Consider the following 288,358-nt stretch of genomic DNA (forward strand, 5'->3'; position numbering starts at 1 on the left):
AAGATGAGTTCCAGGAATCCCAACTTAGATGTCAAGACACATGTCCTTATAGAAAAGCATTGTCAGACATGGTGGTTAGGGTCTTTAGTAAAATGACTTACGGTACGTGGGCTTCTTTGGCCGTATCTGGAAATCCAAACCACTATGTCTAAAATTGTTTCTATGGGAAACTATGTTCCAAGGGCCTAACAACTGACTTAGAAATGAACTACTGGAGTGCAGCTTGTTCAGGGACAGTCTGTAGGTCAACATTCATAAGTCATTGTCAGTGAAAAAGGAAATGACATTTATTCGGCTCTTACTGAAACATACTGCACATACAGCTCCATAACTGTTTCTTGAGGACACCAAGCATCTGAAGTTATTTAAAATAGCAGCCCCATAAACCTGTCAGGTTGAACTGACATCCTGGGCCTGATTATATTTGAGCTACTAACTCCAGCAACTCAGATGTGCTTGTTAGGTGTCTTTTAGACATTTTTAGAATTTAAAATTTTTAAGGAAGGCAAAAGGAGGCTCCCCTTGTGGTTATGTAACTGCCGTGCTGAAGCAGCTCCCTCCCGCCCCACCCCCCTCCTCGCAGGCTTCTCTGCCCATGTATGGTCACTGTTTCACAGCGCTTCTCAGTGCTGAAGTGAGCAAGTCGGACCCTTATTAGGATCCAAGCTTGAAAGTTACACAGCTCAGGGGCTGACATTAAGAATCTCCTGTTTGTAGAATCTGGTAGATACCAAATGGATCAACCAAACTGGGTTTGGGACAAAGTTCTTCAGGGAGGAAGAGATAGGAATATAAATGTTCTGTATGGGTTGGTGTTCTAACAGAAAGCCAATTACCTGCCCTGTTTTAAATTCATCTCGTCATGAGTCCCAGGGAAGCATTTCTAACTCTCTTATGTTTCCATTTTGTGGAATTACCACAAAGAGCATCAGGTATGTCTCTTCTCTCCTTTTTCTTGTCTTTTTTATGTCCTTGTGTATGTGGACAAAAGCCACTTCCATTGTACTCTTTGCTATTGAGTTACTCTCTTTTAAAGTAATTTCTCTAAGAGGGAGAAGAAAAAAGCAGAACGAGGCTGACTGTTAATTCTTTCTTTCCACCCCCTTGACAAAGCCAGTTCTCAAGAAGGGTAGGATATAAGCATTTCACATATCACAGTAGGCTTATGCAGATACCTCAGCCAGATGGTGGCCTTGTTCTAAGGGATAGTTGTAGCTTTTTGAGAATTATGGAAATTAAGCAAGATGGAACTTTTTTTCCCCCATACAAAAGAAATTCTTGGAACACCAGCGATCTCCAGTCACTTATGAAATGCCTCCTTTGTACCATTCACAAAGTTAAATAACAAGGTCCAAGTCCTGAAGATAATCTCAGTGTAGGAACAGAAATGGAAATAGATACTTACATATCAATAAGTACTGCAATAAATCTTTTCAGAGGGTGCTGGGGAGTCCACATGAAAGAGTAACAGTCCAGGGGTGCTCGGAGGGCCTCGCAGAGAAACAGATGGTTAGTCGGGTCTGACTCCTAAAGGTAAAGTGTTCGGAGCAGGGCAGGTGAGCACCAGAAAGGCTCTCAGGCAGGAAGTGAGGGGCTGACCGTTGGTACTTTAATTCACTCTTGCGTTTAACAAATATTTATTGGGTACTTATTAGGTGTCAGGAGTTACAGTGGTAAACAAGTTCTCATGAAAATTATGGCCTACTGTGGAAGTTACTGAACAAAATACTATATGTACACAACAGCAATTGTACTAAGTACCGTGACTGAAAATGCAGGTGCTGAGAGTTTAACTGAGGGCCCTTTTGGATTGGAGTGGGATGGTGTGTTGGCGTGCAAATGTCAGAGAAGGAAACAACATTAAAAACAAGACCTAAAGCTTCATGGAGGCAGAGAGAACAGGGTGAGTGAAGATTTCCCTTGGGAAAAACATGGCATGACGGAGGAAGGGAGAGTCAGTGAGACAGAGCCCCATTCCCAGGAAAGGGAGTCGGTTGTAGGGGGACCGGAGAGGTAGACAGAGCCTTCAGAGTTTGTAGGAACTGTCACAGACCTGAGACTCTGTGGACAATGGGAAGCTATTGAGTGGTTTAAGCAAAAGAATGAACATGATCAGACCTGTATTTTTAAAAATCACTCTGACTACTGTACAGAGTAGTGATCACAAAACTTTTTACATTATGTACCTCAATCAGTGAAACATTTTAATCCTACATTCCAATACAGGGATGTTTGTCATTACATAATATTATGTATATTCTATAAAATACAGAAAAGTAGTCATTTTAAAGGATGCAATAAATAGAAGAACCGAGATTTTCTGGCCACACCCATCAGCTCGTCCTGTGCACTCTAGGTGCAGGTCCTATTTGGGAGGCTATTGGTGTGGGGTGAGGAGGGAGAACAAGATTAGGAGTGGAGAGACAGGTTAGGTTTATTTTATTACCAGGTAGGAAGTAGTGGGAGTCTTGGATTAGGGCAAGAAAGGCGCAGAGGTAGACAGATTTTGTTTTTTTTTTAATTTATTGGGGTGACAATTGTTAGTAAAATTACATACATTTCAGGTGTACAATTCTGTATGTAGAAAGATTTTAAACTTACTTTCCAGGTTGAATGGACAAGACTTGATGATTGGTTGGAGGGGATGGAGGTGAGGGTGAGGGCTGAGGAAGGAAGCTAATGTTAAAGGTCACGGCCAGTTTCTGCTTTGAGAAACTTCTCAAACCATGGTGTCAACCTACCCTTTGAATGCAGCTAAATAAAAAAGTTTGCCATTTAAATTTTGAAGTCAAAAAAAAAAAAGGAAGAACTCTTAAGTCATTTTAGTTGTTTGTGGGTGTATATTTTTTTAATTATTCATTTTTGTGAGAGGAATTACTTCTTATAACACTCAAGTTTTCTGTTCTTGTCTTTTATCTAAGGATAAAAAATTCCCATAGAAAACTAAGATTTCTAAGACCCCACCTTTCTCTTGCTTGCTCTCTCACTCTCTCTGTGGTATTGAATACCTTCTGGGTTGTAAAAATTGGGGATTACTTTCATTATTTGCAGTTTTGATTGTGATATATAATTTAATTATACATACATTATATATATAATATGTATATCAATTATGACTCTTCCTTTTTACCACTGATCCATTTTATGACCCATAGTACATTTTCAGATCTACTGCAATCTGTTTCTCAGCATGTAGTACACTGAAAGTACTGCTATTCACAGATTCCCACAAAAATGAAAACTATTGGGGGAGTTATGGTTACCCTAGTGTGCAGACGGCACGCATCTGTTGCCCTGCTCTGGAGAACTGGCTGGGAATCCCCTCATTTCGGAAGCCCTTGGCTCAGCAGTTATCTGGAGGCAAATGTCAGCTGCAGCAACTATTAAAGGACCCTTTAAAAAACCACCACTTGTAGTGATTATGACGATCCAAATATGTAATGGATATGGAGCATTCGGTAAACTAAGTTCATATATGCATGTACATTAACGTCTTTCAAACAAAATTATGTTTAAGTGCCTCTGAAGTAGCTACTTGTATAGCAACAGAATCAATCAATAAATGAATGTGAGAAGCTCCCATAGCCACAGCCCTGTGCTGTAATTAAAATCTGATTGATAAAACACAAAAAAGAAAAGAAAAAATAAGGAAAAACAAAACAAAACAAAATTTTAAAAAGAAAACGTCTGTTTGAATGATTTTGAGTTTGGAATGATATTTAGGATGGAAATAGGGTGATTCTCTTAGATGTCCACTGAGTAAAAACAGGTTTTCTATACCTTGTTAGATGTTCATAATTACTCGTACTTTGCTTCACTTTCTTAGTTATAAAAATTAGTAAGTAAGCCATAGGTTTGCGCACGTTCAGTGGTCCTTACGTATGGAAGGGATGTTGTCTATAAACTTAGAAATGCCTGGCTAGTTTTCTTCAGATAAGAGAGTTTGAATAACTCTTGAACTAATTTCCGAGAAATAAAACTTTTTACCCTACATATACAACTTTGAATAGACTTGACAACTCCGTTGGAGAGAGAGGGTTTTTTTTAATCAATTAGATATCTAAAAATTATTTGTAACTATCACATTCATTGTTTGTGTTCAAAACTGCTGCTGAAAACGTGACAGGAAGTGATGGTGTGTTCCTTATCTTTTCGGGTGTGGCCTTCTGCTTACTGTTTAAATGGCAGCTCACTGTTTCAGTGGCAGCTCACTGAAAAAGCCAGAAAGCAGAAATCCTGGCTTTTTTCCCCAGTGGCCTGAGCGGTAGAAAGGGTAGTGGATTTCTGGTTACAGTTAAACTGTTGGTTCGGAGGCAGAGGGAGGTGGGGAGGATTAGTGCGCATAGTCCAAATGTCTTGGCCAGAAACACGAAGTCAAGGTTTCTCTGTATTAGAAGAAATTCCTCTGAGAAGAGCAAAGAGAGGGGAAGTTGGGGGACCTAAGAGTTGAGGGGACTTGTGAACTGCTTCTTAGCTGTACTGTTAAGGAGAAGGCAAGACCCTAGAGGGAAATGGCAATGAAGTGTGTCGATGGGCAAGGATTTGCATGTCCCAGACCTGGCACTGAGGTAGCCAAGAGCTGCCGACCTCAACAGATGTCTTTGCAGCACATAACTTCTTTGGACAGAGGACCAGATGCACACATCCTTGATTCTATGTAAGACCCCAGAGCTGTGGCACAATCTTGGGAAACAGGAAGGGGAGAGTCTCAGAAAGGACTGAGGTTAAATCTCGATCCTACAGGATGGGGGCTTAAAATGGAAAATAAGTTGATGTAGAAAATAAAATTCTATTTCTTGTAAAAATGAGTTTGTGGACTGAGAGTTATAACCGGTACCAAGGGCAAACTCTTCTTTTGTATCAAGTGCAGAAATACACTCTAGCATGTCCAGGTAATTGTACATATTCTGGAACAGTAAGATATGAGTGAATGAGTGTTAACCTTGCCAGCACTCTAAAATGAGAAGACACGGAAGACAGGGGTTCTCAGTGCCAAGTCAGAGTCTTTTAAACAGTCAATGGAGAGGAAATTTAGAAGTTTGTACAGGATTGGAATTTTTGACAGGTAGCAAAGGACCTGATGAGATTTTAGGCTTTAGAGGCAGCTTACCCAGTAAAACCTTTTTTCATTCTTCTTTTTTTATTTTCCCAAAATACACCATTAAGGTGAAATGGGGACCTGTAGCTCCAAGAAACAGTGGGAGGTAAAACCTTCCCTATGAAACCCCTCTTTGACTAGCCAGAGTGCCAGAAAAGTCCCTATGCACAGAGGAGGTCACCTCCCTGCCCCCAGATGTCTGGTGGTAGGTACCAAATGGAGCAGCCAGAAGGCAGACCTCACTCCCCTACCTGGTGTCTGCGGTGTGAAAAACCACTGTGAATAGGCAAACGGCATTGCAAATACGAAGGTTCCTCCTGAAAGGGGAGAGTTGTGTTCATAGAAACAGCCTGTCAACACCTTTGGGGAAATGGAACTCAAGATGTGCAGAAAGAGAAAGTAGCAGTAGTGGGGAGATGGGGACAGGCTCCATCTTAAGGTAAGAGGTATCAGGGAGAAATGAAAGGGAAATGGCAGGCAAGGGAGAGGAAAAAGCATTGCCCCCACGTGGGGATTTCTGAAAGGAGGGGAAGTGAAAGGTACAGAAATAGAAAGAGGAACTTGGGGACCAGAGGGCTTTATTTCCTAGGTGCTCCGCCACCTCCCTCCCCCAAGAAGCAACCATATTAGGAGGAAGAGATGCCGGAAATGTCCCTTTGCACCTTAGCCCCTGATGTTGTGACTGGAGAAGATGCCAGCTCTTTAATAGGCTATTGCCTAGGTTGGAATGGAATGACGGTCGTTCCCAGAGTGGAATGTGGCCTGTTTGCATTCGGTAGAGGAATAAAGCTCCCATCCAACTTTGATGCTAATACTTAAAAAAGAAGAAAAGAAATTACAAACTGTCACTTTTTATGTGGTGTTCGTGGGGGAGGGAAAGGGTGGGAAATCAGGAGGAAAGCAATGTCTTTCAAGATGTTATTTTATCAACTGTTTAATCAACTCTTGCTCAAGGCTAATTGTAAAACTACATTGTGCACGTCTACCTGCCGCAGGCAGCTTGCAAACTGCAGGTGTGATTGAGAAAGTCACTGTCAAGTACCCAGTTGAGATTCAAAAGGTATTTACTGGGAGCTAAACCAAATTTATGAGTCTTGCACTATGGTTTAGACGTAGATTACACCACATTAAAACATCTAGAAAAGATGTTTGTCAGCCTGGAAAACTGTCACCAGATGAGGGCCTACACTTATTTTAAAATGTTTTAAATTTTGGTGAAATATACATAATATTCAATATACCATTTTAACCATTTTTAATTGTGCAGTTGTGAGCATCAAGTACATTCACATTGGTGTTGAACCATCGCTACCATCCATTTCCAGAACTTTCTTCATCTTTCTCAGCTGAGCCTCTGTACCTCTTTAAACAGCGACTCTGTCTTCCCTTCCCCCACCCTCTGGCAACCATGCTCAGTGTCTATGAATTGACTATTCTAGGTACCTCTAGGTCATACAGTGTCCTCTTGTGACTGGCTTATTTAATTTAGTATAATGTTCATCCATGTTGTAGCAGATGCCAAAATTTCCTTACTTTTTAAAGCTGAATGGGTCTATATTTTTTAAGTAGGAGGCATGATATAAAGAAGCTTCTTTTTCTAAGAAAAGAAAAAGTGCATATATTCACATCACATTTTAAAAACTGCCACAGCAGTGAATAAGCTTTTTAGCATTTCTTATGTGGCCAAAGGAGGCTGGAGCTGGGCTTCAGGTAGCACTGTTCAAAGTCCTCTTAATTTCTGGGATGAGTTCTTTTTAATCTCAGAGATAACGGACCAAATGCAGATGGTTTTCTCCGTTAGTGGGTGAGACTAAACTCTTAGTTAATCTTCAGACCCTTCGATTTGTGCTTCACCTCCCCTTCTCCCTGTCCCTCACCTCCCTTCTCCCTGTCCCTCACCTCCCCTTCTCCCTGTCCCTCACCTCCCCTCTCCCTGTCCCTCTACCTCCCATAGTGGTTTTCTGGGTAGAATATATGGGAGCGAAAAACAGGAGGAGGCATGCTTCTGCTCTTTCTGGTCGAATTCCTTATGTAGGAATACCTTTTTTGGACCCAAATGTTGGGCATTTTTATTCTGAGTGTTGAGCTGGGTTCTGGTCTTTAGATAAAGTAAATTAAAGAAATTAGTAACTTTTCTCCTCTTGGCTCAAACCTTAACTTCAAAAGCCTATGCCTTTTACCGAAATAAGATTTTCCTGATCAGCTCTAAAATTGCCGTAAGTGTGGCTTTTGACCTTATTCCCCTAAAAGCAAAAGGTCTTTTTTTTGTTTGTTTTAAATTCACTGTAGGGTATCTGTAATGGCAGATGGGAGGACATGATCAGTCTCACCTTGCACTTTGAAAAGACCAGCTGGCCTAAACATAATCTCCAAAACTCATTAGATTCAGAGATTTCTGTTGTTAAACACAGTACCTATGTAGGCAGCACCAGGAAGTATCAATAACCTATTGGCCCATGTCACCATGCCCAAAGCAGAAGCCTAAGAAAATATGAGCGTTTACATACAGTCAGTACACAGACATGCTTCCCACGGTTAGGACGCAAAGGAGCTACAAAAAGGACACGCGAGACTTGCAGTTTTTAGGCCTTTTTAATTTCGATATATTTTTTTTTTTGAGGGAACGCTTTAATATTTTGATATATTTTCTTTTGAGGGAACGCTTTCATGTTCCTTACAAGTCATCATGAGTTGTTTTAATCTAAAATTATTTTCCAGGTGATTGAAACAAGTAAAGGCCTCTATTTTCAAGCAGGGCAAGAAAGAGTTTCTTCTACCTCTTCAGTATAGTTGAAGGAAATTGTATATAGCTCCCTGCAGTTTCACTTTACAAGTGAGTTGCCCACTGATCCGTTCCATGAGTGAAGTTGGAAGGGAACTCTAACTTTGAGAGTGGAGAAAAGAGGATCTGGAAGGGGAAAATTAGAGAGTGAAGAAGGAATCCTATTTCTAGACTCCATTCTGAGGAACATTTTGCCTGATGTAAAGAAACATTGTTGCACCCAACCAACTTCATTGGCATATAGCCCCCTAGCCTTGACTGAAATTCTACACAGAGGCAATTTTTGAAAGTAAACTGACATCTTAAGACACTTAACTATAGAGAAGGGAGGACTGTGGGTGGAGCTGGGCCCTTGGCTGACTCTCTAGTCTTGACTTCCTGACTCCGGGGGAGGTGGGAGGGACCAAAGGGAAGAAGCCATGTTGGGTCAGGCCCCTTTCTTTGTCCTGCTTGCCACGGAGGACTGCCCTCCAGGTGGGAGTGTGTGTTTGCACTCCTTGGTGGTTCTGTTTCTTTTTCTTTTCCCGAATAAATCGTTTTCTTTTGGCGGATTATCTGGAGAATTATTTTGGCCAGACGACACAATCAAGAAGGTAGTCATCATCCATTGCATCCTATCACTCTGCAGCTGAATTCAAGTCAGAAGTCTACCTTCTAACAGTTTCCGTTTCTCCTTTTAAAGGGCCGTTTGTTTTCGCAGGAAAATGAAGGATATTACCAGAGTCTTAAAAAAAAAGAAAAAAAGGCGAGTTAGTATATTTTGGGTGCCATGAAATATGAACTTTCCTAAAAGTGACATTACTTAGCCATTGGAAACATGTTAGCTCTAGCTTTCTTTCATGGATTTTTCTGTGTGCGTGTGGTTAAAACATAAATAACATAAAAATTACCGTTTTGACTATTTTTAGGTGTATAGTTCAGTGGCATTAAGTAGATTTTGTGGGTAATTTTTAAAACCTTTACCACTCTCAATACAGAAGCTCCTCCTTACTTTTTGTTAAGTCACTGTGGATAGTATTTAGAAACTTTTCACTTTAAATTTTAAAAATTACGAGTAATTCTATCACCCCTTTAAAAAAAAAATAGAGATTCTAAAATGGAGTGTCTTTAAGACGATGTCCTTTTCCTACTGGCCCATTGCTCTCCTGTGGCCTGGTATCCAGTAAAGATTGCTACTAGGTTGATCCTAAACTTTCTTTCCGTCAAGCTAAGTGATTTCACTTTTTTTGTCTATTAATAGACACCTTTGCCCACACTTTACTCATGGTGGTTCTCACAGTGGTTCTTCACTGAACCCTATCCAAAGTTATTTATATCACTTTAGTTTTGAAATCTAGTAGTAGTGTCTGTAAACTCAACTTAAAATAAAAACAGAAGTCACCAAGGGTTTGCCAGAATAAATTTCTGGGTTAGAATCACTAGCGTGAAAAGGAGTTACTGCTCCCGTAGAGCTGTTGAGTTTTTTCCTTTTCGTCCCCGTGACTTTCTCACTCTCAGCCTCCACTGTCCCTCTGCCACCTCAGGTTTAGTCTTATCTTAAAACTTCAGTTCAGACTAAGAAAAGCATTTCTTTCCTTAGTTCCTTACCCTTGACACAACATGGCAGTATAGTACAGAAGTGGGGATGTTAAGCTGCATTTCCAGAGCAGACTGGATTTGCAATATCCTGGCCATTGTCGTGTCTCATGTCAGGTGGTTGATTTGCTTGGTTGTTCAGAAAGTGGTGCTGAAACGATTAATGTTTCAGGGTTAATGTAGGAAAAGTCACCTGGACAAGAACAAGGCTGGGGTCAGGACCATTTTGGTTCTCACTGGCGCTCGTGCCCCGTCCCAGCATGGTCTCGTAAATGTCTTTGGTGAATAATTGTTGACTGGATAAATGAATGAGGGATGGGGCGGTGTTAGAGAAGTAACACTCCAGCTCCTAGTAAGCAGACTAATCCAAAAGTGGAAGCAGGGGCAGGTATGGTAAGTTACAGCCAGGGTAACTTTTGACCTAAGGTGAGGATGTGGACCAAGCAGGGAAGATGAAAGCCTGGATGGGTTTCAATTTGACCAAATTATCCAGGCTGTGACAACCCCAGATGATTTATGAATGGCTTGTAAAGAAGGCATATCCTCAGAAGACTAAACGACAATTAAGGGAAAGGAAGAAATTCTCTTTTTGTCTGCTCCTACCTGCCTGTCTGCAAGTTTGTCACCCCATCTGGGCACGATGCTAACTGTTCAGCGTCCTCCTAATGTCCCACTACTGTCCACTGATACAGCCAGACCCAGAACAAGTCTGCCTTCCTTCAAACCACACTTTGTCCTAAAAGTATCCCTTTTAGTAAGGCGCTTTAAGTAAATTTTCCAATTGTCAGAATTGGAACACCCTCAGATAACTTTGTCATACGCATATTTAAGCCAGAGTCACCAAGTACTTAGTAGTCAACAAGTATTGCAAATTACTTGGTTAAAATACTGTATTCTAAATTGATGACTGATTGCTTCATTGCCCTAGGGCACATGTGTATTTCAGAAGGCAGTCTCATTCATCTAAGTGAATTTAATTAATGGAATAAGTTGGAACCCTTCTGTGCAACATTTGTCCTTCTCCACCATCAGACTGGAATAGAGGAATCAGCAACTTGGTATCCCAGTGCTACGGGCCAAGCGAGTAGTCCCCCACCCTCACCCCCGAAAAACTTTTTAAGTTTCCTTTTCCTTAAAGTTTCCTTTTTCCCAGGTTTTTAGCTCCTATGCCCTTGCTTCTTAATTATTTTATAAATCATTTCTTAATCATAAACAATAGGTTGTTTTTAACCTGAATCATAGAAATCTCCTATCTCCTGCTTTAGATAATTACCCTAAAACTTACAATTTATACTTGTTGATTATAATCCTTGAAGCCTAAGATCTTTCCAACCTGTCCTTGGCCCAGCTCCTGGACAGTTGACGCCACCTGAGTCACCAGTTGAATGGCCACAGGCTCCATAAGAGCTGATGGATTTTCCATCACGTAGCCACCCCATGTCAATAACTTTGAGCTCTGCCCTTTAAGCCAACACTTTTAAATTTATTAAAATTAAAATCTATTTTTCCTCATTCAGGGGCTTTGGGGATACAGATGATACCCCAGCAGGATTACCAGTCCCAACCAAAGAAGCCAACAGGATCTTCCAGGTGGATCTCGAGACCTCTTCCTCTGATCTGAGATCAGATAGGGCGAGAGTTCCGTGAATCCCCCAATAGGTAAGGGTAGCTCTACACCCCTGCCCAGCAGGAAGCAAATACAGAAGAAAAGACCTCCTGTCCCTCAACTTCCCATAGAGATTTTATGGGGATCACATCTCTCAAGGGGAAAACAAGGCAGGCAGTTAGAGACAGGCATTGGGTCTCTGCATTCCTGCACATCCAACACAACCTACAGAATGTGACCACCCAAAAGACCTCCCTCTCTGCCCAAAACTTCCCTTTCTCACTATAATTATCTACCCCATGAGGAAACAAGTGGGTACAAAATACCCAACTAGATTAAACCAATCATTCACACCTATGCAGTAAAGGCCACAACGACCTTCATTTCACCTGGGCCTCATTATACCATCATTATAATATACTGTGGGGACAGAGCCGGGAGTGCAGTTTCCAGGCTCTCAGCCTCACGTGGAAAGGTGCTGGCTCAGGTAGTAAATGGCCATCAACTGTGATTGGATGGCCATCAGCTGTGGCTAGTTGGCCGTCAGCTGTAACCAGTGAGCCATTGGGCACTAATATAACTGCTGTGGCTACGCTAGCAGCAAATGGGGGCTAGCAAGAAGACGGTGGCTGAGCTAGCAAAAGCAAATTGCAGTTAGCATGGCGGATTGCAGCTAGCAAGTGAGGTTGATTGGCAGAGAAGCGGACGTCAGGTTGTGGATCGTGTGGCTCCTGCTTCCTGTGTCTCCAACCTAGCCGCTAGCGAGAATATAGTGGTATGACTCACCTATCTATTGCTCTGTGGATGTTCCCTTTTGGCCTCACCATGTCCTGCGTTCTTATGTGGGGAGCAGGACCAGAGATCCCGCAGGCCACCCTGCATGACACATACATATACCCAGAAGTTCATTAATATAGCAGACTGAATTCAGTCTAAAATTCAGTTTTTAGACTGAATTTTAGACATGTGCAATTTAGAAAGATGAGGTAATAGCCTCTTGTCAATCACAGGTGTCAATCAAGTGATTTCACTCCCGGAAAGAAACAGCCCATTCTAGAGAAAGGGGATAAAAACTCCAGGCCTGGCCAGTCAGGGCTTTTTTGAGCCTTTTTTTTTTTTTTTTTTTTTTTTTTAAGTTTCAGGTGTACAAAACAATGTAATAGTTAAACATTTATACCCCTCACAAAGTGATAACCTCCCTCCCCCAATCTACTACCCCTCTGACATCATATATAACTGTTACAGTTCCACTTACTCTATTCCCTATGATGTACACCACATCCTGTGACTAGATATATGGTAAATTGTAGATGACATTCATTATTATTCACCTTCAGGTGTACAGTGCAGTGATCAGGCATCTACACCGCCCATGAAGTGGTCTCCCTAACAAGACAAGTGTCCATCGGATACCCGACAAAATCTTTACAACAATATTGATTACATTCCCCAAACTGACTTTCGTGTCCCCGTGGCAACCTTGTGGTCACCGACTGTGCTTTCTAATCCCCTCACCTTCTCCCTCATCCCCACCCTCCTCCCGTCTAGCAACCCTCAGTTTTTCCTCTATATCCCTGAGGCTGTTTCTGATGAGTTTGTTCATTTATTCCATTCTTTAGATTCATATATAAGTGAGATCATACGGTATTTGTCTTTCTCCGTCTGACTTATTTCACTTAGAATAATGTTCTCTAGGTCCATCCATATCATTGCAAATGGTAAGATTTCATTCTTCTTTATGGCCAAGTAATACTCCATTGTATAAATGTACCACAGTTTCTTAATCCAGTCATCTACCGATGGGCATTTTGGTTTTTTCCATGTCCTGGCTATTATGAACAGCACTGCAGTAAACATACGGGCGCATAAATTTTTTCGAATTAGTGTTTTGGATTTCTCTGGATAGATACCTAAGAGTGGAATTGCTGGGACATAAGGTAGTTCCATTACCCAATATGGAAATCTGTATGGAGATATCTCAGAAAACTGGAAATGGAACTGCCTTTTTGAGCTTTTTGAATCACGCTTTTGCTCAGGCCCGCTCCAATCCCTTTGGAATGTACTTTCTCTTCTAATAATGGGCCCTTGAGCCACTGCTTTCTGCTCAGTCTTCAGGCCCACTTCTGTTTCTTTGACGTGTACTATTTCTTCTAACAAACTGCCATTTCACTACTTTACCTCTGTATCTCGTTCAATTCTTTGCTCGAGCTGCCAAGAACCTGGACCGCGTTGGAGGGCTCATCCTCTGGCAGCCTGAGCGGCTAAAGTTCCCAGGTTTGTACAAGGCCTGGGTTCGACCCCCTGTCTGGGAATCTAGCCCAGACACTGCTGGGTTCGACCCCCCCCGTGTGGAAACCAAACCTCAACATCGCTCTGAGAAGGACCTACTCTCTGGTAACAACAGTTATATTCCTTATATCATCTACAGGAAACCATTGTAGATTCTACAGGGAAAAAGGGCATGGTAACAAATGTTCTAGAAAGTTTATGAGAGAATTGGTGTTGACTCTAGAGTTACATGAGGACTCCAGGAGGCGATTTCCACTGCTGCTGTTCCTGGTGCTCAGTGCCATTTAGATGTGTCCTGTGAAGGAACACAGGCTCTGAGCCAGTATTCCTGGGAAGTGCCACCTGGTTCTGAAACATGTGCCAAGTACAGATGATGTACCAGGTGCTAGGGATTCAAAGACCAATAAGATCAAAAAAAGGGTGTTAAAGTCTACTTGAGGGAAACACAGGCAAGAGGGTGACCCACTGTGCCTGGGGGAACATAGACAAAAAGGTCACCAAGTCTACCTGAGAGGACTGGAGAAGGCTGCCCTAAGTAAGGACTGGGCCCATGGCACTTGTCATCTGGTGTAATCATAAAATCAGCTTTTCAGGCTGGTTTTACCACTCTAATATTCCTTGAGGGCAGGGGTTGCCTGTTACATGTCTCAGGATAGCTTCGTGCACCTCTTGGCACAGAGAGATCATTGCTGTAATTACTTTTGAAAGAATAAATTGACATCGTTTTATCTTGAAACATGAGTAGGAATGCCAAGGAAAGGAAAGGGTAAGGTACTACATGTGAAGAGGGAACAGTATAGCAAAAATATGGATTGGGAAATTCAGTGGGATTTTTAGGGAACGCAGTTAGTTCATTCCTGGAGTTTGGCGTGACTTGGGGCGAGGGATGGTAATAAAGGAATGCTGGAAGTGTGGCCAAGAATCAGAGTGTGGAGGCCTTGGAGGCCCGGCGAGGAATTTGGATTGAATTCTGTAGGCAGTAGGAGGGAGTTTAAAAGCAGGGAAATAATTAGATCCAATCTGTTTTAAAGAGACGACTGGCAGCAACACAGAGATGAATGGGAGTGAAGAGGGTTAGAGGTAACAACCACTGGTCCTCCTGTGAGTGGGGCGTGGGGGGAGGCATTTAAGAGAAAGTTCTGAGTAGCGCTCTTAGGATTTAGAGAATAGAAAGAGTTGAAGACGACATCAAGTGTCTTGGTTGATTTGAGCATTGGGCAAGAAACCAAGATAGGAAATACAAGAAGAGAAACCGGTAGAGGCAGAAAAGATTATTAATTCAATTTTGAATATTTGGAGTTTGAGGAGCCTACACATTTCCAGGGAGAGTACTGGTCTGTACTACGAAGCCCAGAAGAGAAGTTTAGGCCAAAGGTATAGTTTGGGGTGTGGGAGTTGGAGTCATTCGATTGGGTGAGAAACTCAGTTCACATGGAAAGAGAAGAGAAACAATGAGGCCCAGGGGAAGTTGAAATTCCCTTCCCCCTTTTGTAAAGTTTAATGACTTTTTCCCTGTTATAAAAATATCTAAAAACCAACAACAGGCCCAAGTAAGTGGAAATGACACTATATTAGTTTTCCAGAAGTTCTTGAACTTCTAGCACTGTGAAAGGTGAGCTGGTACTTCCAGGAGTGCTTCTCTGGGAGTTGACTGCGTGCAGTTTTCGGTCATGCAAGTACTTCTGTGGAGTCTGAGTCAGCCAGGAGTTTACCAGCAGCCCTTGAAGTGTCTGCATACGAAACCCCAGGTGCAGGAGCCAGCCCAAAACAGAGGGAAAAGCCTGAGTCAGAGCATCAGAACAATGGAGCTTTCAGAATCCCTCTCAATTGTTAACTGTCTTGAAATGTCTGGAGATTTTGTGATGATGAGCCGTCTAAGCAATTTCTGGTGGTGACCCAAGGAGGGGAACCACAGGCAGGCTGAAGGAGGTAGAGCTTAAAGGCGCAAGAGAATCCTGGAACCCGGCAGTGGTAATTCATGTCGGGTGTCATTTTTGAGGGAATTCTTGGTGAAAAAGATGAGTAAAAGAATTAGAAGTTGAAGAATGGGCAAAGAACAGATTGATGGTTGCCAGACGTGAGGGCTGGGTGGTGGGTGAATGGGTGATGGCAGTCAGAGATACAAACTTCGGGTTCTGAGTTGAATACATCCTGGGGATGTGATGCACAGCATGGTGACTAATGAACAATACTGCATTGTATGTTTGAAAGTTGCTAAGAGAGTATATCTTAAAAGTTCTTATCACAGGAAAAGACTTTGTAACTATGTGTGGTGATGGATGTTAACTAGACTTATTGTGGTGATCATTTCACGATATATGTAACTATCAAATCATTGTGTTGTACACCTGAAACTAATATAATGTGATATGTCAATTATATCTCAATAAAACTGGAGATAGAAGTTGAAGAATGTAAGAACTTGAGGAAAAATAGTTATTCAGGGAACAGACTCAACAGTGGTTCCATGAATGATAGCATTTGATTAAAATAAATCATTACAGAAGCACATTAAAGACAATAGCAGAGGTATTTGCTGGGAATATGGTCAGGGTAGGTTTTTTTGGAGGACATAAAATTTGAACTAACCCTTCAGTGTTTGGCAGAGAGAGAAGGGAAGAGGTGGATTGTTACAGGCAGGGAGAATGATGTGAGCACAAAAGAATAAGCTTGTGTCTAAATTGCAATGGTAATTGGAATAACACAGTGGCTGTTTTAACAAATTGATCATTTTTTAAAACAAGGAAAAACACAGGTTTGTGGGTGAGTCAGTTGGCAGTTTCATTTTGTTACCATCTCAGTTGATGGCAACTCCACTCTCCTAGTTGCTTAGGCCAAAAACGTTGGAGTCATTCTTGGCTCTTTTTTTCCTCCCCTCCTGCATCTCATCTATGTCAGGAAATCTTTTGACTACTTTTAAAACATATCTGGAATCTGACTACCTTTTAGTCCCTCCACTGCTAATGCCTGGTCTAAGCTGCTTTAAAATCTAGACTAGATGACTGCATTAGCCTCCAGAGTGGTTTGTTTCATCCTTGCACTCATGCAGTCTACTCTCAGCACTGCAGCTGGAGAGAGGTTTCCCCCTGAAGTGCGCGCCACATCGGGTTCCTCTGCTTAAAACCCCTCATGACTCCCCATCTTTTTGCAAAGTAAAAATGCATTTCAGAGCACTGGCAATGGCCCATGGAGGCACTGGACAGTCTGCCCAACACCCATTCTACTCTTTGCTCTCCCATCTTACCTTTCACACACTCCCTCTCACGCTACCCCAGCCACGCTGGCCTTTTGTGGGCACCCTCTTGCCACAGGGGTTTGGCTGTACTCTGCCTGGAATGCTCTTTCCCAGGCTGCTGCAAGCTTGACTGCTGCTCAAATACCATCTATCCAATGAGGCCTACCATCACTGCCCTATTTAAAATCACTCTCATTCCTGTCTGCTACTTGCACTGCCACCACCAAGCCCCTCCTCGAAGTTAGACAGGAGAAACTCTCTAGCCTCTCTACACATGGTTCTTGAATACTCTCATCCCACAACCAACTAGAGCAGACCTCCTTCTTTCCAGAGAGTACCAGCTGGGACGCCGGTCAATGAATCCAGCTGCTTCTAGTCAGTGGCTTTTACAGAAAATGCTGCCCCTGATAGTAGCTTTTGTAATAGAACAAGTAGAAATAAACAGGAGAACATTACTCAAGGGAGTTTTAATATATAGACCCATGTCTTTTCATAGATAGATTTATATTTAAGAAGAATCCACCTTTATTGTTATAGAATTTAAATCTGGTTTTAAAGCCATTGTTCATAATTTGGCTTTCAGGAAATGAAAACACCTATTCTGCTTAGACTTGAAGTCTTCTTTCCTATTTTAATGTTACAGATCGCCTCTCCCAAATAGACATAATTACTTCTTTTGGAAATTATATAAAGGTTAGAGTTCTTTTATTTTGATAACATATACTCCTCCTTAAACTTGATTGTTTTTATCCCTTAAAGGTTTTAAATTAGCAAAATCAAGTAAGACAGGCTAGTAATGTACCGTAGACTCTTTTACCTCCGAGAAGAAAGGGCCAATGAGGAAAAGAATCGTAGGATTTGAGACCTAAGAGACACCTCCAGGAGGCAACACCAGCCCAACTTCTCCATCTTGCTGTTAAAGAACTGGAGACCTAGAGAGTGAGTCACTTAGCTGATCGACCACGAGCTGGTCCTGGAAGCCAGACCTGCCCCCACCGCCACCGCCCGAAGGTTAGTGGAATAATGCCTTCATTATCCCAGACCAACTTGAAAATGATTTGGGGTAATTATGCCGCTGGCCAGATTTTGTTTATTGGTTAGCAGTAGCTAATACATTGGGGTGAACCAGGCCACAGCCACCATTATACTAGCATTCTTCCATATATAATGAGATTTAATTTGAAAATATGCAGAACCCTCTTCTATAAAATTTGAGTACTTGCTCTGGCAATTCACCTTCTGGCATTTGCCGTTTGTCGAATGTATTAACTCCCTGTTCCTACGTGTGCATATGTGGCTGATTCTTAGCATCTAATGAGGAGGAGTTAGATCAAAGAATTGTGGATGGGCTAATGTTCAAGAGTGAGGAAACAACAGAGACCTTGTCAGGTGAAATGATTGGAATGAAATGGTATCACCATGGTAACCGAATCGAGGCTCTTCAGACCCTTTGGGGCTGGGGACTTCTGAGGAGATTCAGCCGACACCCTGCTTATCCCCACCATGTTCCCAATGCCAGGTTGCTAGTGACACTCTCTTCTCACTCACACTGTAGTCCTTAATAGTCACAAAAATAAACACAAGTTCGCTCATCTAGACACTTATTTTGAATACGGGATGAATGGATAGGAACTCAGGTTGTCAACATGGGATAGCATGGACTGAACACGTATGTTGATTCCTTACGTTGCCATCTGTGCCAGGAGTTCATTTCTAGAGTAATTGCAGAGATTTTGCAACTGTTTATACAGCATTTGAAACCCTAGACTTCTACTCCCATGAGACGATCGTAGTCAGACTGTTTATGTCTCCCATCCATTGAATGCGAGTTCCTTTATTATCTTAAATGTGAATTTCCCTCTGTCTTACCCTATTTTCTTGTAACCGACCTTCACCAAGAGATTGGAAGTCACATGAACAATGGAGGGGACTGGGATCTTCAAGATAAGTCTGTTGTCGCTCAGGTAGAGAGATTCTGTAGGCTGTGCTACGTTTTCAGAACGAAACGCAGCGTAAGAATCAAAAATGTTTAGCAAACGCTCCCCTGCTTACACCAAGTTAAAGGGGGGCCCATGGCATATTTGTTTTACAACCACAGTCCCTGGCCTGAAATATTTGGAATGCAGCCTGTGCCCTGTTGGCAAGGCGTTGGAGTCAATTTACAGCGTGTGATATGATAACACATGTTCTGGATCGGTGGCAGGGGGATGTTTGGAGCTGTAATTCTGTCTGTCTCCCCATTAGCAGGAAGCTGTGCTAAACTCGCGGCCGGACAAGTGCCTAAAAAGTACCAGGCTCTGTGTGTGTGTGTGTGTGTGTGTGTGTGTGTGTGTGTGTGTGAACACAAAACCCAACCCCAGGGATAAATGTTAAACGAAGACCATCAAAAATGAAACGGTGCTTTCATCACATGGATAACTGGTATGTAGTCAAGATGACTGCCTTTCTCAGAAGTGCTGCTATCTACCTCACCCATCTGGGCCTGATGATACAGGTGATGTGTTTAACAACAGTAGAGAAAGAAAACACCCTTAGACCCAGTGGTTGGGAGAAGAAAAATGGAAAGTATTCATTTTAGTAAGGCACGAGGGGAGGTATACAAGATTCACACAGTGGGAGCTGAAACCTAATATCCCTGAGGCCTGAGGTAGAAGCTGACTCTTGGCCCTGGTGAGCCAAGCATTAAGGAAACGTGTAAGTGCAAGCATGTAGCTAGCACAATTCAGCAGGCTTCACGGAGCCAAGCACTAGGCTTAGGCAAGAAAGATCAAATGTTCTTTGCAAAGATGTAAATTATTTGCTCACTGAACTCAGCAGAAAGCACGGTTTGTAATGTAGCCCTACTTTCATTTCTCTTTTTTTAAGAGTCTGTAGTGTTCTAGACCTTTCTTTGCTTTACCACTTTTATCCAGCTTACAGAGACACAGTGCTTTTCTTGCGATTGTGAATGAATGAATGAATGAATGGTCATGTGATTTAAAATATTCAGAGTAAAAAAAATTCATTGAGCCAATCACAGTTTTGGTGTTTTTGAACTATTTTACTAATTCACAACACGATCTATTATGGTTGGCTTAGAGATCACCCAAAAGCTACTGAAAAGAACCAACATGGTTAAATGGTTAAGACAAAATTATACCTTCAAATAGAACACAGATTATGATTTTACCATCACTTGTTCAGATTTAGAACTAGAAGAACTTATAAAACCATCTACTGATTTAGGATTATAAAGAACACACTGGCTAACTGTGCAGTCTTTTAGAATGAAGCCTTAGTCTCCAGGGCAAGTATTTATGAAGCATTTCTCAGCTGGCGAAGTGCTTCTACACACATTACTTCATCTAATGCGCTTGACCTCTTTCCTTTTGGTTCTAAGATATCATCTGGGTTTCTTCAGAGGTGAGCTGAAATATTTGGTCTGAATAATTGAGCAACATTTTCCCAAGGTCCTGTCTTCATTACATCAACTTCCTCTGACAACTAAAAAGTCTGTCTTAGCCATTTCCTGCTCAGAGCTCTGCTCCTTCTGAGCCACTGGCCTGTGTACCAGCTTTCTGCTTCAGAGATATCTTTAGTTACCTGCTCACAGCAGAGCAAAGTCCAATCAGTGATGCCTTTTCCCATTTAGCCCACCTGCTCTTTGATGACTCATGCTACAGTCATCTACTCAGTATCCAATTAAACCGATACACATGTCCCCCTTGCAATTGAAAATTTTAAATCATTTGACAGAAAAAAGTGTGTAAACTAATTGTTTATGACTATATGGCTTCTCTAGTTTTTCGGGTCTGAGTTCAACATACCTTGTCCATGTTGACCCTGGCACTCACCTTTCAGGATGAGCTGTGTCTACCTTCCACCTTCACGAACCCCACATTCCGCCCAAAGGAAACACTTTCCTCCACCCTGTCCCAGTTTTATTGCCTAGAAATCCCTTCTGCTCTCATTTCATGTATGTGTACTCTTTTCTTTTTACCTCTTTTAAAAACCCTTTATATATATATATATATATATGTATGTATGTATGTCGTCGTACTGGGTAGTTTTTCACTGAATCTATCATAGTTATCTTTGCCATTTCCATGTAATGGATTTATTTGGGGTGTTTCCAGTTTGGAGCTATTACAAATAACATTGCCATAAATATCTTTAACTAAAACTATTTTCTCAAAATAATGTGTTGAAGGTTCCGGTCATTTTTATGGCTCTTATTATGTATTCAGGTTGCCTTCAAGAAAAAGTACTCTCCCGTCCTGTCCTTGGCACTGTGAAACTGCACTTCTTCAAGTCTTTCCCAACCCTGTATTTTATATTAGGTTGGTGCAAAAATAATTGCGGTTTAAAAGGTTAAAAATAATTGCAAAAACCACAATTGCTTTTGTACCAACCTAATAATTGCTTTTTTGGGTTGTTGTTGATTTAATCACTATAAAAATGATAACTGCAGTTATCTTGATTAGCACTTCTATCAATATAAAATTGGTAGGCTGATCTAGCAATATAAAATTTCAGGACTGAGATTATCTTGAACATACAGCAAGAATAATTTCCCAGGGGCCTGGGATGGGTCATTTCTTCCTATCTGCTGGGCTGACTCAGCATGTGCCTACCCATTGGTGGTAGGGGGAGAACTCTTGGTTGCTGTTCAGCAAAATTGCTGCACTGCTCCAGTCTAGATGCTTCTTTCCTCACACAGATGATTGCCAAAGTCTCTCATTAATTTACCAGCCTTCAACTCTCCAAGTTTACTGTGTGTGCTCACAGAGGAAGTAGGGCTGTGGGAGGCAAACAAGGACACACAGCCAGCAAAGACGGGCCCCTCCCGAGTGTGAGACAGTGCTGTTCTCCTGTAGCTTGCACCCCTCCCTACTTTCTGGGGATCCAGATGTCCCAGAAGAGCTGCTCCCGGATGGTGGAGGCTTCCCTTCCAGCGCCCTGGCTGCATGCAGTAGCAGCATGGCCTCTGAGGAGGGTCACACACCCACTGTCTGTGATTCTGCCCCTTTGCCAGCTGCCGGCCAGAGTCCTGGGCTCACAGCTGCGCTCCAGTTTGGGTTGCTCCTGCTGTTACCTCCATGCCGTTGTTGGCAGCTGCCTCGCCTCAGGTTGTGTTCCATGCCTCCTGTTTGCCTGGTTTCTCTTCCTGAGTAACAGGACCTGCTGTCCTGTGTGGTTGCCTTGGCCTGGGGACCAGGATGATTGTGCGTTGCATGGAACTAATTTACTACGCTGGTGGAGGCCCTCCTTGATCACAAGTCTGCCGCTTCCTTCCTGAGTGAGGTGTATAGAAGGACTACACTTAGTATACACACGTGCGCGCGCACACACACACGCTGAATTCAGTCTGTGTTGCAGCAAAATGTCATGGTCATAAGCCCACAGGCACACACTGGAGCCAGGCTGCCTGGGGTTGACTTCTGGCTCCACCGCTCAGCTCTCTGACCTGGGGAAGTGAGTTAGCCTGGCCTGTGTAAGTGTTTGCCCCTATTATTGTTATTCCTTGAAAAGGGAGGGGGAGTAAAAGGGGAGAAACAGATCAGATCTCACCTGAGATGCTGCTTTTTTAGTAGGTGGTCCACTTTATTTGGCAGTTGCAGGAAAAGCAAGGAAGCCCTACCTTGGCTCTTGGTTCCGGAGCCTGGAATTTGAGCACATGTCTAAAGGGACGAACTGAAATGGGGGCCTTTTCACAAGATAAGGGCATTCGTTTCCCACTGGCCGGGCTTCAAGTTGACTCTATAGCTGCATTTTATGGGCCTTCGTGCACTCCTCTCCTGCAGTGCCCGTACAAACCTGGGTTTCCCTTGTTCATGTTCTCATTTTGTTTTTCTTAATATAGAGAACAACAATAATAACAAAACAACATTATGAAGCATTTACTATGTGCCAGGCACTCTTTTACAGGCTTCTAAATACTTATTTTTCTGCCATAACTTCTGAGTTAGACTATTGTCTCCATTTTACAGGTGAGAAACTAAGGCACAGAGAGGTTAAGTAACTTGCCTAAGGCCTCACAGATTGGACATGAGATCCTACCAACTGTCTACTTTGCCAAGTGGCCCTAGGCTGGCAGTCCAGGTCTGTACCTAAGGAAACAACACACCCCCTTTATCACTTCTCCATAACATCTGGCTCCCTGCTGCTGACCTGGCAATTTTTTATTTGAACTTTAAGTGCCAAACTTCACATGATTGTAATCTGAAAGCGTGCCGATTCAGGAAGCTGTGAAGTTACATGACTCGGTGGATTTTGAAGTAGTAAGAAATGATGAATAAAAAGTTCAAGCTTCTTGTTTCCAAGCTCTCAGGTCTGAACAGAAAATCATTCCGTGTTAGACATGGAAAGAAGAGGTCATATCATTTTATAGGCAAGAAAAAAAGGCCCAGGGAGGGGAAGTGCCTTGTTCAAGGTCGTGGAACATATTTTCCAAAATCGCATTTAGACTGTTTAGGGGGGTAAGTCACATAAGTGTTGTTGAAATACTACTACTATTAGGATCCTATCTATTAGGTTGGTGCAAAAGTCATGGCGGTTTTTGCAATTATTTTTAACCTTTTAAACCACCGTTACTTTTGCACCAACTGAATAGTTATGGAAATCGATATATGGTATTAGTTTGGGGAGCTCCTACAGCAACATATGACTTAACTCATGTATCAAGGTTACCTTACCTCCACACACCCATTTCCACTACCGGGCATGCCATTTAATGAGTAGAAGTTGGTTATGCAGTACCCACATCCTCTTCAAAATAATTTGTTAGTTTTCTTGGTGCCACGATGGCCTTTATTCAGTGTTTCCAATGTCAGTGTGCTTCGCATATATTTCTAATGATCACCGTTAAACAGTGGTCAGCATCACCCTTCCGGTCACTTGAAGATAGGATGGTAACATTGCTCTGGTGAGGAAGTGCTGAGATTCCAGAGACAGACTGCCTGGGTTTGAATTCCAGCTCTGCGCCTTACTGGTCTATGACCTTGGGCAGTTGTACCTTACCTATCTGTGCCTCAGTTGCTCCATCGGTAAAAGAGGGCTAATAGTAGTGCCCACACCCCACAGAGTTGCTGGAAGGATTAAATGACTTCACATCTGCAAGGCACTTAGGCTAGGGTTTGGCTCCTCCTAGCACTAGATGCGGGTTGTCTATCATTTCTAGAAGTTACAATGGAATCACTTCACACTGTTATATGGAGCTGAAAAAGTACTTATACTATTTCTGCTTCCCAGACTAAGGCTAGGCCTTGTTTTATAGCTTAAGTGGGACCTTAAAGAAACATTTTTTCCAAGATAATCTACCAAGAAATTGACTCAATTTACAGAATTGCAATTCTTGCCAACCTTCTGAAGTCTACTTCTGTATCTTTTCCAACAGCAAGGAAGAAAGAAAGCCAGCAAGGAAGAGAAAAAGAAATTGTGCTCCTTAGTCTGCATTTTGAATTCCCCAGTAGAAAATTTTAATAGTAAGTACAAACAAATAAGGTAATGCAGTGACTGTCTTAGAGGTTTACACAAATGACTTTCCCAAATGGACTATAAAGCTAGTATGTACAAAAGTTAGTAGAGGGACAAGGTCTGTATGTTCAAAAGTGTGGAGACACAAAAAAAAAAAAAAAAAAAAAAAATGACCCACTTTACTGGGTTTCATGTTGATCTTAATTTATCACCTGGAGTCGGGTGTATAGTAAGGTATGTTTTATAGCTCTATGTAGCAATAGCAGCTTATTCTTAATGACTGTAGCTTGGGCCTTTACAGAATTTTTGTAACTTTCCTATGAGCATCCTAAAATAAGTAGAGTTAAAACAGGAAAAAACGGAAGTTTCCAAGTGAGTTCCTGTTTCTTTAGAGATAGTTCGGTGAATGGAATTTAGACTCCAATTTTAACTCTAGATTAACAATTTATCCCTCTCAATCTTAGTTTCTAATGTGAAATAAGGACGTTAAGATTAATCCTGTTGTGCGTTTACCTAAGACGTATAAAGTGAGTCTCCAATGAGTTTCAGTTCTCCTTTCTCCTTAGACATAAGAAATAATATTGCTTAGAAAAAGCTGCCCCCTCTGAGAGGACACAGCATCACAGGCATGTGGTTTGGCCATCGTCAGTGGAATCGGTAGAAGGCTCTTCTCGCTCCAGGCATCGTCGAGCCAAGGCCTGGTGTGGTGAATCAGCTCCTGCTCCTCGGGAGCTCCATGTACACCCATACATGGCAGCCCTATGTGAATGAGACGAAGCAAGATGTGCGACCAACAGCAAGTAGAGAAAACAGCAAGTGCAAAGGCCCGGAGATGGGAATCAAGCCTGGTGGGCTTGGGGAACGTGAAGGCCCCTGGGTTGAAAAACAGTTATCAAGGGAAAGACTAATATAATAGAAGGCGAGATCAGAAAGGGGAGCAGGGTCCAGCTCTCACAGTGCCATGCAGGACAGGACAGGAAACTGGATTTTATTCTAATTGTATAAGAAACCACTGGAGGGTTTTATACATAATCTGAATTCTGTTTTTAAAAGATCATTTTGGCCACGTTGGTCCAACCAACATGTAAGAGCTGAGAGTAGAAGCACAGAGACCAGGAGAAGAAAATTTTAGGAAGCTGTGTGAGGGATGAGGCGCTTCCATCAGGGTTGTGATGGAGAAAGGAGAGGTGCGAGAAATAGTCTGGAGGTGAGCACCACAGAACTTCTTGATTTAAAGGGTGTGAAGAGAAGAGGAATTAAATATGATTCCTTGACTTTCGTCTTGAGCAACTGGATAGACGGTACTGCCGTGGACTGGAGGTTAGGGAGACTCGGGCTGTGCAGGTTTGGGTAGGCGGGATCAAGAGGTTTGGGGCATGTTAGCTTTGAGATTCTTACTAGACACTCGAGTGGAAATGGCAGGTAGGCCGTTGGATATGTGAGTGTGGAACTTCAGGTCAAGGCTGAAATTATAACTTGGGGTCATTAGCTTACAAATATTATGTAAAACCATGGGGCTGGATGAGTTCATCCAGAGAGAGAAAGTATGGAGTAGCCAGGACCAAGCCCTGGGTTACTAGAGGTTGGACACAGGAGGAAGAGACGGCAAAGCAGATTGAGAAGGTAGGGGGAGAATCTCATAGGTGGTACTCAAAGCGGTATGTCGCAGGGGACAGGACTGCCACTACATAGACTCAAGGTGATGGCCCTGGTGATTGCGCTGCCCTTTGGACAATAAACTAATTTGCTAAGTGATAAGCACTGTTTTTTTGCAGCTGTCTAATCAATATTTTGTTGCTTCTCTTTGGCTAACTCAATATAAAATGATGCATGGTAATTGTTTTAATTTGCACTTGTAAAATAAACCAAGTACGAGTTTGCTACTTTTCCCTTGTTATGTGAGCATCCTGTTAATATCGAGGCTGATTATTGTTAATGATGATTGTTTAGTTTCATGTTTGTTTTGTTTATTTAAAAAAAGACTTTTTTTTTTCTTTCACTTAGGATTATTTTTGGCTGTAACAGAAAACGACTGCAGTAAGAAGGGGTGACTTTTGCTTACAAACTATCTAAAGGCAGACAATCTAGCAATTCCTTAATTCCATCAAGGATCCAGACTTATTCTGTCTTTCTAATCCATCATCTTCAACTAATAGCTTTTTCCCTCTGTCTTGCCTGATGGCTGCAATCCTCTGGGCATCACAGCTATATTCCAGCAGGAGGAAGGACACAAAACAAAAGACCTGTCCTTACTGAATCTATTCCTTTTCATCGCGAAAACAATAGCTTCCTTTGAAGCTATGACAGTAGAAGTCTGCTTATATCTCATTGATCAGAAGTGGCTAAATAGCCATGCCAAGTTGCAAGGGAAACTAGAAAGATGAATTTTTTTTCCTTTTATTTGTGTATCATTCATTTAATCATATTTAAACATTTAGCAGGACTTGATGCATCCTGTATAAATCACATTCTAGCCTCCCTGTAAAAATATTTGTCTTTCATTTTTAAAAACGTTCTTTAAAAATTTAAAACAACTTAATTTTAATTTATGTACAGTAATATTTATTTATCTTTTTCACTGTATAGTTTCATGAGTTTTGAAATATAGAGAAAGATGACTATTTTTAACTGTGACTTCTCATGCTCCCCCAAATTGTTTGATGTTCCTATAATAGAAAAGGACAATTGTTGAAGACAACAATTTTTCAAACTTTATCAAGTTTGAGAAAGGCAAGAATTCTTTTTTTTTTTTTTTCCGGATTCTGTAGTTTCTTTTGTTTTTTTTATTGGGTAAGGGGAACAGGGCTTTTTTGGGGAACAGTGTGTACTTCCAGGACTTTTTTTTTTTCCAAGTTTGTTGTCCTTTCAATCTGAGTTGTGGAGGGTGCCGTTCAGCTTCAAGTTGTTGTCCTTTCAGTCTTAGTTGTGGAGGGCGCAGCTCAGCTCCAGGTCCAGTTGCCGTTGCTAGTTGCAGGGGGCGCAGCCCACCATCCCTTGCGGGAGTCGAACCGGCAACCTTGTGGTTGAGAGGATGCACTCCAACAAACTGAGCCATCTGGGAGCTCAGCAGCTCAGCTCAAGCTGCCGTGTTCAATCTTAGTTGCAAGGGGCGGAGCCCACCATCCCTTGTGGGACTCCAGGTGTTGAACTGGCAACCTTGTGGTTGAGAGCCCACTGGCCCATGTGGGAATCGAACCGGCAGCCTTCGGGGTTAGGAGCACTGAGTGCCAACTGCCTGAGCCACTGGGCCCGCCCAAAGTCAAGAACTCTTATCCAATGCACTGAGGCTTCCTGAGATAAGATGAAATGGAATAAAGTCAGATAGGAAGGATCCCCTCTGCTGTGTCAAGGGAACAGTTTGCATCTCAAAAGTACCTGAATTAACCATTAGGCTTCTATCCTACTCAAAAACCATGCCCTCTGGGCATTTCCTCCCTGGTGGTTCCCAGCCTTGGTGGTGGTGGTGGTTTGATGCAACACTTGATTTTGTTGTCACAATTGGGGTGAGGCCCAAAACAGATGGATAGATAAGCCAGCAAACAGCTGTTATATGTACATTTTCATTAATCATTCCCATTTCCAGTATGCCTGAGTGATAAATGATATGATAATGAATGATAATAGGTAATTCAAGTAATTAAATATCAGTATCAAATTTACCATGTTAATGAAAGGTCTGGCATGGCCTGACAATGTGAATACACGATGATATCATTACTAGCATTTATTGAGCATCTATATCAGATGCTTTGCATAAATGATCTCATTTAATCTTCACAGCCACCTTGTGACCTGGTACATTGACTCTTCTCTGGAGTACATATAGGTGATGTGGGCTTGACACTTCACTGTCAATTTTACGCAGGATGTGTTAAGATGTAGTAACATTTGTAGACTTGCTTGGTGTTCACCTGTACTCATTAAGGAAAAAAGAACAAGGGTAAAGTAAGTCAAAAGCATAGTCAATGTCTTGTATATTTAAAATAAGTAGATTTCATCAATTTTAGGTGTTTTTTAAAACCATTTTAACTTACAAGGATCTAATTTAAAATTGATATACTCTAGTAGATATCTCCTTAGTGCCTCTTCCACGCTTTGCTCTTGTGCATATAATTTGTATATAATGTAAACATTTTCATGTTTACATTAAATTGTTTTCAGTTGACATTATTTCATATATACTTTTCCATAACTCTGCCACTATAACTTGGATATTTCTCATCTGTTCTGGGCTTCAGTTTCACCTGTAAAATGAGGCAGTTGGGCCATTATTTAATAGCTAAAGTTTTTGCGGCTCTAATATTCTGTGACAACATACTATCTACAGGGGAATAATGGGAATAAATATAGCACAAAAGACACAGGAGTCTTTGGAGAACAAGTTTACTTCAAAACATGGATGCTACTTCATGGGCCATAACTTTCCTGTTGTTCATGAGTCAGCATGAAAAATACCTCCAGAGAAGGCTAAGTAGGTCAGATTTATCTAAGAACACAGCTGTGTAATCCTGCGTCCTTCTCCAACCCTTTGGCACTGCAGATACATGTTTCTAGCTTTTTGAACAACAGTCAAATAGCACTACCCACTTTATCAAGTCCATAAGAGTACAACGTGAAAAATCAAGCTGGCCTTTAAAAGACCAGTATAAGAACAACATAGAGCCTTATTTATAGATGGTCCATGGCTATTTTACTCTTTTATGTCATTTCCATTGATTCTGTGATACTGGTTAGTGTGGGAAAGACTTTTAGTAAAAACTTAAAATTGTTTAAATATTAGTAACAATGTTTTGTACCATGACTTTTTATTAAACCTGTTTAATAAAACCTGTTAATAAAGCCATCAATTTTTTGCTTGCTTTCTTTTCTAAGTAGTATAGTCATAAGAGGACTTAAAAATAATACATATTGGGCTATGTATTATTTTGGGCTATGGAAGTATTCTTATAAGAGGTCCCCTTAACCAAGTGGGAGAACCTTCAGAGCCCAAGAGGCAAATAGAAATCTAGAGAAATGACATGAAGAGAAAAAAGGGACCCACTGGGATGGGACTGGAGCTTCTTGAAAAAGAAATAAACAGGCTGGCAGGGATCATAGGGAAAAAGTAAGGAACAGAGAAAATACTGGAGGTGTGCAAGTTAGATAATGCAAAATGAAGTGTTTTGTTTGTTTTTTTATCACACAGAGGACTTGTATTTCTGCTAATCTTCTTAAATGTTAAGTCCTGGCCAAGCAATTAGGCTATTTAACATTGTTTATAGTTCTGTCCAGACACAGTGTGGAGACTGGGCTCACAGTACTATATTATGTCCCTAGCAGAGAGAGAGGATTCCTAATTGATTTAGTCCTTCTCTGGCATCTGTCCTGCCATTCGACCACCACTTTTCCATTGTCTAGACTGTAAGGCACCAGAAGCAATTAAGTGAAGGATCAATGTAAGCAGACAGGTGTGCCCGGGTCACTTCCCCTCTTTATTCTACACTGCTCATATTCTCTGAATTTCATACAAGCTACTCTGGAAGCAGCAAATTAACGAGAAAAAAAAATCTGCAGATTGCCAATACTTCCAGGTGATGCAAATTGATTGTCAAAGGCATGATATTAAAAGAGATCTCGATCTTAAATGTGCTTTTCGGTTCTAGTTATCAAAAAATGGGGCTAGAAAGTGTATTTCCTAATATGCTTATATTATCCTGTTAATGTTAGAAATAGGCAACTTACCCTCGTCCTCGCCCCCACCATGTTTCAGAGGGGGCTGGCTAAATTTTGCAACGTGAATCCGAAGGGGAGTATTTGCAAGGACCTTGACGCTATAACTCCCCTAGGAAGAGGCTTCCCCACCTGTCACAACCTGGACCGTATCCACGGAGGGCGCCGGGCGCACACCACCGCCACGCGGCGCTGAGGTCAGCCTCTCCGGTCTTGGAAGAGCTCTTTTTATTCTAAATTACAGACTTTGCAGCCACCGGATATCCTCGCTGCAGAACTGGCAGCAGCCATGTGGCTGCACTCGCGTTTCCTGACAACCACTGCATTATTTCCACTAATACCCTGTCTCGGGCCTCCAGCTGGGCGACTCCTCACTCCTATCACCCACTGCCCACCTCCCTGCCCGATGGCAATAACCCGACTGTGGCCCGTGCACCCAAACAAAGCGGAAACTCTCCGAAACTTGCTGAAATCGCACTTGGCGACAGTGGCCTGATAGTCTCTTCCGACAGCTCTAAGTCACCGCCGCAAAAAGTGCCTGGGCCCCGCAGATTTGGGAGAGAAGCCGAGAGCGCTGCGGGGCGGGACAGCAGCCATGTGCTCCGCGCCGGGGTGGGGCACCCGCGGCCGCCGCGTTCGCATTGTCCACGTTCCCCGCACCCCGCAGCGTTCCGTCCCCCCTCTATCTGTGGCGCACACACGCGCAGGGCGAGCGGCGCGCCCCGGGCTGAAGCTACAGCTGCTGCTGCGGCGGCGGCGGGGGCGGGGGCGCGGGGCGGGGCCGGGCGGGCGGCGCGGGGGCGGGCCCGGGGCGAGGCAGCCCCGGCGCCAGCAAGCTAGCGGCGAGCGCGGCGAGCACCGAGAGGAGGGCGAGCAGCAGCATGGCGGGGCTCCGACGCCCGCAGCCGGGCTGCTACTGCCGTACCGCCGCGGCCGTGAACCTCCTGCTGGGTGTCTTCCAGGTCCTCCTGCCCTGCTGTCGCCCGGGAGGGGCTCAGGGACAAGGTCAGCCTTGCGCCGTTCTGTTGGCTTTCCCTCTCCACCCTGCCCCCCCCCCCCGTCTTTCTTTTAGGGAACTGCTGAAATCTATTAGAGGGCGAGGGGAGGAAAGGGAAAGGGGTAGGAGGAGGAAGCGATTGCAATTCTGGGCTGATAACATTTTCTAACCGCGGCGTCTCCTCCCGCGCCCCCTCCCCCATGCAAACAGAAAGCTGGGAAATCGCGGGGTTTGGGGATCGTGGCGCGGACCGCTAGCCGCACGCGACCGGGAGCCTTTGTGCGCGGGTCCCCGGCGCCCCGGGCGCAGCCCCCGCTTTGTGTAGCGCGCGCTGGGGCCCCGCCGCAGCCTGGCTTCCTGCAGCTTTGTTCCCGGAGCCTGGCCACCTAGGTCCCATCCTGCAGATGCCCGCCCCAGATGCTGCGGGATGCGAGCGCAGAGTGGCCCGCGGGGTGGGTTTTCCCCATCCGACCTCCAGCACGAGACACCCCCCACCCCCGACCCTGCACGCCGTCGCCTCTCAGAGGGGCCGCCGGCTTACACCCAGTCCATTGTGTTCTTATCCTCGGCTCGCTCCTCTGGTGTTCTCCACTTCTAGAAGGAAAGGGAGACTTGTTTTGGTGAGGTGGGCGCATGGGTAACGATAGGGAAACAGGAAGCCTTTTCCGTGCATTAAAAACACTGTGTATTTTTTGGTGTCTGCAGCTATTGAGCCGTTGCCGAACGTGGTGGAGCTGTGGCAGGCAGAAGAAGGGGAACTCCTGTTGCCCACTCAGGTGAGGACAACCAGGTGACAGGGCGGGGGTGGGTGTTCGAGGGAGGAGAGGCCGGGAGGCCGCCGGCCCCCCAGCGGCACAGGCTCTCGGGCCACTTTGCAAGGCAAATAAACGGTCGGGCCGAGCCTAAACACCTGGCAACGGTGGCCTTCCAGGCCTCCTCCCGCGCCATGTGACGGCGTGAGTCACGCCTGCCCCAAGTTCAGGAGGTGGGAGCTGAGGCCACCTCAGCAGGGCCGAGGCCAGCGGCTGCAGTGCGGAGGGGAAGGGCGGGCCCCTCGGCCAGCTGTGGCCCTGGGTGGGCTAGGGACATGTGCCCTGTTCTCTAAATAAGGTAGTGCTGTGTGCCTGAGGACAACAGGAATATTGATTTAAAAAATGTTAGTGAGTGGTACTTACCATTAGCGTTAAGTAGCTTTGGGATGAAGATGTGACTTTAAAGAATTGTAATCTTGGATTTTTTCCAAGTTTCTTTAATTCGTTTTAGAATACACCCTTTTAAGATCTTCAATTTCCGGTTTTGGGTTTTCTCCCCCACTATATGATATGATGATTGCATGTGGAAAACTAATTCCTAACATTTTATTGGAATCTGTGGCATCATACAGGGTTTACTGCAGCCGTGGACAGTACTGCAAAGCTTTTTTGTGTAAGGTTTAACTTTTAGAAGAAATTCTCATTGACTGAAAATGTACATATTTAAATATTGTTGATTGTTTTTCAGCAGCGACAGTAGTGACCCCAAGTGCATTTTTTTTCTGGGAAATGGGGAGTAGTTTGAATTATAAGGGACTATTCTGCTGTGTGCCATAATTTTTAAGATGTTCATTACTTTCCACATTGGTGGCAGCACTTAATTCTATGCTGTCTCTTGTGGCTGTTTAGAAAAACAGGATGTCTCACCGAAACTTCACTGGAGAGGCTATGCAGTTTTACATTTCAATTTTCTTCTTCCTATGTGAAGCTGGTTTTGAGATATTTGGAATATTCATTTTAACCGGGGCTAATGAATAACAGTTTCAAGGCGAAGAGGTGATTTTTAGAGGAAAAATTTCCTGGACCTTCTCTGAAGGCCCGCAGGCTGAATAAGACCAGTCCTTTGAGAAAAAGCCCCAGCAAGATGGGGAGTAAATAGTCTGCCCCTCTCTTAAACGTGTATTCCCAAATGCATTGTTTTTCCTGATTGTAAATAACAGATGTGTATTGTTGAAAGTTTGGAATATACAGAAAGATAAAACAATCAAAATAGAAATTGTTCATAATCCTGAGAGAACCACACTTAACACTGGATGTATTTACTTTTTAAAAATATTGCTGTATTTGTGTATATCAGAGTTGTTCAGCAGTGGCATTAGTGACATTTTCGGCTGGAGAATTCTTTGTTGTGGGGGGCTGTTCTGGGTACAGGGGGATGTCAGGCAGTCAGAGCATCTCTGCCTCTACCCACTAGATGCCAGTGGCATTCACTCCTCCCTCTCTTCTCCTCAGTTGTGACAGCTAAAAATATCTCCAGACATTGCCAGATGTCCCTGGGGAGCAAAACTGCCCGGTGGAGAAGCTCTGGTGTATATCTATATGTATTTGTATTTGCATTTTCACTCAGTCGTAGCCCCTACCTCTTCCTGGTTACCGTTGGAAGCCAACCCTGGCCAAAAGGAAATTATAGACTCGCATTTGTTACAGCATTAGGTGAAGATGTGGTCCCTGTGCTCAGAGGTGCAAATGTCAAGGCCGGTGACAGGATTTTATTTAAAGGCTCGGACGTTCTTTTATAAAATTCTTAATTTCTGGTTTTGTTTTTATTTATATGTGTAATGCAGTTTGTTTTGGGTAAAGATGTTAGAATTTAGAAGCTGACTTTCTGGAATACTTGCTATAGAGGCATTTATAGTTAAGTTATTTTAATCAAAGCTGTAATGAAAGTGAAACTGGTATTCAAAGTAATTTTCTGAACACTCCATCTCTATGTCTATGTGGATCTTTTAGAGACGATTTTACATTACCCTGCATGTACCTGGGTGGAGGTGAGGATATATGTGGACCTATATATCCATATCTGTCTACCTGAACTGCATACTATATATGTGCATATATATCTATTTAAACTGCATGTGTATATACATACACATACAGTACCGTGCTTCCCAGAAAATAAGACCTAACCCGACAATCAGCTCTAATGTGTCTTTTGGAGCAAAAATTAGTATAAGACTCGGTATTATATTACATTATATTATATTATACCCAGTCTCATAGTAAAATATGACCAGGTCTTGTATTAATTTTTGCTCCAAAAGACGCATTAGAGCTGATTGTCCCGCTAGGCCTTATTTTTGGGGAAACATGATCTATCTATCTATCTATATATATATATACACACATACACACACACACACACACACACATATATATATATATATAAATAGCAGATACATAAAAACTGCAGAGAGTTCTGAAGAAAGTTATCTTTAGGGAATTCTTTTCAAAAGATTTTGAATTTTTTTCTGAAAAAGTTCCTTCATGTGTGTCATGGAGTTCGTTGACAAGAGAATATTTATAGGCGTTATTTAAATTTGAGGGTTTTCTGCTTAACTAACTTGTAGGCTGGGTTCCTTTCATTCAGGAGGACTTAAAGATACCTTCACAAACTAAGATTTTTCAGTTATAGGTGACATAGCATCAGAAGATGTGGCATTAAAAAAATTGAATACTAACATTTGCCAACACTAATTATTTATACAATTATCTATTTGGGAAATGTTTTTTTTTTTTTTTCTCATCTAATGGGTCTCTAAGTGATCAAGAATTTGAGTAATGCATCATTAGTAAAAACAAATGTAACAATTGAGTTTTTGTAAACTGCCAGATCCTCTGTCCAGGCTTCCGGGATTTGACTCCAGTCTCCATTCCTTTTCGCTTCTCTGTTCTCAGTTTCTTTATCTGCAAAATGGGGCTGATAACGGTGCTCATCTTAGAGGATTTTGTGAGGATTAAGTGCCTTGAATTTAGTAAGCACTTAATATATTTTGTTATTTTGGCAGTCTCTCACCTGTTCCCTTAGATTTGGTCATTGGAGAGCATGGGACAGCTTTCCTACTTTGAAGGGGCTGAACCAGTGTCGATAACTTGGGCTATTAACATGTGGCCAGTTATACAGATAAATTGTGTTACTCACATCTTTTTGTTTATGTACTCTTTCATGTTGTAGAATAGCTTGTTGTAGGAACATAAAAACTATCCATGGTGATAATGAGAAGGAAGGAAAAAAAACATGTGGTTTTGTACTTAGAGTTACAGTTTTTCCTTTCCTCTGATTCTGCTTCACGTGACCATACTTCACCACACTGAATCCAAAGCGGTGATAGTGTAGAAACCAAACAAACATTTTCATTAGCTTACTGTCCAGAAGTAATTGCATGTGTGCAAGATCCTGTGTTGTGCACTTTCTTACTTCACCTTCAAGGTCAAAAACTGGGATTCCCTGTGATCCACTTGACCTGCTCTGGCCCTGAGGTCCTTCCGCGTTCTGACCTTGTCTGCTGCTCTGATCGGTCATCTGGGATGCTCACTCCAGCCTGACTCTTGTCTGAGTGGACCCAACACTTAAACCGGTTGAGTGAAAGAATGGATGCTATTGCCCTGCTTTTTGTATAGGGCCAGTTCTCCCTGACTCCTAACTTGGCAGTGGCGCTGTCATCATTTCTCCCTCTTTGAATTTCTTTTCTTTTTTTTTTTTTTTTTTGAATTTCTTGAGTGTCTGGATTTTCTTTGCTGTATGTTGCCCTAACTAGGTTCCCCTTAAGAGGCTTTGGGCTTCTAAGTTTGGTCACCCTGTTGTGACCACAAGGTTCTGTATGCAGTAGGCATTCAGTTGTTAGCTCATGAGTTCTTCCTGGTGGAGGAGAGACAGTTGTCAGTGTGTTGTCCAGTTCCTCTATTTTTAGCTTATTCCGTTCTAAAGATGGCAGGCTGAATGCTTTGCGCATTGGTTTCCTGCTATTGTTCAATAATCACATTTTTGTATCAGTTCTAGCAACAAGAAGGGCAATCTAGAATTTGTTCTTTTAATCCATTCAGACTTTGCTAGGATGAGAAGCCTCACTCCTAATGCCCCTGGTTAGGTGTGGGACGCGGACACGGGCGCTGTAGGAGCAGCTGCTGCCTGGTGCAGACTCCCACGGGTCTGGTCTGGGGTGGTCGGCTCTGGGGTCTCCCGGCCTTGTTTGTTCATCTAGCAAACACCTAGCATGGACCTGGCCTGGGAGACAGTGATGAGTAAGGTCTCTGCCTTTAAAAATTGCATGTCTTGTTAAATTTACCCCTCTTAAAAGCCTTAGACGAGGTAACGGAAATTGTTAGAAAGTGAAATAGGAAATGGTATACTGAGTCTATGAGGATTCTTAATTATCGGAGATTCTGTGTTACGTAATGGCATCTTGCTCCAGTCAGTGAATCATTAACTAGTATTTGGAAATCTTTTTGTCACAGATTTATTTTTGGTTTAATCACATCCGCTATCAACACAGACAAATAATAACCATCATGAGATGGAATACTAACAGCAGTGTTTAAGTACTTAGCGAGTATTAACATGTTAATATGCTAAAACCTATGAAGTATTATGACCTGATTTTACAGATGGGGAAATTGAGGCAGGGAGTCCTTAAATAACTTGCCCCAAGGCCATAAGAAAGTGGCAGTGGTGGGATTTAATCCCAGGAGGTGTTTAGCTCCAGAGCCCTTGCTTTTGGCCACTTCACTATTGTATTGCGTTTTAGCACAGTCGGGCCAGAAAAGTAGTATTGTAGGAGATAAAGTTCCTTATCTGAGGGAAATTATTTTCATATTCTGTTTTGATATAGGAAAATTTGCTTAAATGAAGTTTTCAAAAATAGTCATATCCACTAGTATTTTTAAATTATCTTTATTGAAACGTTTTTATTGAGGTGTAGTTGACATGTAACGTTATATTAGTTTCGGGTGTACAACATGAGCTAATATTTGTATGTATTGTGAAATGATCGCCTTAATAAGTCTAGATGTCACAGTACATAGTTACAAAAATTTGTTTTCTTGTGATGAACACTTTGAAGATTTACTCTCATAGCAATTTCCAAATAGGCCCTAGAGGATTATTAGCTGTACTTTCCATGCTGTACATTACATCCCCACGATTTCCTTAGAATTGGAAGTTTGTACCTTTGAGCACCTTCACTCGTTTTGCTCCACCCCCACCCTCCTGGTTGGGGGCAGAATGACAGGATTTCAGCCCTTGCCCTTTGAGAGTGTGGTGTTGTTGGGGAGATAAGGCTGGTAATACCCTGCGATAACATTCAAATGCTGAAGTGTAGGAACTGAGAGGAGAAGCTGTGTGTATTGCAGGGGCCCCTTAGAGGGCCGCCTGAGCAGACTCGGGACTGGGATGCAGCCTCGAGCCCCCCCCCCCCCCAGGTGAAGGTTCATTGTATTTATGCTGATGTTTTAAACCGGAGCCGGCGCCTCAGCTGAAGCTTGCTTGTAGAGACTGGGATGGATGGGTATGTCAGGGTCAGTTCCAGGGGAAGCAGGTTGGCGTCCATCTGACTAGCACTTAGGGAACCGTGGGAGCTTCTTGAGCAGAGAGGAACGCAGTGACGTTGAATGCTGGGGCCGTACAGGTGGGTGGTAAGGCATGATGGACGTGGAGGAAGATGGGTCGGGCAGGGTCACCCAGGATGGGTGGAAGGCCAAACTCTTAGAGAAGAAAACCCTACCCGTGGTGGTGGTGAGGGCCTGGGGTGCTGATGCTGTGGGCCCGTCTGCTGACAGAAGGGAAGGAGAAGAAAGAACAGGTCTGAACTGGGTCTCAGATGAGTGGGTGGGTCTTTAATGTTTGGAGATGAAGGGAAGAGAGCCGTATGAGACCACTCTAGGGTTTGCCCAGGGGTCAGAGAGTGTGGTGGTACCTTTGACGGAAGGAGGCTGGGTAGACTAGAAGCCACTTGGCAGGGACCCCTGACGTCGATAAATCTGGTGTCGGCCCTACTTGTTTCCGGGAAGACAAAGTGCATATATCCTGGAGGCGTAGGACAGTGGGGCTGGAGCTGTGACTTAGTTCATCCTACATGTGTGAGGGAATACCTGCCACGGGCCATGCTGACCAAAACAAGGTGAGTTTTGGTTCTTGTGGAAAGAGGCGTTTACTGAGTGTCTACATGTGTGAGTGAGTGAGGAGTTGGGCCTGGAGATGGGGACTTGGGCCCCATGGTTACAGGTGTGAGTTACCATCCGGAGGGAATTAATGTAGAGGAGTCTGAGCCCAGGAGGATGGGCAGTGACGAAGGAAGGGGGCAGTGAGGCAGTGTTACCAAGAGAGCCAAGGGTCCGAGAGAAGCTGCAGGTTCAGGAAGGGGCCACGTGCCTGAAGCCAACAGTGGTGAGCTTCAAGAAAGAAGACTCAAGATGACATTCATCAGGCAAATGACAATGTCGTATTTCATGGGACCTGCCCGTTACATACTGTTTCTGTTTCAAGACCCCTTTCTTTTTCCCTTCCTGGTACGTGATATGTGGGCTGATTTTCGGCATGGTTAGTCTGAAAGAAGATTTTTGGAATCACTTTAGAGCGTGATTATTTATGCCATTTATAACGTTTATCAGTCTTTTTATGTTGATGTCAGAGTCTATCAGGCATTCATTCATTCAGGGGATTCTGAGCCAACCAGTATGTTTTCTATATTTGGGAATTTTAACTATCATTAAATTTTACTTTGTGTGATTAAACGGAAACATTAAAAAATGCTCTTGGCGAGACGTGATGTCAAACTACTTTTGAGATTATGTTTAGGTCGTGACGTTAAATAGGTTGAATACTTACAATGCGTATGTAGGGGATCACTTGGCAAGTTGTGGCTTTTAGCACTGTCATTGCTAGTGTCACTGTTTCTTTCAGTAAATAATGATCGAATGCCTGCTGTGTGGGAGGCACGACTGTAGACATGCATTACAAGTTCATCACTCCTGCGAGATTTAAAGAACTTTCTTGTGGAGATTTTGTGTTCCTTTGAAACAACTGTTAAAGCGTGTTCTTTTTCAATAGGGTGATTCTGAAGAGGACATGGAAGAACATTCTCCAGAACAGAGGTAAGTAAAAAACGTGGGAGCATATACTTGCTGAACTTCCCTGCCCACTTTGGATGCTATCTGAAGTCTTTGATATGTCTGTGTTTCCGTGTTTAATGTTATCTGTAATAGACCTTTCTCTTTCGCATTTCGGGTATCTATATTCTCTAATAATGCGACTTTGTTTGGAAATAAGGTTGTACAGAAAGCTGTTAAATACACTCACACACACTGACCCCCTTCCCCCAACACACCCACGCATACCCACACACACCCCACCAACTTCACTTTTCCCATGGCATGCTTCCACTTTCCATCTGGTTCACACATATCTACTGAGCATCAGACCCCATGCCGGATGCTGGATATACACGTAAAACACTGAACAAGACCTGTATTGCTTGTAGTGGGGGAGTCAGGCATTATTGCAAACAAAACAAAATAATTATGCTTTTAAAAGAACTATCAAAAATTAGATCGCTGTGGTAGAGAATAATGAGGTAGATGGAGCAATCAGGTGAGGCCCCTCGTAGGAGGTAACATTTGAGCTGAGGTCTGGAGGTTGTGCGGAGTCCCCACACAGTAAGCAGAGGGAGAATGCTCTGGGCAGAGGAGATGGCAGGTGCAAAGGCCCTGAGGTAGGAACCACTGGCAACTTGGAGAAGGCCAGAGTGGTTTGTGGGGTGGTAAGAGGTAGGATCTTGGAGGCTACAGTAAGAAGTTTTGAGTGTTATTTTTTTTACTTTTTTATTGGGGAATATTGGGTCACAGTGTGTTTCTCCAGGGCCCATCAGCTCCAAGTCGTTGTCCTTCAATCTGGTTGTGGAGGGCGCAGCTCAGCTCCAAGCCCAGTCGCCGTTTTCAATCTTTAGTTGCAAGGGGCACAGCCCACCATCCCATGCAGGAATTGAATCGGCAACTTTGTTGTTGAGAGCTCGCGCTCTAACCAGCTGAGCCATTTGGCCGCCCCTCCAGCAGCTTGTTGCCTTCAACCTAGTTGTGGAGGGCGCAGCTCACTGGCCCATGTGGGAATCGAACTGGCCACTCTGTTGTTCAGAGCTCGTGCTCTAACCAGCTGAGCCATCCGGCCACCCTTGATTTTTATTTTTTTTAATAAAATAAAACACAGTATTGTGGTGTGAGTTACTAAAGGATTTTAAGCAGGGTCTGGGCTAGCAAATCAAAAGATGTAAATACATTTTTCAGAGAATACTTTGGTCATGGGGCAGTCTCGATCAGTTGTCAAACTGGGATATTTGGTCCCTTGGAGGTACTTGAAGGCTCAGTGGTACCTAGGCTCAGGGATAACTTTCAAGGAATTAGCTTCTAGATTCCCAACATCCACATATTCTCCTACAATTGATCTGTCTGAGGTCGCAAGTTATCCTTCTCCACTTCACAAAAGAAAGGCATACTTCTTTTCCAACCCGATCCTACTGGGTGTTTCATTTTGGGCAAACAAAGGGACAACTTGAAATATTGATATTGGTTAGGAGATAGTGATTAACTCTGACTGGATAACAAAGTCATTAGTAACTCTGGTGGTTTTCAAACCTTTATTTTCAACAAAATTGAAGGAGGACCCAATCAAATTGGCAGTTGATAGATCATCCGGAGTTATTTTTAATGATAGATCACTGTGACTTTTATATTGAGGGAATTTAGAGAATATACGGGCAGTGCTATAACAAAGCTCTGTCCATTCGTATCTGTTTATGTGAACAAGCTTTTTCAGGGCTTACATTGAAAAAAAAAGAACAAGGGAAATAAGATTACATTGATGCTTACTAACCCTATTTCATTCTAGTAGTAAATAATATTCACATGAACCAATTGGGAGAAAAAGACAGTTCCATTCATCTCATTAAAGGATGCATTTTCAGTATAATATGACTTATGTTTCATTACCTATTAAATTTTGTTGGTTTATCAATTGCATACTAATAAAATTATAATGATGACTCAATTTAGAAGGAAAAAATATTTAACACTTAGATCCTATGGTTAAATCCGAAATTTTACTTTATACCCATAGTTTTGTTGCAAAAGGCTTTAAATATAAATGTATATTAGGTTAAAACTCTTTGAGGGAATATCCAGCAATACAAGACAGCCTATTTGTATATTTTAAAAAATGGATGATGATGGGCATTATTGCAGTGGTATTTAGATTCCATTGAATATATTTTTAAAAATTATTGTGAGTTTTATGTAAAATGCCTATATTTACAACACTGCTTTCCTAGCCACCATTTAAACTCAGCATAAAATTTTAAATGAGGGCTAATTTACGCCTGTGGGGCAGAGTTCAGAGTTTGTCACAATCCTGGGAGCAAGAAAAGGTGAGGAATATGGTGACTCAGCCTAGTCTGGCAGTTGTGGGGATGGAGGGACGTGGAAAGTTCTGAGATGAATTTTTGGGGTGGAACAGATTCATCATTTGTCTCGTCAGTTGTGGAGAGGGAGGGAAAGAGAAGTCATGGACGGCTTCTAGCATTTGCTTGAGCCTCTGGGGAGGCGTTGCCTGTGATGGGAAAGGATTTAGTGGGAGGGAAAATCAGGAAGTCTGGTTGATTGTCTCCTAGGAATCTCAGACTTGATATGACATGTCCAAGCAGAGCTGGCAGGTAGGCAGGTGAGGAGGTGAGCGTGGAGCTAGGAAGGCCTGCTGTGTCTCCCGGGGTGGGTGTGCCTGGCCTGGAGAGAGCCTTATTTTGCATGTGCTTTTGAGTTTGTCGGTCTCTTTTGCAAAGGCAGATTTCACCTTTCTCGCTAGTTAGAACTCATTTCTTTACACCAATTTTCTGTCCCTCTTAAAGGTATGAGTAAGACTTTATCCTTATTGGTCTTTTGGCACAGTGTCAGATTATCAGCGGAGGTGTGGAGTGAGGGAGAATTGTGTCAGTGATTTAGAACAGTGGCTTTCAAACTTTTTGACAGTGACTCACGGTAAGAGAGACATTTTACATCATGATTACTTACTTCCCCGCAGGCATATATGTGGATGTGTGACTGTGTACACACATGCGTATTTATTAGGAAAAGGGTGCTTACCCATACTACCTGTGTTTCACTCTCTTTTCTGTTTCTTTTTTTGGTAGTAAATTATATATAACATTTACCATTTTAACCATTTTTAAGTGTACAGTTCTGTGGCATTGAATGCCTTAACACGGAACCTCTGTATTGCATTTTGTTTAAAAAAAAATGCTGATTGCCACTACAGCATTGATTTGAAAACTCCTTAATCATGATCAACCCTGACTTATATAGTATTTTAATCTTCCAAATATCACATATTCCAGTATTTTGCTATTATTTTATCCCAGTTGTCTTCCTTTCAACGTGACTTCCAAGCTCTTTATTTTCTCTTGGTTGAGATTTGTTCCATATGTATACAGACAAGAAGATCGTGACACAGGTTTGATGCTGCTATTAGAAACCCTCTTTGTTTCTATTGTCTGAAAATGTCGATTCTGGAGTTCTCTCCAGAGAATTACCTCTGAAAGTGTAATGTCCTGTGATGGGTGAATTTGTCACCTAAGTACTTTCTGTTCATTTACCTTTACTGTGAAGTTGGGGATTTTTTTTCAATGAAAAATGTAATACCCGCAGACCTCAGGTAATGTCTTGCTACTTTTGAAAATTCGCCTTTGCTTTGGGATAGATTTAGATTTACAGAAAGCTGTGAAGATTGTAGAGCGTTCCCACACACCCCTCACGCAGTCGAGCCCAGTGTTAACGCCTTCTAGTGCTGTGATACATTTGTCACAACTAAGAAACCGACGTGGGTACCTTACTAACCCCACACTTTACTTGGACTTCATTAGTTTGTCCCTAAAGTCCTTTTTTCTGTCCAGAATCCTGTCCAAGACCCCACTTTAATGTTAGTTGTCATTTCCCCTTGAGAATCACCTTGGTTGTCACAGTTGGTCAGACTTCCTTTGTGTTTGAAACCCCGACCGTTTTGAGGAGAGCTGGGCAGGTATTTTATAAAATGTCCCTCAGTTATGGGTTGTCTGATGTTTTGTTTCATGGTTAGATTAGGGTGCTGGGTTTGGGGGAGGAAGACCACAGATAGAAATTCCCCTTCTGATCACACATCACATATCGACGACGTATCAACCTGAGATATCACTTTGAAGTTGATCTTGATCACCTACCTGGCGGAGGTACCGTTCGTCAGGTTTTTCTACTTGTTTTATCCCCACCTCATTCCATGCTGCACTCTGGAGGCGAGTCATTAAGTAGAATTAAGTTGCTGCATAAATTATTTGGAATTCTTTTGTACGGGAGATTTGTCTGTTCTCCTTTATTTATTTTCTTACTTGGTTACTTGTTGGTATGGACTCAGAGATATTTATTTTATCCTTTTGAATTATAATCCAATGCTAGATGTGCCCCGCTGTTGTAATGTCATTTATCCTTACTTATGAATCTTACTTACGAAGTTACTCGCATCTCCGTACACATTTCTCAGACATTTTTGTGATTTTTATTTTAATTACTACCCTACAGTGCCAACTCTTAATGATGTTCAGGTGGGCTTGAAGTCCGTAGAGCCGACACTTGATGAATTCCAGAAAATGAATGCGTTGTCTCCGAGAGAACCCCACAGAGGAGCAGTTACTACCTTGGGACTCAAGAAATAGATTTGACCATAGAACAGAGTTGCAATATGTCCCAAGAAAAATGTAGGTGGCACGGACGTCTGTCACGGGAGGGCATCTAGATAGTGAAGAGGCTCCGTGCCTCCCCCCTGAGACTGCCCAGGGCGGGGCCAGAAAAAGACTACTGTTCATTCCGGGGTGGAGGGTCCTGGAGTAATTAGCCTATGATCTCAAACACAGTTTGAGAAAGCTTTCAGGGTAACTGGCCTCATTGAAGATTTTGTTTATATTATCTTGACTTCATCTTCTGCGAATGCTGTGTAATTGTATTTGGTTGAAAGCCAGAAGAGCAATATTTGAAAAACTTTCTTCCTTCTGTCCTCTCCATCCCCGTTTTTCTCCTGGGTGTTCTCAAATATCAGCAGTGATCTATTGCTTTGCTGAGAAAGAAAGATTGCTTTTGGGGATTCGGTGATGAGAGCAAATGAGAGCTGACTTCAGCTCTTACTAGAACTGAGCGCTCTGGGAAGCTTGGCTGGCTCTGTGCATGTCTCTGATAAGCCTTTTTAGGGTATATTTGTTAGAGTGTGAAGCGTTGAAGCAATGGCAAAGTATGAAAAGTATATTATTTCAGCTTTTAAAAATGGTTATATAAAAATAATAAATACTGATTGGCTAGATACAGTGGCTGTAGAGTTTGTGTGTGTGTGTATGTGTGTTTTTTAACTGTTCTTTGATCTGATTAGTAACAACAGCAAAATGTGTCTTCCTAAAGCCATTTACATGCATTAAAAGCAGATCCTGAAGAGTCAGCGTGAGGAAAATCTTGTTAACCTTTCAGCAACACACTGAAAGATAGAATTGCAGACAAAAATGACTTAATCTTTAGGGACACTTTCTTTTGGCAGTGAAGGGGACCTCAGAGTCCCCACAGGGCCTGGAACGACTATTCACTTTTCTTTGTTCTTATCCAGAAATTGAAGCTGTGTTTTCGGCACAACCCCCGATCCTTGACTTGTGGGTAGGGTTGTAGGTTTTAACCTGAGCAGGCCTCCCCAGGCTTCCACTGTTCTCTTCCCATCTGTTATTTCCCTAGGTGATCTCACCTGTTCTCTTGGGTTTTTCTATCCTCTATATCAGGAACTTGAACGGGGGTGGTGGTGGGGTCTTACCTGTTCAGGTGCCCGAAGAGACCTCCCTTGCTGCTAAATGAGAGTGTCCTGAACTGAGCTGTTGGGCTCAGTGCCCTCTCAGGCCTCCCCCAACTGCTCTTCCTCTGGCAGAGCCCCTCCTGGTGAATGGCTGCACTGTGCATTCGTTTGCATGCGCCAGAAATCAGGACGCCTTCTGTGACTGCTTTCATCATCCACATGCCCTGTGGATCATCAGGTATGGCTAGAGCTTCTTCACAGGGTCTCCTGCCTCCGTTTTATACCTCCCGGAGTCTGTTCTCCACATTCCTCCTCGAGCAATGTGTCTAAATCATACATCCTTTCCTGTGGTTCCTCTTACAAACAGCCTTTTGTGGAGCTTCTTACCTGCAGGATAAGTGCAGATGCCTGAGTGTGGCACAGGGGGCCTTTTGTGATGTGGGCCCTGCTCACCTCCTCAGCCTTCCTCCCCCTGCTTCTCACTTCCCCTCATTCATAGAACCTCCCCTCCCCCAAACACTCTTCTCTTCTGTGGCTAAGCCCTCCCTCATCTGACTGATACCCTCAGGCCTGCTCCACACAGCACCGTGCACTTCTCTCAGCACAGGGCACTTAATCCTCTGTTTTGAAATCACCTTTCTCAGGTCCTATCTGAGTCTCAATCAACAGCCCCTGCCCTAGCACCTAACACCTACGTGAAGAGCTGCTAACTGAAGGAATGCAAGCTTCTATTTTTAAATGTAAGCCTTTTAAATTGATTACTTGTCATGTTTCACATGTCCTTCACATCCAAGCTCACAAACCGTATTTGCCCTCAAAACCACAGTCATGATGATATTTGTGTTAGGGGCTGTGGTTTTTTTAATTGGGTTTTTGCTCTATCTGTGTGTGCCCCCTGGCACTGCCTACAGGTTGTGTGGGCCTGAGAGGGTTGCACAATGGATGCATTCAGTCATGGTTTTCATGGCCATAACCGTGTAAAGTGAATTTTCTTTCACTGTAATAGATCTCATAATTTAGCTGTTCTTAGAATGCATGCTTTTAAACAGGGTTCTTGATATGTATAAAAATTGTTTTCAAGCCATAAAAACCTTGTTGGGTTTTTTTAGGGGGTGACATTTTTTAGCAAAACTTTTGCCATTTATATAATTATGGAGCCCTCAATTGGAATCAATTAGGAAAATAGTATAATAGGATCAGAATCCTAATTCTGGTTTTCATTGCAATTTTTACTTCTCCTAGATGTGTCTTTTTACAGACTGGAGTAATTGGGCTTGTGTTCATTTGTATCTTTATATTGAAAAATACAGTTGAACCAAGTTTAGTAATTCCAGGCGTATTTTGACAGGTTAATCTAGAATAAAAACAGGCAAAACAGTTGCTTCATATTGACATTCCTGAATCAAAAAAGTAGAATTGAAGTCTGGAGAGCTGTGCCAGAACTAGTTAGTGCTGGAACCGCGGTGTTCATTGGACGAGGGATTGCCTTCCGAAGCGACTTAACTGGACAGGAAAAGTCTGATTCTCAGCTGGCTTCATTCCGTCTGCCGCTCGCTGGCTGGACTTATTATTTATAGCTACTCATCACAGTATTTAACAGTAAAGTACCTGCATGAATCCATTCAGTCAGGTGTGCATCCTGAAGAAAAAGCTTAGGCAGATTCAATAGCCCAGGAAGAGGTGCCCATGGGTATTGGAAAGGACAGGAGGCACTTGTGAGAAGCACATTTCAGATGAGTGAAGGTACCGCTGTGAACAAGAGGAAGGGGTGTTCCACCATTGGGAACCCAGCGTCCATCTTCGGGAAAGCTCATAGCTGTATAGACAGAGAGGAACTGACCTTTTGGTTGTTTTATACTTCATGTATGCTGTGAGCATTGTGCTTTGGTTTGCTTTTTACTCATCATGATGGATCAGGGAGAAACGAAAGTACTTTTTAGATGGATCTCAATATATTGGCAGCAGCATTGATTGGTTCTGTAAAGGTATTATGAATATGTTGTGATACCAGCTTCTTACTGCTGAAGAAGGTGGCAGGGCTTGGGATTTCAAGGTTCAGTGGAGAAATATAATTTCCCAAGGTAGTATTCTCTGTCAGGGAACACGGATATTAAGATAATGGGGTCACCTGGGAGCTTGTTACTTTAGTTTTAAATGAATTGTCATCAAATTATTAGTTTGTTGTTACAGCACATGAAATACGACTCTAGAGTAATAGTGATTCCTCCCCCTACCCCCAATAAATGTAAAAAGAATGTGGCCACTTTACAGACAATTACTGTGGTAGTCTAGACAGTATTTCACAGATGTTGAGGTCAAAGCTGTGTTTTGCACCCACTGTTTTAGGAATGCCTTTGTTACTAATTTATAAATGATACAAGGAAAAGTCTTGTTTGCATACTGCAGTCTTTCCCAGTGTTTCCCCCCAAAGCAGTGAGGGTACAGTTTTGAAAAGTCTGCTATAAGCATGAAAATTCTTTGAAATTAAAAAAAATAAAATTCAAAATTTATTGAGAATTTTCCTTCATTTAAAAATTACTCACTGGTTGTTTTCCAAAAATCTTTTAGTAAAATGCATGCTTCAGGAAATGGTCATATCTGCTGCCTGGCATTCTTTACTGCATAGATACACATACCAGTTTGAGAAACACGGGTTTAGTGCCATACCTGTTTTTTCCCTCCCGCCAATTCCTGTTGTTTTTACCTCGCTTGTTCAAGTATTTCGTTTAGAAAACACGGCTCTGAAGGGCACGTGGCTGTTGGGCTAAAACTAAACTTCGGTAGGAAAGATGATTTGCCACCTGTGAAATCGTCAAAGAAACCCACGGATGCGTTTGAAGGTAGTTCCCAGAGAATAGCTTCAGTGAAAGCACCGACACTGTGTGGTCTCCCTAGTTGACGATTGTGAAAATGGACCTAGTCAGTAATTCACAGTGATGTCATACTTTGTACACGTTGACTTTAGGGTTGTGCCATCTTGGGGATGTAGGTTCCTCCAGCTGCCACTAAATTATTGATAACAGGTGAAGTCCGGTTTAAATAACAATCCAGACAATGGTCCAGTTAATAGTTACGGCAGATGTGTGTAATGTTAATTTTTAGTGAAGTACCCTGTTTCCCCGAAAATAAGACCTAGCCAGACAATCAGCTGTAATGCGTCTTTTGGAGCAAAAATTAATATAAGACTCGGTCTTATATTTTAATATAAAACCCGGTCTTATATATAATATAACATAATGTAATATAATGTAATATAATACCGGGTCTTATATTAATTTTTGCTCCAAAAGACGCATCAGAGCTGATTGTCTGGCTAGGTCTTATTTTTGGGGAAACACAGTAATTCTTCTAGGACCATGATTAATCTTTATCTCTTAAAAGTGGGCCGTGCTAATCCAGTTAATCCATTAAAAATTGGATTTAAACAATTGCCCTTATATTATACTTTATGGTTTACAAAGTACTTTCACATGCGTTGTGCTTAGGTAACCAGGTCTGCATTTCCCATTTATAGATATGGAAACAAGTTTATGAAGGTTCAACAATTTAAGACTACAGAGCGATGAAGTGGCAGAAGAGGAACGTAATGTGTGAGGTGTCCTCTCTGGATACCCTCGTCTACCTTGTATCTAAAGTGAAATAGGTTGGAAAACCATTTTCCCAATTAGATATGCTGATCATCTGCTCTCTGTGGAAGGAGATTCAGTCTAAGATTGATATGTGGAAGCAACTGAATTCTTTAGTAAACTCCAAGGTTATATGGTTCCCAGCAAACCCGTGAAGAAAATGAACATAGCTCTTGTAAGAGTGACCCAGAGTGGGGTTTTCAGGAATCCTTTGTTGTGTGCTAGTTTCTTTAGTTATACACTATTTTAAAATGTTGTTCATCCACTGACATGCAGTGGCATAGCTTTTGAGAGGATCTGGAAAATGTAAGTCTCCTTTTCCGATGACTTGTGGACCACATGCCATTGTTACATGTACCGAGAAGCTGCCTTTCGTCCTCAGTGGATGTGTGATCCTGTTAGTTTGCTTTGCTTTGTGATTAGATATTGTCAGCTTCGAGTAACAGAAAACCCTGACTCAACTAGCCCAAACAATAAAGAATGTATTATGTCACCTAACAAGAAGCCAGGAGACATAGATGGTGGTTCTGGGTTGGTTTACACAGCAGGGGAGTGTCAGCACCGGGCAGCCAGGTGCTCCCTACCTGCCTGTGCTGCTGGCTCAGTGTGCTGTCCAGCTTCCCTCAAAGTTGCAGGAAGGCTGCGGGCTTCACAGCCTTGCGTCCTCCCACTTGAACACCAAAGGCAGGTTAAAAGAACCTTTGTCACAGGTCAAAGATGGGTCCATACTCAGTGAACCACTTAAGGAGTGGTGGGAACCCTGAGATTTGCGTCGTGGCGGGGGTTACCCAGGCACTGAACACACCAGGAGTGCACCCGTGGCGGGGAAGGGGGGCGGGGTGGCTGCCGACCAGCAGCAGTGCCTGTCGAGGAGCTTGTCACTGGAGCTGAGTAAGGACTGAGGTCTAGGGCAACGTTTCTCAAAGTGCAGTCCTGGGATCAGCAGAATCAGCACCACCTGGGAACCTGTTAGGCCAGTTCTCAGGCCGCACCCAAGGGCCACTGAATCAGAAGCTGGGGGAGGGGCCTGCGATCTGTTTAAACAAGCCCTCCGGGTCATTCTGATGCCCGCTCAGGTTTTGAGAACTGTGGGTCCCTGGGTAAGGCATCTAAGAAAGCTTATTTCAGAACACAGTTTTGCTTGAAGATGAAATAATAAGAAATGGTGTTGTAGGTAAAACAATGGGGTGGACGTTGGGAGCCGGAGGTTGGTTTTCAGCACTGCTCACTAGCCCAGGATTTTATTTCAGCACACTTAGAATACGTAGGTATTCTTTCCATATGTTATCCAGTTTCAGCTGTTGATTCCATTTTTCTAAAAAAGTTCTGGCATGGTTATGGGGTGGGGGTGGGGATCCAGGTTGAGTTTTAGTGTGTGCTCATCGGGGTCCCCTGTTGGGGTCCCCCATGCCCTGGCATGCCTGGTAAACAGGTGGGTTAGGCCGTCGCAGGTCCCCTTCCAGTGGAGAACTGGGGAACTTTCTCAGGGATAATCCATTCATTCTGAGGGAAGTGAGTCTGGCCGACAACCTTGGCCCAGTAACAAAAAGTCTCAGTTACTGGATGGGAGTGGCCACTTACAGTACTGGGTGGTGTGTGTACTCAGATCAGTCTCCTGGCCTAGCTCCCTCTGGGCACGTGGCCGTGTGTGTGTGTGTGTGTGTGTGTGTGTGTGTGTGTGTGTGTGTGTAGGAGGTGGTGGGGCATGAGGAAGGATATTACTTAAGTAAAAACTGAAAGAAGTGTTCTAAAAATTGTATGAGAAACTGGGGTGGGCGGAAGTAGCACAGGCACAGCCCACACTGAAGGGAGCCTCCACATCCTGCCCGACTCCCCCCACCGCCTGCCTCTGGTCAGGGATGCTTGCAGAAGGAGCAGGGGTGGTGCCTGGGGGCAGGGTGGGAGCTGAAAAGAAGGAATAGAATTGGGAGGCGGGCCTAGGAGAGCTGAGCCTCTCCTTTGACCTTTTGGGGGAAGAAAGGCCTACCCAACCAAACCGCAGACTGGGGATTCCCTATAGCTCTTTCCTGGTGCAGTGGGAACGTTTGCTCGCTGAAGGGGCAGGATAGAGAAGGGCAAGACGGAGAAGGGCAAGAAGAAGAAACCCAAGTTCATGTGTGGTGTGTGAGTTTCCTAGGGCTGCCATAAAAAAGTATCACAAGCGGGGTAGGCTTCACACACCAGCCACTGTGTTTCAGACTTCAGTTCCAGAAGTCTGAAAGCAAGGTGTTGGCAGGGCTGTACTCCCTCTGAAACCTGCAGGGGAATCCTTCCCTGCCTCTTCTTAGCTTCTCAAAACTCTAATCTCTCTCTTTGTCATGACATGGCATTCTCCCTGTGTGTCCCTGTGTGTTCACATGACTGTATTCTTAGAAGGACACCAGTCCTATTATATTAGGGCCCACCCCACACCAGTATGGTGTGGTCTTAACTAATTACGTCTGCGGTGACCCTATTTCTAAACAAGGTCACGTTCTGAGGTACTGGGGGTGAGGACTTCAGCATATCACTTTAGCAGGGAGGACACAATTCAACCCATAACATACAGACTCTTTTGTAAGCCTTTGCGAGGGTCCCCTCACCGCCTTTCCCTGCCCTCCCCCACCTTTGGGGCTCCTATGAAGTAACTTCGGCATTAGGCTCATGCTCTGTTAAGTGACTGGCTGTGAATTTTCATTTCTCAGACCTGCACTTAGGGGTCTGCCACTGCTTTGGATTGCAGAGTTCAGGGCAGCTACGAGCCCCACAGGTTTCTTCCCAACTCATTGAACCTGGCCTTTTGGTGAAATGGCTTTTATTTCTGAATTATTTGCATATCTATAAGAGCATAGCTAAGGGACATCTTCATTTTATTTACACAGAGTTGTGATTGCTGGGGACCATTATTTTTTATTTTGTAATTTTTTTTTTCTTGTGAGAAATAGGTAGGTAGATTGACGAGTATTTCTATATTTGTCGAAGCTTAGCAAATAGGCAAAACCTTGAAATTAAACCACATTCTTTGGATTAGAATTCAGAGAAATACAACTCCTGCAACAGCTGCCAGGCTCTGTGTGCTGTGTGGCGTCTGTGTATCTTCAATTTGTTTCGCTCCCACTTTAAACTTAGCAGATGAAGACCTGTGGGTTGACTCCCTTGCAGAAGCAGCTCCCGTGAGCCATTTATTGGTTTGGTGGGAGAATCCTTCTGTTGGGTCCTGGAAATGCTTGAATCAAGGAGATTAGTCTGTTTCTGCTCCCATATATTTTAACTGCAATTATCTGGGTGTGTAATAGGGCTAAGCATAAAGAATAGCTGCTGTCACTGTGAATTTTAGTACTTCACCTGTAGGTCTACTTTCAGGTGGATGAATGTCACATCCAAATTGCCTGTTAGTTTGACTCTCATGTAACTTAATTAGCAGATTCATGTTTTGGGAAAATCTGATCTGTGATCTTGCAAATGGTTATGGTTGGCATAATTCGTGGGTAATTAGGTGCCGTCACAGTGACTGTTCTAGTCATTAGAGGGCTAAGGTAATTTGAGGTTGAAATGTGAGTGAGATGGAGAAAGCACTGGCTCTGTATCCCTTAATCTTTTAATCCATTTAACCTGGGTTGTAAATTCAGGCTTCGTTTTAATTTGAAAGTACGTTTAGGTCGTTGGGAGGGAGTTTCATTAATTCACCACATTTAGACCATAATTAAGGGAGGAAGGTCATCGCTAATCGCCTAAACTTCAAGTTGTGGTTACAACAGTAAGGGTCCATTAAAGTTACGCTGCTCTTGTTGGAAACTGACACTCTAGAATTAAAAAAAGAAGCCTAAAACCAAACCAAACAAGCCCGACAAAAACAAAACCCAGTTCGGAGATGTGTCGTCGGCATTGTCCTTGGGAGTTCAGAAACATATTTGTGGCATATGGTGAAGGGCTGACTTATACGGATGGCCACACCGATATCAGGTAACCTGGTCCCTCGCTGCGTTAAAGGCCTGTCCCTTCAACACACACTATTTACATTTTCTTTTTATTTCTGCTTTTGAATTGGGGCTAAAAGGGGAAACTGGAGAAGGAAACTGGAGACAGAAAAACTTCAGGAGACCTGCACACCTGTAATATTGACTAATGAAAGGAAAGAAGGGGGAGTAGGAAGCTGGTAAAGAAAGGGAGAAGAGAAAAACAAATCTAGAGTCTGGATTGTGGGAATTTTTTAAATCTACACTCATTCCCCCTCAAGCTCCCCCCTTTAGGGATTTTGATCAGGTAGATGGTGATTATAGGTATTAATCATAGGAAATTAAATCACCAGTGTTTTGTATTATTGTTTTCTCAGTGATTCATGTCAGTTTTCTTTTCCACTGTAGTCATACAGGTGGTTCATAAAAATCGCTTTTATTCCTGTCTACTTAGGGACACCTTTAAGTATTTTGTCACATTAGTCATTTTATTCCAATTGGTGTTTCTGTTGTTTAACATTATTGTAAAAGCCCTCTGTGTACACATTCAAGATAGTTAATCTCTGGATTCCTTTTTAGTAGTACTTTTTTTTTTTTAAGGTTTCTTTTGGTTCCCCAAATGAAGACTTTTGGTATCCAAAAGTTATTTAGGCTATTCTAGTATGTGAGTTTTTTAAACTTATATAACTTTGGGAGTATTTTTCTTGTAATGTCTCGTTTTGGATATATTTGGCAGCCCAAAGCACATGTTGTTTCTACTATAAAATGTAAACCCGATTAAGTGGCTTTACTACACATCTATTATAGTAAATAAATGAAATATTTAGATTTTAGTTTTTATGGAGATTGGAGCCCTAACATTTTTCATGGGAGTTGAAGCCCTGAAAAGTTAAGTCTCTTCTGGCCTTCAGAGAGCGGAGGGCTAGGCTGACTTGAGCCTCTTTGTGGCACGGCACACAGGGTAGCCAGGCTGATCTTACCCTTGGAGCTGTGTTCTCCCAGAGGGGGTGTCTTATTCAAATTTGTACAAAAGCATCGTATGGGCGAGTCCTGAACTTGACTCTGCTTGCTACAATTTTTATTACATTGAGTTTGTATTCCTTTTGTAGCCTAAAACATTCATCGAGGAATTAAATTAAAACATTAATTTTTAAAACTGAGAACGTTGTAGCATACTGGTTTTTGTGCGCCGTTAACTAACATACCACACTTCGTAGTTTAAAGCATAGGGCTGTGTATTCTCATTTGGTCTGTAGAACTTCATAAAGCAGATCTCATCTGGCAAACAGATCATGAAACCAAGATTCTGGATGTAGAGAACTAACATTTATGGAACATCGAACATTAAAAAAAAAAAAAGTATTAGTTTACTTAATTCATAGACCCTCCCAAGAGAAAATAGCCTTAGCTCCATTTTATTGAGTTTGTTGAGGCTCATGCCTCTGAACGTTTCAGTACTTGTCACAACTGAGAAGTGTCACAGCTGAGACTGGATTACAGACTTTGAATGTCTCACATTTACAGGCATGATGTCAATTGAAATGATTAGAAAATTCTCACTTGCTCTCATTTCTTTCTTTAGTTCCCCTCTATTTTAAGATGAGTAAACCAGGAAAAACAAGATGGAATCGTACCATTTATCTACATGTATTGAAATGTTCTTAATTCATGTAAGCTGAGAAAATACAATACTGAGTTATGGGAAGTTTGACTTAAAGATTATTTAAAACAATTTTTATTTAATACATAATTTAGCTCAAAGGCTTTGATCAAAATGTCCATGATAATGGTGACTTAAAATGAACATATTGGTTTGATTGTAGATCATCCTTATAATTAAATGCTTAGTGTTAAAATATTTTTCCCTGGATTAAAAATAGAGGGAGCTTGTTGAACTTTTGAATTTTCACTCAACCCTTATCCAGATCATTACATTTTCCAAATTAATGATGCCCCAGCTGGAGAGATTTTCAAAGACTGCTTTGAAATAGTCTGTATTACATTCATTAATAGGCACAAAACTTTGCATAAATCATTAACTGAGTTTCAAGATTATGCATATACAGAGGGTACCAAAAAATGTATATACATTTTTAGACAGAAAAACTGTATTAAAATTGTAATAATATATACCAATAAAAAATATGAACACAAGTCATATTTGACTTCTGCAATCACAAGAGGTGCTCAAAGTGGTTACCATCAGCATCCAAACACTTCGGCGAACTACTGCTTGAGCAATATTGACTGAAGTGTCCTCTTGTGTACATTTTTTTGGCACGCCCGGTATAATATCTCAAATGTACCAAATAGGACCTGGGGAAAACAAATATTGTGCTGTAAGCAGTGATTAAAAGACAATATGCTGGTGATAGGAAACTGGCATTGCATGGTTACCAGAAAGCCCTGGAGCATATTGGTTAAACTAGAAGGTTATAAATACAGGCTCTGCTCTCAAGGAATGTATGTAGTTTTAAGGGAAGGAACACGTGACTTTGGCGACACATGAAGTATTGTACGTTTATGAGCTGAGTTTTTAATTTAGTTCCTTATGTCTTTTCTGGCTTCGTATAATGTTGGATTAGGGCTAGGGGTGGGGTGGAAAGAACAGAACAGAAAATGGGACAGAGATGGGTGGGATGAAGAGTAGTGGGTGGGAAGGAGAGCAGCTGGCAGAGTTAAGGAGGAGACAGCTGGGGAGGAGTAAGGGGCCAGGAAGTTAAGAAATGAGCTAAGGTCAGGAGCCCGAGGGGGTCGTGGGCAGGACTGTGAATAAGATGGTGAGACACAGGTGGCTATGGTCATGATTACCTGAGTCAAGAGTATTTTTTTCCAGCCTCAAGTTAGGGTAGTAGCTCAGTGACAGAGATGTGCCTGGAGCCAGAGCCTCTGGGTTTGAATCTGACTTCCTACTTATTAGCTGGTGACTTTTTTTTTTTTAATTCGGGACTACTGGGGAACAGTGTGCTTTTTTCAGGACCTACCCACCTACCCATCAGCTCCATGTCAAGTCGTCGTTTTCAATCTAGTTGTGGGGGGCGCAGCTCACTGGCCCATGTGAGAATTGAACCGGCGACCTTGGTGTTATGAGCACTGCGCTTTAACCACTGAACCAACTGGCTGCCCCAGCTGGTGACTTTTGGCAGGTTGCCAACACCCTCTGTGCCTTAGTTCTCCTTTCTCTAAAATATGGGTATGAGTTATAGTGCTGATCACAGAGTTCATTGTAAGAATTACATATGTACACATAAGGCATTTAAAACAGTGCAGTTTGTGAAGTCTCCATCATGACCTGCTGTGCAATTGAGAAGGCTGTCAGCATTTTAGTGGTGGTGCTGCTGGGAACAGCAAGTGCTCTGATCCTGCCTACGCCTTCTCTAGCTTGCAGGGGAGAATCCTTCCCCCGCCAAGGTATTGTGGCATTTGAGAAGCCAGAACTAATGCGGGTAGTGAGTCCCCGGGCTTGGGGTTTGAATCCTGTCTCTGGCTTACTAGCTGTGTGATCCTGAGCCTCAGTCTTCTCCTCTGTAAAGTTGGGACAATAATGGTGCCTCCTCCCCAGAACTGTATCCTTACAGACGTAAAGGGGTACGTGTAAGGAAACTCTCCTGAGGAGAATATGCAGTTGGCAGCACCTGCCAACGTGTTTGCCTGCATTAAAGAAGTGACACTTTCAAGAGTTAAAACAGTGGGATAAGTTTACAAAGATTTACTTACAGCGAAGTCTGTTTATACTGGGGGAAAAATGAGAATCAACGTGCATGTCCCACAGGACATCCATGTAGGTAATGTCGTAAAATATTTGAGAAAGATGTCACGATATGGAATTGTTTATAGTAAAAAATTACGGACAGATGTTAACTAGAGCTATTGTGGTGATCATTTCACAATATATACAAATATTGAATCATTGTGTTGTACACCTGAAAGTAATATCATGTGATATGGCAGTTATGCCGCAATAAACAATTATTTCTCTTAAAGGACGTGCTGATGTTGATTGAGTGGGTCTGTGCCAGGTTTTGCGATAGGTTCCCCAGATGTTGCTGTGTTTTGTCCTTAGAACTGCTACCAGGGCTGCTGTTGAAAACACAGACCTACCTGTATGACGCTGCACAAACAAAACTGTGCCGTCTGGAAGAATACACTTGAAAGTGTTCATTGTTTTCCTTTTGTGCTGAAATGTTATTTTTATTTTTGCTTATTATCCCATAAGGTACATTTAAAAAACCAGCCCTCTTGTCTTCGGGAAGCTCGGATAGAGCTCTCTGTAAGCCCTGATGGAATCTGAGTGCTGGGAGGCAGGGAAAGCCCTTTGGCCGCCGAGGTTCTTTTCGTTCGCTTGCTCTTAAGGCTGTCTCTCCTGACGACTGGGGAGCTGTTTTCTTGCAAATGAGGAGTGAAGATGAGGCCAGGCCATGGGAAAAGGGAAAGTGTGAAGAGCCATTTAGGTAATGGGAGTTTGGGATTGTTGAGGCGGAGCTGGGAGTGGAGTTGTCATGTTACTGACACCAGCGGGCTGATTAGGGTGATGCTCTAAACACCGTCTCTGACGCAGGAGTGCAGTGGACCTGGGGGCACCCCTGCTCTGCCAGGTGCTGACCTTTCTGTCAGCTTGGTCCTGGGGTGAGGGAGCGGTAGTAGCTATTTACACAACTGGTAGGAAGCTATTCCAACAGGTTAAGACGGATATGGCTGTACCTGTGCTTAGGGAGTGTCAGCTCCGGCCAGAAGAGAAGTGTGAAGATGAATTCCTAGAGTGCCAGCAGGGCTTTTGAATGTCAAGCCAGCCTCACTGCAGGTGGCGAAACCGAAAATCAGGAGTTTGGTTGGTTGAAGAGAATATCCCATTCAGAGTCACAGTATCAAAACAGATTAGGCTGTGGATTGAATGGATAGGAATTCTTTAGAAAGGTATCAAATACTCCTCGCCTAGGCATTACTCCAGAAGCTTGGCCTAAACGACAGCTTCAAAGAAAAGAAAAGATTTTAAATCACTGATAGCTTTATTTCAACAGAATTTGCTGTAGAAAGACTGGTATACAAGAAGGTAACTACAGGCTCCTGTATTACACTGGGGACGGGGAGGTCCACTGAGGCAAAGGAATATTTTAGGCCTTTCAAGACCTGCCTCCCCACCTGCATCTTATTGTTCAGCTGGGGTGGCCACGCACGGCAGGAAAGACCAACCCCAGAAATGGAGCTCAGTCAGTAGGTCAGTCCCTTCCGCACAGCTGTGTGTGTCCTGTGACCGCGGCAGTGGCATGGTTGTCCCCTCGATGTTGTCAGCGAATGATGTAGGATTGGATGTTTATGAAGACAGTTTTGAAGGGAATGTTGCTTAAGGATTCTGGGTATCTCTTGCCTCTAAAGAACATTGACCTCTAATGAAGACGTGATCAACCTGCCCTGGAACCGTCCGGGACTTCAGGTCATGGGAGTCAAGTGAGAGCAATACTCTTATTTACTTTGTTTTGAGTTAGGCCTCATGCTGCTTGAAGCTGGGGGTGGGGGTGGGGGTGGGGGGCATCCTGTAAACACCTATGTTTGAGGCACCTCTCTGAGCTAAACCTGTCAGAAACCTGTGACTCTCTAACCCAGTTTGACACTTTTTATTCCATAGAATCATCTACCGAGAGAGGTAATTTGATTTAATTAGGCCTTATATTTTCTGTCATTCATATTTTCAAAGGCATGTTTTTGAAGTCTGCACCCCAGGGAAAGCATTTTCCACGTTACAGTGTGTCACGTGTATTGCTGCTGTCTTGTCTCGTTTTGGAAAAGAAAGTCATTTGTGTGCTAAACTCACAGACTTGAAATTAGAAATTGATGACAAATATTAGTGCCTGGCTTTTTTCTTTTTTTTAATATCACAGACTATACTCTTTTCTACCCTTTACTATTTCATGTGTGTTCCCAAAGCTATATCACAAAATACAGAAATAACTAAATATTTTTTCTTAAGAAAATTTCAAAAATAAAGACAACTTGAAAGAATTCTACAGTGAACACCCAGATATACAGCTTCTCGGTTCGGCTTCTGTTGACATTCTTAAAGCGTTTGGTAGCAGAGGCCAGTGTGGAAGCACTTTGAAGCTTTTGGCGAAATAAAGAAAAACGTTATGCTGCCTTCTCGGTCTTTGTATTTTGTCAGATTTAAGGCACAGCTCTTTTTCTGTCTGCCTGCCATTGCCAGTTTATGTAAGTTGGAGGAGGCGGGTGGGAGAAGATGGAGGAGGATGGAAAAGGAGCATCTTGCTTTCTTCACAAACATTGCCCAGAGGTCCTGGAGGGAGCCAGGGGTTTTGAGGCATCCTGAGCTGGGAGCCCTTTCCCTCAGGCCTTTCTTTGTATGTTTTTTTTCCCCTCTAAGAGGATGAAGAGACTTTGAGAGGCCCTCTCACGCTGGGAACTTTTCCTAAAAGTCCACTTTGGGCCGAGAATCCTGGATTGTAGCAGCAGAGCCAAGAAGGGCCGAGGCCAGCTTTCCCTGTTCTCCCACTCATTTCCGGCTCGCTGTTCAATTTGAAATCCTGGAACATGTGTTTTAGTGAATTGGTTCATAAAAATGTTTTTTTGCAGGATTCTGGAACAGAGGCTGCACATTCTTTGCTACAACCTACATGGGTAATTGCACTATCTGAGTTGAGTGTGTGTGAGAGAGTGTGTATTTTTGGACGTTGGTAGGGAGGTAAAGGGAGAACATAGTTTTGTTTTAAAACTCTCTTCTCTCTCTTCACAAGATGCAAAGTGTTTTCTCTCTTAGTATTTATCCAGAGTATGAACAATGAAGAGTTGAGCTTCTGTCACCCTGTGGGTCCCCAAGAGCTTTTCCTTGCCCTTCTGGGCAAGGCGGGGCTTCCCAATTGCCCTCATCTTTTTCTGTTTCAATCACTTTGGAAACTAGTAGTTGGATGCTGGAGATTGAGAAGTTGCCATTTAGAAGTTTATAGAACATATGCAGGAGAGTCCGTTCCAAACTTTGCAGGTATGTCAGCTTCGAGCTTTTGCCAACTTTCTTGGGGGAGGAAAAAACCCCGCCGGAGTTAAGAGAAACCTCACGCTGCTACACAGCAGAGCCGGTTCTGCATTTGTCCTGTGTACACATGTAGCATGTAAGCCTGGATTGGTTTTGTTGTCCTTTTCTCTGAATGCAGAAAACGTGAGCTGCCTCTCATTTTCCGAAACCTTTATCTGGCTTATTCTAGGCACAACTCATTTGTTTTTCTTTCTTCTGTTACTGTTTATGGGTGCATCAGAGCTGAACTCACTGTTTTATGGCTCTAAGACTGCAGCTTATATCTTATGAACACTGATCCAGGACCGTCCCTTTCCCCACGTTAGTGATGCTCAGAGCTCAGGCACTAAGAGCTCAGCCACATTCTTGGGAGGTTTGGAAGTTGCCATGGCTACTGACCTGCAGCATCCGGCAGGCAGCATGGCCACGGCCAAGGCTGTGGTACATCCTCACTGGTCTATCAGTTTCGATGGGAATCGACTGACTATGTCATTGAAGAACTAAACCCCTTTATGGTGGCTTTTACACATGGCTGATTATTCAGCTTCAGCTTAAACACCGGGTGGTGGGAGTTCACCATCTCTGAAACGGACTTCCCATTTTGAGCCTCTCTTATTAAGATGTTCTCTGGTTGTGATTTCGCTTTCACCATCTTAGCCTCTCACTGCCTGCTCCCAGTCTGCCGAACATGTCTCCTCTGTCTGCCCTAGGACAGACAGATCTTCATAGATTTGGAGAAAGTTATCAAATCTCATCTTTGGCTTGAATATTCCTAATTGTGTTTTTTTTTAACTTCTCCAGGTTAAACTAGTCCTCCCTGACCGCCTCCCCCCCCCCCCCCCCGCCCCCAAGTTCTAATGTTAACTTGATCAGAACTGTTTTTTAAGCTGAAGTTTGGCCACAAGTGGATGGAGTGATTCAGTTGAGATCTGAATGGTGCCATATGTGGTGAATTCATTTCTTTTTTTCCTGGACTCTACTTATTTTAACGAAACCTAAGATTTCATTAGCACTCTATCAGTCACTTCCTGCTTGGACCATGTTGATTTTATGGCCAAACAAAAACAGAAAAAAAAAAGTCCTTAAGCCTTTCTTTTTCTCTTTTCATTTTGTTTTTCTATTTTTACCAGGACCGATTAAGTTCTTTTTTTCTCAATATACACTTCGTTAATTGCCTTAAAATACAAAAAAACTTAAGTGTAAGTGCCCTGTTTCCCTGAAAATAAGACCTAGCCGGACCATCAGCTCTAATGCGTCTTTTGGAGCAAAAATTAATATAAGACCTGGTCTTATATTATAGTAAGGTCTTATAGTAAAATAACACCAGGTCTTATGTTAATTTTTGCTCCAAATAACACATTAGAGCTGATGGTCTGGCTAGGTCTTATTTTCGGGGAAACACAGCATTTACATTTGGTATCTTGTCAAGGTTTCATCTTGTTGATTTGACCTACCTTAGCTTGTTGAGACCACAGAAATGCACGCATGCATGCACATGCACTTTTTTTCCTAATTGTGAAAATTAATCCCCAAATGACCACAGGACTTAGTCCCTTCCCTCTCCCAAGACCCCATTTAATATGACAGGACAAAAATTTTAAAGGTAGAAAAAGCCCATCATGAACAGATGTTTCGGAAAGGAGGTATTAGTTGATAAGAAATTTCAAAAAAATTCTGCAAGATTAAAAATGTATGAAGGGGTAGGGGGGGAGGTAAGTGAGGTTAAAGGGGATCAAATATGTTGTGACAGAAGGAGAACTGACTGGGTGGTGAGCACACAAATTGATATATAGATGATGTATTATAGAATTGTACACTTGAAACCTATGTAACTTGACTAACAATTGTCACCCCAATAAACTTTAAAAAATAAGAGAAAATGGATGAGATGGTTATTGATGCAGGAGACAGACAAAAGCCTACAACAGGAAAGATTAAGAGGGTCCACCAAGCAGACTATGAAATTTCATCACGACAAGGATAAAGAGAAGATTCTCAAAGGTTTTTTTTTTGGGGGGGGGGGAAGGTGGGCAGGGTTTGGAGTAGAATAGGCCATGAATGAACACAACGCAGTTCTGGGATTTCCAGTTGACCACACTGGATGCCTAACTGAGGATGGCACTTAGAATGCCCACCTCACACAGTGTGGCAAATATTAAATAATGTATGTAAAGCACCTAATGTGTTTTCTGGCATATGGTAAGAACTCTCAAGGTGTGTGCAAGTGTTATTGCTACTCTTACCATCGTTGCTACTGCTGTGATGGAGACGTGTATCAGGATTAGGATCAGCTTCATGAGACAGAAAACCCAGTGGCATAAACAAGATATAAGTGGAGTAAACAAGAGAGAAGTTTACTGCTTATCTGAGAGAGCAGGGCAGGCAGGGCAGAGCTGATGTGACAGGCAGTTCCATGACCATCAAGGTTGTGGCTCCTTCTGTTTACTCGTCTAACATGACTGCTTACCTGCAGGATTATGTTCATAGTCCCTCAGGGGAGAATGAAGGAGCTGCAGTAGCTTTTGCCCCCCGCCTTCCCACTTCCCTTAAAGGTCACTTCCTGGAAATAGCCCCCAAATTTTAACATACATTTCGTGTCTAGAACTTAGACATATGATTGCATCTCAGTTCCAAACATGGTGGGCCAGGAAAAGAAATCTGTTCTGCAGCCATGTGCCTAGTTCAGAATTTCTTTTAAGGAGGAAGGGAAAAGCAGTTATTGGGGTCGACAGCTAGCATTCTCTTTGTCACAATAAGCCTTTACTCATCAATACATTAGATCCTAAACTTCTGGAATGTAAGATTTGTTTCAGCTCTTTGGGTGTTAACACAAAGGTCCATTGACATAGTATACTTTGGTTGACATATGAATTATTATGTGTTAAACTAGGCATTTAAACCACAGAAGCTTTTAATATGGCTGAAATGCATTTCAATGGACTGTGGTGAAAAAGCTCAGCTTAACATTACTTTTGAAAAGATCTGCCGATAAGGGGAAAACTGGTAATTACTGAGACTGTCTTGTGAGGCTGGTATTAGTCATACATTTATTCTTGTGGTGTGGAGACAATTTGTGCAGATTGCTCTATTAGAGAACGCGTACAGCATTTGTTGTTCGTAACTTCTTGTTATTTGATCTTTCTGCCCTGGGAGTGCTATACCTCTATTGTCACTCCTGTGAAATCTACATCTTTGGTTTTTCACACTATTCCCTTCTGGTAAGAGAATAACTGTGGGGTCCATGACCCCATTCCTAGATAGGAAATTTCTAGAAAGCCAGCTACTGCAAAGTCTCATCTTGCTGAATGACCTTTTTTTCCCCTTGGTCTTTCTGACCATGTTTATTTCTATTGACCCAAATATTTGAGATTTATTTTTAGTTGGAAAAACTCAGAGATGCCTGAGGGGTAATCTTAAACTCTACAAATTGTGCATTAAAACAAATAAAGACATAATTTCAGTTTCTCACACTCAGAGAGTGCGTTCTCACTTAGGAAATTTCTCAAGAATCTTAACACTTAGCAAATGTTCGTGTGATGTTTTCCATTGCTATAACTTTCTTGTTTAATTCACTTTTTCCCTTATTCATTTTTAGAATGCAAGGGAATTTTCACATTTCAGGGATTTGGTTATTATTCCTTCTTGCCCCTTGGAGCATAACATAGCTTTTAAACATAAACTAGGATAGTATTAACCATATTAGATAGGGTAGAATGGGATAAAGTGGTACAAATGGACAGCTGTTTAAAACATAGCTAAATGAATTGATTCTGTCTGATTTACTACTGTCATTTTCAAATTCAGACATTATTTATATTCAATTCTATTTAAAGCAACTACTAGGATATAGCTCTGAAAAATCTATTAGGATATACTATTGGATAAACTAAAATATTAATAGTTAAGAAAAAACATTGGATATATGTTAAATTAATGCCTTAATTGAGTTTTGTGGCCAGAACCAGGACAAGGAGTCAGAGAATCTGGGTCCTACAGTGATATGATTTGGGACAATTGAGTTTATTTCATCACAACCAAAATAAGGCTAATGTCTGCCTTGCCAGCCTCATTGCAAAATGTAATAAGTGACTGGTTATGAAAGTGCTTTGAAAATGATCAAGGGTCATGAAACGTGAGGTTATGTTATGGTAGAGTCACAGCAAGGACTAGAAGCAAATCTTTAATAAGGAAACAAAAAGAGGAAAACTCACGGCTTTTCAATATATTGTTTTCAATTATATTGAAAGGCTTTATATCTATATATCTATATAGATGTAGATGTATAAAGAAATGTATACCTCTCGTTATAAGATGTATACATCTTATAATGTAAGTTTTTAAATGTATAATGAAAGCTAAATGCATCGGTTCTTTTTGTTTTATCCTAAGCAAGAGCAATATTGGCTAATTGGAATGATAATTATTTTGTTGATTGCACAGTCTGAGTTGTAATACACGTTTTCTTATAAATGATGATTTTTTTACCCCCCATTGATGCCATTAACCTAGTAAAATGTTACGATTCTTCTAAGTAGGTTATTGGATTTGCTACTACAAAGGCTTGTTGTATACACTAATGGAATTTAGGGTATATGAAAAACAGAATCCTTGACTTTTTGCTGACAGCACGTTGATGCCAAGGATGGATGTGTTCACTTGAATCTCAGCTTGTCTTTTCCAGAGTGACCAGCCTTGCTGAGCAGTATCACAGGTTAGAGCTCCAGGGGAGCAGGTGGGAGGAGAGGATAGGGTTGGCTAGGTGCAAACGAGGGGGTGGGGGTTAGAGCAAGTGTCAGAGGGCCTTGGGGGCAGGATAAAGACAACTTGTATTTTATATCCATACATAGTATTTGCAGTGTAACACAAGTCTGTAATGAACTCCAAAACTGTGAATTCGTTCTTTAATTATAATGTGAGGGTACACATGTTTGTGTATCATTTGAATTAGAATTTGAAAGCATATTAGGTACTGAAGAGGAAAAGAAAAATGGTAACTCATGCTTCTTAGTATTCAGGTTCTCCTTCTGTTGGGGAAATGGGTTATAAACCCATGACACAGTAATGGTATAAGATAGTGCTGTAAACTGCACAGTTAAAATGTCTTATACCACTAAAATGAGTTAGGCAATAAAGTTATAAGAATTCACAAAAAGGGAACTAATGTTGGGTTAGAATGGTGAGAGAGGAACTCGTATAATAAGCAGGAGAGGACTTGAGGGGAACAGAAGACATCAGATTGAAGTGGGTAGGGCATGCCCGGATTCTGTGAGGGGACTGCCTGGCTATAGCAGAGGACTTGTGTGGGGGTGTCAAACATTAGTTTCGCAGATAAGTCATACCAGATTTTGATAGCTTAAATTTTTGTCTGAGGAGTAAAAACTTTTCCATGAAACAAAAAGAATCAGAGAAAAAGTGTATGAAGTAGATGATAGCAAAGAAACCACAGCTTATGTGTGAGAGGACTATGAAGAAGAAAAATAAAACTATGCAGTGATACTACTATTTCGAAGCTAGGGAGACTTGCTGGAACTGAAAGAAGACCTACATCTATTAATTGGAACAGCCTTCCCGTTATCTGGGGATATTAACCCAAAATGATCAACATGGAGATATATTCTAGAAACAGTGTTAGCCTCCGAACAAAAGAAAAAATTCTCGAGGGCTCCATGCTAAAAGATTGGCTAATGCACAAAGGCAAAAAGAATTTGACCATAATCACATTTCTTAAATGATATACAAAGCAAGGCCACAGAGAAAACAGCATTTTATAGAAAGTGACAACCCTGGATTTATACCCAGCCAAGCTGTACTTCAGGTATCAAAGCCAGAAAAACAGTTTTAAATATACACAAACTTGGAATTTTGTACCTTTCAGCTCTTGTTGAGGAATCTGTTAGAGGATGAACTTCATTTAACCAAGAAACTACGCTGGAAACTGCTGCAAAGTGACTGAGCCTGAGCATTTCATATTTTGTTTGCAGATCCAATACTAAAATGGAGTAAGGATAAAGATGGGAAGATAAAAGCCTTCCTCTTAACCATAATTGGAAGCTCCTTGAGGTGGTTTTCTGTCGTAGTGCGGGTTCTTAGAATCGGATGCTGAGACAGAGTTTGGTGTATGGGATGTTTGTGAAGGATTAATGCCTGTGCAAGGGAGAGAACAGAAACACGACTGAGCAGAGGGAGAAGTCAGGCTGCAACATAGGCCTACAAAGCTTTGGCCAACACCACAGGGAGCTTTGGAGTGTTTATGGTCCATTAGAGCTGTCTAGTCTTGGGCTGAAATGATTGGGCTTCATCAGTCAACTGGATGTGGACTGCCTCCCAAAGGGCATGCTTTTTTTTCCTTTCTTTTATTGGGGAAGGGGAGCAGGACTGTAATTGGGGAACACTGTGTACTTCCAGGACTTTTCTCCAGTCAAGTTGTTGTCCTTTCAGTCTTAGTTGTGGAGGGTGCAGCTCAGCTCCAGGTCCAGTTGCCGTTGCTAGTTGCAGGGGGCACAGCCCACCATCCCTTGCGGGAGTCGAGGAATTGAACTGGCAACCTTGTGGTTGAAAGCCAAAGGGCATGTTTTTGACTATCCATAACTGAGGCAAACCCCGGAGGAGATGACTGCTGGAGGCTGTCTACCCACAGTTGTCTGCGTAGCACACATCTCCATGTCCACCATTCTTGCTTTTTCTTTAGTATAAGACGATGGTCCAAGTGATAATTTAGAAACATGAATTTCTTCTCATGGCTGTAGACCTCTGTTATTTAGTGATTTCCCAGAATCTTTTCAACATCCTGTCCACATTTGGATAGTTCTCTGTATTGTGAATCCTGACTTTCCAACAGAATATACAACAGCAACCCAAAACATAAGAACCCATCAACCTGTATTACCTAGCCTCTCTTGCTTGTTAGGGTGCAGACGTATGACTGCAAGTTCTGTCTGTTTGAGTGAGATCCCTTAGCAAGACTTGGTTTAAGAAGTGAAATGTGAAAAAACCGGCAAGGCTTGTAGTATGCATTTTGATGGTATTGGTGGCCTCAGAGGCGGCCTCCTGGTCATAGTAAAGCTGGGGTAATGGTAGCTGCTTCCTTACCAGACCAGTTCTACAATGTGATTCAGCCTAGGTCCTGGGAAGGGAGTATAACCTAGTATCCTGCTGCAATAAATGCCTTTAAAACATGTGGAGTGGATTCTGTGATTGGCAACTGAGAACATGACACATGCCTAGACTAGATTGTGGAGGAAATAGCTTGGAGGCAGGGAGATCAGTTAAGAGACCACTGAACACAGTCCACGTGGGAACTGGTGAAGCCTGAACGCGGATGGACTTAATAGAATGTAAGAATGTATATAAGGACTTAATAGAATGAATATATGAAAGAAGGAATGAATCCCACTTAATGATGGTTAGAATAAGGAAATGATGGGGGATAAAAAAATCAAACAATGTTCAGCATTGGGTTATGATTTGGGTGTGACATAAGGATGTTTGGGTATATGTGAATAATAGGGAGGTCGAGGCATACTTTTCAATTTATACCCCACTGTATGTTGTGTTTACTAGGTGCCTATAGTATTCTCATGATTTTAAAAGAGCCCTAAGGATTGAGCCAGGATGATTAGTAAAGTGTCCAAATATTAAATTTTGGTATGTGTGTTATACCTGTGTTTGAACATGTTATTTTTTCCTAATCTGAGACGAAGAAAGGCTCTGAAGACTGGCATTGTAAAGTTACAAACTTAGGTACATGTTCCATCTGAATCCTAAGTTCAGAACTTGTAAAGCACAGTTACTGAGTTTCTGCTGTGTACCAGGCAATGTGCTAGATTCCTTAACTGTTTTCTCATTTAATGCTTTCTTCTCACATCTATTGCAGGTAATGTCATCCATTAAATAGATTCCAAATAGAACTTGATTAACGATGCATATCTCATAGGTTTCCTTGAATTGAGGGATGTGATTTAGTGTTTGCTTTAAATGGCCTCTTTTATTAAAGACGTTAAAAAGCTGGTACATTTTTATCTGCGTAGTTCTACCCCCATCATGCTTTTTAAATGATCATTAATAACATCTTAAAAATTAAAATAGTTTAACCTTGGGTTAATCTTCAAATTCAAAATATGCGTCACCCCTCCACAATTAAAAATGAATTTTAATGTTTAGGTGTGAGTTAGTTTAGTGGTTCTCAACCCTGGCCACACTTTAGAATCACCTGGAGAGTTTTTAAAAAGAAAACACTGATGCCCCTGGCCCCACACTACAGTAATGAATAAGAACATGGGCAGCCAGAGTTGAACTTGCTACTGGCTTTTGCTACTGGAGATTGCTTTTGTAATAGGCCAGCAGCTGCTTTCATGGCGCCCTTATTTGGATCTTGAGAACTGGAAGATGATCTGTGAGGAAAGGGATGACTGTTCATTGTGTGGAAGGCTAAACTTTTTATTTTAAAATGAAAACCTAGCTGATGATGTGGAAGGGAATGATAACACCCATTTTTATGTTACGATTTTGATATCTGACTCTCATTTGTCAAAGAATGTATGTATAAAACAGCCCAAATTAGAATCAGACTTTGGATAATTTTTTCTTAATCTTGACCCTGTACTTCCCTTTCATTCTCGTCTGCCTTTGAACTTGCGGTCTATCCATGCCTGAGTCTTAGAGCAGTGGTGTGGTGGCCTTCAGATCCAAGAGGATGCACGCCTGGAGGTATTTTGAAGCCTTTTCAAGGGATTTGCAGACACCTGTAATTTAAAGGGAATCAATTTCAGATTCTTAGATCTTCAGTGTAATTAGTCCTAAAATTGACCTGCCTGAGAAAAATGCCTGTGACCCAGGTGGCCTGCTGGTTCTCCTTTCACACCTCCCCTTTCAGAATTACCATTCTTTAAAGGGAAGGCACACCTTTCACCTGCCTCTAATCATCAAGGTGCCAAGCAGAGGGATAATTAAAATGTTGGTGTGGCTGCTGAGAAAGTGAATGACTCAAATCACTGCCTAAAGGATCCCTTTGCAAATAAATTTCCCATTCTTAGCTTTCAATAAAATTGAAAGAAAACTTAATTGAGTGGTCAGCTGATAGATTATACAAATTATACCTTTGAATGCATATTATTATTCTTTGCTAGAAAAATCTTTCTCTATTTCCATCTACCTGTTTATGTGAACACATTTTCTTAGTGTTTACATCAATGAGAACTAAGCATAATAGATTTCATGTGGAATCTTGTCCTGTCTCAGGAATAGGTAATAATCTTCTACAAAGAATGAACTCCTGGGAGGGAAAATCCCATGTGTGTCGTCAAGATACACATTACCAATAAAATTTTGCTTATATGAAATCTGTAATGTTTCTTTTGCTCAGTTTTGTTGTTAGAGCAATAATTGTATTTCACTCAATTTAGAAGGAAATTTTAACACTGATTTTTATGGTTAAATACATAAATCTCAAATTGTTGACAGCCTTTTGTTGCTGAGAGGTATGATAGGCTTTTAAGCATTAAAACATCTTAGGATGGAATACTTTAGGGGAAGTGGAGTGGAAAGATGAGATCAAGGAGAAAGGGAAATGATGTACAATTTCCAACTCTTAAAGAATTTATTCATTAATTTTTTTTAAATGGATGTTGTTATATGGGAAATGGTGATGGAATTTAGACCAGAATAGATACATTTAAAAGTGATGTAATAGTTTTATTTTAAAACTTAATGTTACAATATGCCAGGATTATATTTTTTGCAAATATTTAAAATCACAATGTGAAATTTTGAATGTTAACTTAAAAATGTATGGAGTACATAGTTTTTCCAAATCCTTTTTGGGATTATGGAAACAAAAATATGAAGAACCCTGGGTAAGGCCTATTATGGGGGCAAGAATGATGAGGAAAACAGGGTCAGTTATTTATTTTTTTCATTAGTTGAAATACCTGGAAAGACGAGAGGATTGGATATTTTTAAGCCTCTCAGCCATATTTTAACAAAAAAGGATAGCTGCCAGACTTGACTGTGGCATCCAAAAATGCACACTCTTTCTAAGATCACTTAACTGAACAGCCCGTTCTTCTCTGCGCCTTTGTCAGTGCCATTTCTGATATCTTGTCTTCTGCTTTCCTCTTGCTCAGGAACCTCTTCTTCTTTATGATGTTGTTTCAGTCGTGCAGGATGCTTGCATGATCAGTGGATGTCCATGGGGTTTTAACTCACCAGTCTGTCACGTTCAGGTTTGCCTTCATCTTTGGCGGATTTTCATGTTTCATCTGCTGGTTTTAGTGATCAAGTTGCTTAGAGAGACTGGGAATGCATCGAGAAGTAGAAAGATCCCTGAGAAAGAGTCCAGATATTGTGTGGTCCAGTTGAGACTATTGCTAGCTAGCTGTTTGGATTTACAGGTACTTTACAGACAGTCTTGTTAGCCTAAGGGGTGGGGGTGGGTGTTGGTGCTTTTCTTGTTGTTTTTCCCAGAGCGCATCTGTGTACTTACTAGAGAAAATTGTGAGACTTGACTATGAAAAGCTTATTTCTGTTGGTCCTAGGTCTCTGCTGGGTAGGATAGGGACGCTCCTCTATCACTTTCGAGTGGACAATTTTGAAAAGATACCACCAAAAGATACTTTTCAGATGAGTCAACTGAAGATTGCAATAGGGCAGAAGGCATTCAGTTTGCTTTTTACCTTTCGTGAGCAGATTAGGTATTGGGGAAACAGTGTAGGTATTCTAAGTATTCTTGTTTTCTTGTTTATTCTCCGAGTTCCAGTACTCAGGTTTCTGACAGAAGCTGTCAGAACATATAAACATATGTATAATAAATGTAATACTTGTAGAATTGGTCTCCATTCAAACATGTCTTAATATTTCCTGCTTAATACAAACTTCTATTCCAGCCATTTCTCATCTGGTCTGTAATCAGTGTCTTGGTGTTGGCAATTGAAGAAGAGAAACATTGACAAAGCTGATGTATTTGATGCTCAAAAGAGGATGGTTTAAATATCAACATATTAAGAGATGCTCTTGTGAAAATGAATGGGGCCCTCAAATATTTTAGCAAAAATTACCTTTCTGTGACCTCCTCTATGTCAAATCGTGCTAGTATTTGTGAAAAATTATGCTTAAAAAAAATTCTCAGTTCTTTACTCATTCTTTGTTCCTACTGAAACTAGGGCATAGTTGGGATTATAACAAACTATTAAATATAAATCATTTATTTTCATAACTTAGTTTTGTTTTTTAAAATGTAAAATACTGAATAAATCACGGTTTGGTTTCTCTTTCTCACTATTGTAGATTTGAAGTGGATTCTTTGTAGCAGCTTTTTTTCAGATCCCAGTTTTCCATAGGATATGGCATAGAACAGGCTTTGGAAGCGTGAACCTGGGTTTGAGTCCTGGCTCAGCCCCTTGCCCTGGGCAACCTTGGCCAAATAAGTCTGTGCAAAGCTTTGATTTCCTCCTTTATAAAATGAGACTAATGGTACCTCTCCCAGAGTGTTGTGGAGAAGGTGTAGTGGCAGAGTGCATATAAAGCATGTAATGGGGGCTGGGGGTCGGGGGCTACACAATAGGAAATACTCCATAACGGGACCGGAGGCTGTGATTTATTATATGCCATGTTACTCTTGCATCTTAATTGCTTTGCACTTGACATTTGTCTCAGCTGAGATGAGGATTGCTTCTTACATGATGAGAAACAAATAAAGAATGTGTAGTGAAGTCATGTTTCCGTTTTCACAGTGGCAGTAGTTTTGTTTATTTTAAAGGTTATAATCATAATAGCTCATTTTGGAGTGCTTGCTTAATACTAGATACTTTTTAAAGCCCTCGACAAATGACATATCATTTACTCCTTTGAATAAAACTATGAGCTACATATCGTTAAGATGGCTATCATTACCTGCCCCATTTTATAACAGGAAACCAAAGTTAGCACTCACTCAAGCTTGCCCAGGTGGTAAGTGTAATACCTGTTGTTCACATTTTTTTCCTTAGAAACTACTATAAAATGTAAAGAAGAAAAAACCACCATAAGGTACAGAAATAACTGCTGTATTTTCAATTTTTATTGTATTTAAAAAAAAGATTTTTATTAAAATATAGCTCATTTACAATGTACACCATAGTTATTCAACAATTATACCTAAAGAAGTGATCACCATGGTAAGTCCAGCAACCGTCTGACAGCATACCATGCTATCAAAATATCATTGACTGTATTCCCCATGCTGTACATTACATCCCCATGACTTATTTGTTTAATACTTGGAAATTTGAGCTCCCCCCTTTAAAAATTTTTTAATTATAGTTGATATTCAATATTTTTAATAATTAGTTTCAGGTGTACAGCATAGTAGTGGTTAGACGTTTATATAATTTACAGAGTGATCCCCCTGACTAGTCTAGTACCCACCTGGCACTATACATAGTTATCACCATATTATTGACTATATTCCTTATGCTTTATATCCGCATGACTATTTCATAACTACCAATTTGTACTTCTTAATCTCTTCACCTTTTTCACCCAGCACCCTCTCTCTCCCAACCCCCTTTCCATCTGGCAGCATGTCTGCACCTATGAGTCTGTTTCTGTTTTGTTTCTTCATTTATTTTGTTCTTTAGATTCTGCATATAAATGAGATCATTTGGTATTTGTCTTTCTCTGTCTGACTTACTTCACTTAGCATAATACCTTCCAGGTCCATCCATGTTGTCGCAAAAAGTAAGATTCCATTCTTTCTTTTTTGACTAAGTAATATTCCAGTGTGTACATGTACCATCATTTCTTTATCAGTCGTCTGGTCATGGGCACTTAGGTTGCTTCCATATCTTGGCTATTGTAAATAATGCTGCAGTGAACATATGGGTGCATATGTCTTTTCAAATGAGTGTTTTGGATTTCTTTGGATAAATACCCAGGATTAGAATTGCTGAGTCATCAGGTAGTTGTATTTTAATTTTTTGAGGAACCGCCAAACTGTTTTCCATAGTGACTGCGCCAATTTGCAATCCCGCCAACAGTGCATAAGAGTTCCCTTTTCTCCACATCTGTGTGAAAATTTGTTGGTTGTTGATTTATTGATGGCCATTTTGATAGGTGTGAGGTGATAACTCATTGTGGTTTTAATTTGTATTTCTCTGATGATTAGTGACATTGAGCATCTTTTCATATATCTGTTGTTCTCTTTGGAGAAAACCTGCCTTTTTTTTTTTAAATAGCCATTTTATTGAGATATAATTCACATAGTCCCACATAAATGCACCCTGTTAAGATGGATGATTAGTATATTAGCAGTTGTACAACTATCACCACTAATTTTTTGAACATTTTATCACCCCAATAAGAAACCTCACACCCATTAGCAGTTACTTCCCATCCCTCCACTTCAGTCCCTGGCAACCACTAACCTAGTTTCTGTCTATAGATTTGCCGATTCTGAATATTCCCTATAAATGGAATCATACAATATGCAGTCTTTTGTGACTGGCTTCTTTCATTGGGCACAATGTTTCCAGGGTCTATCCAGAGGGTAGCATATATCAGTACTGCGATCCTCTGTATTACCAAATAACATGCTTGCTGTATGGCTATACCACGTTTTGTCTCTCCATTCATCAATTGCTATGCATTTAGGATGTTTTCTATTTGGGGCTGTTGTCAGTAACGGTGCTATGAACATTGGTACACAGTGTTTTGTGTACCAGTGTTTTGTGTGTCGATATGTTTTCAATTCTGTTGGGTCGATCTCTCTAAGAGTGGAATTGCTGGTTCCTATGGTAACTATGTGTTACATTTTGAGGAAGTACCAGACTGTTTTCCAAAGTGTCTGCACCGTTTTGAGGGTTCTGGTTTCTTCACATCCTCACCATCTTTTATTTATTAGCCGACTTTTTGAGTATAGCCATGCAGGTATGAAGCGGGACCTCATTGTGGTTGGGATTTGCATTGCTTTAATGACTAGTCATATTGAGCATCTTTTCATGTGTTCATTGGCCATTTGTATATATTTGGAGAAATGTCTGTTCAATCTTCTGCCCATTTTTAATGGCTGAATAATAATATTCCATTGTGGTGTGTGTGTGTGTGTGCGTGTGCGTGTGCATGTGTGTGTGTAATGTATATCACAACTTCTTTATCCATTTGTCCATTGATGGACACTTAGGTTGTTTCCTTAGTTATTATAAACAGTGCTGCTACGAACGTGGGAGTGCACATGTCTTTTTGAGTTAGTGTAACTTGGTTTTGAAACTTACTAGGTTGGTGCAAAAGTAATTGCAGTTTTTGCAATTATTTTTAACCTTTTAAAATGCAAATTACTTTTGCACCCACGGAATAATATACTTTAAGCATCTCTCCATGTCTGTGTCTAATTACATTACTTCTAATGACTGCTTTGTAGTACATTATATGAATGTTCCATAATTTACAATCTAAGTCTTTTGTATGTGGGATTTATTTAAAAGGGAAAGAAAAAAACCCCACACGCTGCATCTATATCTTAAAACCCTTGTGCAATCCTTTCTTTAGAATACATTACTAGAACTGGAATTGCTGGGTCAAAATTGCTGGGCATGTTTTAAAGCTTTGAAAAATATTCCCAGATTGCCCTCTAGAAAGGTGGCTCTGGTTTATACTTTCATAACAGTGTCTTTAGGATTGTCAGTTTCCCCGCAAACTTCCTAGCACTGAGTATTAGTATTTTTGTTAATCTTTTGAATTTTAATCTAAAAAAAAGGTTACTTGTTTTCATGTGCATTCATTTATTAATGAGGTTGGTAGAAGTCTTTCTTTGGACTAGTTTGTCGTTGGACTAGTTGCCTGAGCCTGGAGATTCCCTCCTCTGCTTCCTCCAGATCTCTGCTTGGACACCGCAGGATCTGGGAAGCGTTTCCTACTCCATCCCCTCCCTACCTGCACAGACTCAAACACGTTGTCTCTCATTCTCTCTGGCATAGGTCCTTTTCAAGGCCCTGGAAGGGATCTTAGGAATGTGTTCACGTGATGACGTTTTCAATTACATTTTCAACAGTAAAGTACATTAAGCATTTTTTTTTCCCCTTGAGCAACCCCTCACCCTGCACAATAAGTGTCGAGTCCCACGACAGCTGGACCTGCCCCTGTTTGGAACATGGTAGGTATTCAATACAAAGTTGAATGGCATGGGACCCACTAAGTTGAATGCTCATTATCTTTTTTAGCCTTTAGGCGAGGAGACTTTTGTTCCACTGAGGCTTGGTTCCTAGTGGGCTCATGAAAAACTATGGTAGCAGTCAAAGAAATAACTCTTTGAAGGTTTTTAACAGTTAAGATGAATTTTGTGTGCAGTATGTGTGCTTATGTCATCATGTGTTCCCAAACCTTGTTAACCAGAAGTCGAAAATCTATTTTGGTACCTTCCTGATTTCCTGTGATAAGTTACTCAGAGCCCAGAGAGCCTCTGTCTTAACTCCCTCCATGACTCATGTCTTTTAAAGCCTTTACACTGACTGGGAGTATTTTGGATCCCTGTTTTTTATGTCTTGAAAATTTGCCCAACTGGATGATGGGGTGTCAAGGTGATTTGTTTGCTAGTGTTCCGTATCTCCTAAAAGTTTCGGAGGCTACTATGAGTGTGTGTTTAATAACAGGGTGAAAAGAAAATACAATACACTTTTTGTCGGACAGAACGTTCCTGACTTGCTTTCAGTGAGCGCTGAGACCTGGAGCACCGGGGGGAGCATGCAGGGCTTTAACTTGACTGCAGCCAGGTTCGTGCTTAGAGCCGAGGTCAGTGAGCAGGTGTTCGGTTCTCACAGGGTCCCTAGAACATGCTGTGCCCCGTGCTTGTGGGATTGAACACTTTCGCATAAAGATGTCTCATTTCCTGAGCACCGTTGGAATGGCACCGTGGGATGCGTTTTTGGTGTTACAGAAAGCTGTGGCAGCCAGGGGTGAGGTGGGACCTCCGAAAGCCAATGCAAAGAGAAAAGAGATCAGAAGAGGCTGAGCCCAGTGTCGAGCGAGGTCTGGGAGAGTAAGAAGCACACATCATTAGCTGAGAAACTGGTAGTGGAATAGAAAAAGCTCGAAAACATAGTGAAGAAATTAGTTTTTGTCTCAGCTTTAGATCTCTCCTGGAGAGAAAACGTGTGTGACAAATGCGATGTGTGCCCTGTTGCAGGGTGGGAACATAGACTAGTGACACTGTAGCCTGCCCCGAGGAGAGGGACCATTGGGTAAGTTCTTGAGAAATTTCCCATTGATTAAAATTATGTGTGACAATTTCAAAAAAAAATAAGGGGACCGGCTTTGGTGTATACTGGGGGTGCCAAAAAAATATATACACATGACTTGTATTCATTTGTTGTTATCGGTATATATTGACTATTACAATTTTAATAACAGTTCTTTCCTTTTTTAAAATGTGTATACATTTTTTTGGCGCCCTCTTATATGCTGGTGTATGTTTTCTTGGTGCTCAGACACTATTTTCAGTAGCCCTCGGATGTATCAGAGCCAGTTGTCAGCTTTTTACTGGAATCTGTGACTGCAGGGGACACACTTAGCAATTTACTGATGGCCGCCCTCCCCCCCATTTTCAGTTTGCTCCATATCAGGACAGCTACCTGGCAGGCCTTGTGGTGGTGGCTGTATGGCCACTGAGGGACTTTCACCTGTAGTTTACTTGCTGTGTATTAAACTCCTGCATACCTTTCTTACATGTTCTGTGATCAGTGGATAGTCTGTATGTGGAATACTTTTCTCCCCGCCCTGTGGCGGGGGGATTCTGTGTCAGGGACTTGCTAAATCGGTGATGTGATCAAACAGCCTTAGGAAAAATGAGAACTATACTGGTTATGGGCATGCTGAACGTGTGCTGGAGAGCTGTGGAAGCTGTGTGGGTACCTTTTGTTCTTGGCTTAGAGATTGGGTAGGGAAAGTCCTCTGGGATTTCGACAGCAGTTCTGATGTCATGTGTAAATATTGTCTTTTTGAGTTGCTGGCTTGGGGCCAAGCTTTCAGTGAAAGCTGCTGAAGTGACTAAAGCTATGATAGAAAATTATTTAGTGAACCTAGCATACTTCGTTTTGAAGTTGAAGACTTTGTACAGCAGGTCCTCGAATAACATCATTTCATTCAATGTCATTTCATTATAAGGTCGATGAGGTGCCATAGGAGCTTAACTCTAATTTGTGTCAGTTAGCCTAGGGTAAAATTGGTTTCGTTATACGTCACTTGACGATACTAAGTGAAGACTCACGGTACACAACTCCAAATGGACAGGTCTTCGCGTTTCGTTTTTTCTTGCTGGAGAAATTATGAAGTTTTACTCAAACTTTAGGTGACATTAACATCATCGAAGGAGAAAAACAGGTATAAAAGTACAGAGAGACTTTATTGCTATGGAAGGAGTTTGAATACATTTTCCTGTCAGACGCTTGGTCTACACATTTAGAACATGAAGAATGAGCAATTTTAAACTTCAATACCTGGTTTTACATAGGAAGGATATACCAGCCACGTGTAACTTTACAGCCAATACATAAATGAAGTACCTACATAATTTGGCCAATGTCAGTGGCAAGGAAAAAGGAAAAATGACCCCACAGGCAGAAGGATACACTGCTGCTGTCCCCATTGGGACTGAGAGGCTTATCAGGCTTTGAGACAGAAATTCACTAGAAGTCTCTAGGAAGATGGCCTGTTGGCTCCTTTCGCACTTTCTCACACAAGGACTTTTTGAAGAACCTGCTATACCAAGTTTCTGTTATGTGTAAGAAACAGGAATCGATGTCGTAGAGGAATAGGGAAGTGTGACAGCCCTTGAGCACAGGGAGTTTACACATGAGGCACTTGAAAACAAAACCACCAGGGTAAAGCCCGGTGCCTAAATGCCAAGCAAATATACAAGCAGCAGTCATTTGCTACGGGGAAAATCTTACCAGGAATTCATCTGGGGGCTGTCCATGAGGACCTCTGCATGCCAGGACAGCCAGACCTGCTTCCTCATCTGAGCCAACTTGGGTTTGGGGACTCTCTGGAAGCTTTGAATATACATGGACCTTGTTTCTTGGTACCAATTTTACTTCAGATTTGGAAGGAAGATTTTTATGTTAAACCCAAGAGGTTGAGTAGAGTGCTCAGTCTGTGTATCCATCTTAAAAACAGACAACTCGCCTTTAGATATTTTTCATACTTCCGTGAGAACTAGGAAGGCCTGGATCTCCGGGGCAGCTCATCCTTCCATCAGGGGACTTTAGGGGGAAGTTTGAGAAGCACTGATGAGCGGTTAGGAAAGGGCAGCCCCGTGGGGTCTCTCCTTTCCCCAGTGACTGAGCAGGCTAGGTGATAGAGGCAGACGGGGGTGCCAGGGATTCATGACTGAGGCGGATTGATCCTAAATGCAAAACGCTGGAGCATTGCTTAAAGCCCTTTTTCTTTTAGAGTTAATAGGAGGCACCGCGGAACCTTTCATAGGGGTGGTTGTAGCTTCTGCTTTTTCAGTCGAGGTCTTTGGATCCAGCACTGAAAACAGTGCACTGAAGTTGTAGAGCTCCAGGGGTGCAGTGTGTGTGTGTTGAAGGAATGAGGGGTGAAGTGATTTGCAGTCTCCCCTGGGAAGCCAGTTCTTTGTGGGTGTGGCTTTAGTGGGGAGCGAGTCCACAGTGGGGAGCAGCACTGCCCACAGGGTGGCGATTCATCGGTTTGAGTGACCTCCAGCTTTGTTTCTTCACACGTACAATGGGGGTGACACCCGCTCTTCCAGGTGGTTGTGAGGATGGAGATAACAAGTCTCAGGCGAATCTGTGCTAGGGCTCTGCTCTCCGTCGTGGCGGCTGGGTTGAGTGAGGGTAATGACACTGCCATCACTGGGAGGGAAGGGGGTGGCTGTTTCTCCAGGGAAAATTCTGGGCCCTGGCCTTCCAGGTAGGACTCTCTCTGTACACATGTCCCCCCTTGTTTTTCTAGTGTGGATGCTCTGTCTCCCTTGTACCTGTTAGGTGGAAGAACCCTGGTGCCTTTCTCGAGAAACACATGTTTGTTGTTACACACAGACAGCGCCTTGTGTAGATACAATAAATTCCCGAGGATTGTTCTTTTTAAAGGTTAGTTTGTTTTAATTGTGATCAAATATGTATGACATAAAATTTACCATTTTAATTATTTTTAAGGGTACAGTTCCGAGGCATTAAATGGGTTCACATTGTTGAGCCGCTATCGCTACCATTTATCCTCAGAACTCGTTTCATCTTGCAAAACTGCAACCTTGTGCTTTTTAAACAATAACTCCCCACTTCCCCTCCTCCTCCCCCACCCCCCTGGCAGCCACCTTTCTACTTTCTGTCGCTATGGATGTGACTACTCTGAGTGGAATCATACAGTATTTGTCCTTTGGGGACTGTCTTCTTTCACTTAGTGTTATGTCTTCAAGGTTCATCCATGTTGTAGCAAGTGGGTTTTTGTTGTTGTTGTTGTTGTTCTTTGTTTTCTATTTCTTGGTCTTATTCCAGAAGAAATACATGTTTGTTTCTAGTTTTTCAACAATATAGAGAAGAAGAAAAACATTCCATAATTCTCTACCCCAACATAACTCTTGCCATTCTGGTGTTTGTGCTTCTGCTGAGACTGCGTCTTGAAGCGGAATGAACAGCGTGGAGTAAAATCCTACATTTACTGGGTAGGACCTTTCGCCTCCTCTTTGGATGTGAGGGAAACTGTTGAATTTAAGTTTTGGAGACGGTGAGAAATCAAGTGTGAGTCTGTCTGGGGTTGTGATGAAGGAGCCGGCCTGGAGGTGGGGGAAAGAATGTGGAACAGTGAAGTGGGAACCCTGAACCGCCCTTTATGAAATGGGACATTCTCACCTTTGAAGCTTGAGCTTGTGGGTTTTGAGTTCCTGTTTTGTGCCCTTTAATTTCAACTTTCTAAGTTCATAAGTTTGTAGTAAATAGGTGTCCTGGCTTTCATTATGTGCAAATATTAGACCTCAGAAGGGTAGTCCCTTTTCTTCCAAGGTAGGAGGGTTGGGAAGGAAGCTGTATGCTAAGTGTCAGGGGAAGGAAGGGACCCAGCATGGAAGTGAAGGTACACGCAATGCTAAGGGGGCCAGCTCTCAGGGTCCCCCGAGACTCAGCCTGTGGGCTGTAGCTTCCTGGAAGCCTGACCCCTCCCCCAGCCAACATGCTCCTTCTACCAGAACATTCGGTGCTCTGCCTGCATAATTCTTTAGTCTCTAGTGTGTCTTCACCCTGTGACATGGAGTTCTTTAAGATCAAGATCCTTCTGTTGTTTTTAAATTTTTGTAGCCCCAGCACTCAGCTGGATGCCCTAGTCCTAGACAGCCTTTAATGTTTTCTTGGAATGAATGGAGCGCCTGCCCAGAAGGTAGTTGTTCCCATGTCTCCTTCTGTGCCATGCCCATTTTGATTCTCACCTCGATTCTCTTCTTCCCTTCTTTCACTCTGTTTCTGTGTCCCTCCTCCCAACTCCCCCTCCCCCTCCAGGGTCTCCCCATCCTCCCACTCCCGCTTCCCACGAACCACCTTCTGCTCTGGGTTTGCTTGAGGTCCTGCCTCGAGTTACCTTTGGTAAGTCACACCAGGTAAAGGAAACCCCCGTCACCTCTGCCAGGGCTGCAGGGCTCCTGGGCTTTCCCTCAGCCCACTCTGCTGCTTCGTGGTTAGACATTATAGGACTTCAGGATTGAGTAGGTTTTTGTGGCTTCATCTGTTCACTTAACCATTGTGTAATATTTCTATGATACGGTGTTTTCTTTGGTCTAAGAAAATACCTGATAAAGACCGTGTGACTGTAGGGATTATTTGTATTTTTGCCTTTAGCATTTGTTGTGCCTTTAGCATCTTGTGCCAAAATAAGACCTGAAATATAGTTTCCTGTGAATATAATTCCCAAACGTTATGTCAGGCATTGGCAAACCGTGTTCATTAAAACTGCCAGAATTATGTTGCTTTTGAAGTAAGACGTATTTGTGAAACTTAGGAATTTCCTATGTTTGTCTCCACTGCTGTCTGTTGAATGAAATTCCTTCTATAAGACATGAGGTTAGGCAGTTTGCCGAAAGCTAGAGTAGGGGACACTTGGTTGTTTCAGGAATGCAATGAAGAAGGGAGAGAAGTGTAACAAACAAAAATTTAAAAGCTGAAGGGAAATGGCCCTGCACTGTGTAGCAGGAAACCAAATCTGATGCAAGTCTGAAGGTAAAACTTAAAGTAAAAAGGAGGAGAAGTCTTGGAGGAAGAGGAATTAAGGTTTTAGAAATGCAAAGGCTGAAATTTGCAGAGATGGTTGGCTAACAGTTTCCAAGAGTGTCCTGAATAGAGCTGTCTGGAAGGAGTTTGGATGCCTCTCATTGGTCTCGGGTTTTGTAGCTGATTTTTCACGTGGCTAATAAGTAACAGGTTATTCTTGATAGGATTGTGGGAAAGGATCTGCAGTTAGCTGGTGTTAAAACAAAATGAAAATTGATGTCCAGAAAAGCAGCTGTCATCCTCGTCCCCTGCACCCAGCCTCGTGGATTATACAGACCGTTTTATTGTGGTTTTTTTTATGCCAAGCTCAGGGTGATACCTAAAGTTCCAGCCGACCAGAAAAGGCCTTAGACAGGAAAGCGAGTCCATTCCAGTTGAATATCAGCCGTGCCCTTACTTCATGACATAGTTTTCTCATTACATTGCTCATTGCAAAATTTATGTTTGTTGTAGCAAGATGAGGTCATTCAGAAAAGAGCAGAGAGGATAGAAATCGTCAGTAGCCCACTCTCCCCGCTTAGACTGTCTTACCAGCACATCTCATTGTAGCTGTGCCAGGCTGTTTTCTGTCTTTCCCACGTTTCACTTCTGTTTGATTTTTTTCAGTCCCTCTTGAAGAAACCCTAGTGGGGAATTTGGCCACTGGCAGCACTAGACTGCCCTCCTCAAAGCTTCGCACCTGCAGAATGCCCTTTCTGGGCATGTGGTCCAGAGATGGGTTCTGATGGACCTGCCTTGGGTTACACACACGTCCCAGTGCCCAGGGAGGCCGAGTTTCTAATCGGATGTAGGGGGTGGACATAAGCCATGGTTACTCCGATTGGCAGTCCAGATCGTCTCCTGTAATACTTTGTAAATTTACAAAGAGGCCAAAAAGAAAAATAGTTGCTAACAACAAGCATACAGATACAGATTTTTTAAATGCCTGATACTCTTTGCAGATAAAATGTGTGATATGGGAGTTATATTTTTATTGGCTTCCTGTATGTCTTATTTTGGAGGCTTGTGTATGCTTCTCGTCCGTTTTAAGGGACTTCTGTAAAGAAGTTCCACTTGGCTAGCAGCACATGGATTGGTTGGTAGGAGGCCTGGGTTTGTTTCTCAGTTGACTTCCAGCGAGATTCCCTGACCTTCGGCAAGTGGTCCTCTGAGTTTCCATTTCCTGGCCCGAAGAAGGAGGCACTTAGACCTTGTCGTCCATAAGGTCACTGCTAATGTCAAATTCCACTGTTATGGCTTGGTTTGATCACTTTACATTATTTAGAGGGTCTGAAGTTGTGTCGTAGATTTTATGCAACATTTCATTCCTGTGATTTACTTGGTGCCTGTGACCAGGATGTAACCCTTTGGGAAGCTAAGGGAAGATATGATTGGCTTTATGTTGTGGTTTCTAGGTTTCTAGGGGTGCCCTGTGGAGGTAATGCGGGGACTGTCTCTGTGTAAGAAATTTCACTGGATGGCTCTTTTTTTTTAAGTCCACCTTATTTGGATAGTGACGCGCGTACTTAATGATGCTAAGTGTGCTAAACGGAACACTGTCTAAGTATTTGACAGGCATCCTTTTACAGGCCACTGTTAGTTTTTCCCACCTTCGTGGCCCACCTTGCATTTGTTCCTCTTCCGTTTCATCTTTTGGGTACCGTAGTATTAGAGGCTTTTTTGATTTTGGGTCCTGTGTGTTTTAGAGTGTTAGCTATACCATTACTGGGAGAAGCTGCTTTTTCCCTGGGTCTGTTCTGAATTTCCTTGGCATGCTGAAAGACATTGCCTGCTAGGCACTGGACGTGCGTTTACTTACTTACTGAGTTCTCCCATCTCTGAAATGGAGACCAGTATAGAAACGTATGGATTTTTAGAACTGGGGGTGAAATATCGTAGCCTCAGCTTACTTCCAGATTTTCGTAGTAGATAATATAAAACAGGTTACAGCTTGCCTCTTCAAAGAGTGGGTTTTTAGTTGTAAAAATGGAAATTTATTGATAGGGAGAACCTAGTATATGAAAAAAGAACAGAGTAATGCTGTATTTGAGCTCCTAGCAGTTGGCGTTGATAGATTTGTGTGGGTTGAGAAACATAAGTTTTATATTTACTGTATTCTTTTCCAGTGACTGGGGAAAACTATGTGGCATGTTTTAAAATATTGAAAAAAGAGGACTGGTTTTAAAATAGCGTGTACGGTCTGGTTGCAGTAACGCAGATGAACTCATTCACCTGTGGAAATTTAGGGGGAAACCTATAGGTGTAAAAAGAACAAAACAATTAAAAACAAGGTAAGAACAAGCATCAGTTTAAAAGCAAGTAGAGGAAGAAATGACTTTAGAACTTACAGAGGAAATAACTTTCTCACTTCCATTTTCTCCGATGCCTCTTACTTTGTGTGAAACCCTGTCTTGTTTCTTGTGGGTTCCCTTCCCAGGCCTGTCTCATAATGTGTTTGTATCAAAGTCGCTGTATCAAGCAAAACAGTTAAAATGTATACCTGAGATAGAGTTTCTAAGACTAGTAGAAGTAGCATAAGGAGGCAAGGGATTTGGTTAGGATTGGGGGAGCCTGCCCGTCCCTTGGAGTGTGTGGGATAGAGAGAGGGTACACTTTGAAACTCAAGAGAAATGTTCACGGTTGGTTCTTATCTGACGACGTATGTTGTAGATCACACCAAGCTTTGAATATTTGCTCCTTAGGAAGGAAGCAAATACACTAAACTGTGGATTTAGTCTGGTCTGGGAGGATTATATTCTCTGTATTAAGGAGGCAGGGTCCTGAGAGGTGAGGAAGAATCTTCCACGGCTTTTACTCCCCACTGTCTAGAGAGCTCCAGAGACCCCTCATCAGCCTTCTAGAAGTTCCATGCTCCTTGGTGATTTCCAGGATAGTTTGTGATTGATTTTATCATGGTGCTTATGAGAAATGACACTTCATCTAATGTCCGTGAATTTTTGACTTTCATCTCTAGAAGATGGAAATGTTCTGTTCCATATGGACTTGGATGTAATTACTTGCAGTAGTAAAAGAAATGATTGATTATTTTGAAATTTCTATTTAAGGTAATTGCATAACAGCGTGCTTCTAAAATGTGGTAGGTGGGATGGAATCCTTTCACAAAAGACATGAAAGTAAAATTTCCACTTAAATTAGCAAGCTTTTGTGGGTGTGCGGCTTCCACCTTCAGCATAACCTAAAGAGAAATTCAGTGGGTATATTTCTAGTTACTGAAAGTGAATATGTAAAGTAAGAAGCCCATGTGGACTCTTTAGTTAAGAACAGATGCTGCTGCTTTGGAAGGGAGTGGGTCGATGAAGGTGAAAAACCAATGAGAAAAGAAAACAGTCCCCGGGGGGTGAAAATCTTTATGCAAGTACAAATATGATACCAAAGTTAAATCCAGGAGTAAAAATAGTTTACTCATAGGAGAAAATAAATTCAGAAATTAAGAGTACATGTGCATCTTATATTACACCTGTGGTGTATTCTCTGGCCAGACTCCCTGTGTTAGAAATGGTTTCATTTAATGTAAAGACCTCCCTTCACTCACTCCCCACCCTGTCCATGTAACTGGCAGAGTTTCCGTATTTGACATATGCCCCGTTGTTTTGAAGTCACACAGTATATTGTATTAAGTAAGATCTGATTGCAAAAATGGACTCTGTGGGCTGTTACACAAGATGTTACCATATGTTCATTTCACGAGACCTCACATATACTTTAAAAAAAAAAAGGACACACGATTATTTCAAATCTGAGTAGTTTATAGTTTTTATTGGGGTCAAATATTCTACTTGCAGCACCTAAAATTCTTGCCGTCTCTACTGTTCTTTTTTCTTAGGCCTCTGCTGCTAATTCCTGTGGTCAGGGGCTTTCAACCGTTCATAGCACCAAATGCTATGTGGGACATACGGTCCAGAAAAGACCATGTCAAAAATGCCGGTTGCATTTGAACAGATCTTGATAATGTGATTATTAGAATTTTCCAGCAATGGTGGTGTTAGTATATTTTGTATTCTATCTTGTTCAAGTGTCATTAATTTGATGAGTGACAGGATTTGGGGGCAAAGAGCTAGTTTATTGGATGACAAAAACTCAGGACCCTAAAACATTTAGACAGCGTACGTTATGAGATGAATCGAAGAAGAAGAAATTCAAAAGATGTCATTGTGTGCAGGACCGTGTTTCCCCGAAAATAAGACCTAGTCGGACAATCAGCTCTAATGCGTCTTTTGGAGCCAAAATTAATATAAGACCTGGTCTTATTTTACTATAAGACCAGGTATAATATAATATAGTATAGTATAATATAATATAACACCAGGTATAATATAATACCGGGTATAATGTAACATAATGTAAGACTGGGTCTTATATTGATTTTTGCTCCAAAAGACGCATTAGAGCTGACTGTCCAGCTAGGTCTTATTTTCAGGGAAACACGGTACTAGGATCTGAATTAGCAGTTGCCCCCACAGGAAGGGGAAATGGAGAGAAGAAAGGCCAGAGGAAGTAACCTTGGGAGACTCAGCGGTGTAGAGACGGCTTGAGAGTGAATGCTGCATCGGTGTTAGAGTTGCGGTCTTCTGTTGAGAGTAGGCTGGCACGCTGGACGGCTCTGGTGACCACTCCAGTGCAGTAGCATCAGAAGCATATTTCACTCATGTGAGTTCAGCCTCTGGAGTGTAGCAAAAAGAGTGATTCTTCCCACGATTCAGCTTAGTGCCTATCTGGCGTAGGACTGACGATGGTGGCACAGGCAGCAGCCAAGTCCCGGGATCACAGCTGACAGGATGTCCCTGACTCAGTAGTTCCAGGGCAGTTTCCTGGCATGCCCCACCTTCCCGATGTGACAGGGGCACCAGTGGCCTTGGAGGCTGGCTCCCTGTTGTGCTGGGAGTCCTTCGTCGAGGCCCACTGTAGAGCGTGCTCCCTTGAACCTTTCAAGGATCACATAACTACCAAATTCCCTGTTACCATCCCTTTCTGCTTAAAATAGCTAGCATGTTTCTTGCCCCCCGGCTCTCTGTGAGGCTGAAGAATTTTGTTCTGAAAATGTGCTGCATTATAAACAGGAGGATCCCTGGAAGGATCCTGAATGAGCAATAGACGGATGATGGATGAATAGATCTGTGGTTCCCAAACGCACACACGCCGACGTTTCTAATGGGAGCAAGGACAGTGGAATTCCTTGGGGTAGCTGTTCTCGAAATGCACGTGTCCAGGCTCTATCCACAGAGATTATGAATTGGGAAGAACTCGTGGAGTCCGGGGATCCATATTTTTAAACGCTGCCCTGGTTATCTTGCAGAGATGGCCAGACTGGGTACCAGTGGACCAAATAATTTCTTGATTCTGAGGTGGTGCTCCTCAATGCTTTCTGAAAGGGAGGAAGCATTGAGGCGCTGCACATCTGTAAAGATTCCACTGCAGGGGATTTACCTTTTCTTGAATGTAAAGGGATTAATTCTGTAATTACTGCCAGAATGGGGCAGTAATTCTAGCGTGGGGTGTACAGGATTTCCCTCTTTTGTTTTTACTAAAGGAAAGAATTACATTCTGAAAGTGTTACTGAATACAGAATAAAAGTTGAGTTTGTTACGAGAGTTAAACATTTTAACTGAATACTCTATATACAGTATTTTATTGTATAAAATGGCCTTTCACAATATAGCACCCTGTTTCGATGTATAAGGTACAGTGAGTATATTTTCTTATCTCTGTTGAAAGGAAGGCCACAATGGAAGCTATTTAAAATACGGAAATGCCTCCTCAGAAGAGAGGTCAAGGGATTATTTGGAGAACTGGCGAATTCAGAATAATTTAGTCGTTTTGGAGTTCATTGAGCTCTGGAGCCAGGTGGTTTAAAGATCAGGGCTCACATATCCACGAAGATTAATATAGGGATGGACAGAGCAGGGGGACAGAGCATGTCTGGGTGTAAGCACTTGTTCTGCTCTTATTGGATTTTTTTCATCACCCCCAAAACAAACAAACAAACAAACAAACAACCCAAACACCCTAGTCCTGATTTCTGCCCTTCTCTTCGTCTTCCTTCCCATGTTGGCTTTTTGAAGGTCTGTGCTAACAGATGAAAAAGAAAGTCACCAGCGTTCTCTGGGCTCACAGTGCCTCTTTGATTGAAATTGATTAGCCCTCGATGATTGGAGTCCTTGTAGCAGCAGGGGTTATTATATGTGTCAGATGGGCCTCCTCTGAAGGGCAGAGCTGTTCTTCCTCTGCAGCTGCTCGGCTGCTTAAAATGAGGCAGAATGATTTTGCACTTGGATAATAGGCAGGAATTAACTGCAGCTTACAAAGTGCTGCATAATGATGGGAAATGTGGACGGCCACTAATCAAAGGCATCTGCGGATGGCATTCTCACTATGTGGAGGAGGCGTCCGTGCGCACAGAAAGGAAATGAGCTGCTGGAGATTGTATGGCTGCCTGTCTGAGAAGATGCGTCTGCAGAAAGGGCCTCCTCTTCCCTTTCCTACATTGACTTCTGACAGAAGGCTTCAGTTTGGAAGCTGGCGTAGGTGCTTGCTTTTGGTTCTTCTCCTCCTTTTTTTTTTTTTTTTTTTTGACAACTTTACGAAGATATAATTCACACACGATACAGTTCACCCATTTAAAGTGTGCATTTCAGTTTTTTTTTTTAAGTATATCTGCAGGGTTGTGCAGCCCTCACCATAATCTAATTTTAGACCATTTCTGTCTCTTAAAAGTAGCTGTTGGTTCTTTTATAAAGAAGATGTAGTTTGTGCTTTTAAGAGCCACTACTACCCATTTTTTTTTGGTGGGATGCAGATTATCATAGGCTTTCTCGGAATCATCTTGTTTCTCAGAAAGCAGGTTTTCATATATAGTCATAAAATATATTTTAATTTTAACGTTCCAAAGGTTACCTGCTTTCCTGGACCCAACCTCATGCATAGTTACTGGGTTCATCTAACTACTAGTTGGGACCTTTTCAGCTTCAAGTGACAGATCCCAATCAGTTAGCTTAAGTACTAAAAGAAAGGTATTAGCTCTTCCAACCCGGAAAGGAGTATTGCTGGCTTTAGGAATAAGTGAATTTAGGGATGTCTGCAGCTTTTGGATCTTTTATCCCCACGCTGGTCATGTCAGGGTAAGATTTTACAAAGGTTTGGAGGTGAAGGGAGTTCACCATGAAGTTATCTGGGAGAAGAAAGTTCCAGACAGAATGGCCAGTGCAGTGGTCTTTGTGTTAATGTCACGCAGGGCGGCCTGCAGGGTCTCAGCTCCCACTCCCCACATAAGAACGCAGGACATGGTGAGGCCAAAAAGGAACACCTACGGAGCCATAGGTAGGGGAGTCACACCACTATATTCTCACTGGCGGCTGGGTTGGAGACACAGGAACCAGGAGCAACACAATTCTCAACCCTCACTGTGCCGCTTGCAGACTCAGCCACCATCTTCTTGCTAGCTCCCCCTTTTTCTGCTAGCCCAGCCACAGCAGTTATATTCATGGCTAATGGCTCACTGGTTACAGCTGACGGCCATTTGATCACAGTCGATGGCCATTTACTACCTGAGCCAGCACCTTTCTATGTGAGGCCGAGAGCCTGGAAACTGCTTTTTGGGGCTCTGTCCCCACAGTTAGGAATTTACACCTGGCGTGTTCACAGAGCAGCCAGAAGAGCATGTGGCTAGAGCAGAACATGTACCAAGGAGGGTAGGAGAGCCCACAGAGACAAAAACGTAAAGTTGGGGAGATCATTGGGAGAACATGGTGGCCTTCCTGTGAGACCTTGGAAATGGAGAGTCATCACGGGCTTTGGAGCAGCGCAGTGACATGCTCTGAATTAGGTTTTACAAGGCTGCCGTGGCTGATGTGGAGCCCAGACTGTAGGCAGAGGCCAGGTGAGGCCACTGCAGTCGACAGTCAAGAAATCAGGTGAGAGGAGGGTTAGATGATGGGGCTCGGACGGGGTGGAGCTGGTGGCTGTGGCGAGCTTCCTTCTGGGTATGTTTTGAAAGCCGAGCTCACAAGATTTCCAGTAGATTGATGTGAAGTGTGAGGCGGAACACAGTCAAGGATGATTCCAAGGTTATTGGCTTGAACAACTGAGCCAGGGTGGCTAGTGATGGAATGGGCTGTGGTACGGTCTAGTCTTTTTGTTAAAAGTCTTAGACTCCCCCATGAACCTGTGGGTGGGCAACTGGCTGTTGGGACTGGAAAGACAGCAGGGCCAGAGGTGTAAATTCCAGGTAATGTTTAGAGTCTGAAGCCTGGATCAGATCAGCAAGTGAGTGAGTGTAAATGGGAAAGACAAGAAGTGTAGAGATGGTGGAGGCGGAGAGCCTGAAAAGTAACCAGCGAGTTAGGGAGGTGAAACAAAAGTAACAAGTAAGTGTTTCAGAATTGAAACTTTTGTTACCTTTTAAGCAACTTATAAATGTGGAAATGTGTTATTTCAATCAATACAAAGAAATAAGTACAAGTTGTATTAGTTAAGAAGAATGTATCTTGCTGTTGCTCTTGAGCTTTCTGAAAGCAACAGAACTCCAAAAGTTTTTAATATTCTCAAAGATACAAATCACTTAATAATTTAGGAAAACTGCGGTGGGGGGGAGGGTGGAGGGACCTGTTATGCTAGCCGCCCCCATCCTAACATTGCTGTTAACATTCTGGCAATTGCCTTCTTTCTCATTTTCCTTTGTATGTTTTTTCGTTGCAGTCATGTTGCACATGACAGTTATGTTTCCTTTTATTGACTTGCTGGCAGCATTTTTTTTCCATGTTGCTATTATTAGCTTCAAAACACAATTTCTATGGGAGAGCTCTACTTCTTTTGGAATCGTTGTTCATTGATGTAAAGATTGAATGGATAAAACAACATTGGGACCAGCTGATCTTGGCTTCCCCTTCTCTCTGTGCTGGGCCCTGGAGTCTGTGCTTGATTTGTGCTGTGCTTTGTCCAGGAATGGAGAGTGCTGGAAAGAGAGGGCAAGGTGTTAGAGAAGAACTGGGCTGGAGAACAAGACCGGGGCAGGCCTGGCAGTGGGAGAATAACAGTCTGCAGGGCTAGACAAAGGGAGGGCAGGCCAGTGAAGAGGGGCCTTTCTCCGGGGCCTGAGTGACCGCGGGGCCACTCTTTCTTCAGTGACATCTTCAGCAGTAACACTTCAGTGCCTCAAGAGTTTGAAAGCAAAATTACAATTTAAAAGGGAAACCCTTCATGCACTATTTGCATATGAGTGGCGTCTGTATAATTAAGAACAATTAAATTCCCTGGCCTGAATCGAAAGGGAGGCTTCTGCTCCTTTGCTGCTGTGCCAGTGGAGTGCAGCCTGGAGCTGCCAGCTCACTTGAATTAAGCTGGAGGCCGTCTGCCCACCCCTGCTTCTCCCTTCTCCTCCCTCCCCTGGCATAAATTACATTCTAAAAGAGACACCTTTTAGCCTTCTTTTAGCCTGATTGACTTCTGTAGAGTTCATGGAACTCAAGAGTTTGAATCCTTATATTTTGCTTTTCTGTTGACCTTAGAACTGACACTTCTCTTCTCTCCTCCCTTTGCTTGGCACTTTGCTTGGCACCCTTTACACACAAATTTCATTAAATCCTCCCAATGGACCTAGGGGCGTTGCTTTAATTTTATAGTAGTGGAAACTGAGATTCTGATCACAAGAACATTAAATGATCTCTTTTGCTAATTTTTCTAGTTAATTCGCCTTTGTGCATTGGGCTCAGATTGGGACCCAGTGACCCTGTTGGTGCTGGGACTTGAGCAGATTTTTTTCACTGTCTCACTTTCTTACCCTTTTCTCCCAGGGCTGACTAGGAAACAAAATGCTGTCTTCCGCCCATTTTTCCTCTCCTGGTTTTGCAAGAGCTCTGCCATTTGACAGTGTTGATGGACTTGAAGTAGAGCAGGAAGATAGCTATTTTCTATTGTAGGGGAAGGAGGAAATGTGTCTCAATGATTGCGAAAGTTTCGAGCAGTCTTTAAAAAGTAATTTTTACTCCTTGCCTTCACTGCAGGTAAATGGTATTGGGCTCTTACCGATGAGGCTCTTCCTAGGACTTTATTCCTAGAAGGCCAGGTGGGGGACATTGTCACCTTTGAGTCCCTTTTAGCACGTCTTTTATTTCTAGCGTGGTTACCTCAGCCTGGGTTCCCTGAAGTGTCACTGGGGTCCTTGCACATCCCTTCGTGGGACTGGGCCCTGTGTGTGAGGGGGAGGCCGAATGGAAGGTCCTGAACTAGAAGGTGGTTTCTGTGTGCCTACTCCTGAAAGCCAGTTCCTGCTGGCGTTTCTTAGTTGACACTGCATGTGACCAAAGCAGCCGCCATTGGCCGCCACCACAGTCCACAGCTTTTCCCAGTGAAGGGCAGCGGGAGGCAGGGAGGCAGGGAGGCAGGCACCATCCGTTAGGTACTTAGAATCTTCTTTGTTTCACCATCAGATTTGGGTTCTGTTGGAGTTATTTTTATGGCTTTCGCCATTGAGCCTTCTGATTTGTCAGGAAGCTCTGGTTCTGAACCACAGGAAAGGCTCCCTGAGGAGCCCGGCTCCCCCAGGGCAGCAGAGGCTGGAGGTCGGCCAGGGCAGCCTGTTAGTTCTGTTGAGCAGTGGCCACGGGCAGTTTCTGGTGTTTGAAAGGAGGGGAGAAACCCGTTTCAATTGGAATTAAGTTGCAAGGTAACTGAGTTACAAAATACCTGTGGTTTAAAACAAAACAATGTTTTCTCTCTCCTGTGGGAGTCTAGAGCCGTGCAGCCCATGGCTCCAGGAAGTGTTCAGGGAGCCCCCTGCCTCCATTCGCTGCATTCCCTTCCCTAGGGCTCCCGGCCCAGTCCTCACAGGGAGACATTTGTGTTCACGGCAGCAGATGGGAGGAAGGGGCCCGAGGGTTTCTGGATGCTGCCACATGATGCTTCAGCGTACATCCTGTTTGCTGGAGTGTGGTCCTGGGGTCATACCCAGCTGCAAGGGGACCTGGGAAATGTGACCAACTGAAAATTATATGGAAGAAGGAGAGAAAGGATATTAAGGGTCAAAGAACAACCTCTGTCGTAGAACCCTGGAAAGTAAACCATGAAACCCTTGTTTCTCAAGGGAAAATGGCTTTTGACATAACACATTTTTAATTTATCCCTGGGAGGGGGGGAACCCAGCCCCAATTACTGGTGTTAAGGAGTACCTGTTTTTCTGGGCACACTCGAGACTGCTTTCTCCAGTGTCAGTATTTTTGGGTTGCACATGAGAAAAATCAGCCCCAAACCATTCTGACAGTGGGATCATATCACACATGTCAGTTTCGCACTAGTAAGTTCTGCTCTGTGGGCAAGTGTGTGGCATATACTGGTGTGTTCAGCAGACGGCTTAACAGCCCAAATAAGAGAACTTTTAAAATATTACATTCAGAGGGTAGGTTTTTTCTTCTTCCTCCTCTTCTTCTTCTTGTTTTAAAGGGACAAGATTTGAACTTGGTGAATACCGTTGTCCAAGTATTCTGAGAATCAGGAAGGAATGCCCCTAGTACACAAGCTGGTCTTGTACAAGACTAACAATCACGTGGTCTCCCCAACCACCTGGAGCTGGGCGCTCCTTCACTGACGGTGGCCAAGAAGGCCACTGAGGCTGGCCCTTCAAGGGATGGTTAAAAAGCTTAGAAATGTGTCCTTCGCTTTTTCGAATAGTATTGCTCATATTCGTTGTGATTGCTGAAGACTGTTTTGCTATACGTGCTTGCATTGGGATTTAAAAAAAGAAAATCAGTTCATTGTGTTTGCATTAAAATTGTTCTGGGATGTGAAGTTCTGTAGGATTCTTCTTTCATCCTACCAAGAAACTCTTAAGAAATTGCCTGTGTACTTTAGTTTTCATCTTACCAACCTTTATGCCTTCCCCTTGTCTGGACGTCTTGCATTTTCACCTGGAGGCCACACATCTAGCCTTCGCAGCCTTGCTCTGACACCACCTCTTCCAAAATGCTTTTCCCAACCTGCTCCACACCGTCTTTTCCTCTGTGGGCTGTGCTCTACCTTGGATCGTAGGTGACACTGTAAACCCAGGAAAGTTACGCAGCTTCTGATTCGTCTTTGGATTCTTGTGTCCCGCTGCCTTCACCGTGGCACTGTTTTAATGTAGGCAGAGTGAAGACACGACTGTCAGTGGGATTTGGCATTGCTGCTTTTATAATATGACTACATCTAGCTACTGAGTTGCTTAAAGGGTTATAGCCTAGCTTTTTAAAAAAATAGCTGGTTCATATTCAGAGAGTAATACTTAAAGTGATAGGGACACTTTGAGACGGCAAAGTTGGTTTTCTGAAAAGAGCTACAGTATCGCACCAAGTTGCATTGTCTGTCTGTGATTGAGGAGGGAAACTCCTTCCTCCCTGGCGTCCCCCCTTCCCTCGTCATCTTTGTGAATTTCTGCTTTGGCTTTCTTTTCGGACGTGTAGCATCTGCCCAACTCTGACTGCTGGAGACATCTAATGCTGAATTATTTTTTCATGCTCACTTGTCCGTTAGCTGAAAGGTAGTGCAAAATGTGTTTTGTGTTTTGCAGATTTAAAAAATCACATGTAATTATTTTAACATACAGTAGAATCTAGAAAAAGATGCTGAATCTTTAAACCATAGATGAGAAGCCATGCATCGCAATAAGGAGAAAGTTGGAACAGAAGTTAGGAAACATGAGCTTAATTACTGGCCTTTTCTTTTTATAGGTTTGTTTGTTTGTTTATTTTTGTGCAAAGCTATTTAACCACTTAGCTAAAGGAGTTCTTTAGCGCACGAGGACTGTGCTATGAGTCAATGTGTAAATGTAATGAGGTATTGTGAAATTCTTAAAATGCAAGTGTAATGTCTTTTGAATATCAGGTCATGCTAGGGAGACTAAAAGGAAGGGAGAGAGTTGAGTGGTGTAAAGGTGTCAGACCCTGGGACAGCCCTCTGTGCAGGTTGCATGCAGAGTTAAGAAAGGCACAGGAGTCAGGTTCTCTGTCATCCAGGCTCCCGGCTGACTAGGTAGGCCATCACTCACCAAGGTCACACAGCTCCGAGAACTGAAGGAGAGGCTGGGCAGGATGTTAAACTCCATCTTAGATTCCATGTGGCGGTGCCTGTGGGCTATCGGTGGGACGATGTCTGGTTCAGATGGAAACACAAGTCAGGAGCTCAGGAGAGGAGTCCAGGCCACAGATACACAGGCTTGGGAAATGAATCAGTGAAACCACAGAAACCAACTCTGGCTGATTTAAACAGAAAAGGAATTTATTGAAAAGCTGTTGGACAGCTTACAGAATCTCTAGGAAGACTTAAGAACCAGTCTCAGAAAACAAACAAGCCCAAAGGGGACTTAGCAGCTAGAACCACAGCGAAAAGGTGTCATGGAAGCACACTGCAGAGGACAGTGCTTCTCTGCCAGTTACCCCACCGCACGACTGCTGTGGTGGCCCCCAGAATGATTATCTTCCTCCCTCCCTCCCTCCGTCCCTTCCTTCCTCCCTGTCTCCCTCAGTTTCTGATGAAAGTGAGTCAGGCCAGTGACTGGCCAAGTCTGGGTTATCTGCCAGCAAGGCTAGTAAAACTAGTAAGTGGCCCTTTCATAAACCAGAAGGGGCGACAGTGGGAAATCAGTGAATGGAGTAAGGAAGCTTAGCTGCTGGACGGCAAAAGAATTGAAAACAACATCTGCATAGGAGGAAGAGCTGAGAAAACAGCAACGTGGGAGAGATAAGCAGAGGGAGGGGAACTTGACAGGGAGATGAGAAGGAGCAGCTGTAGGGGTAGGAGGAAGCCTGGGTGAGATTTCCTAGAAACCAAGGGAGGGCACGGCAAGATAGAGTAGCCAGTGGAGAGATTAAGTACTTGAGTTCACAGCTTGGAATTATTGATGACTTCAGCAAGAAAAGTCTCCACGTTGTGAGGGTGCAGGATGCCAGGGAGAAAGGGGACGGCAGGCAGAGTAGTGCATGGGCCCTTAGCGTGCCTTCCGATTCCCGTTCAACCACCCAATGGCAGAGTGGGCTTGGGCAAGTGGTGTAAACGCTCAAAGCGTCTGTTTCCTTGTGTGTGAAAAGGGATAATAACACTAGGTATCCACACAGGGTGCTCCGGATGACCCGGGACAACAAAGGGCTGGGCACAGTATCTGGTACCCTGTGAGTGCTCAGTAAATGTACTTGTTGTCAGTGTTCCTTTTGCCAGCAGTGTGACTACGCAGGGAAGAAGAGGGCTTACAGCAGGTGGGGAACGTGGGCGATCTTCTCAAGTGAGCGGGTCAGGAGTCTCTCGTGGAGTGGGGGAGAAAGACAGAGCAGGGAAGGAGACGTGCAAATCCTGGAGAGGGCAGGATGGGGGCTGTGAGGCCTGGATCAGCTCAGGACCCACCCAGAAAGGGGATGGAGGGGTTAACCTTTGAGAGAGGGAACACCTCATCCATGGGTGGGAGGAATGTAGAGGTCATCAGCAGTTCAGGGGACAGACTAGCATGGGGAACTTTTGTCCTGGCCTTAGGGAGGCTTGGCCATCAGCATGCAGGAGTATCTTAAAACCCTAGCTGTCCTGTTTTTGTTGATAGCGCCTCTGACAGGCCACTGTTGGTATTGTTCCTTTTGCTTTGACCTTGAAGTAAGTCTGAGGCTTTCTATAGTAGAAGAAACGAAGACAATCATGTTCTACCAAGTGATTTTTTTTTACCTCCTCTGTGGAATTTAAGGGGGTTGAAAATACTGGCTTCCGTAATCTCCCAGGAAGAATGACCACGCTAACTTAAGTAGACATACATACCTGTGTATTTCATATTTTTTCCTATCAATAAACTTCTGTTTTTTTTTTTTTCAATTAACAGTAACAGTGAAAAATAATTTGTTTTCCAAGGTATCCGCACAGGGTGCTTGGAAATACTAAGAGTATGATGCAGAATTTTATTACTAATGTAGCTATAGAACTCATTGCATAAATCATGCTTCAGGCCATTTGCTTTTCCTGAAGTCTAATAACGCTGCTGTTACCCCTACTGTTATCATAGATCACAGAAGTGCTTCAGGCCGTGTGGGTACTAGCTGCTGGGGCCTGTGGAGGCCTTTACCCGGAGTGGAATAACTTCAGGCAGGGCTGCCCCCAGCCTGGGGCTTCTTATATCTTTGCAGGAATCAAGTCCAGGTTTATTGCATAACACAAAAGTATTAAATTCCTTCAAGGTCCCTGGGAATAGCAGCAGAGTCCTAGAAATACTTGTTTGCTGCTCAGGGTCCAAGGAGGATTACCAGTGCCGGAATCCCCACCTTCATGGAGTCCACAGGTCTTTTACAGTCCTCCCAGCCCTGGGACCTTAATAGGCACTCACATTTTTGTGACTAATAGACCAGTATTAAGCTCATTAGCATAACAGGTCTTTCCTTGAAAACGTCAGAGTCTAGACAATTGCATTATTTCGGTGTGGTCTACTTTGTTACCTTTCCAAGGTTTGTGAAATGGGTGGGAAACCCATTTCTCTTGCTCACCCAGCCCTTTTACCTAGTCTGGTGGCTAAAACCCTTGTCATAGCCTTAAAAATTTTTTTTGTTTTTAAACGCATTCTGCTCTCTCCAGGTATTGAAAAGAGTTGACATTTGAAAGGCAGCTAGCTGTAGATGCTGGGCTTCTAGAGACAGGTGAAAGGCCTTGCGTTCAGGAATATGGAAAACCAGCCAGTTGCACCATCCTTGTAGGTGGTCGCTGTTGTTTCTCAGGTCCCTATTAGAAGGTGAAGCTTTTTTCTCACTTGATCTGAAAGGACTTTGGCTTCTGCAGGCCCTCTTCTGAAACATTGCAGTGTTCTCTAGAAATTAGTGAAACCATGGGTTTGCCTTGAGGCGTAGGGTCCGCACAGAGCCGTGGTACATAAGACTTGTTTCATGGAGTGTGACGGCGAGCGTCTGACTCGTCGCTGTGTCACCGTCCTCATAGTCCAGTGAAGCCTTCTTTGTTAGCTGCAGTACTCTCCCAGGGCTGCCCTCATCTTAGCTTTCTCCTTCCCTCACTGCTCACACTCTATTCCCTGATTTATGCCCTGTACTCTACCATGCAGAGAACAGGCTGACTTTCTAGTGTGTTTTCCTTGCTCAGACGGTCTTCTCCAAATGTGGCCTGTGTTTGCCTAAGCCTTTGCATCTTCCCTCATCCTGTTAGCTGTCCTCAAAGGGGCCTCCATTTAGTTTTCATTCACGTTAGCTGTTTGTTGAGGCCCATTCCCCTCTCTACCTCTTGGAAGCCTTTCCTGACTTTTTTATTTTTTATTTTTAATTTTTTTTTAGGTAGGTTTCTCCTTTTCTCTCCTTGAACCCTCTTCATCTTTAAGTTTGGCTTGCCCAGCTTGGATGAGCCATGTCCGGCTCCCTGGAGTAGAATCTCAAGGGGGAGAATCTTCCTTGGGCTGGCTGCCTGCTCCGTTGCAGCCAACGCTCACTAAATTGCCAAGAGTTGTGAGGCTGGGTCTGGAGTCCCTGGGCCTTCTTGCTCATTCCGGAGAGGTGGAGCGTGGTGTTTGAAATGATGTTTTTAGCAGTGTTTGCGAATGGCCACAACAGTTGGTTGTCGTTAATTCATTTCCACCTCTAAGTTACCGGACTGAATTTTTCTAAAAGGGTGTATCTGATATCTGTAGAGAGATATCATTTTCCTAAGAATAAGGAGTCTGGGCATCCCAACACTGTTCTAAGGATCTCAGTTCAGCTCTCTCAACGTACCAAAGAGGAAACTGAAGCCTGTGTCCCATGGGAGCTGATGTCATAGCGGGGAATCCAGGTCTTGTTTCCAGCGAAATTTCTTTTCTCGTATTCTAGCCACTTTTTGGAACTGTGTTTGTTTTACATAGAGAAAAAGGCAACTAAAGTTTTTTAAAAAAAAAAGATTAAAAAAATGTTAGGTAATCTAAGGCAAAGATATTCTTTCAAAATAATGTGTGGAATTCCTTGTCCACGTGCCCTGCTGCTGAGGGAAGGTGGGTGTCTTTAGAATAAGGGCTATGAAAATGTGTGCGACAGGATTCCTGTAAACAAGAGCCCACTCACCTCAGATTACTATTACTTTTATTTCTTATCCCTGTGCTTAGCTCCAGTCATGGAAGCAAAATGGCCACCCCCGCTTTTTAAAAATTTTTATTGGGGAATATTGGGGAACAGTGTGTTTCTCCAGGACCCATCAGCTCCAAGTCGTTGTCCTTCAATCTAGTTGTGGAGGGTGCAGCTCAGCTCCAAGTCCAGTTGCCGTTTTCAATCTTAGTTGCTGGGAGTGCAGCCCACCATCCCATATGGGAATTGAACCGGCAACCTTGTTGTTGAGAGCTCGCGCTCTAACCAACTGAGCCATCCGGCTGCCCCTCCAGCAGCTCAGTGGCAGCTCGTTGTCTTCAATGTTGTGGAGGGTGCAGCTCACTGGCCCATGTGGGAATCAAACCGGCAACTGTTGTTAAGAGAACTGTGCTCTAACCAACTGAGCCATCCAGCTTCCCCCTCTTATTTATTTATTTATTTATTTATTTATTTATTTATTTATTTATTTATTTAATAAAGGACTTTTCCTTGTAAATTATCTTGCAGATGGGGAAAGGGTGAAAATTAGAACTACATGGCATACGTTTATAATTTATTTTTACAAGTGTCAAGTGTTTATGCCAGATGTGGGGACCCCTAAGATTGAAAGAGGCCAGGTCAACTACGACATAAAAGAATCATCTGTATCATTAAGGGAACAAAGGTGAAATGGTTAATACTGGCTTTTGAGAGAAAGGGGAAAAGGGAGGAAATTTTATCTTTTATTGCAGCCACTCTTGAAGCTTAATCTGTTTCTTTGAAGCTGTCAATTTAGAAATGAAGACTTTGGCATCTTCAAACAGTGTGATTTCTTAGCTAGCACTGATATTTTTGGATAATTGTTGATGTCCATAGTTGAATAAATTTTGGTGGTTTGCAGCTTTTTCGCCCCTTGAGTCTTTAACAAATGCTTGAGGGCAGGTATATGTGTGTGCAGGCAAATATCTATGCCTAAAATGGTTTTATCTATGAAACCTAACTTTTAACTTTATATAGTGATGGTAGTCTCCTTGCAACTTGATCTAGTTTCCAAACTATAAAGTCAAGTGAGCTACAGCTGACCAGTGAAAAAGATGAATCTACTCTATGACTTTTAGGGAAAAAATATTGACATAGTTTTATTTCTCCCGTATGAGGTCAAGATAGAGTTTTCTTTGGGGTCAAAGAAATTCTGACTATTTCTATCTTATTGCTTTGGGTTGGACCTTAAATGTCTGGTTTTCATTGGGTATATAAAACTTTCTGATTGTGGAACTTACAAATCAGGTGTGCTATCGGATGACCCAGGTTTATATTTCATTTGTTCTGTTCAGAGATGATGACTACTAACCCATTTGGGACTTTTAAACCCAGAGTCAGCTCTGACTCCAACCTCCATTGCCTCTATTCTCACTGCTTTTCTCGTTAGATGAGAATCATCTTCTTAGTAATACAGTCTAATATTTATTGCACTTAACTGTGTGCCCGTCATGAAGCAAAGGCATTGTCATCTCATTTTCAACTCACGATGACTGCAAGGTAGGTACTGTTGTCATCTCCTAGGTAGTGTTGTCTCACTTCTTGGATCCTGAGCCTAGGACTTGAGAGAAGTCAAGCACCTCAGGACTAGAAAGTGATGGCCTCGGACCTGGGAGCTAGGTTTGCTTGGACTCTGAAGCCCAAGGCCTCACCCCGTGGGCAAGACGGCCTCGGTTTCTTGGGTAGGTCATGCGAACTTGGCTAGGCCTGCACATCATACCGGGTTCGTATTTCTGACCTGGACAGATCTGCGTTGGAATGAATGTTGGCTCTGTGTCTTAGTAGCTATGTGATCTTGGTGAATTACTTTAAGCCCCCAAACCGTCTTCATTCAGAAGTTGTATGTGAAATCTGATGATAAATCCACTTTTGGTACACAAGGCCGGAAGGAGACTGTCAATAATCATTTTGCTTATTACTTACACAGTAGCTTGACCTTTGTAAGATAATTTCTGGCATGTGAACTTGCCTGTTTTCTTTTTCTTCTGGAATGCTGAGCGCTGGCCAGCTCGGTCTGGAGTGGGGTGGCATGGTGCATCTGCTGTTGGGGACACCTGTTGATGTTCGTCACCTCCTTTGGCTCTTCAGAAACATTTCTGGAAGCTACTGGGTGTGTTAGTGGCCATTTTTGCTAGCAAGCCTTGGAGTTAGTCCCAGCCTTGTGGGGTTTGAGGGGCCCAGTAAATAGCATGCCTCTTCTCTGCCCCAGCTCAACACAAGAGGAGAGGTTGGCAGAAGTTAGGCAGACGGAGACTGAGATGTCATCTTTATTATTCATATAGCTGATGTTGGAGATAGAATAAAGGAGTTACAGATAGAAGATAACAGAGAAAGGAGTCGATGGACAGAGGACGGAGAAAGGGAAGCTTAGATAGAGGCAGAAAAATGGAGGGAGGAAGAAAAGATTGCATCCAGAATTCTCCTTACGAGCTGAGGATTTTGGAAGGGGTTCTTGGTCTTTATAATGTTTACACCTGCAAGGAAAATGGGAGAGGGATTGGTGAAGGTCACAAAGCTTCTGTTGGCCAACAGGTTTGAAACTCAGATGTCTACTCCTGGACCAGCCTCTGAACCATGCTTGGTGGAGAGCTCCTTGTGGGGAGGAGAAAATGGAAAGATTGTATTTTGGAAAGCTTGCTTGAGTCTTTGAAAATAGTTATACTTGTTACATTTAGGAGCTTCTCCACTTAAATATTTTTGAATTACATAGCTTTAAAAATGTCGTCTGACAGTTGATAGTTTCTTGGTGTATGTATATTGTATACATGTATGTATCTATGTACATGTGTGTATATGTGTATATGTGTATATATGCATGTATACATGGATAGGTATATATGTATGTGTATAATACATATATATATTTATATATTATATATTTTACATGTTTTCTGTATTTTATGTCTTTACATTTGCTTATGTATTGTTATCGCGTATGTTTTTTTCTTTTATATGTTTTCTTTATATACTTTTTGGTATGTTAATTGGTAGCTTTTGATTCTGAAGGAAAATGAAATCATAATAATGGTTAACAAATGCTGAAAAGTGTCCTACCATGTGAGGTTTTATGTGATGGCTATCCTTAAAAATGCAGATCTGGTGATGGTTTCAGCCTTCAGGGACAACCCTGGCTACAAGCCCCATCCTTCCCCTGTTACAGATAGCCTAACAAATTTAGAGGCCGAAGCTCCCACCTTCTCCAGCCCCCCACTCCCACCCTCATCCCCCTTATTGGTATGTCTTGTCTTGATTTGGGGTTTATGAAAATAGTCATGTTATCTGAATTCATCCAGAAATGAAGCCATCCCCACTTTTGTCTGAATGCTTACACAAACTGTACATTTGATAGGAAGTTATATTAACCATAATCTAAGAGTATCTTAAATTTTTGCAGCTGTAGAATTATCAGACTTATAATTAATTCAATTTTAGCATTTAAAATCTAGTTCAGACTCATCTATGTGGGAGTTAAGTTGTATCTCATAAGAGCCTTTGGCCTAAGCATATGCTTTGTGTTTGTGTATTTTTTTCAAATGTTAAACTACAACAAAAATTAATCTCTCTCTCCCCCTTTTTCTTTTTTAGCTTCTCAGACAAACTATTTAGTGGAAAGGGCTTACATTTTCAGCCATCAGTTCTGGATTTTGGAATTCAGTGAGTATCTTTTCTTTATAATTTTTAATAACGTATTTGCATCATTTGCTTTCAGGATATCTTATATATGCATGATGCTAAATACTTTTAAAGTATATTAATAATATCAAAGGATATTGATCCTGGGTCTTGTTAAAAGGAATATTTTTTGAGAAAAAGAGAGTGTAAGAATTGTTTTAGCCCTTTCTATAATTTTTAATAAACATGCCTTGTAATAATTTATAGTGATTGGAACTTACTAAGGAATCAATGTTAAGTCCTTGTGTTTCTGAAACAACTCAGGTTATTTTATAATAGAAAACTTTAAATATTGATGGTTTCTGAATTCTTTTCATTAGATTCATTTCCTCAATCTTTTTTACCGCTCACTATGCTTCAGGATTCAGAATTGCACTGTGCAGACAGTAGTTATTATGGTTAAGACTTTAGCACCAAGGTAAGTGGGGAAGACAGCATGTAAGCTGTAAACACTTACGGTACGTCGTGTGAAGAACCGTGAGATGAAGGGAAGGCGATTTGAGTATCGGCTGAGGGATGAGAGAAGGATGGGTATATATAGAAGCTGTATAGAAGGAGGGGGAGTTTAAGGACTCTTGTTGGCTGTGATCAAGTTTGCAGTTTAACACGTTAAACTCCCTGAATGCAGAGTATTGCTGCATTAAATAGATCGAATTTCAAATTAGTAGAGTTTCAAGGCTGGAAGTGAAAGAGTATTTCAGGTGTAAAAGCTCTGCTTGCTTTAGCAGCCTGAAATATCACTTCAGTTTTACGAAGAGCTTTGCTGAATTACAAGAAAAGTTATGTGAATGAAGGAGCCATGGTGTTACTAGAGGATCTGGGGTGGGTCAGTGGGGGTCTCCTGGTGTGTCCTTTAGTCATCTGGGTGTCCTTCTTTCCATTTTCTTCTGATGATCAAAAGATTAGTGCTGCAGTGAGGGAGAATGACATTTTCAATTTACGAGTACCTTGTTGAGCTTTTTACAGGAGATTCTGTAAAAGGAAGAGAGAAAAGTGTGAAGGGAAATTGCTGACTTTATAAGATTCTAGCTGCCTGCATTTTCACTTATGAATTTTTATTATTTTTACTCCTAGGTAAAGAAATTTTTTTAGAAGAAGCTAAATTTATAATAAAACCTCACTGATTTCAAATTCTGAGGGAGCACTTTGCTTTTGTGGAAAGTTTTTATTGTAAAAAGAAATTTTAATGCAGGGCCTATTTTAAAGACTATATTATATAAACTGGTAGCTATAATAAGATGGATAGTAGTAAGTTAGAATAGGATAACAATTCCAGGTCATACATAGGACGCTGGCTGTGTGTAATATATTTATTCTTTAGTAACATAAAATTCTGCAATCAGTGCACATGTGTGTATATATTAGCCACATGGGTTAATTAACTATATATAGCAATTGCTGTTCCTGATAGCTGGAAGCAGGTCGAAAAAGTGTTTCAAGTCTTTAATTGAAAAGGTTGCTAACTTTCAGACTTGAGTCACCTTTGGATGCTTCGGTTATGTTTACGTAATACTTGTATACGTAGTTCTCAGAAGACAGTTTGTGTGTGTGCGCGTGCCCAAGTGTGTACTAAGAGATGTGTTTACATGCATTTGTTGCACAGGGGTAATGCAGTTTGCCCAAGGTCATTTCACTAGAAGTGACAGAGTAAATCTTCAGATTTCTGAGCCAGCACACCCCACGCTATTTTTCTTACGAGTGAGATCTATCGAGGATATGATTCTGGGAATAAATTGTTTTTGTTGAAATTTTAAAAAAATCGCAGTACGAACAAAGTATAGTTTAAATTTGAACAGTTTAAAAATTAGTTGTTTTCTCTCACTTCTGATACATGGCATAATTTATAGGCATTAGATGAAAACTTTCAGCAGAGAGTTCTGATCTCTTCACTGCCCTAGTGTAGCTTTTGCTAGGTGTTGTTTATTTTGATGTTGGCCATGGACACACCCCATCCCTTTTCATAGCTTTGATTTTCCCCTTGAATGCAGAATGGGGTCATGTGATTCAATTGCCTTCTGACTGCTTCTTAGGGTTTGTTTTAAGGTTTAATATTCTGCTGGTCCTGAGATGAAAAGTGCTAATCGTTCATAAGAGATTTTAATCATTCTTTTGTAGTATTAAATTAATAGAGCATCTTCCAGTTGTCACTAGTGAAGGAAATTCTTATCCTCATAACACTTTTAAAAATAGAATTTAAAAAAATAGAATAAAAATAGCGCAGTGGTAACCTGGTCTCAGCCGGCACCCTCTGTCAGGTCTGTTGAGGTTTCTGGTGGAGGCAGTCACTGGGCTCTGTTATAATACATTGCAGCTTTGCAGCCTTATTTTCTAACTTGTTTCTCTGAGAGTTGTATCCTTTGAAATGAGAAATCTTGTGTTCCACTTATGTGACTTGGTATATAAAGCTTTGAGGATAAGTATTAACAACATTGCTGATGGGTTCCTATTATTTACCTAAAACCACAGAAGTCCTTTTTATTTAATTTGAGTGAAAAGGCAAATGTGGACCTGGTACTGTTGAGGTAGGACTTTCTGAGGTGACCCTTTATGCTTATGGTTGTATAAAAAATTTTTAGTATCTAAGAACACTTTAAAAAAAAAGTTTTAATCACACTCATGTATTTTACTTGTAGCTGGCTGTAAAGGATTTATTTTTTAAAATACACATTGGACATAGTAAACCTTCAATTAAGACCCGTAATTAAAAATAGGAGGAAAGACTAGAAGAGAAACCCCAAGGACTTGATGGTGATAATACAGTATTTTTGAAATCCCATTGTGTATGAGAAAAACAACTTAATTTTGTTTTTCTAAAAGCACGCATTTCTTAATATCACAGAGATCAGAATAAAGTCAGAGAAATACAAGCATAACGTCGATGAGGTTTTTTATTTTGCTGAATTTAGAATATAGTTTTATTTTATTTCTGGACCTTACTAATGAGAACTGTATATTGGGGTGTCTGCCACTGAGGGTATTAATACTAGAGAAAAGACTTCAGTGAAATATTTGCAGGCTCTCTGTTTATTGCAGTGTAATTTAACTAGAGTGAATTTGGCATTGGACAGTAGGAACCAAAGGTAAATGATAAAGGGAACATTTCAGGTAGCTCCAGGTAGGTGGGCCAGAGACCAGCTCCTTTTCTCTTGTAGTTCCTTTGTCAGAGCCAACCTTCTGTGGGAAAATCAAAATTAAGGTCTGTATCAGTTAGGTTATTTGCTGTCAAGCAGAGATTCTTCATCTGAGATTCATGGAAAGTTTTGAAATTACGTATCAACTTTTGTGTGTGCATGTTTTGGAGGCAGAAGCCAACCCTTCATCAGAGTGCTATGAAAGACTCATGATTTAAATGGACAAGAACCACTGCTAGACAGCGACATAGGGTTTTCATTTTTCTTAGAAGAATGGATTTTAGCAACTATTAAGTTTTCATTTTATAAGACTTAATAAAGTTTCTGTGAGTTGAAGTCCAGAAGTCCATTCCCTGTCCCCCCCCCCCACCCAACACACACACACACACACACAAAGCCTCCTTAAATTTATTGCTCAGGAAACAAACCCTAAGAAACTTCAGTTTTTCTATGAGTAAATTTTCTTATCTAAACATACTTTTCATTTGATTTAGAGTCTCGCATCAGACAAGTACCCAGTTCCCACTGTGTTTTTTGCAAGCACGTAATGGTCTAAATGGGTTAAATTCTTCTAACACAAAAACTAGTGGGGTGCTACTATGGGTGGGCATAAGTTTTGTAAAAGAAAGGATTTTTTCTTTTTGATTGTTGTGGATTAGATGCTTTATTAATAACAGGATTTGATGATTGTTGCTTTTAACTTTGTAATGAACATCAACAACTTTTCATGGTTTAAAGTATATATGTGGATGGACGGATGGACGGATGGATGGATATATTTATAACGACACAATACATTGCTTTTTCTCCCTTTTGTCATGCTAGGTTCCTGGGACACCCTGCAGCCAAGATTCTCTATGCTTATAACCCGAGTAGGGATAGCGAGGTCGTGGTGAATTCAGTGTTTACAGCTGCTAGACATTTTCATGTGCCTCCTGTTCATTGCAGGGTAAGTGTTGATGTACTCTTGGAAACTATGCTGTGGCGGGCTGCCAGGGTTTCTGCTTGCTTTGGCCTGAAGTTTTTACTTTCTGCTCCCTGTCTCCCTTATTTCTGCTACCCAAACTCTTTCCTTCTGTGTGTTTGCTTTAGCATTTTTTTTTTCAGTTGTTCATATTCATAATTTTGGTGGCTTTTGACATATCTCCATGGGAAAAGAAGTTTAAAGCATCTAAACTAGGTGGTAACGGATGTATATTTAATGTGACTTTCCATCATTAAAAAAAGCTCATTATTTGTTTTGAAATGACTACAAATGCTGAAGCATTTAGTAACTAACACAAGTTTAAGTGGATGTATGGGTGGATATATCATGATCTCTTTACCTGGCAAATCTACTAAGATATAAGATCGTTAGAATTCCTTTCTAAATGTAGGAGTAAGAGGTAGTGAGTGAATGGCTCCTTACAAAGCGATTTGTATCCTAACACAGAGATCAAGACCCTAGTCTTCAAATAGTTTTAATTTTACTGGTCTTTAACTTTTAATGAAGGTCCCAGTTACTAATGGATTTTATTTACTTATTTTGCTTTCTTTTGTCTACCTGATGCATTAAACAAACACACAAACAAAAACAAAAAAACTGGGACCAAGGAGATGGAGCCCAGTATTTTGTTTATGGTAGTCTCTCTCAATAATAGGCACTATCCCTGACTTTTATTAATTATCAGCATGTTTGTACATTGGTAGTTCTCTTTATTTCAGTAGAGCTAGAACTGTGTTTTAGTTAAAGGCATTGAACACATGGGTGTGGAAGAGGAGGGAAAAGATGGGAGGCAGGGGCTCCAATCCAAAGTGAAAGGACTTGGCGACTATCTTCCCATAAGTCCGTGCCATGTTACTCGAAATACTCTTTGAGATTATTGGATGTTTATTCATTTGGGAGATTCTCAGAAATTCATGATACTTATGAATCAAGGGTGCAGAATATGCAAACATCTGTTCACAGAAGTTGTCAAAAACAAAGTCTGAGGGGAAAAATTTTTTTCAAAGAGGCCCATTCCAAACGGCTAATTAGGTTCCTTCTTTCAGGTAATCCCAGCACTGGGGAAAACTTCCTTCAGAATTATTTTCTTACCTACTGAAGAAGGGAGCATTGAAAGTTCTTTATTTATTAATACCTCCTCACATGGAATCCTTTCCTATCATGTAAGTAACTTTTGTCACTTACTTTGGTTGTTGGCTTAACCTAGGGGTTGGGATAGTTTAAAGAACCCTTTCGGAAATGTTGCCACTTGGTTTCTGCCATTAATATTATAAGTATCAGTGATGCCAATTTACCAGGCTTCCCTATCTTCTGCCCTCCTTAAATTTGCCCACCAGCCTCCATTTGGCTGTCTTCAGTTTGCAGTGCAGAGCTGTTGCTCTCACCATGGATCTTTGAAGGGTATTAGAACAACACAAAGAAATCTACCATACTGGTTTCTAGTATAAAATACAGCAGGCTGTCAAAACCCATGGCCCTCACTTCACAAATGGTCCAGAGGGAGGGAGCTATAGGGGTATTTTCTAGTGACTTAGATTCCCCCCTTCCTGGGCTCATCAGGGAACACGAATTTCGTGCTCGGGGGCCAGTCCTCAGGAAACTCATTTTTATATCAAGGTACTAGGGAAGGAGAGTATCTTTTTGTGTTGTGATTCACAAAAATAGTTAGGGATCTTTATATTAAGTTGCACCTGTGACATCTTTAAGAGGACATAACATGAAGGAATTTAAGTGCCAAGATGTATCTAGCCATTTTTATGGTTAATTCTTAACGGGATTCCATTATACACCTGGTCCCATATCAGAAACGTTGACTATTTGTGGAAAGATTTGCTGTAGTGAGGAACATTCAGCTTAAATACAGCAACTTTTGTTACTTTTTTCTTTTTTTTTTTGGTAAACAAGATAAATGAAATAATTGGATAGGGTTGTGACTGCCAGGGTGATAAATACAGATTTCCTTTGGAAAGGCATTTTAGCATTATGGCAAGTTTGTTTTCAAAATTAACAGAGGCGTCTCCCTCTTTCTCTTTCCCCGCCCCCCCATCCAGGTATCTGGAATTGGCACTCGCAGAATCTCTACAGAAGGGTCTGCAAAGCAGCTCCCAAATGCTTATTTTCTGCTCCCACAGGTCCAGAGCATTCAGCTTTCACAAGCACAGGTAATTTTAATAGTAGACTGATTTTGATTGGTCGTCGACACCAAACTTTGTGTTTCTCTAAATTTATGTGTTTTGCAGAGTATAAATGTAGCCCTTTTACATAGTCAGAATTGAGATACTTTTTTCTGCTTTTTGGAAAAAAGTCCCGCTCTGTAAGGAAATAGTGTAGGTATGTAAAAGGTCAGTGGAATCTGTATATTTCTTTTTAATGGCTGTACAGTCCATGGTGTTGACATTTCATAGTTTTCTTAATCCTATTGTTGGTCATTTGAAATGTTGCCAGTTTTTCATTATTATTACCCTTAGGCCACATACGTATTTTATAACTTTCTTTATTTCCCTTTGGATTACCTGTTTCCTTGGGGTATATTGCGTAAAGAGAGATTCTTTAGTGAGACACTATGAACCATTTTATAGAGCTTATTAAATTTTGCCAGGTTGCTTTTTAGGAAGACAGACCTCCTGGTCACCAGTAATGAGATTCCTCCAGGAAGGTTTTACTCTCTTCCCTTCTCCCTGCTTCCCGTCCTTCCTGTGTGTGGCTTAGTGCAAAAAATGTATTTGATGTTTTTGAAGGTATATATAATGATACCGTTGCATCTTTTAATATGCATTTTACTAATAGCATATAAGTTTGGTCATTTTTTTCTTTGATTATCCATATTTCCTTGTAACAATAGATAACTTTTGAAATTGAAAAAGGCTCTTAAACCACGATTATGAACCTTACCCCCTTACCTACCCTTTCTTTCTGATTAGCAAGCAAAGAGCAGTGCTTAGACTTTTTTGTCAGTCACAGGAGTACCTGGGGCCATTTTTCGTTCAGCAGTCTCCTTGGGCCTCTGCTGTAGGCCAGGAGTTGGGTCTAGCATTTCTGTCTTCCTGGAGTTTACATTCCAGTAGGCGAGACAACCACAGCTAATTTACCTGTAATGTAATGTCTGGGAGCTTTGTCACTACATACACAATTCTTAAGGATGTTTAATACTATTTTCGTCTTTATAAATTGAAAAGTCCCTTCTTCCAGGATTTTAAGGAAGATTTCTTTTCATTTGCACCTTTTGCTTTGGTTTAAATCCTAAGACCAGAGGGGATGTACTGGAAGGTATTAAGCAGGAGACTGATGTGATCCGACTTGCATTTTTGTAAGGGCTCCAAAGGGTGAGCATAAGCTTCACTTGCATATGCCGACAGCAGGGGTTTTTTCGCATGTACATTTTTAGCCTTATCTCAGGGCCCTTCTTCAGCAAAGCGGGGGCAGCTGAGAACGGCCAGGTTTCTCTGGTGACCGAGACAGGCAGCTTTGAGTGCCAGATGCCATATTAGTGTCGATACAAGTGTTGAAACCGAGATGGGTGTCCAGATGAGTTAATGGGGTTAATTGAAGGGCACATGGAATGAAGGGTCTCAGAGAGAGGCCGGCGTGAAACCTTGATGTGAACAGAGCTTGTGTGTTATCCTTGCTCCCTGGCACCTCCTGTCTGTTGGCCATGGTGCCCGCTGCCCTTTTCCATACCCGGGCCGTCCTGGCCTGCTGTAGTAGCCCCTTAACTGGTCTGCCAGCGTATACTTCGGCCCTTTTTAGTCCTTTTCCCAAAAATGCAAGTTGGACCTCATTTAGTCACCTGCTGAACACCTTTCAGTGCATTGTTGTAGGTTTTAGGATTTAAACCCAACCCTTAGTGTATCCAGTAAGGCCTGACACAGTGTGCGGCCGGGTCTTTTGTCACCTATGTCACACACCACCTGCGTTATAGTCTCACTAGCCTTCCTCTGTTTGCTTTCCACTCCTACCACAGGTCCTTTATGCCTGCAGTTTCCCTCCCACTCCCCCTTCTCCAACTTTTCTCCAAATTAACCCTTATTTCATTCTTCATTTATCAGCTCAAGTTCTTCACAGAATCTTGCCCTCTCTCCCATTCTAGAATCCATGTTGGACTGTAGTAGAATGGTGTTCCTTCCCCCCTTAGAATGTGTATCCCCTTTAAATAATCACACACCCCATTATGTGGTCACTTAGCCACTCTTCCCTTCACTGTATGGAACTGAACCCCCGGTGAAAGCAGGGACTGTCTGATTTGGCTCTCCACTGTATCCCCTGAGCCTCAGCCAGGGCCGCTGTAGTCAGCGGGGCCCAGCAAACCTGGCTAAGTGACGTTGTGGCCTCGAGGTAGGTTTGTAGTTCTCCCTCAGGGGCAGTTTTCATTGTTCCCTGCCCTGTGGCCCACCATGGTGGTGACTTGGCTTTTCTAGGTCTTTGTTTCTGTGTGTTAGCTGATAACCAAATTGTCAGTTTGGATTCTCTTTTTCTTTCTTTCCTTCCTTCCTTCCTTCCTTCCTTCCTTCCTTCCTTCCTTCCTTCCTTCCTTCTTTCTTTTTTTCTTTACTTCTTTCCTTCTTTCTTTCCTTCTCTCTCTCTCTCTTTTTCTTTTTTTTGCATTTTAATTTGCTTTTAAAATAGCTTTATTGAGATATAATTCACATACCACAAAATTCATCCATTTAAAGTGTACAATTCAGTGGTTTTTAATATAGTCCCGAATTTGTGTAACCATCACCACAATCTGATTCATCACCCAAGTCCCTGGAAACCATTACTCTGTCTTTTGGTCTTTATAGTTTTGTCTGTTCTGGACATCTCATGTAAAGGAAATGTGTGGTCTTTGCGATGGGCTTCTTTCACTTAGAATAATGTTTTCAAGTTTATCTGTGTCATAGCACATACCAGTCTTTCGTTCCTTTTTATTGCCAAATAATAATTGTATAGACATACCACATTTTATTTAACCATTTGTCAGTTGGTGGACATTTGAATTGTTTCCATTGTTTGGCACTCAAAACTTATACCTAAGGATCTGAATAGAATTGGATTTTAGTATCATTCATTGAGTGTTTTTAAATAATTTAGCTTAAACATGGGCAAAAGGCTAAATAAGACATGCACCCAACGATCCTTGAATATAGAGTCTGAAGGTGAAGACTCCAAAATACAGAGGGTGCCAAAAAAATGTGTACACATTTTAAGACACGATAAAACTGTATTAAATTAGTAATACTCAATATATACAATAACAAAAGATGAATATAAGTCATGTATGACTTCTACAATTACAAGAGGTGCTCAAAGTGGTTACCATCAGCGTAATTTTAATACAGTTTTTCCTTTCTTAAAATGTGTATACATTTTTTTGGCACCCTCTGTATACAGAGGCTGCTGGAATTCTCCAAGCTGAGCTTGCTGACCAGAGAAGAAAATTAGCAGGAAGGTGTCATAAAACTATGAGCACGGATCAGAACAGAACGTGGCAGATGTGCTGCATTACGGACACAGTGCAGAAGGCTTTCTGAAGATGGCCACAAGCTGTCTGTTTCAAAACTTGAAAGAAATTTAAGTTGTCAGGATGGTCACAGAAGACATCAGATGTTTTGCTGCTGCCAACCGAACAAAATTCCATCACGAGAAATTAAATGGAAATCAGTCAAAAACCAGATGCATAACTTTGTGCGGTGTCATGATCTATATGACTCGACACCATTGATTCCTCCGCTATAGCTGGGAGTTCAAGAACCGGAACCAGATTCTGGTCATGTACCAGGAATGGTTAGAGGCTAGAGCTCTAGGACCGTGCCTCGACGGCTGTAACAACAATTAAGTGTAAGCAATGTAAAAAAAAAATCGGGGATTTATATTAGCGGTACAAGCTGGAGGGAAAATGAATTATCTGTATGAAGTAAAAAAAGCCAGTTTCATACCGCAGCCTGTTTCCAAGCCTGGGACCTTTCCACCGAGCAACGCTGCTGCTTGCTGGAAGCATGAAGTGAGCACCTGTACAGAACCCAGCACAGGGCCTACCCCAGAGTCACAGAGTAGAACTTCATGACAGCGCTCCAAAGAGGGCATTATTTGATAGTTTGTTTTTCTTTTATAACAGAGTATTATTTAGGAAAAACAGTCAAACCAAATAAGTCCATTTTATTTCATCTTATTTCCGTGAGTAGGATAAAATAGCATTAATGTCCATAACGTCATATAGACTGAGATCAGTTCTGCTCTCTTAAGTGAGTCTTACAGTTCAGATCCCAATTTGGTTTTCAGAATAACAAAAAATGTATCCATCTTGTGAAATAAACTAGGGTGCCAGCAAATAATTAAGCTATTTCATTTTTTCTTTTCTTTTTTTTTTTGTATGTGGGCTCATTTTGGTCCTTTTTGTTTGTGTCTGTTGTCCATTTGTCTCTGACTTTTGCATTTTCCCGGCTGCGTTGAATTGGACTAAATAGCTTCCTCTTTTCTGAAACCAAGTGTTTGTATGATTCATCTTCCTGGGAAGGAAGTAGGGAAATAACAACGAATTAAGATTGCACTTCCCTTTTTAAACCTTTCATTTGGTCCTTCTCTTTCATTTGCCTTGACCTTTCTGATGTGAGAATTCCTAGCAGCTGAGAGATCACAGTGGGTCTAGTTGAGAATCTGAGGTTCCTCTGTTTTCGTTGCCGTCTTGTCGTCATCTGGCCCCTGGATTATCCTCCCAGGCCATCTTCTGTGCTCTAGAGCTCACGTCATGCTGCTGGCGACGTCTTCTTAAAGAGAACTGTTCATCATTTCCCTGGGCACCATGCTGGTCGGGTCCCCGGTGGTTTGCACGACAAAGTCCAAGTGCCGTAGCTTGGCACACAAGGTCCTTCATCACCCGGCTCCTTCCTCAGCAGTCCCACCCCTCTTTTCTCACCTCTGGCTTCAGAAACCTCTCATTGCCGGAACATCTCAAGCCAGCTCACCTCCATAAGCTTTTATCCCATTCAGACTCTAATTATCTTTTTAACAATTCCATGCTTCGAGACCCAGTCAGATATCACCACCTCTGGAAACTAGATTCCCCAGGGAAGTCTGTGCTCTGGTCCCCGTGGCACTTGGTTAAACCCCCTGCTCTATTTAACAATTTGTGTCTGATGTTGTCCCCCAATTCTGCTCTGCCCTGTGGATTTCTGGGACAGGGCCTGTTTCTTTTTCATTTTTATAATCTCAACATCAACTTAGTGTGTAAGTTCATTGAGGGCCCCCAGAATTTTTAATAGATAGATGAGTCAGTGGGCATCTGAGCTGACATCCCCAAACAGCGTATCTATCCCCTTGTAACGTCTAAGATTTGTATAACTTCACCTTTTCTCCACATCAACCAGTTTGACCTTCAGCAGATTTACTACCAGGGCAGGTGCTATTATTCTTATTTTAGAAATTATAGAATGGACTTAGAGTTTAAGTTACTTGGTGGAGTTTGAGAGCAGAGCCAGGATTGGCAGTCCCAGCTTAGTATGTCTTAAATGTTTCCCACATACAGTAAGTGTCATAATGATTTTCCTATCTGTTGACTTACTAATTCACGTTGCATGAAAGATAAATGCAAATAAAATGGTTTGTTGGTTTTTCTTGTACCATTTTTATAATGGTGAAGAACAGTAGAAACAGCTTAAAGGCTCAACAGTGGAAAAAAGGATTTGATAAATTTGAGTATATCAACATAGTAGAATATTAAATAGTTCTTCCAAGTTACACTTATGATGCTTATGTAGAAATGTCTAACAAGTGAATAGTAGCTACAAGGTATAACTGGGTTCTGTGATTGTAACTAAAATATATGGTGGGATATAATGTGTAAATACAGTTGCATTAGGCTCATGAAAAAACAAGCAATTTTATTTTTTAATGTATTTTTCAGTGCTGTTTTGGATGTAAGCCACTGAGGTTCAGGGAGTGTTACAGTGATTTGTTTGGGCAAAACAGAATATTTGAAATTGCCATTGTCTCAGAATCCGGCATATAGGGCCACTACAGCGATAAACTTGTCTCAGAGAGTTAAAAGAACTTAAATAATTGTTATTGGAATCATTGTGAAATAACGTTTAATTATAAGGCAAGATGGGAAACCCAGTAAAGCTGGTTGTGTGTGTGTCCCAACATGGTATCATACTGAATTCTATAAAAGTGTATGATTAGAAGAAATGACAATGTAATTATTAAAAAATGGGAAATCAGAAAGTGAAAAATTAGAAATAAGCCCCAAGACCACAGTCACATTCCGCAGGGGTAACCGAGATGAATATTTTACCATCTCCTTTTAGTTTTTGTTTTGTTTTGTTTTAAGCATGTGTGTATGTGATGAGCTGGGGTTCTTACCCCCGCCACAGAATCATGTTACTGGATCGTGTAAAGGAGTGATTATTTCTGGGTATTCTGTGTGATATCTAATACATTTCAGACCAGGAGTTCTTAACCTTTTAAGATTGGCACAGCCTTTGCTTTTGGAGTGGTGCTGTCAGGCCCTTGTGCCTGCCTGCCTAGGACAGGTGTTGGGCAAGCACTGCAGTCCAGGCCTGCGTGGAGCCTGGTGCCTGCCAGGTTGGAGGGAGGGCGCCCCAAGTTGCTTTCTTGCTCCTTGCCTCCGGAGGTGCTGATCTCTGTCAATTAAATGTGGCAGTCTGGAAGGGAAGCTGTAAAATCCATGTAGGGAGAACAAGGAAAGTTTTTTTCCATCACCGTTTGACAGAGAGAAATGGAAAGAGTTTGGATTTGTTATGAACAAAGAAGTTGCAAAAGCCTGATCTAGGCTTCGAAGATGGAAAATAGAGAACAGGGCTTCTGTAGCTATTGTGTTTTCCTGATTGTCGTACATAATTAAGTGAAAGAAAACAGAATTTCTGGGTGTCATAGCTGAGAATTCCTTCAAATCTGTGTGTAATCATAATGTACTAATACTTCTTTGTGTGATCAAAGTTGTTTGATCTTTCTTACATAAAAATGATAGGTTGTCAGACTCTGGAAAGTTGTTACTGTATGTTAGGTAAATATATGCCATTACCCAATTTCCCCCCACTGCCTCCTCCTGAATATAGTTTTTAAAAGCAAGGAAATTGCCTCAATTTAAAAAAATTTCTCCTTTTCTTTGGAGCCACGAGTGAGAATGATTCAATGAAATGGGAACTTGGGAAGAGGAGAGATAGAAGGTTGGTGAGTAGGAGAAAGGAAGAAAGCATGATAAAGCCTAGAGAGAAATACGAAGAGGTGTGGGAGTCGGCGTGTCTCTTCCCTCTTCTGTATTTTACAGGCCAGTGGAGCCTTGTCCCCTCCATCTGCCCCATCTCTAAAATCTCTGCTCTCTTGGCTACTGGGAGAACACAGTTTCCTGGTCCCTCTTTCAACTCAGTGATTGCTTTGTCTCTTTTCTTGCCTCCCAGGAGAATTTATTCAGTCGCTTGATAATAGAATAAATGATCTTAAAAAGGAAGAAATTACAATCTCAGCTATTTACAAAGTTATAAGACCATGAGTCTTTTTTTGATGTCTTTCAAACATTCAGTACATTAGCATATTCTAGAAACTTTTGTTAGAAGACTTGAAGATGCCCAATGAATACCATGTTTCCCCGAAAATAAGACCAGTTATTATATTATGTTATATTATACCCGGTTTTATATTATATAAGACCCAGTCTTATTTTACTATAAAATAATATAATACTTATTTTACTGTAAATACTTATTTTACTTATTTTACTATAAAATAATAATAATACTTATTTTACTGTAAAATAAGACTGGGTCTTATATTCATTTTTGCTCCAAAAGACACATTAGGGCTGATGCTCTGGCGAGGTCTTATTTTCGGGGAAACATGGTAGCACCTCTTTTCCTGGCCACGTTCTCAATTAGTGGACCTATAAAATCAGGAGTTGGAGAACTAAAATGCCACCTTTATATTACTGTAAGCCTCCTTCATCTGTATCAGCTGAGATAAGAGCCAGAGTTGCTAACTTGGGGTCCCCTAGGTGTATACCATGGGGTGGCCCACGGGAAGGGAAGTTTGAATCCAGGACCGACACCCTTACGCAGGGTGTGAAGTGAAGGAGAAAAACCAGCTCCTCCGAAAACCCCACCCTTGTCACTGCTGTCTATAGCAGGAGCATTGTCTGTTGCCTACTGATAGGCAACTCCCTCTACCTGAGGGCAGAGGAAGGCTGGGGGCAAGGGAACCGGAGTATCTCGGGAAAGAGAGTCCTTTCCTTAAAACGTCTCAGGTTTGTACTCCTGACCCATTGGGCTCGCCTGTTTCTAAGCTATGGCCCTCCCTTCTCTGATGAGCTCATTAGACGTCCGGTAGCTGTGCTCCCACCTTCCTGAGCCTGCTGCTCCCAGGAGTACCACGCTCCCCGCCCCCACCCCACACCCCGTTTGATTGTTGCTCCCCTCGGATGGCTGGGGCACACTGTTGAGCTGGCCCCTTGAAAGCTCTGGGGTGGTGATTGTTATTCATTAATAACCTTCTCCAAAGCCGTACTATACCCAAGGTTGAAAGTTCAGATTCTTGTCCGTTTCCCAAATTCTTTTCAAGTGTGGTGTCCAATACAGCGTATTAGACTTTTGCAGTGGCATCAAATAACAGTCAAGATGCTCCAATAAAAAATACCAGCTCTCTGATGCCCCATCGTAGGCGTGCACAGTGTAGCATACAAGAAGGTGAATTCTAAAACCAGACCACCGGGATAGAAATCTTCGTTCTGAGTGACCTTGGCCAAATATGTAACCTCCTTGTTTCTTAGTTTACCTATAACATAGATAAAAATAGTATGACCTCATGCGATTGCTGGAGCTATTATTAGGTTGGTGCAAAAGGAATTGTGGTTTAAAAGGTTAAACACTGCAAAAACCGCAAGTACTTGTGCACCAACTTAATAAATAAATTAATACGTGTAAAGCGCTTAGAACTATTACCTGGCACTTAGCTAAAATGCACTACTCACTTAAAAAAAAAGTTTTGAATATAAATCCTCTCCTATTATGAAACTCTTGGAGAATGTTAAAATTCAGAAATTCAGTCTTTTGGCAAGACTTGAAAGTTCAAGGCTATAGTCCCATATCAAATTATCTTGGACTGTGAGTTAACATTCAAAGAATTTGAAGTCCTCCCCAATTCCTTTTTTTTTTTTTTTTTTTTGGTTGGTCTTAGCAGGAGATTCTCCATGCCTGCATGCTGCTTGGGAAACTTTAGCATCTGTAGCCTGGACTCCCTCTCGCTAGAAGATGCTTCCCCAGGGTTTCAGAAGTTACAGTACTTCAGTACTAAGTTGCTCTTGAGCCGCACTTGAGTAGAATCTTAATAAGACACACAATATCAGATGATCAACCTTACATCCACCAAATTTGGAAAACATGCCAGCCCTCAAAATTGTTCCCAGTACTTCCTGTTTGCCAGAGAGAGGGATGGAGGACAGACAGAGCATCACCTTGGTTTCAGCTTCAATTCATGCCAGTTGTTCTGGGTCCAAGATCTCGACATTTGAACTCGATGGGGAGAAGTTACCCTGCCCGTCAGGAGGCTAATTTGGGACCTTTGGGGGTTGGGGAGGAGCCACCTGTGCATATCACTTCCTCGCTCAGGAAGTCGCACCTGATACGCTGTGGTCTTCCCTGAGTCAGAACTTTGCAGTGGCAGCAGCCTAGTCGTCAGGTGTCTGTCTTTTCCTTTCCGGATGGACCCCTTGTTTCTGGCAGTCCGTGCTCAGTGGGGTCGACCTCTGCTCTGTGTAGGGATGGAGTGTCCACCGTGGCTGTGAGCAGGGACTTAGAGATTTGTGCTTTCCATTGCCTCTTACTGTGGACTCACTGAGGCTTCTGGAACCTACTACTACTTAAGGAAGGCTTTTCCTTTTTTCGCCCCACTTATTTCAAGTGGAGCATTGTTCTCAGCAGATTCCTGGAGGAGAGCTGCTGTTGACACTTGGGAAGCTTCGGGCCTGGTGGGGAGAGACCTAGGCTGGGAACCACTCCGTCTCCCCCAGGGTGCGGGGGTGCCCTTTCTCTCTAGTCTTGGTCTGTACCTGCAGGATGTGCTTGCCATCCGCTGTCCCCCGCTTTCTTTCAGGAAGGCTCAGTTGAGCTTCTAGATGTTTAACCAGTGCCTTTTGTTGATCTTTCTTTCTCTACCACTTGTAAGCTGCTACTGTTTGCTGGAATTGGTCCACTCTTTTTCTTTCTTGTCTTTTACTTTTTGGTCTAGGTATTTTTTTTTTTCCTTCTAGGTGTTGTAGATATTTTCTTGGGAGTTCTCCCAAAGCAAGAAAGAGAAAATCGGAAAGCACCTGTTGTTTAAACAAATCTTTTCTTCCCTGCATTGTACAGTCTTACAGAGGAGACCCCCGTCCCCCCACCTCAGACCAACATCTAAACCAGGCCTGCGGTCAGTTTATCTTGTCCTGCTGCTTCCCCTTTAATGGATTTCCTCTTTGCTGCCCCTTCCCTTACATGGAGTCCTAATTCCAGCGCTTCTCCAACATGTTCCCTCAGGGCACAGACAGTAACTGCCGGCTCCACCAAAACGCTCTGAGCTTTCTGCTCTGATCTCACTGGTCCCCTCACAGCCTGCCCACATCTGTAACCTTTGGTCTACTGTGTTTCCCCGAAAATAAGACCTAGCCAGACCGTCAGCTCCAAGGCGTCTTTTGGAGCAAAACTTATATCAAATTATCTTACATTAAAATAAGACCAGGTCTTATATAATGTAATATAATACTGGGTCTCACATTAATTTTTGCTCCAAAAGACGCTGATGGTCCAGCTAGGTCTTATTTTCGGGGAAACATGGTAGCTGCCTCAATCTTTGAGGGTGAAGGCCCACAATTGCTCTTACTGTGGGTTCTTTACGTGGCTTTAGAAGTGTGTTTCTCCATAGTTCCTAGAGCTGAATCCTGTTTTTCTTGGGGGAGAAAGTCCAGTCAGCTGAGATCTTGCCTGTCTTTCTTAACAGCTTTTTTTTTTTTTTTAAAGATTTTATTGGGGAAGGGGAACAGGACTTTATTGGGGAATAATGTGTACTTCCAGGCCTTTTTTCTTGTCCTTTCAATCTTAGTTGTGTAGGGTGCCGTTCAGCTTCAAGTTGTTGTCCTTTCAGTGTTAGCTGTGGAGGGTGCAGCTCAGCTCCAGGTCCAGTTGCCATTGCTAGTTGCAGGGGGCGCAGCCCACCATCCCTTGTGGGAGTTGAACCGGCAACCTTGTGATTGAGAGCCCACTGGCCCATGTGGGAATCGAACCGGCAGCCTTCGGAGTTAGGAGCATGGAGCTCCAACCACCTGAGGTACTGGGCCGGCCCAGCATTTTTTTTTTTTTAAAACTCCAACAAAAAGATATATTTTCCTCATTTCAGTGAGATCCTAGTTATTTCCATCTCTCTTTGTCTGTTGAACTGGGCCTTCAAGGTCTCCTGTTCTATTTCAGCTCTGTCTAGTTGTTTCCTAAGATGGCAGCTTTGCTCCAAAGGGCAGCCCTCTCTTCCTCCTACATCATCAAATCTGCCTTCCTTTTTTGGTTTTTGTTCCGTCGTGTCCTGGCAGGAAGGCTAAAGTGTGTTTCTCTAACCTTCTAGCACCTGTTTGATTTCCGGAGTGAACCTGATGGTTCCAAGGACAGACCTTCATGGTTGTCTTCTTTTTGCATGCTATACTTTTGTCAAATTGTTCTCTGACTCAACCCAACATGACAGCATACCTCCTTAATAAAAAATACCTTATTGCATTTTTGTTTATAAAATCTGTCACCCTTCTGTGACTCTGACACTTTGGATCTTGAAAATCTAAAGCAGTGGTGAGTATTTAGATGGTAAATAAATCTAGAGCCAGTGAGTTGGGGAGGAACTTGTGGGTCTGTGGACCAACCTCATGAATTAAAGCTGCACCCTTTCACAGTTCTGACTCTTAGCCATGAAGATAATACATAAAGAAGGAGCAGAGTTTGGGACAGTCTGTCTATACTGCCTGCCAGGAGTGGGACTCAGTAGTTTCTTCATGACCTGGATATGAAAGCAGCAGATAACCGTGTTTCCCCGAAAATAAGACCTAGCTGGACCATCAGCTCTGTTGTGTCTTTTGGAGCAAAAATTAACGTAAAACCTGGTCTTATATGAAACCGGGTATTGTATTGTATTGTATTATATTATACCCAGTCTTATAGTAAAATAAGACCGGGTCTTATATTAATTTTTGCTCCAAAAGACGCGTTAGAGCTGATTGTCTGGCCAGGTCTTACTTTCAGGCAAACACGGTAGTATTCTGGAAACTCTGTTTTGAGGAGAACCCTGACAGTCTTTTTCTTTTTTCTTTTCCTTTCCCTTTTCCCTTTTTCTCTTTTTCCTTCTCCATTTGCCTTTTATTTATTTTTTCTTGTGGTAAAATATACATAACACAAAACTTACCATTTTAACCATTTTTATGTGTCTAGTTCAGTGGCACTTTGTGCAGCCATCAGCACCATCTATTTCTAGAACTTTTTCATCATCTAAAACTTAAGCACTGTACCCGTTAAACAATAGCTCATTTCCACCTCCTCTCAGCCCCTGGTAACCATTATTCTTTTTTCTGTCTCTGTGAATTTGACTATGCTCGGTTTCCTCATGTAACACAGTATTTGTCCTTTTGTGACTGACTTATTTCACTTAGCACAGTGTTCTCCAGGTTTATCCATGTCAGAATTTCCTTCCCTGTTAAAACTGAGTAATGGTTCATTGTATGGATATAGCATGTTTTTTTTTCCTTCAATCACCCATGGATGGATTTTGGTTTGTTTCCATCTTTTGACTATTGTGTATGATGGCTTTTCTGAATTTGGGTGTAGAAGTACCTTTCCTGTCCCTCCTGGTAATTCTGTGTTAAGTTTTGAGGAACCACCACACTGCTCCATATGGCAACACCCTTTCTTTGTAGCTCAACCTTCCTTGTCATGGCCATGCCTCCTTAGGTAAGAACTGTGCCTTCATCGCTCGAGGTCAGGTAGCAGCAGCCTGCATCTTAACACCTGAACTTCGGCCGAGCCTCGGCCCCGGTTCAAGGTCTGAGCCAGACCTTAAGGACCCACTTGCCATTTGCTCATGGCCCAGGAGCATCCAGCTGTATAAAAATAGCTGCTTGCCTTTGGAAAGAGCCACCATATGTTGCATGACCTACCAAGGTGAAAATCCCATGTGGCTCTGCTGAAACTGCCAGCTCAGGTTGTAGTAGTGAAAAGCTAGCCACCCAAATGTAAAAGCCAGGACACTGAACAACACACAGGTCACTGCCACTTGGTCCAGCCAAGTCTCAATATCTCAGTGTTTCCTTGTTCTCTGAATTGCTTTTTGTTTATCTTTCAAGGTTTCTGACCCATTTCTGGGGGGTGGGGTGGGTTGGGAGGTGGTGTGCAGCAAATGACACTTCTCTTCTTGGGTTCAGAACAAATGGTGAAATAAGACAAAAAAGAATTTGAAGTGTTTAAGAAAAAAAAAAAAAGTCCCTTCTCTTAGAAACCAAAGGAGTGAGAAAGAAAAGTTTCCCCTCTAACAACTTTGATGTGGGAAAAATGCTTTCCCGAAGCATTTGAATTATTTGATGTGGAATTTTACTAATATAACACATTAATTGTGAATAAACAAGTAAAAATAATAATGCTCCCTGTTGAGGGCCCACTGGGTGCCCTATGATTGTCATATGCATCTCATTTAATGCTTTTAACATGGCTGTGAGGTCATTAACTCTGTTTTATAGAAGAGGAAGCTGAGGCTTAGAAAGGGTAGGGAGTGTCCCCAAGGTTTTATGGCTGGGGTTTCATCTTGAAGCTGTGCTCACTGCAGTCATCTGGCCCACTGCCTTTTCTCAAAAGATGTGGATAAGGAAAGATGTTATGCATATACTTTAACCGTCTATCCCTTAAAACAAACAACAACAAAAATGAGTCATTTCAGCCAGTTGCTAGATTTTTGCAAATTTTAGTGAGTGAGTCTGGCAACACAGGTAAATGTTCTTTCAGCTGTTGAATAGCTGAGGAATACTAGAAGGGTGGCAGTGGTGGTGGTGAGGGTTGGAACACAGTTGCTGTTTCATGTAAGGGTAAAGCAGCTGGCCAGTGCTTACGAATAGCTCAGCTGAATCTGTTAGGCAGGAAACACTGAATTAGGTGAGTGTTGTGTGGGAGGGACCCAAGAAAATGCTCATTTTATACAAAGTCATCCGCTGTGTAGCATGTATTGTACCTAGCACTGTGTGTGGGGGCCACTGTCTGGAATGATCACGTGCCTTCGATGGAATCTGTGTTCCTAGTGATACACCCGTTGGCACCAGACTTTGCCTTTATAAGGACCTCTGAAATTGAGCATTCCAAATTGTGAAAGGGGAGGCAAATAGAGTCTAAGATCAGAATTTATCAAAGTCATTCTTTTGTATTTCACAAGTCGTATTCCCTAAAGGAAAGGTTTTCTTGTATGGTCATTACTGGGAATGTCGTGTTTGTTGTTCATTCTGTCTGGATTAATGCAGGTTCTCATACACTTTTCTTAGCGTATAGTTTACTCTTGTTAACAAAAATCATTTTCTTTCCTATTTCATTTCACACCGTCTCCCCTCCCCCAAAACCACACTCTGCCCCTGACCTAGTACACAAAGACCAATTTCTTAGCAAATAAGGAAGGTGATTTTTTTTTTCTCTCTCTCTTAGATCCAATTACCTAGATACATACCCCTTCACCACAAAATCATGGGAATGCAGGCCATATAAAAGGAGTTTTTACATTGCTGTTTTCTTGACCTTTGCATTATTTCTTGGTATGGTTTTCTAATACGTGTTTCCATGTTGAAAATATTTTAGGCTTTTAAGTACCTAGGAGGAATACAATTGGTCTGTTCTGATTTACTTGGAAAAAAGTACTGACTTGTGTTAACAGACCTGCTATTGTTTTTGCATTTTTCCACTAACTAACCTTAGGACCCTTTGATAAGTTATTTAACCCCTCCAAACCACATTTCCCTCCATCTCGTAAAAGAGGGTATAATCCCATATACTTAATATGAAAACTATTAAGGAATTATTTTTTCTTTTAGCTATGCAATTTATGAACTAATTTCGTTCAAGTAGTGTGGCAGGTTTCAAAAGTAAAGAAATAGGTTTTTGTTTGTTTTTCTTTTATAATCTGCCCAGGCACACACTTCTGGATAAGGGGGTGTCCTACTGTCATAACAAATGTGCACGGTTAGGAGCCTCTCAGGGGGAGTTTGTACTCCCAACATGTGTGTGGTCACCCCAAGTGGCTCATATTTTATGTATAGTTTCCTTTTTAAAGTTGACTGCCATACTTTCGTTCTTTTGTAAAAGAAAGACATGAACATTTAAATTTCTCTTTGAGAAAAGTTAGCACACTTCAAGGGCAGTTTGGAGGTGCTGGAACTCCCCCTTGTGGGATTCTGAAATATGTTCTACAGCAAATAAAACAATGCAGTTTTTTTGTTTTGCTTTGTTTCCGGCTAATAGAAGAATCTTACTTAAAGTGATAAATTATAAATTCATCCATACAGAAATTTACCAAGTGTAACAAAATGTTAAGCTTTAGATCATCAAATTACTGTGCAAATAGGATTTTTAATCATGTCCAAAATCATAATTTTGAATTTTTAGCATTATTTCAACATTTGAGGAAATGTTTTAGGGAAGAGAATTGCCTTGCTGTGTTAAGACATATAGTTAAATTGTTGTAAATTATATATTTTTAAAAACCCCAACAACTTATTATAAACGTCTATGTTGAAAGTGTGTTGATAGGAGTTTTTATAAACTTTTGTTTTTTTTTAAAGTTTCAGATCAGAAGTATACACTAAATATCACGTTTTGATATATTCTTTTATTTTATAGCCATTGTTAATTATTTTTAGTTTATTGTTTTCAAGCAAGCATGTGGCTGGCTGTGTGCCCACTTTTCTTCATTTACAGCTGTGTGTTGAATGCTGATTAAATGGTAGGCAGTGTGGTGAAAGCATCATACAAGGTGCTTATAGTGTGCTGGGGAAGACAGACCTTAAAAAAGTTGTAATTACATTGTAATGAGGAGTGTTAAGGAAAGTGAGTTGAAAGGTGCTGTGGGTGTGGGTGCGCGGCACTTAGCCCAGCTGTGGTGTCAGGGAAAACCTCCCGGAGAGTGAGGTTTAAGCTGGCACCTGAGGCTGACTTGGGTTTAGCAAGGTGAGGGAAAGGGTGAGTTGGGGGTGTGGGTTCAAAACAAAGGAACAGCAAACTCAGAGGCTGAAGGCAAAACAGAGCAGAAAGTAGACCAGAGAGGTGTACAGAGGAGGTGTACAGAGGAGACGGGTGCCTGAGTTTTGTAGCTACAGTAAAGGATTTGGGAGTTGGAGCAAGCAGGAGATCTTTGAAGGATTTTAAGCAGATAGTCGCTTGAACTGATTTGCATATTTGTAAACTCACTCTTGATGCAATGTGGAGAGGGCAGAGGTGGACACAGGGGCACTAGGAAGACGTTGGTGCAGCAGCCTACCTGCCTTTGTCCCTCCCACCCTTCCACTAGGGCAAGGGTCCATAACGCTTTCTGTAAAGGCCCAGAGAATCGTTATTTTTAGCTTTGCATACCATAGACCTCTGTTGCAAGTACTCAGCTCTGCCATTGTCAGCACACAAGCAGCTATAGGCAATGCTCAAGGAATGAGTGTGGCTGTGTTCCAATAAAACTTTATTTACAAATACAGGCAACGGGCTGGATTTGGCCCACTGGCATAGTTTGCTGACCCCTGATCTTTAGGGTATTAGGAATGAAGAGAAGTGAATGGATTCAAGGGCTACTGACGAGGTACAATCAGTGTAAGTTGGTTATGGATTTGTTTGAGTGGAGTTGGTTTTAGGTTTCTGGCTTAAACAAGTAAATTAATAATGGTGCTAAGAGATGGGGCATAGCAAGGGTCATTTGCTGCCTGGGGGGTCGTGAGGGAGGATTCATGCAGATGCCCTGTCATTGGTTGGACATATGGGTGTGCAGAGAGGTCTGAGCTGGAGAAAGAAATGTGGATGGCTTCAGCTTGTCATAGAGCTCCCCTTGGGAGAAAGGGAAGAGGGCAAAACACAGAATCCAGAATAATTCCAGCGTCTGATGGTCACAGGAGGAAGAGCCAAGTAGAACCGGAAGGACATGTGATTAATGGGGTTAAGTGGGGGAGAAGGGTTGGGCAAAAAGAGAAGTTTCTATTGGATTTGGATGTGAGGAGATCGTTTGTAACTTTGGTTAAAGCAATTTCAGAGAAGTGGTGGGCTTTGGGTTATTATTTATGTCTTTGATGGTGGAATTTGTTCCCAAAAAGACAACTTCACATATCTAGTTCTTCAGGATTTTAGGCTCAGTTCACAGATGACATTATTCTCTTTAAGTCTAGCAGATATTAGCAATTATATTTTTTGAAAGAGCCATTGGTGAGCGTTTCGTCTCATTTGCAAGTCTGATTAAACTCCTTACATATTTTCACTGCATTTAAAATGTAACCTACTTTCTTTTTTCCTGTACTTGAATGGCCTGAATGACAATTGAAGTAGTTAAAAATGGGTTTTTATATTAGGTACTTAGGTAATTCTTATAAATCGAACAAATCAAACATAATTGGGATGATTCTCCTCAATACTAAATCTTCCTGGAGTAAATAGACACTCACCCACAATTAAGTCAGCCACGGATTTGGGAATTGCCTTCTTACCTTACGGAGATTTCCTGATGGACCGACTGTGGCTGCCAGGTCGAGTGCCTTTTCATAATAACTATGCCGGATGCCTCAAACTCAGCTGAAGAGGAGATGTTACAGCCAGGCCCTTTAGGTTCACATGCTGTACTCACTGCCTGCCTTCTCTGTGCATTCACCGTCTGCAACCCCCATCCTCCCCCCGAAAGTGTCTGGATCCCTGGATGGGACTTTGCATTTTTTTGGTCTTCAAGATATGTTCATATCATCCTGTGTGGCTGTTAAGATCTTTGAACTTGACGAAATTCTTCATTCTTTTTATATACTTTTGTCGCTTCCATCCATAGCTCTTCCACATATTAAAAACGATAGCCAGTTGAATTTTGGATATCGCTTATGGATTTGTCATAGCTTCTACGGAGGAAAGGCAGACATAACGCATTAATTGGCTATTATTGGGCGAACCTTCTTTAAAATAAAAGTAGACTCCTGTGTTGAAACAAAGTGTTCAAAAAGCATAAGAGATGCCAAACTACAGTGTTCCTGTGTATATTTAGAACATATTTATCTGCTTATTGCCACAGTTGGAATTTTCATGTTGCCCAGGGAAGGGTATATGATCTCCATTAGAATGGAAGCTTACTGACAGAGAGATTTGTTTGGTTTTATTCAGTGTTGTATTTCCAGTAAATAGTGCAATACCCAGCATTTAGCAGATACTCAAGTATTTGTTAAATGAGTAAATGTAGTTTCTGAATACATAGATTGTCTGCTATTAATACTTAGACTGAGCCTTTTGCTTCCTTTTAAATTCTTTTCCTCCTTTTTTTTCTTCTTTTAGGCAGAAACCACTAATACTAGCCTCTTGCAGGTACAACTGGAATGCAGTTTACATAATACAGTGTGTCAGCGATTAAAGGTAAAATAAAAAATTCAGTATTTTCTTCCTGCCTCGGCTTAGAAATCAAAAGTAAAACAGTACATTCTATTCTCAGAAGTACACATGCCCTTACTTAAGTGCCTTTCCCCCCTGAAATTTGAGATCACAAAGTTCAGATGATTGTTTTGAGTTTTTCCTTTTTTTTCATCCCTCCCATCTCAGAGCTGTTATCTGGAATCTGATGATGTTTTACGGCTACAAATGGGCATAATTGTAACAATGGAAAACGCCTCACGAGAATTTGAAGAAAACACACAAGACTTGTTAGATCATCTGTCTATTATATATGTAGCTACAGATAAATCTGAGACTTCAGGTAAGGTGGAATCTTTTAAAATTTTCATGGTAATATATTTTGATTAACCTGCATCATTATAGCATTTATTTATAGATTGTATCATTGCAATCTAAGATAACAAAGAGCTTTTGCTTTCATTATCAAGAGATTGTAATAATAACTGATTCTCATTCTGCAACTGCATTTTTAGAGTAAATTAAGTGGCAGTTCCAAACTATTCTGGGTTTCCTTGGGAATAATTTTTCTTGGAGTTCTGGAGATAGCAAACAAATTAAATGGGTACAACCATCTAATAGAAATATTCACAAAGTATTTGAAGTCTGTGTCTCTTGCTCCAGGTTTACTGAAGTTGACCATATCATATTGTTTTGTATTTTTTTAATAGTTGATTGACTACTGATTGTTTCTGATGCCTGACAAGTCAGAGTAGTATGAATTTTAGTGTTCGTTTGATGAATTTTATCTTTGAAAATGTGTCTCCTACTTACCAGAAATAACCTAGTTCATCAGTTTCAGTTTCTAAGAACTTCTGTAGGAGGTAAAGAGTACGTGATCCATAATATTTATTAGGTTGGTACAAAAGTAATTGCGGTTTAAAAGGTTAAAAATAATTGCAAAAACTGCAATTACTTTTATATAATGTAGGATTTGCTATATTGCCCATTGGTTGTCAAGACTGTTCTGGCGTGTGTGTGCGTGTGCGTGTGTGTATGCACACATACATATTCTGAGAAAGAAATGGCACCAAAGTATAGTTTTATATTGGCAGTCTTAACTGTTGATCAAACATCATTTACTTCCAGCCCTCAGAATTGATCATAGTCATGATGGTTCAGCAGAGAGCTTTTCTGTCCTCAGATTCATAGCTTTTGGTGATTCTTCGAATAGCCAGGTGGACCTCAATGTAGGGAAGACCACGATCACATAGGGAGCATTTCTGTTGAGTGTTAAAAGGAAGGCTCTGTTTTGAGATCCAGGGTTTTATTTTTCTCACCTGTGGTCTTCCCAGTGAGGAGAGGGGCGGCCTAATCCACAGGAAAGCATAGCTTCATTTGCAGTTGTCCGGTTGGTTGGTTGCATCCAGAGGAGCAGTTGTCTAACCCTAAAATCAGAATTTTTCTACTGGTAGTTCTTCATCGTGTAGAGTCTGTGTTGGTAAGTCAATATTTTTATAAGGATTCTTTTTCTTGTGACTTAAAAGAATACCCAACAGAAAATAGCTCCTAGTTTCGATTTCAGTGTTGAAAAACGAGTTATGTTTTTTAGAGAAATGTGTAATGTGTGGGAATGAGGTGGCTTTTTGTTTTAATCTCATTGCTCTGATTCTTTTTGGACAGATGATTCCGCAGTAAATATGTATATATTACATTCAGGAAACAGCCTTATATGGATACAGGTAATTGTAAATGCTTCTATACAGTGAAATTTAAACTAACAAGCGTGTATTTAACTGCAGAACATGAGACTTTTACAGGAACAGATACAGAAACACTTGTCTCTATTCTCTTTTGCTTAATTTAAACCCATTTTCCCTTGCGTGATCCCGCATTTGGATGATGGATCTCAGGACTGCCCGCCCCGCTTTCATACTGTTAGAGACACATCTGCTGAGCAGTTGCTATATGAATGAATGCCAGTCTAAGCTACTTAGTTATTTTAAGAGTTGATTCAAATTGGATAAATATTTGCCTCGCTGAGAGTGGTAACGTGGATTTGTCGTTGTTGTTGTTATAGGACGTACATCATTTCTCACAGAGAGACGCCCTGTCTCTGCAGTTTGAACCAGTACTCCTGCCTACATCTACAACGAACTTCACAAAAATTGCCTCTTTTACTTGCAAAGGTACAGATTTTAAAAATACTGAAGATTGCCTTTTTATTGTTGTCATCAGTGGCAATTCTTTCTGTGAAATTACAACTCCAGATTAGGCAAGGTTCTAACAAAGTGAATGAGTTTGCTTTTACTATCACAGCCTTAATAGTTCTAAGAGCTGGGATGATGGAGAAAATGATTGTGGATGCCACTTTTATTCTGCCACACGTGTAGGATTTTGAGTTTAAAGTGTAACTCGGTGGGTGATTTGAAAGACCAGAAAGTAAATGTGTTTGATGGAGGTGTTGCTTTCACAGGTACAAAGGCTGGGCTGCCTCAGTTTTGTTTTTTGTGTAGAATGCAATGCAGAAGGTCCAGTGAGTATAAACCCAATCCTATACTTAGGTTCTTACTTACAGTTGAGGAGATATCTATAAAGAAATGCACATGGATTTTAAACATATGGAAACATGCCCCGTGTCACTTACATTGAAAGAAACATTGATTTAAAGCAAAAAATGAGATATCATTTATTACTTAGATTGGTGAAAATAATAAAAATGACTACTATTCTGTCTTGGTAATGACTAGGAAAACAATCCACTCATTTTTCACGAGAGTATAAATTGATATAGGCTTTTTTGGAGGAAAAAGAGACAATCTCTATGAAAATTTACAATGCATATATATGCTCTCCAATCCTTAATTCTACTTTTAGGAACTTATCTACAGGTATATTCATATATGTGTCTACCTGCAGAAATATGCATTGTTTGTGACAACAGAACTAACATAAACATTTATCATAGGTGACTGATTAAATTGTAGTTCCTCTATGGAGGGTATACTCTGCAGCTATTGAAAAGCATGCATGGACCTGTAACGCAAGCTGTGTGTGTACATTTTGGTTTTTTTTTTTTAAAGGGTATATCCATGTACTGGTATATGCATAGAACAACTGGAAAGTTGCTCAAGATTCTGTTAAGCTATTGTTTCCTCTAAGATTATTGGGAAGTCAGGGGTGAAAGGTAGACTCTATTTTCATGGTTTTTGTTACTGTTTGAATTTTTTTTTTTTTAAATCACATATGTAGCTTTAGAAAAGAGTTGGGTATTAGTACTGGAGTTAAGAATTCAGTACCAGTGGTTTAATATTATAACCTAGTTCAAGGAAGCCTTGTTTTGATAAAGCAGCGCTGATTTTAAATGCACTCCCACCTTCACCGTGAAGGTCCTGCTTGTCACTGAAGTTGTAGTCCTTTCTCAATCATGTCCCCATCTGGCTGAGCTTCTTTTTTTTTTTTTTAAGATTTTTATTGGGGAAGGGGAACAGGATTTTATTGGGGAACAATGTGTACTTCCAGGACTTTTTTTTCCAAGTCAAGTTGTCCTTTCAATCTTAGTTGTGGAGGATGCCGTTCAGCTTCAAGTTGTTGTCCTTTCAGTCTTAGTTGTGGAGGGCGCAGCTCAGCTCCAGGTCCAGTTGCCATTGCTAGTTGCAGGGGGTGCCGCCCACCATCCCTTGCGAGAGTTGAACCGGCAACCTTGTGGTTGAGAGGACGTGTTCCAACCAACTGAGTCATCCTGGAGCTCAGCGGCAGCTCAGCTCAAGGTGCCATGTTCAATCTTAGTTGCAGGGGGCGGAGCCCACCATCCCTTGCGGGACTCGAGGAATCGAACTGGCAGCCTTGTGGTTGAGAGCCCACTGGCCCATGTGGGAATCCAACCGGCAGCCTTCAGAGTTAGGAGCATGAAGCTCTAACTGCCTGGGCCACTGGGCCGGCCCCTGAGCTTCATTTTTCACTTTCCTCATCTCTGGCAGGACTAAGGACTTTCCTCTTATTTATGGTGAACACAGATTTCTGTAGGAAGAAAAGCCACAAAGACTTTTTCCCCTGCCCTCCAAGAAGAAATAAGAGCTTGGTTTACAAAAGGGGAGGTGGGGTGGCAGGCAGCAAGCCAGTAAAGAAGAAAGGTAGTGTTTGAGACAGGATTTTACTGTTTGTTTCTGATACACGATTTTAATGGAGACCAAAAAAAGTGGTCATTAAAAAGTTGTTAAGTAACACGTATATCTTGTTTTTGTTTAGGAGTCATGAAAGAAAAGATACCTTATACTTCACATGTATTTCTTTGTATCTCAAAACAGTTACATCGTGTGCCAGTGGAGTGAAGGAAGACATGAAGAAAACAAAAAGCACTCCAACACTAAATGCGTGCCTCTCCTCTTCTGTGGTTCCAGGGTAGGTTAATTCCGCTTTCCCTGAAATCATATGGGGTTGTTTTTGTTTTAGAAATGATTTAAAAGTATAACGGAGACTTGTATGATTCTTTCTGGACTTGCCTTTCATGCTTTAACACTGCTCACAAGCAGAGGAAGGACTGTTTGCAGAATGGGAGAGAGGAAGCTGAGTGATTCGCTTCCCAAGACAGGTCCTGAGCCAGGCGTGAGAGACGATGTACTCCCCTGTTTCTCAAATCACATTTGAGTCCTGTTTTTGCCCTGGCGGCCTCTGTGAGCTTTTCTTGTCCTGTGCCTGGCCCTGTCTTTTCCGCCCTGGCCTTCAGATGCTCTACTTGTGGGCAGGAAGTTTGAAGAAGGTGATTTGTAAGGTCGTTCCCAGTGCTAACATTCATTCTCTGACATTTTATGATGCACTCTTTTTTTTTTTTTTTTTGCAGTTAGAGGCTCATTCAATTGCCAACAGTTCTCTTGAACTCAGAGCTGATCACATGCATGTGTTGTGTTCACAGGTATTTTAGAATGGATTCTTCTGCAACCCAGTTTCACATAGAGACCCACGAGAATACATCAGGAGTTTGGTCAATGTGGTACCTCAACCATTTTGACCGTAGTGTTGTTTTAAATGATGTGTTTGTTTCCAAGGAGACCAAGCACCTTTTGAAGGTACATATGGTATTTTTATCCACGTTTTAGCCTATTTTAAACTTCGTTCAAGGTCAGAGACTATGAAATTAATATTTACAAAAGTTAATATTTACTTAACAATTTTAAAGCCAGTTTTTTTCTTTTAATGTTTTCAAAATTACTTTTAGCATCTCTCTTCTTTTATTTTTAAAACTATTGTTTAGGGAGCTCAAAGGGAGCAGTATATAGCCTTTAAAAATATTTACTCTTACCATTATTCAAAAATTTTATAAACTTATACTAAAAAGATTATATTTAGTAAAAATAAGCCTGGTTCATGATAAAATAGAAGGTTTTTGCAAAATACCACCTATGAAAATTTCAAGATCACTTTTGTGAAATTTACAGACTGTTGTATATTACACATTATTTGAAACCTATCATTTATATAAAAAATATTTGAATTTCTGACCTGGAGATAACTGAGTATAATTATATTTATTAAAGTATAGAAGAATTTTAGTATCAAACTTTATAATGATTTTAATCATAATAAGTGTTAGGAAAGTAATTTCTCTTGCTTCTTTTCTTTTTAGATTCTGAATTTCACTGGCCCTTTATTTCTACCTCCAGGCTGTTGGAATATATTTTCTTTGAAACTTGCTGTAAAAGACATTGCCATAAATCTATTCACCAATGTATTTTTGACTACAAACATAGGTGCCATTTTTGCAATACCTCTACAGATTTATTCTGCTCCGACCAAGGTATTGTTTACAACACTATATATGTATTATAATTTTTGTTATAATTACTGTTTCTTTTTATTACTGTATGGTGCTTGGGTTTTATTGACTGAGCTCAGCTCATGTTCTTTAAGGCTTTCTAAGAAATTGAAGGATATTACCAGGCCAACTGTCGATGGTGAATTGTGTAAATGTAGAAATCTTTATTTGGAAAGAGTTATCATTTTTCATAAAGTAATTCAAGGTTCTTGAATGAAATAAGATGTCATAAGTAGATTGATTTCATTTTTATTTATTGCCAAAATTTGTAGAGCAAGGAATGTGTGTTTGCTGTAGGAAACACAGTTGAGCTCTTATTAGATACTTGCAATGACTTCAAATAAATGAGCTGGTTAAAATGCTTTATTTAGACCTCTGGTAAGTGACTTTCAGTTGCTCGTAATTCTTGAATTTCTTTAGAGCCAAATCTAAAACTTGAAAGGGTTCACAATGAAAGAGAATGCTTTCTAAAATCTGGGTAAATTGTATTTAATTTAGATCTTATCTTAAAACATGTCTCATTTTTTCCTTAATGTTTATTTCTTTCCATTTAGTTACTGTTATTGCTTCTTTTTGATCCAAGCTATTCTGTAGAACTCTGGGTTCTCCTTTTTCACTATGAGACACTCATGCAACCATCTTTATGATTTTTCTCACATAGCGGTGTTTCAGATAGGAATGCCTCGTGTTCAGATAGGACTTCTGAAAACTAAGCCAAAATGTAAGGTTCATTCCATACATCCAGATTCTGAGCAGGGGAGATTTCTTAGAAATTTTCTTTTTTTCCATCAAGAGGTGTGTAGGAGGAGAATGACTGTGGGAGGGAGCAGGCAGGTTTCAGGTGTGTGTGGAAGTAGCAGGTCTCTGCTTTCCCCACTGGCAGGAAATGCTACCTTCATTTGAATCTCCTGAGTCGCTTAGGAGTTACTGTGGATTGAATACTTACTGTTTCTCAGAGGATTTGAGTACAGTTTTTTAAAAAAAATAAACCTAAGAATGTCCTGACACTAACTTCATCTTTTATTCAGAAGGCAGCTTGGGTGTCTTTTGGGCCCAGGGGTTGTCACTGTGGGCATTGATTATTGTCCCAAACCTACTGTAGTGAGCCTTCCTGTGAGAGAGGCAGCTCTGAGCTCCCATTCAGGGATAAAGGAAGCCAAGAAATCACTTCCTAGCTATTTGGCTTTTGGTTGAATGGAAGTTCACGGTGGTGGAGGCCAATGCCTGCTCGCGTTTGAGTGCATTAGGATTTTTATGTTTAGTGCTGTGTTTTAAGTTATTCATATATTACTTTTCAATCTAGGAAGGGAGTCTGGGTTTTGAAGTGATAGCACATTGTGGCATGCATTATTTCATGGGAAAGTCAAAAGCAGGTAAGTAGTTTGCCCTTAGGCTTTCTGTAGAACTCTAGGTGGGGGTTGGGTGGGAGGTAGTGAGGAACATTGGCATTTTTGGATGGGATACTTAGTCCTATAAATGTAATTGCATCATAGTCTATTCTTAAAGAGCATGATCTTTAACGGAACGGCATGAAATTAAGAAGCCTCCGGAACCATCCAAGGTCTTTGTATAAGTGATGCCCTCTTAAGTAGTTTGTACTTTTTTTAAAGGGTTTTGGTTTTTTATTCCAAACACATTATTTGATCATCATAGCAACATTGTTGCCAGGAAGAATTGAAAGATTCTGATTCTTTTAAAAAGGGATTGAGTAGAAGTTATTAAAAATAATTTGGAATTGCATTTGAAGACCAGTTACAGAAGCATAAACATTGTATGGGGGCGCTGGTTGTGGTGTGAGACAGACGGCCGTAGTGTTGATGCAGAAGCTGTTTCTAGTTTTGTTTCTGCCTTTGGGTTTACTGAAATATTTACTCTATGGAGAGAATTACAGAACAGACGTTTCTTTGGGGGAGATTCCCACTTTTTCACCCTGATACACTCTTTAGTACAAACAAGACAGAACAGATAAATAGAGAGGGAGAGATTATGAAGAGGCCAGCTGATAAATATATAGGGTGCCAAAAAAATGTATACACATTTTAAGAAAGGAAAACTGTATTAAAATTGTGATAATATATACCAATAACAAAAGATATATACGAGTCACATTTGACTTCTTCAATTACAAGAGGTGCTCAAAGTGGTTACCATCAGCATTCAGACACTTCTGGTTACAGCCAACTACTGCTTGTGTAATGTTGACCAAAATGTCCACTTGTATATGTTTTTTGGCACCCCAATATACACCTTCTCTGGGCTGAGCCCCGGGTCTCTGCCCTCTTTTGAGGATTTGTCCATTCGACATAGTAACCCGCAAGACTTCGGTGATGACTAGCATTCACATACATAGAAGCAGTTTACCCTTTTAGATTTAAAGCCGTTAAAAATGTTCCAAGTGCAATTTTCACTTGCTTCAGGCTGTATTCATGAGCCATGTGTCTTTTCTGTTATTGCCTTTACATAATTCTATTTAGTTTTGTTTTTATACATGTTTGTTTGATTTGATATGTCATTTGCCATTGAGTTAGGACTTTCAGTAAAGCAATCAGAGGGCTGAGGGTGCATTTACTCCCTCTACCGTCCTCTCAGTGTGTGAAGTTTAACAGTCAGCCTTGGCAGTATTGGCTAATTGAATTGTGTTTTCTGTAAATATAAGTGTTAAATCTGATCTGACTTTTAGAAACTCCTCATTGGCAAGGGAGCCTTTCTCTGGATCGGTCTACCTGGGATGTGGATTTCGAGCTTGCAAATAAATTGTATGAAAGATGGAAGAAATTTAAAAATGGTGACACCTGCAAGTAGGTCTTCACCTTGCTTCATTTCTGTTACGTTAGTACTTTGTTGAAATGGCAGGACTGAATTTTTGAATAACCGCTATTTCTCTCCAGCCTTTTACTGTGGTGAATTTCAAACCTCAGTGCAGGTGAAAGGATCGTGCAGTGAACACTGAAATATCCCTTGTCTGGATTCAGCAGTGGTTCTCATCTCACCACACTTGCTTCATTTCTCTTTCTACATGTACCTCTGTGTACACACATTTTCTTTTTGCTGAGTCATTTCAAAGTAAGCTATAGACACCATGATAACGTCAACCCTCAATACTTTATTAGGAAATACTTTATGTCCTAAAGAGAATATTCTCTCCTGTCTATAACTACCAATACGTACCAAACAGACTTACCATTGATCCAGTTTTATTGTGTGATATACAGTCTGTATTCCGATTTCCCTAGTTGACCCCAAAATACCCACGATAGCTGTCTTTTCCCCCCTTTTTAAAGTCCAGGATCCATTCGAGGATCATGCATTGTATCGGGTTGTCCATGTTTCCTTAACTTTATGTAGACTAGTGTCCCCACCTTTCTTCATCTTTCACAACGTTGACATTTTAAAGAGTCCTAGCCAGGTGTCTTAAAGAACATTCAACACTCTGGATCTGTTGATTGCATTCTTAGGTTTACATTCATGTTAAACATTTGGGGGAAGAGTCCTGGGTTGGTCCCGTGTCCTTAGCATTGCATCAGCTCAGGAAGGACATAAATGTCAATTTATCCCATGATTGGCATTGCTACATTGAGTCATTTGACTGTCTTCGTTCTGTGCCCGATCTCTCTCCACTGCAGATACATTTTTCCTTTTGTAGTTACTAAGTAATGTGTGCTGTGATAATTGGAGATCGTAAATTTCCTATTCCCTAGAATTGCTTCACCCCATGATTTTAGCATCCATTGGTAATCTTTGCCTGGATCAGTTGTTTGATGGATGGCTGCAAAGTGGTGATGTTTCTAATTATTGTCTTCACTTTTACCTTGTTTTTGAGCATAACTATGGATTCTTAGATCACTACCACCATTACCATCATTATTTTTGATGCTAAATTGTCCCAGATTTGGCTGGTGGGAGCCTCTTTGGGCTCGCATTCTTTGAGCGCTTCTTTGCTTTCAAGTAAAATAGGATGGTTTGGGATCAGCTTGTACTTTCTCTTTCCCAGACCCAGAATAAACCATTTTTTCCAAGATCTTTTGTTCTTTTTAATGGGAATGATATATTTAGTGATTTTTCTCTTTTTTTCTGTCAAAATTGTTTTTCATAATAATTTCTTTCTTTATGAATTACACAGGAGGAATGTTTTAGGAATGACTCGGTTTGCCCACTTGAAGAAATCCAAGGAGTCAGAATCCTTTGTTTTCTTTCTGCCTCGTTTGATTGCAGAGCCTGGCCTTGTGTTGAACTTCAGTGCAACTGCCCTTAGGAACAGCGTGGTGAGGATCCTGGATCTTTTAACCTCTTTGTCAGTGACACCCCAGCTCTTGGGTTTTTAAGATACCAAAGCCTTTCCACCTTGAGAATATTGTTTCAGAACCAAAATTAATTTAAATTCACTTTAAGTGACACACACATGCCATTCATTGCTTGTGAGGGAGGTGTCAAAAAAAAAAAAAAGGAATAAAGCTCTGAACAAAATACATAAAATCAGTACATTTTTATTAAGTTTGCATTCAATTTACATTCTTATCAACGCAGAAAGTATCCAATTGCAAACAGCAGAAATTCTTGATTAACACTGGCTTAAGTTGGAGTTGGTTTAATAACGAGAAGCTCAAAGGAGAGAAGACCCAAAGCTGGTGAAGCGGCTTTGTGATGCCCTCAGGACGCCAGGCGGGCTCTTTCTGTTCGCTCTCCATCCTTAGAATGTTGGCCTCCTTCCTCGCCTGTGCTTCTCTCATTGAGCTGGGAGGGCAGGAAGAAGGGCAAAGGAAAGACTCCGGCAGACTTCCACTTACGTCTCATAAGCCTCATTGCCAAAGAACAATATCACATCTGATTTCAGCAATAATTTGTACTTCATCAGGCACTCATTCAGTTTCTTAGGGATGAAATTCTAAGGCTGTTTTATTTTGAAATAATTTTAACTTAGAGAAGTTTCAAGAATAGTACCAAGAACTCCCAATTGCCCTTTATAAAGTTTCATCAATGTTTAACATTTGCCATACTTGCTTTATTGTTTCCTCTTCCTCTTTCCACACACACATATTTTTGTAAGCCATTTGAGCATGTCAGCCATGCCCCCAATCTCTTACTACTTCAGTGTAAATTTCCCAAGAACAGGAATATCTTATATACTAGAGTATACTTATCAAAATTAGAAAATGTAACATTAATCATCATACTGTTATCGAATCTGCAGTCCATATTTAAATTTTTCCAATTATCCCATATAATTGGAAACAATTTTATACTTTATAACAATTTTTTTTTTCCTTGTTCAGGTTCTTACACTGCAGTCAGGTCTTTTTCGTCTGCTTTAATCTTCCTCCACCTTTCTTGGTCTTTCATGGTATAGACAATTTTGAAGTGTGCAGGCCACAGAATATTTTCTGTGGAATGTCCCTAAGTTTGATTTGTGTGATGGCTTCTCGTGATTAGATTCAGGTTATGCGTTTTTTGCAGGAGTATCTTAGAAGTGATGCTGTGTCTTTCCCAGGGTTTTGATTTTCCTTTCCCCATCATATCTAGGTGAAGTACTTTGTGGTGAAGAACCCGTCCTCTCTGCCCGTCTCCTTACAGCTCCTGCCTCTCTCCTTGTATCCTAAACCCGAAGCTGCAGTGCGCCTGCTCAACAAATGGTAAAGCACTCAGTCAGTGAAGACCTTCTGGTGGGTGGTTTGGAAAATACTGTAAACACTTGGAATTATTTTAAGTGCTTCCCACTTTCCACCCGGAAACTGTATGTGGCTGTACATAGCATTAACCCATGCACCTTGGACACCCAGCTCCTCGATGCCTATTACTGGATGGAAATTACCAGTTCTATTTGTTGTGTGGAATTTTCAGTGTTACTATGTCATGTCCAGTTGTCAGCAGAATGTTCTTTTCTTTGGCCAAGGAACTTTGACAATCATGATTTTTTTTTTTTTTTACAAATACTCCTAAAATTTGAAATCTAAATCACAGTGATCTCTAGGCAACACAGGAAATGAGGTTGGTGTTTTCGTATATTTTAATCTAGTGTTAGACAAGGTAAGATGATGATACTGTCAGTTCACGTGTAAGTTGTAGTTTAACTTACAGCTTAACTTATTTTCAGACAACACAGTTTCACTTAGAATGATCCCTCTTGGCTTAGTAGGATCTACCCTTAACCTAGGAGTTTTCAACTTCAGCACTATTGACATTTAGATCCAGGTGATTCTCTGTGAGGGAGAGGAAGGTCTGTTCTGTGCTTTGAAGGCTGTTTAGCAGCATTGATAGCTTCCACCCAGTAGATGCCAGCAAGACCTCCCCAGCTGTGGCCACCAAAAATGTTTCCAGACGTTACCAAATGTCCACTGGACATTCAACTGGGAGATGAAATGACCCGTGGTTGAGAGTCACTTCCTATCAGGTTTCATATTATAGTTACTAACCATTTGGAGAAAAAAAATGCTTCATATTTAGAGCTTTTGTTACCATATGCTTCTTTACATTCCATGTTGCCAAAGTCATTCATTCAACATTATTTAACCAAGAACTTAAACTATATGCCAGGTACAGTGTGGGAGGGGCAAGGGTGGGACATAGTGACAGGATGGGATGAATTGTTCATGTGTGCAAATACATGTGCTCACATAAATGAAAAAATACATGTGCACACATGTATATTTTTCTTTATTGGTGAACATTTTTTTTTTCTTTATAGGTTTGGCACTGATCTGCAGATGATTAATTTCACAACTGGTGAATTCCAGCTCACCAAAGCTTGCCCATACCAGGTAGGATGTCGTCTGTTAACAGAAAAAGAAATGCTTGCAAACTAGACACGTAGTATGTGGGCCTCGCTGATTTATGTGTCAAGTGGCTTTACTTAATACATGTGGCTCTCTTGTTATTATATTCTCGGCATTAAGTATACACAGCAGATTTTTTCAATTAACTAAGGCAGCAGGCATCCGTGGTTCCTGTTAGCCTGTAAATCACTTTAATTTGATGATTTAGATTCATGTGATGAAGAAATAACAATTGAATCACGGCCATGTAGAAAACCATAAAACTCAAGACCCCGGAATTTATAATTCTCTTAAGATCTCTTGGCCCCATCAAATTCTTTTTAGGGCAAGATAAGGTAAAAGTAAATACATTAAAAAAAATTTTTTTTTTTCTCTTACTAAACTGGCTCATGTTTTTAGCAGGTCACCCAATATCTGTGATAGTCACCTCATCTATAAAAAAGGATTTCTCTGAAATTCTCAAGCCTCTGGGCACTCATGAGGTCTTGCATAAATACTTAGGAGTAGGAATAAACATGTCATGTGGTAAGGATGTTATTTGACTGGGGTCTTGGCAACCGTGTTTCTCAGTTTTCAGTAGTTCTGTGGTTCTTTGTATGTAGCTGAGTGTTTTCTGTACAGGCATTCTGTGTGTAGATCCATTCAGAAGTGGAGCGTCTGTTAAAAAAATACACAAGTACACATATAAACACACACATGTCTATAACTATATTTCTAACACATGCATATTTAAATGTCTTGGATATTTTCTCTTTTCTCCTTACTTAATCCTTCAAACATATAGTGTTGGCTCTAGATTAACTTGAATAACATTTAGAGAGTGGATCACCCTAGATAACCTCCAACTAAGAGTCAAAATACAACTAATCAAAGTGAGTTAAGTGGATTTTTAAGAGATTTATTTACAATAGGAAACACTAGCAGCAGACGTTCCTTTCTCTTTGTTAAGTGAGCTTGTTTTTGTTAAAAACCTGTCCCACTTTGTTCCTTTCAATCCCCTCTCCACCTTGCAGTCTCCATGGGCTGTTTGATATAAATCAGTCAAAAATATTCAGTGATAATTTGCCCCAGTAGTACTGAATCATATGTAATTTGAAATTCCAAAAATAATGGCCAATTTCTTTTACATAGAAATATTCTATTCAGATTTGAATAAATGGTGTAACTCATTCAGGAAAAGTTTTTAAATCTACGATTGAAGATTTTCCCCAAGAATATACGCCTTCCGTGATAAAGGAAATTATTACCATTGTGAATTTATCACATTGACAAAAAAGAATAGTCAGTATCTATGCAGTAGCCACACTTAAACATTTAACTTAAAATTCTTATTAGAACTCTTTGTCATATAAAGAAAGAGGCCTGTGTTTTAATTTTATTGGTTTGCTTGTAGAAATGTAGTTCCTTTCGTTAAGAGCATGTGGATTTGGGCATGTAAGTTTCTGAATCCAGGCTCTTCCATATTCTAGCTATGTGACCCTGGACAAATTATTTAACCTTTCTCAGCCTCATCTTTCTCATTCATGATAATATTAAAGATTTAGTAAGGTTTATAGAATGCTCAGCATTTTACATACCTTATATACCAGTGTCTGGCGTTTGAGAACCATTTAATAAATGGTGCTGTTATTATTATTGTTTAAATACTAAAAATCAGCAACTTTTCATTCAAAATTCATATGTATTAAGCAGAGTTTCTCTCTTCATGAAGTTTATAATTCTAATGAAAAAGAATCAAATATCATTATTTCTTCTTGCAGGTAGCATGGGAAATGCTAGCAACAATTGAAGAATAAAACAAATTAAAAACATGGAAAAGAGAAATATTACAATGTGGATTATGTGATTATAGCTCTAAGAAATCAATAAATTGTTTTTAGTGAGAAGGAGCTAGAAAAAGGAATGGAAAGGAGAGGAAATGATAAAGAACTAAATTTTGAATATTAAGTTTAGATCACAAGATTTATTCAGAGAAACTTGGACGTCTTAGAATAAAGGAAGATGTGAATAAATAAAGGTCTTTCTCCTGAGGGAAGAGACTAAATATAATAAAGTTGGTTTCTTTATAAACTTATATTCAACACTAAAGAGAATTTAGTGTTGCCCAGCAGTGGATGGTGGTTTCCTCATATCCCTGTAGCATTTAAGTAGAGGCTATTTGGTCTGTTTTCTAAGTGATGTTTTACATTCAAAGCATCTTTGCATAAAAGGCTTCTAGCCCCAACTCCCATCGAAGCCAGGAAGCAAATCTCCTTTCCAGCATCCAACTGGGTTATCTATCCTGCAGCCTCTGCCTGTGCTTCTCCGCTATGGCTTGGGAACTGTTTATTAGTGTAAACTCTCAGGATAAACAAGTTCTACAGGTTGATTGGGGTGATCCAATCTGGACATGAAAAGCAACCATGTTTACACTCTAAAATGCATGAAATGAAGATGGAAGCTTGCTTTACAGTAGTTGTTGAATTGCACTTTTTAAATTTGCAGGACATGCTTTCTGAGGAATCCAGGTTTGGCAGCCTCCACTTACATTTGCAGCCTTTGGAAATGCAAAGAGTCGGTGTAGTTTTCACGCCAGCTGACTATGGAAAAGTTACCTCTCTCATACTAATCCGGTAGGTGTGGACCCATCTCGGAGTCTGTTTCTTTCTCGCTGACTTATCTGTCTAATTGTTTTCTCTCAAGAATACAAGAATCTCTTTAGTTAAGAGTTGACATTTATGTTTCAGGCCTTCAGTGATGAGGCTGGTTGCATGGTAGGAAGAAGCGGTGACTGAGGCGAGAGGCTGCCTGAGGCTCCACACTTAATCCCTCTGTGCCTCAGTTTCCTCCCTTGTGCAATAGGGAGTGTGTGCCCGTCTCTCCAATAGCAGCATTACATTTCACTCAGCATCTCATCCACTGCTGCCACAGAGAGCAGAATGCATACAGGCATACATACACACAAATGCACACACATATTCGTACACACATTTACTTCTCTTAGCTTGGACAAATAAGTGAAACACTTTATATACATTTTCATTTCTAAGTGTCTGGATGTTCACCACTCACATATCTGTCTTGATCTGAAATTCTCTGTAGCCCCAAAGGACAATAGAAAAAGTACTCACTTGAGCCCTTTGGCTTTTGTACTTATTTACCTTTTAAGTGAGAGTTATTGCTAACTGATTTAAGCAGCTAAATTAAATGTTTTTCATTCTTAATTTTTTTTCATCTTTAGATAGTCTTTATTGAGAGTCTTCTTGCAAAAATTTAAATACAAATCTATGTCGAAGCCCTGTGCACTGGCAAGAAGTCTAACACAAATTAAATTTTTTTTAATGGAAGGCTTATTATTTTTTTTAAATTTATTTAAAAATTTTATTATTTAAAATTTTTAAAATATTATTCTTATTTTTTTTTTTTAATTTTTATTGGGGAACAGTGTGTTTCTCCAGGGCTCATCAGCTCCAAGTCGTTGTCCTTCAGTCTAGTTGTGGAGGGCGCAGCTCAGCTCCAAGTCCAGTCGCCGTTTTCAATTTTTAGTTGCAGGGGGCGCAGCCCACCATCCCATGTGGGAATTGAACCCTCAACCTTGTTGTTGAGAGCTGGCGCTCTAACCAACTGAGCCATCCAGCTGCCCCAACAAATTTAATTTTTAATTAATGACATTTTAGTTATGTTTTTAAAGCTATTCTAGTATCAGATCAGTTGGCAACGACTTTCTTATTCTGGACGTCCTTTAATATGTCATGATTTTGTTCTTCTGCAAGTGAATGCTACTAAAAAGAAAATGTACTGAAAAAAGTTTTTGAAAGAATTGGTTTTATTAAGCATTTTAACTAAGACTCCTAATGCTCTGTTGATGTGTTTCATTTTCAACCCATTCTCTGTTGAAGACCTAAGGTTGTAGGAAATGTAGATATAAATTTTACCTCATCCCAGGTTCAGCTATCCCAGAATCAAAAGGAAAGCCAAAATTTTTTATAGTAGTTTATTTTTGGTGATTTCTATATTAATAGACAATATTTTTCTGTAAACAGTATTAATCATCTAATATCACTAAAAGGTTTTTAAATGGTTAAAGACTTTGATCATTTAGATAAAGATGCAAAGATATTTGTGCATTTTTGCATAATTAGAAATGAATTCTTCCTCTGATTCTGTAGTATTTACATGAATGATAACTGGCTTTCAGTCCAGTAGGCATCATTTAAACATTTTCGCTTGATTTTTTTTGTCCTAGGAATCATTTTAATGAATGTAAAGGCAAAAGCTAGTCTGAATTACTGTTTGACTAATAAGAACTTGAGTAGATATATGTTATTTGTGGAATGTTATTTTAAATCTTTTGTTCAAACGAAGCAGTAAGATTTTATTTCTAGAATTATTCCTAAGGCAGATTTTCTTATAATCACAATTACTGTGAAAGCTAATTAGTTTACAATGTAAACAGTTTTTACCAGTTTATCTGTATTTGTTGGTGTTTCTCTGTGGTCCACAATTTATTTCTTCAGTTTTTTTCTCTTGGGGGTCTGATCATCACCCTGGTGGCTGGTTATTAGAAATACATGGGTTAACATTCTTGGGCCAGGATTGAAGGGTCATCATGACCATTCACATGTACTTGCCTGTTGTCAGCTTGCTTTGACCCTTCCAAGCTTGGCAGCTTCCCTTTTCCATGGACGCACCCATATTCTGAGAGACGCTGGGAGATGCCACCCTACTTAAATAGATTGTTTTTCTTTTAAAATGTTTTTGCTGATTGGGAATATTTAAGTTCAAGTGCATCTTATCTTGTGACTATTGTAATGCATTTTTATTTGTATCTGCTTTCACTATAGGAATAACTTGACTATCATCGACATGATTCGTGTGGAAGGATTTGGCGCAAGAGAGTTACTGAAAGTGGGCGGGAGGCTTCCTGGCACGGGAGGGTCACTCCGATTTAAGGTGCCCGAGTCCACGCTGATGGACTGCCGTCGACGTGAGTTCCGTATTCATGGCACTCTGACAGGGCAGGCTTGGTGCTAAAGTCAAGAGCAAAAGGATTCTATAAGAAGATTCTTTTAAAAATTGACCATAAATTTATTACATTGATGCAAATAATTAAATCAGGCAAATAATTGAGCATATATAGGCTGGTACCACTCAATTAGAACAATAGCCTTAGATGTTTAACCTGACCTAAATAATAAATATATAGAAAAAAAATATAATTGCTAACTTACCAGTATAGTGCGAGATATTTAAGGTAAATGGTATGAAACTGTTAATTTGATTATCAGTTATCTAATCATAGAAAATCACACCAAAATGGTAGAGAAAAGACAAACTATGGTAACCAATAGAACTTTTTGCAATAATGCAAGTGTTCCAAGAAACTCAATTTTTAAATTTATTAAATTTTAATTTTAATTTAAGTAGCCATATGTGCCTCGTGGCTACTGTTCCAGACAATGCAGGTTTAGAAATTTGTTTAAATGTTCCATTAGAAATTTCTAAATTATGCATATAGTTAAGTTAAATGCTTTAAAGCTACTTAAATTAGTTTCAGTAACTCCCTCATGTACTAAGACAAAAATCAAACAATAGTTGCAACATGTTTTGGTAAATTCTTGTTTTCTTCTTATTATTTTTAATTTCAGGAACACACTGAAAGCATTTTAGTATAACAATGTGTTTCCTGTGGAGAAAGCTGGTTGGTGAAACTGTTGGATAATTTGTAGCACTATATTTTAATTTAGAAAACTATGCTAAATGAACACTGTATTTGAAAAGGTTTATGAGCCATTTTGCCTTGAAAGGTCTTCATCGGAGTATACATTTTTTCATTCATTCATTCATTCATTCAGAGTTGACCTTGAAAGATAATTAAGGAGTAATATAAAAACTGTAGAACCAGATAAAATACTAATCCCTATATGGAATAGACTGTGCCTTATACATTTATAGGAATGTTTGAAAATTGTGGTAACTCTTCCATTTTTGAACTCCCAATATAAAATATGCTCTAATTTATTTGCAAGGACTTATTTACTTCCTTTTAATATAGTGGGTGTTTGAACTGGTATTTCTAGTAGCTGTGATGGATTGACACAGAAGCACACACATACCCTCTTACTGGTCCCTGTTTATTGTGGGTGAGGACCTCAGGGGCTGAGCATGCATGGTGGCTAGTGGTAAATCCAAATGATTTGGCTTCTGTCAAGAATAAACTTAACCTTAACCTTTAATAAGTAAAAGAACGAAGAGGAGATTCTGATTACTTTTGGTATCTAGGCAGATCGTTTAACTTAAGAAAAATCTTGCCTAGTTAAGTATTTTTATTGTATTCTGATAGTATAAAAGAATCTATAACTGTTCCAGAAATTAAAATAGAAGTCATGCTTGGAGCAAATCTTATGTTTTGTTTTTACATTTTAATAATGTGCATCATGGTTTGTTGATTCAATGCATGTTGATTCAATAATTTATTTTAAATCAATTTTGCAGTTCATATATACTAAGTATCACTTTTCACCCTCACTAGAACTGAAAGACAGCAAACAAATTTTATCTATTACGAAGAACTTTAAAGTTGAGAATATCGGACCACTTCCTATAACTGTGATATCTCTGAAAATTAATGGGTATAATTGCCAAGGTTATGGATTCGAAGTGCTGGATTGCCATCAGTTTTCCCTGGACCCAAACACTTCGCGGGATATCAGCATTGTGTAAGCATCGAGCTTTCACCTCCTTTAAGTTTTGTGATGCATTTAATGTCTGGTGGGGGAAAAAGCCTTTTTCCATGGGTAAGATGTCTTAAATTGTTTTTATGTAAGTATTTATCTTGTACAAGTAAGAAATTGTGCTTCCATTATGATGATTATATTTGTGCCTAAAATTACAACAATTAAAGTTCATGAATATGAATCTTTTGTTATCAGGTTTACTCCAGACTTTACCTCTTCCTGGGTCATTCGTGAGCTGACTCTAGTCACTGCAGCAGACCTAGAGTTTCGATTCACTCTCAATGTGACCCTCCCTCATCATCTATTGCCTTTGTGTGCAGACGTGGTCCCAGGACCCAGCTGGGAGGAGTCGTTTTGGCGACTTACGGTCTTCTTTGTCAGGTAAACTACCACCTTCTCTTACTGAGTAGAGAAGCCATGTGGGCAAATTGCATGAAAATATATATTGCCTGGATGTAATTAAAGCATATGAATTGAGTGGAATTTATATTGCTTTGAGAACTCAGGCGTACATGAAGTGGAGAAAATAGTAACTGGAAAGCTCTAAGATAATAATAAATGAGTTGTAAGATTCACAGGACCTAGAAGTCTATTAATAGACAGTTGTGTGTCATAGTCATTCATTGGCAGTCATTGTGGCAGATATAAATGTCACTCTTACTAGCTCAGTGGCAATGGCAGTTTGAGATTAGAAGAATAGAAGGACCTTTTTAGAGTGATTTTATCCTTGGAGCAACTTTAGAAATGGAATTCAAATATCAAACTTATAAATATGCACATTTTTAGAAATTTGGCTGTTTTCATCTTTAAGAAACATCAGAAATGATGATGTCATACATCTTATGGAATTTTAATGCCATATCTGTAGACGTTACCCATCAACCATTCACCACCCTTCTAGAATAAAGCTATGGTTTTTAATGCCTGTCAGAACCATGCAGTAACGAACCTTGTTGCTTTCTTCCTCAGTTTGTCCCTGTTGGGTGTGATTTTAATAGCCTTCCAACAAGCACAGTACATTCTTATGGAGTTCATGAAAACAAGACAGAGGCAAAATGCTAGCTCCGCTGCACAGCAAAACAGCAGTCCGATGGATGTCATCAACTCCCATTCTCATAAGTAAGAATTCTTGTGGCATGTGCGTGGGTTCTCACTTTTGATACAACTCATTTTTATTTTATTTTAAGGTAATACATTTTGTTTTCAAATTTGTTTTCATAAAATTGTCTTTAAGTCATTATGTGACAGCTGAAAACTTTCTTTTATTAAACAATAGATTTCCTGTAACAACTTAGTTTAAAAGGAAAGGTAGAACTCCTTAATAGACACAGTACCAATGGCTACCTCTTTCTTGTGGAGTTAGAAACAAAGAGGTACAGTTCTACTCGGTATGGCTTTATGTTAAATGCTTTTCTTCTTCACTTCAGAAGCCATTGCAAGAACTTTCTCGATACCTACAGCCCCTCTGATAAAGGCAGAGGGAAAAGCTGCCTTCCTGTAAACACTCCACAAAGCAGGATCCAGAATGCTGCAAAGAGGAGCCCAGCGACCTACAGTCATTCTCAGAAGAAGCATAAATGCTCAGTCTATTACAGCAAACACAAACCCAGCACATCTGTCACCAGCAGTGCCAACACTACTACTGAGGAAAAACAGACTTCAACCCTGAGCAGCGCTTTCTCTGCTCCTAAAGGAGACGTGTGCGCTGAGATTATGGGTGAGAACTGGATAAACCTCAAATATGCAAGTGGCATGAATGTCAGCCTGCAAAAGAATTTAACCCTCCCCCAAAACTTATTGAATAAAGAGGAAAACACACTGAAAAACCCAATGGTTGTCAATAATACTTCTTCAGAATGTCATGTGAAGGAGGGAATACAGACATGTATGTTTCCTAAGGAAACGGACCTTAAAATTTCAGAAAACATAGTTCAACTCAAGGAACAAGAGCTCGGTCCTCTGAAGAACTCTAAGAAACTACCTGAAAACCATTTACCAAGAAATTCAGCTCAGGACCAGTCAGACTTGGCAGAAAGTTCCAGGAAAAATAATGGTAATCTTCTCCTCTTTCTGGGTGATTCTCTCCTGTTTGTCCCCGGTCGGTTTTAAATGGAATGTGTTCTCATCCGTGACCTGAGTTTTCATTGTGGATGCTGAATAGTTAGTTCATGCGCGAAATTTCAGCAAAGGGTATAAATGTTGAAATTCAGTTTATGAGGTGAAAAGCTGAGGACAAGGCACCAAGTTTTTAGAATAGCATGGAAAAGATACTTTTTAGTACGTATGTTTAGAGGGATGTGAATATCATATTTTATTGTTAGGAGGATAGGGACACCTTTTCCTAATTATTTTTTTTATCTTGGCTTTTCAGACTATTTGCAAAAATGTATCAGCCCATAAAATGTTTCTGAATGAACAAAACTTAACAATTTCCTGTATTTAACAGCTGCCACCATCTCATGTTCCTTGGCCCTGGTTCTTTTCTAATTGTGTCCCTTGGTTAAAAGAAGACAAATGTTCTCTTGTAGCAAATACAGTTAATGAAAATTAAGCACACTAGACTAGGGAGAATACCCACGTATAAAATTGCGGTTAAGCTTTTAACTGACCCCCTTGGCCTCTGGCATACGAGTCTGTGCTTATCATTCTTGTGCATTCTGACCATTTTTAATAAGCGCATTTCCGTACCTGTGAACAGTCAGATTTGTGACGCTTCTTAATCTGGAACCATCAGTTACTGTTGATTTTACTTGAAACATTTAAATATAAATAACTTCTTATTCTTCACTCTTTGATGTTGTGGAGAAGGTACCGGAATATTATGATTATAAAGCTCTAATGAGCTTTATGCATTTGATTAAAAAGGCAAAACAAAAAAAGAACGCTGAATTTCAGATGTTCCATAAAAGGACATCTCTGAAAAGAAAGCCAGAGTCCTCTGGATGGAACCTGGTCTGGGCACCTGGATTCCGGCTGTATCTTGTTCCAGCCTGTTTGTACCATCCCCCTGCAGCAGTGCTCATGCTTGAGGGGGATTTCTGGTTGCAGAGTGAGCACCGTCCCCTCCGTCCCCTCCACCTGGCACGTGAGGACGCCCTCTGGACAGTGCATTCAACTAGATCTTTGAATAAAGTCATAGCACAGCTAGTGTGAGGGTGTTTTATGGTGGGGTGCGTACTGTTCCATTTCTGTCCCAGATACTCACTGGGGCCCAGACCACAAAACTCTTGTGAAAGGTGAAGTTATGGGGTGAGTTTGGCTGGGCTTTTCTCTTGTTTTGTGTGTCCTTTAGGCCTGAGCACAATATTTGACATGGGCCGACTTTCCACAAATCTAAAATCCTAGTTGTGTGAGGGACTTGTCCCTCCAGAAGTGCTGCTTCTGTGGTCTGTTGTGTCCGTCAGATGTCTGGATAAATGTGCCTGTGAAATACAGTGGCCGTGGCCTTGTGAACAGGTAGATGGAAGGGATCGTCTGCCGATCACAGTTCTTTGAAGTGGGTGAAATGGAGAGGTGCAGACCAGCAGTGTAAGGCTCAGGCAGGTCAGAGGGTTGGAATTGGTGCTTCAGAATCCTTTTGTCCAGTACTTGATGGCTAACGCCTGTAGTGGCCTAGGGGACCACGTCGTGGAATATCCCTTCAGCACGTTTGAGTACGTTTACTATGGAGTTCATACACATAGGGTTTGCTCAGATCATTGCAGGTGGCAGACCTGCCCAGAGTCTTTCCTTCCTGTGCAGAGAGGACTGGTATGCTTATAATGTTTTAAAGGGAAATAAATCTCGCACTACAACAGTTATTTTTTATCTGTTCTTTTTGGCTGGAGCAGCAGCACGTTATGTGGTATCAGGGTGATTGTCGATCAGATCAAATAAGAGTTGATGAAAGAACTTGAAAATTTTAAAAATAAGAAAGGACTGAGAAATCTAAGGGAAGAACATTGTAATTTGAAGGTAGGGTTTGGAGTTTTTTAGTAATATTAAAGGTTTGGGGTTCTTTTGTCAAATTTTAAAGGAAAACTTTGCAATAAACGGGCAGACAGTGAACAGGCATATATAATTGGTGGCGTGTGTATAAAGAATGCTTGAGAATGGGAAAACCATACATTTACAGACCTGAGTTTTCACTTTCAACATTGAGCATCAGGTTTTTTTTTTTTTTTTTTTTGAAGTATTTTTTTTTGTGTGTGAAAAGCATGTTGTTTCCATCTTAAGATCCTTTTTAGAATCTGAAGAAAACAGCTTCACTCGGCATTGCCCGCTGATCTTAGCCCGCCTGATGGTGGAAGATCCTGTCGGCAAATTCCATTTACTGAGTTGAAACCAGTTAGTGTGTTTGCCACATTCTAGCCATTTCTCCCCAAGTGCACAAATGTTCTCAGAAACAAGTCGAGTGATCGAGTGATCGGATTGCCTTTAGGAAGGGGGAAGAGGGTGGTGGTCTGTCTCCTAAGGGGGCCTGAAGTCATGTTAACCTATCATAACTCCTTGAGGCACCTGAAGAATCGCGCCTTCTCCACTTCGGAGGTTTGGTTTTTGTTCTGATTGTAACATTGTGTGAGAAGAAAGTGTCCCAAGGTGTATATTAATGTCGCTACCTACCTGTTCTTTGTTGTTGTTGTTGTTGAGAAACAGTATTTTCTGAATCACAGAATATGTGTGTCATCCTTTCCTGCTCCTTTTCACCTGCCTCCTTCCGAGAAGCCTTTGGTAAATGATAAATTAAAGTTCTCGATAGGAATGAAGTCTGTTGTCACGTTTTTCAGGGCTCTGTTTTCACACACTTGTTTTTTTTGGCATCAACCTGTCAGACAACTGAAAGAGCTACATTTTTCAAACATTTGTTTCGTGTTCCAGAGTCTGTGGATCATCTGACAAGAGTCAGGGCTTTTATGTATAATGTAAATGATCTTATGAAATGTCTCTTTTCAAATGCTTATAACTTATTTTTTAATTGTGTGATCAAAGTAGCGCAGATTTAGAATTAAGGCTAAAGCAAACTGCTGCTGTCCTCAGCACTACGAAAGAGGCATATTATTTTTTTCTGCTTGTAATAATGTAGAGCATAACAAACATTTAAGTTTCATAATACCCTAAGCCTTGAAATTAACAGTACATGACAGTTTTCACGTACTGTTAGCTGCCTCCAAAATTTCTGAAATACCAATATTTGCAGAAATTCAAAGAATAGTCTCATTTACTTACGGATACTAATAACGTGAAATGAAGTTTCTAGCAGTTTACTTAAAATATATCATATGATTAGGTTTGGTACAGTAAAACTTGAAGCAGTTATTCTGGGAGTGCAGTTGTTTCTTGTTCTTCTATTTGTTTTTTATCTTTGTGCCTCAAACACTCTTACTGTGAGAGAAATGTAAGAAAGTTGTGTAATACTGTATGCTGGATAGGATGACATGGGTTGGCTCCATTTTTTAAATGGAGTATGTACTCATGGAATTTCTAAATTTTTGGATATTGTCATGTTAGAATTTCTCAAAGATTTAATGAAGAACCTATTTTTAGAATTCATTCAATTGTTTACCGTTGGCCCCACAGAAGGCATTACTAATTCTCTAAGAGTCTCTACCACTTTGGGGGACACAGGTTACTGTTGGATGTTAAATTTTGACCCTTCCTAAGAAACTTACTTTTGGTGCCATTTGTGGCCTGCAGACAACTTAAGGTAATTCATTTTGTCATGAATTAAGGCTCTAGGAAAGTAACGACATGTTTTTTGAGGAGAATATCTCTATTCTGTTTCATACTTAGGGCTGCCAGAATCCAGCAATGTCTTTAGTTATGGCTTCTTTGTCAGTTCCAGACCCTATCTTCCTTGCTCTGGGCTATTTCTTTTACTCCTTCATAGTGCCAGATACGTCATTTTCCTCTGCGTCATTTTCCTCTGCGGGTGTCTTAACACCCAGTTTGTTTTGCGTTGTCGTAGAGGAACGAATGCTTCCTGAGCATTTTTATAGTTAGGTAATATTTATACAGTTTTCTGTTAACAAAATAAAAGTATGCTGACCGTATGCATGTTATTTTAAAAATGTGTGTACCTTGCTTCGAGTGAGTTTAATTTGTAGCTTCAGCATTTCAGCATCTGAAGGGATTTGACTGCTCCTTTCATTTTGTGGGTGAGAGACCTCCCTGCCCCCAGGTCCCACAGCAAAGCCAGTCCACTCTGGTCAGGCCGTCCTCTCCCCAGAGCCTGCAACCGGCTTGGCTGTGAAATCGTTGCATTCTGGTCTTCTGAATCTTCCTCAGCTTGCAGAGGTAGTCAGGAAATCTCAGATAAAGAAAAAAGGGGGAGGTGATTGAGAGACTTTGTTTCATATTAGGACACTGAGGCCAGTTATTGTGGGATTCAAGTTGATTTGACTTGACTTTGACGTAAGCGATAGAAGAAGAAATACACTGGTAAAGGAAATCGCTTGAAGGAAACCTGGAAAAATCGTGTTTCCAGAGGAGGTTCCTCCTCACACCAGCCTTTGCCATGTGATTGACGTCTCGGGCTCACTTTTCAGCATGCAGGCACTGCCTCCGGGGACAAGTGGGCATTCACTGTACGAGAAGGGCCTGCCTTGGAGCCCTTCATGTGTCTTCTGATGGTGGCCCTTTACGTTTATATCTGTTCTGGTTTCATCTTTATAACAGGCAGGGGAGGCAGAGAAGGTGGTAGTTTCGTTTTATAAGCAAGGAAACTGAAGCTCAGGCAGCTTAAGAGACTGACTGGGATCATAAAATTAGTTGAGGGGCTGAGTCATAACCAGAACCCGAGTCTTTACCCCTTTCTCTTCTCTGCTCTAACTTTAAAAAAAAAATGGTAGTAAATTGTACATAATGTAAAATTTACCGTTTTAAATGATCAAGCTCAGTGGCATTAAGAACATTCATATTGTTGTACAGTTGTCAACGTCAGAACTGTTGCAGAACTTTTTTTATCATCCCAAACAATAAATACGCCCATACGCCCTTTCCCAGCCCCTGGTAACCACCATTCTACTTTTTATTTCTGTAAATTTTTAGGTCCCTTGGAGAAGTAGAATCATATAATACATTCGCCTTTTTGTGTGTCTGGCTTATCACAGCGTTACGTCTTTAAGGTTCATCCATGTTGTGCCATGTATCAGATTTGCATTTTTCTCCCCACCTTAACCATTTTTGTGTATACAGTTCCGTAGTGTTAAGTATATTCACATTGTTGAATCTTTTTAAGGCTGAGTATTCCATTGTATGTATACTACATTTTATTTTTCAAGTCATCTGTCCATTGACATTTGGGTTGTTTCTACCTTTTTGACTTTTATGAATATTGCCACCATGAATAATGGTGTGCCCTTCCCCCCACAATTTTTTCTTGACCTCTTTTAAAGACTGTTTGTAGAACTCTTAATATAAGTTTTCACCTGTAAATAAAATAAATTTTATTTTAAGCATTGTGGATGTCAAAACCAATCGTTAAGTCTAAATTTCATTAAATCAAATGTGATTGTTTGGTGTAGGAAAGAGACTTAACTATGGGGAACAGGAATGGAAATTATTAGCTAGACATTGAACCATTTTTATTTATTCAAGGGAATAACCAGCAAGTGCCTGTCAAGAATGAAGTAGACAATTATGAAACTTTGAAAAAGGTTGACACAAAGTCTTCTTCAGAAAAGAAGATTCAAAAAGCATCTAAAGAAGACATATGTTCTGAGAAACAGAACATAACTTCTGTTGAGGTCTGTACTCCTTTTTTTTCTTGCCTGTTAGAAAGAAGAAAACTTATTTGGGGGGGCTTGGAATGCAGATACCTGTGTAATAACTGTACATGTGTATTTCATACTTTTGAAAGAGGATAATTATGATGCATTTGGATCCACATTGATAATTGGTGAGTTTGATGTGTTTAGAAAGTTTTATTTCCTAATTATACAGGAGATACTAAAATAATTTTTAGTGTGACCTCAGATAGCTTTTACTCTCAAGAGACGCTGTTCTTAAGCAAATCGGTTAACTCCTGGGTGAAGATGGTGGAGTAGAACCAGATCCCATATCCCTTCTCTCCAGTTGTTAGTTACCCAACATCCATTTTTAGGCCATAATCTTGCTCAGTTAGAAGCCGAAGCCAAAATCCACAGGAGAGGAAAGCCTTTCTAGCTCAGGTGCATGGACCCTAGTACAACAGAGTCCAAGAAGGGAAAGCAAAGCATGCACACTGCCCCCAGCTTGCTCTTTCCCTTCCTACCAGGATAGGCCGCTGAAAAGTGCTTAGAAAGCAGAACCCAGGAAAACAGACAGGTCCAGATGAAGGTGGGAAAGGTATTTAGGAGAATTTACCTACTTCACATCAAAACAGAGCTATCTGTGTATTAGCACAAGCGCAGTGAAAAAAGAACGTTTCAATTATGCAAATACACTGTAGTAAAAATGACAGGAGTAGAACATAGAAGACAGCTACAGATCCCAGTATAGAAAACATCCAGTGACCTGAAAGAAACTCTCAGAGTACTTTACACTACAGACTATGAATTCAATCAAATGAGGTCTTTTAAAGGCAAATTAATGCAGTAGGATGAGGTTAAAAGGGGTATTATAAAGCTAAGTACATGAGACAATATATACATGTACAGTCGCTGAAAATTGCATTATTGACCTCAAGGGAAGGCTTTGATACTAGGTTGGTACAAAAGTAGTTGCGGTTTTTGCAATTATTTTTAACCTTTTAAACCGCAATTACTTTTGCACCAACCTAATATAATCAGAGTGAATGTGAGGGAAAAACTTTAGGGGATTGAAACATTTAGAGAAAAGATGATAGATATGGAGACAAAGAAAAACAAAAACAGTACAACATAAGAATAATGATTATCTAAGTAAATGGCCCAACAAATGGATCAGAAAAGAAGGCGGAAATGCCACAGGAGAAAATTTTCCTGGTATGAGGGAAGAACTGGATTTCTAGATCAAAAGGGGACACTGCATGCTCCAGGAAAAACTGATGCATAATAATGGACATAAGTATATCCTGGTTACGTTATTGATCTTAGAGCATAAAGAATTGTGCAAAGGCAGGAAAATCAAGAAACACAAACTTAGGCTTGCTTCAGACTTTCTAGGAGCATCTAATGTGAAAAAGTGGAGCAGTATCATTGAGAGGATAAAAATGTGAACAGGAATATTATGTCCCCCCAAGTTAACACTCAAGTACAAAGGCTACAAACATACCTCCTTCAACACATATGAACTCATGAGCCTTTCTTGAAAAATCAAGTTAATGAAATTTAGCCAACCAAGATGGAAGTAAAACATAAAGACCCAGGTTTGAGGAAGCCACGTCAAAGGCCTGTTGTTGAGGTTTCTATCCATTTTATATCCAGAACTAAGATTAACCAGTTGGCAATTACAATTTGCAGAAGAGATTGCAAATATTAAAACATTAACAAAGTAAAAATAGTAATATAATTTGCAAAACGGTAGGTGGGATAGAAAGGTAGGTGAAAATAAGTTTTGATCGATCTTGGTAGCGAGCCAAGACTGTATAACACTGAAACATGCGGTTTAAAAGGGTGAAAACTTAATGAAACTAACTTTCACACAACTTTTCTTAACCTTAGAGAGATCCTTAAGGAATTACTGTATCATGTGAAGAAGAAACAATTATTTGAAAGTTGACAGTTCCTTTGGTTCTACTTCACTTTCTTATGTAAAATTCAAATACAATTGAGCTTTACATTTTTATTTAAAAATAACACATGGTCCCAGTGTTGTAAATTTTTCCCTTTGTCTGTCCTGCCATCCTTACTGTGTTCGTAGAGAGAGAGTGAAAAATAAGGTTTGTCAATAATCAATGGGAGACCCTGGCTATTTCTAAGTGGTGGGATTTTGGATGTTTTCTTTTTTCCTTCTTTATACTCCTGTGTTTTTGCTTAGCACTTTATAACAAACATGAATTTTTCATTTAAATAAAATGAAAGTGGTACAAAATAGGTCTATCACAGACATTCCCAACTAGGAATTTGCAGTCCATTGACAAAGACAAGATATTTCTGTGTGGTCGGACACCAAAATTAATATTAGGTTGGTGTAAAAGTAATTGTGGTTTTTGCAATTTTGAACCTTTTAAACCGCAATTACTTTTGCACCAAGCTAATACATAATAGAAGGGATTTCAGAAATTGGAAAGTCAGTTTCAGCTGCAGTGGCTGTGAAAAGCCCCTAGAGGAGGTGGAAACTTATGCAGAGTCGAACACGTTGAGGAGGGAAAGTGGTCAGGCGACGCCTCTAAGCCTCGTGGCATAATTGGGAGCATGAGGGAATCATCTGATTGAGAAGAAGCTTGATCAGTAATGAGAAGTGTTGGGAGGAAAGAGACACAGCCCTACCAGATGGTGAAGGCCCTTGCATGATTATAAGTTTGGATTTTATTCCCTAGATCTCAGTTGGAAACACAAAATGAAGTAAGTGAACATAAGCGGTAGGAAGTGCTGATACCTGGAGAGACCTGGGGAATGCTTGCTTGCTAAGGAATTTCAGAATCAAAGTTTTGCAAGCACGTTTGTCCGAACCAGAAGTCTTTTGAGCGGATTTGACCTGCGGGTGGTCAGTTTGGGGCCCTGCTGCAAATTGTGGTGCATGATTGAAGGTTTCTGAACTGGAGGGTGGATAACAAATGAAAACAATCTATAGGTGGTTTTTCCATTCAGTTTTACAGACACTGGCTGAATGCCTGTTTTAAAGAACCAGTGTAGTAGTTTAGTAAATGCTTGAATTAATGTATGAACAATGCCTTTTTGGAGGATCAATCTGAGTATTTTGGAGGCTGCGTTGGAGAGGGCAGAAATAGATACCACCTCTCTTCTCACGTGGAGGCTGTTACTCTGCTAGGGTGTCATGTAGTCAAGACCTCTGTTCGGGCAGAAGCAGCGGGAAAGGATAGGAAGAGGAGGCAAAAGACAGTTTAAAAGGAAAAAACAACAGGCTTTCTTAGAACCTAATTGCATAAAGGAGAGGAGCCATCTTCTCTTGCATCAAACTAACTCCAAGGTTTGTCAGATTGGGAGACTAGAAAAATGATTGATGTCTGTCAATCATTTTTGTGTCTGTCAGAGCAGTGCTGCATAGGGATTAAGAGCGTGGGTTGGAATCCAGCTCTTGACTTATTTGCTCAATAACACTGGGCAAGTTATTTAACATCCCGTTTCTTCGTCTGGAAAACAATACAACAATAATCTCTTCTTAATATAAAATACTGTACCTACTTCATAGGATTGTGAGGGTTAAATAAGTTAATACGATCAGTGCTCAGAACAGAAGCACTAAGTGCTGCCGCGTACTAAGTACCAAGGAAATGACAGGTATGACTATGAGCATTGCTGACAGAGGAGATGCCTGGGCTTGGATGTGAGGAAGTATAGTAAAAGAGGGAGACATGGGACCAAAGCTTCCATGGCAAGTCAGGCTTGCGATTTGGGAGTTGTCCCCGTGGAGGGTAGAATTGAAGGGTGTGCCTGAGTTCTCTGTGCTGTGTGCAGAGAGAAGACCCAGGGCCTCGGTCTGCACCATGGCCGATGTTGAAGCTGCAGAGAGCTTGGCGATGCTGGTTAGCAGATGCACAGAAAGCTAGGCCAGACGATGAAGACAGGCATGCGTTCAGGAGCAGAAACAAAGTCCTTGAATTGGGGATAGATGGGATGGATGGAGTTAGGAGACTTAGGGGTTGCCCTGCGAGGAAGTAGAAACCGATACTGAGATGTACTGACGTGACAGCCTCACAGTCTTGTGTGCTGGGAGGAGAGGTGGGAACTTGTCCCTCCAAGTCCCCTCAGGCCACATGGTGCCACGTGGTGCCGCTGCTGGCACCCATCTGCCGCCTGCGTGGGCACCAATCTCCCATCTCAAACTCAGCCCTCAGCTCCTGTGCCAGACTAGCTAGCTCTCTATGGATGCCCTTAGTTAGGGCAGTTTTCTTAATTTATTCAAGTTCTTTATCTTTCATCGTGTTTTTTCTCTCTCCCTGGAGCTCAGACATGTCTTGCATTGGGTCCCAGTCATTGCATATGTTCCTCCTTCCGTTTCTGGTCTGTGAGCCTGTGCAGGCACCTGGCCCTAATGGTGGCAGCTAGTCATTGTCAGGGTGTAGGGCCTGGGGGGACTCAGGCTGTGCTTTGTGGTACCAGGCTGTCTGGGTAGTCAGCCAACATGGGTTTTCTGGTGCAGCCTGTGGGGCTGTTGCCTGTCATTTCTTCACTGGCTGTGAGACTCACTCCCAGTTTTGTAGAAGACCTCTCCTTTAAAACCCTGTGCGTGTGTGTACTTTCTATTTCTTTCATTGTTCGTTGAGAAAAAAATCATTCTCAGTAAACACATCCCCAAGTGCATTGCTCAATGTTTGTTTTCCTAGTACATTCTTAGGGCCTAATTTTGCAGCTTAGAAAATTATGTAAATCTGTACAGTATATGGGAAACATTCCTCTAGATTTATTGGCAAAGAAGGTTGAAGCCCAGATTTGGGAGCCACAAACTAAGTTTTGATCCTAGCCTTGGCTGTTTATTTTCTTTTAAGCAGATTCTTTTTGTCCTTAGAAAAGGAATTCATAATTATTATAGAAGCATAAGGAAGGACAGAAAAGATCTATTCAAAATGAACCACTTTTCACATTTATCTGTATTCTGCTTTTCTGTGCAGATTTTTTAAAGCTCAAGATCATTATCACTGTGCATATCTAACTTGGTTATAATGTTGTAATTCTAAATTTCCTGATGTTAGAAATGAATGGGGAACTTTGTTTTCAGTGGTTGCATGACATTCCATCATTTAACTATGCCATAATCTAAACCATTCCCCTACAATTGGATATTAGAGTTGTTTGCAACTTTTTGTTTTCATGAATAACACTATGATGAACTATTTTGTTCTTAAGTGTTGCCAATATACCTGATATATCCTTGTTCTAGATTTCTAGAAAAGGAATGAAAGAGTATTAACTGTGTAAGGATCATCACGTGTGCAGCCAGGCTGTTTTCCAGGAAGGTGGTAGCGATTTACATTCACGTGTATGGTATATGAGAACACTGGTTTTACTCTGGTCTCAGCAGCACCGTTTTTTGGCAAAATCTCGGTCCATGTGATAGGTGAACAACTGTGTTCTATTTTTCATTTCAATTTGCATCTCTTACTAAGGAAAAGGGAGCATTTCCTTCATTGCATTTTTTTGGTAAAATTCTAAAAAACACAAGTAAAAAATCATCCATCCAAAATACTATCACTGAACCATTTTTGTATTACGTTATTCTTTATAAATTAAGAAGCAAATGTCTAACTTGGTTTCACTTCCACTGCTCAGAGGCAGGCACTGTCAACAGTACGTTGCCTGCCAGCCCTTTCCTAGGGTTTGCAGGTGTAAACTTACAGGATAAACACATTTGAGTTTTTTAAAACCAAAATGGAAAGATGAGATAAAAGCTGGTCTAAATTTACGTTTCTTAAAAATATACTTCATTATTGAATATTTAGGTTGAACTCATTTTTTTTTTTTGGCCTTTTCTATTTCTTTTGTGAATTTTCATTTTGTGTCCTTTGCTCACTTTACTATTGAATGTTAATGCTTTTTTCTTCTTTCCTATAAGAACATATGTAAAGGTATTAATTCTTTGTTTATCGAATAGTGGGTTACATTTTTTTTCATAGTTTGCCCTTTATCTTTCATGTTTATTTGCCATTACTTTTACTTATATACCGTGGCTGTCAGAATGCCTTTGTGCAGTCAATCTGTGATGTCTCTTCTTTGATTTCTTTGCTTTTATTAAAGTTTAGGCAATCTTATTTCCCTACCCAACAATCAGTTAAATTATACATTCTATCAGAGAGGTCCTAGAACTTAGCTAGTTCAAGTAGTTCAATAATAAAGATGGTAATAGCTAAGTCTTATATGAACTGCTTACTATGTGTCAGATAATTTAATCCTCACAACAGCCTTTTGAGGAAGACTCAGGAAACTGAGGCAAAGACAGGCTCATTAACTTGGCCAAGATTACACAGTGGCTAAGCACAAGTGAGATTCACAGCAGGAAGTTTGGTGTCCGGGACTGTTATCTTAATTGCCACTGTACATGGCCTCTTCAGTTCCCTGCATGTGACACCCTGTCTACCAGAAATCACAGAACCAAATTGTCCCTTTATTCTTCCTCTCCTTTCTTGACAAGTCTCTTGCTTCGGTTCTCCGATCTGCTTTCTCTTCTCAGTTCTATCTGCTGCCTCCATTGCAGTCCTGGTTCTCCCTCATCCTCACCACCCATTGTTTCTCTCTCTCTCTCTCTCTCTCTCTCTCTCTCTCTCTCTCTCTCTCTCTCTCTCTCTCACACACACACACACACACACGGCCAAAGAAAAAGGCCATTCATTAGTTTTGTCTTCCTCAATATGTCGTCTGTCTTTTCGCTCTCCTGTCCATGCTTTCTTTGTCCCCTCCTGTGTTTGCTCGTGGACATTGTGTCTCGGTCCAGCATGTCCAGCACTCTCCCAATATTCCCTCTTCCAAGTATTCGGAGGTGATGATGCTTCTGACCACCAAGCCCACCTCTCCATAATCCTAAAATACGTATCCTTGTTTGCACATGATGGCACTTCTAACCAGATTGATTTGAGAAAGGCAGCCAGGTGTCAGAGCGACCACTGACCAGCTCCCCACTCTTTCTTGACTACACTTATTTCTGATCCTTTATTTGTATGTGACCTTGACGGGGCAGGAAGGTTCAAGTACTTGTATTCAAAAACCTTTCTTGGTCCTTAAGTGGACAGGGTGAAGCAGGGGAGAAGAGACCATTCCCCTACCCCCCAAAGTAGAAATACACAGGGAACAATACATGAATAAATATGGTATGTAGCTAATGTTTAACTTTGGATCATGTCTTTAATGTGTGTGTCTATTTAGCAGGAAACTTAAGCAATTAGCCTAAGGTCCTATAGACTAGAGTTTTGTGTGTTTAACTTGTCATGTTTTTAAAATACCTTCAGTATCAGAAAAAAGTTAATGCATACTTATTGGGGAAAAAATAAAGGAGTATAAAGAAGAAAGCAAAAATCGCATAATTCCACCACATGCACAGTTACAATTTTATTTTATTTCTAGAGTTTGTTTATTGTAGTAAGCATACTGCTTTGATAGGTACATAAGACTTTCCACACCCCGGACATGTAACAGGCAGGCATCTGAAATGCTTTTATTTTTCTTCTTTCAAGTCATGTATGTTTTACTCAAGTGTATGTTAGAACTTCATGGATTCCTACTCTTGATTTCTGGACCAACCTTATGAAAAAAGAAAAAAGGAGCCAGTCTTTGCTCTTTATGAAATGAGAATCCTAAGGGTCAAAAGGAAGGGGACTCTGAGCTAGGGGTTTGCTTCTGTGAGATCCCTAGAGCAGGCATTTTCCTCTGGAAAAAACCTGATACTGTTAAAGCCCTGAGGGTCTCAGGTATGAGCTGCCACCACCTCCCCCTGCTCACTGTGCTTCTGCTGTAAAGAGGCAGCCTGGCAGAAGGAAGTGAAAGAGTAAATATTAGAAGACTTTAAAGACAAAAGCTGCTTTAAAATTTGAAAGGACGGGGAAATCCCCCTCTCCTTGGGCCTGTTAATGGACCATGCTTAACCTTTAATTGATATATGTGCATACATATATATTATTTGTAGATACATATATATGTGTACCATGCTAACTTAAGTTTTCAGAGCCACATTTCAAAAACATCAAGCACATTCTTGCCTTATATATTTAAATAGCTTAAACTAGTTTGGAGCATTCTGGGGAGATTTGGCTGTTCTCCTAAAGTTCATCTATAAACAAATAAAAGTGTAAACACACAAATGACTCCTAAGTAGAGTTTTTACATGGTTTTTGTTTAGTAGTAATTCATGTGAATTGCACATACCAAATTAACAGGTGAAGGTTGGAGGATTTATTGCTGCTGAAGGTAACAGCAAACTGAGCGTAAATTGCTAACAGATGTTTTTCCTTTTTCACCCCTTGGGAATTTTATAGGCAACAATTTTTTTTTTTCTTTCTGCGGAGGTTAAGGGAGGTAGAGGAAGAAGGGAAATGAAAACAAACTAGAGATTGAGAACTGTATGTCTCAGTTTTCACCAGTGTTGGAACATTCTAAATTCACATAGAGTTGGTCTTCAAAAGTTTATTTAAGAAATCATAAACCCCCTTACTTTTCTAGATTAACTTGGCCAAATTTTCCTATGCAAAACCCTTTAAAAAAAATCATAGGGAAGTTTTTTAAATGAATATTTTGTCAGCTTAAACCTTAACTAAAAGTTTTCTTTTTTCTCTTTAGCAAGAAGATTCTTATAGGAAGAAGAAGCTTCAGGAGAAAAAAGAAGGAAATTTACCAAATTTAAATTGGAGCAAAAATCGAACATGTAGAAAAAACAAGAAAAGGGGTGCTGTTCAGGTTTTGAGGTGTGTTGTTACAACCCCTTTAAAATTTTGATCTGTTTTTTACTCTGAGTTTACATTTAGCTATTACCTTTTAACCTTACTTTTGTTATGTTAGATACAGATAATATGAAACTGTAGATGTTTGTATTTTGAGATAAAAGCATGTTAATATATTTTAAATTAATATATTAATTTATTTTCTGGGTATGTTTTCATTTGTTAAAAATACCTTTAAGTGGATTGATTTTTCAGATTTTTACTTTATAAAATGCTAAGAGCTATGGGAGGTTTTAGAGAAAAAGCATGCGACATCCTCTATGCCAGGACCTTCGTTCTGCCTGTGGAATGCGCTAGCGTTTGTGGAGCAGGTAATACAGAAAACCACGGGGTACAGGCAGGTACCCTGTTCCTAGCTTGACCTTGACCCATGTGGAGTCCTAAAAATGAAAGAGAGTAGTCACCACTCATGGAAGCCTTGGTTCAGTCCTGCAGAACTGAGGTTCTTGAGGCTGCAGGTAGTGAGGTGCCCAGGCTTATGTGGTTTGCTTAAAGCCCCAGAGTGGGTCTGGGCAGAGCCAGAATTGGGAACAGTCTTCTAAACTGGGGCCCTGCAATATCACAACCTTTGACAACCTTGCTTCCTGGAGACACTTAGTCTCTTGTTAGTAAAATGAAGGATCTGGAAAGTGTGTATGTGGGATTTGCGAGTTTCCAGAAATACCTCTCTAAATCTAATTGTATGTAAATTTCACAGCTTGAGTTTTTTTTCACCAGGTCAGTAGTGTGTACATTTTGATTCTAAGTTCAGTGGTGGGATTTGTCTGAATTTTGATTTCTTAGGTTAGACTTGCAACACCAACACACACGTGAGCCGACAGTCTCCAGCAGAGATGCTCATCCCTGCCTTTTCCTCCCTGGGTCATGGATGGAGCTTTCCAATGGTCCCTTGCACTGACAGTGCCCCCTTCCAGAGGGACCCAGTTTAGGAGACTTAGTCCCAGTTCCCTGTCTCCTGTATGCTGCTGTCCACGTGGTAAAGCCCAAGCCTTGGGCATTAAAGCCTGTTTCGCCCAAGTCATCCTCCATCCTCACCACGCTGGCTTTTTCTTTTTTGAGTTCTCCATCTGGAGATTTCTCTTTCCTGTGAGGTCCGCTAGATATTTAAATACTGTCCAGTTCTCTAGTGGCTCCAGATTTTCAGGGGAAAGGGTTCTACCTTGCTGTGTGTCCACTTGTTAGAAGGGAACTCGGAGCAACCTGCATTGTGACAAGGCCCTCCAATGGGAAGCACGAATGGTGCTATTTATAGTGTCTGTCCCTAGATCCCAGGGAGGTTGTGATCTGGGGCTCAGATTCTGATTCAGCCTGTAACACGCTCCCCGGCAGTTCTCTGTGTACCCTGTGGAGAAGGGTCAGCCAACGCCAAGGAATCGCCAAGCTTCAATTCAGTCTCCAGCTCATAGAGCCATCAGCAAAATGCAACTATGAAAAAAGAAATAGACTCGTTGTTAGTTTGTTGTTAATACTGAATACTAATTGTTGATTGGTAATTATCCTTATTCTAGCTGAAATTATTTAGGCTAAATTATTTGAAAGTTGCAATGCAGCATCCTCTAGAAAGGAAAGTTACATCTTGTATTGTTTCATGTGGATTTCCATAAAAATTTGATTGACTTATGAGGTCACTCTAAAGTTGTATATTTTCCTGATACCCTGTTTCCCCAAAAATAAGACCTAGCTGGACAATCAACTCTAATGCATCTTTTGGAGCAAAAATTAACAGAAGACCCGGTGTTATGTTGTGTTGTTTTGTGTTGTGTTGTATTATGTTATATTAGACCAGGTCTTATGTTATAGTCTTATATTAAGTTTTGCTCCAAAAGACGCATTAGAGCTGATTGTCTGGGTAGGTCTTATTTTTGGGGAAACATGGTAGGAACGTATAGAAAGATATAAAATTAGAATGGAATTTCAGCAATTAAATGTCATGGTACATATATATTAAAAGCAGATTTCTGACATGCTAAAAAAACAAGTTCTTAAAATATAATTTTCAAGTAGCATTTAGCTAATCAGGATGTTTTGAGAACATGATGCTTGAGAAGCAGGTAGCTGTTGGATTGTCTGTTTCCTTAGCTCGCGCTCCTATCTATATACTCTTTCCCTTGAGCTGTCAGAAACCAGTGCCATCATGTGCTACATCTCACATTTTATTTTATTTTATTTTAATTTATTGGGGTGACAATGATTAGTAAAGTTACATAGGTTTCAGGTGTACAATTCTGTAATACATCATCTGTATATCACGTTGTGTGCTCGTCACCTGGAGTCAATTCTCTTTACATATGATCTCCTTAACTCCCATCTTGCTAACCTAACACAAGGACTGAAATTGGCCTGTGTGAAATAACCTGGGTGTGGCACACCATTCTCTCCACATTTCTCTGTCAATATTTATAAAATTCTGTGACAGTTCTTCCCTCAAGGAGTTCACTGTCTAGTAAGAGAGAGACTATTATTGGACCATGAGCTCCTTGGGAGAAGGACTTGATTCTTTGTAGACACCGCCCTTTCCGAACAATACGCGGCACATGATAGTCACTCAGCTAAATGAATGAGTGAGGAATGAACGAGGAAAGCTTTATACAAGTGCTCAGTACCTTCCCTCAGACACCAAGGAGCAGGTTCATCTGTTGAGGATCATATTTTACATTATAACCAAGAACACAAGCCAAAAATCCTGAGCTCAGGTCTTGTACCTATTAACTTACCAACTGACTGAGTGACTCATTTAACCTCATTGAGTTTTGTTCTTCTCATTGTAAAATGTGAAAATAGATGAAATGAGTGGCAAATTAATTCTATTTCTAAACAGCACTGTCTTTTTCTTTTGGGTATTCCTCCTTTACTCATCATCTTCTCCAACTAGACCCAAAGAGAAGAGGTCTCAAGGTGTCCCAGAGGCATGTTTTTACCTCTAAAAAGTCTCCTGGAAAGCAGTATATATGTATGATGCATGATAACATGCAGAGGTGATTTTTTTCTTTTTTTATGGTTCTTCCAGGTCTTCTGAACAGAGTGAATTAAAACTTGGGTGCAGTGAATTTGAAAGGTCTGAGCTCAGTGGGGACATCGATGTAAGAAACTGGTGTATACAGGAAACCTCTGGGGAAATGTGTAAAACAGATGCTGGCATTGGGAGAAGCTTACCTGCTACACAGAGAGAGACAGGTATGTAACCAGATGAACTACGGGTGGTGTTTCTGATGGAACTCTTGTTTCCTCGAGGAAGTATCCAGTGTGAGAGAAATGGTGTCTTGATGATGTTATCACATTACAAGCAGCTAACTTACTTACTAAACGCCGAGTGGAAAGCTGTCAGGAGATTAGAAAGCTAAGACTCTTTTGAGTCTGGGCAGGCCTCGGGTATTGCCTGCCCCCTCCTCCTTCCCACCATCACTAAACCTGGCCATTCTCAACTGTCCTCATGCAGATTGCTGAAGGAATGAGTGTGGCTTGTTCTAAGGAACAGCCAGGTAACAATAGTGGCTGTTCTCACACACCTGAGCCAAGTGGCTCCTGCAGGGCCACGCCACTGTCCATGCAGGTAGACCTGGCACATCCCTAGGAGTGGGAGATAGAGGGCACCCAATGCTAGGTCCAGGGCAGGGCAGAGCATAGCGGAGGCTAACGAGCCACTGAAGTTAGCAGTACCTGTGGGATACGGAGGAGGGGGAGGTGCGGTCCTCCAAACCATCACCCACGTTCCCAGGCATATGTCCACGGCAGTGCACACAGCCTGGCAGAGGTCATGGGTTTCTGTCTTCGTCTTTGGTTCATTCCCTTGACACGTGTATATCTTTTTGGTCTTATTGGAGGTTCTTCCCACCCACGCATAAATAATACTTTGAAGCTCATAGCGGATATTTTAATAAAAGAGAGGAGGAAAATACCTACAACTCTCAAGTATAAGAGAGTAGCCTCGGTTTTTTGATAGAAGTGTGTTATTCCCAGAACCATTTTTAGATCAGCGTTAGCATTGGTATTGACTGAGCCCCAGGTAAGTGTCATTGCCCACCGCATAGGCAGAGGAGACATAGCCTGTCCCCCACGGAATCGTAAAGACCCATCATTAGTTTCAGTTAACGTCTCTCTTCTCATTAAATGAGCAGAGGTAGCAGCAGCAGACCCTGACATTGAACCTTGCCTTCTTCGTAATTTCGCCTGTCTCCTTAGATTGGAAAGGGCATCAAGTTGAAAACTGTTTAAGTGAAACACGACATCCGTGCGTGGGTTCAGCTCTTCTCTCTTCCTTCCTGTAGAGGGTTACTTCCAGAAGCCTGGGAAGAGTGTGGAGAAGTCCTGCTCAGACTCCAGCTCGGACTGTGGCAGCTCCTCCGGAAGCGTGCGTGCCAGCCGGGGCAGCTGGGGCAGCTGGAGCAGCACCAGCAGCTCCGACGGAGACAAGAAGCCGGTGGTGGGCGCCCCGCACTTCCTGCCTGCTGGTGAGTCTGAGCGTAAGCCCAGGCACTCCGGAATGGCCTCTCCTACCAGCCAGGGTCTTGTCTGAGACCAGGGCACCGGTAGCCATAGAAACCTGGACAAAGTGCCCCCGTGTGATTTCATGTTTCTCAGTCTTCTTTTTTTTCATTATCGGCTTCCTTTCCCAGGAGCCTTACTAGTCATTGTTTTCCTAATGACCTCTGTAAAATTTTAATACCACTGAGATTCACTGTAATCTGTTCATTACTGTGTACTGTGCATTAAAAGGTAAGATTTTTTTCCAGCCCCCAAGAAACAAACCAGTCCTGCTCCTTTGGGGTACAGTATCACCCACATTGAGAACATAGGGACACAAATGAAGGTTTTGACAATAATGGGGCTGGTTTTCTTGGCCAGAGGAAGCTTGGTTTTCACAGCCTCGCTCAGCTCCATCCACTACTGAAGACAAAGTTTGCCTCATGATGCTAATGCAGTATTTTCAAAAATTTGGTACTTAACATTAATTAAAAATAGAAGTATCGCTTTTGTTTGGGGGGAAAACTAAAGGATGATAAAAACTTGAGGGCTATGTAATATCAGGAAAATGTCCCCAATATAATTAATGGTATAAAAGACGAAAAAGGCAAAGTTCATATGAAGTATGACCCCAATTTTATACATACATGTACACATAAAAGAGATTGTAAGGAAATACCCCTAAATGTTGATAACGGTAATATAATTGCAGGAGACTTAGGTTTTTCTTCTTCAAACTTTTGTTTATTTTCACAGATTTTCTACAGTGAACGTATGTTAACTTTTATAAACTGGAGGAGTCTATTTATATAGCAAAATTTCTTTCATCAGAAAATCCCTATTAAAAAGTTACATAATACTAACGGCTTCAGCTTCTTCTCCATAATTAAAACATTACTAAGCCAATATTCATAAATTTAAATGTTGCGTCATTGAGTCTTCAGTGAAAAGATAAATTATAAAAGACCTTATAAAAATTAAATTCCTAAATGTATGAATATCATTTTAAAGTGAAAAATAAATTACTCATTAGCAGTTAATGACATTAACCATCTGGATTATAATACATGATGTAGCTGAACTATGCTTGTAAAAACTTCTGATAATTTTCTGTTTTTATTCAGGAGACAGTGTTTCACAAAATGACTTTCCTTTGGAAACTCCCATCTCCTTGAATCTTTGTCATAACATCTGCAATCCCATGTAAGTTTTTAACTTTCCAGGTTTTACAGTGTGTTTTATGCACTGCTCTTCCTGGCAGCGCGTTTCTTCTTGGTATTTGGTTCTGCAGGTTAGCATGAAAACTTTTTAAGGATGTGAGAAAGTAAAATCTGATTTTACTAATAATTCAGGAAGCAGAAGCCTCCCAAGTGAACATGGTTCACATGGGAGTGTCTGTGGCATCGCTGGTCGTTTCCATGATGTCGCCACGTTAGAGCGTCTCCCATCCTGAAAGTAGAAAGAAGAAACTAGTTATTAGAAGGATGGGCATCATCTAGCTTTTGCTGTGACTTGAAATAAAACTGAGCAGTGATGATTTATAGGGAATTTTGCAAGAACCTGGTAGGTACTACATGTTTGCATTCACACTGTATGATGGTTGCTGCAGCATTAGACAAAATAAACAAGCACCTTTTACTGAGTGAGAGAACGGAAGGTACACAAGAAAGAGGGTTTCAGAGTGAGAAGCGTAACCACGTTTCTTAGGTGCTGACACATGGTGAGAAGACAGGGAGATGTCATTAAAACTGAATTGGTGAATGTGTGAAGGAATAAAAACCAAACCTCAGCTAGGGGACAAGGAAAGCTCTGTACGAATGGTTTTCATTAGGGGTAGAAAGGAAACTAGGGAGTAGCTGGTGGCAGGCAGATAAGAAACTGCAGCTGCCCTTAGCGGCCAAAGTTAAAATTGTTTTGCAGTTTATTAAAAGAAGACGTAACTGGATCTTGGGAATTGAATATTCCTCAACCCTTTTCTGGCTGTGTACTGTTAAGTCTCTAGTATCCGTATGTTTCTTGGGGGAAGAATTCATGTAAAAACCGGATCAGACTTGGTTATACCAATTCAGTATTTCTTCCTATAAGAAAATCTCAGCAGACCTTCATTTTCTTGCTTTTTTCCACAGAGACGTGAATAATCTCCCACAATACGCAGAGGTTCCCTGTCCCAGCCTTCCTGCTGGGCCTGCAGTCGTTGAAGAAGATAAAGGTAAGGTGCATTCTTCTTGCTCCAGACACCAGCCAGGTGTTCTTTGTGGCATTGTGTGCTCTGTGGCATTGTGTGCGTAGGAGTTTGAGAAGACAGGTTGGGTGGGGCAGGGCCATTGCCCCAGGGCCTTCTTCTCCAAGCCATGACACACACTGGGCTTTAGTGCAGTGGGAAGACACTTGCCTCTCGAGTGGCTTCATTAGGGGCCTCTGACTTCAGCTGCCCCTTCAGCATTGACCCTGAGCTCCCTCCTATGGCCCTGACACAGAGCAAGGCCCTTTTAGAGGGGGCGACCACTGCGTTTAACCCACCTTTCCCAGTCTGAGAAGGCAGTGGTGAGGTCTGGTTGGAGGCAAGGGCAAGGTTCCCACATCTTAGATTCCTGCTGATTTTCCTGCCCTCTCCTCCTCCTCCCTTCCCTCCCCTTGTCCTAGAAGCCCACTAAGGCGGCTTCAATATTCTGAGTGACTAGCCTCACTCCTGCACCAGGCCTGAGACCGGGAGCCTAGCCCCTGCGGCCTCTGCCAGCTGGTGGACAGCAGCCCAGGAGCCTGGAAAGGGGCATGGGTCAGAAGGAAAACTGGTCCCACCTGGGGTCTGTCTATGGGAGGTCAAATCCAGTCCCCCTCATTTTGCTTCCCTGTTTCTCTTCTTTACTTCGCTTTGCCCTTGTCTTACGTGTCGTGTTTTCTTCTAGTGCCTCCTTCCTACCTAATTAGAGTCAGGAGTCGTGGCAAGATAAGCCTGATTTTCTCTCTGTGTGGCACCGTTTAGCTCTAATGCATATACTTGCTTTGCTTATATAAATTATAATGGTTTAAAAACTGCCCTGCACAGTGGAGCAGGTTTACTTTGAAAGCATAAGGCTTCTCTGCTGTTCTCTGGATACATTTTGGACTTGCTGTCAAATTGTCAATGGAAATTATTTGCAAGTTGGATCTAATTACAAGTCCAGGAAAAATAAGTGTTTTCAATTCTTAAAAATCTTAAATTCAGTAATTGGCTGAGGCAAGATGTGGCCAAGGTTTAGATGGTACTACCTTTTTTTCTTTAACATAATAGAGAAGAGATAGGATTTAGTTAACAGGGAAAAATAAAAACTGTGTCGGAACAGATGCACCTTACCATGTGATTCTGTCCTTGTTTTTTGTTGTCAGTTGGAGAATTATGTCGTCTAGTGTCTTGGTCCATGTTTTTGTGTCTGTGTTTCCAGTGCCTTTTACCTTGTCCTTGTAAATCACCTGTTGTAAATCACTTGTCCTTTTTGATCACCTGTTGCAATTGTTGGTTGGGTCCTCCAGTCACTAGAGAAATGACCCAGTTCAGAGTTACTGTCTGCGAGGCACTGGTCCCACCCCTGTGGTGTTGTCCCTCCCCTCCCACATCTGCGTGCTTTCATTCTTGCCCAGCTTCCCTTCCCCGATCCAGTGTTGCGGTCACATCCTTGCCTCCTCTCCCTCTACGGAGTTTCCCTCCCAAAACCCCAGTCGCGGCTTTGCCCAGTGCTCTGGCTTCTCTGCCGTTTTCCTGTGCAGACGAGTGAGACTGGAGAACAACACACACTCACTGACCGGCCACTCCGTAGATTCAAGACCACTGGCTTCACGGGGGGCCCGACTGCCGAATGTTCCCCGCCCACTCTCCTCCATGCCCACACTTCAGTACCATCTGCCTCCCTCTCTTAGCTGATCTGGGTTCCTGTTTCACTTGGAAAGACAGAAGCCATTGAGGCCTTCAGAAGGCGCCCATCTACCCACTACCGCTGTCGTGCCGTTTTCTGCTCCCCTCCTGGTACAACCTGTTGAAGTGTCACTGCAGCCTTTCTTTCCAAGCATACTGTTGAGCACGTTTCTCCATCCCTCCTCTAACCAGCATTCCAATATGCGGTATGGGGTCCTTCCCTTTATGCCCAGAGTGTGACCCTGGAAGTGCTGCCATGACCAGCGCGATGACAGACCCAGGCAGCCGTGCTGGTGGTCGGGGTGGCACAGCTTAGCTCCAATCGGTCCTGTCAGACAATGGGCCTTCACCAGGGGCCTCTACCTGAGTGGTTCAGAAGGTTTAATCAGAAGCCAAGATTCGTCGCCACATTTCACAGCCCCAGAGGGTCTTTAATCTGCCAGTCTGTAGCTTTCCAAGTGACAGACCAAACATGTAGGCCATCGGCAATAGCTTAAGAGTCAGTGAAAAGACAGCAGAGTAGGGGAAAATTGGCTTAAGCTACGAGAACCGCTTTGGGTCTGTCCCTTGAACAGAGTGGCCACATTTATTCTTGGTGCTGCATAGCGGGTGCTGAGGTAGACACATGGCCCAGTGCACACCTTACGGTTACCCCCACCACCAATGCACCAGGCTCGGACATGTAGGGAAACCTCAGTGAATTGGGGGCCCCGTTGATTCAGCAGCTTTGCTTTAGGTAGCAGAGAGGGGAATTAAGTTTCCCTAGGAGGATAGCTGCCATTTTTCCCCCGCATAAAGCTGAGATAGGGCTGGAGCAAGGGCAGTTGCAGGAGCATCATCGTGTTTGCATATTAATTCCCCTGTGTTCCAGTGTCACTGGAGGGACTCCAACAGGCCCAGATGTTTGCATACAGTGTGTGTTGCTTTCAGGAATAGAAACTTTTTTGAGCTTAGGGAACCTGTCCGTATCTTTTATAACAGGCAGTAAGGATAGTATCCCATTGCTCCAGAGGGCGACACCGTATGTTGCAAGGGTTTTGCTTAGCAAACACCCTTGCAAAGATCGTCTGGAACAAAAGCATTCAGGGCCTCTGTTTGCAAGATGTATAGAAATGTAAGAAGCCTCTGGAGACTTTCTCTCACAGCAGTGACTGCTCAGAACCTTCCAGCGGCTTCCCATGTGATCAGAGTAAATGCCCATGACCTCAGTGGGGTCCGCCAGGGTCTGCTCTGTCTGGCTCCCGGTCAGCTCTGACCGCATCCCCCACGGCTCTCCTCTCACCCCCTCCTTGCTGGCCACCCCGGGATCCTTGCTGTTCTGAACCCACCAGCCACACTCCCGCTTCGGCGATTTTACAGTTAGTGCTGTTCCCAGTGCCTGGACAATGCCTGCCCCGTACTTCCTTGGCCCACTTCTCACCTCGTTCACTCCTGGGATGGATCATATTCCCTCCGTGAGGCCTTTGACTGCTTTATTTAAAATCACTGTGTCATCGTGGCACTTAGACCATCAGCCATGCTCTACTTCTTAGTTACTTTGTCTGTTGTCTGTCTCTGCTCACTTGTCTATCAACCTGTTCACGGCTGTGTCCTTGGTGTCTATACCAAGGCCTTGCAGAAAGTTGGCCTGCAAATACTTATTGAGTCATTACAAGAGTATATCTTACCGCTTTGTATTCTGAAAAACTTCTGAAAGGGGACGGGAAGCGTTGTGTGGGTGACATGGGGGCTGTTTTCTGTAGGAAAGAGAAGTGGAGCTGGGCCCAGCAGGGAGGTGGGCTGAGGAGGAAGAAGGGAGACTGAGACCTCGCTCTCGTCCTTAGGTCTTTACCCACCAGGAGACCTGTGGCCCACACAGCCCGTGTGTGTGACGAGCGGCTTCAACTGCGCTCTGGAGAGTACTGTGCCCAGCGTGATGCAAGGACCGGCCCCGGTTCATAATAGGTATAGAGTCTCCTCGCTGACTGCTGCCTTCTGAGCCTGAAGGCTTGAAGTGGGCATTTGAGTTCCATCTGTTAGAGAATCGAGGCCCAGCCTTCCTTCCCCAGATGCCTTAGCTGGGTGTTGCCGTCTGCCTTTTGGAACTGCGTTGTGATGTCGTTGAAAATAGCAAACCAGACATTGAGAGAAACCTGAAGGAAAATAGAAATAATATAGTTGATGACCATGTCCTTACTTTCCTTTTTTAAATCGAAAAGATGCGCTATTAACATATTAGAAGCAAAATTGAAAAAAATAATCGCTCGTCATTCCTACTCCCTAACAGAGCAAAGATTTCCATTTTTTTCATGGTATTAATCTTGAACACATTTGAATTTTTAAAAGGTCGAAGGATTTGAGTGTTGAAAAATAATTATACAATGGCAGTCGCAAATTTGCTGTTGGATATTAATATGTCACTGAATTACACAAACTTGAGACAATGTTAATATCTGTGTTTAATCACAGAATCCCCTTGAAGTTTTTTGGGGGGATGGGAGAGTGGAGTTCAGCTTAGTACAGCAGTGTTTACTTTCTTATTTCTATGAGAATCCAGTTTGTACTGGAGATCAAAATATGAGGAATCGTAGTCTTTATAGTTGCGATTTACCTGCGGGGAATGCCGGCCTTGCTCTGCATGACGGGTGGACATCCTAATAGCAGAACGTGTTTCAGTCCCTCAGCTGTGAGCTAGGACATTTCTAGGTACTCCAGGTGTTCTTCCACAGTGCTGCTAAAGCCAGGCCTCGGGTTCTGTCTCTGGTTAAACGTAACAAACCTGATGATAAAGGAAGGAAGTGTGCTCCTCGTCCGAGCTCTCCATTCCTGCCATGGTGTGTCATTGATGATGAGCGTGTAGTTAGTAAGTCTTTGATTCTGTGACCTGAGAACGTATCTCTTTTAATTTCCAAAATTGAGGAGTTAGCAGTGATTAGGATACTGGCAATAAAATTGGTTTCTTCCTGCTTTACTTGATCTGTTGACGTCCTGTTTCTGAAACGAGCCCTCTTATTTTTTTTTGTAGCAGTTTCATTGATTGGAATGCAACTTGCGAAGGCCAGTTCCCCAATATGTACTGTCCATTGGAATTGAACGATTACAATGCCTTTCCAGAAGGTAAAATCTATTTGAACAATCCCAATGCCATTCTTCTCTCAGAAAGTCAAAGCAGGAAGTGTATAGACTTAAGGCACTAACTATAGAAGAACGTACCTTTTAAAAATATTAGATCTAATTGGTATATAACATATTAGTTTCAGGTGTACAATGTAATGATTCAATATTGGTATGTATTGTGAAATGGTCACCCCAATAAGTCTAGTTAACATCCATCACCATACTTTGTTCTTAAATTTTTTTCTGTAATGATAAGCAGTAAGAGATACAAGATTTCCTTGATAAACTGGAAAATGTTTCTATTGTACATTGCAGTATGATCATGATTTCTCATACTAGAGCCACCTTTTTGAAGAAAGGGATAAGTGGTATATTGGATATAATGTGGATTTTGATACATGTATTGCTCCATGCTAACCACAAGGGGGTGCTGTGGTAACTTTCATCCTGTGCTTATGAGTCGAATTCATTATCTTCTGAGCTAAGAAGTGCTTGCTTGGTTACGTATTGCTCTTATCAATGCATATGGCATATATGCAGATGGCTGAGGTTGGCTACCTGAGAGGTAATAGAAGAAAATTTTAAGGACTGGTAAGAATCTTGCCACTATTCAAATGAGTAGTATTTTAGTGTATTCTGTATATCAGATTCCCATCAAATGATCAAATACAGAACATCAAACCCAGAAGATGACCTTCCTCACTGAGGGCTTCCCAGGTGATGTATCTGACCCACAGTTTTAACCTTGAGAGTGACAGTGAAACAGCCCTCCTGGCCCACACAGAATAAGTATTTTATGTATGTCTTAAGGTTGTTAATATAGTAAGGCCTTGAAAATTTGGGGTTTTTTTTTTTTTTGCTGAGAGAATTCAGTTCTCACCATAAACATGTTTACTTATGTTGATGTCTCCCATTTGTAGAAAACATGAATTACCCCAATGGCTTCCCCTGTCCTGCTGAAATTCAAACAGATTTTATTGATCACAACTCGCAGTCTACCTGGAACACCCCACCCAACATGCCGACCGCCTGGGGACATGCTGATCTCATCAGCTCGCAGGTGAGTGCTGCCGTCCTGCGCTGTGGCCCTGACGCAGCTCCAGGTACTTCCTGTCTTGGTCTCACTTAATTGTATCGTTTGGTTCGGATCAGCCAAAGACTGGCTGGTGTCCTATCGATCACAGAAGCCCAAGCTCGCCACCCTCTGAAGGAACCTAACGCATAATCAGACAGGTAGGGGCTTGCCGACATTGACATTCGAGCCACTTCCATACTACACCAAGGAGTGATGGTTCATAGATAAAATGGAATGTGGGCCAGGAAGCCCTCTGTGACACAGTGGTGTTTTATGTGGCCCTGCTGACCTTTTCATTTGTGAGAAGAGAGGGAATGAAAGTCAAAGAATGTCAATCAGTGGTCTGGTCCTGAAGCCTTCCTGGCTGTGAATACTCCCCTCTGCTTAAAAGCCAGTGCCTTCCCCCTTTCACACCCACGTGGCACTTCTTTGTACAGGGAGAAGGACAGTTGACCTGTCCTTGGGTTTAATAACTTTCAAGTACTTAGATGGATACCATTGTGATATCCACTGGTATATATTCAACCTTGACATTGTCTTTCTAAGGTTTTCTTTTCTATTTTTTTTTTAAATGTTTCTTTCTTTTTTTTTTTTTTCCCTTCACTTTCTCATTCACACTTCAGCCCTACCTCACCAGCACCCGAAGCTTATCTCCAATGTCTGGACTGTTTGGTTCCATCTGGGCCCCTCAAAGTGATGTGTATGAAAATTGCTGCCCCATCAACCCCACCAGGGAACATTCGACTCACATGGAAAACCAGGCGGTCATGTGCAAGGAATACTACCCAGGGTTTAACCCGTTTCGTGCCTATATGAACCTGGACATATGGACTACCACAGCCAATAGGAATGCAAATTTCCCACTGTCGAGAGACTCGAGTTACTGTGGGAATGTGTGAGAATAATTTGATTTTTCAACAATGTGAATAAAGAGACTTGTGTTTTGATGACTAGCGTAAACTGGTTCTTGAATTATAACATTGGTGGATATTTTGGCACTTTTATATGGAAATAAACATTTTTTATGAAATCTGGGTACTCTATTTTTTTTTTAACCCTTCACAAATCTGTGGTAGAAACTAAGCATCCATATGTCATAACTTCCCAAATCAAGAAGCATGTCAGACATGCCAAATGCTTAGAACAAGGGAGACTTCTAAGAAGGTAAGAGTTGAGAAAGAAATGCTGTGGTTCTCGCCTCCCTGGGCATTAGCACCCCTGGGGAGCTTGCAAAAAGTGAAGTTCGTCAGATAACATTCCCAGAGATTCTGATTTCACGGACCAGTGGCTCAGGCAATTAGGATCTTTTTTTTTCTAAGTTCTCCATTGATTGTAATGTGCAGCTAGGATGGAGAGCTACTGGCTGAGAAAGCCTAGCTGAGCAACTACTGTGTTTCCCTGAAAATAAGACCGGGTCTTATATTAAGTTTTGCTCCAAAAGACACATTAGGACTTATATTCAAGGGATGTCATCCTGAAAAATATGCTAGGGCTTATTTTCCGGTTAGGTCTTATTTTCGGGGAAACACGGTAGTCACTTGCCTGGATGGACCCTGCTCAGGGTGGAGGGCAGCCCCTTCTGGTCCTGGTGGTCTTGGCTGCTGAGGTGAAGCAGAGAGCCTAGCACTCTGCCTGTTCACTTACAGCAAGGATGTACCCTTCTCTCCATCAGGCCAGTCACTGGGGGCAGCAGCCAGGACATTCTGGTAAGTGTTTGGTTTCATTCTGAATGAGCAGCTTTGCTCGAAATACAAGCACTCCGCGGGGTTAGGTAGCTGATGGATGTTTGCCCCCTATGTGGCCAAACCACGTTGCTGGTTTCTATCTGCCTGTCAGTGATTCCAGCACTCCGTATAATGGTGGGATTATCTAGTGGCGTCTGTAAACTGAAAACATTTCTAACTTTGAATAAAAATGTCTTATTTTTTTCAGTTTGTTTTCTCTTTACTGGAAATTCCATAGGTAAGTTTTTTTTTAAGTGGAATGCTGGATTTTCTTGCTTTGAGTCGATTTCTCTTTGCCATGGGTGTGTGGAGGCAGGGACAAGGAGAGCACATGTACCATAAATCCGCGACTGCCCTTCTGCCAGGAGCACCTCCAAGCAGGTAGGGCTACTAGAAACTTCTCAGGTCACCCAGTTAGAATCCTGATTTGGGTGAAATACGCCCCAACCCCCCAATAGTGAATGCTAGTAAAAAATAATGTAGGTTCTAGGTATGTACCCAAAAGAATTGAAAGCAGAGACTTGAACAAATGTTCACACGCCATGTTCATGGCAGCATTCTGCACAGTAGCCAAAAAGGTGGGAGCAGCCTAAGTGTCCACTGATGAATGCATCGATAAAGAAAACATGGTACGTACATACAGTGAGATGTTATTCAGCCTCAAAAAGGAAGGGAATTCTAATATATGCCACAACGTGGATGTACTATGAAAACATGCTAAGTGAAATCAGCCACAGCACAAATACCATAGGATTCCACTTACACGAGGTACCTAGCGTAGTCGAATTCATAGAGATAGAAAGTAGAATGGTGGTTCCTAGGGGCTGAGGGGAGGAGGAAATGGGGACTGAGTTATTGTTTAATGGGTACCGTTTTCGTTTGAGAAGATTTGAAAATTCTGGAGGTGGATGGTGGCGATGGTTGCACAACAATGTGTACTTTATGTCACTAAATTGTACACATAAAAATAGTTAAAATGGTAAGTTTTGTGTTATGTATATTTTACAAAAAAAATATTAGGTTGATGAAAAAGATTTTTAGTATTAAATTAAAAACTTTCCCACTGCAGCATGTATGAGACATGTGTGTTGTGCTCACACACATGATGGTTGACGTAATTTACTTTCCTTGATTGATACCTTAATTCCTCATCAGGAATGTGTGAGAAACCAAAATAAGCTTTTCCATTACATGGAAAAGAAGGCAAAAATATTCACCTTAACAGGAATATTATCTTTAACCCTAACTAAAATCAGTGATAGGGAAACTGGAAGGTTTTATTCATTTAAAATATTTACTAAGTGCCTTCTAGGAGCTTGGACCTGGCCCTGGGGCCGTGGGGACAGCAGAGAACAGGGCAAAGTCCTGCTACTCTGGCACATTCCAGAAGGAGGGACGGGAAAAACAAGCAAAAGATTCAAAGACTGTTTCGGAGACTGCTATGTGCTGTGAGGGCAATTAAATGGTGATGAGATAAACGGGGGAGGTGGCAGCGAGGACTTCAGGGTGGTCAAGGAAGTCTCTGAGAAGGTCCATCTGAGTAAAACTTGAACAACAAGAAAGAGCCAGCTGTGCCAAGATTAGGAGGCAAAGCTTTCCAGCCAAGCAAAGGGCAGATGCAAAGGCCCTGGGGCAGGAGGCCAGTGTGATGGGCCCAGAGGGCGAGGGCCACAGGGAAAGAGGTGGGCCGAGGCCACTTTCATAAGGCCTTGTAGGCCACCAGAAAGAGGATGGGTTTTACTCAGTGCGGTGGGAAGCCACTGGAGCGATTTAAGAGGGAAGGGACAGTTACCTGATTTGAGTTTCAAAGAAATCACTGACAGCTGAATAGAGACCAGGTACAGGAAGTGTGGGAGTAACAGTAACACCAAGTAGAAGTCCACTGCTACAGTGGAGATAGCCGATGGGTTTGTTACATGGGAACGTGCTGGAAGGCAGGGTGGGGTTGTGGGGTTGTAGGAAAGTGGACATCCCTGATCGGGCTTTGTGGGCTGGTCATGTGATGCCACTGACAGGAGAGCGTTTGGGGAGGTTCTGGTAGAAGGCAGGGGGTCAAGCTCCGAGCTGGGCAGTGTGCAAAGACCCCTTACATCCAAGTGGAGATATCATGGAGGCAGTTGCTCCTACACATCTGGAGCTCAGTGAAGTTTAGGTCTGGAGACATCCATTGGGGCATCTGTGGCCTATTGATGGTATTAAAGTAATGGGAGTAAGTGAGGCCTCTTGGGGAGGAGGAGAATTTTGAGGACTCAGCCTGGGGACCCCCATATTTAGAAGTGGAGAGGAGAGGAGACAAGTGGCAGGGTAGAGCGAGAAGAATCGCTGGTAAGGTAGGAGGGAGCCAGGAAGCGGAGTGGTCAGTTGTGTAAAATTCCGTGGGACCAGGTCACACAAGGAGAGAGCATGAATTCTGGATTTGGCAAATGACTATCCCTGGTGTCCTTAAGCCATTCCAGCTGGAATGATTTGACGAAAGGCTATGAGGTGAGTGACGGGCCATTGTTCTGCCTAGCACAAATGATGTACGAACATCTTCATTACAAGGGTTAGAACAGTGATGAGTTGGAAATAAATGTTCTACAGTAGGAATGTATTCAAATTATAGTACATACAGATGTTGGAATACTTGGAAGCCTCTAAAAATCATTGTCACAGAATGACATAGGCAGTGAAAGAGTAGGATATAAAGTTATATATAGTATGATCCCATATGGAATATGAGGGTGAGGGGTTATACACCGTCTGGTGGGTGGGATTGGGAGTGATTTTCTTTGTTGTATTTTTTTTGCATTGTCTGTTATAAGCCTGTGTTATTATCACCCCACCTCCCCTCAAAAACTTTTAATTAAATCTTAAGGGAAAGTATATTTTATTTAACAATGGGGAGAGGTAAGTATGTTAAAAAACAAATGCTGAAGTCCTCATAAAATTTCCATCGTGCTATAAAAGGCCTTAATGTAAAAGCAAAGGCAGAGTGAAACTTTCCCTAAGCATTTCCTAATAAAAAGCCTATAAAATGAGGTATGTAGTAATTACCTGGGCTAGGAATAAACACACGTAAGAATGTCTTTTAAATACTCACATAGCCAACATGTGAAATGCAAGGCAGTCTGATTGCAATTAATCGAAATGCTGGACAAGTAGTAAAAAGTCACCTTTAAAATACAACTTTGTGAAAATACATATAATAGTTATGCAAACTCAAATGAACATTTCAAAATAATTATTTTGGTGTGACCCAGACATGTGAACAATTTAGTGCTCAGACTGGAGTCCAGAGAAGATATCAATAAAATAGAATGTATTTATTATTTATGGAGGTAGAATGTATTAGATTGGTGCAAAAGTGATTATGGTTTAAAAGGTTAAAAATAATTGCAAAAACTGCAATTACTTTTGCACTAACCTAATAGTATTTATAAAGGAAAACTTACTTTAGAAATTAAAAAACTTTACCCAGTGTCATTTCATCTGGCTAATTGAATATTTATTCATTCACTGTAGAGGTAGACCTTATATAAAATCTTTAAAAATTTTAAGGAACCAAGTAGTGTTAAAGGATTGGATAGGCTACTGTGTTTCCCCAAAAATAAGACCTAGCTGGACAATCACCTCTAATGCATCTTTTGGAGCAAAAATTAATATAAGACCCGATCTTATTTTGCTATAAGATTGGATCTTATATAGTGTAATATAATACTAATATAATACCAAGTCTTATATTAATTTTTGCTCCAAAAGACACATTGTAGAGCTGATTGTGCGGCTAGGTTTTATTTTCGGGGAAATAACGATACCACACTGGAGTGAAAAATGGCCACTCATTCTGTAATTCAATATTAAAAGTAATTCCTGCAACAAGAGGAGGGAGCAGTACCGGGTTAGGCCAAGTTCCCAAATCCATCATATATTCTAGATCTGCAGTGCTGCTGAAGAGAAACCAATCACGTGTTTGCTTTTCTTCTTTAATTAAAAAAGGTAATTAAATCAAAATAATGTATCAAAATCCAGAATTGATTTTGTATTCAGTTGGGATAGGCGAGGTTACACTGGAGTAACAAATTGATTCCCAAACAGGCCCAGATGACACTCCAGGGCAACTGCTCTCTGATGTGACTTAGGAATCCAAGCCACTTTGGTGACTGCCACCTCCACACGAGGTCTGCGTGTTTCCCACTCCAGAAGGTGCTGGGAGGACTCGGCCTCTTCTATGCTTCATCCCAGCAGTGAGGTATGTTCATGATTTCTGCTTGCAGTCCGTGGGCAGGAACTAGCCATGTGGTCCCACTCAAGGGGAAATAGAGGCTTCCACCTGTCCGAAAAGAGGAGAGCAAGATATTGCTGGGAACTACTAGTGTTTAGTCACACGTATACAGTCTTGGCAAAGGTTTCTTTACCATGTTTCCCCCAAAATAAGACCTACCCGGACGATCAGCTCTAATGCATCTTTTGGAGCAAAAATTAATGTAAGACCCGGTCTTATATTATAGAATGTAAGACCGGGTCTTACATTAATATTACAGAATATAAGACCGGGTCTTACATTAATTTTTGCTCCAAAAGACGCATTAGAGCTGATCATCTGGCTAGGTCTTATTTTTGTGGAAACGGTATTTCGCCTATACTTGGAGAGATGTTGGTGTCTGAACCCCACGGCAGCCAATAGGGCCTAGGCCTCCAGACTCTTTCAGAAGTCTGACTTGAAACCCCACTGTTTGGGATATGCCTTGGACTTACCGAAAATGGAGGGCTGATTTCCGGTGGTACCTGGCACCCAGCCCATCAGGCTTCCATCTGCTGAGGGACTTAGATGCACACCACACCTACTGGGGTTTATGTCCCCACTGGGAGCCAAGCCTGGTTCGGCAAACACAGTGTGCGCTCCCTGTGTTGCCTTCCTTTCAGAAAAATAAAACTTACGATTGTAGTTACAAATACATGTCAACTGCTGACAGCTCCTCAGAAACACTTTGCCAGAGAAACCGGTATGCCTGAAACCTAGGTAGCCGTGAAAGGGGTCGTTGCTGGATTGATTCTGAGCCAGAACTTGGAATTATAAGTAGCAATTATATACTGGGGGTAAAATGTTGGCTTCCTGAAGGGAAGTGAAAGTCTAATCAAGTTCTGTTGGGGGATGAGGTAAAGGCCGAAATAGCCTCAAAGCTCATGATTGATTTCATGTGCCGGCTGAGGTGAGAGAAGGGTGTTCAGAACAACTGTGGGAGATGATTCTAGCTGTTGAACAGCTCTAGACAGCCTCTATGTCAGGGGTGTCCAAACTTTTTTCAGCGTTTTTCACCAAGGGCCATATGCGGTAAAAAACACAAACAGCCGGGCCACTCACTCGAGGTGAAGTACGTATTGCCTCACCTGGTTTATTTAAGTAAACTAAATATATTTTTGGAATTTGCTGCGGGCCAATTAACAATGGATCGCGGGCCGCAGTTGGGACACCCCTGCTCTAGAGACTGGGAAAGCTGGATGCTAGCAGGAGGCAGTACACATACGTGCAAGCGTGAGGAAAATCAAGGCTAGGCCAGTGTGCTGGCAGGAAATGGATTTAAAAGGCAGGTTGAGAAATGTTTCAGAGAAAGAGGGCTGTCAGGACGAGGCAGAGTAAGCGTGGCAATTGGGGAGGTGGCCATGGCCCTGACAGTCAACGCCAGATGCTTTTTCTTTTACCCAATCATAAATTTTGCTTAAAAATGGCACTGGAGTTATGCCCGCAGCAACCAGTCAGTCCTCTTTCCTCTTCTCCCTCTTACTGTGTTATCTCCTCCACCCCCGTTACCTTCAAATGTCTTACAGGAGACTGACTTTTATATCTATTGTGGGCCCTTGCTCTGCTTTTTAAGTGGGAGAACATTTATTGTTTGTTCTGCCTGTTGTAGAAAATATGGATAACCAAAAGAAACTTAAGGAGTGAAAATCATTGTAATCCTACCAGGCCCCAAGAAGCACTTAACAGCTTGGTATGTTTCCTTCCAGATTTGTGTGTGTGTGTGTGTTTCCACAAAAATGGGATGTCAATACTATTCTGGAATTGCTTTTCTGACTTAATATTCTGTGAACAGCTAGACTTATTTCTGAATGCCTAGTAGGCATTTTACACTCAATGTGTCAACACAAAGCTTATCACTTGTAATCTATCCCTAACCCAAACCTGTGCCTGAGTTTGTTCATCGCTTATTCATTCAACATTTTCAGAGCCCAGCGTAGGGGCCTACACACTTGATACTTAATGATAAGTCAGCCCAGACACTGTTTTCCTAACCTTTCTTACATTTAATTGGTCACTAAATCAGTCACGCGTTCAACAAAATGTATCGCATCTGTCCTTACATATCCTGTACACAGCCTGGGCCCTCATTGTTTGCTCATTCAATAAAATTGAGCATCTATTATGTGCCAGACTTTGGCTTTTGCTCTGGGCATACAAAAGTGAACACAACAGGCATGGTCCCTTCTGCCATGGTGCTAATATTCTAGAGGAGGAAATAAATAATGCATCAATACATAACAAATTTCCCCAAAATGTAATTAAAACGATAGTTATTATCTCACAGTTTCTGTGGGGCAGGAATCAGGGAATGACTTAGTTGGAGTCTTGGGCCTCAGGGTTTCTCACGTGGCTGCAATCTAGGTGTTGGCTGGGGCTAAAGTCATCTCAAGGCTGGACTGGGGGAGAATCTGCTTACAAGTTCATTCCTGTGTTCGCAGGATTTGGTTTCTTGCTGTTTGTTGACTGTAGGCTGCCCTCATTTCCTGACCACATGTAACTCTCCGTTAGGGCATCTCATAGCATGGCCACTCATGTCAATAGAGCAAGCAAGCAAGGGTGGGAGGGAGAGGAGAGAGAGAGAAAGAGAGAGAAATGGAAGTCACAGGCTTTTAGGACACAATCTCAGATATCACATCACTTTGCCATATTTGTTAGAAGCAAGTCCCTAGGTCCTACCCACATTCAAGGGTAGAGGTTCACACAAGGCCATGCATATCAGGAAGTGGGGACCTTTGACAGCCATTTTAGAAGGCTGCCTACACCAGTCATAAACAAAACAGTTCTAGATTGTATTTAGTGAGGAAGGAAATAAAAGGGGGATAAGACAAAGAGTGCTTGTCAGTATTGCAGGAGGTACTCCTGAGGGAGTGGCCAGGGAAAACCTCATGAGGAGGTAACAGGTAAGCAGAGACCTAAATGACAAGAAAGAGCCTGTACGGGAATATCCAGGCCTTCCAGACAGAGGGCACAGGACGTGCAAAATGGAAGAGTGAGCTTTGCATGTTTGAGGAAGAGAATGGTGGCCAGTAACATGTGACGCAGTGGACAAGAGGGGAGTGGGTGCCTGGTGAGGTGAGAACATCATAACAAATCACAAGAACTAAATATTATCTTTATGTTTTGAAGTTATGAGTAACCTCCCTAAGATCACACAGCTTAGAAGTAATGTAGCACAGACACATACAGGCATTTGAACTTTGGTCTCTCTAATGCTAAAATCCATGCTTTTGCCACACCAGTACCTTGTAGTTCGTTGCAGAATCCACTAGAAGGGAGTGATATTGGATCATGAGCCACCCCAGTGGCCCAGGACTGAGGAGTTGCCAGGATGTGAGATTTTCAGAGCTGAAACCAGGATAGTCCTGAGGAAACTGGGATAGTTGGTCGCTAAAGTGAAGACAGGACTACTGCACTCTCTATTGTGATATTAAACCCAGGCAAAGACTGGCTATTGAGATACTATATCTTACAATGCTAAAAAGTGGTAATAATAATCAGCATAAGAATACCCAGAAACATGGAATGACACATTCAAGACCACCCCACCCAATAAGGGTGGATACACTATTTCCTATGGCTTTTCATTTTATTACTCTTGGTAAAAAATACCGTATTTTGCCATGTATAATATGCACCCACGTTTTTGGTCCAAACTTTCAGGAAAAAAATCTTTTGTTTTAATTTTTTAATTCAAATTTTTATTTGTTTACATTTAGGTACTTGTTTTTTGTGTGTTATAAAGAAATTTTAGCATTTATTTTTTAACATTTTATGGGACAAGAAATTTTATGTAACAAATAATTACAAAACTCAAGAACATATACAAGGTACAAGAAATTTTATGTATCGGTAACAAATTTACGATATATACGCCTCATAGAAGGCCAAGCAAGAACTCTTCGTCATTGTAAGTTTGTCTTAAGTTCAAAAAAACCGATTGTCGTATTCCAAGGTATTGTTTTGCATATAAATATTGTTACTGATTTCTGGAGTTACACTTTTAATTCATAAGCATAAATAAAAGAATTAAAAACATGTATATAGATACGGAATTGATACTACCCATGTACATCCTTACTTTTCCCTCACAAATTTGGGCCAAAAAGTGCACAATTACACACAGCAAAATATGGTACCTAGTTATGCAGCTAGCTCTTCACCTTTTGAAGGTATGAAACTTTTGAAAAGAGTAAATTGTTATCCAAGCTCTTACCTTGGTGACATGCAAATGGTAGATATGAAATTCAGCTGATAGAGAGAACGTGGGCTGTGGATTTAGATGTCTGGAATTCAAATCCTGACTGCGCTTCTTACCAGCTTCTCTAATCTCCCTGAACCTCCGGTTGCCCATTTGCAAAATGGGGCTCATCATTTTTTCATGGGGATGCTAAGAGACTGCTGCTTCACGTGTAATGTTCATGTTGTTCCTCTTGGAATTACTTGCCCCATTTCTCTCTTCGCTAGAAAACTGAGTTTCTTGAAGGCAGGGACGATGCGTTTTGTGCTGTTGACCTCAGCAGTTCACACCACGCCTGACGAAAGGATGTGCTGCACCAACATTTGTCGACTTGAAACGTAGGTCTGGTACCTAATAGGTGCTTGATAGTTATCGCTCTCTGCCCATCCTTCCTTCTCAGCCCCCGGCCTTTCTAAGTGGCTTCCTGGACAGACGGCTGTGTGCGAGGCATGGGGCAGTTTCAGGACCACAGGGAGTTCAGGTCCTCCGGAGCAGTCACTTTCATTTCCTATAACTGCATAATAGGTAAAACATATTATGCAAGAGCGGAATTTCAATGTAGTGACTCACTGGACGGCGAGGCGCAAGATAGAGTTAGTCAGTACAAGCTCCTGGCACAGCTGCTGTTGGCCCCTGTTGCGCAAGGTTCTGAGGTCTAAAACAAAACAACTGGTCTCGTGTTTCCGTAAGTGCTAGGGAACACTTTCTCAGCAGAACTGTCCCTCGTTCTTGGAAAAGAGAGCAATGTCCTGGGCTTCGCGTCCCAAACCCAAGTCCACATCTCTCTCTCCTGCACAGTAATGAATGGTAAGTTATTGTTGGGCCTGGAGCCCTGCCTTGACAAGGAGGCAAATGCTTCCACACCTGAAATTTCCATGAAGAGGGTTCCTCCCTACTTCCTTTCTCTGTAACCTCCCCCACCCCCACCCCCCGCCCCTTGCCTCGATTCTGTTCTCTACTTCTGAGGAGATCCCTGTCTTTCAAATACTTTTCCTTCACTGTCAGCAGAACGCGCATGAGGCAATACCCTCTGCTCCAAAATTGCATTTCCACCTATGCCATCAACACTCTCATTTTCTGAGAGAAACTGAGCTCATCTAGTTGCTAAAAGGAAATAATATTCATATTAAGCTTGAAAGCCCAATAATACTTACATTCCTTAGTGTACAGCAGGTGGCTTGAATAATTTTTTTTTCAATGTTGTTTCATTATAATAATGTTGATGGAAAACATAGATTCCCGGCCTTGGGCCACTGTCTGTGTGGAGTGTGCATGCTCTCCCCACATCTGCGTTGATTCTCTCCAGGGACTCTGCTTTCCTCCCACATCCCAAAGATATGCGTGTTAGGTGACTGGAATGTCTGAATTGTGTCTCTGAGTGAGTATGGGTGTGGGCAGGAATGCCCTCGGAGATAGCAGGGAGTCCAGCCCCAGTAGGTCCCGCCTTGCGCCCTGAGCTGCCAGGAGAGGTTCCAGCCACCAGGACCCTGGACTGGAATAAGTGGACTGGAAAATAATGATCTTACTTGTGTTTATTCACCTTTCTTAGGTGTTTGTATAGCTCACATTTATTTCAATGTTTAATATTACAAGTGTTTGGGGTCTTTATTTAGAAGTTTGGTGATGTTTTGTAACTAGAAATATGCCATAGGAACTTAACTTTTGTTTATATTAATTAGTCCATGGTAAAATTGGTTTTGTTATATGTCACTTCGCTTAAAGTCCGAGTTTCCGAGAACCTATCGATAACGGTAAGTGAGAACTTACTGTACTTGCCTTTTATTCAAAGGGGCTTATTAATCCACTTTCTATGGCACAATTTCCAGATAGAAGTTTTGGCCAGGTAGTTCTTTCCATGTCCCTCAAGGAATAATTCTTTCTTGATACCGTCTGTCTCTTCTAGAGGAAAACAACGGGGAGGGTCAGAGATTTTGTATTTGGTGTATATCTCTTCACCCCTTGGGTGTTATTCCCTCAGTGGGCCAGAGACAACACATGCTCAGGATCTGATTATTTGAGCGGCAATCAACATGTGGTAGTTTTCCTGGCAAATGTTTTACAATTAGAAACAAATGCTTTGTAGGGAGAAAAATTGACTCAGAGGTCCACACCTATTCACATTGTTTAATTTTCTCTCCAAATCTTTGTTCTCTGCTAACATAGCTTTGAAGCTTTGCAATGTCATGTGTTGGGAAGTTCCTCTGTCCACTGCCCTACCATTCCTCTTTCCCCTCTCATTTGCCCCATCATTATGTACTTTTGCCAACCTACTATTACTATTCACATACCTAATGTTTTGCACGTATATTGCCAGGCAGCTTTGTTTCTCCATTGGTTTTGTAAAGTAAATACACTTATTCACTTGACTCCACTTACAAACTAATGCATATCTAGTACATGGAAATGTCAGGCACTGTTTGTGCTTTGCATACGGTACCTTGCTGGGTTTTCATAACGACTCTATTAATTTAATTTTACAAAGCAGATAACTTGGTCAGGATCACCCAGTTAGCAAGAGGGCTCAGCATCTCTATTCATAACCACTGTATCACACTGCATCTCTATTTTAACTTCATGTTGTCAGTAATGTTTTTGAATTACTTGTTAAAATATTGCTCTCACAGTTCCTGAGCAGCAGATGCACACTATGGCTAATCCCAGGGACAAGGGTAGAGACACAGAGGCAAGGCAGCTGAGGTCTGGCAGTCACCATTACTGGGAGGAGAACAAAGCCAGGAACACACCCCGACCCCCACCCCCGCCCCCATCCTCCCCACCCCCATCCATTGTGCGTGATCCCAGCCAGGGACCCTGGGACACCTCAGGCAGTGCAGCACTTCATCTGACTGCAGGGGCAGCACTTGGATTTCAGGGGCTTGGAATCCCATCACCCACCACATTCTCCCATGGGGGAGATAGACCCTGAGATTGAGGTGACGTGGTCACAGAGGAGATGCCCACCTCCCCAGGGAATACAAGGCATTTTCCACCACCCAGCAGAGAGCCGAGAAACCGGCACTGTAAAGACAAAATAAAACACTTGCACTCCAGTACTGTCTACTGCAAAACAAAAGAAAGACCGCTTCTTATTAATCTGCTGCAGAATACCTTCCTATAAATGCCTAGGCAGAGAAATAATCTATCAAATACCAAGAACAACCACGGTAACAAGGAAGCTTAGAAAAAAAAAGAAAACTTTCCAGCAAATAAAGACATGGAAATGTGTGACTTAAATGACATAGAATTCAAGATTGCAGTTCTGAAAAATCTCAGCAAGATGAAAGGAGACTCAGATAGTCCCGTTTAATGAACTCAGAAATAAAATCAATGACCAAAAGAAATACTTAACCAAAGAGATTGAAACTTTAAAAAAGAACCAAATAGAAATTCTGGATTTGAAGAACTCAATAAAAGAGACAAAGAATGAAAGAGCGAGCTTAGGAAATAGAGCTGACCAGATGGAGGACAAAATTAGTGATATTGAAGATAGAAATCTAGAAATGACGCAGATCGAAGAAGAGAGAGATTTGAAAATAAAAAGAAATTAAAGAACTCTATAAGAACTATCTGACTCCATCAAAAAGAGCAGCATAAGAATTATGGGTATACCAGAAGAGAAGAGAGGAGAAGGGCACAGAGAACCTATTCAAACAAATTGTCAACAAGAACTTCCCAAGCCTATGGAAAGAACTGGATCCTCAAATCCAAGAAGCAAACAGAACACCTTATTATCTCAATTCAAAAAGGCCTTCTCTAAGGCACATTATATTAAAACTGACAAAAATTAATGACAAAGAAAGAATTCTCAAGGCAACCAGGGAAAAGAAGACTGTAACATATAAAAGAAAGCCATCAGATTATCATCACATTTTTAGCAGAAACTCTACAAACTAGGAGGAAGTAGAATCAAATATTAAAAGTATTGAAAGAGAGAAATTACCAGCCAAGAATAATATATCCAACAAAGTTATCCTTTACATATGAAAGAGTACTAAAGTTATCCTTTCCAAACATACAGAAGCTGGGGGAATTTTCCACCACAAGGCCTGCATTATAGCAAATACTGAAGGAGGTTACTCTACCTGAAACAAAAAGGCAAAAGGATACGAAACTATTAATAAAATGACTAACAGACAGAAGCAGGAAGTTGCAACCCTTATTCAGAATACCACACTTAAATATAACATAAAGGTTAAAGGAGGCAAAAACATAGACAGAGAAGGAGAAGAAGGAAAAGAAGAAGAGAATAGTTACTACAGCTCAGAAATGAACTCACAGCATAAATAGGGATAATTTATGACAACAAAAACATAAAAGGGGAGGGGGTAAAGGTCTGAATTTGCAAAGGGGAATGGAGATAAGATGCATGCAGAAGAAAGAGGACTACTGTATATATGATAAACTTTCTTTTACATAAATATAATAGTGACCATACACAGACACAAAACAAATCCACAACTGAGACATGTAATATAAAAAAGAGGGGAAAAATCATGGAATACCACCAAACTAAAATAACGACAGAAACACCAAGGGCAAAGAAACAATGGAGACACTGAGCTACCAAAAAACAGAAGACAAAATGGCTATAGGAAATCCTCACATATCAATAATTACCCTAAATGTAAATGGACTGAACTCACCAATAAAAAGTTATAATACTTATATATAAAGAACTCATACAATAAAACAGCAAAAAACAATCCAATTTAAAAATGGGCAGAAGACCTGAACAGACTCTTCTCCCAAGAAGGCATACAAATGGCCAACAGATATATGAAAAAATGCTCAACTTCACTAGCAATTAGGGAAGTGCAAATCAAAACCACAATGAGATACCACCTCACACCTGTTAGAATGGCTGGTATCAACAAGACAAATAATAACAAGTGTTGGAGAGGTTGTGCGGGGAAAAGGGACCCTCAAACACGGTTGGTGGGAATGTACACTGGTGCAGCCACTATGGAAAACAGTATGGAGGTTCCTCAAAAGCTTAAGAATAGAATTACCATGTGGCCCAGCAATCCCTCTTCTCTACCCCCAAAGTTTGAAAACATTTATCCATAAATACATAGGTACCCCTATGTTCATTGCAGCTTTATTCACAGTGGCCAAGATATGGCAACAACTGAAGTGTCCTTCAATAGATGATTGGATAAAGAAAATGTGGTAATATATACAATGGAATACTACTCTGCCATAAGAAAAGATGAAATACTGCCATTTGCGACAACAGATGTATGGATCTTGAGATTATGATGCTAAGTGAAATAAGTCAGACAGAAAAAGTCAAGAACCATATGACTTCACTCATATGTGGGATATAAAACTGAAAACAACAAATGAACAAGAGAAACAAAATCTTATAGACACAGACAACAGTTTAGTGGTTACCAGAGGGTAAGGGGGGAGAGAGGAGATAGAAGGGGGTAAAGATGGTCAAATATATGGTGATGGAAAGAGATTTAACTTTGGGTGGTGAACACGTAATGCAATATACAGATGATGTATTACAGAATTGTACACTTGAAACCTATATAATTTTATTAACCAATGTCACTCCAATAAATTTATTTTAAAAATATTCTCACAACAAACAAGTGATACCATCCTAACTTTCTAGAAGCCAGTCTGGATCATTTGACTAATGAACAGTGAAGGCAGAACTAGACCGTGTTATACCCATAGCGTATACATGGTTGGTGAGGTAATAATCCTGCCGTTTCCTAGTTACCTGGTGATGCCGTAGTGAATCTTAACAGATTCTGGGGGTTTGAGGTTCATGACTGCTGAATCAGGAAATAGAAGCGTGACTATGAACAGAGAAAATCACTGCGTGATATTTTTTACCCCCAGGCACATGTTCTTACTGTTTTCTTCCTGATCCATCAACAATTTGATTAGCCTGGCTGGTCCCACAGCAAAGTAGAGATGGAACTAAGTTCCCGTAGTTTAAATCCTAGGGCCTTTCTTAAAAATAATAGATTATACTGAGCAGTTACCAGGTTTTGGGCACTGTAGTCTGGATGAGAATTATCCATGTAACAGATGTGAACACTGAATCTTGTGATCTGCTCCGATGTAAAGCTAGCATATGGAAGAGGCAAGATTTGAACCAAGTCTCTGACTGCAAAGCCCTTGCCCTCACGAGCCATGCTCCATTGCCCCCATCGTGACATGGAGGATGGGCACGACTGGCTTGTGATGGGCTCTGGAAACCAGTCGGCTCAGCTTTGAATCTGTGGTGCATGGGCCACAGTTGATGGCTGCCCTGTGTCAATCCAAAAGCTGATTTATGGCAGGGACTCACAGCTTATTTTCAGAGAACCTATATTTTAGTGTGCATGCAAGAAATAAGTTAAAAGCTGCAATGAACCAGGGATGAAAATGACAATGATAATCATAGCTAATGATTACTGAGCTTTTCGTGTATGCCAGGCATTGTGTTAAAGCATGCGTAACCTGATGTAAACAGGAAGGGAAATTTGAGAATTCCTTTTTAGACTTAAAATAATAAATGACAGCCTTTCAGGAAAGGTTGTTTTTGCTTAAGATTCTAATACCCTGTTTCCCGGAAAATAAGACCTAGCCAGGCAATCAGCTCTAATGCATCTTTTGGAGCAAAAATAAATATAAGTAAAATATATTTATTATAGTAAAATAAGATTAGGTCTTATGTTAATTTTTGCTCCAAAAGACGCATTAGAGCTGATTGTCTGGCTAGGTCTTATTTTCGGGGAAACACGGTATGGGACAACCATACTTGAATTGTGCAATGCATTTTTGGGCAACATTAATTAAGAAATCTTGCAAAATGGGTATACATAGACACACCCATACTCTAGATAATTCTGCTTTCCTGTTATTTGAGTGTTTGGCCACATTGTCATTGAATAACAAGTCTAGCAAGATTATGAAGCTTGGGAAGTTGTCTAAGGAGATCTAGTGAAATGCATGGAATTGAGGCTTTTAAATCTGACAGACTAAGGTTCCAATCCCAACTATGTTACTTGGCATGTTCCCAAACCCTTCTAAGCCTCCTTGAATGTAAAACTCAGATAATACTTGCCTCAAACTTATTGTAGTGTTCAACAAACACACATAAAACAAGGAGCAGAGACCTTAGCAAAAGATATTGTCTCAACAGAAGTAATTACCTCCCACTCCTCCATCCCCACTTTGGATTCTACCTGCCAAACTTGAAAGCGTTCATTGATCTCTTTCTTTAATCTCTATTCTGTGCTCCATTTTATAGTTCTTCATGTCCTGATATCTTGATTTATTCATTTATTTATGCAAGTTTTTAACTGAACACCTACTACTTACAAGTTACTGGGTAAGCATTGATAATACAATGATGAACTAAACTAAACAATTCCTTTTTATGACCTTAGTGAGGGAGACATGAATTAATCACAGAAGTGGGATGATACAGTTACAAACTAAGCTAAATGCTATGAAGGAAAAGAATATCTAGGCTGATGAGTAAGGGAAGCGAAGGTGAGTAGAGACCTGAAGGAGAAGTAAGAGTGTCTCCAGCAGGGGGCGATGATGTGCTAGTGGATATGGTGGTAGTGGTGGCAATAGAGTAATGATGGAGGTGGTGGTGACGGTGGGGATGATGGTGATAGTGAAGTGGGAGTGGTGGCGATAGTAGTGGAGATGATGCTGGTGGCGAAGGTGCTGGTGATGATGGAGGGAACGGTGGCAGAGAATGGCATTGACAGAGGGAACAGCATGTGCATAGGACCTGCGGTGGGTAGAAACTCTGTATGTCTGAAAACCTGAAAGTCTAACATGGCTGGCACACAGATGGTGAGGGAGTGAAGAGGAGAGACCAGAAGTTTAAGCAGAAGCACGCCATAGACCCCGTCGGGCTTTGTAGGCTATGTTAAGTAATTTGCATCCTAATCCTAAAAACAATTTGGAAGTCACAGAAGAATTTTAAATATGAGGTGGGGTGAAATGACCTGATTGCATTGTAAAAAGATCATTCTAGATCTCCACTGTCCCATAAGTACCTACTAGCTACACATGGCTACTGAACACTTGAAATGTTGCTGGTTTTAGTTGAGATGTGCTGTAAATATAAAATAAGTACTGGATTTCAAGTACTTAGTATGAAAAGAAGAATGTAAAATATCTCTATTTTTATATTGATTACACATCGAAATGATAATATTTTGGATTAAATAAACTGTAATTAAAATTAATTTTACCTGTTTATTGCAAACCTTTTTAAATGTAGCTACTAGGAAATTTAAAATTATGCAAATAGCTTGCATTTGTGGCTCCCACTATATTTTCATTAGATAGGGCTTCCTTAGATGCAGGGTGGTGAAGGAGATACAGAGAAGGCGGGGGGAGGAGATCAATTAGGAGGCTGTTTTTGTGGTCTCAGCAAGAGGGGAAGGAAGCTTGAACTGGGATGATTGTAGTGGGAATAAAAATAGATGGGTGGATTTGAGGTAAAAGCAGCAGGACGAAGTGCTGTAGCAGATGGACCTGGGTAGATGGTGGCACCGCGTGTTGAAATAACACTAGAAGAGGACCAGCCTTGGCAAGAAACATCATGAGCTAAGATTTGGACATGTGGAGTGGACATGCTCTGAGACACCCCAATAGAAATAGGTCTAAGTAGGCAGCTGCCAATCTAAGTCTGAGGCTTGGATGAGATATCTGGACAGGAAATATCCTGCCCAGGAAAGGTATTGGCATAGAAATGGGCACAAATGAGATCCCTTACGAAGACCATAGCCTATGTTGTAGAAGTACAAAAGTCAGTCAGTTCCTTTTTATCATTTTGTTGTATAAATTCTTTTAATAAACTTTGGATTTCCAATTGGGTCAAAAAAAAAAAAAAAACACGAAGAAGAAGAAGACCACAGCCAGTAAGGAGTGGCCTAGGACCTAGACTTGGGAAATAAGGTAAGGAAGGATAAGTTTGAAAAAGGAAGTTGAGAAGGAATACTAAATATGTGGGGAAGGGATGAGGAAGTCAGTGGATGGTGACAGACACAGGAGGGCATGAGGGCAAGTGCTGTGATATGAGTCAGAGTCTCAGAGGAACTGGTTTCCTACAAAAGAGAAGTAACACCAGAGAGTGGGGTTTCTGGATCTGATGATGCCCTTTGGTGGAACCCCATGAAACACATCCATTGGGATTTAGCATAGATCATCTCTTAGTAATCTAAGTGGGCTGGAACTGTTACTTGGGGAAGAATGTATACACAGTTGGATCTGTACCAGTGACTGAAAGCTCAAAGAAGCGATAGCCGATGGAAGGGCAGAGGACACAGGGGAAGACTGGAAGACGGGTCATGACTAACTCAGACTAGAGGAAATGGTGACAGTGTGCAGCAGAAGGGGAAGAGCAGGAAACATGGGGAGCAAGGAAGGACTTGAAAAACTTTTTCTTTAGTAACTCTAATTTTTTCGATATTGGTTTTTAAATGTTCTCAAAATTTTTTGTCTGCAGAATTTTGCTTTGGCTTTATGATTTAATATCTATATTACTAAATTTGCAAAGTTGAAAACCTTATTTTTAGGTTTGACTAGCTTATAAGTCTACCAAATTTACACATCACTTTAAAAGGGACTTTGGCTTATGTTTGATCCTATTTATAAACGTAGCTAATGAAACTTTAAAATAGTTTTATAATGCAATATAAATATTAATAGTTTTATAAATGTAATATATTCGATATCCTCATTAGGTTTCTCAGTGGTTTGACTTAACAAAACTTTCCTGAGTTCTTAAATAACTGATATAAACTAATACACTTATAAACATGGTGAATTTTAAACTCTCTTAAATGTTTCAATACATACTTCTGCAAACATAGAAAAATTTCAACTTAAAATCATAACTATAAAGTATACATTTTAAATTGTATACTTGAGTTTAGCTCTAGTAGGCCAAATTCTTTTAAATGTGACAAGTCTTTAAAAACCAAGTAGTCACAGTTTTCTTAACACAAAATATTAATGTAAATACTAATTGTAATCTTCCAGAGATTGCTTCCAGAAACTTTTTGGGTCAAGAGGACAGCAACCTGCAGGCTTTCAAAGGTACTTACACGTAGGAAACCATTACAGTATCATATATAATTAGGGGAATTTTTTCTTAATTGACCAGTGATATTGGCCAGGAAGCTGGCAGTATTTTTGTCTGCCACCCTGCCTGGTACACACTGAACCTTAGCTATACTTTATAACAGGGACTGAGCCTAAAGAAGGCAGTAGTCACAGCTCCAATCCCTGGGTTCGAGTCATATTATTACCTTAATTTTTCCATCCACATAGAAGTTGGTAACCAGATTGTCACAGCATGAGGTTGGATTTAGCAGGTATTTGATTCTTAAGATATTTCAGTATACTTCCCAAGGAGCTCCAAAGAACGTGGAACTTGATAAAACTCTGCCTCCTTTTATATTCTTCCTGCCTGGTTTTGTTGGACTACATGGTTGAATCATACACTATATTTCTTCATTCCCATCTTTAAATGAGGTCAGCTATTATGTGGCAAGGACAGGAAATCAGGCCAAGGAGCCACTGGTCAGGCGTCTGTCCCTTGCAGTCCCACTTCAGATGTTCATTCTCTATTCCTCCTGAGCCGATGTCCTGAAAAAATCTGTCAATTCACCCCTCAACAAGTCCTAGTTAAGTAGTGCCGACTGGGTTCTCAGGGCTGGGGTTACTTCACTGCAAAAGGGAGAAAAAAATCCATGCCTTCGTGAAAATTCATATCCAAGCCGCATCCAGCAGAAGTGTGTAATTTGGAAGCTGCCTGTCTATTGTCCGGTAGAATTCTTGCAACACATGGGAATTGCCTTGTCCTTGACAGTCTTGTGTATTTAGACCTGTCCCGTAACAGCTTACCTCGAGCATCCTCATGGCTGGGCCCTTTGCTTCTGGAATAGTCCCTCAGAGAACTTGAGGGAAAGTCTCTCTTTTTCCATTTTCCCAAATTTTAGATTCCCTAAGTATTTACAAATTCTCTAAATTAAAAAAAAAAAAATTTTATGGACTCTGTTCTGAATTAATTTAGGATTGATGCTTCTAATCCCCAGAGGTACGAGGTCTGACAATTAAGTTCGTGAACTTGTTGCAATGATGTTGCTAACATTTTCTAATGTCCGGAGGATTATTCATTATGAATTCGTACCAACGGGACAGTTAATCGAGTTTACTACTTGGAAGTGCTGAAAAGGCTGTGTGAAAAAGTTAGACGAAAACGACCTGAACTTTTCCCTAACAATTCATGGCTCTTGCATCACGCCAATGCACCAGCTCACACAGCACTGCCTGTGAGGGAGTTTTTAGCCAGTAAACAAACAACTGTATTGGAACACCCTCCCTACTCACCTGACCTGGCCACCAATGACTTCTTTCTTTACCCAAAGATAAAGGAAATATTGAAAGGAAGACATTTTGATGACATTCAGGACATCGAAAGTAATACAACAGCTCTGATGGCCATTCCAGAAAGAGAGTTCCAAAATTGCTTTGAAGGGTGGACTAGGCGCTGGTATTGGTGCATAGCTTCCCCAGGGGAGTACTTCGAAGGTGACCACAGTGATATTCAGCAATGAGGTATGTAGAACTTTTTCTAGGATGAATTCGCAAACTTCATTGTCTGACTGCATATGTACCAAGAAGCCTGAAATCAAGGTAGATGAATCGCTTGGGCTGACATACGAAACAGTGAATTTTACTGAGAGGTTTGGTTGATCTTTCGTTTCCAAAATATTTACAAGTGAGAAACACTGCTCTTCATATGAACTGAACTCGAACGGAAGGTGCTAAAATATCAGAACTATTTATTTCATGTATTAAAAAATATATGTGAAAGTGCTTTGAAAACATTAAGAACTGAACAAGTATAAGGACTATCCCTGAGTAGAACATGCTAATAATTTTGCTGAGTGTAGAATACCTTCACAGTACATAGATGACACTGGTAATAACTTGTGGGTAGATAAATGATTTCTAACTGACTTCGCCAGAATATGTTAATTTACTTTGGGATTACAAAGCAATAACACCAAAGTCAATCTAGACAGTTCAACTAGAGAAGATATAGAGAGAAAGAACAGAGGCTTCAGGGGGAAAAGGTGGAAGTTTTGTCAAGTACACACTTCAGAAATCATGAGGAAGACAGGTAAAGATTTTGAATCAATAAGAAAGTCTTTTCAGGCAGCTGGAAAGCCTGGATGGTCAGGGGTAGAGAGAAATATCCACATGTTCAGGAAACTGTATGGAAAAATCAGACTGCCCCCTCAAGTTCACATTCATGCCTATTGATTAAGTTTACCTGAGGGTTGAACCTGTAATGAGAATTAGGAATGTGGAATAAGGTAAGAGAAGGAGCCTGGATTTAGGGTAAAATTCTGGCTTCAATTCTAGCGAGAATACTTCCTCAGACTCCAATCTCAATTTGTGGAAATCAAACGCAATTATGAAGATGGAATGTAGTTTATTAATAATAAGGCAGTTTCATTTTTAACTGGTGCTAGTTTGTTTCCCTTATACACACTCTTCACTACGTGAGATAAACTAGTTTCTGTGGCAATGAAGAAAACCAATCTAAGCCAGTTTTTGGAATTACTTACCTTGAGAAGCAGGGATGGAATGGAGCAAGGGAAGGACTTGGGTTCGAAATCTCAGTATCTGTGGGAGCCCCACATCTCTTTATGGTGAGACTATGGGTAGGATGTAGGTACTGGAAATAGTGCATCAGTAGGGACTCCACGGGACTAAAACGAACGAACAAACAAAAAACCTGGCGCTGTCCTTACCTGCTCCTGAAGCAAAATCTTGCTGTATTGATCTGGTTAGTGATTGGCGACCATTTTTAACCCGGAGAGCATAGACTTGCGGGAGGAAATGGACCCTGGAGATATATTAGCCTGCGAGTAAGTGTTGAAAAGGGGGGATGAATGAGAAGCATGAGTCACTACGAGCCTGGCTTCCAAGGATGGAAAAGAATTGGAGAAGTGGAGTTTAAAGGTGGTATGCTTCGGGTAATGTATGGCCTGGATGCCCGAGGCTTCAAGAAAACACTGGTTAGATAATCAGTCTTTTCTTTGGTTGCGAAATCTGCCTGTGGGTGTCGGGAAATGCCACGCAGGGCTTCCAGCATCTCAGTTCCCTTTTTCCTGCCCTGTAACCCCCAGCCATCACCCAGCGCCTTCCTGTGACCCGAGCCCAGCACAAGGTGGAAATCGGGGCAGGACCATTGCGCGCCGACCCAGGACCAGGCAACCTAGATCACAGCCACCTGACTGAGCCTAGGGGGAAGGACACGGGCGCAGTGGATCCGGGCACAGCCTCCACCCCTTTGCGGTGGTGAGCGCTGGGCGAAACGGGCAGTTCCTTTGCCCGAGAAACAGGGGCGCTCTGCCGCCCCTTTACCTGCCCCCCCACCCCTCCACCCCCCACCCACCCCGACTCTCTTCCTGGGCGGGGCGGGCCCCCTTGGGAGCCAGAGCCAGAAGGCGCTGCCTGGTGGCGGCTCCTTCAACTCCAAGGTAAGTCCGGCGCCGGGCGAAAGTCCGCTCCACTGGCCCCTCCCTGATCCGGCCCAGCGCGGCTGGGGCACAGGGGAGGCGCGGCCTCCGAAGGGGCGCCAGGGATCCCTGCTTCCCAGTGGGCGGCACCGGCACCCGACAGAGCGGGCGGGGAGAATACCCGGCCCCCAGGGCCGTAGACGCTCGGCAGTCCAGTGTGCACGGCCCTGTGGCGAAAGTGAACACGCGGAGGCCAGCCTTCGGGAGAAACGGGCCACCCAGAAAAGGACCGGAGCACCCTTCCAGCCTCGGAGGCCCTTGGGGCCGCCTCCGGGAACTTCCGCTGGGCTGGGCTGCAGGCTGCAGGTGGCTGCGTCCCCTGAGACACCGAGGTGGGCAGTGACCCCTGCCTTGTACTCCCGTTTCCTGGTTCCCTTAGGGCCGCCCTCCTGCCATTGGTTCTGTGCGCCAGCCCTACCCCCGCCTGGGGTGATGTGGACCAGGGAAAGGCTTTCAGGCTTGTTTGTACTTGTGTGTCCTGCTGGGGGTTTGTCTGCGCTCACTGGTTACCGCTAGGACCAAACTTCGAAAGGTTGAATTTTGGTCGCTATGGCTCAGAACTGGGAGACGTTCGGGACTCTCGCTCCCTAACCCCGAGCCTTGCCTCTGCTTCGGGGTGGGCTCCAAGCCCCCTCCGTGTATCTTCATCCTTAGCATTTCTGAGCTATGACAGATACGATTATGTTTAATCAGTTCTGGTTAGAACATAGAGCATTTATTTAAGCAGAGACAACTTTTTAAAGTAAGGATGCTTTGAAGTTCTCCTTATAACTTCCTCACTTCCGTAAATGAGACCTTGTGTTTAGAACTTAAGCGCAAGCCAGGATAGTGTTTTTTACTGACAGAGAGAGGAGAGGGAAGGGAAGGGCAGAGAAGTGGAAAGGAGAATTCAAATCTAAGGTGATCCAAATCTTGCAGAAGGTCTGAACTGCACTTTACTAACTTAGATCTTTATCAAAAAGCAGCTGGTACGTAGAGTGTGCCCAGATTTGAAAGTGGAGACCACAAAAAGGGAAATGGCAAACATCCTGATTATTTGAAAATGACTTACTCATCAATATTTTAAGTTTCTTCCTATTCTAAGCAAAGAACATTTAAACTTTTTATCATGTATCCATTTTATGAAAATTGTCAGTTGACAGCATGTTTTGGAAGTTTCTAAACTATCAGTTATTTCTTTTTGCATTTCAAAAAAGAATTTGGCTTGACTGATTAAATATCTTGTTTTGATTTTAATGATTGAGCATAGTTTATCATACATAGCATCTTGTGTGTGATCTCTTCATAAAGACTTTTTTTTTAAAAGATTTTATTGGGGGAGGGGAATAGGACTTTATTGGTGTACTTCCAGGTCTTTTTCCAAGTCAAGTTGTTGTTCTTTCAATCTTAGTTTTGGAGGGTGCAGCTCAGTTCCAGGTCCAGTTGCCTGTTGTTAGTTGCAGGGGGCGCTGCCCACCATCCCTTGGGGGACTCCAGGAGTGGAACAGGCAACCTTGTGGTTGAGAGCCCACTGTCCCATGTGGCAATCCAACCGGCAGCCTTCGGCATTAGGAGCACTGAGCACCAACCGCCTGAACCACCAGGCCAGTCCCTAATAAAGATCTTTTAATAAAAGATCTTTAAGTGTAAGTTGTATTTACAAATACTTCTTCCAAATAGTAGGCTTGCTTGTCAAAATTGTGTTTCCTCCGTAATATCACTTAAAATTTACATTACTTTTTTCTCATTCTGAAAAGCCATGTCTGAGTTTTTGAATGCTGGTTTTTTTCTCTTACCTATTATGTTTTTTAAAAATTCAGTGTGGTTTTTTTTTTTTTTTTTTATTTCCTTGAAGCCTACTCTTACTAGGTTCCTTTCCCATATTGCTGAAGGACATGTTTTTGGGTACTTCTTTCAATGAGCATCTCTGGATAAAAAAGATCTTTTATTTTTTGAATGTCTGAAAATGTGTATATCACATTTGTTCTCGAATGATCATTTCAGTGGGTATGGACGTCTGGATTGACAGGTATGTTTTCTCAGCACTTTGAGGATATTGTTGCATCATTTTTGGGCCAGTTGAGAAATTTTTGCTTGGGATTCAATATGCATTTATAATCTGGGAACTTACATTTTTATTTAATTCTGAAAAATTCTTAGTTATTATATCTTTTAATATTTGTATCCACCTGCACATATATGGCGGCCTGGGGTTCTGATTTCTTACAGGAGATTTCTAGTAGGCTGGCTTTTTTCCTGTACATAGCTTTATGAAGACTCAGTTCTCTACAGTGCACTGGCTGTGAGTCTCTTCTCCACTCCTGTTTCACTAGATATTACAGCTCTAGCCCTAAGGTGGATTTCTGGTTGTGGTTTCACTGTGAGCCACTGGGCTTCAACTTCCTCCCTATTCTGGATCAGCAAATAGATGTCTGCAGCACAAGTCGCCTCTAATGCTAGGTTTAGTTCTCAGACTTCTATCTTCTTCTGGGTCTTAGACCAGTCATTACTCACTACCCTGTCAGCTTCCTGAATTCTTTGAGCAGATGATTTTTATACTTTGTGTAGACTCCCAATCCTCATTAGATATGAGTCTATGCAGTCTAACTTGAGCTGTCGCCCTTCCCTTTCTCAATGTCTTACTTTGAGTTCTCTGCCCTAGCTGTAATGTATTGGGGAACCGAAAGGAAAGAGAAGTAATTCTGATCATAAATATAGTTTTAGCATCATCAATAATTATTATTGTTTAAAACTCACCATGCTATAGGTACCACCTAATAATTGTATGAAATAGCCCAAGATCTCGGCAGGCTCAGAAGGTGGTATTAGTGAATTCTACCAAAGGAAAGGAAAGGAAATTTATAGGGCAGTTTTTAACTTCTGAATGTAGATGCAGAAATTCTAAATAAAATATTAGTAAATAAAATCCAGCAATATAAAGGATAACACATCAGACTGACTTGGGTTTATTGTAAAAATGCAAGATTTTCTTAACACTAAAATTGATTAATGTAATCACCAGTGTTTAATTAATGGGGTAAAGGAGGAAATTAATATTATTATCTCAATAGATACAGGAGGAAAAAAAGAATTTGATAAATTCAACATTCAGTAATCAAGAAAATGAAATAAAAGTATAAGGATTGTAAAAAGAAATAAAGCCATTATTATATCTGGGTGATACGGTTGCATACATAGAAAATTTTTTTAAATCTACAAACTGTGGAATTACTAAGTTCAGCAAGGCTTCTCAATACATGGTAAATATGTAAAATTTAAACATATAGATGTATATGTCACATTTCAGTACCTAATACTATTTTAAAGGTTCAAAAGTATCGAATGCCTAGGAACACCCCTCACAAAATACGCTCAAGACCTGTGCAGAAAACCATACGATAGTATTGTGATAAATTAAAGAAGACTTAAGTAAGTGGAAAGATATATTATGCTCAAGGAATGGAAGATTCAGTATTGTAATGATGTAATTCCCAAATTGATCTGTAGATTCATGGCATTGCCAGTCAAAATAAACAGGCTTTGTTTTTGATACTGATAAGCTGATTCTGTAATTTATAAGAATATGCAAAGGGCCCAGACTAACCAAGACTCAGATGAAGAAGAATAAGAAGGAAGGACTTGATCTCCTAGATATTAAGATATGTTATATATTTAATACAGTGTGTTACTGATAACAAGGACAGACACATAGACATTGAATCAGAATAGAGAGCACTGAAACAGACCCATCTCTATGAGGACATGTAGCTGTTGGCAAAGATAATATTATTGATTGTTCCCCAAAATGATCTTTTAAAAAAATGGTGCAGGATCAATTGAGTATCCTTATTGGAAAAAAAAGAATCCTGTGTGCTACTTCAAATATTAATCCCAGGTAGATTGTAGGCCTAAAAGTGAAAGGCAAAGCAATAAATATTTTAGAAAATAATAAAAAGAATATCTTTATTATAATGTAGGAAAGATTTTTTAAAAACAGGCCACAAAAATCACTATTAAAAAACAAAATAGAAAATTTAAGAACAATTGTTCATCAAAAGATTTTGCTAAGAAAGTGAAAAAGCAAACCACAGAGTGGAAGAAGATATTTGTAACACATATATCTTCCATTTCCAGAGTATAGAAAGAGCCCCTACAATTTAGTAATTGTAATAATAATTACAGTCATGTGCCACATAACATTTCAGTCCACAATGGACCACATATAGGATGGTGGTACCATAAGATTATGATGGAGCTGAAAAATTCCTATCACCTAGTGACATCGTACCTGTTGTAATGTTATAGTGTAACACGTCACTTGTGTTTGTGGTGACACTGGTGCAGACAAATCTAGTACAATGCCAGTCATATAGAAGTACAGCACATACACTTATGTACAGTACCTAATACTTGATAATGATAATAAACGACTATGTTCCTGGTTTATGTATTTACTATACTATACTTCTTATTGTTATTTTCGAGTGTACTCTTTCTACTCATAAAAAAAAACAAACACGTTTGCTGTAAAGAACTGTGCTGTGTTCTGCGGGCAGCAGCCTCGTACATCGCGTGTTTACCATGTCTCTTGATGGCATCATTTTCTCTTGTGCTTGATTTAACCTTGTGTTGTTTTCTATAGTAACGTGCTGTACAGACGTGTAGTGTAGGAGCAATAGTCTAAACCGTACAGCTTAGGTATATAGTAGGCTTTGCCATCTTGGTCTGTGTAAGTACACTCTATGATGTGCGCACAACAACAAAATTGCCTGACGATTATGAAATAATGGTTTATCCATACTATAAAATGCTGTGATCCATTGGTTAAAATCAGAAATGTCTTTATGTACTGACATAGAAGGACATCAAGGTATATTTTTAGATGAGAAATGAAAATCTAGAATAAGTATGCATGGTATGACCCCATTTATCTAAAAAAGACTGGAAGGGATAGAAAGCAGTGGCATTGGTGTGCCTGTAAAATATCTGGGTGCAACGGCAATTCCATTCCCAAACCAAGTATGTATTAACATTATGTACATTTTAATTTTCTGTGCTTATAAGTTATAGCCTAGGCTATAACTTTATAATCTCTCAGATTCTATGGGAACATGGGAATGCAGGAAATTAGTGTTATCCATAAAAAGTTTTGTTCTTGGGATTAAATTTAATTTTTTGTGTGGAGTTAATGCAGTGAGCAAACACATAGGAATACAGAAACAAGGAATGAAGAAGCTACCCTGTTTCCCTGAAAATAAGACCTAGCTGAACCATCAGCTCTAATGCTTCTTTTGGAGCAAAAATAATATGTTATATAATGTAAGACTGGGTCTTATATTAAAATAAGAACAGGTCTTATAATAATTTTTGCTCCAAAAGACACATTAGAACCCATGGTTCAGCTAGGTCTTATTTTCAGGGAAATATGGTAATATATCCCAAGAAGGATATAGGGCCCAGAAGGTGGGCAGAGAGAAAGTGTCGGATTCATGGTTGAAAGAATTAGCAGTTGTGGAGAGTGTGCAGACAGCTTGACTTCCCCTACATTCATTCGAACAGCCTCTCGAGATGCAGGCACTGCTTTCTGCCTTCTCTGCAGGAAGAGAAGGTTCTGAAGGTCTGATTGTCCCTCAGCCCAGCAAACCACCTGTTCTGCCTGGGGTTCCCAGCATCCCTCATGCCTGCTAGCAGTAGGTGCTAGACAGGGTTGACAAACAGGGGACTTTTTTCTTTTGGTCAAAGAGCCTGTCTTCCTGGAGCTGCATTCTGTGTATAGTTGTCCAATGAGATCTGGGGTTTGGCTCTGAGGTCTCTTAACTCTTAGGAGCATCAGGCAAAGTGGAGACATGCTTAATATATAAGAAGGTTTGAGATGCGGGAACAGGTGATTGTAAATCCATATGGTTAAGCTTAGCCCTTTTTTTAAGTTGCTTGCTTGTTCATTCTTCTATTCATTCATTTACTCATTCTTTCAACCCATGTTAATTGAGTCCTGCTATGTACCCCCAAGTGGTATTGCACTTTTAACTCATTGCACAGCAGCAGTGTATCTAAGTTAGTGTTGCTAGATGTGTCAGGGAATTCATTTTTATCCTCATTCATACATTCCATTTGCCTTGGTTATTTCCTGGTAGTTCTCTCTCTGTCTCTGTCTCTCTGTCTGTCTGTCTCTCTCTCTCTGTGTGTGTGTGTGTGTGTGTGCTGCACCTTACAAAACGTTTCTCAAGAACTGAAATTACAATATGTGTCAAACACAACCACTCATTTGCGCTTCTTTTACTTGTAGGTTGAATCACGGGACAATGCCTCATGCCTTGTGGACAGTATGGGTCTTGGGGGCTATAATCAGCTTGTTTAAAGAAGGGGCCCCTGATCAGCCTTCTTCTCTGACTTGTGACCCCACCGGTGTCTGTGATGGCCACTCTAGGTCTTTAAACTCCATCCCCTCAGGGCTCACGGCAACTGTGAAAAGCCTCAACCTGTCCAACAATGAGATCACTTATGTCAGCGACAGTGACCTGCGGAGCTGTGTGAACCTCAGGTTTCTGAGCCTGGAGTCCAACAAAATTAACACAATAGAGGAAAATTCTTTTTCCTCCCTGGGGAGCCTCAAACATTTGGACTTATCCCGTAACCTCTTACTTAATTTATCATCCTCCTGGTTCAGGCCCCTTTCTTGCTTGACATTCTTAAACTTACTGGGAAATCCTTACAAAACACTCGGGAAAGCATCTCTTTTTTCTCATCTCACCAATTTGAGAATCCTGAAAGTAGGAAATCCGAGCACCTTCACTGAGATTCAAGAAAACGATTTTGCTGGGCTAACTTTTCTTGAGGAACTTGAGATTGTTGCTTCAAATCTGCAAAGGTATGAGCCAAAGAGTTTGAAGTCAATTCAGAATATCAGTCATCTGATCCTTCATCTGAAGCAGCCTGTTTTCCTCCTGGATATTGTGGTAGATCTTTTAAATTCTTTGGAATATTTGGAATTGAGAGATACTCATTTGAACACTTTCCGTTTTCCAGAAATATCCATCAATGAAACTAATACATTGACTAAAAAGTTCACATTTAGAAATGTGGAAACCACTGATGAAAGTTTTAATGAAGTGGTGAAACTGTTGAGTTCTGTTTCTGGAGTGTTAGATCTGGAGTTTGATGACTGTACCCTTAATGGAGTTGGTAATTTTGACCTACCTCTTTTGGATAGAATTAAAGATGCAGGTAAAGTAGGGACGTTAACAATACGGAGGTTGCATATTCCATATTTTTACTTATTTTATGACCTGAGCAGTATATATTCATTTACAGGAAGCATTAAAAGAATCACAATAGAAAGCAGTAATGTTTTTCTGGTTCCTTGCTCACTTTCACAACATTTAAAATCATTAGAGTATTTGGATCTCAGTGAGAATTTATTGGTTGAAAACTTATTGAGAAACTCTGCCTGTGAGCATGCCTGGCCCTCCCTACAAACCTTAATTTTAAGGCAAAATCATTTGACATCATTAGACAAAACGGGAGAAATTTTGCTTACTCTGAAAAACCTGACTAACCTTGATATCAGTAAGAACAATTTTCATCCTATCCCTGAAACTTGTCAGTGGCCAGAAAAGATGAAATATTTGAACTTATCCAGCACAAGAATACGTGATTTAACCTCTTGCATTCCCCAGACTCTGGAAATTTTAGATGTTAGCAATAACAATCTCAATTCATTTTCTTTGCTTATGCCACAACTCAAAGAACTTTATATTTCCAGAAATAAGTTGAACACTCTACCAGATGCCTCTTTCTTACCCATGTTACTAGTCATGAGAATCAGCAGAAATACAATAAATACTTTTTCAAAGGAACAACTTGATTCCTTTCAAAAACTAAAGACTTTGGAAGCAGGTGACAACAATTTCATTTGCTCCTGTGAATTCCTGTCTTTCACTCAGGAGCAGCAAGGCGTGACCCAGATCCTAATTGACTGGCCAGAAAACTACCTGTGTGACTCTCCATCCCATGTGCGGGGCCAGCGGGTTCAGGACACTCACCTCTCCATTTCCGAGTGCCACAAGGCAGCTCTAGTGTCTGCTGTGTGCTGTGCCCTTTTCCTGTTGATCCTGGTCACTGGGGGGCTGTGCCACCATTTTCATGGACTGTGGTACATGCAAATGATGTGGGCCTGGCTCCAGGCCAAACGGAAGCCCCGGAAAACTCCCCACAGGGACATCTGTTATGATGCCTTTGTGTCTTACAGTGAACAGGATTCCCACTGGGTGGAGAACCTCATGGTCCAGGAGCTGGAGCACTTCAACCCTCCCTTTAAGTTGTGTCTTCATAAGCGGGACTTTATTCCTGGCAAATGGATTATTGACAATATCATTGACTCCATCGAAAAGAGCCACAAAACTATCTTTGTGCTTTCTGAAAACTTTGTGAAGAGTGAATGGTGCAAGTACGAACTGGACTTCTCCCATTTTCGTCTCTTTGATGAGAACAATGATGCTGCCATTCTCATTCTTCTGGAGCCCATTGAGAAAAAGGCCATCCCCCAGCGTTTTTGTAAGTTGCGGAAGATAATGAACACCAAGACCTACCTGGAGTGGCCCACTGATGAAACTCAACAGGAAGGGTTTTGGTTAAGTTTGAGAGCTGCAATAAAGTCCTAGGTTCCTTCATTAAAGGCCAGTCTTCGCCCGGTGGTGGTCTTTATCGCAGTAATTGTAACTAAGTCCATTCCGCCACGGCTATTGTATATGTAAACTACATGAATGTACTGTCATTTGAGGACTTGCTTACTAAAACTACTAAAACTTCAAATTTGATCTGGAGTGCTGTTTTATAAAAACTGCTACAAGATTGGAAAAAAAGATGGTTTGGGGTTTTTCTTTATCCTAGGAGATAATCATGATCTAAGTCCATTACTGATTTCTGAATTCTCTGTAGCCGTTGGTTTTGTTCATCAGGAAATAGCACATATGAATAGAAGACTTCAAGTGAAATGTGTCGGTTAGCTTTCTGCTAGCGGATTCATCCACATCCACAGACAGAGGGCATCCTGGGCACTACCTAGCTCTCCTCTCTGTGTGACTCCTCTCATGATCCACAAGGCAAAATATTTGGGTCACTCAGCCAAACTTGTTGCTATCCCTAGAAAAAAGTGTTGTGTGTCCCCATCGAACTTTTTTTGTGGCAAGACACGAAATACCTAGAAGGTATGTTTTCATGTGAACTGGTCTGTCTGTCTGACTGGGTTTTGGATAGGTTTCTCTAGCCACTCGAGAGAGAGTACATAACACAAGATCCAGTCAAATATGTCTTCCCACGAAAATCAAACTAGCGAAGTAAATAAAATGTTCAGTTTAGAAGAACTTAAAAGAAGCCTGTCATATCGCTGACTCTGAGCTTCCTCCAGGCTTCGTCCGTGAAGTTGTAATTAATATCTAGTTACTCTGGCTCTCAACCCTGTTTTCTAGTCTGTCTCCCCTGCATCATGGTGCTTTCTTTTTTATTTGAAAAGTCTCATTTCTGATTCTAAAAAGGCCCTCCACCTTTTTTTTTCCCCCTGAAAATTTATACTAGTACATTCGAGCTAAATAGGTTTTTAAACAAGCATAAAACCTAGAGGTTCCTCATAATGACTCAAACTATTTGACACGGTCATTTAAAAGATAGATACTACCTCCATATGTTCATTTTTATAATTTAGATTTAATAATACATTACATTGAGTGTAATTAATGCATTAAACTTAAAATGTAAGAGCTATTTACTGATTGGGTGTGACTTTCTTCTTAAGCTGGGAACCATATGTGGAAGGAAATGAACCTCCTCTGACCCTGCTCCATTTTCAGCCAGAGCGGGGTTTGTGTGGTTAATTGGGCTCTGGAGTCGGAAAGACCTGGGTTAGTAGATGTGTATCTTTGAACAAGTGACTTAACTTAACCCAAAATATTTCCCTGTTCTTGAAATAGGGATAATAATATTGAGATCATCGGGTGTAATGTAGACATTAATGGACAGCAATGTAGCGAAACCACTGAGCCTACGCCCCTTGGTTACCATTTCCTCTGGTGGGGTGAGGAGAGGACCTATGAGAGTGGGATGGGAACCGCGGGGCGCTGGCACGGCATGACCAGGGCGCCTGCAGTAGATTTTAGCTGCCATTATTATTTCCCAAGAGGTGATTCGTCTCCTTGTATACTATGATTTCCAAAGGGGTATTTTTCTGTTATGAGTACTGGGGGGATCGTTGTTCGCAGAAAAATAACCCAAAGAAATAAGTTCATGAAGTGCAAAACAGGCTTTGGCCCTTGAGACAGTCACATAGTGTTTCTTCTGTCTTGTGCAAACTCCTGGGAGAGTGTTAACAGTACCAACCTAAGAAAAAAATGGAGACGTTCAGGAGAATGAAACTTGAGCAGATGCCACAGAAACCAATAATGGGATTTTTGCTTTACTTTTCCATTTCCTACGTTAAATGCAATGTTAATTATCATGAGAACCAGACACATTTAACTTGGGTTTGATCTGTAGATTGAATTTCAGTCATTTAAACAGCAATAGAAATAGCTTCATAGTTGATACATTTAAAGTAATGTTTTCCAAATAATTTTTATTTTTCTCATTGAAAATGTTAAACATGTTCACTGTAGAAATTTTGGAAAAGAAATAATAAGAACGTATAAAAGAAAACAATAATCAGCTCTTATCACTTCACCTTCAGATAACCACTGGTAACTAGTGTATAGCATATATATATATATATATATATATATATATCTTCATAAAACTGGGATTTGATTTTAAATAGTTAAACTGCCTAAAGAAAAGAGCATCTTTGTTTTTTTTCTGGGATTGTTTAGTTATTATTATCTAATGTTTCTGAACTCTGAGGGTCATTCAGAATTCCATACAGATACATATGGTTTACTTTCCCAGGGTTTTAGAGGGTTCTGAAAGCTGGCCGCAAAAGATAAGTGGCAAATATATCAGAGGTCAATAAAAGGGCTCCATGTACAGAAGAAAAACTAATTTTCAGTGCTTTATCCTACTGTGAGGTTTCTTACTTGTCAGTAGACTAATTTTGTCTCCTTAACACATGCCTGGTATGTAATATTGAATTGTTGAAATGTTTGCTGAGTAGAGAAATAAAGTAGAGAATTAGAAGAGTTAAGTCTTCTAATAACGTGGATGGTGAACTAATAGTAAGACTTCATTGGGCAGTTTCGAGAAGGAAGACTAACAAGTAGAAATCTTAGTGTGCATTTGTTTCATTATAACTGTGATGGAACTTTGAATAGCATCAAGTACATTGCCATTGATAATATTTTTAACAGTAGGTGTGTTTCTATTTCATACAAGCGTCATGTCTTCAAGTATTGCAGAGTAGATGTCTGGTGTTATATAGACAGTATTGGCTGTTTAACAAATCACCAGTAATTTAAAATGAATTAATTTTGGGAGTCTAACATATCATTCTTGGGTTAATTCTTTCTGATTGGTTCCCTATTCCATTAATTTTGTTCCCTCCTGCTGGATATATTAATTCTTTTAACAAATATTTATTGAGTGCCTACTATGTGCCAGGCATTTCTCCAAGTGGTGGAGATACAGCAGGGAACAAAACAGATAAAATTCTCTGCCTTCATGGAGGGGCAGACAAACAATATATAAATATAAGATATCATTTCAGATATTGATAAGTGCTATGAGGAAAATAAAACAGTACAGCAATAGAGTGAGTGTGTGTGTGTGTGTGTGTGTGTGTGTGTGTGTGTGTACACAGAGTGGCACAAAAGAGAGTAATTCTCTCTACTTCAGTGCAGCCCTTGGATGGGTCGGGTGCAGTTGGCAGGCCCAGGAACCCGGCGTAGTGCTGGCCCAGTGAGTGGGCTGTAGGCTAGAAGTTTCAGGAGTAATCCCCTCTATACAGAAGGGCTTTGTGGCGCCCAAGCTGCCACATGGTCACAGGCACAAAGAGCAGAGAACACCATATCCTTAAAATCACAGATTACTTACTTCTTAACTACTTCTTTGAAGATTTTCAATTGATCAGAAGGTATTCATTGTAACTAAATGTTCTATGTGAGAAGTATTTTGCAAACCTCTGAAAACATTTTACAGATGAGATCATTATCAGCCAAACTAGAGATGGGATGTGTGTGTGTGTGGTGGGGGGTTGTCACATGCATGGATTAGAAAACAATCATGATGGCAAAGATGCAAGGCACGCATCATTTGTTTATTCTGTTGTTCAGCTCTTTAAAGTCTTTCCACATATACGAATTGCCTTATATAGACCAAATTTTATTCAGTTCTCTTTTGGGATCATCTCTAAAATGAAAAAAAGTCAATATTAAATGAAGGATCAAGGATTTAGAGATGTTTCAACAAATAAGTCAATACATTACTTCTGGGGTAAGTCTGCTGTGCTATTCCAGCCCTAGTGAATAGTTAATAACTTGTACTATCCCTATCACCATGGGTTGCCAGGCCACCAGATAACGAAGCCAGTCCAGGATTTGTCCATACAAAATGTGTGTACGTTCCCAGCTAAATCTCAGTTAAGGAGGTTGCTCTCTGTACAGTCAAGTGGCAGAAACGTTCATAAATAGCATTTGCAAATATAATAAGCAATATCATAAGTGGGTATTTCCTTTCTTGGTAATTCTATGTGCTCATTTAAAAGCCCCTTACATGATTTTTATAGCGTTTGGTTATCCCTGTTATTTACACTACACCTAATTTCAAAAACTAAATTGAAACAGTTTAGAATAAATTCCCAAACTACATAACAAGAAAAAAGGGCAAGGGTCTTATGCTAAAAGAAGGAGGAAGTGGGAAATGACTACATTGGAAAGCCAAGGATAGTGGAAGCTGCTGTAATTGAGCAAAAACAACTCTGGGCTTTCCTATAGTCAGTTAATCAGAGGACACTCATTTTATATTAAGAAAAACATGTTTACAGGTAAGATATACTTTTCCTGGTATCTCTGATAAATTGTGCTAAGGGGACTTAATACATGGGCTCTCTCATACCGGTAGCAATGTTACATACATAAAGGCAGACTTTTTTCACATGTAGCTTTTTATTGTACTGAGTCTCAATAAAAAGAATACGTGCAATATTCCAAAGTGTATTTCTCTCAAGCCTATATAAAGAAACCAATTGTCCTTTGTTACTTAAATGATCATTTAAGGTGGTGACATTTAGGATAATATTATCACCAATTTTATCACACAGAGCTCTGTACTACAGTTTTATGTTATAACCCAAAGTAGTTCAGGACTCGGTCTTCTCATATTAGAAGGGAAATTCAGGGAGAGTGGATGCAAAGGAAGGAGGAAGGAGCATCACACACTTTTACTTTAGCCTTGGCTGTGCTTGAGTTGCACTGACTCACTGAGAAAGGCCAGGCCTATAGATGAGCTGGCCTCAGGGGGTGCTGCCTGGGGTTGTGTATGGCTTTAAGACCCACAGACCCATGGATGCTGCCTCCTTTACTGCCCTACTTGAAATGAGTGCGCGTTCCCAGCTAAAATTCGCAGTCCTCAGAGATGGGGGTGTTGCTGCCAACAGCCAATATTCATTGAAGGTTGTTGGCAAAGAGAAGGGGGAGTACCGTGTTTCCCCGAAAATAAGACCTAGCCGGACATCAACTCTACTGCGTTTTTTGGAGCAAAAAAAAAAAATTAATATAAGACCCAGTCTTTTATTATATAAGACCCAGTATTATATTATATTATATTATATTGTATTATATTATATTATACTATACTGTATTATATGATATAAGACCCAGTCTTATATTACATAAGACCGGGTATTATAAGACTCAGTCTTATGTTAAAATAAGACCAGGTCTTATATTAATTTTTGCTCCAAAAGACACATTAGAGCTGATGGTCCGGCTAGATCTTATTTTGGGGGAAACACGGTAGGAAGCAAGGGGGTGTCACCTTTAGCACTGTACAATTTTGGTGACTGGTACTCAGAAAGTATAGCAAGGCTGTCTCTTATGAGAAAAGAGAGTACTTGGCAGATTGATGCCAACCTCTCAATGTTCTTCTGCTTAAAGGGGGATAATTTTCAATCCCATATATCTCCTTGGAAGAGATATTGTGGTCTTGGGCCAGTGGGATTGAGACTAAGTCTTTCTGATCAGCTCTGGAGGGGTCCATTACCTTCCTTAATGAGATTTGGGTTTATTCTGTTGGCGATCCATGTTGTCTATAAAAATCCTAGTGGCTGTAAAAATAATCTTCACTTCCTTTCAATATTATTATCACTAGGGCTTAGCCTAAGAAAATATGAAGCACGGCAAGAAATTAAAAAGCTAAACTCCGGGGTAGGAGGGAAGCCCTACTCATTTCTGGAAATAATAAAATTTGGTACACCTTAAAAATACTTTCTTATACCCTAGTTCACATTTGAGACTTTTAAAATTTCAATTCCAATCTATTTATTTACACATCCATCCATTACCTATCACTCATCTATCTATCTATGTATCTATCTATGTATCTATCTATCTAATCCTTCCATACATTTACTTATTTTTTGCAATGTCATCACATTTCCACTAAAACACTTATAGCGGAACATCTGGAATATAAAGAGTAGAATGTGTCTTTTTTGGCATTTAAGTTCCTAAAGAGAATAGTAACATAGGCACAGGAGAGAAAAGAGACCAGTAAGTCGTTTTGAAATAGGTGGTGAGGGGAACCAGAAAGTTTTCTGCTGTAACTATAATGAAGATAATGAAAGTTTAGACTGAAGAATGAATTACCAGGAACATTTAAGATAATATTTCATAACTTAAAAAAAAAAGGATACGGGTTACTGATCATCCTCTTCAAATCAACCTTCTCTTTGCAGTAAGGGCACGTCTGCTTTTTCCCAACAATACACCAACCTCGGATGCAGAATTCATGAAAGCTTAGGCATCTTGTTAGGGAAGCTTCTAGAGATTAAAAGGCAAGGTCTGCTTCCTGAGGACATAATGGGAACAGTCCCATCTGTAAGGTGGAGTAGTGGAGGGTGAGAGAGAATGGCTGTCAGTCTTGACTTGACTATGCACGTCACGTTTTTAGGGGAGATTGTGTAGGACAATGGAACCACAAAGGACTGTGAGTTTGGAGTCACAGCGACAACGGCTGCACGACCCCAAGGAGTTCCCTTAGCTTCTTGCTTCACCTGATTCTCGCGAGAATTAGATAAAGAATGTGAAAGTGCTTTTTCACAGTAATATCTTATGTACACAGATCATTTTATTTCCCTGCGTCACTGATTGTGCATTTCTTATGCGTTTACCATAGCGTTTCCCTATTTTATTTTTGTGTATCGCTACGTATTACCTACGATGTAGTCAGACTTAGGCACTTAGACAGGTTTAAATTATTTGTGATCATAAGCTTACAAATATTTCTATTAGCTTCACAAGTTTTCTCAACTTTTTTTAATTACTGATGAGGAGCCAGTTATTTTTAATAGAATATAAGCCTAGGTATTTACAGATTCATTTGTATACATCCCCTTGTCCAGAAAGGTTTGACCCTTTGCCCCCAAAGTTGAGAGTGAACCCTATGTTTTCCCACAGCACCAGGGACTCAGTCTTATTAGCGCATGTACCACACTGTATTGTGCCTATCTGTGTACTTATGTGTGTCACCTGGACCATATGTTACCTGTGGGACTGTCTCATTCATCTCTGTCCCCAATGCCTATGTGCCAATGTAGTGAACAAATATTTGAATGAATCACTCTGATTACTTTTGCAAATAGAAGTTCCCAGGTTCTTCAATATTGTGCAGATTTGGGCAAAATGATTAACTATAATGAGATCCATCCTATTGATCTGTTTACTTCTACAGTAGTTGATCCCCCTGTGGCTTTCTGGACCAAGATCACATGATTTTGTGACGGGCCTGCTATACACCCATGTGAACAGCAATGAGGCTGAGGTCCCCTCCCCAACAAACGGAGGACTGTGGAGGGGTACACAAGTCAAGGCCATGTGACTGATTCCCCAGTATTAGATCTGTGGGCAAGTAAGTTTCCACTATTTTATGTTCTTGGAATTGGGGTCACTTTTACAATATGTTTGGGTTAACATAAAGTGATGTATTATAACAAAGATTTTTAACCTAAACCCATATGGCTCTTCATTCAAAAGGGCTGGAGTATGGCCCCACCTTCCAGTTAGGTATAGAGTTCAGGGGTCCTAGAGCCAGCACTGAAATGTCCACCTCCTCTTTAATATTCTCTTTCAGCTTCACAATCTCTGTGCTGAACAGGCTCCACTCTGGCAGAATTACTCAGCTCTCTGCCCTGCCTTGTTAATGTGACGCATGCTAACATGGGCCATTAATAATACTCCCTGTGAAGCAAATTTAAAGATAACTACATTTTGGATTACATATGCACACATGTACAACAATCCCTAAGGGCTTTTAAAGGTGGAGAGAGAAAATATTTCTACTTGCAAATGGCAGAAAGGGCTCTGTTCCAACATTTGAAAAATAAATCATATTTGAAACTCGGGCCAGACTTGGAAAATTTCTACTAAGAATGATAGTTTTTTGGGAAAGCAATCAGCCTGAAAAACCACCATAGAATTCCATATGGTCTATTTTTGTGTTTCTTACCTAAACTATTCAGGATTAAATGTTGGAGTAAGGGCTCCTAGTACATTTCAGATGCATTTGGTCCCATTTTTTTTCTCTCAGGATTGAATAAATGATATCTGTCTATATTAAACAGACTTGAATCATAGGCACTGCAGACGTAGGGTATTACTGACTGAGTTAGGTGGGTTTCCGAGGCCAGAGACAGATGCTTTCATCATCTCAGAATGCCAAAGCTTTGAACTGAGTGTGTAACAATATTATAAAATTGATATTGCAGTATAAAATAAAGATAAATGATGCCTTTTTACATATTTAGACAAGGATGAAAATACTGATTGTTTCCAGGCCAAACACAACTGTAGTGTCCAGGTACATGCCCAGGAAGCTGTCTGCCTGGCTCAGGGATCCTCCACCCCAGCAGCTGTCCACATACTGAGGTCTTCCTCGATTTACTGGAGTTCCCAGAACACGCTGGTTTCCAGGCCCAGGCTTGCCCTGTCCCTAACACCTAAAGATCCCTCAGCCAGGAGATGGCTATTTGGGCAGAACCCATAGGCCAGTCCGAGAACTGGGTGCTCATATTTTGGTCCCTCCTTTGGTAATCTAGGGTGTCCTGCTCCCTGTGGTATTTAACCTCTTTTCAAGACCAAAACTGACACTTGGCTGCCCCCATTACCACTGTTGACACAAGCAGGTTCCTAGGATTATTTCCAGGCGAAGGACACTTTGGCGTTCTTGGTCCTGTGAGATTCAGACATAGGGCTTCCCCTGGATAGTTCTGAGTTCCTCACTGCACCTGAAACGTCCCTCTTTTCCTCACCCCCAGCCCCCTAACCCCCTTCTCTCCCTGGTCCCTCTTGGCTACCTGTTCACTTAAGGCTTCTCAACAGCATGCTGTCTGTGTGGCACTAAGATTCCTTTTTAAAAAGGAAATTACTGGAGGAGGAGATTCACCTTAATTAGCGGTTCATTATTCAGCAGGGATGATCAGAAAGCCTCAGTAAGGAAGATGGGCGGGGGATAAAGGCCTGGGAAGTAAGGAAAGCAGAGGAGCTGGGGTAGGAGGAGGAGAGGAAGCGGGAGACGGTGATGAGACCGTCTTCTCTAGCTTGCCATCTCCATGCCCAAACACAGATCATTTGAAATTGCCTCCCAGTACTGGCGTCTTGAAGACCAAAGGGTTTCCCGTGGAAAGGATACATATGATTGCATGACAGCTGGTAGGTGTTTTCAATGAGCCCTTCTTCATCGAGCTCCACAATGATCTTCTGTCCACAGATGGCGCAGATACTGTCTGACAGGCTCCTTGTGGGCATCCCACTGACACTGTAGAACTGTTGGGGGAAGTGCACAGGGTGCCATTGGAAAGGCAAGCACATGCCATTCTCTGAACACAGGGAAGCCCCTGCCAGGCTTTACTGCTCCTTCACTGACTTGGAACTTGAAACACTTTTTCTCATAGAGCGATGCTATAGTAGGAGTAAGGTTTCCAGGCAAAACCCCACTGAACCCCAAATGGACTCGAAGGACGTTGCTAATTATAATCTCCGATTTAACCTCCCCACTAAGGAATCCTTCGAGAGGAACAGTTTTTATCCAGGACTATAGGTCAGAATTACAAGGGAAGCTTTTTAGGCTTATCCAGATCCTGAACCTTCCCTTTATTCTCCTGGAGATTCTGGTTCATAGCTCTGGAGTAAACCCAGGCATCTCTCTATACATTTTTTTTTTAATTTTTTTTTTATTTTTAATTTATTGGGGTGACAATTGTTAGGAAAATTACATAGATTTCAGGTGTGCAATTCTGTATCACATCATCCATAAATCACACTGTGTGTTCACCACCCAGAGTCAGCTCCCCTTCCATCACCATACATTTGATCCCCCTCACCCTCATCCCCCACTCTCTATACATTTTAATTCCCATGTGATTATAGTGTGTGTGCGTATACACACACACACACACACACACACACACTACACACACACACACCATCAGTTCAGGTCACTAGTGGCTATGCCAATGACTTGAGCCAGTGGGTTTTATATATTTGGTGGTTGAAGTGAAGATGACAGAGGATGGGTGGGATCAGGTGAGAAGGCTCTAGAAAGTTGGTGCTTAAAGACTTGATCGACTTGTCAGGTTAAATCGCTTCTTCCTGGTCCACTGGAGAGGAGAGTGCGTAGAACGCTTCTCTTGCTCTCTTGACCATAAACAAGCACAAGGGGCTTTGGGAATTTTTTAAGGGGTATGGTTTCTGGTTTTTGTTGGAGGAACTGGAAGTGAAAATGCTCCCTCTTTTGTTCACTTAAACCTTATAAGAAAGGCAGTTGTCCCATAGGTGATACATGGAAGAGGAATTCCAAAAGGTATCTTATCCAGCATTTCACCACAGAAGCTGGATTCCAGGCTTTAGGAAAAGGGTGAGATGGAGCCTATGGAAATGGGGAAGGAGAGAGGGGGCGGGGACAATGTCAAGGTCATGTCCACTCAGTCTTGCCCCATAAATGGAGAGAGAGAAGAATAGTCCAGAAGTTCATTCTTGTCATTCACACTAGGTTTTCCATTTCATATCTGGCTGTATACTGAGAGACTGGTAGAGGACAGAGATGCTGAATTCCTGAAACTACTGGATCATTCCCAGAGCCTTTGACTTGTAAGTATAGAAGAAATGTGCATGTGTGAGACACAGATGAATACTCCTAATATCTGAACCTGGAATCCATCTAACCAGAAAGCATATCTATCCTGAGTTTTATTTTTAAGAGAGTTTAAAAAAAGAAAATAGTAAGGTTTCTTTTTTAATTCTAGGGAACAATATATAGTCAGAATACATTTAGCACACTTTTTATATCTTCTACTTCTTCAAATGCTATATAACAATAATGCTATATAACAATGACCTTTAGGGAACAATGAGTACTTCCCTGAGGCACTGGTTGATTCTAGAGTGTTATATGTACATCATATATGACTTTTGTTTGTATTAGGCAGGGATAAAGTGTTTTTGTTATTGTTGAATTTTTACTAATCCTTTAAATGTTGGCAATTGGAGTATTCTAGCTATGGTTACTTCCAAATAATTAGCATATTTTATTTTAAAAGATGCCTTATTTCCAACACTTTATATAAATAAGAAATGCATTTCTAATTAATTAGCAAAGACAATTTTTGATGCAAGGAGAATCCAAGGAGTCATTGGGCTGAGAGAACCAAAAAAGATTAACCAATTTCTGAAAATAAATACAAATGTGGTGTAAGATGAGACCATTTCTCCATGTACCATAAATGGCTGCAAAGAATAAAAGCAACACTTACCCCTATAGTAGAAGCCATGTAATCTGAGCAGATCTCTGCAAAGTCTCTCCCCATTATGCCATAATAGAGGCCATAGAACAAGGACACAATGCCGAAATCCATGGAATCTCTAGCCTTGATTCTATTTGAAACAACAGGGTAGGAAATTAAGAATGTGGCATTTGAGGGGTAAGTGAGGGCTATAGCTAGAAAAATATTTCCCACCATAGTATCTAAGAGAAACTTAGGGTATTCTTTTCATTGATTTGTGCTTTCCTTTTTCTTGATGAATTTAAATTCTCTAAATTTCCCTAAAATTGCACCACTCAGTGCTAAGTGGACAGAGTAATTCTTGGGAGAGTCTTCAACCGCTTCTTAGTATCGTAGTCCTTAGACTAACCAATGGTTCTAACCAATGGTTCTAACCAATGGTTCTAACCAATGGTTCTCAAGCTGGGCTGAGCATAGAAAGACATGGGCAGCTTGTAAAAATCTCCATGTTCTGACTACACCCTAGGCCAAATACATGAGGTTCTCTGGGGATGGGGCCTATGCAGCAATATTTTGGGGTGCTCTCCAGACCCCAACTATCCCAACTGGCAGGTCACATTCTGAACCTTTTTAATGGAGCAATAGTTCTCAGCCCTAAATATAGCTTTGAATCACCTGGGGAGATTTAGAACTATACGGACACACGAGCCCACTTTCAAGGGCTCTGTTTTAAGTGGCCTGGGGTGGGGTCTGCATAGCAGTGGTTTTTAGGATCTCCTTAGGTGACTCTACAGCAGTTAGGGTTGAGAATCCCTGCTATACAGCTCAGATTTTACAGAATGGTTTCCAATACTTTATCTTGCCTGAAAATATTTGAGATAAATACAAAAATCAACCTCAAATTTTAATGCCTTTTGCTACTATGCCAAAGTTGTCATGCATTAATGAAAAAATATTTTTGCCAGTTGGATATTTCAAATACAGTAGGATTCTCTATAATAACCCCTTCTTCTTTTTAAGAGAAAGAGCTCTTTAAAAAAGTGAATAATTAGCACCTAATTTGATTTCTGAATCTTAATCATTGCACACTTGGTTTACTGTATCTGTCAACAGTCTCAGATATTAGCAATGGGCCTGAATGAGTCAGGAAGGAAGTGGGGAGTAGAAAGGAATTGGGTAGTCTGTCTCTGGAAACTTCTGGGTATTTTTGTGCTCTGTTAATTTGGGAAGGAAATGTAAAGGCAGAGCGTTTTGTAAACTCAGAGGGTACAGATCTTTTGGTGATGTGAATTGGGAATTTCAACACATGTGGTGGCTTCATTCTTTTAAAATTTGCCTGGGTTTATGTAAGAACTCAGTGGAGAGGAGTGAAGATGATTTTCCCTCCATGTCCAGGGGAGCATGTATTTATAATCCTATTGATAAAAAGTATAGTAACCAATTCATGATTCCACAGAAAAGAATCAATGCAATCATAATTAAAATACTTAGTAGTGAAAAAATAATTCCTTCCCAATCTAAAGGGTCGAGTCCTTTGTATGCTTCATTGGAGAAGTCACGATTAAGGATCTTAAAATCTTATGAGATAATAGTCTTAAGACAACTGTAGTTTCAAGTGATTTAATTAAAGTCCTTACAAATATTCTTACATTCACTAAAATGAAGTCATATGGATAGTATGCTTAAAAAAAAAAGAATCAGTGTCTTTTCTATGTCTTGAACTAGCAATAATAGATCTATAGAGTTACTTTGTATCCCTTTCCTGCTAGAAAATGGTAAGAGCCCCTGCTCTGAAAGTTTTATGAAATGCTTATAAAATCAGATTGACCGGTTGCCATAGGAAGAGTCCTTTCCACCACGGCTTGCTCTCCATCTCATTGCCTTCCTTATTTTATGAGTTAAAGGTTGCCAATCTCTGCCTTTCAATTTCTGTTATGGTCCCAGAGATTTAGAGTAACTTCAATGTGAGAGAGAGTCTGGGAAATTTTTATGTAAGCTGCTTTCCATAGCTATGTGGTACATCTTAAATTCCCTTTCCAGAACACAGGTTGATCACACAGCCTCAGCTCTGCCCGCGAGGACCTTGTTCACTGCACATCTCAGCAACCATCTTCCAAATAGGAGCTTAGTTCTGAATCACAGACATAATTATCTTGATTCCCTTTATTTCTCCCAAGATTTTCTTGCTCTGTTATCTTTTTACCTCTCTTTCAATTTCTAAGCACTCAGTTTCCTCCATTTCCAACTGTCCCCATCAAGGGAGGTTCTTGGGTACCAGAAACAAAATTCTAGAACAGTGCTGTCCAGTGGAAATATAGATTGGACGTACATAGAAAATTAAAAATTTTCTAGTAGCCACATTAAAAAGATAAAAAGAAACAGATGAAATAATTTCACCAATACATCCAAACCACTATCATCATTTCAACATGTAGTCAATATAAAAATTATTTTTTCATACTGGCTTTGAAATCCAGTGTGTTTTTTATACTTACAGTACATCTTATTTCGTATTTTAAGTGCTCCATAGTCACATCAGCTAGCAGCTACTGTATTGGGTAGCATAGTTTTCAAGGTTTTAGGGAAGAAGATATATATAAGAAAATGACACCTCCGAATTTTGTGGGAAAAAAATTTGTCGTTCAATAAGAATTACTCTACCACAAACGTAGGGCTACTTTTAATGGTGATCTTTTAAATTTGCAGATCAAGTACAGTTTCTCTTTAAAGCTTATGCATTTTTTTTGAGACACACAAGCAGATTTTGTCATACCTGTCATTCAACTTTTAATAATACATTTCAGTGACAGGGAAGTCTTGTATAATGTATAAAGTCAATATTCAGTATAATACTATATTTAATTATGATGATGAAATTTAATATAAATATGTTTTTCCTGTTTTAAAAGGAAAGTTCTACCATAGCTGTGAAATTCATTTAGTGCTTTGCTGTTATTTGGGAATATCACATCCATTTTTTTTTCATTAGCTGCTTTTGAAATGCTTTAGCTTTAATGATTTCCCAATGATCATACTTTCATTGGGAAAAAAGAATACATGCATAAAGAAAGTATACTAGTTTTAATACACTGAAAATAAGAGAATCAGAAAATGAAAAATACTCATTTTGTCATACAAGTTGTTACATACATTGGTATTTTCTTAGTAGTCTAGTAGCACTAATTCATGTGGATTATTAAACTATATACTGCCTTTGGAATATTCCTTTTTCAGGTGGAGTAAAGAGGGGTGTTAAAAAAAATAGCAAGTAAACTAGAAGCATCTTAGTAAACTTAAATGTAGGAAACTACTTTACTACCCTGAAATTATTCTTTGTTTGAGTATTATCTTTTACTAACATACATTAATCACTTTATTTTTAACAAAAAGGAAATAAACTGATTGAACTTATTCAGGTCTTTGATATTTAAGTAGGAAGAGGGAAAAACGTTACTATCGGTCTTTTGAAATTAATTTATATTTTCAAAGTATATTCAATAATCAGATTTACCAATTTAGCTTTTTGAGAAAGTGATAAATAAATCACAAAGTTATTGAGACAATGGACCTTTACTTTGGAATTCATTGTAGTTAAATTAAAAATGTTATACTATATATGTTTTTCATTTATGGTAGATATAGTCTGGAATGAAGAATTTCTCTGGAAATCTAAAAACATATTGGGAAATGTGTTTTTCAAAAATGTTACCAGCAATTCTTTTACTGAATTAAAGCTTATAGTTTTTTTAAAAATTTTTATTCTGTAGGGTTCTCTCTTATCTTGTGATTTCCCCAATGACATCTGCTATACTACTGAAATCTACTAGGTTGGTGCAAAAGTAATTGCGGTTTAAAAGATTAAAAATAATTGCAAAACCGTAATCACTTTTGGACAAACCTAATATAAACAATGTGTGCATGGAAAATGGTAGGGCCAAATGTGGCTTCCAGATATTACAGAGAACTTGACCAGATGAATGTACCAGCAAGTGCTTAGAGAGATATTAATATCTTCATTGGAGATACTTACTTGAAAAATAAATGGAGTCCACACATTGTAAATATGATGGCCAAATAACCCACAACACCAAATGCATAGCTGAGTTTGTAGATTAGAAGAAACCATTTGTAGACCAACCTATGGAGTGAAAAATGGAAGAAACAGCATGATCTATTACAAAGTATTTTATCTTTTTCAAAAATCGTCATAAGTCAGTTTTTAGTTTCTAAAATCCCATTTATTATGTAATATATACAACATAAGTATATTATATCAGCTAAACTCAATAGTAATCTTGAGTTTTAATATACTATCAAGCAATATATAAATAGTACTATCATGCACATGAGTTTCTATGTGTATGCATATATAAATTTATTTTAATTTACCTATGTTCCTCATGTAAAAATAGCCTTCAGCATTGCTTACTCTACCTGGGACTCTGCCTCCCTTCCTTCCTTTTCTCATTTGGCTCCAGGGTTAGCTTAGAGTGGTTTGGGTGGAAGTATCTCAGAGGCAAGCAAAGACAGGAAGAGAGGTCTTTTTGCCACAGTGACTCCTTGGGCTATTGGGCTGGTCCTTTCGATTTGCCAGTGCTGAGCAGTTTGGATCTATTCTCAGTGCAGCCAGATTGAGGTGGAAGTTTCTGTTGCTAGAAGGGGTGATGATGGGAAAAGTGGCCAATCCTAAGAGGATCTTCCGCCTTACCCCAAAACAACTTTTTGAAATTCAAGGTTTCTCTGTGCAAAGGGGTCTGCTGATGTAATTAAGCCATAGCATGCTGTTGGGAGCGGGGGCTTTGCATTCCAGTCGTCTTGGGTTTGCTTCTGGGATCTGTGGCTTCCTGCCTGTGTGGACCCTGCCTGTATGGACCCTGGCCAACCTACTTAGCATTTCTTCCTGCCCATTTATAAAGTGAGGAGGATCACACCAGCTCCTAAAATAATTCTGAAGATTATGTGAGATAATGTATTCCTGTTTCATAGACTTGGCCCAGGAAATGCTCAGTAGTGCCATGTTATTGTTATAGATGTGTTATATTTTCCAAATCTCAAATCCCAAGTCGTCCTGCTTATGGAGGAGGGGCACAAGTTTTCAGAGCACTAGGGTCAAGGACTCCCTTGCTAATCTGATTATACAGGGAGGCAGATACGCCAGAAAAGTAATTGTGTTAGGGCTTCAGAGTGGCATCCATGAAGAAAAGCGTGGCCTTTGGTTTGGGTTGGAATTGATGTGATCAGGCCCAGCTCTGTGTGGCTGCGTGTGGCCTGTTTTTGAGCCTGTCCATTGCTTGACAGACAACCCAACTGTAGTAGAGAGGAAACTCACTTCTTCCCTGCTGCTCTTTCCTACAACCAGGGCTTGGTGTTTGCTGGGGGAGGAACAGCCAGTTTTTAAATGGCGTTGGTGCTGGAGACCTCTTCTCTTGGATTTGCCTTCTGCACCCTGTGGATTTGCCTGATCAGGTGTCTCAGCTTGTAATGACGTCCTCTGCTTCCAAATGGAAAATTGCTAAGATGTGTCTTACTTATAAGATGATAATTAAGCAAAGATCCTTAAAGATTCTTAGTGCCTACTGCTTCTCATTAGTAGGAGTTTCTTCATCCTTACTGCTTTTCTAAAAGAAAAGGGGCCCTAATTAGCCTCTCTTACTGTTTCTTTTCAAATGGCAGCCGGGTCTGCTTAAAATTTTAGTGGAGCATTTTGGCTCTCAGACTAAGCCAGGGCTCAGAGTTGTGCTGTCCAGAAATGGATGTTCTGTGGGCATGAGAAGCAGAGGGCATGGGACCCTGGTCATCTGAGAATATGAGCCATGAGTCTAAGGAGGCAGTATTTGGGTGTTTCCTGAAGTTCCTCTGTATGGAATGAGCTGATATGCACAGAAACACTACCTTTAGCTCGGGTAATTCATTATGCAGTGGAAAGTGAACTGTTCTCATTGAAATACAATATAGATTCTATCTACGGGATGAAAACAAGTACATTTCAATTCATCTAGAACTTAGATTGCTTCACAAGTCTTAAATACCTTTACAACATTTTGTGAGAAAGAGAAAGGTTGCTAGCTGTCCTTTTACTAGTGGGTAAACCAGTCCTTCCAAAGGCTATCTAAGACCCCTAAATGGCCAGTGTAGAAGGTCTCCTGTCATCACCCCAAAGCTCTTCCCAAAGTGGAATTAAATTAAAATAATCATTGGCCTTAATTCATTTATTTGCATTTCAGTCTTTATCATTATGTATTTATCTGATTTCTCTCACTACATATTTTTTCTTCTCCAGAGTGAAAGGAAAAGTTGATTTTGTCTCTCCCCCTGTTTTAGAGGATAAGAAACAAATATCTGAATGGCTAAATAATCATATTTCACAGGAGTTTATGATTTATTCTCTGACAAAGATCAAAATTTGACATTGTCTTATAATTAAACCCTTTTTTCACATTTTTTTCTTGATCCCATTCCAGTTTTATCTTGATTTGGATTCAGATGTCATTTAAAGAACAAGAAGACTGAGAGCAAACCTGTGAGCATATTAAAAGCACTTTGGAAAGACTTGTGAATGATGTGGACTTATATGAATGTCAAGAGGTTGACAATGATAATTAAAATGATCACTGGACTCTTGAAACCTCATTTGTTATGAGAGCAATAAGTCGTCCATTACTTATGATTTATCAGAAATAAACCTCATACATAGTTGTCGGAAATGCAAACTTCTAACTCTTGCTCTATTGTCAAATGTGCGTGACAACTTCTAGTGGAATAAAACAAAATGCTGTGTTAAAAATAAGCATGCAAATAGTGCTCTAGAAAACTCACACAACAGTTTCACTTCTCTTTCTTCTGGCCTTTCACTAGCTAACATCCAAAGTAATAAATTTTACAAGTATATCTGAATCAATAATGAATGTGAACTAATAGCATGGCTAATCTCTAAATAGTTTTGCTACTGAAGGCAAAAGAAGTATAACACCCTCCTCCCCTATCCAAAAAAAAAAAAAAAGAAAATTAAATATACTTTTTAGTGTTTATAGTGAAGGGCGTGGTGGGGAAGGAATGAATGGGATACGTACCGCGGCGTTCTCCCTGAGAGGGGTTTTCGGGTAGCTCTGAACAGGATGTAACTGGTAATAACGGAGAACAGTCCCCACATAGACAGAAATCGCCACCAGTAAAGTTTTATCGTGAAGTACAAAGGGACAACCCACATCTGCAACAGGGTTACCAGCTGTCAGAGAAATGCACAAAAAGTCTCTCTTAATGACTGAAGGCCCCGGATGGCATGTCTGTTATTAAATAATTCAGAAGCTGCTCTGGGGGAAACCGCCTTCATCATCCTGTCTATAACATGCAACTGGTTCACCATCTAACTGCGGGCTGCTCTGTACATGCACAGTTATGGAGCAGATCATCACATGTTTCTGAAAATTCCAATGGGAAATGATGCAAAGTACCCAGCTTCTGACCCCTCCTTTCCTTGGGATCGTTCATATGAAAGCAACTTTAGACTCAACAGCTATGAGATTTTGGACAAATGAGCCTCCTTTTAATTGCAAAATTGGGATAACAATGCCTGCTCTGCTTGCCTGTGCTACCTGAGGGGGAATCAAAAGACATCACAGATGGGAAAGTGTTCTGCAAACAGTACTGTACTATGTGGAGCTAAGGAGCTGTTGTCACTATCGCGGTGACATGTGCAAAAGCACAGTGATCTCAAAGGAGAAAGTGGTGTCAGAGCAACTTCTGGGATCTCCTTTGTCTCCTGTCCCAGTGCACTTTGCAGGGTCGACGCTCGAATCCTAACTGGGGGGTTAGCGCTCCCTTGACTGATTGCTGGATTTGCAACCCACCTTTTGCTTCTTGTCTTTCTTCTTTAGTTTCTGGTGCCCTTTGCAGGCAGCCCTAAGATGTGGATCGGACTCTCCTGGTCCTCTGTGTGTAACCCCTGTGTGGCCTATACCACTGCCCTGAGTCCAAGTAGCCTTAAGACGATGCTTTAAATTGGCTGGCCTCAATCCCACATGGCAGGAAGCAGGACCCACTGAAGGGCTGTGGGTCCATGCGTCACACAGTTCCCATTGTGTCACTCCTCCTCTTTAAATCAGGCCTAGTACCAGCTAGTCACCTCTCTTGTGACAAGCAGCTAGGTTTAAACAATAGCAATATCTTTGTCGCTTATGTTTTATCACATTTAGACTAACCACCTATTATTTGCTCAGCACCAATATAAGAAGGGAATGGCAAAGAGGTTTTGTCTTAGGTGTGGACTTTAATTGGCAGTGGCACCTGGAAGCCCTCCGTTGAGGATTCTAAACCTGGGTCCTTGGTTCTGTGGTAAAGAGTATCGTGATCGGTTAATGATGTGGAAAGAGTCGTTAGAGAATGCATGTCACATATTTATCATCTGAGCATAAAAACGACTGATGTCATTTATTTGTCTATTTTCATTCTCTTTTTATTGCTTCATCCCCATAAATGACTTGGATCTGAAATCTTAGAGTTGCTCTAAATCTTCTTTCAGAGAATGCTACAGTTGTTATTCTGCATATGCATTTGAACAAAAATACACATGGAAGGACACTGTGGTAACTACCTAGAGAATTCAGGAAACATATCCTATTACCTACCTTTTTGTTTTTAAATTCCAGGCAGTACTTTCAGGGAAGAGTATTCTTTACTCTTGCCTGAATTAGTCAGATAATTGCTTTCATTTTCCATCCTACTTTGTGGGTATGGTCAAAGCTAATGAATGGGTTTACCACTTTATTGATGAAATTGAGACAAATATTTATATCCAAATAAGAAAAACAGGCTTTCCTTAAGGAAGTAAAATAGTTTTCATGAGGGCCAAAAACCATATGCTAGGTAACCAAGAGTCAAGATATGTTCTATTTAGCATTCAGGACTAATTACTTTGAACCTCTACTATTGATGACAAAAGTATGCAGCTCCTTAAAAAAATCTCACCAGTATTTTGGTCTTTGATTTCCTTTTGCTGATTATGCAAATTGTTATCTATGATATATTATAGATTTTGAATTTTTTTAGTTCATTACTTCTGATATTAAAGAAGAAAGTGGACATGAAGTCCATCTTTCAAAATCTGGTCACCTGTCATTTGCGTTTTTTGTCTTTCTGTTTTAAGAATTTGATTCATCTTTTTATTTCCCCCATAAGAATGCTGAAGTATTTTTTTTAGTAAAAAGTTAAGAGTCAGTTCATTTTAATTCAGTGAAACTACCATGCCCATATATTTTTTGGTTTAGATTATAAGCCTAAATTTACAAGACTAATCCATTTCCTCAACTCGGTGGAGTTACAATCCATGATAGTTTGAAACGATGATTAGACTATATTTTTATAAAACTATTCTCTCCCTGTGGATCTATAAATACAACCCATTTCTAGAATATGCCAAATTTCTCTTACTTGATGCCTGGATTTAATTAACGGTGAATAACAATGTTCAAACGTATAGACACACTACTTTTTAAAAATAGGCCTTAGAGATCAGAAATAAAAGGGAAGCAAAAAAATCATTATAATGTATTATGTATGCAGATATTTAATTTCTTAACTATCTTTAAAGTGTAAACCCAACACCATATTTTCTCAACATGCAAGAGGAAAGGTCAGAAATTCGCCTTATGAATTCAATAATTGTACAAGCAGTCCTTTTGAAATGAGGGCCACATTTCATAGCAATTTAAAAGATTCTTTATCAATTTCCAGAGCAGTTAAAACTTCACATTTTTAATAGTAACTGCCACATATGAAATGTAGGAATGTTGTGCCTCATAAATAAACACATGAAATATGTGAAATTGAGGTGCATGCATGCAATGGAGGAAACCTGGCACCTGGGACCCATTAATAATGCCAGAGGGGTCACCATCTGGGCATGTGCATATAAAACACATCTGCATGACGGGTGAAGGGCAGCCCATGCACCTGGATCACATCACCCACGTTCTCCCCACCCACGCATCATGGCAGGAGGAATAGCCTGACGTCCCAGATGCTGACCAACAAACAGCACCATGGTTTTTTTCTTGTAGCCATGCACATGCTGAATCTGAAAAGACTTGCAAAACAGAGGTATCTTTTAATTTGTCTTTTTGTACAGGATGATAAATGGGTCATGAAATAAGAAAGAAAAGAAGGAGGGAGGGAAGGAAGGAAGGAAAGAAGGAAGGAAGGAAAGAAGGAAGGAAAGAAGGAAGCAAGGAAGGAAGGTAGTTACGTACGCATATGAGGCTCATTTCCTTTGCACTGCGAATCCCAAACTACTGTATTTGCAACCATTTGTACATGTGTCTGTGTGTATTTGTATGGGTAGGGCTGGAAGGAGAGCAGGGGGACGCTCGAGGTAAGCAGAAAGATATCATGTACATAAACGACTCCAGGAAATGGTTGTTACCAGTATAAAGGCATGAAGGAAAGTATGGTCATAAATTGAACAGGTAAAATTATGGAATCTTGGCATATGAAGGACTCTTAGAAATTCACTTGGTCTGTATTTCTATGTTCAGATAAATTTAGACTGCTGATTTTGCTATTTAAATTCTGAAAGGAGATTCTGCAATGGTATGTTAGTATGTATGTATTTATGCTTTGCCTCATTTAAAAAAGATTTGAACAGACATAATATTTCTAGGTATAGTAATATGTTCTAGTGGTTTACAGCTATTAATAGGCAGGACATTTGATTTAAATGGAACAATGTTTTAATCTGTGGCAAATGATTTGCCAGTGTAGTGAGGCAAGTTAACAGTGCGTATGTAGTCATCAGGCCTTCCTTCTATTCATTTGAAGGGAAGTAGGATTCTTTTTTGGTACTCTCCCCCCGTACCAAATATGAAAGGAGATATGAAAAGGAGGACATAGAAAACTGTGGAGAGGATGTGTGGAATGAAATTTTATTCTTAATTAAATGTTGTTAAAAGCATTTGGAAATAATTTCACTTTGAGGCTCGGTCTGTGTCTACACCATATCAACACTATCAGCTGGAAACAGAAAAATTCAAATATCCAGATGCTCAGTCTACAGCAGGGGTGTCCAAACTTTTCTCAACGTTTTTCACCCAGGGCCATATGCAGTAAAATACACAAACAGCCGGGCCACTCACTCGAGGTGAAGTACGTATTGCCTCATCTGGTTTATTTAAGTAAACTAAATATATTTTTGGAATTTGCTGCGGGCCAATTAACAATGGATTGCGGACCGCAGTTGGCCCATGGGCCGCAGTTTTGACACCCCTGGTCTACGGTATGCTAAAAATATGAGTGTTTGGAAACATCCAGGGATTTAGTTGTATCCCAAACAAAATAAGAACTTTTCACTTTCTATCTACTTTCTCTTTGCATTTTTTGGCATCACGTAAGAGCAATTAATACTGTATTTTTAAACTTTAAAATAACCCATTTTCCTTTGCTTTCTGTGTTTATAATAAGCTGCTCTGATATACACAGCTCTACAGACCACAGAATAGAACCTGTTTAGACAAACTGAAAAAAGATCACTTCAGAAGATAGACATATTTGTTAAAAGCTGTATCTGAAAATGTTCTGAGCTTTTTGGATTAGTCCCTCCCCTCTGAAGTCCATGGTCCAAATTATGTACAAAATAATGTGAAAATAATACTTAATGTGTAACATCTTCAGGGTATAAATAGCTGTATAAATAATAATTAGTGTACAAAGCTGTTCACACGTATTACTGTGTGCATTACCTACTTTTTTCCTAACTTCCCTTGCTTCTCTGTAAACTCCCACTCCCACCCTCTGCCATGATTTACGTAATTGTTGCATCCCAGTATACATATAAAGCAGTATCAGAACAGTTAACCTGTTCTCCCAAGGGAAATTTGATCAACTAGAACACAGTGCCTATGTGAAGTTCCTATTGCCTTAATCTTACCAACCCCTCCCATTTCCAAAAGTACTTGGGCAGCACCTTCCCCCCAATTCCTTTCCGTGAGATTGTTTCATACATTTGTAATACAGTTAGATGCTCTCATCACCGCCTGCATTTCTCCCTGAGATTCCCCAAACTCCTAAATGCTTTTTTAAAATTGGCATACCTTAAGGTCCGCTTTTTGTGCTGTATAGTTCAATGGGCTTTGACAAATGCATAATGTCTTATATCCAAAATTACAATATCATACAGATCAATTTTACTGCCCTAAAATTTTCATTTCACTTGTGTATCCGTCCCTTTGCCCTCCCTGAACCCCTGGCAACCACTGATCATTTTACTGTCTTTATGGTTTTGTGTTTTTCAGTATGTCATATAATTGGAATCATACAGCATGTGGCTTTTTCCTCTATGTCTTTCATGGCTTGATGGCCCATATGTTTTTATTGCTAACTAATATTCCGTTGTATGGAGGCTTAACAGTTTGCTTTTTTATTCATATTTTAAAGGACATCTTGGTTGCTTCCAGTTTGGGGTGATTATGAGTAATCGTGCTATAAGTATTTGCATGCAGGTTTTTGTGTGGATGTATGTTTTCAACTCAACTGGGTAAATACCTAGTAGTGTTATTGCTGGATCATATGGTAAGACTATGTTCACCAGTTAGGAGACCTCTAAACTACCTTCCAAAGTGGTTTTACCATTTTGTATTCCCACCAACAAGTTCGGGCTGCTCCCTACCCTCATTAGCATTTGGTATTGTCAGGTTTTTGTTTTGTTTCGTTTTGTTTTTGTCACTCTAACAGGTATGTATTGGTATCTTATTATTGTCTTAATTTGCAATTCCCTAATGACATATGATGATGAGTTTCTTTTCATATGCTTATTTTCCACCTGCATATCTTCCTTGATGAACTGTCTTTTTAGATCTTTGCATTAACTGAGCTGTTTCCTTTTGATTGAGTTTTAACTATATTTTGGATAACAGTCCTTTATTAGATATATGTTTTACAATTATTTTCTCCCAGTCTGTAGCTTGTCTTTTCATCCTCTTAACAGTATCTTTGACAGAGCAGTTTTAAATTTCAATAAAATGCAACTTACCAGTATGTTCTTTCATGGATCATGATTTTGGTGTTGTATCTAAAATCTCATTACCAAATCCAAGTTCACCTAGATTTTTTTCCCTATGTTACCCTCTAGAAGTTTTAAGTTTTGCATTTTACATGTAGGTCCATGACCCATTTTGAGTTAATTTTTGTGAAATATGTAGGCTCTCTATCTAGGTTTATTTATTTTGCTTATGGATGTCCAATTGTTCCAGCAGCATTTGTTGAAAAGATTATCCTTTCTCCAGTGAATTGCCTTTGCTCTTTTGTCATGGGTCAGTTGACTATTTTATGTGGGCCTATTTCTGGGCTCTCTATTCTGTTCCATTGATATATTTGTCTATTCTTTCACCAATACCATACTGTATTGATTACTATAGCTTTACAGTAAATATTGGAGTTGGATAGTGTGAGTTCTCCAACATTGTTATTCTTCAGTATTGTGTTGTCTATTCTGGGTCTTTTCCTTTCTATATAAACTGTAGGATCAGTTTGTTGATATTCACAACATAGTTTAGCAGATTTTCATTGGGATTCTATTGAATTTACTGGTCAGTTTGGGAAGAATCAACTTCTTGACAATATTGAATCTTCCAATCCACGAACATGAATTATCTTTCCATTTATTTGCGAGCTCTATGTTTTGAATATAGATCTTGTATATATTTTGTTATATTTATACCAACGTATTTCCTTTTTTGAGTGTATGGTAAATGGTATTCTGTTTTAATTTCAAAGTTCAATTGTTCATTGCTAGTATATATGAAAGTAATTGACTTTTATATATTGACCTTGTTCCTACACCTTGCTATAATCACTTCTTATTTCCAGGAGTTTTTTGATATTTTTTTTTGAGTTTTTCATATAGACAATTGTGTCATCTGCAAATAAAGATGGTTTTATTTTATGCTTCCCAATCTATATACCTTTTATTTACTTTTAAAAATCTTATTGCACTAGCTAGAACTTCCAGTACAGTGTTGAACTGGAGAGGTGAGAGGGGACATTCTTGCCTTCTTCTTATTTTAAGGGGAAAGCATCCAGTTTTTTACCACTAAGTATAACGTTATCCATAGGTTTTGTTTTTTGTTTTTTGTTTTGTAGGTATTCTTTATCAAGTTGAGGAAGTTCCTCTCTATTTTTTGTTTGATGAGAGTTTTTATATGCATGGGTGTTAGACCTTGTCAAATGCTTTTCCTACATCTATTAATACGATCATATGATTTTTCTTCTTTAACCTCCTGATATGATTGATTACATAAATTGGTTCTTAGTTGGTGAATCAATCTTACATACCTGGAATAAATCCCATTTGGTCATGATGTATCATTCTTTTTGTACATTGTTTAATTCCATTTGCTAATATTTTGTTGAGAATTTTTACATTTATGTTCATGAGAGATATTGGTCTAGAGCTTCTCTTTCTTGTAATGTCTTCATCTGGTTTTGGTATTATTGTAATGCTGTCCTCAAAGAATGAGTTCTGATGTGTTCCCTCTGCTTTTACTTTCTGGAAGAGATTATAGAGAATTGATATCATTTCTTCCTTAAATGTAGACTTCACAGTGAAAGTATCTGGGCTTGGTGCTATCTTTTTTGGAAGGTTATAAATTATTGTTTCAATTTTTAAAAACAGATACAGGCCTATTTAGATTATCTATTTCTCCTCGTGTGAGTGTTGGTATAATTTGTGTCTTTTAAGGAATTAGCCTATTTCATCTAAGTTATCCAAATTTGTGCACACAGAATTGTTTGTAATATTCTTTTATGTTCTTTTCATGTCCATGGGATCAATAAAAATGACCCCTTTTTCTTTTCTGATATTAGTAATTCGTGTCGTCAATCTTATATTTCTTGGTTAGCTGGCTAGAGGGTTATTCAATTTATTTATCTTTTCAAAGAAACATCTTTTGGTTTCATTAAGTTTCTCATTGATTTTCTGTTTTTAATTTCATTGATTTCTGCCCTAATTTTTATTATTTATTTTCCTTTGTTGTGTAGCTTAATTTATTCTTCTTCCTCTAGTTTCCTAAGGTAGATGTTTAGATTATTGATTTCAGATCTTTTTTCTTTTTTATTGTATGCATTAAATACTATAAATTTCTATTGTATGCATTCAATGCTATAAGTTTCCCTCTAAGTACTGCTTTTGCTGAATTCCATAAATTTTGATATGTTATATTTTCATTTTCATTTAATTCAAATTATTTTTTAATTTCTTGAGTCCTCTTCTTTAACACCTGTTATTTAGTGTTATGTTATTTAATCTCCAAATATTTGGGAATTTTTCCAGCTTTCTGTTACTGATTTCTAGTTTAATTTTTGTTGGTCTGAGAGTATATAGTTATCCCTTGAACAACATGTGGGTTAGTGGCACCAATCCTCCCCGACCGCCACGCAGTCAAAAATCTGCACACAACTTAAGTTGGTCCTCCGAAATAAGTGGATTCTCAACCGAAGGTGGAAAATACTGTTTTCAATCTGCAGTTGGTGAATTCACAGATGTGAAAGCCAAGGGTACAGAGGGCTGACTGTATATTTATTGAAAAGAAAAATCTGTATAAATGGACTCAGGGAGTTCAAACCTGTTTTTTCAAGGGTCAACTGTTACTTGTATGATTTCTGTTCTTTTACATTTGTTTTGGTGTGTTTGATAGCCCAGAATGTGGCCTGTATTGGTTAATGTTCCATGTAAGCTTGAGAAGAATGTATACTCTCCTGCAGTTGGATGAATTACTTTATGACAGTCAATTAAAGTAAGCTGATCAATGCTGCTGTTCAGGTCAGCTATAGCCTTCCAATTTTCTGCTTGCTTGATCTATCCATTACTGAAAGAGGGCATTGAAATCTTCAAATATAATGGTGCAAATGTCAATTTCGCCTTGCAGTTCTATCAGTTTTTGCCTCATACATTTTGATGCACTGTTGCTATGCACATACACATTAAGAATTGCTATGTCTTCTTGAATAACGGACCGTTTTATCATTATGTAATGCCCTCTTTATCCCTGATAATTTTTCTTGTTCTAAAGTCTGCTTTGTCTGCAATTCATGTAACTTAATACAGCTTCCTTTTCATTAGTGCTAGCATGACACGTCTTTCCCCAAACCTGTACTTTTAACCTGTGTGTGTTTTTATATTAGTACGTTTCTCCAGAAATTCTATGTTAGGTATTTCTACTTTGCAGATAAGGAGGCCATGTTTAAAATATATTTAAGGAGCTTTTCTTTGATATGAGGGCATACTTACTGAGGTTTGATTCTAGTCTCCTTCATTAAAAAAAAGTTGCCCAAGTACAATATAGAGGGTGTTTATTTTAATTGACAGGACAATGGTGACATAGCAGTAAATTGATAGTTACTTAAAAAAACAACAAAAAATAGATTCCTCTTTCTAAGTAAAATGTTCAAAATTGCCTAAACTTAAGTATTATACAGAATTCAAAAGAATTCCCTCAGGCCCTGTGCTGGACAGAAAATAATTTTTTTTATAATGGATAAAAAGAAAAAGAAATACTGGTCTAAGCTAGCATATGTTACACAATGACCAGTCCAAGTCCCAGAACCCTATTGAGTGTTAGTTGAAGACCTTCTCCCTTTGCAACTTTTCTCCATTTAGGCCAAATTCAAGTCTAAATTATTGGTTATCAAAATGTGGACCAGTAACATCAGCACCACTTGGGAACTTGTTAGACATGCGAATTATTGGGCCCTGTTGAATCAGAAACTCTGGGAGTGGGACCTGAGAGTCTGATGGAACAAGCCCTCCAGGTGAGTCTGATGCACCCTAAGATTTGAGAACTACTGCTTTAAACATTTCAAATGCAAGGCCTCAAGTCCAACAAAGTCCAGCGGGTGACGCTGAGGCCGTGAGATGGCAAAGTTCTAGTGGCTGTGGTAGGGTGGGATTGGTCTGTGAAAACGGGATGGTGCTCTGCGTGGCTGAGGTCAGTGCAGTGTGCTTCCATGGATGGGCAAACCATCAGCGCCAAGACAGCTTATTGCTAATGAGACAGCCCGCCTCAACCTTGTGTTTCTGCTATGCCTAATTCTCCTTTCCTGGGCCATTAGTGGAAGTTGCTCATGCACAAAAGGAAAATTGCTCTCCTTAAACCAGGGCTTCTCAACCTTGGCACTATTGACATTTTTGTCTTGAGGAGTTGTCCTGTGTATATTGAGCAGCAGATGCCAGTAGCAAGTCCCATCCCCCTTCTCTTCCCACTGAGGTGTGAGGATAAAGGATGTTGCCAGATGTTGCCAAATGTCTCCTGGGTTCAAAATTGTACCCATGCACCTGGTTGAGAGCGACTGACTTAAACCAAACCATTTACTTCAAAGTGGAGAAAAAGGAGGGATGTGGCAGCCAGAGGGGCAGGCTTCCAGCAGCCACTGGGACGACTCACGTTGTAGGAGCGGCCATGCCTCTGTCTCCACTGCACCAGCACTATCTGGGCGATGATCAGGATGCAGACGAAGATCAAGATCATCTCCACATGCATGGACTCATGGCCCTGGTGCATTTTGTACATCCTCTCTTGCTGCAGGCTGGAACCGGCAAATGAGGTCATCTGAGAAAGGCCTCAACCTTTGCACATTTAGCAAAACAACCAGACTCGGCTCATAGGGAGTAGTTGGGGATTTCACACATAGGGTTTTTCAAGCTTTGACTGCAAAGTTTTCCTAAGTTTTTGTAGGTTCCCCCCTTTCCCTTAGGCTTGGGAGAGGGACAGCTGGGAGGAGGAGCCTAAGTTTATCAGCAAAACCAGTTCTTCTCAGCCCTTAGCTTTTCTGTGTGGTTTTGGCCTTAGCCTTGCCCCTTCAAGTTAAGTGGTTCTTGATGGGCCCTGGAAAGACCCACTTCCAGTCCTCGATCTGCCATTTCATCACCACACAGCCTTTCAAAAGTCAGTGAGGGTCTCTGAGCCTCAGTTTCCTCATTTGCAAATTTAAAATAACGATCGCTCCATACCTCACAGGATTGCTCTAAAACTGCAAAGCACATATGTTCCTACATGAGGAATAATAATAATTATTAGGTTGAATCATGTGAAATTGTGAATTTTGAAAGTCAAAAATAGTAAAATATTGGTAATTTCAAGTATTCTTGGGTAAAAGGATGTCCTGCAGATGGAGCCTAGGGAGGGAATAGTATCCATGGGGCTACAGAAAACTCTTGAATGACATGTATAAATTGTTTTCATTATAAGGAGAAAGAAGAGGTGTAAGTATTAGATAGGCCATACATTCAGCTGATGACTGAATGTTTCAGTTTTTAGTTGGACTCTTAGTTTTACACAATGGGAGAGAAAACCATTAAGATAGTATGTCACCTGGTTTAATTTCCTATAGCAGCAGTGACGAGCCGTGGGTCTTGACCTTGGCTGCAAGTTAAAATCACTGGGGAGCTTTTAAAAATCGCAGTTCCCAAGCTGTACCCCACATCAATTAAATGAACAGTTCAATGCCCATATCAATTAAAAACACCATTGCTGGGTGTTATGGGCTGAATTGTGTCTCTCCAACCCCAAATTCATACTTTGAAGTCCTAACCCTCAATGCCTCCAAATGTGACTGTATTTGGAGATAGGGACTTTAAAGGGTAATCAATGTAAAATGAGATCATAGAGATGGGCCCTAATTGAATCTGACTGGTGTCCTTAGAGAAGAGAAGATTATGAAACAAATTCACACAGACAAAAGACCATGTGAAGACACAGTGAGAAGGTGTCCTACAAGTCAAGGAGAGAGCGTCAGAATAAAACAAAAACCACCGACGCGCTAATCTTGGACTTCTAGCTTCCAAAACTATGAGAAAATAAATTTCTGTTGTTGAAGCCTCTCAGGCTGTGGCATTTTGTTATGACAGTTCTGGCAAACTGCCATTCTAGGAGGGGGTCTAGGCATCAGTAACTTTTGAAGTTCCCCTACCCATGTGATTTTAAGATGCAACCAAGATTGAGAACCACGGGCCTAGAGGACAAGAGAGTGGTCCAGAGTCGAGATTAGGAAAGAAGGGGGGAAATTATGAATATTGCCAATCAATTCCTTTATAAATATTAGTTAGCTTTATATTTCAGCCCCAATGGGGCACCATCACAAAATCTCTTCAAGTTTCCACGTAAGACTATATGCATTTGATTAGAGAACCAGTCAGAAAATACTGAAGAATAACATTCTGTGTCACACGATTGTGACCTTTTAAGGCACTTGTGTATGTGGGTTGGGTTCTCTCTCTTTACTAGCATTTCTACAGAGCTACTAGGAAGAGCAGAGAAGTGCCTCAGAAAAGGGCCCCATCCAAATCCCAGGGGTGCCCCCTGCTGGACACTGTGCAGAAATGAGCCCACAGAGTAAATATTCCTGTTTGAGTTGTTTCTCCGAGATGGAATCTTAGAGTATCAGTACTGCAAATAATCACAGATGTACTGAAACCTTTTATTTATCAAACGAAGACACTGAAATCCATATCAGGTAAGCAACCTGAATAAAATTACATGGCTATTAGTCTGTGTTGGAAGCTGAACTTGGGAGACAAGAATGATTTCTAAAAACTCATTAAAAAATACACTCATTCTTCTGAAGAAATAGGAAGTGAAGAAAAAGAAAATGGTTTTTAGTTATAGAATTTAGTTATAGTTTTTGTAGCCCCAAATCCAAAATAACTATTTAATATTCTGTGTAATGAATAGACTTTCAACTTAGGCCATGTAGATAGAGCAGTAAATCTATCATCAGTCTAAAACAGGACTTGTACAGATATAAAACAAACTATGTTTTATGATATTAATCTATTTTGTGTATGTATAATGGAAGCACATCTCAAATGGTTAACCTATGTGGAAATACTGTGGAAAGTATAAAGCAGTATACAAATGTATTTCTTATTTTGATTAGGAACACATTCATAATTGATTATCATAATGCAAAGAAAGGAGAAACTTTTCATTTTTATTTCATTTCATGTGATGCCCACAGAGACCCAATGGCCCCACAGTAGGTACCAGAACACAGAGGAAATAACATATAAGGAAAACCAGATGTGTCTCATGCCTAAAATAAATAATAAGTTAACACTGCCTTATTTTGAAGGACATATAAATCCAGCTTTTTGGGATTGCACAGAGTATACTGTGGTTTTGGTCAATACTACCTTTGTGTAGGCCTGGCTATGCAAACCCATCTTCTCTACCCTGGGAAATTTACAAATAAAACGATAGCTTCATTTAATTTCTAAAACTGTTACGATGGAAATCTAATTTTTAGTATAATGGTGATAAAAAAAATACTAATCACTTACTTCCACTCATCATCCATGGAGAGCTTTGTGTGAGAGATCTGAAAAACATACAAAGAGCATTTCTCAAAATTTCCTTGTTTTCTTAGCTTCTATTTTATAGCAGTACATGGGAAACCCAAACCATGAAAAATAGTGATGTTTCCTAGTACTGAAATAATTTAGGATGAAAGTCCTAATAAAATGTTTGCTTATTGAACTAACACACACGCACACACACACACACGCCCCAAAACAAAATAGTAATCTGGTCAATGTTTGAGAACAAGATGAGGCTCTATTCAGTCAAGGTTGTAGAGAGTGGCCTACCAATAGGCAGTGTCACCCTGGCTTTGGGGATACAATGTATAAATCCAAGAATCCCTAAAAATCATGTTTTGCTGATATCTTAAATGATGCCAATGAGTAAATATCATCTCTAAGTTCAAGGTTTTAGAGACAAAGCTGACCAGAGGATGTACTTGTTTGGAGCATTGTTGTGTCCTCTTATTAATTTAATTTAAAACCTGGCCCCAGGGAAGGGGGTAATCTGGCCACACCCTTGCAGGCTGAGCTAGAGAGCACAGAGCCCATCCCCAGGAAGTGCTTTTTGGATGACCTACAGAGTGTACCCATGTTCTGTCATCCCTTGATCATTGCTAATCCACTATATTTGGCCATTTGAAAGCTAAAAGCCAATCATTTTGCAGTCACCCAGGAATCTGGTTAAAATGGAGATTTTAATTCAGTAGGTTTGGGGTGGGGACTGCGACTCTGCATTTCTAATTGGCTCCCAGGTGACACCTTGGTTGCTGGTCTCTGGATTACAAAGCTTTGCTATAGGGGATCAAGGGAAAAGATGTGAGTCCCTCCTAGGGTGGAGTTAACAGAGGGGCCATGCCTCCTGAGGGCAGAGGGCAAGGAAGTGACGTCAGCATCAAGAGAGAGCAAATAGCAGCAGCAAACGTGACTCTGCCAGTCTTCTGCCCCTCTGGGTGTGCAGAGTTCTTCATTCATACCCCTTTGGATGATCTGGGATTGAAACCAGCAAGGAAGCCGTGGAGCTTCCTTATAGCTTCTACATTTTAGAGAATAAACCTCAAATGCATATGTGGTCTACAAGGCCCACTCTCCTTTATTATTCACTACAAACCTTCATGAACCCTGCATTTCTGTGAATCATCCCTCTCCCGCAGCTCTGCATTTTCCCATGATCACCCCCAACAGTTTTTTTCACCTCCAAGCAATTTGGTCTGTGGTCACCTCCACCTAGAATTCTCATTTCCCCTCATCACCAGGTGACCAGATGTCATCCATCCTCCCAGGCCCAGCTCAAGTGCCCCCCACCAGTCTTACCCATCCCCTCAGCCAGGAGCAATTCCTTGCTTCTTAGAAATCTTACAAAGCTTCACTTGAACCTGTTTTGGGGAGAGTAATCTTCCTACTCTCCGAGTTATTTTTGTCCATGTTTTACCTTCCTTCTAGGATGTGAGCTTCGAGAGGAAAGGTTCCACTTCTAATTGCCCCCCCCCACGAGCGTGCACCCGTGCGTACACACACACACACACACACACACACACACACACACACACACACACCATGTGTAGCACAGCTTCAGGTACCTAGTCATGGCCCAAGAATTGTCCAATGAATGAAAAATAAAGGATTGGGTTTGAAATCACCACCAGCAGAAGGAAGAAAGTGCTAGCCCAGTGGTTCTCAAAGCTCAAGCATCGACATCTCCTAGGAATTAAATAGTTACACTTGTGAAGGATCAGGCCGTATCCCAAAGGTGAGGAATTAGAAACCCTGAGGGCCGAGCCCAGCGATCTGCGTTTTAACCAGCCCTCCGGAGTGATTCTGATGCACGCTTCAGTTTGAGAACCATAGAATCGAGCCTGGTGTATCTCCATCACCCCTCAGCTGTCTTCCTTCTATGCCCTTGGCTTTCACCTAGGCCCTGGGGGCTTTAGCCCGGGAGGGAGGAGGAGAAAAGGGCAGCCGGTAGGACCGGCAGGGAATGGGTAGGGCTGAGCCGGTTAAGGAGAGGGTGGTGAAAGAGGGAGAGAAGAAGGGAAAAAGAAGGAAGGAGGAGGAAAGGTGGGAAGGGGAGGAGAAAGAGGAAGAAAAAGAGGAGAAAAAGGAAGAGAAATGGAGGGGAGTTCAGCTTCCTTGGGGTGGGGGTGGAATAAAGAGAAGCCACCAGCATCCTGGGCCGGTTCACACCATTAGGGGCGGAGGATTGGACACTTGTCTCTGCGGCCGCGCAGGCCTGCGAGAACCTTGGGATCCCGGCCCCGTGTTCCCTCGGCCTGTGCCCCGCTCTTTGTACCTGCTCGGGCTGTGGGGGCACCTCCAGCACCGGCTTCGCCTTGCGCGCGGCCCTCGCGGCCATGCCTCCGCCGCGCGCGCGGCCCGGAGGGTCTCCCGGAGTCAGCAGAGGGGGCGCCCCTCGGACGCGCGGGCGGCGGCTGGGCGCTGAGCTGGCGGCGGCCGAGCGGCTGCCCCGCCCGGGGAGCCTCGCAGCGCGCCCGCCCCTGCGCCCTGCGCTCGCGCTCCGGCCTGCTCCGGAGGAGGGATGCTCACCGCACAGCTGTGGAGACCCTTCGGGTTTCGGGCCCCTCTGTACCGGAGCAGTTGTCAGCCGTCATCGCTAATGAAACGTCCTGTGCGCCGGGCAGGAACCAGCTGTTACCAGGTGACAGGGCTGGAGGACCGCTCAGAGGTAGGTAGGAAGAGATGTGGGAAGAACGGCGAGTGAAAATGGAGATGAGAGAAGGGGCGAGGAAGAGAGATCGTTTTTGTTGTTGTTGTTGTTGTTTTCTCCTCCTCAGGTCTGTCCCCCAGCAGCGATTCTCAGAAGACAAGAATTGAGGTAGTTGTCCAAAGGCGGGGAGACTGAACCTGTGCTGCATCCGCAGTCGTGATCCTTTCCCTGGGCCCACTGTCCTCTCCTCCCTCAGGTATCTGCAGTTTTAATCGTGTGGGACAGTTCCCAGGTAAAGGCAAACTTGGCCTCTCCTAAGATGACAAAGGAGAGAAACTGCTGTAGGGGAGAGAACACAGAGCCTCTTGGCCCCTGTGACACTTCTGGAAGGTGCACTTGACCCTTGGAAATCACCCACAACTTGCCTTTGTTCTCTCCACTTCCAGAGGACATTCTCCTTTCCGGTACCCTCAGGCCCAAGCCTGGACTCATGGCTGGGGAAGCAGTTAGGCATACTTGGGTGATAATATAGGCCGATAGATAAAGAGCGAACACACAGTTAGATAATCTGACTTACACATATGGCTTACTCCATTCCAGTGATGACTCATATTTTCAACACCTACAAGAAGCTACCGGTGGAGACTGACCAACAGATGGCCATGTCCCTGCCAGCCTAGCATGCTGTAGAGGCAAACATCCAGTACATTCTATTGTGGTAAGTGCTTCGTGTTCCAAATACTTCACCTGTGTTAACTCATTCAGTCCTCATAATAACCCCATGAGGTAGCTGGTGTTACTGTCTCCATCTTACACATGAAAACATTGAAGCACAGAGAGGTACGGAAGTTTGTTTAAGTTTCAAAGCTAGTAGGTGGTGCCGGGGGAATTTGAACCCAGAGAAGACTGACTCCATGGTCCGGACTCTTCACCACTCAGGAAAATGGTTGCAAAGATCATCAGGGGCCAGATCAAGAAGGCCTGTGTAAATCATATTAAACGGTTTGGAGTGTAGTCTAAGGAGAATGGGGAGACGTTACAGAGTGGTTAGCTAGAAAATGACATTACGAGACTTGCCTTGAAGGGGGTTCCACTATGACCCAAGACAGGGGGACCAGTTAGAAAGCTATTGCTGTAGTTCCAGCTAAAAGTGGCGATGGCCTTGGTGGTGTCTGTGAATGTGTGCAGGGATGCGGTGGAGGGAAGATGGAGAAATGTGGATGAAGCCTAGTGGTGTAGGTGACAGAATCTGTAAGACTTAATTGATCTTCAAGGTTGGTGCCCAGGCATGTGGTTGGAGTAGGTTGGCATTTGGGCGGATAGTGCTGTCATCCCTGAGAATGGGAATACCAGAAGAGCAGCAGATTTGGGGGTACAAAGATAATGAGTTCATTTGGACATGTTGCCTCCCAACCTGACTTCTGGCCTGTCTTCATGTGGCAAAGGTCACTTTTTTTCTCTAGTTCAGGATGTCCTCAAATTCTTCTAGATTCTTTTGTCAGTCTTTCTCTCCCCCCCTCCAAAAAAGAGCCAGAAGTTTTCTTTCCTATAAAATTTGGGCCCGTTATCATTATAAAAGTTTTGGCTCCCTATCCTCCCTGGTTGACTGACATCAAAAACGTCCACATATTTCACTGGAGACTCATGTAAACACAAAGGTTGTCATCTTCCTTCTGGCTTCAGCTCAATAGTCCTAAGATAATAAAACTGAAAAGGTCCAATTCACTCCCATTGATAATGATGGATTTGTTCTACTCTATTTTCCTCATACCCAGTTCCTCTTGTGACCAAATTGCAGATGGCCAGAGCCAATATCTCATTTCCCAGTACGTTAACCACTACTTTCTGGAGTAGTTCACCAAACCACAGTTAATTAATTTGCAACTCTGTTTCCCAAATCAAATGGTTGGCAGCTGACTCTGTCATAAGTCCTGGAACAGATGAGCTGTATTCCTGTTGGCATCCTTCTGTCCTCCCCTGTTCTAGAGCCCTGAGGTGATTGTAATGACTGAAGGGAAGAAATGAGCTATGGTCCTAAAGCTGTTTGAAAAACATAGTGGAGTCAAGAGTAGTAGATAATTAAGTATGGAATTTGGTGCAGGAATAGAGATAGAACCGTGGACCAGAATAGAAAGACCCCAGATGGTCAAGTGCATTCACAGGAAACTCATTATATGAGAGGAGTGGCAAACCAGCAGGGAAAGGATGCACTATTGAGTAACTGGCTTATCCATCTGAAAAAAAATTGTGTCATACCAAAACAAAACAGGTGGTTTTAAAAGCAAAACTTTAAGAAGATTTGGAAGACTACGTTTATCACCTCAGGATAGTAAAACATATATTAATCAAGACTCAGAAAAGAAGAAATCATGAAGTAAAAGATGAATGAATTAGTTTACATTAAAATTTAATATTTCTGTGCAACAAAAAGTTGCTATTAAAAAGAAGCACACCATGGACAAAGAGAATGTATTTGCATATATCTATTTGTCAAGGATTGGGTCTCAGAAAAAACAGAACTGTTAGGAATTAATTTCAAAAGAGTGTAGATTCATAGAAAATGAGCAAGGGATGTAAACCAATTTGAAGACATAAAATTGTGAGACGTTGGTAATTTTAAGGGAATTATTGTATTTACATATATGCGAGGTAATCTAGAATGCACAGAGTGCATTTACTTACTGTAAAGTGGCTCCCTGCAGACTTCCTATGCACTCCCTGATTGTCACTCATGAATTTCCTTCCCCCCTTTCTCCACTGTCCTTCTGAGGACAACCAAACTGCCCTGGGCTGATGGTGCCACATCATGGTTAGATTTTGCAGAAGTCCCCTCCATTACTTTACAAATGGTCTTTTCCAAATAACTTTCTTTTTCAATGAACTCCTTTCCACTTTTCTCACATCTCGTTAATATTCGTACGTAAAATGTATGTTTGATCCTTAGCATTACAGCTAAAATGGGTGCTTTATGATGTCTTCCACCAGGCGCAGTGCTGGTCACAGGGAATAGGGTGGTGGAAAGAGTCTAGACGACCGGCAAGGCCTTTGCTCTGTGAAAGGGATGGCAGGAGCAGATTCAGTCGAAATGGGGGCCAGGATGTCAGATTCAAACCATCCAGGCAATGTGACTACCCAAGAGCTTGTCTGATCTCAGAAATCAGTATGAAAGAGGCACCCAAAGTTCTGCACTTCAGTGATACTTGGGGTCAGGGGCCGATTGCTTACTGGGGGTCATCATTTCTAAAAGGAGAGGAATAGGGAAGCCAGGTCCTTCCTTGGCTGAGGAGATGGCTGCATAGAGATAATTAGGCTAACTCCCTTTGAGTTGACTTCCACCCTCCTTCCTCCTCCCCAACCCCTGCTGGGTGTTAGGTTGGCTTTCAGCTGCAGACACCAGCCTTTTAGAAGTGACAAGAATCGTGCAATCTGGTCTGCTTCTCAACTGCCAGGGCTCCTGACTACAGTTTTCCCCGTCCCCTCAGCCTCCCTGGATATACCTTTTCATTTTTAATTATTAAATCTGCCTTTGCTTAAGTGCTAGTATTCAAGACAAATGAAGGATAGTCAACTGTTTATCTCATCCTTTAATGATTAATATTGTAACATTATTGACTCCTACTCTTGTTTTGGCAAAAATGTACAGTGTTTAGCTCTATCATGGTTACATGGAGTTTTGTGAGCTGGAGTGTGGCCCTGATCGCCATTTATTTATTTAAAAAAAAATTTTTTTTTTTCCTGATTGCCATTTATAACATCTCTTCTTTGGGGAAATGAATTCTGCCTTTCAAACCACAGGCTTCCAAATGCAGGTTTGGAACACAATCCGTTTGTGAGCTGGGAACTCTGTATTAATGTCTCTTGGCCCAGGGCAGCCCCACAACCAAATGAAATGTGGTTTAAGGTTCATGTAACAGCCAGTTCATTTAAATAATATTAGCTGGAGCTCAGTTTTCAGGTTCTCAGGTTTCTGGTTAATTTGGACTAGAGAAGGCAGCAGCCATCAGACAACAGCAATGATGAGGCTTCCTGCTCCCTATCGAGAGATGACACATCCTGGTTCTTGGTGGGTTATCCTGCAGGTTTTAGGACTGGGCCTCTTCCGAAGGCAGGCTTTTCAGTTCTGTTGAACAACTGATCTTGAAAAAGAACTGCGTTAAAAAAACAACTGTACTTCCAAGTCTAGAAGTTTAGCTAGAGTCATTCTAATTTATCGAGTGCAGGGGCCTCTTAGCAGGAGGGAAAATGCATTTAAATCCTCCATGGGCTCCTTCCCCCGCCCCTCCTTATTTTCATTTCCTGTGCTTTTTCTAAGAAGTCTCATCTTTACTACCATGTTTCCCCGAAAATAAGTCCTAGCCGGACAATCAGGTCTACTCTGTCTTTTGGATCAAAAATTAATATAAGACCCGATCTTATTTTATAGTAAAATAAAATAAAATAATATTTTATAGTAAAATAAGACTGGGTCTTATAATATGATATAAAATAATATAAAATAATATAATATAATATAATATAATATAATATACCAGGTATAATATAATATAATACTAGGTCTTAGATAACATAAGACCGGGTCTTATATTAATTTTTTGCTCCAAAAGACATATTAGAACTGATTGTCTGGCTAGGTCTTATTTTTGGGGAAACACGGTAAGTGAGAAGCTAGACAGCTGTCCCAGGCAAGCCAATCTTTACTGTCCTAACTATGAAGAAAGTTACTGTTTATCAAACGCCTCCAGTGCCAGGCCCTGGACTAAGTACTTTCTGTGTCTGATATCACGGAATCCTTAAGATGGCCCCTGTGACAGTATCATCATCCACATTTGACACATGAAGACAGATCTAAGACATTTAAGAAGAAGTTAATTGTTTTATCTAAGAATGCATAGCAGCAACCACTGCTCTGCCAGCTCCCTAAGCACCGGCTTGTATGGGAGGCCCACTGCTTCCCTGGGGGCACCCCCAGGAACCCCGTCCTACTGTGGAAGTTGTATTTGTCATTTCTAGTTAAGACCAAGGACTTGTCACCATCATTGTTACCCCCCAGGTTAATTGGGAAGATCCCTGAGCACCTCTGTTCCACAAAAGTCACTTTCTTACGAAAGAAAAATACTAACATTTCTATTTTCTCTTGACTTTAGATATTTGTCCTATGTGGGGGCTTGAAACAATATCCATTATAGAAGCAACAACAAGAGGACACGGTTATTTTATCATGGAGTCCACAGCCTGCTAGCGTGCACTGCTGGACTTACCCATGGTAATAGCCAAAGCTTTTTATAATTCCTACTAATGCCTGGTACTTTACATATATTTAATCCTCAAAACCACCCAATGAATTACCTGTGCTATTATTTTCCTCATCTACAATTAAGGACAAATAAGGCCATCCCCTTTGCTTAGGAGACCCACTCCTTTCCTCATTTTAATCTGGGAAAGTCCCACCCTTCATGCAAGGACCTCCCTATTCTCTCACCAGGTTTTCCCAGATCCCCGGTGGAAATACATCTTTCTCAATCCTTTGCTCCGACAGCTTTTTGCATTTGCGTCTGTTCAGACTGTTTTGTGTTCAAGGTGCTGTCAGCCACCAACTGCAAACACTCAGAGAGCAGAGACTCTGTTCTAATCACTATTCCACCACTGCATTGAACACAATGCCTGGCCTAGAGCCAAATTTTTTTGGTGGTATTTCCAGGTCATGGGGTTTTTGCCCCAAGTCTCCATAAGGCCCCCAAAGCATTATGGAGGGAGAGTGAGGACCGTTAGCCCATGGCCTGCAGAGGTTTCTCAAGGAAGGAGAGGGGACCCTTGCGGGTGCAGACTTTCCCATTCTACTGATTACAGGACCATTAAGAACTCTGCACATCCAAACGAACTTAAAATAGAGGCCTACATTGTGCCCTTAACATTTTCTCCATGCAGTTCAGAATGTGCAGATACTACTTCTTGTTTTCTCATGTGGCATTGTTAGTCAGGACGGGGATGTATTTTTGCCATCGCTTAGAGATGCAGCCCAGAGAAGGAAAACAATGTAAAGGGTGAGGCCTGCGTCTGTTCCATTCTACCTGGTATCTTATCCTTGTATCAAGTGAGTGTAAATTTTGGTGTTTAGCCACATAATTCTAAAAATATGTGGCTTGCATGAGTGCTAGAGATATGGTTCCTTTTTAAATTTATTCTATAAATGCAGTAATCCTAGTACATCATATAATAAGAATAGTGTACACATGGAAATAAAACACACATTTACATTATTTTAGATGATCCGACAAATGGAATATCAACATTTTGGGTTATTGTTGATTTTACCTTTTCTTGGGGAAGAATTTTAATTTTTTTTTTTAAGTTTATTGGGGTGACAATTGTTAGTTAAGTTACATAGATTTCAGATGACAATTCTGTATTACATCATCTATAAATCCCATTGTGGAATTTTAATTTTTCTAAGTTACTAAATGGTTATAAACAAAAATTTTGTGTCAGGCATGTCGAATTATGACTATTTAAAAAGTGTAATATCTTGGCATATAATTAGTTATGTATGTTTAATTTTTATAATAAACACATTTTGCTGGGTCTCCAAAGAAGGAAAGTTTTAGAAACCATCCTGGATACAATAGGTAGTAGGTAATTTAGGGAATAGTTAGGCACTACTTGTTTAAGATTTTCCTGCAGATCTTGCGGATATCTGTCAAAGTGGCATAGTTTTGGGTACGATTTTGAGTGAACAACTCAAAAAGGAAGTTTTATCCTGTTACAAATGTGGAGAAGAGCGTGTGTGGTTCAGTGTATGGCAGGGCTTGAGTCAGGGGCCTCCCTCTACTACTGGCTTTCTAGAGATTTTTGGAAAGATTCTCTATTTTTCCCCCCGTAGTTGCTATTGTGTCCATATTCTAAGTATATATATTTAAGGAATTATTAATAAAGAAATGAAAAATCTCCTAGTAAGACGTCATCTGGATGAAGAATCACAAAATAAGAGGTCAGAACTGGTAACCTGAGCATGAAAAACTTGATTATTTGCTAGACTTAGGGGTAGATTAATTATCTTGGCTTTCCAAATGGCCTGACAAATGGAAAGGACACCAGCCAATGAAGTATACCTATCAATACAGGTTATTCATAAAAGGAAGATAAGGCTGTGGAAGGTGAAGTTGAATTTGGTTTAACGCATGTTGATTTTGAGGCATTCTAGGTCATGCGGGCAGAGATGTCCACAGTTAGAGACTAAGCAAAGCTCAGGAGAAGAGTTAGGGACCGTGACAGTGACTTGGTGTTTGACACTGATGAACTCTCTAGGAGTGAAGACCATTGTCCTGAAAGTCTGCACTGTGAGAAAAGAAGGAGGTCCAGGTATTTGGTGGATAGGATGTAGACAATACGATTTTGAATCAACCAAATTTGGCTACAAGTCTGAGTTATAACATGAGTTATAACAGTGAGTTATAACTCGTGTGACCTTAAGCCTTGGGACATCTGACTGTTTTTTCAAATAAAAGACTTGAGATGTAATTCACATACCATACAATTCACCCTTTTAAAGTGTATGATTCAGTGGTTTTTTAGTATATTTACAAAACAACGCAACCATCACCACAATTTAATTCCAGCACAATTTCTTCAGAAAGAAAACCCATATTCATTAGTACTCACTCCCCTGTTTCTCCTTTCTCTGTCATCCCCTCAGTAACCAGTAATCTACTTTCTGTCTACATAGATTGTCTGAATGTTTCATATAAATGAAATCATACAATATGTGGCCTTTGTGTCTGGCTTCTTTCACGTAGCATAATGTTTTCAAGGTTCACCCATGTTGTAGCATTTATCAGTACTTCATTTCTTTTTATGGCCAAATAAAATTTCACTATGTAGTTATACCACATTTTGTCGATCTACTCATCAATTGGTGGACTTTTGGGTTGTTTCTACTTTTTGGCTATTCTGAATAATACTGCTATGCAAATTCATACACAAATGTTTTTGTGGGTATATGTTCTCAATTCTCTTGAGTATATATCTAGTCGTACAACAGCTTGGTCATATGGTAACTCTATGTTTAAGATTTTGAGGAACTGCCAAACTGTTTTTCAAATTGGCTGTATCATTTTACAATCCCGTCAGCAGTGTATGAGGGTTCTGATTTCTCCACATCCTCAGTAATAGTTGTCATGACCTGATTTTTTTTTTAAAATTTATTGGGGTGACAATTGTTAGTAAAATTACATAGATTTCAGGGGTACAATTCTGTATTACATCATTTATAAATCCCATTGTGTGTTCACCACCCAGAGTCAGACCTGATTTTTTTTTGTTATAGCCATTCTTATGGGTATGAAGTGGTATCTCATTGTGATTTTGGTTTGTGTCCCTAATGAATAATAATGTCAAATATGTTTTCATGTGATTATTGGTCATGTGTGTATCTTCTTTGGAGAAATGACTAGATTCTTTACCCATTTTAAAATTGGGTCACTAGTTTTTTTACTGTTAAGAGTTCTCTATACATTCTGTATACAGGACCTTCATTAGATATATGATTTGCAAATATTCTCTTCCATTCTATGAGTTGTCTTTTAATTTTTTTGATGGTGTGGCTTGAAGCACAAATGTTTAAATTTATCAATTTTTTTCTTTAGTATGGGTGCTTCTGGTGTCATATCTAAGAAATCTTTGTTTAATCCCAGGTTGTGGAGATGTACCCCTATGTTTTCTTCTAAGAGTTTCATAGTTTTAGTTCTTACATTTAGAGGTTTGATCCACTTTGAGTTGATTTTTGTATATAGTGTAAAGTAGAGATCCAACTTCTGTCTTATGCATATGAATGTCCAATTGTCCTGGCACTATTCGTTGAAAAGACTATTCTTTTCCCCATTATTTTCTTGGAACCCTTGTCAAAAATCAACTGAGCTCAAGCATGGCTCATTGGCTTATAGCCTCATCAAATATTGGAAGGGAAAGTCCATAAGGAGGCACATATGGCAGGAGGCAGACATTGGAGTGATGCCTGAGCTGCAAACTCCCCAGAATGTCACTGAAGGAGGCTATATCTGGCATTAACTTGCTCTCCAGAGCTGAAAGTTTTGCATCCCATTATATGGGCAAGTAGCTTTTGGCTTGACTGGAAAGAGAGAATTCAGATGGGCCAGTTTCTTCCAAATTGTTTCTTTCCATTAGTTTCTGATGAATTGTACTTATTTCCCCCTTCTAATCTCTAAATCTTTGGTTTACTATTTTGTGTTTTACTCTCTCTCTCTCTCTCTCTCTCTCTTATTTTTGCCTTTTCTAGGGTCCCTAGTTTTCTGTTCTAAATGTTTAAAGGAGAGTAGACCTCGATCCATGAGTATCACCCTTCTAGTCCATGGGTACCTTGTAGGAAGACGGTGGTGTCTTGAGTTTGTCGATTCAGATGAGAAGCAGAGTCAAGTGGCAACCCATAAGAAAATGAAAGAGACTGCCGAAATCGTGCAGCCCAGGAGGTAGGCTATATTGACTTTTGGTGTCAGAAGAACTTGAAGTGCTATGGAGAGGTCATGGATGTATGTTCAGGAAACTTTTAAAGAAATCAATAAAATGCTATCAGATAAAGGTTTCACATTTAAGCCACTAAAAATTTCAGATTTGCTGGAGACACTCTATTGCTCTTTCACATTACCTGTACTTATACTTCATTTAACTTACCAATTATAAATCTATAATTGTAACTGCAGTAATTTTCTTTCACTTCCTCAAGTAAGTTCCATAAGAACAAGGACTAATGCATGTATTGCCAGTACTTACAACAAGGCCAGGCATATAGCAGATACCCAATAAGTATTTCTTTAATAGATGAGTGTCACCATGTTTCTATAATCCATTCCTAGGTTGAATAGAAGATAGACTTTGTCATTAAATGTTGATGTTTCATCATCCCCTCCCTACCCCCTGCCTTCCAAAAGATACTCTTCAAATCATGACTTTTTACCTGAGGATTAGAGTTTAAGTGGAGAAAAAAACTAACACTTTTGCAGTGGTTAGTTCTTTTTCATTATGAAAATCTCTGGAAATGTAAAGGAGTGTAGAGCTCGTGATCCTTTGGTTTAGAGTAGTGGTGCCATATAGTTGCAACCAATCTGCTGAGAAGGGACAAAAGCAGCAAAATCCTTTGCAGAACTTGCAAATCTCTGCCTCCCTGCAGGGTTCGCAGCATAAAAATCTGTGATGAAGAAGGCACAAAGCAGGAGCTGGGTGGTGTAGGGGGCAGATACTTTGAGTCACTTAAGAAAGACAATTCACACTGGGAAGGGTGGGCCTCAGGAAAACGGAGGTGACCACTCTTATATAGGTCCTTTCCCAATTCCTTCTACAAAGAAAAGACAGAAGACAAAGAGTAGGTAAAACAGGATGTAAAGTTTATATACAAGAATATAATGTTTATCTGAAATATTTACAGTGTTGGTTAAAGCAATATTTTTACAACTTTTTAAGGTCAACTACTATGTATATTACAGGTAAGCTACAATGGTTTAATTTGCAAAATTAAGTAAAAAAAATGTTTTAAACAAAGCTTAAAGTATTCAGGTCAATTATAAAATTTGTCTGTTGTGCCCTTTACTCGAGGAAATCATGCTATGATGGTTAACGTGCTTTTTATAAATGGAAGTACTCTACCTGGAAATGCAATACATGCTACAGTTGTTATGTTCCCAACGAGGGTGTAAAATGATAAGTGAATTGTTATAAGACTTAGGCACTGAGTCTCAGGCTGGAGCTGAGAGATGTTGAGATAACAGCCAGCTTTATCTCAACCAGGTTTGTGACCCACAACAGTTTGGGCCACATACAAAAATGAAGCTATTTGTGGGTTATGGCAACCTCAGCGGAAAGTGAAAATCACGTGACCCAAACCAAAGAGGAAAAATATTCAGACCCAAGTCACAGTTGCATCTATTCAAAACTAGCTTTAAAGTGAGCTATTTTAAAACTTCATAAAAATATGCATGATTTTATTCATTTGAATATTTCTACAAGATTTGGGGTTTTTTTTCCTTTATGTGAAAACAGCTATCCATTCCTGAGGCCTCCTAAGGCCTTATATCTCAGGAAAGGCTGGGGGGTGCAAATGTGCAAAAGGCAGAGGGGACACTGCTCCAGGCTGGGGCTGGAGCTGAAGGGACTGTGCTTGGGATACGAGAGCTGAGGCCTCGGAGCGGAAATGGCCAGCTGAGCCCTGGAGCTGGCCTGTCCGGAGCAACCTAGGCGCCCGAACTAGCACTGCAGCTTGCGGATGCTGCGCGAGATGCGCTTGAACTCTCTCTGCCCTTTCTGCCACCGCTTCACCGAGGTGATCACCAGCTCCCCGCCCAGTTTCTGTCCCATGACCAGATAGGGCGCGTTGATGTCATTCATCTCCTCGCAGGTGCACTGCAAGCTGTCTTTGAGCCACAGCACCGACTTCTTCAGGTCCCTTTCCGATACACCATTCAGCTTGTAAATGGTCTTGCTCTTGGTCTCCAGGATGATTTTGGTGTCTCTGTTGATGTAGGTTATCTCCTTCACTTTTATTTTCAGTGCTACCAAGATAAAAGGAGACGGAATCACACCAGTGAAAATAAGGGGACGCAGTATGGATTGGGAGCCTCCTTCACCCCTTTCCACTGCCTATTGGTGGGACCTGGCTTGGGGGGAAGGAAGAAGGGCTTCCTAGAGTTAGACTGTGAGGCGCTGCGCTGGGGGTTAGGAGACAGCAGGTGGTTCCGTTTCTAAAGCTTCCAAGGTTTTGCCAGGAAACGCCCTTTGCAGGACTCAACTCTCCTTGCCCTCCTTGTGTTTGTGTGTAGGTCGCATGTGGTTTGTGCTCTCAACAAATGACTTCCCCTATTGGAAACGTCAGCATGAAAAGAAATGCCTGATTCTTCGGTGAAACGTGATCCTTCTGTGGCCATAAGTTTTAAACTCAATTTATTACGTCAGAGAGGTTTTTGGACAAACCTGTAAGGAAATTATATCACACAATCATTGTTTTCTAAAGAACAGACTACAGGGAAGGAGAATTGATCTTACAGCTGCATTTGATTTGGTAAAGCAACTAAGAGAAAAATATCCAAGACTCTTTTTAAGAGCACATGTGTAGCTGTAAAAGTGTTTTTCTGAAGACCTCATCCTCATATGCTGTCATTTGCCTGTGCAAGGCCAGGGTGTTTACAGATCATATATGTACTGTTTCCAAAATGGATATTAGACTCTTAGAATGCTAAGACCAAAAGTAAGTGGTTTACATAAAAGACACATTTTATAGCCATAAACAGTATGCTTTGGGAAAGAAAACCCTACAAACACACATGCTGGAATTACATTTCAAGAATCCATGAAGGCAGGGCAAGTATAGAATTTTAAGATTGGAAGAAATCATCCAGTTAAAATCTCTTGTTGGTACATGAAGAATCTGAACTCCAGAGACGTGTAGTGACTTACACGAGGTCACTCAGTTAGGTGGTGTCCCAGCTGAGTCTAGTTCTCAGAACGCTGGTCCCCTCCCCGCCCCGCCCCCTATAACGTCATGGTAGTCTCGGAAGGCAACTTCCAATTTCTTGTCCTGGTTGGAGCATTGACTTGCCTAACTGTGATGTGGCCTAAGATCCTTGGTGCCATTGGCAATTGTTCTGTTTAGATGATGTGCAAGTGTTAACTTCCTGACTTTGACGGAGTTTAATGCATTTTGTAAATTAATAACAGAGGAAGAGTTTTGTGTGTGTGTATAAGTGCTTTGGGGGTTTCTTTCTTTCTTTCTTAGAAAGAGAATTTGACTTAAAGCATGGCTTTTCCAGTCAACTGGGAAATGACCAAAACTCAACCAGGTAAATCAAGGATGCTGTGACTTAGCCAACCAATGTTCTGTCTGATATGCATCTGAACCACAGGACTGAGTTCTCAGGGTTTATGAGTCTTAAATCCTGGAACAACTCACATGGAAATGTCACATGTTCCTGTGGCCTCTGGGTAAAGGGTGGGGACAATATGACAGAAGTGATTATACCTTGCGTGGGAGCCCTATCTATAGCACAGATAGGGCACGTGTGAGATCTCACCTAGTCAAATTAAATATTCTTGAACTCCAAACATCAGAAAAATCATCACTTTTAACCAGAGGAAAGGTTTATTCGTCATATTTCTCTAGCTTTAAAATAACCAACTTCGCAAAAGTTCACCATGGAAAAACATCAGGTATTAACTCCCTGGATTTTCAGCTGGGACCGAGCATAGGGAATCAAAGCCTCAGAGTAACTTTTCTTGCCCTGGAGGATGTGAATGGGGAGGCAGGGTGTGGGGAGGAAGCAGGGGGGAACACTATGTGACCCAGCAATAGGTTGTATACACTTTGGGCCTTCCTATCTTTTCCGGTACTTTTGCCCCTGAAATAAGGAGTGCCGTGGGGGAAGAGTGGGATGTTAAATAAATCTGATTTCTACCCTTGTTCTTTTTACCCTTCCATTACTCCCCCAAAGTACAGAGGCAACGTGGATTACTGCTTATAAACCAGGAGTATATGATGTACTTCCTACAATTCAGTTCATTATTCTTTTTGCGACAAAATGAACGTGGGGAAATAGAAAACAATACTTGTACGGAATCTGCACGTGTGATACTTTAAGTGTAATGACTTGCATGTTGTTTGGGAAGGCTTTCTCCTCTAAGGACAGACTAGCACACACACCCACTTTTTGAGGGTCCAAGTCCTATAAAGCATTCTCAGGAAGGAGGTCTTCTCTGTAAGATAAACCACAATGCACACAATGAATGCATGCGAGGGCACACACATGTGTGTGAGTTGTGTGTTCCCTAAATGAACTGTTTTGGAACCTTGGGATAGAAACAGGTTTTTCATGGAAGTCAGGAGAGATCTGTATTAGATCTAGTGCAAAGGATATAAGCTGTCAGAAGAAAATGACATTTTATGTAAATTTTAATATACATTTTATTCACATTGTTTTTCTACCTTGCCATTCATCAAATATTATAGCATGGAAGCTGTGGTTTGGTAAGGCCCTGGAGGTTTGGGGTTGCTGACCAGCGTGCCCGGCCCTCAGCTACTCTGAGACTTGTATGTATTTGAATATAGACATAGGAAACCCTCTCATCCCATGTGTGGCTCTTGCTGAGGGGAAGGAGTGATTAGGACTTTGGAGTTGCAGCCTTTCTTTTTCCCTTCTTTGTCAGTGTGAAGCTTTCCCGAAAGCTGTGGCTCTGGTTGTTCTGGCACCAGCTAAGGTTAAACCCAGAGCACTTCCTAGAAGAGACCTGGGGTTGTAAGGTGCAGTGATTGGATTGTTCCCAGAGTTTCAGGGACCCGACGAGGCCTGAGATTTCTGAGAGGGCATCCCTTAATGGTGGGAGCGGGAGTGACTTCTCTCAGTCCCAAGGACTTTGTTGAGGATGTAGAGATACTAATCGAGGTCTGTTAGAGTCCACTACTGTTTGATAGAGCACCAATGACACCTGTTTACCAGTAAGTTCAGCCTTCTGCCTGCATAAGTGATTCTAAGGGGTACCAACCACTTCAACACATCAAAAGGTGCCTGTTTTTGGAATGGAACGAAAGCCAGAATGCCTAAGGAGTCTGGGCAAAGTTCTCGGCTACTGTCAGCTGTGAATTTAGCATCAATCCCGTGTCTAGCTGGGCTCCTGCCCTCAGCTCGGAGGCCTAAGGATAACAGCTATGGTGCTGATGGAGTCCTGTGGGGACAGTTTCTAACTCTCTTTCCTCTTATAATGCTCTCTTGAGGGTGGTGACTTACACTCTATGGAACTTGGGTAACAGATCACACGCATTATTTATTGTCCCCAAGCACCACACCTTCATGGTATCTTTCATGTATTTTGCCAAAGTAAATTTCTAAGCTTTATTTATTTATTTTTTTAAATTTAAGGAACCCCCCTCAAGTGTTAACCAGTACCTTGGATATACTCACTAATGGTGTAACACTAAAGTGTCAAGTATTATGAATCAAGTAAGAATATTTCTGTTTGGCACTGGAGTAAATTTTCATTTGTGGCCAACTGAATGCTTTGAGTGTGTTTTGCTGGGGTTAATATTTATGTTTCCATCCCTGCTTCACAAGTTAAGTGTCAGAAAGAGAACATGGCCCAGGATTAGGCTCGTTGGCAAGAAAAAGCCAAAGTGAAATGGAAAATGTACCATTGAAAAATTCATAATTTGAGTAATTCTCATTATTCGATGCTTAACAAAACAATGAATCTCACCTAAAAAGATACAACTCGATACATGATAGTTACATAGGGAGGAAACTAGGATAGAGCAAGTTACATAATTTTAGGAAAGATGAACGGTGATAGTATTTTACCCAACCTTTATCAAATAACATCTTAATTATTTGCACCTTTAAGTTTTAGTGGTAAATAAAAGTTTTGAATGTGAAATCTTTTGTTGGTGGTGGTGTATTACTTACCAAAATCATTTTTACAAAGAGTTTCCATTATGTCGTTGTCATCCTCATTTTTATTTTTGCAGGCTTCACATACCTTTGGAGCTAGAAAGAGGAAAAATTAGTAGGTTTGCTTAAAAGGGGGCAGCAGGTGGAGTTTGTAAATAACTCACAGGGGCCCACCCAGGCAAGAGTAGCAATTGTCCTACAAGACTCCAGCCTTTATCCAAGACTCTGCCTCCTTTATCCAAGAAGGATTAGTCATTCCTAAGAAATCTCCCACGCCTGCCATTTTTTTGAGGGGCAAAAATGCCCATATGCTGTGTTTAATCAATAGTCACGCCCAAAGCAAAAGGGCATTGGGGGCAGAGTGTGCACGTATAGCTACAGTTAACAGGGATGGGCTTGTAGCTTTTTCGCTCTTCTTCCCCACCCGTGGACAAACTCAGTCTCTGAAAGAGTTGTTCATTCCCAAAGCCTCTCTGAGGAGGAAGCACCAGAAGGTTCTTGAGGATTTTGGAAAATGTAACCATAACAAATGGCTAAAAGATTCTTTCTCGGCTGCAGGGCACGAGCACAGCCATGTCTGTGCTCAGGCCCTTTAGTGAGCTGTGCCTCAGGAGAGTCATTTCAAGATCTTTTAAAGTTTGGACAGGGAGAAGTGGCTAGTGGTGTAAAGGTCACAGAGGGGCTCTTTCTCACCTTGGAAACACACCCCAGTAAGTCCAACAACCTGCTCTAACTGGTTGTGTCTGTATCACCTTGTGCTTCCTGCCAAATGCATGCTTGAGTCAGGCAGCATGTATTTCATTGTTATCTTTGTCCCTGGTGAAGGTTCTTCTTGCTCCTTTTTGTCCATTTCGAATTCTCAAAACCAAACCAAACAAAAAACAACGAGCCAAACACACACACACCTTTTCCTGAAGCTAATCAAAGTTGAAGCAAACCGTCTCTGGGGTCTGACCAAACGTAGGTGTGTGCTCTTGTACAATAATCAGAGAGACTGCTAAGGATTCTTCTAAAAGACCTGGATTTCCTAGTAAAAGGAAAACATACTCCCTTTCTCCCATTTATAAATGTGTTAATTCTGTCTTTAAAATTTAGGTGAAATTTGATTTTCATTAATACAAAATAGAATTTTCACAGGAAAAAAAACTTCATGTAAACTCATGATTGAAGAGTTATTTATCAAGTTAGAAAAAAATGGCAGAGCATAGTTTGAAGAACGTAAACTTTTATTTTGAAGGGAGAAAATGGCTTCTGGGAGAAAGGTAGTGTAATGTTGGTGCTGATAGTGGAAAGAAATAAAAACAAACGGCAACACACATAAAACTGCCCTTAACTCCCCTCACTCAAACAAAATGAAACATTTCCAATTAGGAGCTCTAGGAATGTATATAAAATGTTACTAACCTGTATTGGTGGGTCTGTGGTGAATGTTGGACAAATGTTTGAAATATGCCAAACATTTGCAATAAATTAGAAATCTAACCAATAAGATGATTGCACATTCATGGTGCCTGCCAGGAAAGATTGCTAAGCAACTTTGCATTTTCTTTAACTAATGATGGCTGTAGGAAAACAATTAGAGATTGAAAGGGAGATGCTGCTGGAGCCCTGCAAGGGATTAGAAGCCCCCTTTCCATCCCAGGAGGACCTAAATCAGCTCAGACACATTGTATATGTTTTCCTTTCAGGAAGAATATCAAGAGCCCATGAGGTTTTCATTGCTTTGATGGTTTTTGCACAGGAACTCCCCCTCTGTTTTCTGAAAACTTGGGAAACCCTCTTTTGCATGATTTTCTCCAGTTAATTAAAACCACTCCCAAGATAAAAGCTGAATTGTGATAGAAAATGTTCCCTGGTGATTCCCTTTATGCCCTCTTCCTTAGACACCTGGGCAGTTACAACAAATGCTCAATTTTCAACCCACTCCGAGCCAGTCCTGCTTTTATTTCCCAAACTCACATTTCCAAAGACCAAAAAGTACCTTAGAAGACTACATGTTTTGTGGATTTTGGCTATCCTGCCTGTATGGGAATGTTCCAGGGCCTAGAATCCTGCCCAGCGGTAAGAACGTGCTGCACGAGGCTGAGCGAGGAATCTCTGCCCAGATGCTCACCGTCAACTCCTCCAACGCGGGGCCACTTCCAACGCTCTCAAAATTTCGGCCTCCCTGCTAGCATCTTTAAAAATAATTATGTATCTACTATAAGGAAGAGATGCCGTTCAGTTCTTCGTTTTCTTTCGTTTTTTTTAACTGTCCCTAAGAAACAGCAACTGGTATAACTCGGGAAGGGAAGTAGAGGCTTGGGTGTGTGTGGGGAGGTTCTCTCAAATTTGTCACGATGACACACCAGGGCAAGGAGAGCGTCTGCCCCCCGCCCGGGACTGGCACCCCAGGCGGGTACGCATCCGGACGTGGGGCGGGGGCCTTGGGATTCCCCCCTCACCCAAAGCCTTAGCGGAGCTGGGAGGAGGGGAAATAGGGAGTAAGGCTTACCTTCCTCGGTGGCCGGCAGGAGGTGGTCGCTGCTAGCGAGGGGGATGCAAAGGTCGTTGTCCTGGGGGAAACGGTCGCACTCGAGCATGTCGGGCCAGGGGAAGCCGAAGGCTGACATGACCGGAGCGCAGCGGTCCTTCACCTGCACGCAGAGCGAGTGGCAGGGCTGAATGGTTTCGTCCAGGTCATCGAGGCAGACCGGGGCGAAGAGCGAGCACAGGAACTTCTTGGTGTCCGGGTGGCACTGCTTCATGACCAGCGGGATCCAGGCGCCCGCCTGCTCCAGCACCTCCTTCATGGTCTCGTGGCCCAGCAGGTTGGGCAGCCGCATGTTCTGGTATTCTATGCCGTGGCACAGCTGCAGGTTGGCCGGGATGGGCTTGCAATTGCTGCGCTTGTAGGAGAAGTCGGGCTGGCCGAAGAAGAGCCCGCGCGCAGAGCCCAAGCAGCAGTGCGAGGCGAGGACCAGCAACAGCAGCGAGCCGGGGCCCTGCGGCATCGTGGGCGCGCGACCCCCGGGGGGGCGGAGGGAACGGAACCGGGGAAGCGCGAGGCGGCCGGGGCCCGAGCTTGTCCCGGGCTGGCTCCCTCGCTTGGCGCGGCTCGGGGGCCTGGAAAGCGGGCGGCCGGACCGCCGAGAGGCCGGGCGCGGGGAGAACTGCGCGGCGAGGCGCTCTCCGCTCGGCTTCGTGCAGCAAGCCGGCGTGCAGCTCCGGGGGGGCTCCGACCCGGGGAAGTAGAGTGAACCGCTGTTGGGGCCCAGCCAGAGTTTTCTTGGCCTTTTTTATGCAAATCTGGAGGTGGGGGGAGCAAGGGAGGAGCCAGTGGAGAGTAATCTGAGGAGGGTTGGTCACTACTCTCTTGGTCTGGTTTTCCTTTGAGAATGCCCCTCACGCGCTCCCTGGAAGGAAATTTTGGCTGTCTCCCAAGCCCCCCTTCAGATGCTGCCGAGCGCGCGCTCTAGGATCGTTTTAAACAACAAACAAACAAATAGACGAGCCTGGCAGCTGCGTCCCAACAGTGAGAGTGCTGGGCGCGGGCTGCGGGAGATCGTGGGGTGCCCGGGACGCGGTGGGCGGCCTCTCCGCCAGGTCCCAGCGGGAACGCGCTCCGCCCCTCGCGAGGCCCCGGCCAGGGTGTGCTTGACCCCAAGCTGAAGTTCCTGCTCTGCCCCCGGGGCTGCGCGGCGGAACTGCATCCCTGGGCGCGAACCCGCAGACGTCGTGGTCTTTGTGCCCTCGACTTGCGCCGGGATTTGCGGGTCCCAGGCCTCCTCGGTGAGCTTGGTTTCGTCGGGAATCTCCAGCTACAGTTACCAACCTGTCCTGTGCTGTACGGTGTGCTCCTGCTGCCCTTGTAAAAATCAGACTATCAGTAAGTCGTAGGAGCAAAACTTTGACATGGAAAAAAAAAAACCCAAAACATTGGGGATGTTATTTTGTTGGGGCGAAGCTAGGTTTTGCTGTTGCGGAAACACCTCTACAGAGTCTCGTCTGAATCACACACGACTGCCACCATTTCCCGGTTTGAGAGACCTGTTCTTCCTTAAATGAATGGGGTGACTCTTGGCGCGAAGGCGTCACCGGCCCTAACACACAGTCCTCGCAGCGGGGCTCTCAGGAAAGCCAGACGACGTGCCCCAGGGCACGGGTTTGAAAGGACTAGGGCTGGGCTCAAGGGAATGGCAGAGAATGAGCCAGGTGGGCAGACTGGGAAGGGGTGGGGGTGGGCAGAGGAGGGAGCCCTGCCTAGAGATCAACAAGCGCTAGTTGTGGCCTTGCCAGAGTTGGTTCTTTCGTCCTACATATGCCAGTCCGCACGGTGCTGTGCGCCGCGTGTGCAGAGGTGAACAAACATGCCGGCTTCTGCCCTCGTGGTCTGGAGCTCTAGTGTGCCCCTGGGGACTGCAAACGGTAAGTTCTTAGCTGTCAACTGGGACTGGGGTGCTAGCAGAGGGAACGTGTGTGATTGGGGGGCGGGGGGGGACTCCTTTCCTCTAGCCGCTCCAAGTGTCCCCTAGAGGCAGGTCGTCTCCGCCCCCTCAGCTTCCCTAGCGGGGTGGCGGTGCAGGTCCTAAGAGATAATCCCGGAGGAGCGAGCCCTCCAAAGTTCTTTCATATGTAAGGTGGGAGCATTGTTATTGCTTCCCGGCCATTCGGAGCCATCGGCAGGCCCTATCCGCAGTCTCCCTACTTCCCTCCTCCCGGAAAGATGACTTGCCCCTTGGCGGCTCCCCAGGTCCAAGTCGCCTGGCTCGCTTTGTGGTCCCATTGCTTAGAAAAGGGGATTAATTTGGGTGGTGAAAGCCCCATTCTGTTATCTCCTACTCCGTCCTGGCCGTAAACATACAGGGAAAATCGCCATCTGGAGGGAGAGCATCTTCTGGACTTCAAGAATCGGGTCCCTAAATGACAGTTTCCCTCTTTTGTGCTTTGACACGGGTGCAGTTTTGCCGGGGAAGTGCCGGGGCGGCAGCAAAGGGCTGTTCCTCCGCGGGATGGATCCTGGGCCTTTTAGTTTCTAACTAAAATCCCCAGAAGCCGAAAAATCCCGCGTTCCCAACACACTATTTTGAAAATAAACCACAAACGCAACGGAAACATTCCGAGTCAACCAGAACTTGAGCTGGGAGAGACTTGGGCCCAGAGGTAGGATGAGGGCCCTACTGCATTCACCCCTCCAGTCCCAACGCCCTCCCCCGGGGGCGCTTCGGTCCCTAACAGCCCCTAGCACGGACTGGGCTCTAGAAGCCTAGAGCCGGTCCGGCTTGTTTGAGGAGGGGCACCACCGCATACCCGGGAGTGGCACAGACTCCGGAGCCCCACTGGCCCGCGCGGCTGGAAGTATTGTTTCGGGAGCCCGCGCGGCCCCATTGGCCGCCAGGGGGCGCCAGGAGCCTCAGTGGAGTTTCCAACGCCGTCGCGCCTACAGTGGTGTTCTGGCCTGCGTGGTTCCTGGTCCCGCGGCCCTCCTCACTGCCGCGCCACCCAACCTCGACTTCACCCTGCACTGGCTGCGTCTTCTTCCCTACCTCGGGTCGCGCTCCACTCCCTTTCCTTCTCTGCTCTTTAGTGTCGGGGAAAGTGTGTGTCCTTGTGACAGGCGCGCCCGCGAGACAAGCTGATTGAGGTGGACAGGAAAATCACCTCCCACGGAGGCTGTGACGCGAGCGCGGACCTTGTGGAAAGCGCATGAAAGCGGATGCTTGGTGACTGTCGCGGCGCGCCTGCCCAGCCGGGGTCGCTGTGCAACCGCAGAGGGACACGCACACGTGGTGTGCAGCCACGCCGCGGCACCTTCATTCACCCGAACTCCTCTGCGCTCCGGCTTGGCCCTCGTGCCTACCGGTCTGTGCAGATCCTTGTCGCTTATCCAAAGGCTTTTGCTTTTACAAACCGAGAATCAATGCTTACCACCCCCATCCCCGGTTCATTTAGTACTGGCCCATTTTTAGGAACCGAAACTATTCACCCAAACCCAGGGTAAGTGGTGGTGTGTGCTCACTCCTCCCGGCAGCCTGCTTAAAGGGGGCTGCCTGCCCTGGGTCCCTGGCGATGGAGTTGGACCTCTGCCCACCCCCCACCACACACCTAGTGAACAACATCCCACCCAAATGCTGAAGGCCTGAAGAACACCCTCGACAATCCGTGTTCCCAATTTGGCCCTCTGCTCTGCTTGAATGATTCCGATTGTCTAGGCGCAGAAGAGTCTCGAGGCACAACGAAAATTCCCGTCCATCTCGCCAGAACAATTCGGCTGTGGTAGTAGAGGAGTTTCTGGGCCAGTAGGACCCTTGCTCTCATGTTCAGACATTTTGTCCTGAGGGAGGGGTCTCAGACCCCTGCGTCTGCTCTGCATCTGTGGAGAGCCGGGGAAACGGACCTTCCCACTCCCACTCGCGAATACGAAAGTTAAGGCATATGTACTCATTTCTGAGAGGGAGTACAAGCAAGAAAGGGGAGAACAAGTGTAATATGCCAATTTCTTAATTCTCAAAATCCAGCACCAGTTATGAAGGGGCAGCCTCAAACTGGAAACAAGCTTCTTAGCCCCCAAATGACTGTACCCCTGATCTGACCTTCCTTTCGATCGGAAAGCTTGGGTTTCCCTGTGTTATATAGCACAAGGGTCTCAGAGGTCTGGGGAGGTTCTTATTAAATGCTATTCTTGCTAAATGTTAAAATATAGCACAGTATTTTGCAGACACAGCTGTAACCCGGAGAGCTTGACCTGAACACAACCGGATAAGTTTAGCCAACTGCAAAGAAGAAACCAACATGTAATTAATCATATAATGTATATAAGTAATGGGTAGGCCTCCGTTGGGGAGACAGCTTTGTATGTGAATCCTGTCTCTCTTTTACTTGCTGCAAGTAAATAAAACTATCCACAAACGCTTCTCTTTGAATAGAACACGCCAAGCAACAAACCCCGTTGGTTCGATAACACCTGCTCCTTATTAAAAGGCACGGCCTTCTCTGAGGCTTTAAACCTTTATAGCAACTTCTGAGTCAGGTAGGATGCGTTTAGCTAGGGCAGGCCCACAGCCTCCTGGAGAGACTGCATGCGCACCCACGCCAAGCGGCTGCACTAACAGACTGCGGACCCCATGTCTGCTGAAATCCTCACTGTCAGCGGGCAGATGGGTGTGACTATTATCATTTTGCAAATTCGTAAGTAGTCATGAGAATACAGAGGCACGGAGGGGTTAAGTGGCTGGAGCCGGATCACACCGTGAGGGTCCAGCTGCTGGTGTTACACGGGCTGGCTTTGGGGACGCATCTTGACCTGTTGGGTGTTTCCCAACAGTGTTGCTGCTTGGCTTTCATCCACAGGCAGGCAGGCTGGCCGTGTGGGTGACGTCACTTTCTCCTCCTGGGACTGTCCGGGGCCATCCATATCCTGGTAGGGCGGTGTGGCGCGCCAGCCCGAGCTTCTGTCGGTGGGATTCGCGGCAGCCATCTGGGGGCGCCATTTCCCAAACAGATGGTTCCACGAGGGTTTCAAGTCGGCTTCCTTTACGCGGTTGAGTCTCTGAGATCGTTCACATTTTACGTGTTGGGTGTTTGAGGCCGTCTTTTTTGAGGGGGAGGGGCGGTGGATGGGTTAGTACGTGCATTCTTTCGCCTTTGACCCTCCCAGCAGCCGCGCGCCGCTGCGAGGAAGCGGTCCGCGATAGATGGGAAGCTTCCCCCCGCAAAGCACGCGGGGCAGGTGCCCGCAGCTCCCTGGGCGCGCGCTCTGGGCTCTCTCGGACCCCAAAGGGTGGGACTCAGATTTCCGGTACCGAGGTCCCGCCCTGTGAAGGGAGAGCCTTTGCCTTGCATATTAAGAAAAGAAGAGTCAAGACTAAGGGCGGACAGCTTACTAAGTGCTAACCCCCGCGGTAGCGTGTATCTCCTTTAAGATTTCAAGGGGCCGGCGGGGCCCAGATCGGAGCTGGAAAAGCAAACGTAGGTTCTGACTCGGCCGGTGCGGAGGCCACGAGGGAGGCCTGGCGCTTGCCATGCCCGCTGTCCCCGTCCCCGCCGAGGCCGATATGGGGGCTCGGCGCCCCCTTTACCGGGAGAGAAAAGCTGGCCCAGGAAGGGCGTGGAATGGGCAGTGGAGACCAAGGCTGCGGTGGGCGCTCTGCCGGACTCTGGGAGCAGGGAGCAGGGTGACAGCTCCCTGGGGCGAAGCAGGAGCCACCCCAGGCCCCTACCCACGGGCCACCTGGCTGAGAAGGAGGCCGCCTGGGGAGAGCTGTAATTGCGCCGGGCTTTGTGAGCTCTCTGGTTGCTGTGTCCTAAGCCAGTGTGAACCCCTCAAGTTCTCGAGGCCTCTTTGTACCAAGTACAGCGAACATGCCCTTTGAGAAAGGCCTGAAAGCCATGGATGGATGCTTAGGAACTCAGTAAAATGGCTAAAACAGTAGCTCCAAAATGATTTAAAAATCAAATACACCTAAAGTGATAATCTACTACTGCAACATGATTTTTTTGTGCTTCCCCAGCCACATGAGGGTTTTAGTTAACAATGACTTGGCCAGACTGAGAAAGCTGTTTGATAGTACTGTGCTCTTCTCAGAACATCTAGAGGCACATCATGGAGACTGTGATTGGTGCCCCGGGAGAGACCAATTTCCATTTCTGCTAGTATTATTCCTCAACGAGAAAATGACCCTAGATACTGGGGAGAAAGGATGAGGCTTTTGCGTGGCATGTCCTACTAATGCATTCCTTGGCTGCTTCTATTTCAAAAACAAAAACAAAAACAACTGACCAAACAAAAACACCTTGGGGAGTAAGTTCAGTGACACGGACCTCTGGAAAGGAAATTCCATTTTTGTTTAGTGCACATATCCTCTCCAGCCACCTTATGTTTACAGCATAAGGTCTCAAATTTGCTGGACCGGTAGTAATTCCTTGGTCTTTGGGGTTCAAAATTTTGAAATTCCGGTCAACTGTGTACACCTAGTTTATTTTGCACTCTGAATTAAAGAAATATTTATTGAGCACCTCTGATATGCAAGGAACTCTGCCAGATATTTATTCTTTCCCCTTCCCTGCCTCTTTCTCCCCAATTTCTGTGTCTTTTTCTCAGGTTCCAGTAGTTTATTGCTCACTGATGTGTTGCATCTGCTGATGAGACTCATGAAATGAAGCATCTCCTAATTGCTCACATTAGGAAGTCCTGAGTGGAAACAGCAAAATCCCAAGGCCATTCATAGAGGGTGGTCCAGAAGCCACAGAGTGTCTCTGGGAAGAAAGACCTGCTCCATTGTGTGATCTGAACAGCAGGGGTCAGTGGCTAAGCTGGTGTTTCACTCTGGTGGGAATTTATTGCCATCAGATAAGAGCACAAAGTCAATACAACAAAGCCTGTTGGCTCTAAAGCAACAGATGGAATCTGAATTCCTGCACACATGTACGATCTTTCCAGAGACAAATCCCAGAATAAAAAGCCCTTTGTCATTCTTACTGAACTGACTTTTAGGGACACCTTTCCATATTCTGTGTTTTGGTCTTTCTCTATAAGTTTTATGCTGCCCAAACTAAGAAAATTGACAGATTTGTTAAAGGGATTCATCCTTTTGGGACATATTCAGCTTCAGTAAGTCACAGGTATTCACAGCAACAGACAAATATGTAAATTAAAAAAAGTATTTGTTTTGGGTTGATTTAGGGCTAATAGTGTAACCTGTGTAACTATAGTAACTATTGTGTAACTGGTATAAGTAGTGTAACTAGTGTAACTATAGCATGCAGCATACACAGACTCAGCACTCTGAATTCATTGGCACTAGATGTTAACAAAGTTTCATTAGTAAGCCTAATATTAATAGTTTGTATATCTCCAGTGGTATAATGGGGAGTGAAATATAACATAGAAATAACATTTTCAAATGTCAAATTGGGCTTCTTGTAATGGGCAGGCTATGAAGTGTCTTGTGATCATTTTACCCATGATGTTCACAGCTTTGTTTCCCTGGTTTCCTTGAAATCTTAGTTTAAGAAATTCAAAACAAATTCAGCCCTGGAAGAAAAAAGAAAGAAAAGACTGCTTTTATAAGTACAGTTATTTTATTATTGTTTGTAGTAGTTCAGAAACCCTTTCCCATGCCCAAGTTTGTCTGGATTAGAGCTTCAAAATGAGCAAGATTGTCTGAGGTTTTCTATGATCAATTCTTCCCTGGAATAAATACTGAAAACACATTTTTACTATCTTCTATTTGGTACTATGAAGTTGAAACATTTTACTTATTGTGCTACTTATAGTTCCATTGAGAGGAGTTAGGGGAGGTAGGGTGGGGGGAGGGAAAAGGGGGTCAGTCTTGCTTGTACCCAGTCTCAAAACCAGATTTCTTTCATTTTGAATGTGTGTGTGTGGTGTGTGTGTGTGTGTGTGTGTGTGTGTGTGTGTGTGTGTGTGTATGAGAGAGAGAGGGAGAGGGAGAGGGAGAGGGAGAGAGACTGGGGCAGATAGATAGTCCTTGGGATGATTTCCATGGAATGTTACCGTGTTATCACAGGCAGGACAAATAATTCTGCCCTGCTCTTCTCTTTAACCATTGATGATGTAATTAGTAGCCTAATGCATTAAAGAATGAATTCCTAAAGTTCCTTGGGGTTTAATTCCAACCCTCCAATCAGAAGACATTGGGTCTCCACCATGCACTGTGGGGGAAATCAAAAGGTTAGTATTTGTAGGTTAAAATAGGATTTCCATTTATCTGCATTTAAGTTAAAGGTGAAGATGGCACATATTTCTAAGGATAAAGACATTTTCCCATTACACTTGGATAAAGGGCTATGAAGGCTGTGAAGGTCCTCGCAGAGTGAAATATGTGTTGCTAGGGAAAGGAATAACAAAGGCCAAAGCTAATGATCCTTTTGTGGGTCATGTCTGAGAACCTTAGTTGCTTTTTGTATTGTTATAGAATATAGTTTTTTTTTTTTGCATTCATAAGCCTTATTAGAAAGCAGACAATCAAAAAAATCTTCTGTAAAAGATCTTGCGAGATCTGTTCCTTGCCCTCACAGAAGACCAACTGAAATGAACAAAGGGAGATTACATTCTGTCCAGTTTATAAATTCACTTGTAGAGAAGAATATTCAACGTCTAATAACTAAATTCTAATAAATACAAGGGAAATTCTCATTAACCACCAGATAAGTGATGTATCCTGCATAATTGCATTTCCCAAATCAACAGCAGACAATTGGATAGAAGACTAAAGGAAATAGATGGAAAATTCAATCAAGTTAGAATGAAACTTTCATTTTTACTCATGAATTGCTTTCCCTCCCACAAATGCTTCTTTGTTGTTTATAAAAGTAATACATGTAAAAAATTCAGGCAACACAGAAATTATAAAAAGAAAAATGGAAATCTCTTTAATTTCACTGCACAGATCTACCAAAAAAATGTGAAAAATAGTTGTATTCTTCTAATTTAAGAGAAAAGGAATATACACAAAGCTTTATAAAAAGCCAGTCACATGATACTTACTGTTTGAAATAACTTTCCGTATGTCAACCAATGGAAATCTATGTCATAATAAATTACCTTTGAATATAGTATTCGATCCATATTCAATTTCACGAGTGGATTTCCCTGTATTGATTGATGTTTCCTCTCTAGTTTCTTACCAGTTCATAAATGGCAGTGCTTTTGTAGCAGCTGGCGTATGTAAATATATCATGATTAAGATGGGTCAGGGTAAGCACCTCAGGGTCCAGATGTGGAAGTTTGATCATAATATCTTTTGTCACTTAGCTAGATAGGCCACAACTCTGGAACCGTTTTTCTTGTATTTCTCAATATGATATTTCCCACACCAACTTGGTTGAAAAGAGGAATTTTAGATTTGCCATGAAACAAACAAAAAAAAAGACAAATGAGCTTTTCTGTTAACCTCAAAAATGGCATGGTTAGAATTTGAGATTGGTTCGCTCTTATTTTTCTGAGCCATTTTGCCCATTCATGTCTTTCAAGTATTCCTTTGTGCAGAGAAGAATGTCCTTTGGGAGCCAGAACTTTCTGGTTCTCGGAGAAGATACTTGGAAGGTTCAGTTCTGCCTGTCCTGAGGATGACCGACAGGGAAGGTGGAGGAAAGTTTAAGCATAGTTGAGGGTTATCACTCCATGAGTTTATGTCATCTGGGATAGGAATGTGTTCATTCTCGGGTATAGTTTGGGAGGAGGACAGGGCTTTTAGAGAAGTAAAGACAGTTGTACACTGATGTACACAAATTATCTTTCCCAGTGCTCTTTGTACACATTAGTACTCATTTTCAGTAGTCGGGTTAACATGATGTTTGACCATTGGCAGAACAACTCATTTACTCAGGAATTACCCATATGCAAATCACAGATCACATCCAATACTGTATCGGTCAGGATGGATTAGGTTATACTGCTGTAACAATCATCACCAAACAGCAGAAGATTGTCTCTCACTAATGCTAAGTTTGCTGTGGGTTGAGGTGTCCTTCCAAGACAGTTGTTTTCCCAGCTCAGCATTGCCAGCTGCTTTATTTTATGGCACTTGCACATCAAGATGTGCTCCCATACTCACTTAATTGGCATAGAGGGACTGGTGAGTCCATTACTAGACGTTAAATACTTCCACTGGGAAGTGATACATGTCACTTTCACTCACATTCCATTGGCCAAAATCAGTAAGAAGGCCATCCCTCACATTAGAGGGGTGGAATGGCAGGCCTACTCTGTGGCTGGAAGTGGAGAAGAACTGGATATGAGGGAACAGAATTAATGCCTACCACATATACGTGTGCATTTCATATCTAATTCCATGCTTTGTGTAGTGCTTACGTTACTATTGTTGATCAATAATTGTCAAGTGATGAGTAAATACTGGTAAGGATTGTAGATTGACATGGTGCAAAGTTGGGGTTAGTGAAAACATTGACAACTGGAAAATAGTACATGAACCTTTTTCTATGGTTATGCTATGATTTGTATCAGAACAGAATCTTTGTGACAACCAGCTAAGTTATGATCTGATTCCATTGCATTTGTAACTGACATTGTCGGCTAACATGGAGAAATAAAAATAGGCCACTATTAGCAGGAGAATATAGCGCTGCTCTCTGAAACTGAGAGGCCTGAGCTGATGGGATTTGTAAGAGTTCATCCACATCTCTAATTGGCAATTTCAATGAACTCCTATAGGTGTTTCATATAGGAATGGCTACAGGAAATAAGAGCATTACTGAAAGGAAACAACAAAGGAAATATGCTTTGCAAATATGTTTACATTATGTAGCTGAGAAAGAGAATGCTTACAAGAATGTAACCTGGGAGAGCAAAACTTTCTTTAAGAAAGAAAATGACTTTTTGAATTAGTTTCTTTTACTAAAATCCTTCAGCAAACTGAAATGTGTTGGCGCTATAGTTAGGAATATATATTTATGATATATTTTGTATAACAAGCATGACTGGTCTGCATGGATTAGATTTTTTTTTTTTTTTTGGCATTTTGAGGTGATCCAGCTATGAAAATACGTTCAATGAAATGTAAATTGCCAGGAAATTAGATAAAGACAGTAGATGGAGGGAAGGAAGATAAAGGAACCCTCTAAGCTATTTGGATGCTCTTGTTTCCCAGGGAAGGAGGAATGCCTAAAAGAGGAAGAACAGACTTCAAGACTCCCCAGGGGAGGGGAGTCAGAGTCTTTTTGTCACAGAGGGGGAAATGAGGATTGCAGATGTTTTCTTAGATTCTCTTCTTCAGCATAGTTACAACCCAAGAAAGTAAAGCCTGTGTTTTAATTTGATATATATACTTGGTACCGGGAGATATCAGCTTCTCCTAGGCTGATATCCGGGCAGACCGATAGTAAAATCTCAGACGGGGTTCCAACCTGACTTTACTGCTTTCTAGCTGTGAGATCCTGGACAAGTCACCTAAACTCTCCATGCCTCAGTTTCTTCATCTGTCAAATGGGTGACTAACGCACCTATTGAGGGTTGAAGGAGTACGACACTTAGAAGTATGGAGTGCATATTTTATGTTTAGTGCTATTTATTATTATTTTTTCTGCCAAATTGTCGTTAGTGCATCATGTCAGTTGACTCCACTAACAGAGGCCTCCTCTGGGAACTTATGTAGATGTAATGAAGTGTTGAGGGACTTGCCTGGGTTGCAAATAAACCCCCAAATGCCTCGGAGAGTTGGAGTGCCACTCAGCAGTGAAGGGCTGGGCCAGGAATGAACTCCACACCATCATCCCAGGAAAGAGAAAGCAAATATGACTTACATTTTGCACACATTAAAACGAAAGTCAGGCTCACTAAATTGGAAAGAGGTCTAATTATTTTTTAAAATGTTGTTACTGTTGTTGGAATTTGTATTTTAAGTCAAAAATTGTATTACAAAATAGATGACAAGTAGTTGAAATATTAACTGAGGGAAACGGTTTGGCACTCCAAGGAAAACGCTTGTAATTAATCTTCACTGGTAATCTCCTCAGGGTAACCATTACTGATTAGAAACATGTTTTGTCAGCCCATCCAGATTCTAAGCCTGGTGATGGCAGGAGTATATATTTTTTGTACTGCCACAGCCCCAAGATTCAGTGGTATGTTTTGCATACAGCAAGTGTATAATCGATGTAGTTTGTTATTACTCTGCAGGGAGAGCTGAATATAAAATTATACACTTAAGGCAAACACAGAACAGAAGGATTTCCTGGAATCGAGCCATTCTCTTTTCCAGTCACATGCCATTGTTGAGAGACAAGCCAAGCGCAGAGAGTGAATTTGTTTCTGACAGGGTGAGCCACAACATCTGGAGTCTGGCCCTCCACCCTGGGCTTTGACCTTCTTCTTCAAAAACAGTAGACAGAGAGTGTTCATAGAAACCTGGTTCAAACAACTTAAGAGTATAACCTTGTAAAATCCACTAGGATAGTGTGACTCGTGTTTTGCAGAGAAGTTCACATGGAGTATTCTTCTCAGCATAAAGACATTTAAGTCTCTTTGCGTGCAGGTGATATAATTCTCAGCTCTCCATTCGTATTCCCACCCCGCCATGCTGACCAACATGGTTCTATTAGCCAGTTTCCTTCTTTCTCTCTTAGAAGGTTAACACGCTGAGAGGTGTTACTTTATTATGTGATAAAAACTTTGTGTTACTTTTTAAAAATTGTGGTAAAACATATATGACATAAATTTTACCATTTTTAAGTTTACAGTTCCGTGGCATTAAGTACATGTGTCAGCTTTTTAATCAAAGCGCTATTTACATTTTGGGGAGTGTGCTCTTCATTAGCACTTTTACCAAAGGAGGGAACAGAAGAGCAGGGACATCCTTGTCACTGAACGCGTTCTCGCAGCCGCAGCTTTGTAAAATGATTTGGTGGCACAGGAAATAGAATGTATTGACAAAACTGAAAATGTTAAGTGAGCAGTAGCCATTATTCTTGCTATTATTTTCTCTCAACAGAGTTGGTTCCGCTGGCCAACAACCTAATGCAGATCACAGTTCCCTAAGCTGAGTCGATCTTTACAACCAGCAAGAGCAGACACATCTGCTGACTCTGGATCCTGGCTGAAAATTCTAGAATCCTGCTTTCTTGTGGTAACTGCAGCTGGTCAAAGGCCACCTCACCTCTCCATTACCCTGACAGTAGAGACAGACGACCATCACCCTCCTTCTTCTCAGCTGGTAAGACAACTCCCAGACCTTTTCCTCCCATTTGGTAAGATCTGATGGGTCCTTTGAGTTCCGTTTCAAATACTCACCCACCTCCAAAACGTGGGGAACAGATGATGTCAGCAGTAAGAGACCATGTGTTCAAGAAATTAAGGAGCGAAATGAAGGAGGGGCCAGTGGGAGTCAGTGAAAGTATTTAAATTCACTTTTGTTTTCGTTTTAATTTCTGGATAGGAGACCTTGATGTATATATGATAATGGAAGTAATAATTCTCTTCCACGGAGACACTGAAGTTTGTAGAGAAAAATGATAGAATCTAAGTGTTGGAAAAGAGGTTTGAGACCAGCTGGTCTGTCTTGCACCCACTGTGTTGTCCCTGAGAAGGATTCATCCAGTTTCTCCTTGGATGAAACACACACAGGGACGGGGAGCTCCTCGTGAGCTCTTTTTAGAGATCCCCTAACTCCCTTCACTGTCTCCTGCATTCATCAAGCGACCTTGATACAGGGAAGGATGCTGTATTAGTTTGCTAGGGCTGCCATAACAAAATACCACAGACTGGGTGGGTTAAACAACAGAAATTTATTTCCTCATAGTTCTGGAGGCTGGAAGTCCAAGGTCAAGGTGGCAAGAGGGTTGGTTTGCTGAGTCCTCACTCCTCGGCTCGCGGATGGCTGCCCTCTTGCTGCCTTTTCACAGAGGGACAACCCCTCTGTGTATGAGCATCCCTGGTTTTCCTCCCTTTTCTTATAACTCCAGTCATATCGGATTAGGGCTCCACCCTAACATCTTCATTTATTTAATCACCTCTTTCAAGACCGTGTTGAGTAGGGGCTCCTGAAGAACAGGGATCCTGCCTTCTCCATCTTGGGCTGCCAGAGTCTAGCCTGGTACTTAGCACCCATAGTAAGTAGGCACTCAGTACTCAAATGAACCCCAACAAAATGAACTGAAATGCATCTCTTTATTCCTCAAGCTCTCTTGTTGGAAGCCAAAGCAGGACTGGAAATGGTTGGAGAAACGGCATAAAACAGCCTCATGGGAGTGCCCGGGCACATCAGTACTTTTGCTGCTTTGAAATTGAGATGATTTTCCATGCAGTTGTGCACCTGATCCCATAAGGTAGGTCTTAAGTGACTGTCTTTTGAGATTTCATACTTATCAGTAATGCAATGAGTTTTTATTGTAACTGAAGGGCATTCATGTTGGGAACAGGTGCTAGCTGTGACGTGATGATTTCTCATTTCCAAACATCTAGGGGTAGATAATTGCAGATATTTGATAAAGCCAACAGGTTTGCTTTAAATGGTTCAATGAACTGCTCTTTCTATTCTGTGTGGACAAATGTTACCATTATATATTTATGCAGGTTATTATATTCTAGATGACTTATAGTCAATGAGGCATGCTCTTTTATTATTGGTATCATTTCTTTGCCTTTCAGATTTAATGAGATTTACAAACTCTTGGGTGTAATAGGTTCTTATGTAGCACAGAAGATTCATCCTGCTTTGGCTAATGATGTATCATCCGGTTTCACCCATCATTGGTTTGCTCAGTTGGTAGAACTTGCATCTGGCTTTCCTGTTTCTCGTTATGTACACTTTGTTTCTAGTGTCACAAATGTCCTTATCTGGTGGGTACTTTTATTTTCTCTATTTGCTTCTGCTTCTGTTCTGATGTTCCTTCCTACTTTTTCATGTTGCTATTAATTTTGAAAGGTCAGTTGTTAAAAATACATCTACCTCATAAAATAAATATTTCAATGCATATATTATTTTCATGTTCACTACCAATTTCTTCATTTGGACCTACTTAGGTGAATATGGAGGATAAAGGTTACCCTTATTAGCCAAAGTATAGTGGTGATTACTCTCCTTTGACTACCACACACCAAAGGATAAGAAAGTAATCCTCCAGGACTGAGATTAAGGCATAAATAAATTGATACACTTCAGTATTGCTTGAAAGCATAGGAGATTATGGTAATAATCAAGAGAATGGCAGTCATGGGACAACTTCACCTGTTATTTATGCAGTAGTTATACGACAGCTTAAGTGTTATATCCTGTGTGGCTTGTGGTTCATGGATCAGACAGACTGCCTAATCCCTGGAACCACAAGAGACATCTGTGAATCCACTGTTAGTTCCCCAGCTAAAGGTTCACAGGCAGAGACCATTTATTGATGGGCAGATCCTTACACAAATTAGCAGATAAAATTTATTCTAATGTAGAGAAATCTTGATGTTGGGGGGTATCCAAAAATGATATTAACTTCCATAAATAGTTTATGTGATTAAAACAATTAAAAAAAAACACACCTCACCTTGGATGCGAAAATAAAATAGTTATGAAAAAAAATAGTGGTAAGCTGGTACACCTACAACAGCGAAATACTTTCATCAAAGGTATAGGAAATCCTCAACAGAAATATTAGAAAAGTATGTAAATACTCTTACTTTAGGAAATAAACAATTAATGATGACCAAGTTCTCAGTCAACAGAACTAAATAGGATTAAAATAATTTAAAATATCTTCTCCATACAGCACTTACTTGACTGTCAGACTTCCAGAAACAACTACTCTGAACAATATCTTGCTAATGTTTTCTCAGATTTGTACATTTCTGACTTTTCACACCTTTACCTCCTCCTAGTGTACCAAAAATATGTGTACAAAATGTGTATATTTTTCTTAGTGAGAACTGATAACGTGATAGTTTTCATCTGAGCAGGGTGGTTATCAAAGTTTTGCAAGATAGGGACCCTGTTGCACTTAGCTGTTCACAGAGGTGAGGGGATGTGGTTGGTGGGGGAGGTGTCGTCAAGAGAAAGAATAGAAGCTTCTTCCTATAACCTCCTTGTTAAATCTTGTTTTTGTTATATAACTGAACACGGACATTCAGCCTTGTGTTCTTGATACCGGCTGTTGATGACCAGGCTCCTGGGAGGAGTTTTCTGGGTGGCTCAGGTTTTGCTGTGATAGTTAAATAACAGTAGCAACAATGGCCACCAAGATACCGGTACCAACACCGCAACACCATGAGTCTTGTGAGAAACTGTGCTGCACCCCCAGTGACCTAATGAATAGGTTCCCCCACTCTGTCCCGTTAGGTGATGATTTGGGGACATTTTCCAAGAGGATAGGCCGCCAAGATCAGGCCTTCCAGTGCATGACCTCACTCCTGAGAAATTCCAGCAAGTTATTAAGCAATTTTATTTTTTTACAAGGAAAATTTCAATTTTCTATTCCTGGACTGTTTTGCACAGGGTACTTGGCGACATCATTTTTCACTTAGGCTCATGAGTGCTGCCATCACACTTGTGACAGGCTGAACTGAGCAACAGCTTGGAGGATATTGCACAAATAGATCCAACAAAATTTGGCTTCAAGGTCTACAAAACTTATCGGTGACACTAGCTTTCCAAGGGAAGCAAATATTCCCATTAATTTAATGTCTGGAAATGTTTGTGTATCATCTTCTAATGTCCATTAGATTGGTGTTGGAGACTGGGAAAGTGACCCAGGTGGTCACAGTACATAGACCATTTATGTTCTTCTTTGACGACCAACTCACCTCTGGGCTCCTGGGAGCCGTTTCCAGTGAAATGGAGAGCAGAGAGAATCATAATTATGTCTCAACCCTAGTTCATCACCCAAAAGGGACCTGTATTTCTACATGTGCCCTTATAAATCTTTTAGCTAAATCAGGGCTCAAATGTAAAACCCAGTTCCCTAGGGAACTTTTTAATATAAACTAAAGTCTGGTTTGGGCTGATTTTTTTTTTTTCTTTAACTTGGTGAAGTGGATTTACTCATGATAGTTATAGATTTAGTACAAAGTGTAATTTATTTTGCATGATACTAAAAAACAAAAACCAAACACAAATAAACAAAATGCAGAAACATCCCTTAAATACCTTATAAATCAAATTGCATATAAATTTGTATATGTGAAAATGTAGTTTAGAAACTGGTAGAACATTTAGAAGAAGCATAATATTTGGACGGGCAATGTAATCATCATTATTTTGCTTGGTTTTACTTTTTAACTGAATAATGTTTTTACCTTCCTATAGTATATACCCATAGGGGATAAAGTAATGGAAATACGACAAACTTGTCCTTTCTGGTTGTTCTTGAGTCCCATGACAACTACAAAACCTGATCCCGATCCAGTTGGGTTCAGTACAGGTTAAATCCTGAGTACAAGTAGTATTCTGGAGTTAATCTCCCAAGGAGCTCTACTCTGACGTCTTAACCACCCCCAGAGGAAGGATTCTGTCTGGTCAGCACTGTGAGAGCCAAGCCCTCCTTTAAAATCTGGATTGGCTGATGCTACATGTCAAAGTCCAGACAGAGTGATAAATCACTCATAAATGAAAAGAGAAGAAACTATTGCAGTGATGGTCACTGGCTAGAATGTTGGTAATTCCAGTTCTATAGCTGTTCTTTTAGCTATAGATTTTTAATAAAATTTTCGTCTCTTTAATTGTGAATTAAAAAATTTTAAATTGAACACTTCTTTCTGTGTTAATTTGCCATTGTGTGTGTACGTGTGTGTGTGCCTGTTCATGTACTTTGCCTATTTTATTTTGTTATTCATCTTTTTTTATTAACTCACTTGAGTTCTTTGTATATATATTTTATTTATTTATTTTTTGTTTATTAAATTTATTGGGGTGACATTGGCTAGTAAAATTATATAGGTTTCAAGTGTACATTTCTAATACATCACTATATATTTGACCCCCTTTTCCCTCTTCTACCACTCCCCTCTTCACTTATCCTCTGGTAACCACTAAACTGTTATCTGTATCAATGAGTTTTTGCGACAACATGGATGGATCTTGAGATTATCATGCTGAGTGAAATAAGTCAGATAGAAAAAGTCAAGAACCATATGACTGCTCATATGTGGGATATAAAACTGAAAGCAACAAAGGAACAAGACAAACAAACAAAGGTACAGATCTTTTTTAAACTGAACATTTGATTCTTAATTTCAACTTCTGAATTTGAATGGCAAAGTAAGTCACTGGAAGCTGTTAGCAAAAACTATGCTGTCTGGAAATGATCCTTGGGGTCTCTAGAATTCTACAAAGAAATAATAGAAAACCCAAGGACCTCTAAATGTGATTTGAACTGCTGGGAAAAAAATAGCTTGCATTTTCTGGGGGAAAGGTGACTATTTATGTAATCATTTCAATTATGATTCTGCCTATTATCTGTATATCCCAGAAGTCATAGGTTAATAGAAACCTTTCCAAAGACACATATGTTGAATTTAGGGAATAAGGTCATATATTTGCAAAATTCAAGGTTTATTGGGAGGGGCATCTGTCTCAAGTTCAAGTTTTGTAGGGAACACTGGCTGCTGGCACATACTTTATTGGCTTCTGTATTCTTTCTGTCTGCATCAAACACTGCTTGTTCTTCAAACTAGCAGAAGCTATTTGAGCCTTCAGGGGTGGATGTCCCCTACAGCCAGCATCTTGTAAGCAATAAAGGTATGTGTTCCATTCACCTCATGAAGAAAGGGCCTCAGCAAGCAAGTTTGCAATATTAGTCATATGCTTTTATAGTTTAGTTCACAATTTATGTTGGAGTAATTTTTTTTTTTTTTTTTTTTGGTCTGAGTGTTTTTGTTGAGTCACTTTGAATTTGTAGCTTTTAATTCAATTTAGTTCAAAATTGATTTTCTGTTTTCAGGATGTGCTAGGAGTCATATTCAAAAGGCTGTGAAGGGTGCTGTAAATGAATAAGACAGAAGTAATAGAAATAAAGAATTAGCATATGAAAAAATTTCAACTTCAGGAGTAATCAATAAATGCACGTTAAAATGAGATTCCGCCCCCCTCCCCCCATCAAATGATCCAAGATTGAAAAAAAAAAAAAAAGAATGTTGGTGAGGCTCTGATGCTAGGGCACTTTCTTATTCTGCTGGAGGAGAGAGAGAGAGAGAGAGAGAGAGAGAGAGAGAGAGAGAGAGAGAGAGAGAGAGAGAGAGAGAGAGAGAGAAAGCAAAGGCCCTGGGGAAGGATCAAGGTTGGAAGCAGCAGGGAAAGTTTTTGGAAGGATTAGCACTTGAGCAAGAACTTGGAGGAGGGGTGGAATTTAGACAGAGGGAGGGTGGGAATGGAAGGCAGGGGCCATAGCGAGATTAAAGGTGGTCCCTTTTCACGCTACTGTGTTGTGGAGATTTATCCATCCTGGCACATAAGCTCTGTCTCAGTTATTTGAATATTTTTATAATATTTCATTGAATAAATATATAATTTGTTTACCCATTCTCCTACCGATGGACAATTAGATTGCTTCCAAATTTTGTTGTAACATAGCTATTGTGAACATTTTTGCAGCTGTGTTCTCGTGCATATTGGAGAGATTTTTCTCAGGATCTATACTGGGGAATAAGATTACTGAGTCATGGGATATGCACTAACTAGTTCAAATTGCTCCAAAATGTCTGTGCCAATTGAAACTCCCACAGTGATGTTGAAGACTCTTATTTTCCCATATCCTTATGCTTAATATTAACAGGCATACATTTTTTATCAGTTTGATGGATATGAATAAGTGAAAAAAAATTATAAGTGAAGTTCAGAATTTTTTTTTTGTATATTTGGGTCATTTAGATTTCTTCTTGAGCAAATTGCCTGTTTTTCCCTATTTTCTATTTCTTGCTTTTTCTATATCTTTATTGACTTATTGGTCTTCATCATATATTATAAATGTCATGTTTTTAAAAACTCAATTAAATGAATTGCACATGTTTTCACTTCCTCTGGGTCTTGTTTTTTAAACTTTTATTGTGGTCTAATTTCATTCAGAACTAATTTTAATTTAGGCAAAATTATGAATCTTTTTGATTATGATTTTTTATGACTTGTGTAAGAAATTCTTTCCTAACGTATTTCATAAAGAAAGCATCCTAACATTTTTTCTAGACATTTTGCTTTTTATATTTAAGTCTTTAATTGGCCTGGAATTTATTATTTTTATGTATGGTCTGAGATAGGCTTGTAATTTTTTTTTTCCAAAAGCATAACCAACTGTCCAAGTCCATAAATATTTCTTTGTCTATTTTATTTTTATGTATTTATCACATGCCAGGCAAGTTTATACAGACTTCAGTGAGCAAAAAACTATGGGAATCTTCTTGATGGCAAAGTGTGTACACGTATTTCTGTAGTCACTGGTATTCCAGAAGAAGCTAAAGGATGGTGAATACAGATCTGATTGAGTTTGAATTCCAACTCCCTCACTTCTAAACAAAGCAGGGTAAAAAGAACATTAACAAAATGCATCCATTTGAAAAAGTAGGTACGGAAATGAATTTAATTGGAGAAAAGTTTGGGATAGAAATATGAGCTGTCTAATTTCAAATGGTTGGAAGGACTGGATTATAAGGCTCTCCACTGGACTCTGGAAATACTAGAATAAAATTAAGAGGACCCTTAATAACACCAAGCTCCCAAGAGCCTGGACTAAATAAATTGGACAAAATAATATCAGTGAGGAGCAAGGTATTTGAAAACCATTTATTCTTAGGAAAAGAACTGTCTACAGATAGCAACAGGACTTGGCTCACTCAACCCCATTCCGAAGCAACTTTCCCCTTGCCCACCTCTTTTAAAGAGGCTGAAAAGCTAATCATTTTTCGTAGACCCTTTTCACTTGGGGTGGCCAGGTAGCTCAACTCTGGCCAGAGAAGCAAGTGTACTGCATTCCTTCCCATGCAAAAAGACAAAGCTGCTTGCGGATAAGGCCTTTAGCCTTCTCCCTTTCTTGCTTCCTGGAAATTGGATGTGGGACCTGGAAGTGCAGTAGCTATCCTGTGATCTTAAAGACAGAGATTTGTGTCATTTTGAGCTACTCTTGCCAACCTGGTGTTTCTACCCTTAGACTTCATGTGGCCAGAGACAGAATAAATCTATATCTTGTAAATCTTCGTAGTGAAAGGTTTTATTTTTAAAATTCATTTATAGCCAAACACATGGCTACTACCTGATACAGCTTTGATACCTCGTTCATTCGTTCATTCATTCATTCATTCATTCAATATTGGTTATCACTGAAAACATTTACACTAATGGGTGTGTGTTAGTGAAGTGAGGATTGAATAGAGGAAGAGAAAGGAGAAGATGGCATGTATCCCCCTTGTGCATCAAGAGTTTAATTTATATTAGGAGAAATAAAGCATGATCATGGATTAAGAGGCAGTTTAAGATGAGTACCCCCTGTACTAACATTTTGCCCCAAGTTTTCATCAGATCTTCTACAAGCATCTGTGATTCATTGTGGCATCTTGGGCACCACATAGACATCTTTGGGCATCAAACACTAAGTCCTAAGAATACATATCATGTGCTCCTAAAGTCACATAAGGATTATTTTGCAGTATGAGATGACTATGGAAAGTTCCTTTTGGAGCTAAAGGATATTAAATTCAAGGGACGCAAGCTTTCCAACCCACGGCTGGTTGCCACAGGATGGTCTCTATTCTATTGGTGTGGCCTGCTGCCATTTTGTGTCACCATCCTGTGCAGGCAGAGCAGAAGAGGCAGGAAGGTAGAGAAGGTAGAGAAAAGCACACGTATAGCCAAGGGTTAGAGTTAGGGTGCAAACTGCTGTGATCTTGTTTTTTATCCTGGTATCCTTCATCATGACTAGTTTCCCTGGATATTTCAGGGACTCAAAAATGTTTGCTCTTTTTGATTGTATGTAGTTTTATTTCGTGGCCATAATTTAACCTAGAATGTGCAAAGATATAGTCTGACTTCTAGCATTACTGGTCGTTCCTAGATTTACATTTGGCAATGAACACTCTATCTAGTTTCCAGTTCTCTGAGCCACATGGATGAATTCCACAGCAAGGATAGGTCATGCCACCTTCCTCCCCACAGAGTGTCCTCTGCTTATGGTCAAGGGCTAAAGCCCGGGTGGCAGCGGGAATGAGGGAACAAGATAAAGTCATGGCCATAGAGGGGCCTAGCCCTAGGCAGCCCTAGGTCATCCTGGGCCTAAAGAACCTCCAGGAATATGAGTGGGGAGGCATTTAGGATTGTCAGTTCTCCTTAGATTTCCTAAGTGTTCCCATGAAGCTGTTATTCAGGATTTTATAACGATCCTGGTCTTGGCCTTGATGTGCAATTCAGGCTCCGACTGCCCCATGGTCTATCCCTGGCACTTTGAATCTGACCAAACTTGGGCTGAGGCTATAGAAGAAGCAATTTAAAGTGTGAGAGTGCAGGGTTGAGGTTAGGGGAAGCTTGTCAACTTATTAGTAAGATCCTGAAATGTCTTCTCTTGGAAAATCCTCCAACTAAGCCTTCTGTGTTTTACTCCGCTAACTTCTTAGAACAAGATGATTCAGCTATGTGAATAGAATGCCTCGTGTCTTAAGACTTTGATCTCTATCTCAAAAACACAATATGAGATGATGTGGCTTTACCCTACTTGTTTTTTCCCCACCTTTTTTGAACATTACTCTTCTTGATTAAAAAATGCCGTGCTTCCAAGATCAAAAGTTTGTGATAAAGATTTTTATTCCCTATAAAGTCATTGAAACTGTTTTTGTTTGTTTCAGAGATTGCTTAGTCCATCTGTGATTACCTCAGTGCAGCTTTCCTTGATATAAACAGAAAAGCTTTAAAAAATTCAATGAATCCCAGTGTTGGTTAACTTTAGAATTGGCTCATGCTGAAGTTCATATTGACCTCAGAGTGCAAGTTTGTCTTTTGAGGTTGCTTTGACTTTGGGGAGGATAGATATTGGAACTTTCCATGGAGAATATTGCGTGATTGACTTGTTTTTCTTCTCCATGATGTTAGATGGAAAATCTCCCTGACCAGAAGACTCACTCCTCACTCAAAGAGGTGGTCCATCTGCAGTATCACTGGCTGTACAGAGGAAAGAGTCTCAAGGTCAATTGATCCAACAACCAGCTATATTATTCTATTTTATTCTGCTATTCTCTATTCTGCACCCCCCACTATCCTTTTATTCTATCACAGCCTAGCTTCTTGAAGGAGTTGTCTACACTCATTATTTTTTTTGCATTTACAAAAAGTGAAATATATTTGACATATAACATTGCACAAGTTTAAGGGATACAACATGTTGATTTGAAATATTTATGTATTGCCGTGTGATTGCCCTTGTAGTATTAGCTTCTAAAGTTAATTTTCCTCTTTCTTCACCACTAATTCATGTTGAGCCCACTGCGATCCTTGTGTTGACCATTTCAGTTAATTGTTCTGTCTAAGGTCACCATGATACCCTAGCTGTCAAGTTGAGTAGATTCGGTTTTGGTCCTTCCTATTTGACTTCTCTATGGCATTTAGCCATTTGTCACTCAACTTTTTTTGGGGGGTGCAGTTCTTGAAGATAAATTCTATATTATAAATTTAAAGGTAAAATTTAGCTTCTTTTTCTATGTTAACCTTCAGCACAGATACTAATTTTACTTAAGGTACTAAACCCTAATCTTTAAAAAAAATAATTCATAGACTTTATGTTTTAGGACAGTTTTTGGTTCATTGAAAAATTGAGTGGAAAATGCAGTGTTCCCGTATACCTCTTCTTTCCCTTCTCATAGTTTTTACATGCTTTAGTGTGGTACGTGTGTTACAATTAATGAGTCAATATTGATATCTCATTGTTAGCTAACATCACAGTTTACATTAGGGTTCACTCTTTGTGTTGTACAGTTATATGGATTTTGATAAATGCATAATGTGATGTATGTACTATTATAGTATCATACAGAATAGTTTCACTTTCCTAAAAATCTCTTATGTCCCACTGATTGATTCCTCCTTTCCTCCCCCTGAGACCCTGGCAGCCACTAATATTTTTACTGTCTCTATAGTTTTGCATATACTTGCAATTATACACTATGAGGCCTTTTCAGATTAGTTTCTCTCACTTAGCAACATGCATTTAAGTTTCTTCCATGTCTTTGTAGCTTGCTAGTTCATTTTTCTTTATCACTGACTAATATTCCATTGTCTGGATGTACCACGGTTTGTTTATCCATTCACCTACTGAAGGACAGTTTGGCTGTGTCCAAGTTTTGGCAATTATGGATAAAGCTGCTGTAACATCTGTGTGTGGTTTGAGTACAAACATATGTTTTCAACTTATATGGGTTATTATCACTTAATTTTGAAAGTCTGTCCTTCCTTGACTTTCATGGCACCCTCTCCTCTGTTTGCTCTCCAGAGGTTCCCCTCCCTTCACGTTTCCCTTTGCTCATGCCTCTTTTTCTGCCAGCCTCTTAAATGGTGGTATTTCCCAGGGTTCTACGTTTGGCATATTTATATTTTCAGTATTTCACACATTCTTCCTGGATGGTTTCTTCCAGGACTTCAGTGGTCACCTCACTGATGTGCCCGAAACCTGTATTTCTACTGCAGGCCTTTTCCTCGATCCCCAGACCTCTGCATGCTCCTTATTTCTTGGATTTCTCCTATACAGAGACATGGGCAACACTGTAGAGATCACGAAAGGATATCTGATTCAGGGGACCATTTCTCGTATGGAAGTAAAATTGTTTCCGATGTACATATATGTTGGGGAGGCTTTCCTACTTTATTTCCTCTAGTGCAGGGTTTCTCACCCTCAGCATTATTGACATTTGCACCAGATAATTTTGTCTTGTAGGGGACTGTCTGTGCTTGGTAGGATGTTTAGCAGCATCTGTGGCCTTTCCTCACTAGATGCCAGTAATACTGCCCCTTCCTCCCAGGTTGTGACAACCAAAAACACATCTCCATACATGGCCAAACGTCCCCGTGGTGGAGAGAGTAAGGAAACAATCCAAACCCCCCCACCCCACTTTCCGCCCCTTTGAGAACTACTGCACTCACTCAATGTGCTTTCCACTACTACTCTCTGTCTTTTTCACGTTTCTGCTTCTTTCTGAATTGCCCTTTCTCAGGGTGAATACCTGAGAAGCTTCTAGTTATCCTTTAAGACTTGACTCACCTCCTTTACTAAGTCCTTTCTCAGATCCTCTCTCCTTCCTTTCTCCATAGAATTACCTCTTTCTTTGTGCTTCACTGTCTTCCTATGATGGTACCGCACTTGCTTATTTATATGTGTCACTCTTCTCTGCATGGTGAGCTGATTGATGGTGGGCACCATGCTTTCATCTTTGAATCCCCAGCACCTTCAACAGTGTGTGGCAATTCATGTGCCCAATTAATATGGTTGAATAAAGGAACCATAATTGCCTCTGCTGATTAAAATCCTCCGTGATAAATACTCGTAACACTATGCACAGCTCCTTCAAAACACTTAGTATAGTTACAATTTTTCATTTTTTTAAAAGTGTAATTATTAAATTAATGTCTTTCCCCTTCGCTAGGCAGACCTCAATAAGCTCCCTGAAGGCAAAAGCTATAAGCTGTTTTTGGTCATCACTGATCCATGCGGTGCCTGGCCCTTTATAGGTGCTCAGAACATAGAATGAATTAATGAGCTCAGGAAAGAGGGGCCTTAGGAGGTTCAATCGGGGCTTATTGACAACAACTACCCAACAACAACAACCAATGTTAGTTTAAAAAGTGTTTTCATAGGTATTATTCTAATTTAATAATCACAAAAACCCTGATAAAAAGGTATTGTTTCTATGTTATAGATGAGAACACTGAGGAAGCTTTGAGAAATTAAACATCCTAAGGTCTCATACCCCTAATCATTGTATTACAACATTTGGGCCCTGGGTTATTTCTTGTCCAGACAGCCAGATTTGGGGGAGATCAGTAAATGTTTTAATGGCGTATTAAGTGAATGAGTAATTGTGTGATTATACTGTATTTGTTTTGCGTATTGGTTCAGAGAACAAGCATTTTTACATCTATATGAGAAAAGGTCACTGGAATTTATAATAACTGCTCATAGCCCCTTACCAGCCCTTTATTAACACAGACTAGAATTGCAGGGACCAGTCAGAGAGAGTCAGTACAAGGAATGTTATAGGTCCAGTGGATGAATATACCAAATGGGACAAGAATGTTGGTGTTTTGAAGAATAAAATACTTTCTCAACATTAAGTTGCAATATAAATGATTGACAACCTGAATGAGATAAAGGACGCGTAGGCCAGTTGTTCGTAAGCTCTGTTGTTATAGAATTATTTGATGGGGCTAATATAGATCCATTAATCCTATTTTTTCTTACCACTAGAAACATGGGGATAATGCTTTACCCTCACTATTCTGGAAGTAGTGGGAAGTATGGGTTTACATGTTTGAGAGCCTATTGTGGGTAAGTTATTAATATGTTCTTGAAATTAAGTAGAGACATGAGTGTATTATGAACGTGAGTGCTATAGGAGACCAGCTGAAACTCTTTTGCAGGACATGAGAATTCCCAGAGGAGCACAGCTAAGTGTCACTGACTAATCAGTCACCCCAGACTTTTTACTCAAGAATGCTGATGAGTTGAATCCTGAAAATATATATGCATAGAAAAGGTAAAAAGGGGCTTTCAAATCTGTAATAATTCCTTTTAGAAAATAGATTAGAAATGAGAATAGATTCTTCATGACGTGGACAATTTTTACTGCCTAGTCATGCTCTTTATATTATATCACCAGGCCAGTTCAATGGAGACATTCAACAGTTAATTTTTGAATAACAAGGGAACTCCATTCTACCATATGAATATCCAACTAGAGAAAAGTTCTCGGCAAAAAAGTAGCCTCTATTTTAAATAATACTTGCTGAGGTGTATGGAAAATTATCTATGATTATACCAAAGGATAGTCTATACCCTATAAAGAAAAAGGATGACATATCTAAGGGTATGTGAGGAGACATGTGGAATTCCAGTGGAACTTTCTTGATGGGGCTGATGGAGACCTCTTCTTAATGATGTTTGACCCACTTTTGCAACCAGTGGAAAGACTGAAGATAAATGTGAGTAAAGGGAAGTGATTCTAATAATATTAATATGAATGCATGAGCTAGCAATCTTTGAGTTACTGATCATTGACTGATTTCCTGGTGATATCTTTATCAAGGAATGACCTTGTTGCTGAAAATTACAGTAATGGGAAAATATATAGCTACCGATGAGAGCATATGAAGATTGGCTTTGTGTGAATGTGTGTGTATGTTACATGGAGATATTGTCACTCTATTGGCAATTGTTTCTTGTTCTTGAGACAAGAATATAATGGAAACTCAACAGAATTTCTCTTTGGCCAGAAAGCCTTTTATTTTGTCCTTTCTGACCCTTATATTCATCTTATGACCACCCACAGGCGAATCCAAGAGAACAAGAGACAACATTCATAGACTGGAAAACTAGAATGAATTTGTGTACATTTCAATTTAAACGATCCTTTTTAGGGGAATTAATGTTGTGATGTTGGAAGGCATTATTTCATTCACAAAACATTTGCAAGATCTATTATGTGTGAGATTAATCACATGTAAATATTTGGTAGAAGTAAAGCAAATTTATTCCCTGCAAAATGGACCCAGTGGTGGGAACGAGCCCAATGAGAAGAGGCTGTGTTTCACTTTTCTAAGCATCACCAACAGAGCTGCTTATTCTCTGAGCCTGGAAGAGACCCAGTGGGATTTAGTTTTATGAGGTTTAATGTAAAGGTGTTGTATTTCATGAGATGAAATCATAACACAGTGGGTTGCAAAAATTTTGAGAGATTATTTTTTTCAGAGTGTTGGCAAGCACCGTTCTCTAGGGACTTTTGTGTCTAAAAGAGAAATATAGATCTTCTTTCATAGGATTGAAATGATAACTAATCTTTAATTCTTTTTAGATGGCCAGGGTTTGACTGGTGAGGCTGATTTGGAATTCACGTAGCAAGTCTGCCCTCTCCAGTTGGCCTTTCTTGAACCCGTGACTTCTAGTGCATCCTGAAACTCCAGGGTACATGTGCAATGCATTTTTGCCTCCCCCTCACGCCTAATCCATGATTAAGGATCTTTCTATTTATTTATAGATCATACCTTTAAGCTTCACACACAGTTTGATTCCCCACGAATTTTGACAATCCAAATGAACATTTGGCCAAGACAAGAGAATGCTATCAAGCTGTATCTCAGGTTTCTCCCCTCTCCCACTCTTATATATGTTTAAATTGAGAAAAGTTCTCTGTCTCCATTTTAGAGAAAGCTGAGCCATTCCCTTGACTTAGGTTTGACCTTTTTTCTTTTTTTCTTTTTTGCTTTGTTCTGGAACACATATAACTGTCCTTAGGCTAAACATCTCTCTACTTTTGTGACCATTTCATCTCCAATTTCCCTGCAATGCAACATCTTGAACCAGGTTTCTCATGAATGCCAGGGGAGAAACAAGACACTGTGGGGGGAAATCTGGTGCCTCGTCTGATTTCCTGATTTTGATGTGTATGGAAGGGAGTTTTCGTTCTCTGTAGCTGAGGGCCTTCTTGAAACATGGTTCAGGCAAGAATGTTTTGGAAGTGCAATTAATTCAGCATGGGAGACTAGCAAAACTGATGTATGCCCCATTGTATATAGCTCTTCTCCCAGGCAGATTTTTTTTTTCTTCCCTCATTTCAGAAATAATAGATGCAATCTTAAGACTTTAAAAATATTCTGCAGCGGCCGGCATATCATCTGTAATGATAAAAAGATGTGCACATCAGCACAGATGTGTTTGTATCAAATCGTGTGCATGATGTATCTCGTGTGGGGCCTCTAGTGAATTCTCATGGTAATACTGATGAAATTAGTGCTGTGGAGGGAGGGAGGGAGGAGTTATGAGTTATTACCATCAAGGAACAAATGTTACATTCCTATCTTTCTCAAACGCTTTTCTGCAAATACATGTCAGAGCAGGCTGTCATCCAGAGGGAGTCCAGCTTTGGGATGCTGCGAGGAGTCAGGCTGAGGGAGGTTAAAGAGCTGGGGCATAATGAGCAAAAGGAACAAGCTTATTTGCAGCTGTAGACTATCACCTATCACCTTGTTTCTCAGACTTGCCTGTTCACCTGGGGGGGGGTGTGAACCATGGAGATTCTGGCAGACTTGGCAAGTCCGAGTCTCCAGTGGAGGGACCTAAGAACTGGAATTTCTCATCAGCAGACCAGTGGTTGTTACGGTTCGGCAAGTGTGGGAATCACTCACCTCACAGAATCAGGATGGGCATTTAAAAAGGGGTGGGTTTTGTGAGTGAGTGTGTTAGGGGGTGGGGGTGGGGATGATAAATGGCATCCCCAATGGGACCATTCTGCCTCTGTGTTTGCTGAGAAGTGGCTGGAATGACATTGCCCTCACATTTCTCAATGCTCTCAGTGCTTTCAATGCCCCATCCAGTGTATTTCTCTCAGTTGGTTCCAGAAAGACCTCTGTCTTTCCTAAGAAACGGGTCTGTTTTCTTCTATGAGATGAGGATTTGGCCGCTTACTGAATTCCCTCTTTGCCTCAGTTGCCAGGAAACGTGATGCTGGTTTTAGGTTCAGTCCCTGTCGCCGTTTCTACTATTATGGTTGGCCTGTTAGGTTTCCTCTCTACCATTGTGCTACCTTCTTTTTAATTCCTATTTTGGTGAGTTTTGTGTTTGTCATATATGTAAGTGACTTCCCATCTCTTTTCCCCTCTGAAAAATGGCAGAGTATGAATATGTTAACTTGA

At 41.2% G+C, this 288,358-nt stretch overlaps 4 protein-coding genes and 2 long non-coding RNA genes across 19 annotated transcripts in view; 4 read left to right on the forward strand and 2 right to left on the reverse strand.

Annotated features, from left to right (window-relative positions):
- Positions 1 to 856: 856 nt before the first annotated feature.
- LOC117038171 (uncharacterized) lies at positions 857 to 26,507 on the forward strand. The gene is made up of 3 exons (XR_004425636.1): positions 857 to 932; positions 23,961 to 24,048; positions 24,607 to 26,507. It is a non-coding gene; the product is annotated as an uncharacterized LOC117038171 (long non-coding RNA).
- A 4,055-nt stretch (positions 26,508 to 30,562) lies between these two features.
- Positions 30,563 to 174,866, forward strand: TMEM131L (transmembrane 131 like). Of its 2 annotated transcripts, none has more exons than XM_033134871.1 (35): positions 30,563 to 30,754; positions 31,452 to 31,522; positions 38,601 to 38,644; positions 100,848 to 100,916; positions 104,891 to 105,014; positions 106,097 to 106,213; positions 107,102 to 107,212; positions 125,570 to 125,647; positions 125,831 to 125,984; positions 127,304 to 127,362; positions 127,701 to 127,809; positions 129,928 to 130,021; positions 130,533 to 130,686; positions 131,244 to 131,414; positions 132,736 to 132,805; positions 134,113 to 134,230; positions 135,553 to 135,694; positions 136,950 to 137,059; positions 138,112 to 138,184; positions 140,684 to 140,811; positions 143,023 to 143,165; positions 144,711 to 144,897; positions 145,111 to 145,296; positions 145,885 to 146,034; positions 146,343 to 146,968; positions 152,491 to 152,639; positions 161,238 to 161,362; positions 164,406 to 164,572; positions 165,664 to 165,846; positions 166,984 to 167,062; positions 167,986 to 168,068; positions 171,572 to 171,692; positions 172,753 to 172,844; positions 173,765 to 173,904; positions 174,543 to 174,866. In XM_033134871.1, exons 1-35 carry the CDS (start codon positions 30,631 to 30,633, stop codon positions 174,816 to 174,818), a joined length of 4,827 nt encoding a protein of 1,608 aa, XP_032990762.1. In that variant the 5' UTR covers positions 30,563 to 30,630; the 3' UTR covers positions 174,819 to 174,866. The 2 variants fall into 2 exon arrangements, with proteins under 2 accessions (XP_032990762.1, XP_032990763.1); XM_033134872.1 differs by lacking the exon at positions 30,563 to 30,754 and adding an exon at positions 31,159 to 31,198.
- Positions 174,867 to 197,554: 22,688 nt separating this feature from the next.
- Positions 197,555 to 250,511, forward strand: TLR2 (toll like receptor 2). Of its 7 annotated transcripts, none has more exons than XR_004425541.1 (7): positions 197,555 to 197,694; positions 213,580 to 213,756; positions 216,895 to 216,992; positions 234,267 to 234,418; positions 240,755 to 240,883; positions 241,228 to 241,345; positions 245,772 to 246,204. XR_004425541.1 is itself a non-coding variant. In XM_033133658.1 (2 exons), the coding sequence occupies exon 2, from the start codon at positions 204,015 to 204,017 to the stop codon at positions 206,370 to 206,372; it is 2,358 nt and encodes a 785-aa protein (XP_032989549.1). In that variant the 5' UTR covers positions 197,578 to 197,694; positions 203,999 to 204,014; the 3' UTR covers positions 206,373 to 207,273. The 7 variants fall into 7 exon arrangements, 2 of the variants coding, with proteins under 2 accessions (XP_032989549.1, XP_032989548.1); XR_004425539.1 differs by lacking the exon at positions 197,555 to 197,694 and adding an exon at positions 197,929 to 198,065; XR_004425538.1 differs by lacking the exons at positions 197,555 to 197,694; positions 213,580 to 213,756; positions 216,895 to 216,992; positions 234,267 to 234,418 and adding exons at positions 240,504 to 240,645; positions 249,917 to 250,511 and having other exon boundaries at positions 245,772 to 245,890.
- On the reverse strand, positions 207,795 to 240,644 carry RNF175 (ring finger protein 175). 7 transcript variants are annotated; one of them, XM_033133660.1, is made up of 10 exons: positions 240,253 to 240,414; positions 237,945 to 237,982; positions 235,051 to 235,192; positions 224,695 to 224,849; positions 221,655 to 221,762; positions 217,655 to 217,775; positions 215,536 to 215,669; positions 212,543 to 212,644; positions 210,117 to 210,258; positions 207,948 to 208,083 (listed from the first exon to the last, which is right to left on the reverse strand). In XM_033133660.1, exons 1-9 carry the CDS (start codon positions 240,313 to 240,315, stop codon positions 210,138 to 210,140), a joined length of 984 nt encoding a protein of 327 aa, XP_032989551.1. In that variant the 5' UTR covers positions 240,316 to 240,414; the 3' UTR covers positions 207,948 to 208,083; positions 210,117 to 210,137. The 7 variants fall into 7 exon arrangements, 6 of the variants coding, with proteins under 6 accessions (XP_032989555.1, XP_032989552.1, XP_032989554.1 ...); XM_033133661.1 differs by lacking the exon at positions 210,117 to 210,258 and having other exon boundaries at positions 207,884 to 208,083; XM_033133662.1 differs by lacking the exons at positions 207,948 to 208,083; positions 240,253 to 240,414 and adding an exon at positions 240,507 to 240,644 and having other exon boundaries at positions 209,917 to 210,258.
- A 1,076-nt stretch (positions 250,512 to 251,587) lies between the features above and the next one.
- Positions 251,588 to 259,306, reverse strand: SFRP2 (secreted frizzled related protein 2). The gene is made up of 3 exons (XM_033133665.1): positions 258,553 to 259,306; positions 256,074 to 256,154; positions 251,588 to 252,179 (listed from the first exon to the last, which is right to left on the reverse strand). The coding sequence occupies exons 1-3, from the start codon at positions 259,049 to 259,051 to the stop codon at positions 251,875 to 251,877; spliced, it is 885 nt and encodes a 294-aa protein (XP_032989556.1). The 5' UTR covers positions 259,052 to 259,306; the 3' UTR covers positions 251,588 to 251,874.
- Positions 259,307 to 259,542: 236 nt separating this feature from the next.
- The window catches only part of LOC117037550 (uncharacterized), a 51,948-nt gene continuing 23,132 nt past the window's right edge, over positions 259,543 to 288,358 (forward strand). The window contains exons 1-3 of the long non-coding RNA XR_004425544.1: positions 259,543 to 260,465; positions 271,508 to 271,729; positions 272,695 to 272,840. This is a non-coding gene — a long non-coding RNA (uncharacterized LOC117037550). The remainder of the gene's footprint in view (positions 260,466 to 271,507; positions 271,730 to 272,694; positions 272,841 to 288,358) is intronic.

This window comes from Rhinolophus ferrumequinum, chromosome 18 (assembly GCF_004115265.2).
Source record: "Rhinolophus ferrumequinum isolate MPI-CBG mRhiFer1 chromosome 18, mRhiFer1_v1.p, whole genome shotgun sequence".
NCBI lineage: Eukaryota > Metazoa > Chordata > Mammalia > Chiroptera > Rhinolophidae > Rhinolophus > Rhinolophus ferrumequinum.

What these genes read in the sequence shown, in the direction of transcription:
- TMEM131L (XM_033134871.1), top strand. Translation starts at nt 30,631, where the DNA reads ATGGCGGGGCTCCGACGCCCGCAGCCGGGCTGCTACTGCCGTACCGCC. An exon ending in CTTACGGTCTTCTTTGTCAG is followed by an intron (nt 145,297 to 145,884) that starts GTAAACTACCAC and finishes TTTCTTCCTCAG; the next exon opens with TTTGTCCCTGTTGGGTGTGA. An exon ending in AGAACATAACTTCTGTTGAG is followed by an intron (nt 152,640 to 161,237) that starts GTCTGTACTCCT and finishes TTTTCTCTTTAG; the next exon opens with CAAGAAGATTCTTATAGGAA.
- SFRP2 (XM_033133665.1), bottom strand. Translation starts at nt 259,051, where the DNA reads ATGCCGCAGGGCCCCGGCTCGCTGCTGTTGCTGGTCCTCGCCTCGCAC. An exon ending in CCTGCCGGCCACCGAGGAAG is followed by an intron (nt 256,155 to 258,552) that starts GTAAGCCTTACT and finishes TCCTCTTTCTAG; the next exon opens with CTCCAAAGGTATGTGAAGCC. An exon ending in TCTTTGTAAAAATGATTTTG is followed by an intron (nt 252,180 to 256,073) that starts GTAAGTAATACA and finishes TTATCTTGGTAG; the next exon opens with CACTGAAAATAAAAGTGAAG.
- RNF175 (XM_033133660.1), bottom strand. Translation starts at nt 240,315, where the DNA reads ATGGCCGCGAGGGCCGCGCGCAAGGCGAAGCCGGTGCTGGAGGTGCCC. An exon ending in TCCATGGATGATGAGTGGAA is followed by an intron (nt 235,193 to 237,944) that starts GTAAGTGATTAG and finishes TGCCGGTTCCAG; the next exon opens with CCTGCAGCAAGAGAGGATGT. An exon ending in GGCATGGCCGCTCCTACAAC is followed by an intron (nt 224,850 to 235,050) that starts GTGAGTCGTCCC and finishes TTTCTCTGACAG; the next exon opens with CTGGTAACCCTGTTGCAGAT.
- TLR2 (XM_033133658.1), top strand. Translation starts at nt 204,015, where the DNA reads ATGCCTCATGCCTTGTGGACAGTATGGGTCTTGGGGGCTATAATCAGC.